Genomic DNA, 243,793 nt, shown 5'->3' with positions numbered 1-243,793 from the left:
CGAGTTCGGAAACAACCCTCCGTCATTTAATGTGCTGACTTGGCTGGTCTTTCTGAGTGTGCCTGCAGGAGACTCCGGGAAGATGTCAAGGGAGATGACAGGCCTGTTTCAGTAACAAATTACGATACTGCTGCTACTTCCAGACATGCGTGAGCAACTCTGAGTTTTTAAACATTTGCCAAGGATGAACCCAAAGCAGACTGGTCTAAAGAAGTTTGCTTCTTCCTCTTGTTTTTTTGCCCACATGTGCTGATTAATAAAAAATGTGGGTTCTTGAAATTACAGTTTTTTTATGTCTTATGTGACACTGTTTGATGTTTCCTTAATATGTTTCCAGATAAAAAGTGTTCCTCATTTTCACTTACTAAACCAATCATATCATTATGTACCAACTACTTTAAACTAGAGAAATGACCTGTCTGCACATGTAAAAAATATATAAAGACTATTAGTTTTTAGAAACATGAATCAAGCAGTACCAATTTTATTTTACAGTGTTTATTATTATAAAAGTTCCTCTTGTAAAACATCAGTGGTTTGCGTTCATATCTTATTTTCTATCTGGCTTTTAAACAATTTACATTATTTACAAAATAAATTGTAATTTTGATGATTATACATAATTTTTTTCTCTTACCTTTGGAGCATTACAGTTTCAAGTAACTAAAAATTAAAAACGGCACAGACTAAATATACTGAGAAGTACATATTGAACACATTTAATTGCAACAGTAATTTAAAAGTCCTAATCTCTTTACTTCTTGGGATTAAAATTCATTAACATGAAGTCATTCAAGATTTTCTGGGATTTCTCTATTATCCACAATGAGCGAATGAATGATCCCTTCTCTCCGCTTCCCACTACTCACAGCCTTTATGTAACAGTCGTGGTTCCCAATGCTGAAGTGAGTTTCAGTTCCGTCGTCCGCAAACTCACCCTAGGCCAAAAGAAGGAGGCATCAATGTTATGGAAACACTTCTCTTTGCTGGAACATTAGCACCATCCAAAAGTACTGACGGTAGAGTGAAATACATACTGGTTAAAAGTTAAGTTTTGTAAAATGAAAGTCTGAAGCTGCTCTTAGGTATTTTTACATTTCTACTATGAATAGAAAGTTTTTCCTCTGTACCCCTACAGTCTCTAAAAATTTCAAATTGCAAGAAAAAAAGTACAACTCATAGCTATGTGTCTAGAACATGTATGTTGTAAATAGCCTATTTTTAAAAATATTAACAATACACATTAGTGAACATTTATTAGTAACATTATATATTAAGTTTACATGCATTATTTCACTGCATCCTTACAATAACCTGATGTAAGTACTATTATTATCCTCATTTGACAGATGAGGAAATTGAGGCACAGAATAGTTCAATAACTTGAAGTCAAGTAAAGGATAGAGTGCTTTTAACCACTCTGAAAATCTGACTCCTCTTGGTTTAAGATGGCTTAAAATAAAAAACTACGGATAACAAAATCAAACACCACAGTATCTGTACCTGCACTGTCCAGTACAGTAGCCACTGACCACAGTGGCTACTGAGTACTTAAAATGTGGGCAGTCTGAAATAAGCTACGCTGCAAGTCTAAAATATGCATGATATTTTGAAGACTTAGTGTGAAGCAAAGAATGTAAAGTAACTCACTAGTTAACTTTCTCATGTTGATTACATTTTAATGATAATTTTGATACTGATTTAAATAATCAGGTCATTAAAATTAATTTCACAAGATTTTTAAAATGTGGATGCCAGAAAAGTTAAAATCACATATATGAGGCTCACATTTGTGGTTCACATTATAATCCTTTTTAACAGCACTAATCTAGACAGAGTAAAAAGATAAGATTCAAGTGTAGAGAGATGGGAGGAAAAAAGAAGAAGCTTTTTTAGAGGATAAAAATGAATTATGCCAGAAAACATGGAAAGCACAATCAGACTTAAAACTTGGCTCTGAGCTTCCTGGCCACCAAAGCAAAGAAAGCACAAGCTCCCAATTAGCTAATGTTATCTAAGCAAAGAAAGGACAGGGTTCATTAAAGAGTTTTTCCCTAGAGCTGAGAAAAGTTTGGCCAATGGCTCTTAAGGGGAGGTATCATCACAAGCAGTGTCCGTGATTGCAATATTTTCTTTTCATTCTTTTTAACACTGAGCCTTGAAAAAAGCCTTTAGGTGTCATTTCTGTAAAAAATTTGGAGGGAAAAGCAAGGTTTGCTTGGTACAATCCTTGTATGTAATTTTTTGGTGATTTGAAAAATACATAATCTTGGCCATAATGCTTTGAGATGAAAAGAAAAAAGAAAACAAGCTGTAACTCACAGGCAGCAAGACTAGTTTGCTGCAGTGTGCACAGTACTGGGGGAGCCAGCCAGATCCTGAGCTGCAGAACTGCCCAGTGAGAACTAGGCTGTACTGCCAGTCAAGAGGCAACAGGGTTATAAAGAGCCTTTTTCCAAAGACTCGTGGTTTCCTGTGAATTACTAAGGAACAAAGACATTGTTGAGGAACACTATTTTCAATGTATTTACAACTACATTCCTAATGACTACAAAACAATATTCTCTTTACTGGTGCTATGGAGTCTTTGGGGGGGGGGGGCAGGAACGTGATTAAGTAGCGCCGAGTCTCTACCTAGAGAAATCCGGGGTGGGGAAGAAAGGAAAGAAAGGCTGTCAGGCATGGTGGTGGGCACAACGGAGGTACCTGACCCACGTCCATGGCAACTGAAGCCGTTCCAAAGACTGATCAGCCCTCCCCCAAGCCTCTCTGCATACGAGAAGTCTCTACCAGTGGATTTAACCCAGAGAATAGCTCAAGCACTGAGGATTAATTTTGACTAAGCCCAGGTTACATTTTCCTGTAAGAACTAGTACCAGGATTAAACACAGAAAGGCATTCATCGTTGTAACTTTTGATTTCAGGCTTTGGCCCCTCCTCAGAAGCAGCTAGCCCCATTTGCTCTTGTAGCTAAGTTGCTTCCTGGATAAATTCTAGCCCTCCCTGGCCCCCTGCTCACTTCCTGTCCCCATGACAGATAAATGAGAGCAGCAACGTGCAGCGGGCTCAAATGTAATCAGAGAAAGCTGTTCACTCCCTCCCGCGCTGGCTCTCAGGTCTTCGGCCTTCAGGAAAGCCCCAAGAGGAGCCTTTGGGGAGACCAGGGGCAGCAGCCTGCTGGGTCGCAGACCACAGGACACAGTGGGGGAGGGGTTCAGCCCAGTGATTTCAGCGCCAGCCCCCACGTGCCCTGCTTCCCACGACAGTCTCCTCCACTCCCGCTCTCTCCCATGTCTACCCTCCCCCATGGGCTATGCAGCACACCCTCTCCACTTCTTTCTACCACTACTATTTCCTTCCCTCTTGAAACTCATTCCTATCTATGTCCATTCCATCCTCAGCCACGACAACGCCAACAACACCTGACAGCCAAAGCCAAACATGTGCTTGGCCACCAGGTGTGGGGCTGTCTTGCTTTCCTTGCCTTGGCACTTTTGGCCCCCGAGTTCCACTTGTCTTCTGGGATCTGTGACAATCCCCTTTTTGCTCTGCCTTTGTGTAAAGTTCTTGCTGGTACTATGTGTATCGCTTTTTCAGAAGCTTTGCTTTATCTGCCTTGCGTGCTCACCTTGCCGTGAGCCCCCAGCCATGGACTACTGGGCTGATCCCAGGAGGCTGCTGTGCTGCCATCTGAGCAGCGGTGGGATTACGCTCCATTTAACATGGGTCAGCACAGGACAACACAGGCTCAGGGGCAGGAGCTTCTCAGACTGAACTCTTTTTAGGCTAGAGCCTGGTCCAGGAAAGGAAAAGCAAGGGGTGAGGTTGGTGCCAGCTCAGAACTCAATTTGTTTCCAAACCCTCCAAAACCTTACAAAAAACTTAATATCTTTTTGTTGTTTTTAACCAAGAACCTTGGTAATTATAAAATCTCCATAGTTAGGAAACACACCAGCAAACAGTTCAATGGTAACCTATATACGTGGTGCTAAAAGTAATCAAAAGGTCAACAACTTACTGCTGTCTCCAATTTTTTACCATTGCACCAGACATCCATGGTGTCCTTTTCTGTAAAAGTAACAGAAATTCAAAAAAATTATAATTCTGTGTGTTAAAAGTTAATTCCTCATAGTTACTATTTTAGGAAAAGTTTGTTCCACTGGATTTCTAAAACTCCATTAATATCCAAAAAACATCATTTTTTCATGCCTTTGAAATTTTTATAATATTTGAAAAAACTGTTTATTCTTTATCCAAAGACAAAAACAAAACGAAATGAAATTTTTTATGTTCCTATTATGAATTGATGAAAACATGTTAAAATAAATGCTGAAGCCCAATCTCTAAGGGAAGATGCGTGCAAATGAGTGTGAGGACACACCCAGAACGTCTTTTAGGTCAGTGACTCCCTGCGTCCCCCCCGACCCAGCTGGACGAGGCATGAAGAGACCACCAGAGCTGCCGCAGGGTCCACACAGGACAGACAATGTGTCAGGTTTGGAAATTTAGCCTTAAGTTTCTTGACTGAATGCCACAATGATCTCTATTCATTTTTATAATGGCTTCACTTTGGGGGAAAATAACTGATCATAAGAAAAACGCAGGTATATCTGCTGCACCCCACCAAGTGCAGTGCCCACACGACCGAGCAAGAGGCTGCCATAACCCACGTGCATTAGTTCACCTGTCAGAGCTCACCTCAGGGGTGTGTGTGTGCGTGCATGCGTGTGTTTGGAGGTAGAGAATCTCCAGACGCACTTGTGAATACCAGTGTCTCATGACGGTACTCATCAAGAAGTCAGAAGTTGAGCTTGGGGTATACAACGAAGAAGAAAGAGAGGTGTGACCTATATGTGCACAAGTAGCAGGGGTTAGAAATCTGCCCGGGGTCAAGTCTGAAGTCCCAGTCAGTTCGGAAGGCCATGTGCCCCAGGAGCACGGTCTATAGGGGATTCTTCTCTCTCCACACCTCTAGATGGAAACCTCACCCTGAGGGTGGAGAAAGGCCCTTGGGCTAGGTTAGAGGGAGAGAAAGGCAGGAGGTCCAGGAGACACGGACAGGGCTCACCGTCAGCCTCAGCCTGGGTGAGCAGCGTCGACAGCCAGAGCTGCAAGGAGACCCAACACACGATCAGAGCCCACAGTGCTAAAATAAGCCACAACCGTAGTGAAAACTGGCATTTTACTTAGGTGTCTACTGAACATATGCCTGTACTCAGGTTTTCTATAACAGCTGATTGACATGCCTCTGAGAAACACAGCTAATCCAGAAGCCATAAAATGTTTAACTACATAAAAAAAAAACTCTGCATGATTAATGAAAACAAACACTCATGAGCAAAGGCGCATGATAAATGACAAATGGGAATAAAATATATGAAACAACAGAAACAAAGAGCTAATCTTACTAATATAAAGTCTCCTAGAAATAATGGCAAAAAAAAAAAAAAACACAACAACAACCCAAAAGAAAACAAGTCAAGGATGAGTCAAAGATCCAATAGACTGACAACATGCTCTGTTAGAGAGCTTGTGGGGAAAGTTAGTAGAAATACAAATTGTAGAAACTCTATGGGGGGTAACTGAGCAAAAATCCATTAAAATTACAAATGCAATTATTCTGTGAGCCAAAAACCCATCTTCCCCACTTCTGGGAATTTATCCTAAAGAGACAGTTGTACCACACTACACGATGGATGTGAACAATCTACTCATTCAGCTTTGCTTTTAACAGCCACAGATTAAAAACACTCCCAAGTACCCATCAGTTGTGGATAAGTATAACTACTTTACTTACTATTGAGATTTACTCCACAATTATAAAACAGCATGAGAGATTCTGGTTCTCAACAACCATGGGCGGCCACAGCTGGTCCGCTTCTACCAGTGTTCCGAGAGTGTGGTCCACCTGCCCAGGCCCTGCTAAGTCTCCCGTCCCCTCCGGCCTCTTGGCCTGATGGCTCCTGCAGGCACCACCTTCCCCTTTGGGCTCCTGCACCCTGTGTGACCTCAGGCTCCTTAACCTCCTCCCCTAGAGGGGAGCTGGTGCCAGGCCTTCTGTCTCACTCCACAGCCCTTTCTCTCCCTCTGGCTCTTTCCTGTGCTCTGGCATTTCTGTGTCATTTTGTGATACATCTGGTTGGGTGTCTGGGATCCAGCCAGAAGAAATTCAACAGCAGATTGATCAAGAGTTCTTGATCAAGAGTTCCTGATCAATCTAGTCCTCAAGCAGGATGACATCTGTAACTTCTTGGAGGGTGGAAGTTTGATTTGATTACAAACTGATAAACTGACATTCTGCTACCCTGTACTTTACATTCTGAGTGGAGTCAACAGACAGTGAATTTGGGATTAGGACCTCATTCAGAGTAATCCTTTCACATTTTATTTTCTACAAGAACTTCAGACTTCATCAAATTTCATTAAAAAAACCTCTGGGGACCATGCACCTCCGAAAAAAGAAAAAACAAAACTCTGGGGAACTTCAGATTGATAAAGCTTAAATACATACTTTAAAGTTGATTGTCTTTAGAACTACAAAAATGAATTAAACACAACACACAAGGACAAGAGGAGATTAGAACAACAAAATTTTGAAAGCAGAAATGAATATGGGGGGGTGGGGAGCAAAGAACCTCTTCTGTTGCTCAGATGTGGCCTCTCTAAGCCAACTCAGCAGATGAACTCACTGCCCTCCCCGCTATGTGGGACATGACTTCCAGGGGTGTAAATCTCTCTGGCAACGTGGGACAGAACTCCCAGGTTGAGCCGGGACCCAGCATCATGGGATTGAGAAAGCCTTCTTGACCAAAAGGGGGAAGAGAGAAGCAAGACAAAATAAAATTTCAGTGGCTGAGAGATTTCAGAGTCAAGAGGTTGTCCTGGAGGTTATTCTTATGCATTATATAAATATCCCTCTTCAGTTTTTGGTGGATTAGAATAGTTAGGGGAAACTGCCTGAAATTGTTGAACTGTGTTCCAGTAGCCTTGATTCTTGAAGATGACTGAAGAACTATAGAGTTTTAAGGAGTGAATGTGTGAGTGTGAAACCCTGTGACTGACACTCCCTTTATCCAGTGTATGGACAGATGAGTAAGAAAGATAAATATGTAAATAAACAGTAAGGGGGTATGGAGATTATGGAATGTTTTGGGTGTTCTTTTTTTTACTTTTATTCTTATTTGTATTGATTTTGGAGTAATGAAAATGTTCAAAAATCAACTGTACTGATGAATGTACAGCTTTATGATGATACCATGACTCACTGATTGCACACTTTAGATGATCACATCTCAATAAAAAAATCATTGATGAAAAAAAAACATGATCTTTTCTGGGGTGCATAACAGATTCAAACCACATGGGGTATATGGAAACTGCATGATATTTCTTTAAACCTACAACAGTTCTAATAAAATTAATTTTTTTAATGTTAAAAAAAAAGAATATGGGATGGGTTTGTGGGAAGATGGGAAGTTCCCAGAATCAGTCTCTCTACCAGAACAACTATTAAACAGGCAGGGATTGTCTGAATCAACTATTTTGAAACTCTGGAGTCCAGCAGAACACTGTACAGCATCCAGAGGAGAGCCAGAGGAAGAGGCTGATAAACTGAGATAGATACTGGTGAATTCTACTCCCCATGCAGTGGCTACTATACCCCACTCCCCAGCCTTGCAGCAGGCGGCAGTGACACACTCAACCCCAGGTCCGGGTGCAGCTTGCTGGTGCCAGGATTGGATATAAAGACCTATTTCCACAAGATCTGGGGTGTCCAGAACGACTGCTAATCACTACTTTTGATCAGGTACTTCAGATTGCTGGAGGCTCGGCTCTGAAGGCAGCCACTGTTCCAGCCCACCCTGGACGAAAGAGGTGGAGGAGACTTAAAAGAAAGTACCCTTCCTCAAAACTATGGAAAAGAGTTAAAGGGCTCCATTTACAGGGCAAGTGCTGAATCAAAACACAGCTTCACCAATGATTGTGTACTTCAGATGGTTTGTATGCTGTGTGGATATATCTCAATAAAATTGCATTTAAAAAAAAAAGGAAAAGAAAACACAGCTTCAGAGAGGCACAGGAGCAGCTCTTGCACCTCTGCTGGGCCTGCCCTCACTTCCTTCCCAGGGCAGGGTAGTGCTGGCCCACTTTCCTTTGTGGCAAAAGCAGCCTGAGAACGCAAATACAAAAACGGTGTAGTGGTTCAATGGCAGAATTCCTGCCTGCTGTGCCGGAGACCCGGGTTCGATTCCTGGAGCCTGACCATGTTAGAGAGAAAGAAAAAAAATAAAAAGCAGTGCAAGAAAGAATTGAGTTGGGCTGCCAGAGGCAAAGGCTTATCTGCTTTAAGTTCTACAGTCGAGCACTTGGGAGAGGGAAAAGGTCTTTTTCCTAGGGAGTAGAGGAGGCATTCAAATTCCTGTAAACAGGGGAACTCCTAAGGTCACACATGGGCAAACACAAGCCCATGACAAGACACAGACTCAGCCAGGAGAGGGAGGACCTGACCTTGCTCTTTGCTTTCCCTCGGGCTGACCTTTCTGATAGGAGGGCTGAACTCTGAAGAGCATCATCCAATAAGCCAATTTGGAGATAGGGTGAATAATGCTTCTAGCTTTGGTTTGCATGGTTTTGTTAGCAACAGAAACTCAAGGAAATCTCTGTCACATCACTAGATGTACATAAACTCAAGAAACAGACATCTCAGGGACTAAATTCCAGAGTTTACACATTTAAATATTAAAATATAGATTATGCAACAAAATATTACAAGACAAAGAAACAGGAAATGATGTCTCATCCAAAGGAAGAAGATAAAAATTCAGAAAACATCAATGAAGAAGACTAGATTGTAACATACTGGACAAAGACCCTAAAATAATGATCTTCAATAGGCTCAAAGAAATGAAGGAAAATATACAGAAAGAACTAAAGGCTACCAAGAAAACAATGAATGAACAGTATGAGAATCTTAATAAAGATAGAAATGTTAAAAAAAAAAAAAAAAAAAAAGAACTACTGGAGCTGAAGAAAAATAAGTGAAATGAAAAATTCCCAAGTGTTCACCAGCAGATTGTAGGGCTGGCAGAAGAATGAATCAATGAATTCAGAGACAAGACCACTGAATTGAGTCAGGTTGATGACCAGTAAGAAAAAATAATTAAAAAAAACAAAAATAGCCAAGAGACCTGCTGGACACCACCAAGTGTACTAATATACACTACAGGCGTCTCAGAGGAAGAAGAAAGAGAAAGAAGCAGAACAAATGTTCAAGGAAATAATGATAGAAAACTTCCCAAACTTGTCAAAAGATGTGAATTTGCACCTGTAAAAAGCCCACTGAAAACCAAACAGGATAAACTTGAAGAGAAACACAAACAGACACATGTTGGTCAAACTGTTGAATGCAAAGAACAAAGAGAGGATTGAAAGCTGCAAGAGAAAAGCAATGTGTTATGTGCAAGGCAGTACTTACTATATTAAGTGCTGATTTCTCATCAGAAACTATGGAGACAAGGCAGCAGTGGGTTGAAATACTTAAGTGCTGAGGGGAAATAACCGCCAACCAAGAATTTTACATCCGGGAGACTTTCTCTCGAAAATGAGGGAAAGAAGACATTCCCAGAGAGACAAAAGCTAAGGGAGTTCATTATCTCTAGGCCTACCCTATAAACAATGAAAAAAAGGACTAGACAGTGGATTAAAACAGCATAAAGAAATAAAGACCCCCAGTAAAGGTAAACTTTGGGAAATTAAAATGCCAATACTATTGTATCATTTTTGTTTTGTTTTGTTTTGGTATGTAACTCCACGTCTTACTTCTTATAGGTGCTAAAATACAAAGGCATCAAAAGTAATGATAAATCTATAGTTTCAAACATACAATGTACAAAGATATACATTTGTTAAAAATACCCAAAAAAGGAAGAGGGACAGAGGGGTATAGGATCAGTGTACGTGTATGCTATTGAAGTAAGTTGGTATCAATTAAGAAATCATGGTTATATATTTGGGGTTAAGTTTTAACCCCATGGTACTGACAAAAAAATAAATGAAAGATATACCCAGATAAAAAGAGAAAGTGCTCAATATGGTATAATTCAAAAAGTCAAATAAAAATGAAAGTAGGTACTAACAGAAGAACTGAGGTTCAAAAGAGGTATAAGTCTTTAAATAGCAAAATAGCTATTGGAGTAATGTAAATGGAGTAAACTCTTAAGTCAAAAGGCAGAGATTGGCAGGATGGATAGAAAAGTATGACCCAATTATATGCTGTTTACAAGAGACCAACCTTAATTTCAAAGACTTAAGCAGGTAGAAAGTGAAAGGATGGAAAAAATATATAGCTAGGGTAGCTATACTAGTATCAGCTCAAATAGATTTTAAGTCAAGAACTGTTACAAGGGACAAAGGTCATTATATACTGATAAAGGGGTCATTTTAATTTATAACAATAATAAATAAATATACACCTAACAGCAGAACCACAAAATAAAAGAAGCAAAAAAAAAAAAAAAAAAAAGAAGCAAAGACAGTTTTGAAGGGAGAAACAGACAGTTCTACATTAATAATGGGAGACTTTCCTATACCATTTTCATAACAGGACATTTAGACAGAGATCAGTAAGAAATAGAAGACTTGAATGACATTCTAAAACAACTATACTTAGACATTTATAGAACACTTCACCCGACATCAGCACGATACACACTCTTCTCGAGTGCACACGGAACATTCTCCAGGATAGACCATATGTTAGGTCACAAAACAAGTCTGGGTAAATAAAAAAATAATGAAATCATATAATGTCTCTTCTCCAACAGCAATGGAATGAAATGGAAAATAAATAATAGAGGGAGAAACAGAAAATTTTAAAAATTTAAAAACATGTGGAAATTAAACAATCAATGAACCAAAGAAGAAATCACAAGGGAAGTTAGGAAATATCTTGAGGCAAATTAAAATGAAAAGACAGCATCCAAAACTTATGGGATGCAGCAAAGGCAGTGCTGAAAGGGAAATTTATAGCTCTAAATGCTTACACTAAAATAGAAGAAAGATCTCACATCAGAGACCTAACCTCAAAACTGGAGGCTCTAGAAAAAGAACAGCAAATCAAACCCAAAGTCAACACAAGGAAGGAAACCACAAAGATTAGAGTGGCAATAAATAAAATAGAGGATTAAAAAACAAGAGAATCAATAAAACCTCAAGTTAGTTCTTTAAAAAGATCAATAAAATTGATAAACCTTTAGCTAGACTTACAATGAAAATAAGAGTGGACACAAATAACTAAAACCAGAAATGAAATGGGGGAAATTACTAATAGCCCCACTGAAATAAAAAGTACTAAAAGAAGATGCTATGAACTGCATGCCAACAAAAAAAGATAAGCTAGATGAAATGGACAAATTCCTAGAAACACACAAACTACCTACACTGACTCAAGAAGAAATAAAATATCTCAACAAACCAATTACTAGTAAAGAGATTGAATCAGTCATAAAAACCTCCCAACAAAGAAAAGCCTAGGACCAGGTGGCTTCACAGGGAATTTTAACAAAGAATCCAAGTTGACTTAACTCCAACTGTGCTCAAACTCTTATTGAAGAGGAGGGAACACTCCCTAATTCTCCTATAAGACAAACATCACCCTCATACCAAAGCCAGGTAAAGATACCATGAGAAAAGAAAATTACAGACCAATATTTCTTAAGAATATAGATATAAAAATCCTCAAAAAATGCTAGCATTCTGAATCCAAGAGCATGGTAAAACAATTACACAACATGATTAAGTGAGATTTATCCAGACATGCAAGGGTGGTTCAACATAAAATCAACTAATAAGACCACATGAACAGACAAAGGGAAAAAACAGGTGATCGTCTCAATTGACACAGAAAAAGCATTTGACAAAACCTGTCTTGATAAAAACCACACAACACTGGGAATAGAAGGACGGTTTCTCAACATGCTAAAGGGCATATGTGAAATCACACTTAATGGTCAAGGGCTGAAAGCTCTCCCTCAAAGATCAGGAACAAGACAAGGATGCACTCTGTCAGCACAGTTATTCAAATTGGACTGGAAGTTTCAGCCAGAGCAATTATGAGCAGATTACATCATCCTATATTTAGAATATCCTGAGAAACTCGGGACAAATCTACCATAGCTAAATAATTAATTCAGCACAGTGGTGGGCTACAAAATCAGCACCCCCAAAATCCGTAGTTCTTCTCTATATTAGCAATGAAAAACTGAAAGAAGTCAAGAAAAAAATTCACTTACAATAGCAACTAAAAGAATCAAATATCTACATAAAAATCTAACCAAGGATGTAAAGGACTTGTACACAGAAAACTACAAAATTATTAGAACTCATTGAAGTATTAGGGATAAAGGTAAAAATCATTTCAGAACTGAAAAACTAAAAGAAAATAAAAACAACAAATAATGCTTTGCAAGAAACAGAAAGTGAAATGGAAGCAATTTTTTTAAATCAAGAAGAAACTTAAGGGCGGGCCACAGTGGCTCAGCAGGCAAGAATGCTTGCCTGCCATGCCAGAGGACCCGGGTTCGATTCCCGGTGCCTGCCCATGTTTAAAAAAAAAAAAAAGAAGAAACTTAAAAGTAGATAAAAATGATGTGAGAGAAACTGACAAATTTAGAAGACAGGCAAGAAGATCCAACATATAAATGGCAGGAGTTCCTGAGGAAGAAAACCAAATCAAAGGAACAGACTAAATACTAAATCTATAATTAAAGGAAACTTTCCTTAAAAAAAAAAAAGTATATATATATATTTTATTCTACATATTTAAAAGGCTGACCATGTACCTGAGAAAATCAATCAGAATGACCATATCAAGACATGTTCTAGTAAAGTTACTATACTTCAAAGAAAAAGCAAAAATGTACTTAGCCAAAATCCAGGCAAAAATACAAAGAACACTCTCAAGGGAAAGAAAATTAGGTATCATTAGACTTTTTAACAGTAACACTTTCTTCTAGAAAAAAGTACAGTAATATATCTAAGATACTCAAGGAAAGAAAGTATGAGCCAAGAATTTTACATCTAAGCCAAACTGTCTGTATAAAAGACACAAATATTAAGAAATCATTGTCTGTCTTCCCATGAATCCTTCCTGAGGAATGTAATAGAAAAAAGTTTCAGAGACCAAAATGATCAGAGAAAAGTTGCAACGTAATAATTTGCAAGCAATAAACAAATATTTACTTGTAGAACTAAATATAGGTTGGAAAGGAGATAGAAAGGGTTACATGCCCTGACAGTGTAGATACAGTACAACTGGAAGATATGCAAAAAATGCTTTAAATTGTTTTGATAATCATGTTTATTGGGGTAGTATTGGTGGTGATAAATGAGACTATTACATATAAAAACTGGCATAAAGCAAATGAGTAATTACGTGATATTCTGACTGCATCATCCTTTGTGTCCTTGAGAACAAGCATTGTTAGGATGGAAGAAAGGAAATACAGATGTTAGATGAGGTTAAGTAAAAACATTGTATTGTTGAATTTGAATGAGTATGAACTTATATTTTATTGAATAAATAAAACTCTCTCTCTCCCCTTTACCTATTATTTATATCCATCTATCTGTCGATCTACCTGCCTGTCTCTGTCTACCTGCCGATTTACTATCTGTGTTTGTATATAATTTCCTCTCTCTGTCCACTGAAAATCTATTAACAAAAAATGGGCATCCATTTGCTATGCTGGAGAACGGGTTCAATTTCCGGCACCTGCCCACGCCAAAAAAAAAAAAAAAAAAAAAGGGCATCATTAGTACATGCCCAGATTATACTCTTGAAATATTTTTCCTCTAACCGAAATCAAGACTTCTTGGAGAAATGGCTGATTCTAGGTCAGGGCAGGAAATATTCAAAATGAGCATGGAACATCTTGTAATACCAGAAGGCAATACCAGATATCAAGATACAAATACCAGCCTATCAAAGGTTTGTCAGACGGACTCAAGAGCCAACCTAAAGAGTGCCACACCCCCGTCCTTACAGGCCAAAGAGGGGACAATTTGGACACCAATAACGATAATAACTGTTTACTGTTATTGAGTTAATAATGATTAAAAAAATCTGAATGATCACCTTTACAAAAGATATTTTGAAAACTGGTAAATAAAGGGGAAAATCAAGCAACTTAACCTGCATTTCATTTCAAAATATACCACTGTATAAGTAATAAATGACAGGAAGTTTCTCATTACAGAAGTATTCCACCTAATAAACAAGGAATGATAGAATCAGAATATGATCTTTTGGTAACACTAAGGGATCTAGACACTAGGCATCGATGGTTGCCAATATAAAAAAATAAATGAAACAATAAATACCATGTGCCTCCTGATATAACAATGTATAAAGGGGTTTTGCTAAAAAAAAATCAAACTGAATTTGACCAATTCTTCAGAGTCAACACCAATTTACAGGAAATAAAACTGAAGAACATCACAGGGATATAATCAGCAAAATCAGACCACAGGAAATATTTTATGTCCCAGTTTCTTCAATAAATAAACTATAACAGGAGTTGGTTGGTGCTGTTGTTGAATTATGTGCATTTATTACTTGATAAACATTTTTCATTCTTAAAAAAATAAAAGATATTTGCTAGCATCCAGGTGGACTGTGGCCTCTCTGAAGGCATGGCTCAGGTCTCTTAATCTATGTGTCTCCAATGGTGCACTAACAGGCATATGGTTAAGGAAGTAGTAAATATTATCTAAATAAATCAATCAGTTAATGAGATACCTAAACAGACTTAAATTAGGAATACAAAAAACAGGAAATATCAGGAGTAACCAGAAAAGAGAAAAGGAAGTAACTAGTAAATATTTGTCTTGCAAGTTCTGTAGGCCCAATAGAAGTTGAGAACACAGCAAAACAGAACTTCAGTTTAAAGCTTACTGACTTTTTTGTTTCAATATACTTTACCTAGAGTTTGAATATGATGACTTTGATATGATGTAGTCTTAAACCTACTGCCACCTAGAGAAAAATTCTCCTTACTGATGAATATTTGATTTCTAACTGTCCTTAAGATACTCTTAAAAAGAGAAAGACCAAATAATAACAAATGTCCACATCAATTTGTTTTTGTAAATCTAAATTTATAATCCACAAATATATCACTATAAAAACTGACTGAGATATAAAACACTCAGATGTAAAACAGCAGGTTGAATGAATACTTCATTCACACAGGACAAATTACACATACAGTTTCATTACACTCCCTCTCCTACTCAAAGCTCCTATAAAAGGTTGTGGTAGTTACAGGAACCAGTTAAACAGCTATCACAAAAAGGCACTAACTTACCCAACACAACTCTCAAGTCCTCACCATCCAAATGCAATACCCATGTATTGGTGATTTTTGATCTGCTCTCCATATACTTTTTGAGACTTTTCCCATTAATTTCAAGGGTATATTCATAAGCAAAACCACTGACAGCATCTATGTTTATGGTTGCTTTTGTCTTTGCAGCTCCAACACAGAAGGTTTCTTTGCCCACTAATTTGAACATCCATTCTTTTCTTATCTCTTCCTAAACAATAAAAGTTGAAAACACATACATAGGAAAAATTTTTAATGTTTAATTTTAGAAATACAATTAAAGTGACCAAATGACAATGCTATTTATGTGTAATTTTATTTATGATGCCAAGGTTTTTGGAAATAAAGCCATTTTAAGTGTAAATATTAGATGTTATATTGTATGAATTCTATAAGTATTATTAGTTTACTTTGTACAGAAAAATTCTATAGGCAAAAAACATAAAGATAATGATTTTAAGAAAAAAGCCCTGAATCCACATATGAAGCGCTACATTAATAAAAAGGCTTCTTTGTGTACCCTATTTTACAAAAAAAAACAACATGTTTTCCTACCTTCCCATCTACATACACCACGCGTTTGCCTGATGTGGTCCCATGTTCAAATTCAATCTTGTGGATTCCATCACTTAAAGCAACATCCCAAACAGCTACGAGATCTGCCATTTTTTCCAGGCGAGAAGAAGGGCTAAGAGAATAAAACAGAGCAGTTATAATATGTGAAAAACACTAACAGAAATCATCAATCAATCCTTCCAAGATGAAAATATCAGATTTTAAATACCCCTAAAATAACAAAATGTTAAAAGTGATATTATCTAAGAAATTCTACTGAAAATACTCAAACATAAAACTATTTTGTCTCTTTTTACTCTTTCTTTAAGACACAAACTGCTCTATATGGGTATACAGGCCAATAATTCCAAACAAAGTCACCTTAATATTAATAGGATTAAGAATTTATCAGTCTATCCTTGATAGTATTACAGGCGTGGCTACAGAACAGTGCTTCAAAAGGTCAGTAAAATACTCTAGTCTCCCTCTCCCACCCCATTTATAAAGCACAGTATTTGATTTCACTTTTTTTCAGACACAATCACTCCTAAACAAGACCTCTCCAATCTTTCCATATAAACTAATAACCAGAGGTTTGCTTTAATAGAAAGATTTCTAACTTAAATATACTAAGACTGAGAAAATGAGCTGTCATAGAAATGTCTTATAATAGAGATGACAATGATGCAAAAAATATTATGAAAAATAGTAATTGGCATTATGACAGGAAACCTTGTCTAAAAAAATTAAAGGAGTCTGGCTTGTTAAAAATTTCTGGCACAATTTAAACACATTTTTTACATTACTTTAAGGTATCGATTTTTAGTTTGGAGACATTGATTACAATCAATTGTAACACTGATTACAGTAATAATTATCAGAGCCAAGTGCTAACTGTGTGCCAGTCACTTTTCTTTTTTTTAATTTTGTTTTGGGGTACATGGTCCGGGAATCGAACCCGGGTCTCCCACATGGAAGGCGATGCCAATCACTTCTGTAAGAGCTTCATATGTACTAACTCATGGAATCCTCACCATGAAGTGGGTACTACCATTATCCCTGTTTCACAGAGGGGAGCTGAAGCTGAGAGACCCTAAGGGCTCACCTAAAGTCACAGTGATGGTAAGTGACAGAGTTGGGATTTAAATTTAAGATTCTTCTCAGAGCCTGTTCTCTTAACCACATCCTACTCTTCATATACTATAATCCCCTCTATATGTATGCTCTAAATCAGAGATGGTAAGTGGATTTTTATCATTTTGAAGTGCCTGCCAGGAACTCTGTGATGATCAGGGGACATCACGGCCAGGTCCTGTGGGAAAGGACATGTGCTAGTGGTGGCTGCCTGCAGCCAGGGATTTACTGCCCCTGCTCCAAACTGCAGGGAAAGCAGAACCATGCACTCTGCATCGAAAAAATATATGTCCTTATCAGAGCAGCCTGGATAAATAACTCTTCTGAATGACTATTACAATCCTGAGTCTTTCAAAGGCTAGTTTTATTGCAATACAAGACATTTACCTTTCATCATCTTCAAAGATAGGACTGTCATCTCCAGATGCCATGGTTGGCAAAACAGCCTTTAATCCAATTAGCAGCCAGGAAAGAAAACAGAATTGCAGCAAAGAAAGATTGAGAGCAACAAAGACGATATCTGTAAAGAGTTTTGTAATCCATCTCTTAAACTGCATGCAGGTTCTGGGGAAACAGTTTTTAAATATAGTAGAATTGCAATCTCTCATATGCTGACAAAAAGTCAAATCTTGCAAATTGGCCAATCATGTTTTTCCACTATGGATTTATTTCTTAAATCTGTCTAGAGTTCATTTCAAGTATTATAGCAAACGGGAGCTGGAAGAGACCTAAGAGATCCTCTTGGTCCCAAGTTTCTCAAATGGAGGTTCAAGAGGCCCCAAGGGTATGAGGCAGCAGGTCAGGGAATACATAAAACTCCAAGATAAAGATAAACATGATGCATCTTCTGGAAGCATCAATGTTACACAATGGTAACCAATTTAAAATTCAATCATTATTTTAATTTTAGAAGGCTATATTATGGTGGAATATATTTTAAATTTTTTCCTTTTTTAAAGATAACTTGGAAGAAACGTTGAGTTTGCAGGTAACAGCCAGGGATATGCTAGTTCACTTTCTGAGTGTGAAAGGCATAGGCCCATGCAATCCACTTAATTACCGGTGCCAATAATGAATCTACAAGTTATGTGGCTAGCAAGGCCCAGGACAGAACTGGAGCCCAATATTCATGTGCAATTAACTAAACAGTAATTGAATTGCAGTGCTAATTGTGTTTTGCTAAAATCAGATGCACACACATATGTGGACAAGAAACCTTCCATGTTTGAAGATTTGGGATTAACAGTTCCACCCCTACAATAGGTTCAACTCTTCTTTGCTTCCCAGGTCTGCCCCTAGCCCAGCTCTCTCCTTAAGCGCCTTGCAAAAGTTGCCCAAGGAATCTCTTGGTTAAAAATGAGATTATGCAAATTGTCTTTGGTTGGAAACTGCTAGAAGCAACCAGTTGTTAAAAACATATTAAAGAAGCAGCAATTTAAAAGGCATAGAAAGGCTAAGAATTTTTAAAAGAACATGAGGTAGATTAAAAACACTGTACCTAAAATAAATCCCTCTTTTTCTTATTACCATGGTACAAATTTGTGGATTTATCTAGTTTTAAGAAACCCTACATATCTCTACGAAAAGTGGAGGGTGTCCTATAATGATAAAAGCAAGGAGAATATATAGCAATAGAGTAAGCCAAGCAAATTAATGTAAATTTTGATAAGGCATCCTTTGTAAATCAAAGTAGGCTTGGAGATATCATTCAAGTTTTCCTCTACAACTTTCAAAGACACTAGAAAGTTCAGTGATGCGGCATACAAACCTAAAAGAATTGCCCAGCTTTCCACTATAAGACACTTCAAATATTACTAAATCACACTAAGATATGGCATGGTACCATCCTAATTATAATAACTTTTCATATAGATGTATAAAAGATAACATGCAATCAAATTGGAAGTAAGATTAGAAATCAAGAACACATTTTTAAAAAAAGTTTTCCCTAAACTATCAACATATTGAAGTTATTTATCTAAAAGATAGTAATTTTTCATTTTCCAATAATTGCTAGTGGACACTATAGGTGAGAACTACATGCAATGGTCAGAGGAAAGGTTGGTGGAATCCAACGCTGCTTAGAATACTGTATATATCAAAAGCAATGTTCTTCTTACACACACATTCACAGGAAAATTACACAATTATGTTACTCTCCTTGCTTGTTTTTCTATAGACCCATTTAAATAAGAAAAGGTTGCTTTAATGTAGCCAGTAATATTTCAATTTTTCTTGTTCATGTTATCTGCTATTTTAAGAAAAAGACTAAAATATTTTCATAATTATTCCTGAGAACCTTAATAGCATATTTGGCTTATAAAAGGCAGCAGTCATGGGCAAGCAGTGGTGGCTCAGTGGCAGGGTTCTCGCCTGCCATGCCGGAGACCTGGGTTTGATTCCCGGTACCAGCCCATGCAAAAAAAAAAAATCACTAAAAGGCAGCAATGCTCCAAATTTTGTACCATTTCAAGGGCAGAGATTGGCTGAAAAAAAGTGATTTCTATACAAGGATTAAAGTGAGCACTATTTTACAACAGCCACAATCAAAATATTAGTTACACAATTTTCAGCTTTACAAGAAAAAAAAAAAAAAACTCTATGAGATCATCTACTCCCAGCCCGCTCCCTCATTATGGGAAAATCAAAGTAATAAGACATCCCTCCAAATGTCACCCCCAACCACAGAGACCTAGCTTTTACTATTTATCCAGCTCCCTAACAAGGCTGTTGAGGTCCCAATAATGTGTATGGAGCAAAAAAAATGTCCACATAATCTCACCATAAAGAATATCCGAATATCCCCTACCAATAAATTTCATTAATTGTATGGGGAAAATGTACAAAATGAACTCTGCCTTTTGCTTTTGGTCTTCTCTCTTATTGCAGAAGTTTTGCTGGTTTTGTGACCTCTGTCACTTCACATATTTCATTTCAAACTGTATATATATCCTCTAAAATACTGAGCACTTTTAAATTTACTTGGAATTGCTCCACTGGATCATAAGTAGGGGAGCCCATGTACAACACATTCTTAATAGCCATAAAGGTAAATGATTAAAAGACTGATGTGTTTTTTGGCTACTCAAATGAGGGGGAAAATTAAAAATCATTGGTCAGCATCAAATGCATATAAAAGAATGCGGTGAGTCTTTTAGTGAAACTTGAGATAAAATTGAGATTTAGGCTAAAGGTCTGAAACAAAGTAAATGTGAATAATATGAATATGAATAATTATTCCAAAACCTCAACAGGCACTAAAGCACAGAGATCAATATTTACTTAGATTTTAAAATACTTTGAGCCATCTACTGAGTTTTCATTTTTGAGAGTGTCTTCAGAAAAAAAGGTACCTTAAATCCTCTATAACTGGCAACTTCTCTGGATGGCCTGCATGAATCAATACATGAATAACTATCTACCTGAGCAAAATATAATCCACTCATTCAAAAATAGTTACTAAATGCCTACTTAGTGTCCTGAAAGCACTGCAAAGCCAACCAACCACACCCTTTAAAAAACGGTTTTGTATGATTTGAAGGAGCAGCTATGCTCTGCCTATTTACTCAAGGGAGGTGTACTTTCACAACCAGTTTCCTTACAGTAAATATCCAGTATTCAGTTTTTCCCAGTCAACAAACATTTATTTGAGCCCACTATTAAAAAACACTATACTAGGTGCTGTCAGTGATTTGAAAATAAGCCTCTGTCCCTAACGAATGTATTCGCTTCAATTAGTTTTCAGTCACCACAAGGACCAGATGCCCTGCCCTGAAGTTTGCTGAATGTGATTATTATACCTATAGGGAAGGGATGATCACAACTCTCCTTGTCCTTGATTTCTACTATAGTCATATGAATATTGAGAAATACCTATTAAAAGTTGCACAAAGAGTTGTGAGTTACAAATCCGATTTAAAAGCACAGGTCATATTTTAAATTCATCCAGCATAGTGATAGTTATTGGACATTTATGTCCTAGGCACGGAGCTCAGAGGAAACAGACGCAGGCTCTGGGAAACCAACGGAGGATCACAAGAAGGAGCCTACAGAAGGTTCTATTCCAGCCAAACCTGCAGGACAGCCAGGGTAGGCTTTGGTTTAAAACTAGGGGAAATGGATTAATCCACTATCATTTTTTAGCTCGTATTCATATGCTTAATTTTCAGGTATGTGACCAAATAGGAAAATTATAAACCACAATTTCCCCCTCTATTTTAGGAAACAGATTTAAAAACATATATGAAGAGGATGGAAAAACAAATTGCTTTCACTGATGGGGAAGATGTTACTTGAAACTTTTCATATGTCTTCAAAGAAAGCTTTTTCAATGTCTACTTACCCATCTGCATAATTTTAAAAAATCCCTTTCCTGCATAACCCAATACCCCTGTTTTGGAGCAGCATTTCAACCACTGAGCCGTTTCCACTGCTTATCCACCCTACCCTGAATTTTACCTTGACTTAGGTTTAACTGTACTGGGGCTGCAGTGGTTTGTCCAAGATAAACCTAAGGCAGTTAAAAAAAAAAGTCACTGATAAAAATGTTCAGTTCCCTTTTCAGGAACAGCTCCGGGTAAGGCCAGTTAGTCACGAGGGGATGCTCAGTGATTTTTCATTCTGAGAAAACTAAGGCCCTCCAACCAAGCCGGCCGCAAGCTCCTTGGACCAGGTATTCCCAAATGCTACCAGATGTGCAGATCCGGGAATATTTTTTTCTTAGGGCCATTTTGCAATGTACGCCTTAAGATTTATGACGGAGTCATTCTAAATAAATAATCATGCTATAAATTAAACAAAAAGCAGGGAACAGTGCTCAACGAACTGCTTTTCTTTTCCTTTTTTTTAATAGCTGAAAATGGAAAAACACCTGTTCGTTCACCCTCAGCGACTCCATTAGGGAGGCCGCGGGCCAGTCCCTCCACAAACCCGACGGCCCCGGGCGGGCCGCGGCGTCCAGCTGGCCCCCACGAGCGCCCAGCAGCACCCCCGTGAAAGGGTGCGGAGAGCAGTCACACCAGGGTGGCCGTGCGCCATGCAGCGGTGAGAGAAGCCACCCAGGTTCTGCAAGAACAAACTGCTCAGCTGACGGGGAAAACGCGCTGCAAGGAAAAGCCCCTTAAGGTCTACCGCGTCGCCGCGGGGAAGCAGGAGTTCCGCCGCGGAGCTTGTCCCCTGAGCTGTCCGCTCCACTCTTTCACGGCGACAAGCATCAAAGTCTGAGCTAAGAGGCCAGAGGCTGGGCCGGCCCCGGGCAGGGCCACTCGGGCAGGGCCGGCCTCGCCGCGCCTCCGCCCCCAGGGAGCGGGCAGCCGGGGGCGCCCGGGGCCTCGGCGGGGCTGACCCAGGGCGCCCGGACACTCCACGCGGCCCGCGCCTCTCCGGCAGGGGCTCGCCGGCCCCCGCGTGGACGACGCCTGCTGCTCCGGGATACCCGCCCGCCGCCGGGCCCTGGCCGCCGCCGCAGCGGACCCGCCCGGGTCTGGGGCCCGCTCCCCGCCCGGCTCACCTGACGCCGTGGGCTGCGCCGAGCACCGCGGTGGGTCCGACAGCGCCGCTTGGGCCGCGCGGCCTCCTCCCTCGCCGAGCACTAGACGCAGCGCGCGCCCAGGCCGAAAGCTCGGCGGACGGTGAGTCCCAAAGGCGCCGACCGTTTGTCGCGCTCCAGGTCCCCCGGGACGCGCAGCGCAGACCGCCCCCTCCGCCCCGCGCGACCGCCCGCGCCCCCACCCCCGGCTTCGCCCTCCCGGCACAGGCCCTTCTCCAGTCCCCAACCCAAACAGGGCCCGGGTCCGCAGCGAATCCAGTCGGCCTGCCAACAGGTAGTGCAGGAGCCAGCCGTGTGCCAGGCCTGAGCGGGACCCTGGGCTGCCTCTGGGGCAAAACAGACCCGCCAGGGCTGTCAGGTTTCCCTTTAAGGCAGGGAAACCCGATCCTGGATGGAATTCGCTCCTTAAAACCTTTTTATGGACCCCTGTTGTTTCTTCAGTTTAAAAGCCGAAACTACTTAAGGTGGACTTGTGCGAGCTAGCTCATGCCCACGTGGCTTCTAAAGATCCTCAAAAGCTGCTCCATCCTTGTCACCCCAGGGTCTCCGCAGCTGCTCTTCACTCTGCCGGGACGCTCCTCCCCGTCTCTTTCCCCGCTTAACTTCCATTTTGTTGCGATTCCTCTAAAGATGTAATTTCTTAAGAAAATCTATCCCAGCCCCTAAAACTTGCAGTACTTGGAATTCTTCCTAGTCCCTTTCAGGGTATACCTGTTTGTGTAATTTCTGCTTAATGTGTGACTTAATGATAGACAGTGGCGTCGATGAGGATAGAGAGCATGGCTGCTTGGCTCTCACACGTGGTTGCCCCCACCTGCACAGGGGAGGGTCATGGTAGGCTCTGCTAAATACTTGCTGCATGAATGAACAGCAGGCCTGGGTGAGGTTTTAGGTGGCCCTGATTTTCATTTTAATAAGGAGACAGTGTCACTTGTAGAGGGTGAGGAGAGTTGTTGAGTGGGCCACCAGAAAGGAGCAGTGGAGATTTGGAGTGGGCCCTGTGGAGAGTGGGTCCAGCATGCGACTGGACATGCATGAAGGGATTCTGAAGGTCCAGCCATCTGGGGGGCTTGTGGTCGCAGGGCCCCATTGTAAGTTCTCACAGCCTGAGGTTAATGGAGAGGATTGTTTCACCTTTGGGACTGTCATGGTGGATGTGGTTTATATAGGTGCCAAGCAAATAGGTGAGAGAAGGGGGAGTTGAGTGACAGGAGGGATCCACCAATTGGTTCGATTAGCCAGTTTGCAAAGTAATGACTAAATTCTTAAGCAAATTTTTATAGGGATTCTACTTGGCCAGCGCTGATTTCTCCTTTGCTACCCTGTATTAATGACTGAGGACTAAAACTTTTCATATTTGTATTTTCTCTTTGAATAGAGAATTTTCAAGAAATGATTGTTTAAAGAATGAATTGGGGGGAAAGATAAAAAGATCACAGAGTGGAAATTTCCAGAGATGGATCAAGGCTGCCGAAGACATATTTCTAATTTCTCTTTTCCTAATCATTAACTCTTCTGAGAAACAACCCTGAGTCGTTGGGCTAAGACTAGGAAACCCTGGTCACTGACCAGCTCAGATATTGTTTAATGAAGGGTCATATTTTCTTATAAAACCTGAGGAATCTGGGTATCTTTTTTTGGGATGGGGGTGGGACCGTATGGTCCGGGATTTGAACCAGGGTCTCCCACCTGGAAGGCAAGCATTTTACAGCTGAACCACCCATGCACCCCATGAATCTGGGTGTCTTTTATAAGACCTATAGGTGCATTAAGCGCTTGATATATGTGCCTTGTATATCATTGTTTCTAATTTTCACAACAGCCCTCTAATATGTTTACCCCCATTTTACAGAGCACCCCCAAAGCCCTTCACAAGTTTCAGGACCAGGCCTATGGGATTTGAAAAGTTCAGGTTTACAGGGCCTGTTATTAGTTAAGTATTTATTGCACTGGAAGAAAAATACTAGTCTGTGGAGTGCAGGAGAGTTCAGCTTACCTGTGTAGGTGCACCTGAGTCTGCACCAACAGTCAGAAAGGCAGGCTGTGAGTCCTCAGCGGGTTTGTTTTGTGCCACTGTTTCCTCTTTGGGTTTGGTTTCTGGGATACCTGGAATTGGAGGAACATACCACTTTTGGCTGAGTTTTCCCCTACTCATTCTCTGGGCTGAGGACATCTGAATTAGGAACAGTCACTGGCTACCTGTCACAACTGTAATGGAAAGAAAGCCTGAACAAAACCACTGTGAAAGTTTTGAACTTGAATAAGAAATTTATTCATTTAGGCTAATCCTGCATTTGACTTTATTCTTACTCTCTGATTGTGCTTTTTTGTTCCCCAGGAAGATGCTACTCGAACCTCATACATGGTGCCCCCCCAGCTTGCCCTTAGGACACCGCTAATTTAAGAGGGCAGCTGAAAAAACACTTTCACTCACAGTTGCCCTTGTTTTCACTGGGCCTCCTTTTGTAAAAGAAATGGTTAATGCAGTGACAGATTTTCTGAACTAACTTCTCAGCATTAATGGATACCCCCCCAAAAAGAAAAGTTGCATACATCTTTACCTATAAATTTTTCCATGGGCCCTTCCAGTCCTGGTCCAGCATAACTACTGGGCATGTGTTAAAGGAGGAGGATCAGTGCTTTAGAAACCAACCCAGGACCCAGATATTCTGGCTGCTGGGCCAGCCTCAGAGGGTCGCGTGTCAGAACCAGCGCCAGAAACTGTGGTCTCCTGCTGCTGGCCGGGCTGCTGCTGCTCAGACATCGTCCTGAGTACAGGGAGTCCCTGCTCAGTCTACACAAACAGAAAGTAAAGCAGCAGCACAGCCAGGCCTCAATGTGGAGCTTCAGACACGAAAACCTGGACAACACCAGGAGAGACCAGATTTTGATCTGTTATCTTGAAAGTGGGATTTGTAAGGAGGACAATTCAGACTCATGTTCCAATTGAACAAAACTATTTTTTTAAATCGTCTTTATTTTATTCTGAGAAACATTAAAGATACCAAAAAAATACGGAGACTAATACCTGTCTTGCCACCCAGTATTGATCGTCATTAAATATTGTTTCAAAAAATTTTAATAAAGAAAACATTGCAGATTAAAGTTCTATTTGACCTTAACCCTAGTTCCATTACTCTCTTCTCCCCAAAGGCCATTGCTTCCCTGATGGTGTGTTTTCCTTCCAAGACCAATTTCTATAATTTCATATACACAAGTAGATGTTCATGGGAATGATATAGTCCTGTTTTTAAATTTTATTTAAGTGTACTGTGAATGGTAGCTTGGAATTTAACTGAGACTGAGACAGGATGAATGGCAATTCATCCTTTGGCATTTGTATTACCATTATATTCAAGATTTATTGACCATCTATTTGTTATACGGCAGGCACTGTGCCAGGGGATGCAACAATAAACAGCACTAAAGATTTCTCCCCACTGAGCAAGGCTGCATTCTAGCGGAAGAAGCAGTCACAAACAATGAGCAGACTCGGGTAGCCAGCCTCCAAGATGGTCCCCAATGATCCCCACTTCCTGGTATTCACATCCTGTATAATTCTCTCCCACTTTTACCCAGGGTTATTGGTCTATATGATCCATAGCATATGGCAGAACTGATTTTATCTCATGTCCAAGATTAGGTCATAAAGACCACAGCTTCTGTCTTAGGTACTTGCACACCTCTCTTGGATTATTGCTCTGTGGGAAGTTGTAGTGTCATGAGGACCCTCAGGCAGCCTCTGGAGAGGCCCACTTGACAAGGAACTGAGGCCTGCTAATGAGTGGGTTTGGAAGTGAATTCTTGGCCCCAGTTGAGCCTTGAGATGACTGTAGCCCTTGCCAACAGGCTGACTGCAGCAGCATCAAAGATCCTGTCCAGACCCATCCAGCTAAGCCACTCCTGGATTCAGCAAACTTTGAGGTCATAAACTTTTGTTTTTGAGCTGCTGTGTTTTGGGTTAATTTGTTATGCAGCAATAGATAACTAATACACAGATTAAAAAATTACAAATTGTAATAAGAACATACACCAATGTGGTGGTAGAAGAGATGCCCATTGTGGGAGGTAGGATGGCTAAGAGGTTGACAATGTGGACTTTGGAGCCTCAATGCCAGGTTCAGACCCTGGCTCGGTCACATACTAACTGTATGAACTTGGCAAGTCATTATTCTTGGCTTCCATTTCCAACTTGTTCATTTATAAACCAAAGATAACAGCAGCACTTATAGTAAGGTGGTTGTATAAAGTCAACCAGTTAGAAAATGAAAATGCTTAGCACTGTGCCTGTTGTGTTGTAAGTGTTCAATTAATATTAACTATTGTTATTCTGTACAGATTTGTGCATTTTTCATTAATATATTTGCCTGACCAGTTTGCTTATTGTCCTTCACATTGAAAAATGACTCCTGAAGATGAATTCTGCCCTCCTTGCTCTGCCCCCTTATAAATCTGTGGCTCAGATTTAACCATGCAATTCAACACTGTTTTCATGTACCTACTGTGTGCCAGGGACTATGCTAGGTGCTGGATGAAGTTTACTAAGATGTGGTTTATGCCCCTCAAGGAATTCAAATTCTAGCATAACAAAGGATTGTAAATCTAAAAGCTTTGTGAGTGGAAGAAGTTTCAAGAATTCATCACCAACTACTATTTGTTTTTGTTCTACCCCTTATAGAGAGAAAAACCCAAGAGAAGATTTGAGTCAGTTTAGAAGTTAAAAGATCTGTTTTAATTGCTAATGAAGACTGTAATTCACACTAAAAATTCAAAGCATAGATAAAAGAAAGCTGAAATGATGTCATGCTTCAGGGCTTAGCTTAAACATCACTTCCTCAAAGAGGCCTTACTCACAACCTCCTGTTCCCGTCCCTCATGACACTTAAATTATATACTTATTTGTGTTTGTTTTATACTTCTCTCCCCCCACTAGACAAACTTTAAGTTCCATGAGGGCAGGAACCATGTCTTATTTTCCTACCACTATAAACTCAGCATCTAGTTTAAGCCCTGGTAATAACAAGTGTTCAATAAATCGCAGGAAATGACTGAATGTTAAATGAGTGTTTAAAATCATTGGAACTTATGGTGGGTGGCCAAGGCACATAGAGAACTTGTGAGATCAGCACAGAAGGATGCCAAGCTAAAGACTGAACTTTTATGCAGGGTCTTTTCCTTCTTTAGTAAAGAGAGATGCTGGAAAGGCTCTGGTTGTCTATTAGAAGGGAATTCCTTTGAAGGGTGGTGCTAATAGAACTTCCTCCCCTCCATTTGCCACAACAAAATTCAGGAGCTGATGGGAGGGAGGCTTTATTTTAGGAAATAGGGAGTAATTGGCCTTCTCATGCCCTACTGTTGGTCATCCATTCTCTTCCCTCCCTTACAGGACTCTGGTTTCATTCAAGTAGCTGTGTTTCTGCCTTGAAACCTGTGACTCAGGGACCACCAACTCCCTGCCCAATTCCAATTATGGTAACCTCTTTCCCTTCTGAATCCCAAGCTTAAGCCATCTGTACATTTCCCAGACAGTTATTGATCTGGAGGCAGGAAGCGTGTCTGTGTGTGACCTAACTGGCTCAATAAATCTGAAGGAAAGATTTTAGATGGAACAGAAAGCACATTGTCCTATCGCTCCTCGTAGCTAGCTAGAAATCACATTAGTATGAATTCAAAGCTTATCATTCTATAGCAGAGCAGAGAGACTAATAGCAACTGGATAACTTGCTGAACCACTGAATTCACAAACCAACAAGTCTACTCTGCCACTGGATTTCCCGTTATTTGACATAATCAAAGACAGTTTGAATAGGTTTTCTATTATTTGCAGCCCAATGTGTTGTAACCTAGGGTATTTAGCCTCTTGGCCACAATGAAAGTAGCTACACTCAGAAGAGGGGGAAGTCACCCAATTTCCTGGAAGCAGAGAAAACTTTGTGTTTTTGGAGTTGGAAATGAAAATCTGCCAACTATTGCTAACGTAAATACACAGGGATAGAAAGAACAGGGCTTTGTTTGCATGGGGTAGACTCAGAGACAAACTCACAGTGGTCCAGGTTGCCTGGAGTAAGGCTGAGTATTGAACCCTAAGAGCTGTGATCCTGGGACCCCACTGTGAGGGAGGCCCGTGGCTGATGTCATCTCTGTTGGGCAAGGTGGGACCTGCATCTGCCACACACCTCCATCAATTGACCAACGGGGAAAAAAGTGGGTTCTCAACAGTGACACCGTGTGGCCATGAGATGCAATGACAGAGGTGGACAGATGAGATTCTAGGCAGCCTTCCCTCCAGGTTTGTAGAGACTGATTGTTAATTAGGAATTTTTTAAATTGTTTAACACCTTTTGAGTTTTTGAAAATGCTGGACCAGGACCTTAGCTATAGACTCTGAGTTTAATTAATCTGAGAATTAAACAGGATTGAACTGATTTCCTTTTGTGGAAAAAGCAGCAATCATATTTGTACAGTGTTAGCTGTTTTTATCTGTATATTAGAGTGCAAGATAATTAGGCTTTCAGATGCCAAAACAAAAATATCTTATATTATACCCCTTTTTGAAACCTGTCAATAAATGTGGACATGACTCCCAGGGATGAACCTTGCCCTGGCTCTGTAGGATCGATAATGCCTTCCAGACCAAAAGGGGAAAAAGAAATGTAACAAAACAAGATATCAGTGGCTAAGAGAGTTCTAATAGAGTTGAGACCTATTCTGAAGGCTACTCTTACACAGCTTCAGCTAGATATTGTTAATTGCCACAATTTGCCAAACCCTAACCAACATCATGCCCATTAACTCTAAAGAATACTTAGGGCTCTGAGGCTCTACAAAATTAATGCACTAAATTTACTATTCTGAAACCCATCCAGAGTGTTCCTAAGCTAGACAAGCCCTTTAACCCAGCCTCTCCAAGAATATCAACCTACTACATCCCCCTATCCTATATTTATTGACACCGCTTTTCAACATGAAAAAGTTGAAAAGGACATAGCCCAAAGATCCTTACAGAATGGGAGAAAGATCAAAGGAGAAGGAGTTATAACAGAGAAGATAGTATGTAATAAATGAGTATGACTGCTGAATCACTATACTGATATTTCTTTTAGCCTCCAGTATTTTGGAGCAGCTAGAAGGAAAACCTGAAACTGTGGAATGTAACCCATACCAAACTATGAAATCTGTTCTGAAGCTGCTTGTTGGAGTGTACTTTGAAAATTGTTGCTTTTTTTAAAATATATAATTTCACAAAAAATATTAAAAAAAAAATCTGTCAATGGTGGTTTCCCATCACCTCCTGGACAGTCACGGCTTCTTAGCAAATTTCACAAGGCCTTCCTCCCTTTGGCCTCTGTCTGCTCTGATGATGCAACATACCCCTCAGCTTCTTTGGGAAGCCCTCAGAATGTTTCATATTTGTCACTGCTTTGGAATCTAGGTTTGTGGTTTCTGGGGAGAGGATATTGACCTATGCCAAAAGGGCTCAAGTTTAATTATAACAAAAATAATTGAAAAAAAATAGTAAAGTTTACTGAGCTATTAGTAAGCTAGGCATTATACTAAAGTGATTTGGAGTCACCTTATATAATTTGCACAAGAATTTTGTCTAAATTACATTTCCTCCCCTTATAGCTAGGAAACTATTATTCACCTGTTCAGAATCATTCTTAAGCATCCTCCTAGGTTTGCTGTTCTTAATCTTGGCTGTACACTGGAAATCACCTGGGAAGTTTTACAACCATTGATGCCCGAGTCCTATCTCGGAGATTCTGAGTTAATTGGTCGGGGACCTGGGCCTCGAGATTTTTCGAGGCTTCCCGGGTGATTCTAATGTGCAGCCAGGGTTGAGCCTACTGCTCTAGGAAGGCCTCTGGCCACCACCTTAGGCAGTCACTCTTTCCTTCTCATGCCCTCTTTCGCCTTGCACAACCTTCTCTGATAACGCCTATCATACTTAATTTCAGCGCATGCTTTTCTCTAGAACTGAGCATCTCCAGCCAGCCACTTGAGCATTTCTGAGCCCTATGTAGGGCCTTCCCCGATGTAGGGAATTGGAAAATGTTGAACCGGAAGGTGAAATGTTAATAAACATACTAAGGGCCTCCACATGTCAGGCACAGCAGAGTTCAGACAGGTCCTGGCAGCAAGGGCTCGCAGTCATGGGGGGAGGTGAAGGGTTGGGAGGGGTGCCTAGGGGAGGCAGGGGGGAAAGAGAGCAGGTCTCAAACGAACATTTCTGAGGTCGTACCGGTATGCGAGGATCCACGTAGGTGCCAGCACCTGCGAACCGGAGGGTCGAAGGCGCGTGCGCAGGACGAGGCCCGCGCGCTCTCTACGTCCGCGTACGCCGAGCCCCGCCCTATCTGCGGAGCCAGCCTCCCTATGCCGCCCGAGAGAATCGCTCGCTGCGCGCGGAGGCTGGGCCGAGGCTTCCAGGCCCTCGGGCTCGATTGGCCGGCCTTCCAGGGCGGTGGTAACGGTCGCGGAGGCGGGGCCGGGGGCGGGGAACCGGCCCGGGCTGGCCGGGCTGCTGGAGAGAGGCGGCGTGTGAGAAAGGTGAGCGGCGCTCCGGGGTCGCAGTGGCGCGGGTGGGGAGCCGCTCCCTGAAGCGCCCTCGGAATCGGCCTCACCCGGGCCTGACTGGAGCCGCCTGGGGCCGTTTCGCACTAGTGGAAAATCGGCATATAAGGGTTTGGGGAGCCGACAAACTTGGTCCGCAGCCCGTTGGTCTTCAGCCTTCTTACCGCCTCAGTTTTTTCATTTGTTTAACGGCGCTAGTAATTCTGGCCTTAGGTGGTGGTTGTGAGGGTTAAATAAGCCGTGAGTGTTAAACTTGAAATGATACCTGGCATAGGCCAGAATTTGGATAAGTTTGTATGTAATTACTCCATCCCCAAGCGTCGACACTGGTTTCCAGTATGAGGGTGTCGGAGACAGCTGCTCGGCTAGTGAAGAATCGAGGCGGAGGGGAGGGAAATAGGCGGAGGGGCTGAGTACCCCATTCTCAGGGTGGTCAAGCCCATTCCAGATTCAGGGGTCCCGGGCTTTATGAGGGAAGGAGGTGGGACTGTCGGAGGCTCAGACCCGGAACGCAGAGAGCGACAGTTTCTATTGTCATTTTTTTTTTCTTTCTAACCAAAATAATATTAAACATTGTGCTGTCCTTAACCATACTGGCTTCAATTCAGTGCATTGATTTTTTACTTTTCATGGTGTCGAGCGGACCCGCACCCTCCCGCCCCCCCCACACACACACCTTTAGGGGGAAGGTGGCTGGCTGGGATTTACCCGGACAGCTGCTGCTTCGTGGGGGTAGAGGCTGTTCCATCCTTTGTATGACCTCTCCTGGGGCAGACCAATTTGCCCGAGATGACATTCAATCCTAACTCCATTTTCTTATTTGCTGTAGATTCATTTCTCACTTAGCAACATTAAGCAGCAAATTGGCATATTTCTGGAATAGAGATTTTACATTTAATTTGAAAGCATATGCTCCATTTATTGCAGTCATGTGAAATATGTACTTCCAGGGATTTCGCTGTGACTTATTTGAGAAAGAACATTTAATGGCCATGGCTTGTTATTTCCAAATCCCTCCACTCCCCCCTCAAAACTAGTGGGAAATAATTAAAATTTAATATTTGGTGCATGTTGCAGAGGTTTCAAACCTATAAATAAAGGATTCCTGGGATACCACTTCCAGAAGATACAGCTGTTTTGCTTCTCTAAGCTTGGCTATCTATGCTATATACAAACCAACTCCAGTCCTCTACAGCCACATTTGCAAAGCCTAACTCTGAATATGTGATGAGACTAATAGTTTCTGCCTTAGCCTTGGGAAGCATTTATTCTCTTCCTGTGACTTTGAGAGTTCCAGACTTGTGTCCTGTTACATCCCAATGTAAGGAAAAGGACTCTTAACATTCATTTTGCGCATGGATCTCTAAAAAGGAGGGGTTGGTGATAGGTGGAAATGAGAGTTTTCTAAGTGCCTTGATTAGTTTTCTTACTGCCTTTGCTATATGTGTTCAGGGGTAGTTAGTCTGTCTCAGAAGTGCTTCCTTTTAGAACCCTTGCAAAGTGTACTACTTTTGAATCCAAAGGTCAGAAAGCCAATCTTTTAACCATGTATGGTAGGCTAGATACCCAGCTGAGTAGTTCAACAAAGAGGACAAGATAGAAGGGGAAATAAGGATGGGAGAAAGCACATGTTGGTGAGCTATGAAAGCTAATATTGTTTCGCTTGTCCCAGGTTTAGTTCAGTGGTTAACTAGTACTACAGTTACCTGCTGTTGGTGTAACACAAGACCATTCTTACTAGGAGGTTGAATATTTCAAGATTTTGTTTTGTTTATCTTTTTGGAACCTAGATGAAGATCAAGTTTCAAACATCATTTCATCGAGATCAACTTCAATGAGCAGGTGAAAAGTTTTTGCAGGAGGAAGCTGCTGTGTCTGAGGTATGTCCGATTGTGAAGATGACTTTCTACGTGTTGGGAGCCTTAGTCATGGAAAGGATCTAATAATCACTGAATGCTGTACTAGGTACATTACATATATTTCCTTTTAACCTCATCATAATCCCATCACAGAAGGGATATTTCACACTCAGTTAAGGAAGCGAACCCCTAGGGAGGTGAGTACCTACTTAAGGTAGCACCAATTCTAATTACGACCTCAGTCTTTCTTTGTTCATAGAACAAAGGCTGTGATCTATGTTCTTCTCCTATCTTCCCGATAACCTTATGAGTTACATACTTTTATCATCCTCATTTTATGGTGATAAAACTGAGACACAGAGATACTAACTTTTTTTGGCTGGGATGGAGAGTCTGTGATTTGAACCCAGGCATTCTGGCTAACAGAATTACACCAGCTTTCCTTTGGTTTGCATTTCTTGTACTTCTTTTTTTGTTGTTGTTATTTGCAAAAATATTTTTATTGTAAAATGAATTTTTCCCACTTAAAAAAAATTGGGGTAACATGTATACAACATAAAAATTCCTATCTTAACCATGACTAAGCATACAATTCAATGGAGTTAATCACATTCACAAAGTTATGCTACCCTCACAACCATCTGTGAACAAATCTTTTGCATCACCACAGACAGAAACCCTGCACAAATTAGACATTAACTCCTCATTCCCCCCTGCCCCTGACTGCCAGTAATAAGCTGTAATGTACTTTCTTTCTATGAATTTGCATGTTCTATTTATATAATCATACAATGTAGAAAAATACAGTATGTGTTCTTTTCTGTCTGGCTTATGTTGAAACATCCATGTTGTAGCTTCTGTCTGAACTTCATTCCTTATTATGACTGTGTAATATTCCTCTTACAGATATATTACATATTGTTTATCCATTCATCTGTTGATGGACACTTGTGTTGCTTCCACCTTTTGACTATTGTGTATAATACTGCTATGAGCATTGCTGTACAAATTCTGTTTGAGTCATTTGCTTTCAAGAGGGAAATTGGTGATTTTTCTTGCATAGTTAGTAAAATTCACTGATGAAGCCATCTGGACCTAAACTTTTCCTTTTGGGAGGTTTTTGATTACTAATTCAGTCTCTCTTCTTATTTGTCTCTTGAGATCTTCAATTAATTATTGAGTTAGTTTAAGTTATTTGTGTCCATTTCATCTAGGTTATCTAATTTATTGTGTATAGTTGTTCATATTATCCTCTTATATTGTGTTTTTTATTTCTGTAAGATTGGTAGTAATGTCTCCCCCCCCTTTTTTATTTTTTCTTCTTTTTTTTTTTATTTTTCCCCCCTTTTGTTTTTAATTTTAATTTGCATTCTCTCTCTTCAGTCTAGTGAAAGATTTGTCAATTTTATTAACTTTTTTCAAAAAACCAACTTTTGGTTTTATTGTTCCTGTTTTTTAATTCTCTATTTCATTTTTCTCTGTTCTAATCTTTATTATTTCTTTCTGATTGCTTTGAGTGTTAGTGTGCTTATTTCCTTTTTCTTCCAAGAATGAGGTTATGTTACTGATTTGAGATTTCCTTTTTTAATGTAAGCATTTACAGAATAAATTTCCCTATGAGTACTGCCTTTGTTGCATCTTATAAGTTTTCGTTTGATTTCTCTCAAGATATTTCCTAAATTCCCTTGTGATTTCTTCTTTCACTCATTGGTTAAGAGTATACTGCTTAATTTCCACATACTTGTGAATTTTCCACTTCTTCCTCTGTTATTGATTTCTAGCATCATTCCACTGTGGTTGGGGAAGATATTTTGTATGTTTTCAGTATTTTTAAATTTGTGACTTGATGTGGGACCTAACATATTGTCTGTCCTAGAGAAGGGTCCATTTGTACTTGAGAAGAATGTGTATTCTGCTGTTTTAGGGTGAAGAATTCTATATGTGACTATTAGGTCTGTTTTGTTTATAGTATTGTTCAAGTCATCTATTTCATTATTTACCTTACTATCTAAATGTTCTATCCTTTATTGAAGTCTCCTACTATTAATATAAAATGATCTCTTTCTCCCTTCAAATCTGCCAATGTTTGTTTTATTTATTTTGAGACTCTGTTGCTAGGTACATATATATTTATACTTGTTGTCTTGATGATGAATTGAACCTTTTATCAATAAACAGTGTCCTTTTTCCCGTTTAACAGTTTTTTTAAAAACTTAAGTTTAAAATACTTTCAAACTTACAGGGCAGTTACAAAAATAAAACAAACTCCATACAGAGAACTCAAACATACTCTTAACCCCACCCCCACCCCTAGATATTTAGTCTTAATTTTAAGGTTTTGCCATTTCTTTTTATCTATTTTCTGAACACTTCAGTGTAGGTTGAACACTCAATACTGCCACATACATTTCCTAATAACAAGGATGTTCATTATGTGATCACCTAAGTGCAATTATCAAGTTAAGAAATTTAATATTAATATAAAGTTTACAATCTATATTCTGATATTTTCATATGTCTCAATATAATGCCCCTTTGAGCCTTTTCTCCTCCCTTGTTAAATCCCAAATACAATCATGTATCGTTTTTGTCATTGTCTCTTTAGTTGCTCACTTTTAAAAATGTTTTTAATTGTGGGGTCATATATACCACACAAACTTTCCATCTCAACCAATCCCAATGGAATCAATCACATTCATGATATTATGGTACTCTCACCACTTTCCATTACTAAAACTTTCTTACCTCTCCAGATAGAAACCCTATAATATTATGCATTAAATCCCCATTCCCCTGCCTTCCCACCCCTGGTAAACTGTACTGTAATTTCTGTCTCTATGAGCTTACATATACCTGATACTTTCTTTTTTTTTTTTTTTTAACTTTTTTTATTAATTAAAAAAAATTAACAAACAAAACATTAAGATATCATTCCATTCTACATATACAATCAGTAATTCTTAATATCATCACATAGTTGCATATTCATCATTTCTTAGAACATTTGCATTGATTTAGAAAAAGAAATAAAAAGACAACAGAAAAAGAAATAAAACAATAACAGAGAAAAAAAAAGATTATACATACCATACCCCTTACCCCTCGCTTTCATTTACCACTAGCATTTCAAACTAAATTTAGTTTGACATTTGTTCCCCCTATTATTTATTTTTGTTCCATATGTTCTACTCTTCTGTTGATATAGTAGCTAAAAGGAGCATCAGACACAAGGTTTTCACATTCACAGAGTCTCATTGTGAAAGCTATATCATTGTTCAATCATCATGGCTGGGCGGGCCACAGTGGCTCAGCAGGTAAGAGTGCTTGCCTGCCATGCCTGAGGACCTGGGTTCGATTCCCGGTGCCTGCCCATGTAAAAAAAAAAAACACATGGCAACTGGAACACAGCACTACATTTTCAGGCAGTTCCCTCCAGCCTTTCCACTACATCTTGAACAACAAGGTGATACCTACTTAATGCATAAGAATAACCTCCAGGATAACCTCTCAACTCTGTTTGGAATCTCTCAGCCATCGACACTAGTCTCATTTCACTCTTCCCCCTTTGGTCGAGAAGGTTCTTTCAATCCCTTGATGTTAATTCTCAGCTCATTCTAGGGTTTTTCTCAGTCCCTTGATGCTGAGTCTCAGCTCAATCCAGGATCTCTGTCCCACGTTGCCAGGAAGGTCCACACACCTGGGAGTCATGTCCCAAGCAGAGAGGGGGAGGGTGGTGAGATTGCTTGTTGTGTTGGCTGGAGAGAGAGGCCACGTCTGAGCAACAAAAGAGGCTCTCTGGGGATGACTCTTAGGCCTAAATTTTAAGTAGACTTGACCTATCCTTTGTTGGGTTAAGTTTCATATGAACAAACCCCAAGACTGGGGGCTCAGCTTATAGGTTTGGTTGTCCACACTGCTTGTGAGAATATCAAGAATTCAACTTGGGGAAGTTGAATTTCTCCCCACTCTCACCATTCCCCGAAGGGGGCTTGCAAATACTTTTCCAGTCACTGATCAAATCACTCTGGGATTCATCGGGGCATCACTCTGAACAAACCAACAAAATCTCATGTCCTACCTGAGATTCCAAGTACTTATGACATTCAATCAAACTATCTACATGAGTTATATTAGGAAATGCTCTAGTCAAAATATAAATTATGTAACAAACATTTTTTGCTTTAGTCTCACACATAAGGTGACATTTTAAAGTATTAATTATCATCTATTTTCAGCACCGTGCAATAATGACATTCCTTTGTTCTTCCTCATGCAAAAACATTTTTAAAATTTGTACATTGTACATTTCACTATTATTATACACTCTAGGAATTCCTAGATTATACCATCTCGATCTTTACCATCATTCTTTCTGATTTCATTTATGTCCCCAGCCCTCCTCCCTCTATCATTCTCACGTGCAGCTTCATTCAGTGTTTTAACATAATTGTATTACAGTTAGGTAGTATTGTGCTGTCCATTTCTGAGGCTTTATATTCAATCCTGTTGCACAATCTGTATCCCTTCAGCTCCAATTACCCAATATCTTACCCTATTTCTATCTCCTGATGGTCTCTGTTACCAACAAAATATTCCAAGTTTATTCACTAATGTCGGTTCATATCAGTGAGACCATACAGTATCTGTTCTTTAGTTTTTGGCTAGTCTCACTCAGCATAATGTTCTCAAGGTCCATCCATGTTGTTACATACTTCATAAGTTTATTCTGTCTTAAAGCTGCATAATATTCCATCGTATGTATATACCACAGAAATCTTTGTTATTTCTTTCCTTCTGCTTGCTTTGGGTTTGGTTTGTTATTCTTTTTCCAGTTCCTCTCGATCTTTGGTTAGGTCTTTGATTTGAACTCTTTCTTCTGTTTTAATGTAAACATTTAGGGATATAAACTTTCCTCTGAGCACTGCCTTCTCTGTGTCCCATAAGTTGTGATGTGTTCTTGTTTTTCATTTATCTCAAGCTATTTACTGATTTCTCTTATGGTCTCTTTGACCCATTGATTAAGAGTATGTTATTTAATCTCTCTGTATTTTGTGGATTTTCCTGTTTTCTGCTTGTTATTGATTTCCAGCTTCATCCCATTGTGGTCAGAAAGATGCTTTAGATAATTTCAGGAACCAAGATGACAGCTTAGCAAGGTATGGGATTTAGTTCGTCCTCCAGAGCAGCTAATAAATAGCCAGAAACAGTACAGAACAACTGCTGGGGCCACGTCAGTGACCAGACAGCGTACCCAGTCTGGACCAACTAGACCAGCTGCGATCACCCCCAGAACCGTGAATTCCTCAAGCTGCAGTTGCTAGCGCCCCTCCCCACAGGCTGCTTCACAAGGGGAAAGGAAAGAGACTTTACCAGTAGCAGGGGCTGCGCACAACCAAATGCCAGTTGTGGAATTAATTAACAAATTCAGCCTACTAAAAATAGGCCCCCAGCTCAGCTGAACTGTGAGTAAAAGTGGAGGTCGCTGGTTTTTGCCCTGGTACAGACTCACAGAAAAAGAAAAAAGAAAAAAAAAAACAGATTTTTTTGGGATATGAAAAAGTCTGGGCCCTGCAGGAAAGGAGGGGGCATATAGGACCTGGAGATACACAGAGCCGTGTACCAATTTAAGCTCTTGATTGGCAAACCTGAGGAATGGGGTCCTGCTCTGAAAAGGATTTTTCTTTTTCTCTTTTGTGGTTGTGTTTCTATGGATTGATTACTGTTTGGATACAGCTGCAGGGCTTCTTGGGCTCCACTGCCCCAGGCATAGGTAGAAACAGACTTGTTTGAGAGCTTGTCTGGAGCCTGTGCCTTCCCCAGGAGAGAGATGGGGCCCAGCTCAGGTGGAATCCCTCCCTCAAGGAATTCAGTCCCTAGGTTCTGGAAAAGGGAAGTGATTAAAGCCAACCTACAACCTCTCCTCTGTCTTCACTACACCCCCAGCAGGGAGAGTCTGCTGAAGTTAAAGGCACCGCATAACCTTATGCTGGTGGGACCTGCAGGTAGAAAAGCTCCACATACTGGGCAGGGTAGGAAAAATGCAGAATCCAGAGACTTCATAGGACTTTAACCTTTTAATCTGCTTTGTCTCACCCTCAGGGAAAACTGACACAGTTGACTCTTTCCTCCTGAGAGGAGAACAGTTTGGTCTGGGAAAATCTGACTGAGGTCTGTAATACCTAAGTAGACCCTCCTAAAGGGTAGGAGAAAGCCACCATACAGGCAGGGCAAGAAACAAAAAAAACAAGAACTGAGAAATTCTGATCTATTAAACAAAACCTAAGCTAGAGGACTAGAATAAGCTGAACTGAATGTCAAAGAACAGATAGACAACATTGTCATCCAGCAAGAAAATCCTAGGGAAAAAAAAGTGAAAACAATCTCCAGAATAAACTAATTAGGGTAATTAAATGCCTAGACACCAGCAAAAAATAATGAATCACACTAGGAAAATTGAAGATATGGCCCAGTCAAAGGAACACATCAACAATTCAAATGAGATAGAGGAGTTGAAACAATTAATTCAGAATGTTCAAACAGACATGGAAAACCTCATCAAAAATCAAATAAATGAATTGAGAGAGGATATAAAGAAGGCAAGGAATGAACAAAAAGAAGAAATGAAATGTCTGAAAAAACAAATCACAAAACTTATGGGAATGAAAGGCACAGTATCAAGATAAAAAAACAATGGAAACCTACAATATCAGATTTCAAGAGGCAGAAGATAGGATTAGTGAACTGGAGGACGGGACATCTGAAATCCGACAAGCAAAAGAAAATATAGGGAAAAGAATGGAAAAATATGAGCAGGGACTCAAGGAATTGAATGACAACATGAAGCGCATGAATATACGTGTTGTGGGTGTCCCAGAAGGAGAAGAAAAAGGAAAAGAAGGAGAAAAACTAATGGAGGAAATTATCACTGAAAATTTCCCAACTCTTATGAAAGACTTAAAATTATAGATCCAAGAAGTGCAGCGTACCCCAAAGAGAATAGATCCAAATAGACGTACTCCAAGACACTTACTAATCATAATGTCATATGTCAGAGAGAAAGAATCTTGAAAGCAGCAAGAGAAAAACAATCCATCATATACAAAGAAAGCCCAATAAGACTATGCATAGATTTCGCAGCAGAAACCATGGAGGCAAGAAGACAGTGGGATGATATATTTAATATACTAAATGATAAAAATTGCACACCAAGAATTCTATATCTAGCAAAACTGTCCTTCAAAAATGAGGGGGAGGACTTCCTGGAAGATGGCGGCTTAGTAAGACGCGCGGATCTTAGTTTCTTCCCCAGGACAGCTACTAGGGGAGTAGAAACGATACAGAAAGCGCCCAAAGCCACAACAGAGATAAAAAAGACAGCGTACCCCATCCTGGAACGGCTGGCTGGCTGAGAGAAGCGGCTCGGGTGAGATCGCCGAGGCGCACGGGCCTCACCGGGCGGGGCGGGAAGCGGCCGGAGTTACTCCCTTCCCCCTTCCCGGGCCAGCTGGGAGAATTGGAGAGGCGGTCCCCTGAAACCAAGGCGGCTGGCGCCCACACCACGCGCAGCCCCCTGGACCAACTGAGAGAATTGGATCGGAAAGCCCCAGGCCGCGGAGAACGGTGACGGGTGGGGGAAGGCCCCTTCCAAACCCGTGACTCCCGGGGAACGTGCACTCTCCCGGGTGGGCCGCTGCCGCTGGCGCCCTCCCGCCACGCTTGTCGCCCAGGGCCGACTAGGAAATTCGGACGGGCTCTTTCCCGGGCTGCGGCGACCAGCAACCCTCCCTGCGTTCGGACCCCGGGCCGGCTCAAGCCGCTTGGACTAGCGAACCCCCCGGACGGCGAGAGTTTTCCAAAGTTTAAGGTCCCACAGCACCTTTTACTGGTGGGACCCGCAGACAAACGTGTGCCACGAGCGCCACCTACTGGGCAGGATAAGAAAAACAGAACCCAGAGATTTCACAGAAAAATCTTCCAAACTTTTGGATCCAATACCCAGGGAAATCTGTCTAAATGCGCAGACGCCAACAGAAGATAACGGATCACGCTCAAATAATTGAAAATATGGCCCAGTCAAAGGAACAAACCAATAGTTCAAATGAGATACAGGAGCTGAGACAACTAATGCTAAATATACGAACAGAAATGGAAAACCTCTTCAAAAACGAAATCGATAAATTGAGGGAGGACATGAAGAAGACATGGGCTGAACATAAAGAAGAAATAGAAAAACTGAAAAAAACAAATCACAGAACTTATGGAAGTGAAGGACAAAGTAGAAAAGATAGAAAAAACAATGGATACCTACAATGATAGATTCAAAGAGACAGAAGATAGAATAAGTGATTTGGAGGATGGAACATCTGAATTCCAAAAACAAACAGAAACTATCGGGAAAAGAATGGAAAAATTTGAACAGGGTATCAGGGAACTCAAGGACAATATGAACCGCACAAATATACGTGTTGTGGGTGTCCCAGAAGGAGAAGAGAAGGGAAAACGAGGAGAAAAACTAATGGAAGAAATTTTCACTGAAAATTTCCCAACCCTTATGAAAGACCTAAAATTACAGATCCAAGAAGTGCAGTGCACCCCAAAGAGATTAGACCCAAATAGGCATTCTCCAAGACACTTACTAGTTAGAATGTCAGAGGTCAAAGAGAAAGAGAGGATCTTGAAAGCAGCAAGAGAAAAACAATCCATCACATACAAGGGAAACCCAATAAGACTATGTGTAGATTTCTCAGCAGAAACCATGGAGGCTAGAAGACAGTGGGATGATATATTTAAATTACTAAAAGAGAAAAACTGCCAACCAAGACTCCTATATCCAGCAAAATTGTCCTTCAAAAATGAGGGAGAAATTAAAACATTCTCAGACAAAAAGTCACTGAGAGAATTTGTGACCAAGAGACCCGCTCTGCAAGAAATACTAAAGGGAGCACTAGAGTCAGAACCGAAAAGACAGAAGAGAGAGGTATGGAGAAGAGTGTAGAAAGAAGGAAAGTCAGATATGATATATATAATACAAAAGGCAAAATGGCAGAGGAAAATATTATCCAAACAGTAATAACACTAAATGTTAATGGACTGAATTCCCCAATCAAAAGACATAGATTGGCAGAATGGATTAAAAAACAGGATCCTTCTATATGCTGTCTACAGGAAACACATCTTAGACCCAAAGATAAGCATAGGTTGAAAGTGAAAGGTTGGGAAAAGATATTTCATGCAAATAACAACCAGAAAATAGCAGGAGTGGCTATACTAATATCCAACAAGTTAGACTTCAAATGTAAAACAGTTAAAAGAGACAAAGAAGGACACTATATACTAATAAAAGGAACAATTAAACAAGAAGACATAACAATCATAAATATTTATGCACCGAACCAGAATGCCCCAAAATACGTGAGGAATACACTGCAAACACTGAAAAGGGAAATAGACACAAATACCATAATAGTTAGAGACTTCAATTCCCCACTCTCATCAATGGACAGAACATCTAGACAGAGGATCAATAAAGAAATAGAGAATCTGAATATTACTATAAAGGAGCTAGACTTAACAGACATTTATAGGACATTACATCCCACAACAGCAGGATACACCTTTTTTTCAAGTGCTCATGGATCATTCTCAAAGATAGACCATATGCTGGGTCACAAAGCAAGTCTTAACAAATTTAAAAAGATTGAAATCATACACAACACTTTCTCGGATCATAAAGGAATGAAGTTGGAAATCAATAATAGGCGGAATGCCAGAAAATTCACAAATACGTGGAGGCTCAACAACACACTCTTAAACAACGAGTGGGTCAAAGAAGAAATTGCAAGAGAAATTAGTAAATACCTTGAGGCAAATGAAAATGAAAACACAACATATCAAAACTTATGGGATGCAGCAAAGGCAGTGCTAAGAGGGAAATTTATTGCCCTAAATGCCTATATCAGAAAAGAAGAAAAGGCAAAAATGCAGGAATTAATGGTTCACTTGGAAGAACTGGAGAAAGAACAGCAAACTAATCCCAAAGCAAGCAAAAGGAAAGAAATAACAAAGATCAGAGCAGAAATAAATGAAATTGAAAATATGAAAACAGTAGAGAAAATCAATAAGACCAGAAGTTGGTTCTATGAGAAAATCAATAAGATTGATGGGCCCTTATCAAGATTGACAAAAAGAAGAAGAGAGAGGATGCAAATAAATAAGATCAGAAATGGAAGAGGAGACATAACTACTGACCTCACAGAAATAAAGGAGGTAATAACAGGATACTATGAACAACTTTACGCTAATAAATACAAAAATTTAGATGAAATGGACGGGTTCCTGGAAAGACATGAACAACCAACTTTGACTCAAGAAGAAATAGATGACCTCAACAAACCAATCACAAGTAAAGAAATTGAATTAGTCATTCAAAAGCTTCCTAAAAAGAAAAGTCCAGGACCAGATGGCTTCACATGTGAATTCTACCAAACGTTCCAGAAAGAATTAGTACCAATTCTCCTCAAACTCTTCAAAAAAATCGAAGTGGAGGGAAAACTGCCTAATTCATTCTATGAAGCCAACATCACCCTCATACCAAAACCAGGCAGAGATATTGCAAAGAAAGAAAACTACAGACCAATCTCTCTAATGAATACAGATGCAAAAATCCTCAATAAAATTCTGGCAAATCGTATCCAACAACACATTAAAAGAATTATACATCATGACCAAGTGGGATTCATCCCAGGTATGCAAGGATGGTTCAACATAAGAAAATCAATAAATGTCATACACCACATCAACAAATCAAAGCAGAAAAATCACATGATCATCTCAATTGATGCAGAGAAGGCATTTGACAAGATTCAACATCCTTTCCTGTTGAAAACACTTCAAAAGATAGGAATACAAGGGAACTTCCTTAAAATGATAGAGGGAATATATGAAAAACCCACAGCTAATATCATCCTCAATGGGGAAAAATTGAAAACTTTCCCCCTAAGATCAGGAACAAGACAAGGATGTCCACTATCACCACTATTATTCAACATTGTGTTGGAGGTTCTAGCCAGAGCAATTAGACAAGAAAAAGAAATATAAGGCATCAGAATTGGAAAGGAAGAAGTAAAACTATCACTGTTTGCAGACGATATGATACTATACGTCGAAAACCCGAAAAAATCCACAACAAAACTACTAGAGCTAATAAATGAGTACAGCAAAGTAGCAGGTTACAAGATCAACATTCCAAAATCTGTAGCATTTCTATACACTAGTAATGAACAAACTGAGGGGGAAATCAAGAAACGAATCCCATTTACAATTGCAACTAAAAGAATAAAATACCTAGGAATAAATTTAACAAAAGAGACAAAAAACCTATATAAAGAAAACTACAAAAAACTGCTAAAAGAAATCACAGAAGACCTAAATAGATGGAAGGGCATACCGTGTTCATGGATTGGAAGACTAAATATAGTTAAGATGTCAATCCTACCTAAATTGATTTACAGATTCAATGCAATACCAATCAAAATCCCAACAACTTATTTTTCAGAAATAGAAAAACCAATAAGCAAATTTATCTGGAAGGGCAGGGTGCCCCGAATTGCTAAAGGCATCTTGAGGAAAAAAAACGAAGCTGGAGGTCTCGCGCTGCCTGACTTTAAGGCATATTATGAAGCCACAGTGGTCAAAACAGCATGGTATTGGCATAAAGATAGATATATCGACCAATGGAATCGAATAGAGTGCTCAGATATAGACCCTCTCATCTATGGACATTTGATCTTTGATAAGGCAGTCAAGCCAACTCACCTGGGACAGAACAGTCTCTTCAATAAATGGTGCCTAGAGAACTGGATATCCATATGCAAAAGAATGAAAGAAGACCCATCTCTCACACCCTATACAAAAGTTAACTCAAAATGGATCAAAGATCTAAACATTAGGTCTAAGACCATAAAACAGATAGAGGAAAATGTTGGGAGATATCTTATGGATCTTACAACTGGAGGCGGTTTTATGGACCTTAAACCTAAAGCAAGAGCACTGAAGAAGGAAATAAATAAATGGGAACTCCTCAAAATTAAACACTTTTGTGCATCAAAGAACTTCATCAAGAAAGTAGAAAGACAGCCTTCACAATGGGAGACAATATTTGGAAATGACATATCAGATAAAGGTCTAGTATCCAGAATTTATAAAGAGATTGTTCATCTCAACAACAAAAAGACAGCCAACCCAATTACAAAATGGGAAAAAGACTTAAACAGACACCTATCAGAAGAGGAAATACAAATGGCCAAAAGGCACATGAAGAGATGCTCAATGTCCCTGGCTGTTAGAGAAATGCAAATCAAAACCACAATGAGATATCATCTCACACCCACCAGAATGGCCATTATCAACAAAACAGAAAATGACAAGTGCTGGAGAGGATACGGAGAAAGAGGCACACTTATCCACTGTTGGTGGGAATGTCAAATGGTGCAACCACTGTGGAAGGCAGTTTGGCGGTTCCTCAAAAAGCTGAATATAGAATTGCCATACGACCCAGCAATACCATTGCTGGGAATATACTCAAAGGACTTAAGGGCAAAGACACAAACGGACATTTGCACACCAATGTTTATAGCAGCGTTATTTACAATTGCAAAGAGATGGAAACAGCCGAAATCTCCATCAACAGAAGAGTGGCTAAACAAACTGTGGTATATACATACGATGGAAACTATGCAGCTTTAAGACAGGATAAACTTATGAAGCATGTAATAACATGGATGGACCTAGAGAACATTATGCTGAGTGAGTCTAGCCAAAAACTAAAGGACAAATACTGTATGGTCCCACTGATGTGAACAGACATTCGAGAATAAATTTGGAATATGTCCTTGATAACAGAGTCCAGCAGGAGGTAGAAACAGGGTAAGATAATGGCCAATTGGAGTTGAAGGGATACAGACGGTGTAACAGGACTAGATACAAAAACTCAAAAATGGACAGCACAATAATACCTAATTGTAAAGTAATCATGTTAAAACACTGAATGAAGCTGCATCTGAGCTATAGGTTTTTGTTTTGTTTTGTTTTGTTTTGTTTTGATTTTACTATTATTACTTTTATTTTTTTCTCTATATTAACATTCTATATCTTTTTCGGTTATGTTGCTAGTTCTTCTAAACCAATGCATATGTACTAAGAAATGATGATCATGCATCTATGTGATGATGTTAAGAATTAATGATTGCATATGTAGAATGGTATGATCTCTAAATGTAGGGTTAATTTCTTTTTTTCCGTTAATTAAAAAAAAAAAAAGATAAGGGATAATTGGAGCTGAAGGGATACAGACTGTACAGTGGGACTGGATATAAAAACTCAGAAATGGACAGCACAATACTACCCAATTGTAATGCAATTATGTTAAAATACTGAATGAAGCTGCATGTGAGGTATAGGTTTTTTTTTGTTTTTGTTTTTGTTTTTTTTTTCCTTCCTATTATTGTTTTAATTCTTATTCTGTTGTCTTTTTATTTCTTTTTCTAAATCGATGCAAATGTACTAAGAAATGATGAATATGCAACTATGTGATGTTATTAAGAATTACTGATTGTACATGTAGATTGGAATGATTTCTAATTGTTTTGTTAATTCTTTTTTTAATTAATAAAAAAAATGAGGGGGAAATTAAAACATTTTCAGACAAAAATTCACTGAGTGAGTTTGTGACCAATTTCTCTGCACAAAATGCCAAAGGGAGCACTAGAGACAGATAAGAAAAGACAGGAGAGAGAGGTGTGGAGAAGAATATAGGAATGAAGATTATCAGTAAAGGTAAAAAGAAGAAAAAAGAGGTACGACATATAAAATCCAAAAGGCAAAATGGTAGAAGAAAGTACTGCCCGTACAGTAATAACACTAAATGTTAATGGATCAAACTCCCCAATCAAAAGGCATTGACTGGCAGAACGGATTAAAAAACAGGACCCATCTATATGCTGTCTACAGGAAACACATCTCAGACCCAAGGATAAACATGGGAAAAGATACTTCATACAAGTAACAATCAGAAAAGAACAGGAGTAGCTATACTAATATCCAACAAATTAAACTTCAAATGTAAAACAGTTAAAAGAGACAAAGAAGGACATTATGTATTAATAAAAGGAACAATTCAACAAGAAGGCATAACAATCACAAATATTTATGCACTGAGCCAGAATGCTCCAAAATACATGAGGTAAACACTGGAAAGAGAAATAGACACATCTACCATAATAGTTGGAGACTTCAATTCCCCACTCTCATCAATGGACAGAACATCTAGACAGAGATCAATAAAGAATTTGAATAATACAATAAACGAGTTAGACTTAACAGACATATGTAGAACGTTACACCCCACAACAGCAGGATACACCTTTTTCTCAAGTGCTCATGGATCATTCTCAAGGATGGACCATATGCTGGGTCACAAAGCAAGTCTCAATAAATTTAAAAAGATTGAAATCATACAAAATACTTTCTCAGATCATAAAGGAATGAAGTTGGAAATCAATAATAGTCAGAGGGCCAAAAAATTCACAAATATATGGAGGCTCAGCAACACACTCTTAAACAACCAGTGGTCAAGGAAGAAATTAGAAGAGAAATCAGTAAATATCTCAAGACAAGTGAAAATGAAAACACAACATATCAAAACTTATGGGATGCAGCAAAAGCAAATTTGCTAAGAGGGAAATTTATTGCCCTAAATGCCTATATCAAAAAAGAAGAAAGAGCAAAAATCAAGGAATTAACTGTCCACTTAGAAGAATTGGAGAAAGAACAGCAAATTAACCCCAAAGCGAGCAATAGGAAAGAAATAATGAAGATTAAAGCAGAAATAAATGAAACTGAGAACATGAAAACAATCAAGAAAATCAACAAAACCAGAAGTTGGTTCTATGAGAAAATCACTAAGATTGATGGACCCTTAGCGAAGTTGACAAAAAGAAGAGACGATGCAAATAAATAAAATCAGAAATGGAAGAGGAGACATAACCACTGACCCCATGGAAATAAAGTCTATTGAGGTTTGTTTTGTCACCCAACATGTGTTCTAAAGAACAATCCATGTGCACTGAGGAAAAACATGTGTCCTGCTATTTTCAGGTGCAATGTTATATATATCTATTTATATATTATATATTTCCCTAATAATCTTCTCTCTAGATTTTCTATCCATTGATGAAAGTGGTGTATTGAAACATCCAATTATTATTGACAAAGTGTCTATTTCTCTCTTTAGTTTTGTCAGAGTATGCATCATGAATTTTGTGACACCATGGTTAGGTACATAAATATTTATGATTTTTATTGCTTACTGGTGAATTTACCCTTTTGTTTATATATAATATCCTTCTTTATGTTTGTAACAGCTTTGACTTAGCCTTTTTTTGGTCAGATATTGCTATATTCATCCCAGGTCTATTTTGGTCACTTAATAGCATGGATTATCTTTTTCCATTCTTTTGCTTTCAATGTACTTGTGTCTTTAGATCTGAGATGAGTCTCTTATAAGCAATGTATAGTTGGATAGTGCTTTTTTTTTTTTTACCACTCTGCTTATCTGTGTCTTTTCATTGAAGAGTTAAATCCTTTAATATAATATTCAGCTTTATTACTGTAAAGACAGTACTTACTTTAGCCATTTTGTCCTTTGATTTTTATATGTCGTATCTTTTTGGTCACTCTTTTCCTTTATTGCAGTCTCCTTTTCTGTATAGTTGATCTTTTGTGATGTATCAGATTGATCTTTTCATTTTTGTTTCTGTATATTTTAAAAATACTTTTGGTAACCCTGGGGGTAACCTATTAATTTGAAAAGCTGCCAGCTTAATTCAATAGTTTGTATGTTCTCCACTCCTATATCCCTCTGTTTCCCCTCTTTATGTTTTTGTTGTCCCACATCACCTTTATATTTTGTCCATTATGTGGAAATACAATAAAATTTCCCTTTCAGCACTGTTTTTGCTGCATTCCATAAGTTTTGATATGCTGTGTTTTTATTTTCATTCGCCTCAAGATATTTCCTAACTTTGCTTGTGATTTATTTTGTTCATTGGTTGTTTAAAAGTGTGTTGTTGGGGTGCACGGATAGTTTAGTGATTAGAATGCCCACCTTCCATGTGGGAGATCTGGTTTGATTGCCGGACCATGCACCAGGGGAAAAAAGTACATTGTTGCATTTCCACATATTTATGAATTTTCTGTATCTCTCTCTCTCTGTTAATTTCTAGGTTATGCCATTGCAGTTGAGAAAGATACATTGTATTGTTTCAATATTTTTGAGTTTACTGAGACTTGTTTCTTGTCTTAGATAGGTTGTATCTTGTAGGATTGCTGTTAGGTGACCTGTTCTGTATATGTCTGTTAGATCTAGTTGGTTTAAAGTATTGTTCAACTCTTCTATTTCCTTGTTGATCTAGATGATCGTCTAGATGTTCTGTTCATTATTGAAAGTGTGGTTCAATTCTCCTACTATTAATGTAGAATTATTGTCTGCATATCTGTCAGTATTTGCTTCTTATAATTTGGGGCTCTTTTGTTTGATGCCTATATATATTTATACTTGTTACATCTTTTTAGCCTTTGTTGATAGCCCCTTTATATCGGTATATAATGACCATCTTTGTCCCTGGTAAGATTTTATGACTTACTAATTTATCTGATATTAGTATAGCTACCTCAGCTTTCTTATGGTTACTACCTTCATATTTTTTCCAGTTTTTCACTTTTTACCCACTTACGTCTTTGAATTTAAGGTGAATCGCTTGTAAACAGCATATAGTTGGGTCATGTTTTTTTAAATCCATTCTGCCAATCTTTGCAATGTATATTTTAAATAACTATTGATAATGTAGTACTCTGCTTTGCCATTTTGCTGTTTTTCTTTGCTAGTCTTATACTTATTTTTTTGACACAGTTCTAGTTTGCTAGAACAAGGTGGTAAACAAGAAGTTTACCACCAACTTCTCTTCAGTACATACACATACACTGTTCCTCTACTCCTCCATCACCCATCTTTTTTGTACTTCTTACAAATTATGTCTTTGTACATTATATGTCCCAAATCGTAGATTTAGCATTACTTTTTATGGATTTACATCTTAGTGCCTGGAAGAAGTAAGAAGTGGAGTTACATAACAAAAAATACAATGTGATAGTACTGGCATTTATAATTACCCAAATGATTACTTTACCAGAGATTTTTGTTTCTTTATGCTGCTTTTGTCTACTGTCTAGTAGTCTATCCTTTCAGTCTGAAGAACTTTCTTTAGCATTGCTTGTGGGGCAGGTCTACTGGTAATAAACTCCCTCAGCTTTGGTTTATCTGGAAGACTTAAAATCTCCCCTTCATTCTTTTTTTCATTTCTTTAGGTTTATTTCCAGGAATAAACCTATTTATTTAGGTTTATTCCAAGAAATATTCCTATTTTCAGGAATATCGTGACCTTCAAAAATTAATTCTTATTTAAACTTTAAATTTGGTACATATTACACCTTCAATATATACTGGTTAAATTTGATATTATTATATAATACATATGCTACATATACTCTTAAACAATAAAGCAAACATAGAAACATACATATTTCTAAAGTGTAGATCAGAATACAAATAAACCAAAATGCAGATTTTGCAAGGTGTAAATGTACAAATCAGAAAATTAGAAGGCTGAAAGTGGACTTTCATTTCTTAACTTTCTTATTGTGAAAAATAACATATATAAAAAAGCAATAAATTTCAAAGCACATCACAACAATAAGTTGTAGAACAGATTTCAGAGTTCATAATGGGTTAAAAGTTCACAATTTTAGGTTTTTACTTCTAACTGCTCTAAGACACCGGAGACTAAAAGAAATATCAATATAATGATTCAGCAGTAATACAGATTTGTTAAACCCTACCTTCTCTATATAATACCATCTTCTCCTTTGATATTTCTCCCAATATTTTGGGCTCTTTGGGCTGTGCCCCTTCTAACTTTTTCATGTGGGAAAGGGCTGTTGATAATAAGGGACAGGGGCATGGAATTATTTGATGTTCTGGAGAGGCTAGCCCCTCTGGGTTTCAAAACTTATCTGGCCTTGGATGTTGTTCATCTGGAGGTTGGATGTTTCTGGAAAACAATCATAGCGCATGAAGCCTTTGTAGAATTTTGGATAAAGCCTTAGATGTTGTTCTAGTTTGCAGGCTGCTGGAATGTGATATACCAGAAATGGAACAGCTTTTAAAAAGGGAAATTTATTAAGTTGCAAGTTTACAGTTCTAATGCCATGAAAATCCCAGTGATGTTCAGGGTTTTTCTCTCAGCTGGAAGGGCACATGGCAAAGCCTGCTAGCTTTCTTGCCAAGCTTTTTGTTTGATGAAGCTCCCCTGGGAGTGTTTTCCTTCTTCATATCCAAAGGTCTCTGGCTATGTGGGCTCTAAAGTTTTTCCAAAATGATTCCCTCTTAAAGGGCTGTAAGTGAGCAACTCCACCTTGAATGGGTGGAGACACATCACCATGGAAACCATGTAATCAAAAGTTACCACCTGTATTTGGGTGGGTCACATCTCCATGAGAACAACCAAAAAGCTCCCACCCAGCAGTACTGAATGAGGATTAAAGAACATGACTTTTCTGGGGAACACGAGAGATTCAAATCAGTACAGGTATTCTTTAGGGTTGGCAGGAATAGTTTTGTGTCTCTCATTTTTTAAAGAAAATCTTGCTGGATATAAAACTCTTGGTTGCCAATTTTCTTTCAGCACTTCAAATATTTTGTACCACTGCCTTCTTAACTCCATGGTTTCTGATGAGAATTAGGAATCCCTCGTACATAGCTCATTTCTTTTCTCTTGCACTTTTCAGAATTCTCTTCTTGTCCTTGGCATTGAACAATTTGATTACTATTGTCTGGCTGTGGTTCTCTTTGAGTTTATACTGCTTGGGGTTTGTTGTGTGTTTTGACTGTTCCTATTCATGTCTCTAGCTAAATTTGGGAAGTTTTCTGCTGTTATTTTTTAATATTCCTTCTATGAGATTGATGGAATCCCATATGAGATTGATGGAATCCCATAGTTGTCTTAGGCTCCATTCATTTTTGTTTTTAATTGTTTTTTTCTTCTCTGCAGCCTGAATTATTTCACTTTTTTCATCTTTCAGGTCACTTATTCTCTTTTCAACCCCGTTGAATTTGCTCTTGAAACCCTCTAGGAAATTTTACATTTGAATGTTTGCATTTTTCAACTTCTATATCTCTCTGGAGAGATTCCCATTGTGTTCATTCATTGTTTTTCTCATATTAATTATTTCTCTGTGTTTTCCTTTATCTCCTTGAAAATGCTGTGGATTAGTTATTTTAAAATGTCTAACCAGTAAGTCCAAAATCTTGTCTTCTGCATTGATGGTTTCTGAAATTTTGTTTTGTTCTTTTGGATGGGCCATCATCCTTATTTCTTTGTTTGTCTTGTACTCTTTTATGATATCCAATGCATTTTACTATTTTATAATGTTAATTCTTGGATTTAGTCCCTGAAATGTCTGTTTCTCAAGTTTGTATTCCGCTAGTGATATGACAGATTTTCGTAAATACTAGGAGCTAATTCATACAAAGAAACCAAGGCAAAAGATACCTTTCACTGTCTTTGCAATTTGGCTTTCCTTTGCTGGTGCTCTCCTTCAGAATTCACCCTGAGACAAACGGGAAGTATAGGATCTTCTTTGTTATCTGAGCCTATGTGGAGCTGGAGCCAGGGAACTTGTTTCTCTCCTGAGCTTGTGCTAGCTAGAGGCCTTAGGAATTCTCTGTTTACAGTTTCTAGGAGTTCAAGTGAATGTCTTGTTGAATTAGACCTCCTTCCTGACCTGGTCCTTTCTTGAGTGACTTAATGCAGATAGTCATTTGCCCCAGGCTGCTTCAATCTAATTGTTTCTGAGACTGCCCCAGCTGTCTGCTAGCAGCTATTCTGCCCTCAGGACAAGCTCTGAGATAGCCAGCCTAAGACATTCCTTGTCTCAGTCTCTCAGACTTCGATCCAATAGATTGGTGCTGACATAACATACCCAGTATGCACCCAGGGACCGCTCTTCTCCCTCTGGAACAGGGCCAAGTGCTCACAATTAGAGTGCAAACTGGCTTCACCCTCTATGGAGGAGGGAATGGACAAAGGGCCAGCAGGGCCACCAGGAGCTTCTTCTATGGCTTTTGAAGCTGCCTAGTCTAGATTCAACATTTGTCTGGTTAATGAGCCCTTTAACTGTTTTTTGATAATCTTGAGGAAGATACTGTCTTTCAGTTTTATCTGCTGCCTTTGCCTGAAGGGGGTTGGAACAATGGCCACCCTCAAAGCCTGCCCTCAGAGTTGGCCCCCAGCAACTTGAAAAAGCTGAGCAGAGGTAGCATTCTGTGATCAGACCACACACTCTCAGAGATTAGAGGACTAGGTTTTTACATCCTACCCTTATACTAGCAAGCTGTACCAGGAGTCCAAGCTCCAGTCCACACTGCTGCTGGGCACAAGACTTGGGGAAGAGGATGGTAGCCACTGTAGGAAGGATGAGACTCACCAGTATTTATTACAGTTTACCACGTCTTCCTCTTGCTCCTCCCTGAATGCTACACAGTGTTCCACTAGACTCTGGAGTTTCAAAGTGGTTGATTCAGACAGTTCCTACAGATTCAATAGTTGTTTGGTGTAGAGACTGATTCCTGATGTTCTACTCTGCCATCTTCCCACAGTTCTCCTCTCCTTGTATCTGATGTTGTGTGTGCCTTCATCATTTCTGACTGTTTGCTGGATATTTTATATTTGAAATGTTTTTGTGGGAATAATTTGAGGCTTTTTCTAAAGAGGATTTTCATTTTCTTCTTCCAGGCTCTTGGAAACACACACACACACACACACACACATATATATTTTTAGTTTCTTAAAAAATATTTTTATTGAGAAATCTTCACACATACAGTCCATCCACAGTATACAATCAGTGGCTCACAAGTATCATCACATAGTTATATATTCATCACCAAGATCATATTTATAACATTTCCATCACTCCAGAAAAAGAAAGACGAAAAAACTCATATACCCCTTACCCATTCTTCTCATGGAGCACTAGTATTTCAATCTATCCAATTTTTTTAATCCCTTCTCCCCCCCTTATTATTTATTTATTTATGATCCTTTTTTTTTTTTTACTTATCTGTCCATACCCTGGGTAAAAGGAGGATCAGACACAAGGTTTTCACAATCACACAGTCACATTATAAAAGTTATATAGTTATACAATCATCTTCAAGAATCTAGGCTACTAGAATACAGTTCAACAATTACGATACATCCCTATAGCCACCCCAATACACCATAAACTAAAAAGAGATATCTATATAACGCATAAGAATAACCTACAGGATAATATCTTGATTCTGTTTGAAATCTCTCAGCCACTAAAACTCTATTTTGTCTCATTTCTCTCTTCCCCCTTTTTGGTCAAGAAAGCATTATCAGTCCTGTGATGCCTGGTCCCGGCTTATCCCAGGAGTCATGTCCCATGTTGCCAGGGAGAATTATACCCCTGGGAGTCATGTCTGACGTGGGTGGGGAAAGGGGAGGGCAGTGAGTTGCCCTAGTTGCCAAGTTGGCTTAGAGAGAGAGGCCACATTGAGCATCAAAAGAGATTTCTCTGGGGGTGTGTATTAGTTAGGGTTTTCTAGAGAAACAGAATCAACAGGGAACACTCACAGATATAAAATTTATAAAAGTGTCTCACGTGACCGCAGGAATGCAGATCCAAAATCCGCAGGGCAGGCTATGATACCGACAACTCCAGTGGAGGGTTTGGATGAACTCCACAGGAGAGGCTCACCAGCTGAAGCAGAAATAGAGCCCGTCTCTTCTGAATCTTCCTTAAAAGGCTTCCTGTGATTAGATTAAGCATCACTCATTGCAGAAGACACTCCCCTTTGGTTGATTACGAATGGAATCAGCTGTGAATGCAGCCGACGTGATCATGATCTAATTCTATGAAATGTCATCATTGCAGCAGACAGGCCAGTACTTGCCCAATCAGACAAACAGGTATCACAACTTGGCCAAGTTGACACATGAACTTGACCATGACAGTCCACCCCTTGTCAACTTGACAGCTATATATTTATCACCTTAAACCGTACCCAATTTCCAAATAAAAACAATGAAACACATTTTTTTCTTTTACCTAACAATACTCAACTGCCCTGCATATAACTGGAAACACATTAAATTGCTCCAGAATGGAGCACAAATCCTTGGGCAACATTCATTCTTAAACTTGATTATCTTACAACTTAAATAGTATAACATGAACAAAATAGCATTACATCTCGTTTCTGTAACTGATCATGTGGTCGAAGTTCATATTTATCACTACCTTCTTCCAGTACCCATTCCGTGTTCCGTTTACCCTCAGCAAGCACTTCAGCTGGCCATGGTTCTTTGCCTGGTGGGGTGACCCAAACCTTCATTCCTGAAGTTTCAGAGCCATTCAGAGCCTGCCTGGATTGGGTTGTTGCAGTTTTCCATTGATTTTAATCACAGGGCATGGTAGTACTAAAAGATGCCCTAGGGGATCTCTTATATTCCAAGAAAACTCTTCTTTACCCCCATTATGTAGTTGCAGTCCTACTTCCTCCTGATAGTCAGGGTCAATCACGCCAGACAATAATGTAATCCCCTTCTTGGCTTGTTGATCCAGTAGCATAAGTAGCCCAAAATGACCAGGTGGCAGTCTTAACTTCCAATTCAGTGAAATCATTGTTGTTTCTCCTGGAGGAAGCACTCCTCATTTTGGAACTAAAACCTGTAGACCAGCAGAGCTCAGGGTCGCAGGGACAGGGAGCAAAAATTTTCCTAGTGGATCACTAGGGGTAATAGTGAGTGGCACCACACCCATTTCCACCCCTTGGTTCCTGGACCCATGGATCCTGGCTATGGGAGAAACAGCACCATACAGCGGACGCTGATTCAGAGCATACACAGCTTCCTGGAGAACATTACCCCAGCCTTTCAAGGCATTACCACCTAGTTGGCACCGTAATTGAGTTTTCAGAAGGCCATTCTACCATTCTATCAGTCCAGCTGCCTCTGGATGATGGGAAACATGGTAAGACCAGAGAATTTCATGAACCTGTGCCCAATCCCGCACTTCATTTGCTGTGAAGTGTGTTCCTTGATCAGAAGCAATGCTATGTGGAATAACATGACGATGGATAAGGCATTCTATAAACCCACGGATGGTTGTTTTGACAGAAGCATTGCGTGCAGGAAATGCAAACCCATATCCAGAGTATCTGTCTATTCCAATTAGAATAAATTGCTGCCCCTTCCGTGAAGGAAGTGGTCCAATGTAATCAACCTGTCACCATGTAGCTGGCTGGTCACCTTGGGGAATGGTGCTATATTGGGGGTTTGAGTGTGGGTCTCTGCTGCTGGCAGATTAGGCCCTTAGCCATGGCTGTAGCCAAGTCAGCCTTGGTGAGTGGAAGTCCATGTTGCTGAGCCCACCTCCATCCCTACCACCATGACCACTTTGTTCATGAGCCCATTGGGCAATGACAGGAGTTACTGGAGAAAGAGGCTGACTGGTATTCACAGAACGGGTCATCTTATCCAGTAGATTATTAGAACCTTCCTCTGCTGAAGTCACCCTCTGGTGTGCATTCAGATGGGACACAAATATCTTCATGTTTTTAGCCCACTCAGAAAGGTCTATCCACATACTTCTTCCCCAGACCTCTTTGTCACCAATTTTCCAATTACGATCTTTCCAAGTCCCTGACCATCCAGCCAAACCATTAGCAACAGCCCATGAGTCAGTATACAGACACACCTCTGGCCAGTTTTCCTTCCAAGCGAAATGAACAACCAGGTGCACTGCTTGAAGTTCTGCCCACTGGGAGGATTTCCCCTCACCACTGTCCTTCAAGGACACCCCAGAAAGGGGTGGTAATGCTGCAGCTGTCCACTTTCAGGTGGTACCTGCATATCGTGCTGAACCATCTGTAAACCAGGCCCAAGTTTTCTCTTCCTCAGTCAATTCACTTTAAGGAACTCCCCAAGAGGCCATAGCTCTGGTCTGGGAAAGAGAAGGTAATGTAGCAGGAGTGGAGACCATGGGCATTTGGGCCACTTTTTCATGTAACTTACTAGTGCCTTCAGGACCTGCTCTCACTCTATCTCGTATATACCATTTCCATTTTGCAATAGAGTGCTGCTGCGCACGCCCAACTTTATGGCTTGGTGGGTCAGACAACACCCAGCTCATGATAGGCAACTCAGGTCTCATAGTAACTTGGTGGCCCATGGTTAAGCGTTCAGTCTCTACTAAGGCCCAGTAGCAGGCCAAAAGCTGTTTCTCAAAAGGAGAGTAGTTATCTGCAACAGATGGTAAGGCTTTGCTCCAAAAATCCTAAGGGTCTGCATTGTGATTCTCCTATAGGGGCCTGCCAAAGGCTCCAGACAGCATCTCTGCCACTGACATTTCCAGCACCATTGGATCTGATGGATCATACGGCCCAAGTGGCAGAGCAACTTGTACAGCAGCCTGGACCTGTCACAGAGCCTCCTCTTGTTCAGGTCCCCACTCAAAAGTAGCAGCTTTTCTGGTCACTCAATAACTGGGCCAGAGTAGCACACCCAAATGAGGAATATGTTGTCGCCAAAATCCAAAAAGACCAACTAGGCGTTGTGCCTCTTTTTTTGGTCATAGGAGGGGCCAGATGCAGCAACTTATCCTTTACCTTAGAAGGGGTATCTCGACATGCCCCACACCACTGGACACCTAGAAATTTTACTGAGGTGGAAGGCCCCTGTATTTTTGTTGGATTTATCTCCCATCCTCTGATACATGAATGCCTTACCAGTTAATCTAGAATAGTTGCTACTTCTTGCTCACTAGGTCCAATCAACATGATATCATCAATATAATGGACCAGTGTGATGTCTTGTGGGAGGGAGAAACGATCAAGGTCTCTGCGAACAAGATTATGACATAGGGCTGGAGAGTTGATATACCCCTGAGGTAGGACAGTGAAATATATTGCTGACCTTGCCAGCTGAAAGCAAACTGTTTCTGGTGGTCCTTACTAATAGCTATTGAGAAAAAACCATTTGCCAGATCAATAGCTGCATACCAGGTACCAGGGGATGTATTGATTTGCTCAAGCAATGATACCACATCTGGAACCGCAGCTGCAATTGGAGTTACCACCTGGTTGAGCTTACGATAATCCACTGTCATCCTTCAAGACACGTCTGTTTTCTGCACAGGCCAAATAGGAGAGTTAATGGGGATGTGCTGGGAATCACCACCCCTGCATCCTTCAAATCTTTAAAAGTGGCAGTAATCTCTGCAATCCCTCCAAGAATCTGGTATTGCTTCTGATTTACTAGTTTGCTTGGTAGGGGCAGTTCTAGTGGCTTTCACTTGGCCCTTCCCACCATAATAGCCCTCACTGCATGAGTTAGAGAGCCAATGTGGGGATTCTGCCAGTTGCTCAGTATGTCTATGCCAATTATACATTCTGGAACTGGGGAAATAACTACAGGATGGGTCCGGGGGCCACTGGACCTGCTGTGAGATGGAACTGAGTTAAAACTGCATTGATCGCCTGGCCTCCATAAGCCCCCACTCTGACTGGTGGTCCAGAGTGACATGTTGGGTTCAGAATTAATGTCATTTCTGAACCAGTGTCTAATAATCCCCAAAATATCTGATCATTTCCTTTTCCCCAATAAACAGTTTCCCTGGTGAAAGGCCATCGGTCTCCTTGGGGAAGCTTGGAGGAAGATTAACAGTATAAATTTGTGGCAGTGTAACAGTGTTCTCCCCCAAAGGGACCTCACCTCCCCTTCATTGAAGGGGCTCTGGGTCTGTAAACTATTTCAAGTCTGGAAATTGATTAAGGGGACATGATTGTGTTTTTGTAATTCAGGTTAGACTTCTGTTCACTTGACCTAGAACTCTTTTGTTCATACAGCTCGAGCAAGAATTTAGTGGACTACCCCTCTATTGTATTTCTAGGTACCCCATGATTAACTAGCCAATGCCACAAATCTCTGTGTGTTGTATAATTTTGACGCCTGCTTTGAGTTTGCTGTCTATTATAATAGCCACGTCTACCCTGTCTTTGGTGATTAAGTGCTGCCACCTGGCTTCTGCCAACTCGGGATTCCATCATCCCCATTGAATTTAAGGATTCCAGCTCTGTGACAGCAGTTCCTACAGTAATATCTGACCTACAGAGAAGTGCAACCTCAGAGTTGTTTAGGGATGATGGTGCTGGTCTCACAAATTTATTTCTCACTGTTCTGGTAAAAGGTGCATCCTCCAGACATTCCTGGGGTGTAAGAGCAGGCTTTGCATGATAAATACACTCTAACATTCCAATCTCTCTAAGCCTCTGGACCCCCTCATCTACATTATACCAGGGCAGTTCTGGCGTTTCAACCTCAGGTAATGTTGGCCGCCTTTTCTGGTGGGGGGGGGGGGGGGTGGCTAGGTAATACACTTTACCATGTGTCTCAGTCTTGGATGGTTGCTGTAACAACTCGCCACAAACTGAGTGGCTTAAAATAATAGTAATTTATTCTTTCACAGTTCTGGAGGCTAGAAGTCTGAAATCAAGGTGTCAGCAGAGCCATGCTCCCTCTGGAAGTTCTAGAAGAGAAACTATTCCTGTCTCTTCCAGCTACTGGTCACTGCCAGCATTCATTGGATTGTGGCTGCATCACTGCAATTTCTGCCTCTTTCTTCACATCACCTTCTCCTCTGTGTGTCTTCTCTTCCATCTGTGTCAAAACACCCTGTGCATCTCATAAGGGTAACAGGATTGCATTTAGGGACCACCCAGGCGATACAGGATAAGCTCCTACTCTTGAGACCCTTAACTTAATTGCATCTTTTGCCATATTATATGGTCAGGGTTCCAGGAACTAAGGTGTGGACATATCTTTGGGGCCACTGCCCAGCTTACTCCATAATTTGAGAACCCGAGACTCATAGAATCACCCCCCCCCCCCCCATTTCTCATTCATTATGTAGGATAGAGGTTACAAAGCACAGGTTCTGACGTCTGACTTTGGGTTCCCTTCCTAGCACTGTCTTTTGCTGTGAAACCTTGGGAAGGTCACTTAATCTCTTAGTCCCTCTAGTTTGAAAAAGAGAGGATAGTATCTCCAATAGAGGGTTGTTGTAAGAATGAAGCAAAATGCTGTGTAGAAACGCATAGTACAGCACCTGGCACGTGGTAGGCTGTCAATAAACGTTGACTTATGTTAGCTATGGTGGTTTTTTGCTTTTGTTTTTTTTCCGTTCTACATATATATTCAGTAATTCACAATATCATCACATAGTTGCATATTCATCATTTCTTAGAACATTTGCATCAATTCAGAAAAAAAAATAAAATGACAACCAAAAAAGAAATAAAATTATAAAAGAAAAAAAAAGATTATACATACCATATTATAATGGTATATTATACCCCTGACTTTCATTTATCACTAGCATTTCAAACTAAATTTATTTTAACATTTGTTCCCCCATTACATATTTTTATTCCATATGCTCTACTCATCTGTTGACATGGTAGATAAAAGGAGCATCAGACACAAGGTTTTCACAATCACACAGTCACATTGTGAAAGCTATATCATTATTCAGTCATCACCAAGAAACATGGCTACTGGAACACAGCTCTACATTTTCAGGCAGTTCCCTCCAGCCTCTCCGCTATGTCTTGAATAACAAGCTGATATCTACTTAATGCGTAAGAGTGACCTGCAGGATAAACTCTGGACTCTGTTTGGAATTTCTCAGCCATTGACACTTTGTCTAATTTCAGTCTTCCTCCTTTTGGTCGAGAAGGTTTTCTCAATCCCTTGATGCTGAGTCTCAGCTCATTCTAGGGTTTTTCTCAATCCCTTGATGCTGAGTCGCAGCTCATTCTGAGATTTCTATCCCACGTTGTGTTGGCCACCTTTTGATCCATGTTTCAACCAGCCATCCAAACAAACTGTTAATACTTTTTCTAACCCCTCGAGCTATAACATTGAATGCAGAATCTCTGTTTAGTGGGCCTGTATCAATAAATTCAGCCTGATCCAGCCTTATATTCCTCCCACCATTATCCCACACACTTGAAATCCATTGCCACACATATTCCCCTGATTTCTGTCTATTCAAATTGGAAAACTCACACAGTTCTTTTGGGGTATAATGTACCACCTCATGTGTGATACTTTGTACCTCACCTTTAGGGGCCTGTTGGGACTTTAGTTATAGGTCTGGAAGAAATGAGGGGTGGTGGGGGTGGGTCATGAAAAGAATTAGAAATATCTTCCAAGGCATTTGCTTCAGGGCCTTCATTTGCAGTTTCATCTGGTGAAACAGGATTAATCACTCTAGGACTAATCCCTTCATGAGGAGGTTGGGTGGCCAACTCCTCAAGGTAGGCTGGAGATGGGGTGGTTATGTCCTCAGGGCAGAGTATTACAGGGTTATCTAGAGAAGACTCAGCATGATCTAGGGTTTCAACCTCACCCCCGACATCATTACCAATCCATGTCACCATCCCATTTTTCAGGGTCCCACTCCTTTCCAATCAATGTCTTCACTTTAACGGCAGACACCATGCAAGATTGAAATTTCAGTTTACGTTGTAAAGTTGCTCCTCTAACAGTAAGATTCTGAGTCTGATTTTCAGAGATCTCAAGTCTACTGCTACAGGAAATAAGATTTTCCTTTAGGATACTCATAGAAACGTCTACATCTGTCAGATGGCGCTTAAGCTTCTTGTTTGAAGGCTTAAGCCCATCCCTTTCACTCCTTAGTGTAGCCAGTGTATCTAACAACAACCAACCAACATCTCTATACCTCTTACTTCTACAAAACTCTGTAAAGGTGTCAAAAACATTATCCCCCAGAGCCTGGCTTCGTACAAGCAAAGCATTAGGAGAATCGAATGGTGATATTTTGACTATCTCTTTTGCCAATTCACTCCATGGATTGGGAGTGTCATTCTGATTACAGGAATCAGAGTCCTTGGTGTCTTTGAGTCCAGACAGAGTAGAAAACCATTCATAAAAACCCATTTTTAAGATTCTGTTTCTTAAGAACCACTCCTGGTACCAAGACATATTAGTTGGGTTCTCTAGAGAAACAGAATCAACAGGGAACACTCGCAAATATAAAATTTATAAAAGTGTCTCTCGTTACTGCGCCAATGCAGATCCAAAATCCGCAGGGCAGGTTGTGAAGCCGACAACTCCGATGGAGGGTCTGGACGAACTTCACAGGAGAGACTCACCAGCCGTAGCAGAAATACAGCCCGTCTCTTCTGAATCTTCCTTAAAAGGCTTCCTGTGATTAGATTAAGCATCACTCATTGCAGAAGACACTTCCCTTTGGTTGATTACAAATGGAATCAGCTGTGGATGCAGCCAGTGGGATCATGATCTAAACCTATGAAATGTCATCATTGCAACAGACAGGGCAGCACTTGCCCAACAAGACAAACAGGTACCACAGCTTGACCAAGTTGACACGAACCTGACCATGACAGGGTGACTCTTAGGTGTAATTATAAGTAGGCCTAGCTTTTCCTTTGTAGAAATAAGTTTCATAGGGTGAAACACCAAGATAGATAGCTCAACCTATTGAATTTGTTGTCTCTGCTGCTTGCGATAATATCAGGAATTCCTCAGATGGGGAAGTTTACTATTTCCTCTTTTCTCCCCAGCCCCCAAGGAGACTTTGCAAATATTTTTTTTATTCACTGCCTAAATTACTATGGGATATATCTGCCATCACACTAACCTGGACAACCAACAAGATCTCATGCCCTATTCAAGATTCCATGTAATGACAGTGTTTGAATAAACTGACCATACAAATTAAATTAGATAATGTGCTACCGAAAATACAAATTTTGCACCAAATAAACATCTCTCCCTTTGGTGTCACACAGTAGTTGAAATTTTAAAATATGGACCATATCATCCTTTACCCTGTATTCTCATTTACCTTGGTCCTATCCAGATCAGCTTCATTCATATCTCTAGTCAAAGTCTGATCACTTTTTCAACTTTTTTAACAGTTGCCTTATGGGATTATGCTTACTTTCTTCACTTCAGAGCTCTAACTCTGAGTCTCAGGTGTCATATAAATACCTGAAATTTCAGGGAATGACCAGGTTATTTCCCTGAAATTTGTGTAAGGGTACACAGATAGCTCAGTACCTGAGAATTTAGATATAACAGTTGCAACTCCTCAATTTATGTGACTGTTGCAATCTAGGACCCTTTAGACAGGCCCCAACCTGATAACCCATGGTCTCGACGTCAATTCTCCAAGTTTGTATATTATTGTTAGTCCATATGAGTGAGGTATGATAATATTTGCCTTTGTTTCTGACATTTCATTCAACATACTGTCCTTAACGTTCGCTGACCTGGTTGCATGCCTCAGAACTTCATTCCTTCTTGCAGCTGCTCAATAGTCCATTTTATGTATACACCACAGTCCCCCCTTCCATTCCTCAGTTATTGTACCCTTAGGCCACCTCCATCCATTGCGAATTGGGAACACTGCTGCCATGAATACCAGTGTGCAAATGTTCATTTGTGTCCCCCTCTCTCTTCCTCCAGATACATACATAGCTATGGGATTGCAAGATCATATGACAACCCCACCCCTAGCTTCCTGTGGAACCACCATATTGCCATCCAGAGGGGCTGCACCTCTCATTTTCCCTACCAACAGTGAATGGTACATCACTTTCTCCACATTTTCTCTAGCATTTATTTCTTTGTTCATTTTTTAACAGTTTTATTTTCACATCCTATGCTCCAACTTAAGTAAATAGCCATGCCTTCATCACCATAGTCTATATGAAGACATTTCCTTTTCTTCTGCCAAGAATCCACACCCATCCCTCATATCCCCTGCTTGTGGACATTTAGTTCTGGCATAATGCCTTTGCTACATTCAGTAGAAGCATATTACAATGTTACTGTTGACTGTAGACCTTAGCTTGCATTGATTTTATTTTTTCTTGTATACCATCCCATTTTCAACGTCTTGCAATGTTGACATCCATTTGTTCTCCCTCGTGCAAAAACGTTTTATATTTCTACATTTAAAATCCATCATTGTCCATTCTAGGCATTCCTAAGTTATTGTCTAAGTCTTTATTCTCTATCTTTGGAAATGCTTTTAATTTGGAACCTTCTTTGAGGCACTGGAATCCTCCAGAAGAGGGAAGTGAAATTGCATGATCATGGGAGGGGTGATTCACTTCTGGCTCATCTCATCCTAACAGTGTAGTCCTTTCAGGTGACAAAGTGTGGAGTGTCTGGTCTTTGGCCTACATGTTCACAGTTCCTTCTTTAGAATTGGCAAGTGACTGAATTTGCAAATGCTTGAAAAGGTAAATGCATTCAGGGAAAATAGAGATTCTTCTTGTGGTTTTTGCCTAATTTTTCTTTATCTTGTCAACTCTTCTTGCCAGAGCTTCTAAGAATTTTTTTTTTAATTTTTTTATTCGGCTTTCTTATTTGTCATTAATGGGAGAATTGCCTAGTCTTCCATTACCAACAGTAGCCTTCTTATCTCACAGAATCTGAAACATATTTATCTAAGTCACATAATTAGGTAAATAATTTGGTAAATAATTTGGAGAAAATTTTAAACTATTATAAGATACAGGACTGGGTAAGAGCATTTTTGTTCAGTCTTCTTTTTTTTTTTTTTTTTTTCTTTAATACTTGTTTCTCTCTGTTCATTTGTATTTTATTTTATTTTTTTAAAAACATTTTTATTAATTAAAAAATTAACAAACAAAACATTTAGATATCATTCCATTCTACATATCTTAATAATATGTATTAAGAATATGTAATTCTTTTTTTTTTTGTAACTTTATTTTTATTTATTTATTTTTAATTAATTAAAAAAAGAATTAACAAAACAATTAGAAATCATTCCAATCTACATGTACAATCAGTAATTCTTAATAACATCACATAGTTGCATATTCATCATTTCTTAGTACATTTGCATCGATTTAGAAAAAGAAATAGAAAGACAACAGAGTAAGAATTAAAACAATAATAGAAAGAAAAAAACAAAAACAAAAACAAAAACAAAAAAAACCTATACCACACATGCAGCTTCATTCAGTATTTTAACATAATTGCATTACAATTGGGTAGTATTGTGCTGTTCATTTCTGAGTTTTTATATCCAGTCCCGTTGTACAGTCTGTATCCCTTCAGCTCCAATTATCCCTTATCTTTTTTTTTTTTTAATTAATGGAAAAAAAGAAATTAACCCAACATTTAGAGATCATATCATTCTACATATGCAATCATTAATTCTTAACATCATCACATAGATGCATGATCATCATTTCTTAGTACATATGCATTGGTTTAGAAGAACTAGCAACATAACCGAAAAAGATAGAGAATGTTAATATAGAGAAAAAAATAAAAGTAATAATAGTAAAATCAAAACAAAACAAAACAAAAACCTATAGCTCAGATGCAGCTTCTTCATTCAGTGTTTTAACATGATTACTTTACGATTAGGTATTATTGTGCTGTCCATTTTTGAGTTTTTGTATCTAGTCCTGTTACACCGTCTGTATCCCTTCAACTCCAATTGCCCATTATCTTACCCTGTTTCTACCTCCTGCTGGACTCTGTTACCAATGACATATTCCAAATTTATTCTCGAATGTCTGTTCACATCAGTGGGACCATACAGTATTTGTCCTTTAGTTTTTGGCTAGACTCACTCAGCATAATGTTCTCTAGGTCCATCCATGTTATTACATGCTTCATAAGTTTATCCTGTCTTAAAGCCGCATAGTATTCCATCGTATGTATATACCACAGTTTGTTTAGCCACTCTTCTGTTGATGGAGATTTCGGCTGTTTCCATCTCTTTGCAATTGTAAATAACGCTGCTATAAACATTGGTGTGCAAATGTCCGTTTGTGTCTTTGCCCTTAAGTCCTTTGAGTATATTCCCAGCAATGGTATTGCTGGGTCGTATGGCAATTCTATATTCAGCTTTTTGAGGAACCGCCAAACTGCCTTCCACAGTGGTTGCACCCTTTGACATTCCCACCAACAGTGGATAAGTGTGCCTCTTTCTCTGCATCCTCTCCAGCACTTGTCATTTTCTGTTTTGTTGATAATGGCCATTCTGGTGGGTGTGAGATGATATCTCATTGTGGTTTTGATTTGCATTTCTCTAATGGCCAGGGACATTGTTCAGTCTTCTTATATATAATTACTATTACTACCACTACCACCCACCATTTATCTGTAAGTTCCGATGTGCCAGCCACTGAGATGCTAAGTGTTTTATATATATAGTCTGATTTAATTCAACCTATTAGGCAGGTATTACAATATTCTCTTATTTACAAATGGAGAAATCAAAGCCAAAAGTATTAATTATTTAATCCATGTCACACTGTTAATAAGTGGTTATGTTGGTAGTCACTCAGGCTATTTGACTCTGAACTCTAAACCTCTATACTTTATTTCTTCATAGTGCTACAAGAACATATATAATAAAAGAACTTTGTTTAGGTATGGGGTCATGGAAGATTTTCCTGAGGATGGAAATTTGAGCTTAGATTTGGAAGCTCAAAGTGGATTAGTAACCTGAATATAAGCATGAACACCATAAAACTCTTTGAAGAAAACATAGGGGTAATATGACACTAAAGTATGCACAACAAAAGAAAAATGTATATAAATTGGATGTCATCAAATTAAAATAGTTTATGTATCAAAGGACACTATCAGGAGAGTGAAAAGAAAACCTCCAAGCTGGGAGAAAATGTTTGCAAGTTATATATCTGATATAGATTGAATATCCGAAATATATAACCTTACAATTCAACAGCAAAGAGACAACCCATTGGGTGGGCCATGGTGGCTTAGCAGGCAGGAATGCTTGCCTGCAATGCCAGAGGACCTGGGTTCGATTCCCACTGCCTGCCCATGTTAAAAAAAAAGAGACAACCCATTAAAAAATGGGCAAAAGAATCAAATAGCCGTTTCTCCAGAGAAGATATACAAAAGGCCAATAAGTATGTAAAGAGATGCTCAACATCATTAGCCATTAGGGAAATACAAATCAAAACCACACTCTGATACCACTTCATATTCCCTTGGATGGCTTTAATTTAAAAACACCAACAAAAATGGAAAATAAATATTGGAGAGAATGTGAAGAAATTGGAATCCTCATATCCTCATACATTGCTGATAGGACTGGAAAATGCTACAGGTGCTGTGGAAAACAGTTTAGCAATTCCTTGGAGTTAAACATAAAGTTGCTATGTGATCTGGCAATTCCACTCTTAGATAACCCAAAGAACTGAAAACAGGGGCTCAAACAAATATATGTAATGCATGTTCTTAGCAGCAGTTATTCACAGTAGCCAAAAGGTGGAAACAACCCAAATGTCCATTAATGGATGAATAAACAAATTGTGGTGTATCCATACAATGGAATATTAGCCATGCACAAAAAAAGAAAGTACTGATACATGGATGAACCTCTAAAACATTATGCTTACTGAAAATCAGACGGACACAAAAGGTCACATATTGTATGAGTCAATTTATATGAAATATCCAAAGTAGGAAAATTCATTCAGACAGCAGATTGGTGGTTTCCAAGAGCTGGGAAAAAGAGATGATGGGGACTACTAAACGTGTGTGGGGTTTCCTGTTGGGGTAGTGAAATTGTTTTGGAACTAGATAGAGGTGGTGGGTGCACAACATTGTGAATGTGCTCAGTGCCGCTGAATTGTTCACTTTAAAATGGTGAACTTTATCCTGTGGGAATTTCACACACACACTGTCCCCCCCCCAAAAAAGGAAAAAATATAGGGAGTGGAGGAATATGTTAAATGATAAGAATATGGGAAGGCAAATCCAAAATGTGGGGAATTCATCAAGATGAATGGTGTATTTTTTTTCAACAAAGAAATGGCATGGAATTGAAAAATGGAGGGGAGGTGGGACTATTGTAGATTGAAAACAAACTTAAGAAAAAAATGCTTGCTATATGTGGGTCTTTTCTGAAATCTAATCTGAACAAAACAATCATACATAAAAAGACATTTTAAAGACTTTTGGGGAAAATTAAACATGGACCAATTGAAAAGTGATATTAAGAATTTGTTCATTTTATTGGATGTGATATTGATTTTGGGATTATGTTGAAGAATTTGTGTTTATTATAGATGCATACTAAAGCATTTGTGAGTGGGGACGAAATGAAACAAGAATGGCAGAATGCTGATAATTATTTATGCTGGGTTGATGAGTAATGGGTTTGTTATATTCTTTATTTTTATGTTTTTGAAAATTTCTCTAATATAAAGTTAAATAACAAAGCTGCAATGTGGTAGCCACTGAAGTTGGCTGACATTTTCAAAAGTAATCAATTAAAAATAAAGGCTGGGGTAATGAACATGGAGTGATGGCTTCGTTGAAAGAAACCAGTTTGAAGGGGATATTTTAAGCAATAGAAATGGCAGAGTTTGAGCATTTGTAACATGTTATTAGATTTAACTGAAAAATTATTGGTGACTAGTGACTTGTTTGGGTGGGTTTCCCTGTTTGAAGCAGATATAGGCAGATGGAAGGGTACTTTGGAAAGAACACCGAACTACCAGCCTGGAGGCCTACTTCTAATAAATGCTGAGCAGGTCATTTCACCTCCCTGGTCTCAGATGATGGTACGACTCTCCTTACAGTCTTTCCTGCCAGCTGTGAAATGGCTGGGCATTTTGGATTAAACATGTTCAAGATCCCTCCAGCTCTGAAATTCCATAATCCTAATGAATCAGTGTGATTTTGCTCCTGGAGAGGATGAATTATACCTCTCTCTCAAGAAACCAAGGAATTTTTCCTGTGGAATGGCAGGGTCTTCAGTAATAAGAACAGGTGATACTAGAGTATGATTGAATATAAACTGTTTTTGCTCCAAACAGAGTCTTTCTTTTGCTAGCTTCTGAGCTACTTGGAAATAAAAATTGCCTAGGAAAGTGACGCTCCTTTTACCTTTGGCATCCAGACAGTTGTTAGGCTGGATTATAATTGTGGGTCAGGCATAGTTCTAGTTTTTTGGAAAGCAGTTTCCAGAGATAAGTTTATTAGCCTCAAGTGCTTTTTCAGATTATCTGGTTAAAACAAACAGTTTTCTCTGTGTGTATGTGTGTATAAAACTCCAGAATGTCTTTTTTTTCCTAGAGAAAAACATAAGATAGGTTTAGTCTAGTGATTCTTACAGTCAGCTTTCAGAAAGTCGTAAAAGTTTTGACGTGAGTACCCTAATTTGCCCCACTAGAGCAGTGAATTCTTTTAAATACAGTTTTCTTCAACCCTTATTGTACTTCTTAATTTTTTTTTTTTAATTTAGGCAACTCAAACTTTTTTCTTGCCAACTTCTACTTCTTTTGATTCTACAAAAGAAACCATGTCTCCAGTAGCCCCTAAAGCCCAGGAGTCCAGTGAATCATCAGACAGACTCATGAACAGTAAACAGGTAAACTTGAAATATTTTAAGCCAATGTTTCTCAAAATCTGTGCCAAAGAATGGAAATGATTCTTTGGTAAAAAAAAAAAAAAAGCTTGAGAAATGCTGGCTTAGATATCATTAAACAGTTTCATAACTCTAAGACTTCACAATACTATCAGTTTCCAAAGGGCGATTTAGTATAGCATTACCTGCTTTTTTTTTAACACTAGTCTGATGAGCATTTCATGAGACTTTGCACAGTTCATAGTGGACATCCGCTGAGAGTTTTTCGCTCTAAAATAGGCATCAGCAATAATTTTAGTTCTGTGTACATGCATGTCATTCATTAAGCTTTATGATTAGAAGATTTAGAGCATAAATAAGGGAAAAAGTTGAGGGGGGGAGGTGAAGAAGTGTGGTAAGAATAAAAGAAGAGGGGAAAAGGGTCATCAGCCAAAAAGAAAGATTTATCTGTGCTGTGGGTCATATTGCTATCAAAGAATCATTAGGTTATTTGTTCCATTTTGTGTTGATAAATCCTTTCATCTCTAAGGGGCATTTCCCTGTGGAGATGAATGCTTTTACTTGTATGTTGTCTATTGTCTAAATTACTCATCTCTAAACTAATAAAATACTTACATAGTATTTATGCCACTTATAAAACTTAATTGTAAGTTTTGGTTTAAAAACGAAGCAAATCAGGTTGAGGTAAAAGTAATTGAAAACACAGGGGTAAGGAAGATATTGTCTATATTTTAGAACCATGCATACTCTTTGAGACCAAAGGAAGAAAGGTTTATTTGGTCTGGAACTGAAATTTTCCGTAGCACATAATCTAACTCAACCTATCAGTGTAGTTCATTGAACAATTAAAACTCAGGGAGCCCAGAATAAGAAAGAGGTCCTTTAATCCTATATAGATTAATGTAATGCTGGGATACATTCTAGCATTTGATTATATTAAGCAGATAATCAAAAAGTATTGGCTAAGTCCCTTGAGGGATGGGAGAAAAAATATAGAACCATCAGGGAACAACCTGCTACTGTGCCAAACTTTAGAGACACCCAAATCAATGGGCCATGCCCTTGATCCTGAGGCTTACTCTTATAAAGCTTACGTAGGTAGTGGAGAAGCTTAGACTACCTACAGGCATGCCTAAGAGTTACTTCTGGAGGATCTCTTCAGTTGCTCACATGTGGCCTCACTCTCTCTAAGCCCAACTCTGCAAGTGAAATCATTGCCCTCCCTGCTACGTGGGACATGACATCCAGGGGTGAAAGTCTCCCTGGCAGCGTGGGAGATAACTCTCAGGGATGAATCTGGCCCTGGCACCATGGGGTCAACAATGCCATCCTGACCAAAAGAGGGAAAAGAAGTGTAACTAATAAAGTGTCAGTGGCAGAGAGAGTTCAAATAGAGTCTAGAGGCTACTCGGGAGGTTGCTCTTATGCAAGCTTCAGTTAGACCTTGCTACCTCTCATAACCTGCCAAACCCCAAAAAGAACCATTCCAGCCAATCCTAAAGGACACCTAGGGCAAAATACATGATTCTACAAGGGTTCCATGTACTAGTGTAACTATCCAGAAACCTATAACCTCCAGATGGGTCCCTGGACCAGGTAAGTCCTGAAAGCTAGAAGGCCTAGCCTCTGCAGCTAGTTCCATCTCCCTACCCCAAATTATTGACAGAACCATTCTAACATGAAAAAAAAGCAAAAAACTTAATTATATAAAATGATACTTTTTTAAGCAATTAAACTTGCAAAATCACTCAAATTTTTTCACGAACATTCTTTAAATACCTTAAAACAAGCAGAGCACTTCACACAGTAATTTCAAAACTGATTATAGTACTTACTCTAAAAAACCAGTTATAATATTATTAATATCGTAAATTTAAATTTACTTTTAAAATCATCTCTATTTCTGTTTTGATTTTATATTCTTATTTCTTTTTTCCTGTTTCTTATTTCTTCACACTGTTATGCTTTTATTCACATAAGTTTAGGAGCTAGGATTTCCTTCATAGATGTAGTTTGTAAAATACATGCTTAGGATCAGGGATACAAGATTTGAGAATGTCTTTTAGGGTGATTCTAGTAGAATCAGTTACTCAGAGGAACAATTTTCTTTTCAGAGTCAGATGTCTATTATACAAGGAAAGATTTAATTATTGGCTATGATTCGTCAATTATGTTTTGATTCTTTGCATGTGACCCTAATTATTAAAGTGACACTTGTTCCTTAGTGACTCAATTTTTCTTTATTATTCAAATAGCGTAACTTATTTTGCAACTATTTTTTCTGAGCAAGACCTTGTTTGATTCAGTAAATCCAAAAGTTTAAGTTTGTTTGGTTCACTGAAATTACAAGGTTTTTGTTGTTATTATTTTAATTCATGCACTAAGGCCTAAATAATAAATAAGCTGGAATCATCTAATACAGTGATTTGTTCTCATTTGCATCTTTCAAGTCTACCAATAATTGTATTAGAAACAATAAACCTGTTTTTGAATTTTAAGCATATGTGCATAAAATTTTCTTATTTTTAAAAAACACCTTTTGGACAAAAGGTTCTGTCATTCTGAAAGTGAAAGAAATTATATACAGGAAGATATTTCTTCACTTTACATATTAAAGTTGATCCTTTTCTCCTCTTTGTAATTGTAGCAGGAAGAAGCAGAATGGGAAAGCATAAATGTGCTGTTGATGACACATGGCTTAAAACCTTTGTCCTTGGTCGAAAGAACAGATCTAAAAGGTAATCTGATCTTATTTTTGCTCCTTGATGTAAAAAGCTTCTTTTTCCATTTTGCATTTTTATGTTGTTTTTTTACTTCACTTTTATTTTTATTAACTGTATTACATAAAAAATTCTTATTATAGATCTGATCATTTTTGACAAACAGTCATCACAAAGAATGAGACAAAATTTGAAAACATTGGTGGAAGACACGGCACGTCAACAGATCATGATACGGGAACTCATAGAAACTAATCAGCAGCTTAAGTAAGAAAATAGAAAAAAATTTCTTTTGAATTATTTGTATGCAGATGGTATGCATTCTAAAAATATCTTCCTTGAAAAGAATCTTGACATTTTCCATTTTGATTAAATACTAATTTTTAATAGATAAATCTTTTGGTAATCACTCAGCTTAGGTATGTAAGGGCACCCTATTCTTTTCTATTGGTGTGTGTTATAGAAATTTTAAGAATGCAAAGAAATTTTAGAAAGTCATTATGTTGTTAGATGGGTATGTTTGTTTATCTGACTTACTTTTATCACTAAGGGAGGGTATTATGTGTCTTTTAAATTAGAAATGAACTTCAGCTAGTACAAAACCGAGCAGCAGAGCAGGAACAACGAGCTAATGACTTGGAACAAATTATGGAAAGTGTGAGATCCAAAATTGGTGAATTGGAGGATGAATCCCTAAATAGGGTTTGCCAGCAACAGAATAAAATAAAAGATCTTCAGAAAGAACAGAAAGTTTTACAGGTACTGGGTTACTTATTTTCCTAGATGATAATTAGAGCCAAAACAGGTCAATAAGGTCACTGGCGACTTCTAGGATGCTTAATTATGATCCTTATCTTATTTGAAGTAAAGTTGTTGCCTTCTTGAAACTATTTGCTTGGCTTCCAGAATATCTGTTCTTCTGGTTTTTCCCTACGCGCTGGTTATTTTTCAACTCTTTTGATGGTTGTTAGCTCCCTGATGTCTTGGTATTATAATTCCTTAGGACTCAGTTCTTACTTAGACTTGCTCTCTTTTCTATCTACTCCAACTCCCTTTTTGATCTCAGTCTAATTCATGTCTGTATATTACTGACAGTTTCCAAATTTATAACCCAAATCTCTCCCCTTGATTTCACACTCATATCCAGCTGCCTACTTGATATCTCTGTTGGATGTTTAATACACAGCCAGAACTTTACATGTCTAAAATTGAGTTCCCGATATGAAACTTAAGTCTTCATTTAATCTCCACTATTTCCTTTCTGGTCCAGGTCACCTTCATCTTTCTCCTGCTTCTCTCTTGATCTTCCAGCTTCTACTTGCCTTTTTCATCATGTTCTCAACATAGTAGCTCAGACCCTTCCATTGGCTTTTTTTTTTTAACTTCAGAGAAAAATCTAAAAATCTTACTATGACCTACAGTGCTTACAGGTTTAGCCCCCTATTCTCTTCTGACTTCATTTCCTACTACTGCCCTCCTTGCTTATTCTACTTGATCCACATTGGTGTTGTTACTATTCTTGAACCTTGGGCACATTCCTGTTTCAGGGCTTTTGTGTATTTTGTCCTTTCTTTTTCCTCTGCCATGCATGCTCTTTTCACAGATAGCTGCATGGCTTATTCCTTCCGTCCTTACTCAGATGCCATTTTCTCAAGGATTCTTTTCCTGATTACTCTACTTAAAATAGGTAATCCTACCCATACACCTCCTATAAACAGCCCTGCTTTATTTTTCTTTGTTTTTTTTTTTCTAGCCCTGCTTAATTTGTTTGTTTATTTATTTATTTTTGAGTGCATCGTCTGGGAATCGAACCCAGGTCTCCCACATGGAAGGCAAGCATTCTACCACGGAATTACCCATGTACTCTAGCTCTGCTTTATTTTTCATCCAAAGTTCTTACCACTCTTTAACATGCTAATATACTATGTGTACTTTCATTGTTTTCTTTATATTTCTCTCTGTGTTAGAATGTAAACTTCACAAGTATAAATATTTTTGTCTGTTTTGTTTAGAGCTAAACTAAACTAGATTAGTGCCTGTTTAATAATAATAATAGATATTCAATAAATATTTTAATTATTGAATTAAATTTACTTAGGATATATGTGGAATATGCTGTCTGATTACAAGTTTTGTTACTTTTGAGAAATTGAAATAATAGTATTGTAACATTGAGTATTTAATTCCCTAATTTAATAAAATTCTCATTTTAAAACAGGTGTTCATTATGATAAAAAAATGAATCTTTTGTGGTGATAATGTTTAGTTTTAAGGGACATAACAGATCCTTACAAACATTATAACTTTATAAACACTGTAAACACTAATTACTTATTTGAGTGTTTTTGCTGGCACAGCACTAATGACCTAATGCAGATGGGCAGCACTGGGTTCAGGCTGACTTAAAGGGACTAGTACTGGGCAGGGTATATAAGTCCCCTGAGTTCATTCTGACAGAGTTGGAAGGATCGGGGAAGTCGATATAAATTCCAGGGGATCAGAGAGGATCAGTAAGTGGTAATAGGGAGCTCTGGAAAGAGAACAGAAGCCCTCAATGCTGCTAGCTTGGTACAGGCAGTCCTGGGCTTGCTGTTAATGATTATAGCTCCAGGTAAGACACTTATTATTCTTATTGCTCAAATATGTTTCTAGTACTCATTTGTTAACAAAACCCTCTACTGTTAGAATGTTACATTTTTAAGTTGGCTTTCTTAGATTGCTTTCCTCATAATAGCATGTTATAAAACTTCTCCAAAGGTAGGAATCTTTGAAAATATTTCTATATGCTTTTGGTTTTGACCTTGCTCTCAGATTTACGGCACTATAGAGATCTGAAGCCCTGTAACTCATTGACTTAACTGATGGAGAAGAAGCAGCCATCAGAAGCTGTAACGGTGCTGGATTCTTGGTTGGCAGAGGGAGTTAAGAGTGAGACCCAAGTGTGTTCTTTTTTCGGGGAGGATGTCTATTTACCTTTTCAAAGTGCTTGATACATAATTAATCATAAAGCTCAATTACTAGAATATAAAATTCTCAAAATTTACCAGGGTTTTAGTTAGGCCCATTAAAGAAAAGATGTTTGAGGGTTTATTGGTAAGGGGTGACTTGAATAAAGTGACAGTTTCCATCAAAATAGTTCCATCTTTCATGAATTATTTATGGAGCTATTAGCTCTTTGTTCCAGGTCCCAAAGATTGTTCTGTAGCTTATAAATTGTCACAAAGAGTGTCTCATGTTCCAGACAGCTATGGAGGAGGACAGGCAGAATTAAATTTGAGGAAGGTTGTCTGTGCTTATTTAACCAACTGAAATTAGTTGTTTGCTTGTTTTTGTTTTTTAAGTCTCTGAAGAATACTTTTTATAGAACATCAATAAAAATTGGTGAACCCAAGGATAGCTGCTCCTTGATGTTGCTAGATTGACTTATTCTATTACAAGCTGCTCATACATTCCGTTCTATACTAGTCAATCTGCTGTTTTGGGGAACATGAAAGTGTCCCTGGAGCAGAATTATTTTTAGAGGTACGTCCTTTTTTTTATTTAGACATACATTTGTTTCCAATTTAAGAATGATGTAGTGTTACATGTTTTACAACTGAAAGAAGAGAAACTGTGGAATTTCATTTTGTATGTATGTGGCAAAGAGATAGAGAATATCAACAAAGCCTTGGTTTAATACTGAAAGATTACTCGGGAAATGCAGAAACCAAAAGGCAGTATTTACAGTTTCTGTGTTCTGCAGTGCAGTTTCCCTTTTTCTGTACTTGGACCAGTTTTTTGCTTCCTTAGATATAGTTTTATAAACTTTGGGGTGCTTGTAAATTCTAAGCAGTAATATTTTTAGTTTTAAATTAATATGACCTGTATTAGTGTATAGTTCTCCCTCTTTCTTCTTTGCAAAAATGATGGTATCTCCATCATTTTATAGAAATACATACATGTAGAAATACTTACATATTTTATAGAAAATATGTGTGGATTAAGAAAACTCTCTTTACATTTTTCCTGAGATATACAAATGAAACAACACTGTAACAGTCATTTATTTTTTTAACCTTTCTATTTTATCTGTTATATATGTCTACAGTTTTAAAACTCAAATAGACTTAAAAGACATGTTTTACCTCAGTCTCATAGTTTTTGCCAGGTTTTGGTATCAAGATTATTGTGGCCTAGTAAAATGAGGTAGGTAGTATCCTCTGTTTTTTATTCTGTGGAAGAATTTGTGTGGTATTGGCATTATTGCTTTTTTAAGTGTTTGGTGTGGCCTAGGGTTTTCTTTGTGAATTCAATTTATTTAATGGTTATAGGATCTTCAAATTTTTCTTATTCTGATGTCAATTTTGGCAAGTTGTATTTTTCTAGGAATTTGTCCATTTCATCTAAATTTTCAAATTTTTTGGCATAAAGTTCATAATTTACTTTTTTTGATCTTTTAATGTCTGCAGGATCTAAAGTGATGACCTTTTTTATTCCTAACACTGTTATTTGGGCCTTCTCTCTTTTTTTATGAATAGTCCTGATGAAGCATTTACGTTTTTTGTTAGTCTTTTCAAAGAATCAACTTTCAGTTCTTTGTTTTATGTTTGTTTTCCATTTCTTTGATGTCTGCCCTAGTGATCTGGAAACACCTTAATCCCAACTTAAAAAATTATGATTTGAAGCTAAACTTCAGTCCCAGTGAGAGTTGGTTTATTTTTATTTCATCTTCACTCTAAAGGTATAATGTGGGAGGTTTCCCTGGAACTCCCCTTACTTGGTTGACATTGGAATCTAATTTTTGTTTCCATAGTACATGGCCAGGCTTAAAAAAAAAGCCAAAAGTAAACAAAAACTTTGCTATCTTCTTAGTCTCTTGACACCATTTCAGGAATTTGCAATCACCCTTGGGGTAGCTCCAAAACCTGTACTCACTTTTTTGGGTTTCCTTTTCCTCCCAGGCTGTGGCCCTATAATTACTCACTGCCTTGGTAGAACTTCAAACAGATATTTAAAAAAAATATTTTCCTTTTTAAAGTCTATTTTAAAATATTATTTATTATTTAAATTAATTATTTTAAATTAACTGGTCTGTTACTTCTTTAATTATAGTAAGCATAGTTGTTATATTGTCTGTCTGATAATTTTAATACTGAAAGTTCTTTGTGGATTTGACTTGTTTTCTCTTATTTCTTCAGGTTCTAGTTCATGGTATCTGGTTTTCTGCACATGCAGGGCATAGTATTTCCAAAAGTATTTATGGGAGTCATTTGAAGCCTAAGGTGAAGGCATTTTATTCCAAAAAGGGTTTCAATTTCCTTATGCCACCTGCCCACAGGAATGATTATTTCACCGCTTCCGTAATCTAAGATCATGAATTGAAATTCCCTGACTCCATCCACATTAGAAATCAGATTGTGACTCAGCTGAATGTGAGGAATGTCTCCTGTTAGACCTCTTACTTCCTACTTTTTCAATCCTAGGCTTTTATTTCAGTGTCAGTCACTCTGCAAGGCATGCATAAGTAAAGTTCAGATATTCCAAGAATGATAAAATGCCCTCACGACAAAAGCAGCTTTCCAAGCTTGCATACCTCTCTGGGTTTTAAAATTTTACTCTTCAGTTTTGGCCTAGTAATTCCATACTATATTATCATGTCTTCATTGCTTTTAAACATTTTTAACAGCTTTACTGAAGTATAATTTACATGCAATAGACTTCACGTATTTAAAGTTTACAATTTGATATGTTTTGATATTGGTAAACCGTAAAGGTAATGATATAGCCTTCATCCCCTGGAATTTCCTTGTGTCCCTTGCAATCCCACCCTTTGTTCTCATGCAACTTCTGATCTACTTTCTGTCACTATATATCCTTTGTCTTTTCTAGAATTTTATACAAATAGAATCATATAGTATGGACTCTTCATTTTGGGTGGGGTCTTTTTTTCAATCAGCATAATTATTTTTCTGATTCATGCATGTTGTTGCATATATTTTTTAAAATTTATTTATTAATTAAAAAATTAAGAAACCAAATAAAACATCAATATGTATAATCAGTAATTCACAATATCATCACATAGTTGCATATTCATCATTTCTTAGAACATTTGCATTAAGTCAGAAAAAGAAATAAAAAGACAATAGAAAAAGAAATAAAACGAACACAGGAAAGAAGGAAAAAAAAAATTATACATACCATACCTCTTACCCCTCACTTTCATTGATCACTAGCATTTCAAACTAAATTTCTTTTAGCATTTGTTCCCCCTATTATTTATTTTTATTCCATATGTTCTACTCCTTTGTTGACAAGGTAGATAAAAGAAGCATCAGACACAAGGTTTTCACAATCATACAGTAACATTGTGACAGCTATATCATTAATCAAATATCCTCAAGAAACATGGCTACTGGAACACAGCTCTACATTTTCAGGCAGTTCCCTCCAGCCTCTCCATTACCTCTTGAATAACAAGATGATATCTACTTGATGCATAAGAAAAACCTCCAGGATAACCTCTCAACTCTGTTTGGAATCTCTCAGCCATTGACACTTCGTCTCATTTCACTCTTCCTCCTTTTGGTCGAGATGTTTTTCTTAATCCCTTGATGCTGAGTCTCAGCTCATTCCAGGATCTCTGTCCCACGTTGCCAGGAAGGTCCACACCCCTGGGAGTCATGTCCCACGTAGAGAGGGGGAGCATGGTGAGACTGCTCGTCATGTTGGCTGGAGAGAGAGGCCACATCTGAGCAACAAAAGAGGCTCTCTTGGGGGTGACTCTTAGGCCTAAATTTTAGTTAGACTTGACCTATGCTTTGTGGGGTTAAGTTTCATATGAACAAACCCCAAGACTGGGTGCTCAGCCTATAGCTTTGGTTGTCCACACTGCTTGTGAGAATATCAAGAATTCAACTTGGGGAAGTTGAATTTCTCCCCACTCTCACCATTCCCCGAAGGGAGCTTTTCAAATACTTTTCCACTCACTGATCGAATCACACTGGGATTCATCGGGGCATCACTCTGAACAAAGCAACAAAATCTCATGTCCTACCTGAGATTCCAAGTACTTATGGCATTCAATCAAACTATCTACATAAGTTATATTAGGAAATGTACTAGTCAAAATATAAATTTTGTAACAAACATTTTTTGCTTTAGTCTCACACATAAGGTGACATTTTAAAGTATTAATTATCATCTATTTTCAACACCCTGCAATAATGACATTCCTTTGTTCTTCTTCAGGCAAAAACATTTCTTAAATTTGTACATTGTACATTTCACTATTATTATACACTCTAGGCATTCCTAGATTATACCATCTCAATGTTTAACATCTATCTTTCTTTCTGATTTCATTTATGTCCCCAGCCCTCCTCCCTCAATCATTCTCACATGCAGCTTCATTCAGTGTTTTAACATAATTGTATTACAGTTAGGTAGTATTGTGCTGTCCATTTCTGAGTTTTTGTATCCAGTACTGTTGCACAGTCTGTATCCTTCAGCTCCAGTTACCCAATATCTTACCCTATTTCTATCTCCTGAAGATCTCTGTTACCAACGAAATATTCCAAGTTTATTCACTAATGTCAGTTCATATCAGTGAGACCATACAGTATTTGTCCTTTAGTTTTTGACTAGTCTCACTCAGCATAATGTTCTCAAGGTCCATCCATGTTGTTACATACTTCATAAGTTTATTCTGTCTTAAAGCTGCATAATATTCCATCGTATGTGTATACCACAGTTTGTTTAGCCACTCGTCTATTGATGGACATTTTGGCTATTTCCATCTCTTTGCAATTGTAAATAATGCTGCTACAAACATTGGTGTGCAAATGTCCGTTTGTGTCTTTGCCCTTATGTCCTCTGAGTAGATACCTAGCAGTGGTATTGCTGGGTCATATGGCAATTCTATATTCAGCTTTTTGAGGAACTGCCAAACTGCCTTCCACAGCAGTTGCACCATTTGACATTCCCACCAACAGTGAATAAGTGTGCCTCTTTCTCCACATCCTCTCCAGCACTTGTCATTTTCTGTTTTGTTGATAATGGCCATTCTGGTGGGTGTGAGATGATAGCTCATTGTGGTTTTTTTTTTTTTATTAATTAAAGAAAAAAAAAGAAATTAACACAACATTTAGAAATCATTCCATTCTACATATGCAATCAGTAATTCTTAACATCATCACATAGATGCATGATCATCATTTCTTAGTACATTTGCATCGATTTAGGAAAAGAACTAGCAAAACAACACAAAAAGATATAGAATGTTAATATAGAGAAAAAAATAAAAAAAGAAAAGGAAAAAGAAAAAAAAGACACAAACAAACAAACAAACAAAAAAAACTATAGCTCAGATGCAGCTTCATTCAGTGTTTTAACATAATTACATTACAATTAGGCATTATTGTGCTGTCCATTTTTGAGTTTTTGTATCTAGTCCCGTTGCACAGTCTGTATCCCTTCAGCTCCAATTACCCATTATCTTACCCTGTTTCTAACTCCTGCTGGTCTCTGTTACCAATGACATATTCCAAGTTTATTCTTGAATGTCGGTTCACATCAGTGGGACCATACAGTATTTGTCCTTTAGTTTTTGGCTAGTCTCACTCAGCATAATGTTCTCTAGGCCCATCCATGTTATTACATGCTTCATAAGTTTATTCTGTCTTAAAGCTACATAATATTCCATCGTATGTATATACCACAGTTTGTTTAGCCACTCGTCTGTTGTTGGATATTTTGGCTGTTTCCATCTCTTTGCAATTGTAAATAATGCTGCTATAAACATTGGTGTGCAAATGTCCGTTTGTGTCTTTGCCCTTAAGTCCTTTGAGTAGATAGCTAGCAATGGTATTGCTGGGTCGTATGGCAATTCTATATTCAGCTTTTGGAGGAACCGCCAAACTGCCTTCCACAGTGGTTGCACCATTTGACATTCCCACCAACAGTGGATAAGTAGTGCCTCTTTCTCCGCATCCTTTCCAGCATTTGTCATTTTCTGTTTTGTTGATAATGGCCATTCTGGTGGGTGTGAGATGATATCTCATTGTGGTTTTGATTTGCATTTCTCTAAGGGCCAGGGACGTTGAGCATCTCTTCATGTGACTTTTGGCCATTTGTATTTCCTCTTCTGAGAAGTGTCTGTTCAAGTCTTTTTCCCATTTTGTAATTGGATTGGCTGTCTTTTTGTTGTTGAGTTGAACAATCTCTTTATAGATTCTGGATTCTAGACCTTTATCTGATATGTCATTTCCAAATATTGTCTCCCATTGTGTAGGCTGTCTTTTTACTTTCTCGATGAAGTTCTTTGATGCACAAAAGTGTTTAATTTTAAGGAGTTCCCATTTATTTCTTTCTTTCTTCAGTGCTCTTGCTTTGGGTGTAAGGTCTATAAAACCGCCTCCAATTATAAGATTTATAAGATATTTTCCTGCATTTTCCTCTAACTGTTTTATGGTCTTAGACCTAACCATAGTTTAGATCTATGATCCATTTTGAGTTAACTTTTGTATAGTGTGTGAGATATGGGTCCTATTTCATTCTTTTGCATATGGATATCCAGCTCTCTAGGCACCATTTATTGAAGAAATTGTTCTGTCCCAGGTGAGTTGGCTTGACAACTGCCTTATCAAAGATCAATTGTCCATAGATGAGAGGGTTGGTATCTGAACACTCTATTCGATGCCATTGGTCAATATATCTATCTTTATGCCAGTACCATGCTGTTTTGACCACTGTGGCTTCATAATATGCCTTAAAGTCAGGCAGTATGAGACCTCCAGCTTCGTTTTTTCCCCTCAAGATACTTTTAGCAATTTGGGGCACCCTTCCCTTCCAGATAAATGTGCTTATTGGTTTTTCTATTTTGAAAAGTAAGTTGTTGGGATTTTGATTGGTATTGCGTTGAATCTGTAAATCAACTTAGGTAGAATTGACATCTTGACTATATTTAGTCTTCCAATCCATGAACACGGTATGCCCTTCCATCTATTTAGGTCTTCTGTGATTTCTTTAACAATTTCTTGTAGTTTTCTTTGTATAGGTCTTTTGTCTCTTTAGTTAAATTTATTCCCAGGTATTTTATTCTTTTAGTTGCAACTGTGAAAGGAATTTGTTTCTTGATTTCGCCCTCAGATTGTTCATTACTAGTGTATAGAAACACTACAGATTTTTTAATGTTGATCTTGTAACCTGCCACTTTGCTGTACTCGTTTATTAGCTCTAGTAGTTTTGCTGTGGATTTTTCAGGGTTTTTAACATATAGTATCATATCATCTGCAAACAGTGAGAGTTTTACTTCTTCCTTTCCAATTTTGATGCTTTGTATTTCTTTTTCTTATCTAATTTTTCTAGCTAGAACTTCCAACACAATGTTGAATAACAGTGGTGATAGTGACATCCTTGTCTTGTTCCTGATCTTAGGGGGAAAGTTTTCAGTTTTTCCCCATTGAGGATGATATTAGCTGTGGGTTTTTCTTATATTCCCTTTATCATTTTAAGGAAGTTCCCTTGTATTACTATCCTTTGAAGTGTTTTCAACAGGAAAGGATGTTGAATTTTGTCAAATGCCTTCTCTACATCAATCGAGATGATCATGTGATTTTTCTGCTTTGATTTGTTGATATGGTGTATTACAGCATTTGATTTTCTTATGTTGAACCATCCTTGCATACCTGGGATGAATCCTACTTGGTCATGGTGTATAATTCTTTTAATGTGTTGCTGGATTCGATTTGCTAGAATTTTGTTGAGGTTTTTTGCATCTATATTCATGAGAGAGATTGGTCTGTAGTTTTCTTTTTTTGTAATATCTTTTTCTGGTTGTGGTATGAAGTTGATGTTGGCTTCATAGAATGAATTAGGTAGCTTTCCCTCCTCTTCCATTTTTTTCAAGAGTTTGAGCAGGATTGGTACTAATTCTTTCTGGAATGTTTGGTAGCATTCACATGTGAAGCTGACTGGTCCTGGGCTTTTCTTTTTGGGAAACTTTTTAATGACTGATTCAATTTCTTTACTTGTGACTGGTTTGTTGAGGTCTTCTACTTCTTCTCAAGGAAAATTTGGTTGTTCATGCCTTTCTAGAAAGTTGTCCATTTCATCTACATTGTTGTATTTATTAGCATAAAGTTGTTCATAGTATCCTGTTATTACCTCCTTTATTTCTGTGGGGTCAGTGGTTATGTCTCCTCTTCCATTTCTGATCTTATTTATTTGCATCCTCTCTCTTCTTCTTTTTGTCAATCTTGCTAAGGGCCCATCAATCTTTCTAATTTTCTCATAGAACCAGTTTCTGGTTTTATTGATTTTCTTGATTGTTTTCATGTTCTCAGTTTCATTTATTTCTGCTCTAATCTTTGTTATTTCTTTCCTTTTACTTGCTTTGGGGTTAGTTTGCTGTTCTTTCTCCAGTTCTTCCAAATGGGCAGTTAATTCTCAAATTTTTGCCCTTTCTTCTTTTTTGATATAGGCATTTAGGGCAATAAATTTCCCTCTTAGCACTACCTTTGCTGTGTCCCATAAGTTTTGATATGTTGTGTTTTCATTTTCATTTGCCTCGAAATATTTACTGATTTCTCTTGTAATTTCTTCCTTGACCCACTGGTTGTTTAAGAGTGTGTTATTGAGCCTCCACATATTTGTGAATTTTCTGGCCCTCTGCCTATTATTGATTTCCAACTTCATTCCTTTATGATCTGAGAAAGTGTTGTGTATGATTTCAATCTTTTTAAATTTGTTGACACTTGCTTTGTGACCCAGCATATGGTCTATCTTTGAGAATGATCCATGAGCACTTGAGAAAAAGGTGTATCCTGCTGTTGTGGGGTGTAATGTTCTATATATGTCTGTTAATTCTAGCTCATTTATTGTATTATTCAAATTCTGTTTCGTTATTGATCGCTGTCTAGATGTTCTGTCCATTGATGAGAGTGGGGAATTGAAGTCTCCAACTATTATGGTAGATTTTCCTGTTTCTCTTTCCAGTGTTTTCAGTGTTTGCCTCATGTATTTTGGAGCATTCTGGCTCGGCGCATAAATATTTATTACTGTTGTGTCTTCATGCTGAATTGTTCCTTTTATTAGTACATAGTATCCTTCTTTGTCTCTTTTAACTGTTCTACATTTGAAGTCTAATTTGTTGGATATTAGTATAGCTACTCCTGCTCTTTTCTGGTTGTTTTTTGCCTGAAATATTTTTTCTCAACCTTTCACTTTCAACCTATGTTTATCTTTGGGTCTAAGATGTGTTTCCTCTAGACAGCATATAGAAGGATCCTGGTTTTTTTTATCCATTCTGCCAGTCTATGTCTTTTGATTGGGGGATTTAATCCATTAACATTTAGTGATATTACTGTATGGGTAATACTTTCTTCTACCATTTTGCCATTTGGATTTTATATGTCATATCTAATTTTCCTTCTTTCTACACTCTTCTCCACACCTCTTTCTTTTCTATTTTCGTATCTGTCTCTAGTGCTCCCTTTAGTATTTCTTGCAGAGCTGGTCTCTTGGTCACAAATTCTCTCAGTGATTTTTTTTTGTCTGAAAATGTTTTAATTTCTCCCTCATTTTTGAAGGACAGTTTTGCTGGGTATAGAATTCTTGGTTGGCAGTTTCTTGGTTTCTGCTGAGAAACAAAGTTTCTAAACACATAGTCTTATTGGACTTCCCTTGTATGTGATGGGTTGCTTTTCTCTTGCTCCTTTCAGGATACTCTCTTTCTCTTTTCCCTCTGACATTCTGATTAGTAAGTGTCTTTGAGAATGTCTATTTGAATCTATTCTCTTTGGGGTATGCTGCACTTCTTGGATCTGTAATTTTAGGTCTTTCATAAGAGTTGGGAAATTTTCAGTAATAATTTCCTCCATTAGTTTTTCTCCTCCTTTTCCCTTCTCTTCTCCTTCCAGGACACCCACAACATGTATATTTGTGCACTTCTTATTATCATTCAATTCCCTGAGTCCCTGCTCTTATTTTTCCATTTTCTTCCCTATTGTTTCTGTTTCTTGTCGGGTTTCAGTTGTTCCATCCTCCAGTTCACTAATCCTATCTTCTGTCTCTCGAAATCTACCATTGTAGGTTTCCATTTTATTTTTTTCATCTCTTCTACTGTGCCTTTCATTCCCATAAGTTCTGTGATTTGTTTTTTCAGATTTTCCATTTCTTCTTTTTGTTTCCTTGCCTTCTTCATATCCTCCCTCAGTTCACTGATTTGGTTTTTGATGAGTTTTTCCATGTCTTTTCGTGTATTCTGAATTAATTGTTTCAGCTCTTGTATCTCATTTGAACTATTGTTTTGTTCCTTTGACTGGGCCATATCTTCAATTTTCCTGGGGTGATATGTTATTTTTTGCTGGCATCTAGACAGTTAATTACCTTAATTAGTTTATTTCAGAGCTTGCTTTAACTTCTATTACCTAGGGTTTTCTTGCTGGATGAATTTGTTGTCTATCTGTTCTTTGACATTCAGTTCAGCTTTTTCTGGACCTCAAGCTTAGGTTTTGTTTGACAGAGGATAATTTTTCAGTACTTGTTTTCTTGTTTCTTGCCCTACTTGTATGGTGCCTGTGCTGGTTTGAAAGGAAGTATGCCCCCTAAGAAAAGCCATGTTTTAATATAAATCCCATTTCATAAAGGTACAATAATCCCTATTCAATACTGTATTTTTGAAACTGTAATGAGATCATCTCCCTGGTTGATGTGATTTAGTCAAGAGTGGTTGTTAAGCTGGATTAGGTGACGACATGTCTCCACCCATTTGAGTGGGTCTTGATTAGTTTCTGAAGTCCTATAAAAGAGCAAACATTTTGGAGAATGAGAGACTCAGAGAGAGCAGAGAATGCTGCAGCACCATGAAGCAGAGAGTCCACCAGCCAGCGACCTTTGAAGATGAAGAAGGAAGACGCCTCCTGGGGAGCTTCATGAAACCGGAAGCCAGAAGAGAAAGCTAGCAGATGAGGCCGTATTCACCATGTGCCCTTCCAGCTGGGAGAGAAGCCCTGACTGTGTTCGCCATGTGCCTTCTCACTTGAGAGAGAAACCCTGAACTTCATTGGCCTTCTTGAGCCAAGGTATCTTTCCTTGGATGCCTTTGATTGGACATTTCTATAGACTTGTTTTAATTGGGATATTTTCTCAGCCTTAGAACTGTAAACTAGCAACTCATTAAATTCCCCTTTTTAAAAGCCATTCCGTTTCTGGTATATTGCATTCCAGCAGCTAGCAAACTAGAATATTGTTTCCCCCACCCCCTTTAGGAGGGTCTATGTAGGTATCATAGGCTCCAGCTGGGTTTTCCCGGATTAAACTGGTCTCCTATCGAGGCAGGGAGTCACCTGCATCGGTTTTCCCTGAGGGTGAGACCCAGAAGGTTGAAAGACTTTCCTGTGAAGTCTCTGAGCTCTGTTTTTTTTATCCTGCCCAGTATGTGGCACTTGTGTGCCTGCGGGTCCCACCAGCATCAGATGATGCGGCACCTTTAACTTTGGAAGACCCTCCCTGCTGGGGGCTGGTGGAGACAGAGGAGAGGTTGTAGGCTGGTTTTAATGGCTTCAAATTACCAAGGCTTAGTGTCTGAATTCCTTGAGGGAAGGATTCCACCTGAGTTGGGCTTCACCCCTCCCCTGGGGAAGGCACAGGTGGGAGACAAGCCCTGAAACAGCTCGTTTATGCCTATGCCTGGGGCAGTTGCAGCCTGAGAAGTCCTGTTGCTTAATTAAGAGGCAGTCAAGGCTTTTTAGAAACACAGCTACAAAACCTCTGTTTCTTTTCTTTTTTTCTTTTTCTGTTAGCCCAATGAGCAACCTCCTCTTTGACCAGGTTCACCTGAGCTGGGGGCCTATTTTTAGTAATCATAATTTGTTAATTAATGCCACAATTGGTGTTTGGTTGGACTCAGCCCCTGCTGCTGTTTAAGTCTCTTTCCTTTCCCCTCTGGAAGCAGCCTTGGGGGGGTGGGGGTGCCGGTCGCCGCAGCTTGGGGAACTGACGATTCTGGGGAGGCTCGCAGCTGGTCCAGCTGGCCCAGACTGGGGTACGCTGTGTGTCTGGTCACTGACATGGCTCCAGGAGCTATTCTGTAGTATTTCTGGTTATTTGGTAGTTGTTCTGGAGGACAAACTAAAATGCACACATTGCTAAGCCACCATCTTGGCCACATCCCCCTCTGACTCTCTTGTAGTATTTTTGTCTGGCTTTGGTATAAGGGTGATATTGGATTCATAGAATGAGTTAAGTAGCCTTCCCTCTTCTTCAGTTTTTTTGAAGAATTTGAGCAGGATCGGTACTAATTTTTCTTGAATGTTCAGTAGAATTCACATGTGAAGCCATCTGGTCTTGGACTTGGACTTTTCTTCTTTGGTAGCTTCTTAATGCCTAATTCAGTTTCTTTACTGTGATTGGCTTGTTGAGGTCGTCTATTTCTTCACAAGTCAGTGTTGGTTATTCATGCCTTTCTAGGACATTGTCCATTTCATCTACATTGTCTAGTTTATTAGCATAAAGTATTTCATAGTATCTTCTCATTACCTCCTTTATTTCTGTGGGGTCAGTGGTTATGTTTCCTCTTCCATTTCTGATTTTGTTTATTTGCATCCTCTCTCTTCTTTTTTTTTTTTTTTCGGTCAACCTTGCTATGGTTGACATCAGCCTTATTGATTTTCTCATAGAACCAACTTCTGGTTTTGTTGATTTTCCCATTTGTTTTCATGTTCTCAGTTTCATTTATTTCTGCTCTAATCTTTATTATTTCTTTCCTTTTCCTTGCTTTGGGTTAGTTTCCTGTTCTTTCTGTAGTTCTTCCAAGTGAACAGTTAATTCCTAGATTTTTTGCTCTTCTGTTTTGATATAGGCATTTTGGGCAATAAATTTCCCTCTTAGTACTGCCTTTGCTGTATCCCATAAATTTTGATATGTTATGTTTTCATTTTCATTTGCCTTGAGATATTTACTGATTTCTTTTGTAATTTCTTCCTTCACCCACTGGTTATTTTTTTTTTTTTATTAATTAAAAAAAGAATTAACAAAACAATTAGAAATCATTCCAATCTACATGTACAATCAGTAATTCTTAATAACATCACATAGTTGCATATTCATCATTTCTTAGTACATTTGCATCGATTTAGAATAAGAAATAAAAAGACAACAGAATAAGAATTAAAACAATAATAGAAAGAAAAAAAACAAAAAAAACAAAAACAAAAAACCTATACCTCACATGCAGCTTCATTCAGTGTTTTAACATAATTGCATTACAATACCCACTGGTTATTTAAGAGTGTGTTATTGAGCCTCCATATATTTGTGAATTTTCTGGTGCTTTGCCTATTATTGTTTTCAACTTCATTCCTTTTTATCTGAGAAAATGTTTTGTACAATTTCAATCTTTTTAAATTTTTGAGATTTGCTTTGTGACCCAGCATATGTCTATCCTTGAGAATGACCCATGAGCACTTTAGAAACAGGAGTGTCTTGCTTTTGTGGGGTGTAATATTCTATAAATGTCTGTTAATTCTAGTTCGTTTATTGTATTATTCAAATTCTCTGTTTCTTTATTGATCCTCTGTCTAGATGTTCTGTCCATTGATGAGAGTGTGGAATTGAAGACTCCAACTATTATGGTAGATGTGTCTGTTTCTCTTTCCAGTGTTTGCAGTGTTTGCCTCATGTATTTTGGAGCATTCTGGCTCGGTGCATAAATATTTATTACTGTTATGTCTTCATGCTGAATTGTTCCTTTTATTAGTACATAGTATCCTTCTTTGTCTCTTTTAATTCTTTTACATTTGAAGTCTAATTTGTTGGATATTAGTATAGCTACTCCTGCTCTTTTCTGATTGTTGTTTGCAAGAAATATCTTTTCCCAACTTTTCACTTTCAACTTGTGTTTTTCCCTGGGTCTAAAATGCATCTCCTGTAGACAGTATATGGATGGGTCACTATATTCACTGTATAGAATATTCATTCTACCAGTCTATGTCTTTTGATTGGAGAATTTAATCTGTTAACATTTAGTGTTACTACTGTAAGGGCAGTACTTTCTTCTCCCATTTTGCTTTTGGATTTTATATGTCATATCTAATTTTTCTTCTTTTTACCTTTTCTGATAGTCTTCATTACTGCACTCTTCTCCACACCTCTCTCTCCTGTCTTTTCCTGTCTGTCTCTACTGCTCCCTTTAGTATTTCTTGCAGAGCCAGTCTCTTGGTCACAAATTCTCTCATTGATGTTTTGTCTGAAAATGTTTTAATTTCCCTCTCATTTTTGAAGGATGATTTTGCTGGTTATAGAATTCTTGGTTGGCATTTTTTCCCTTTTAGTATCCTAAATATATCATACCACTTTTTCTTCCCACCTCCATGGTTTCTGCTGAGAAATCTATATATAGTCTTATTGGGCTTTCCTTGTATATGATGAATTACTTTTCTCTTGCTGCTTTCAAAATTCTCTCTTTCACTTTGACATCTGACATTCTAATTACTAAGTGTCTTGGGGTACATCTATTTAGATCTATTCTATTTGGTGTGTGTTGCACTTCTTGGGTCTGTAATTTTAAGTCTTTCATAAGAGTTGGGAAATTTTCAGTGATGATCTCCTCCATTAGTTTTTCTCCTCCTTTTCCCTTCTCTTCTCCTTCTGAGACACCCACAACTTGTGTATTTGTGTGCTTCATGTTTTCATTCAATTCTCTGAGTCCCTGCTCATATTTTTCCATTCTTTTCCCTATGTTTTCTTTTGCTTGTCGGATTTCAGATGTTCCATCCTCCAGTTCACTAATCCTATCTTCTGCCTCTTGAAATCTAACACTGTAGTTTCCATTGTTTATGTCATGTCTTCTATTGTGCCTTTCATTCCCATAAGTTCTGTGATTTGTTTTTTCAGACTTTTGATTTCTTCTTTTTGTTCGTCCCTTGCCTTCTTTATATCCTCAGTCAATTCATTGATTTGGTGTTTGAGGAGGTTTTCCATGTCTGTTCGAACATCCTGAATTAATTGTTTCAACTCTTGTATCTCATTTGAATTGCTGGTTTGTTCCTTTGAGTAGGCAATTCTTCAGTTTTCCTAGTATGATTTGTTATGTTTTGCTGACATCTAGACATTTAATATCCTTAATTAGTTTATTGTGGAGATTGTTTTTATTTTTTTTACCTAGGCTTTTCTTGTTGGATAACTTTGTTGTCTATCTGTTCTTTGACATTCAGTTCAGCTATTCTAGACCTCTAGCTTAGGTTTTGTTTAACAGATCAGAATTTTTCAGTTCTTGATTTCTTATTTCTTGCCCTTCCTGTATGGTACCTTTTTTATTTTCCCCTTAGGAGAGTCTACTTAGGTATTATAGACCTCAGTCAGATTTTCCCAGACCAAATTGGCCTCCTCTCAGGAGGAAAAAGCCACCTTCTTCAGTTTTCCCTGAGGGTGAGACCCAGCAGGTTGAAGGACTTTTCCTATGAAGCCTCTGGACTCTGTGTTTTTCCTATCCTGCCCAGTATGTGGCACTTGTCTGACTGTGGGTCCCACCAGCATAAAGTGATGTGGTGCCTTTAACTTCAGCAGACTCTCCCTACTGGGGGCATAGTTGAGACAGAGGAGAGGTTGTATGCTGGCTTTAATTGCTTCAGTTTTCCAGACCCTGGGGTTGAATTCTTGAGGGAGGGATTCCACCTGAGCTGGGCCCCACCCTTCTCCTGGGGAAAGCACAGCCTCCAGACAGGCTCTCAGACAAGCTTAATTTCACCCTTGTCTTGGGCAGTTGGAACCTGAGAAGTGGTTCTGGGTGGGATCGCAACTGGTCCATCTTATCCAGACTGGTGTATGCTGTGTCCAGTCACTGGTGTGGCCCCAGCAGTTGTTCTATACTGTTACTGTTATTTACTAGCTGCTCTCTAGGATGAACTAAACCCTATTCCGCACTAAGCTGCTATCTTGGACCCCTCTCTGCTGTCAATATTTTTTTCATATATTTTAGGTCACTGTGGTTAGATGAATAAATATTTATAATTATTACTCCTTGGTGGATTGACTATTTTATTAATAAATACTTCATTCTTTGTGTCTCATTAAAGTTTTCAAATTTATGTGATATTAAGATCGCTACCCTAGCTCTCTTTTGTTTCTATTTGCATGGATTATCTTTTTGCATCCTTTCAACCTTTTAGTATTTTTGGGTCTAAGATGAGTCTCGTATAATCAACATGTAGTTAGATTGTACTTTTCTTATCCATTCTGCTAGTCTTTCATTGGTGTATTTAATCCATCAACATTCCATATGATTGCTATAAAGGCAGGACTTACTTCAGCTATTTTGTCCTTTTTTTAATATATTACATTTTTTTACCTCTCATTTCTATTATTATAGCTTCCTTTTGTGTATAGTGACCTTTTGTGATGAATTTGATTGGTCCCTTTCTTGTTTTCATTTCCATTTATTTTTTTAATAATATGAACATATCAGATAAAATTTTAATTGAAATTCCAAACCATTGAAAATAATTTTTAAAATGTGGTTATTTTGGACATTCTTAGATTCCTTTGACCACCCAGAAATGGCAAACAAAACAGAATGACCTTTAGTATACTTATATTCTAGTTCTGACTTTAAAAATATAGTCACCATAATTCTAACATTCAGAGTTAAAAATTACTAATGGCATATATTTTTATTACATTAGATTTTTCTGTCTCTGTACATCTGTATTAGTTGAGTAAAAGATAGATAGTCCAATACCAAACTGTCTGATATTTAACTGTAAAATGCCAAAATTCAGCTTAAATTCAAGATTGCAAAATAAGCAAATAAAGGTATCAAATAATTCGTGCAGTTTAATTAAACTAAAAATTACCTTAATTTTTAATAAGGCAGAAAAATGACATGGCTTTATTTCATCTCAGTTTTCTAGATTTACATTTACAGTATGTTTTTACTGCATTTACTGGCAAAAATTTGGAGTTACGGCCAGGAGTGTAGTCAATCAAAATGCATAATGATTAAATTAGAATTGAGATAAAGCAATGGTAAAATATTATTATTGATAACATCTAAACTTGTAAGTGTTCTTAAAAATCCTTTCAGTATTGGGTAATTAAGTACCTAGAAAAATTAGTTTCTTTGAAGATTTGTCTTTTAAAATCTGAAAGGGGGTCCTTTACCAAAAATAGTTTTAGTCTACTTGAGAGAATACAAAATTGGTAGCTGACTTCTATAGGGTCATTGAGTTATATACAAAAATCATTTCTTCATCATCAATAGAAAAATCTTGGTTCTGTACTTGAAATACTGGACATTTATCTGAACAGTTGACAATTGTAAAGACTTTGCTATAGTCCATTGGGTGTGTAAATTGGCTTCTTCTACTTTAATTTGGGAGTTTCGGTTTGAACTTGGAACAACTTCCCCAAATTCATAATTAATCAGGATCATCATCCCAGCAATTATTTTCCATATTGTATTGCAATTATTAATTTATTTATTCCCCATGTGCTTGAGTTCTTTGAGGGTAGAGACTCTTCTTTATTCTTTTTTTTTTTTCCTTTTTCCAGCACCCAGGAGATGCCTAAAAAATACTAGATGAATGACTTTACTTACGATGAGTAATGTTTATTCTCAAAGAAATCATCCACAGAGAGACTTGCTTTCCATTGATCCAAAACTGAGTTATCTGTCATTCTACAAACAGAAACAGCTGAGACTCTTGTCTGTGGCTTCCGAAATTTATCATCAGTAATTCCTGGATGAAAATTTTCATCATGATATAAACATGAAGGGAATCGAAGAAATAGAGTCTTTGCAAAACTTCTTTCTAACTGTATTCCAATCCCAGTGATCTTTCTGTGCCCTTCACACCATCTATTCTCTCCTAATTAGCTGGGTCTGGGATTTAACCTCCACAGGACCTCATTGACCATATCTCTGTAGTCTATTTTCCAGAGCTTTTGCAGCTTCCAGATTCTAGCTCCACCTCTATTTTTTCTTTCTGTCAGTGGAAGAAACAGCTGCCCTCCATTTACTTTTTTTTTTTTTAATTTTTTTTTATTAATTAACGGAAAAAAGGAAAAAAAAGAAATTAACCCAACATTTAGAAATCATACCATTCTACATATGCAATCAGTAATTCTTAACATCATCACATAGATGCATGATCATCGTTTCTTAGTACATTTGCATCGGTTTAGAAGAACTAGCAACACAACAGAAAAAGATATAGAATGTTAATATAGAGAAAAAAAATAAAAGTAATAATAATAGTAAAAAAAAAACAAAAACAAAAAAAACAACCAGACAGACAAAAACAAACAAAAAACAAAAAAACAACAACAGCAACAAAAAAAAACCTATAGCTCAGATGCAGCTTCATTCAGTGTTTTAACATGATTACTTTACAATTAGGTATTATTGTGTTGTCCATTTTTGAGTTTTTGTATCTAGTCCTGTTGCACAGTCTGTATCCCTTCAGCTCCAATTACCCATTGTCTTACCCTGTTTCTAACTCCTGCTGGACTCTGTTACCAATGACATATTCCAAGTTTATTCTCGCCTCCATTTACTTTTAAAATACTTTCTTTATGGTTACCCAGGGGTAACCACATAGCTTAGCTTCCTGAGGAACTGCCAAATCAACCTCCATAGTGGCTATACCATTGTGCATTCCAACCAGCACTGAATAAAGTGCTCCTGTTTCACCACATCCTCTCCAGCCTGGTCGTTTCCTGTGTGTTTAATAACAGCCATTCTAGTAGGTGTGAGGGGATATCACATTGTGGGTTTGATTTGCATTTCCCTATAAAACTAGTGAGGTTAAGCAACTCCTCATGTGATTTTTAGCCATACATATTTCCTCTTTGGAAAAATGTCTATTCATGTCTTTGATCCTTTTTTTTTTTTTAATATTTTTACTGTAAACAACAAACGTCAAACATTCTTGACATGGTTACAATCAGTGGCACACCATATCCTCACATTGTTGTGTATTCATCACCATGACCATTTTTTTGAACATTTCCATCTCCCCAGCAAAAGAAAGAAAAAAGGAAAACTCATATATGCCATGCCCCTTACCCCTCCCTCTCATTGACCACTAGTATTTCAATCTACTCAATTTATTTTAACCTTTGTTCCCCTTCTTATTTGTTTATTTCTTATCCATGTTTTGTACTCACCTGTCCATACCATAGATAAAAGGAACATCAGATACAAGGTGTTCACAATCACACAGTCACATTGCAAAAGCTGTATCATTATACAGTCATCTTCAAGAAACATGACTACTGGAATACAGCTCTACAGTTTCAGATATTTCCTTCTAGCCATTCTAATACACCATAAACTAAATAGGGGATATTGATATAATGCATAAGAATAACCTCCAGGGTAACCTCTCGACTCTGTTTGAAATCTCTCAGCCACTGACACTTTATTTTGTCTCATTTCTCTCTTCCCCCTTTTGGTTGAAAAATTTTTCTCAATCCCTTGATTTTGACCCATTTTTTAATTGGGTTGTTTGTCTTTTTATTGAGTTATAGGATTTCTTTATATATTCTAGATATGAAACCCTTATCAGATATGTAGTTTCCAAATATTTTTTTCCCATTTAGTTTACTGCCTTTTCACCCTTTTGACGAAGTCCTTTGAAGCACAGATTGATTCACTTTTGATGAGGTCCCATTTATCTATTTTTCTTTCATTGCTTATGCTTTGGTTGTAAAGTCTAGGAAACTGCATTCTATCACTAGATCTTGAGGATGTTTCCCTTCATTTTCTTATAGTAGTTTCATGGTACTGGCTCTTATATTTAGGTTTTTTTTATCCATTTTTAGTTCATTTTTGTATAGGGAGTGAGATAGGGATCCTCTTCCATTCTTTTAGATAAAGATATCCTGTTACCCAAGCACCAGTTATTGAAGAGACTGTTCTATCCTAGTCATCTGGACTTGGAAGCCTTGGTCAAAAATCAATTGACTATATACCTGAGGGTCTGTTTCTGAACTCTCAATTCAGTTCCATTGATCAGTAAGTCTATCTTTACGCCAGTACTAATTGACTACTGTGGCTTTATAATATGCTTTAAAGTCAGGAACTCACTTCATTCTTCTTTTTTCAAGATGTTTTTTGGCTATTTGAAGCCCCTTTCCCTTGCAAATTTGATAATTAGCTTTTTCCATTTCAGTGAAGTAGGCTGTTGGAATTTTAACTGGTATTGCTTTGACTCTATAGATCAATTTTGGCAAAATTGACATCTTAACAATATTTAGCCTACCATCCATTAACATAGAATATCTTTCCATTTGTTTGGGTCTTCTTTGATTTCTTTTAGCAGTGTTTTGTAGTTTTCTGTGTACAGGTCCTTTATATCCTTGGTTAAGTTTATTCCTAAATATTTAATTCTTTTAGTTGCTATTGTGAATGGATTACTTGTTCGAATATAGCTCATTACTAGTATGTAGAAACACTAGTATAATTTTTTCTTGATTACCTCCTCGAATATAGCTCATTACTAGTATATAAAAGCACTACTGATCTGCATCATTTAACCTCATATTCTGCCAATTTGTTGAATTCATTTATTATCACCAGTAGTCATCATATTTTTTTCAGGGCTTTCTAAATGTAGGATCGTTGAATTGTCAAATAGTGAAAGTTTTACTCCTTCCTTTCTGATTTGGATGCCTTTTATTTATTTTTCTTGCCTAATTGTTCTAGAACTGCTAGCACAATGTTGAATAATAATGGTAACAGTGGGCATCCTTGTCTTGTTCCCATCTTAGAGGAAAGAAAAGCTTTCAGTCTCTTGCCATTGAATACGATGCTAGTTCTGATTTTTCATATGTACCCTTTATCAGTGTCAGGAGTTTTCCTTCAGTTCCTATCTTTAGAATTGTTTTTATCAAGAAAGAATACTGGATTTTGTCAAATGCTTTCTCTCTCTCTCTCTTTCTCTCTTTTTGCATCAATCAAGATAATCATGCATTTTTTATCTTTCAATTTTTTGATGTGGTATATTACATTAATTAATTTTCTTGTGTTGAACCGCCCTTGCATACCTGGGATAAAACTTACTTTGTCATGGTGTATAATTCTTTTAATGTGCTGTTGAATTCTATTTGCAAGTATTTTGAGGATTCTTGGATTTGTATTCATTAGCGATATTGGTCTGTAGATAACAATATCGCTTCTGTTCTTGTAGTGTTTTTGTCAGGATCTAGTATTAGGGTGATGTTGGCTCCATAAAATGAGTTAGTGTTCCCTCTTCTTCAAGTTTTTGAAATAGTTTGAACAGAACTGGTAGTAATTCTTAGGATATTTAGTAAAATTCACCTATGAATCCATTTGGCCCTGGTCTTTTCTTTTGGGAGGTTTTTCATGACTGATTGAATCACTTTACTTGTGACTGGTTTGTTGACGTCTTCTGATTCTTCTTGAGTCACTGTAGGTTGTTTGTGTATTTCCAGACTCTTGTCCATTTCATTTAAGTTGTCTGTTTATTGGCATACAGTCATTCAGAGTATCCATTTTTAACCTTCTTTACTTCTTAAGGGTCTGTGGTAACGTCTCCTCTCTCATTTCTGATTTAATTTTTTTGTTTTGTTTTGTTTTGTTTTTTGGTTCTTTGTTTCATTTATTTCCACCCTAATATTTGTTATTTGTTTCCTTCTGCTTGCTTTGGGATTAGTGTTTTTTCTCCAGTTTCTCCAAGTGTTCAGTTATGTCTTTGATTTTAGCTCTTTCCTCTTTTTTAATGTTCACATTCAGGATGATAAATTTCCCTCTCAGCACTTCTTCCAATACATCACATAAGTTTTTATATCTTGTGTTCTTGTTTTCATTCAACTTGAGATAAGCACTGATTTATCTTGCAGTTCTTCTTTGACTCACTAATTGTTTGAGCATGTTGTTTAACCTACGTTTAGTTGTGAATTTTCCAGTTTTCTGGCTGCTATTGAGTCTCTGTTTCATTCCATTATAATCAGATAAAGTTCTTAATATAATGTCAGTCTCAAAATTTATTAAGATGCGTTTTGTGCCCCACCATGTGTTCTATCCTGGAAAATGTTTCATGAGCACTTGAAAAGAATGTATATCCTGTTGTTTTGGAATGCAATATTTTATATATGTCTATTAGGTCTAGTCCATTTAGTTCTAAATCATAGAACATATGATTTAGGTTCTTTGTTTCTTATTGTTCCTCTGTTTAGACATTCTGTCTATTGAAAAGAGTGGTGTGTTCAAGTCTCCCACTGTTACTGTAGAGATGTCTATTACTCCCTTCATTTTTACCAGTGTTTTCCTCATGTACTTTGGGGCACCTTGAATAGGTACCTATATATTTATGATTATTTCTTCTTCACGAATTGCCTCTTTTATTAATATATAATGTCCATCTTTGTCTTCTTATAACATTTTTACATTTAAGCTCTATTTTGACTGATACTAGTATGGCTATCCCAGGTTTTTTTTTTTTGGCTGCAGCTTGCATGGAATATCTTCTTCCATCCTTTCACTTTCAAAGTATTTGTATCTTTGGATCTAAATTGAGTCTCTTAAAAACAGCATATAGATGGATCTTTTTTTTTTTTTGTAAATACTACCTTTATTTTTATAAGTTAGACATGCTGGGGGAAAAAAGCATGAATGATACATATAAACAGTTGCTTACCAAATACTTATTTTTTCCCTTGTAAAGTGCAAATGGTCTTTAAATGGAAACACAAGAATTACCAAACCTTTTTTTTTGTCCTTAAGGGACAGGAGAAGGAAAAAATTATTTCTTTTAGTTGGTTAAAGTCTTATTTAAAGATTCTTCTAAAAATAAAAAGGGCCTATGAGCACAATGAGAAAAAAACTTTAAACACTGAAACTTTAATCATTGTTTTCCTTACAAAGTTTTGCTCTCCATCAGAAAGTGAGATTTGAGAGAAGTAGTAATAACAGAATGAAGAAAATTATATATAGTTTGTATAAAAGAACCAAGATATTATAAATAAAATGCCTCATTTGGTTTTACACTCATGAACACATGAACTTAAGAATTCATTCTCTTGGAGGCTGTTATGAGCAGTAAGCCTCAGCTTCACCAAGCCTGAGCAGCAAGTATAAAGAATTGCATAACAGTATTCACTGATGGGGAAAAGATATTTCTCCCTCTTGGCCCTTGGAAGCAATATGGAAATAGGGGCTATGGTGTGCCATCTGTCTTCCTGAGGATTGTAGTGCTCCACTGTGTTGAGAGCAGATGTCCCATCAGAGCCACCTACAGAATATAAAACCCTCCTAGTACAGCCACTTCCATGCCTAGTCTTCTGATACTCATAGAAGCCACTCGAGTCCACTTCTTATCCTTTGGATCATACTTCTCAACAACATTTGAGGCAAAACACAGCATCCTGGCCACCCACAACATAGAGAAAGCCTCCAAGCACTGCCACACCAACCCTTGTCCTGCAGGTGCTTGTAGGGGCCACATCACTGCCCCATTGATTTGTTTTGGGGTCATAGCTTTCAACACCATTGAGATAAGAGAATCCCACATTGGCCTCCTACTGTATATAACAGGTCATCAAGAACACTTACCCCAACTGCACATTGCATTTTGCTCATTGAAATACCATTCGCCGGTTTGAAGATCATATCATTTGATGCTGGAAATAGCATCCCCCACTGACCAACCACCAACTGCAAAGAGCCCTTCTCCATATTGGCTAGGTTTCCATGGTCTTGTCCTTCGTTCCTGCATTAGGAGTTATTCTTGAGGTAATAAATGTAATTTTTAGCCTCATCTAACAAGTCTCTAAATTCTTCTTCATTTTTGATGAGGGGATCAGAGCCTACTGTACCCACCAGGAACTTGGGACCAAGCAGAGGCGGACAAACATGTTGCAGCACTTCGGGTAATTGAGGATGTCTTTCTTGAATACTGTATTTGGTCCAGGTCATCACTGCGTAGGACACTTGTTCTTCACTGCAAATATTTAGCTCATATCTAGGTATTATATCATGAGTTGATTGGCTGGAAACAACACGAACTTTGATTACTATCGCCTCTTGAAAGTTATGTTGAGTGAACTTATCTGCTATCTTTAGTAACTCATGACATGAGTGTGTGTTAGCAAAAGTCTGAATACCCAGGCAGTTAGAGAGATCTAATGGTCTCTTTAAGAATTCACAACAAGCTTCCTGTATTTCTGCCAGCTGGAGGTGGCAAGCAGCTGGCAGAAAGGTCTGAACATTGCCCTCTTCTACAGTTATCTGGGACGTATATGCAAAGTCAATCAGGAGTTCCATAGCCCTTTCATCTATGTCTCAGATCACTACTTCTGTCTGAGAGCTCTTTGCCAATTCTCGTGTAAACATAGCTCTAAAGTAGGGACTACAGGCTGACAAAATGACTCAAAGGGCGTATATCTTTTTAGTGCCCACAACTAACACTATGTTCCATCCCTCTCTTTTCCTGGGTGGGAGTGTCTGCTAGTCTCTCCCAGATTGCAGCAGCCATTTGGGCTAGAACCAAATGCTCCTTTAACTGCCAGCCTTGGGGGTAGGGTATGGGTACCAAGAGCCACAATAGAGTTCACTCACTGCAGTTTCCCTGGAAATATGGAGTGGTGAGCGCCTGTCTTCCTGCCTGGGAAGGTTTAAGATATGGGAGCCATAGGATCACCCTTACCAGTCAACAGTGGAATCAGGACTGTTTTGCATGCCACTTTTTTTCCCAAGGGAAGGGCCTCCCAGGCCCTCTCAGTCTGCAGCAGCCAGCTAGGCTGAGCCTCAGCTGCTCGCCCTGGGCATGGAGGATGGGTACCAAGAGGTGTGTCAAGTTCAGTCACCACAATTTCTCAGTCAGAATTTCTCTGTTTCTTCATCCAGCTTTTTGTTACGTGTTGTAATGGTCCTTTCCTCCTTTCCAGAGCCCCATCACCACTGCTTTATTAGTTTTCTAAAGCTGCCAGAATACAGTATACCAGAAATAGATCAGCTTTTATAAAGGGGATTTATTCAGTTTCAAGTTTACATTCTAAGACCATGAAAATGTCTGGATTAGGGCACCAACAAGAGGTTACTTTCACTCAAGAAAGGCTGATGTTGTCTGGAATACTTCTGTCATCTGGGAAGGCATGTGACTGGCATCTTCTGGTCCTTTACTCTGTTGCTTTCAGCCTCTATTTCCTGTGGGGTTCCTTACTTGGCTTCTTCAGGGCTGGGTTTCTCTTGGCTTCGCTTGGCTCTCTCTAGGTTCTGGCTTGCTTAGTATCTCATAGGAAAGCAACGTCTTCTGGGCCCTACATCTCCAAACATCTGGGTCTTATGTTGGCTCTGAAGGCTCTGTCATTTCTGTCCTCCAGGCATCTGCATCTGAGGTTTCTCCAAAATGTTTCCCCTTTTAAAGGACTCCGGTAGACTAATCACAACCACCCTGAATGGATGGAGTCATATGTCCATCTAATCAAAAAGCCACATCCAATTGGGTGTGTCACATCTCCATGGAAGTAATCCACCCACAGCCGAGTTTGTCATATCTCCATGGACCAATCCCATCAAAGTTTAAACCCTAAACGATAGGTCTGGCTCCACAAGATTGAATCAAGATGAGAACATGGCTTTTCTGGGGTACATAATAGTTTCAAACTGGCACAACTGCTTTGGACAGTTTCTGCCACTTCTCTAGGTATTTTTGGTGGAAGAGTGATTTCAGCCTCTCCTTATGCCACCATCTTCCTGGAAGTCCCCAGGATAAAAAACTTTGTGCTATCAGTTTTTCTTTCTGTACTTTAAATATAGCATATCACTGCCTCCTCACCTCCATGGTTTCTGATGAGAAATAAAAATTTAGTCTCTTTGAGCATTTTTTTTGTATGTAACCAATCACTTTTCTCTTGCAATTTTCATGATTGCTCTTTATCTTTGGCATTTGACATCCTGATTGGTATATGTCTCAGAGTTGGTCTGTTAGTATTTATTCTGTTTGGAGTATGTTGTGCTTCTTAGGCATATTTATGTCTTTCATAAGAAGTGGAAAAGTTTTTGCTGTTATTTCCTCATATATTTTTTTTCTGCCTCTTTCTTCCTTCCCTTCTCCTTCTGGGAACTCCATTTTGATGGTTAGGTTCTGGTGTCATCTTGGTCAAGTGATTATGCCCAGTTGTCAGGCCAGGCAAATAAATGCTGGTCTGACCATTGCTGCAAGCATATTTCATTGCTGGTTGATAAACACGAAGGCTGGTGTATTAAGTCATCAGTCAGCTGATAACAGTCAGCATATGTGGCCGATTATGTCTGTGATCAACTAAGGCATGTCTCCCCCAGTGAGATAATCCTACCAACTGAAGGCTTTTAAGTAAGAGAAGAGACTCTTTCACTGCTTCTTCAGCCAGCAAGCCTCTCCTGTAGAGTTTGTCCAGATCCTTCATTGGAGCCGCCGGTGACGCAGCCTGCCCTATGGATTTTGGACTCTTCCATTCTTACAGTCACATGAGACACCTTTATAAATCTCATATTTACAGATCTCTCCTGCTGGTTCTGTTTCTCTAGAGGACCCTGACTAACACAGCCATGATGCATATGTTTGTGTGCTTCGTACTGTCATTCAGTTTGATACCTGCTTATATTTTTTCATTCTTTCCTCTATATGTTCTTCTGTTGTAAGATTTCAAATATCCTATCTTCTAATTTGTTGATTCTTTCTGTCCGAATCCGTCGTTGTTTGCCTCTGGTATTTTTTTTTGCCTCTGGTGTGTTTTTAATCTCTTTTATTATGCCTTTCATTCCCATAACTTCTGTTATATTTCTTTTCATACTTTCAAATTCTTCTTTATAGCCTTTAGTTTTTTAGTCATATTTTCCTTCACCTCTTTGAATTGATTTAGGAGATTTGCTTGAACATCTTTGATTAGTTGTTCCAAATTTGGTATCTCCTCCAACTTTTTAATTTGTTCCTTTGGGACATGTGTCCCTGTTTCTTAGTATGGTTTATAATTTTTTGCTGATATTTTGGCTTCTGATTATCTTCATGACATGGTTTACTGTGAAGGTCACTTTCTTTCTCTTGTCTAGGGTTTTATGGTTTATTGGCTTTGTATTAAGACTCTTCTTTGATACTTGGTTCAAATTATTGCAGACCTTTAGAATTGCCCATGTGTAACTGATCAAATTTATTCAAGTCTTCTATATCTGATTTTTAACCTAGGTGTGTAGTGCAGTTTTTCAGATTGTTCTGTTTGTGTATTTGTTTCACCCCATGAGAAAGCTTCCTTCCTCTGTTCTTTCTCTGGGAATTTTTTTTTAAATATTTTTATTGATAAAACTTAACATATAAACATTTCATACATGGTGTACAGTCAGTGGCTCACAATATCATCACATAGTTTTGTATTCATCACAATGATCATTTTTTTGAACATCTGCATCGTTCCAGAAAAAGAAGTAAAAACGAAAAACTCATACATACCATACCACTTAACCCTCCCTCTCATTGACCACTAGTATTTTCATGTACCCAATTTATTTTAACCTTTGTCCCCCCATTATTTTTTTATTTTTATCCATATTTATTACTCATTTGTCCATACCCTAGATAAAAGGAGGAGCAGACACAAGATTTTCACAATCACACAATCACATTGTAAAAGCTATATCATTACGTAGTCATCTTTAAGAAACAAGGTTACTGAACCCAGCTCTACAGTTTCATGTACTTCCCTCTAGCCACTCCAATACATCATAAACTAAAAAGAAATAGCTATATAATGAGTAAGAATAACCTGCAGGATATCCTCTCAACTGTTTGAAATCTCTTAACCACTGACACTTTATTTTTTCTCATTTCTCTCTTTCCTCTTTTTGGTCATGAAGGTTTTCTCAGTCCCTTGATGCCAGGTCGTGGCTCATCCTGGGATTTCTGTCCCACGTTACTAGGGAGATTTACATCCCTGGGAGTCATATCTCATATGGAGGTGGGGGAGGGCAGTGAGTTCACTTGCTGTGTCAGCTTAGAGAAGCCACATCTGAGCAACAAAAGAGGTTCTCTGGGGATGGCTCTTAGACCTAATTTTAATTAGTTTAGCCTATCCTTTGCAGGAATAAGTTTCATAGGGGCAGACCTCAAGATTGAGGGTTTGACTTATGGATTTGCTTGTCCCCACTGCTTGTAAGAATATCAGAAATTCTCCAAATGGGGAAGCTGGATATTTTCCCCATTCCCCCCAAGGGGACTTTGCAAATAGTCCTTTATTCACTGTCCAGATCACTCTGGGATTTATTGGGGCCTCACGCTAACCTGAACAAACTAACAAAATTTCATGTCCTATTCAGGATTCCATGTGCTTATGGCGTTCACCTAAACTGACCAGACAAGTTAAAGTAGTATATGCACTACCCAAAATGTAATTAAATAAATTAAATAAATAAAAAATCCCTCTTCTAGAAGTCAAAGTTTTAAAATATGGATGACATTACCCTTTACCCAGTCTTCTGATATACCTTCATCCTATCCAGATCAGTTTCATTCATATCTCTATTCAATGTCTGATCACATTTTCCAACTTTTTAAACAATACCTGTATGTGGTACTGCTGATTTTCATAACTTCAGAACTCTTAACTCTGAATCTCAGGTGTCACATAAATATCCGAAGTTTCTGTGAAAGCCCATTATGTACAAACAGCTCAGTATCTCAGAATTTAGAGTTAACAGTTACACTTAACTGAATATATGTGACTGCTGTTTCTCTGAGAATCTTGACCCATTCTGTTTCTTTTGCCTTTATAGTTTGTTGTTTTCTTTTTTAAACTCTCCTTTCTTTGCCTCTAGCTAATTTTGCTAGATGCCAAATTCTGGGAGGAGGTTCACCTCAGAGTGGTCTTTCCTAAGTCAGTATTTCCCATTAAAACAGGACCAGGGACCACAAAGGGGACACATACCAGTTCCAAAAGGCCCAGGGCCGAGGGTTAGGAAAGATGACAAAAACCTTTTAGTCAGCTCCCTAAGGTTGTGCTTTCCTGGCCTGCCCAGCAGATGGTGCTCTTCAGTAGTCTTTTCCCTGCAGCCCTAATTAGGCAGTGTGTCTTTTAACCTCCTTTGGCACTGCTCCTGTATGCTCAGTGTTGATATGGTGGTCAGCGCTGTCCCTATCCAGGATAGGCTAAAACAGAGGCTCAGAGCTAGGATCCAGTGGTCTAACTTCACCAATCAAAAGCCATAATCAGGTGGGCAATGGTGGCTCAGTGGCAGAGTTCTTATCTACCATGCCAGAAACCCAGGTTCAATTCCTGGTGCCTGCCCATGTTAAAAAAAAAAAAAAAGCCACGATCATAATTTGATCATGCCCCTATCTCTAGTCCTTGGGGAGGAGGGCTGCCATGACCCTCTCCATCTGCAGCAGCTAGCCAGGGAATGGACCCAAGATAGTGTACCTCAAGAGTTGGGGATGGGTGTCTGCCCCTGCCACAGAGCAAGTTACTCATAATTTTTTTTTTCATCCTAAATGTCGTAGTGTGCCACTGCCTTCCAGAGCCCAAATTGTTTCAGTCAGCGTGTGCCCGTCCAATAGCTGTTTTTAGAGGGGTGAGTCCTGTAACGCCCTCCTCTGCCATCTTCCCCAGAAGTGCCCTCTAGTATAATTCTAGTATAATTTTAATCTTTATTATTGTACCATTCATCCCCATAATTTCTGTTATGTTTCTTTTTGCTCACACATTGTCTTCTTAATATCCTTTAATTCCTTATCCACATTTAGTTTATTTCTATCCATATTTTACTTCAACTATTTGAATTAATTTAGGAGATTTGACTGAACGCCTTTGATTAGTTATTACAAAGTCTTTGTCTCCTCTGAAGTTTTAATTTATTCCCCTGGCTGAGTTATAACTTCCTATTTCTTTGTATGGTTTGCAAATTTTTTCTGATCTTTGGTCATCTGATTATTTTGATGTGCTAACTCTGAAAGTCAGTTTCTCTTTGTTTCCTAGGGTTTTATTGTAGATTGTTTATGTGCTAAGGTTCTTCCTCTATACTTGGTCTAACATATACTAAACCTGTATTTAACTATTTAGGTTTTCTCAGGTCTTCTGCACCTGTTTCTTGCCCTGGACCTGCCATACAACTTCTAAGACTTCCCTTTTATGTGCAGTTATTTCACCTCCTGGAGAAGGCTTCCTTTCCTCTGTTCCTTCTCCAGGAGTCCTGAGCTGTTCTGTTTTGTGTATTCAGATTTTTGTCCCAAGCTCCCGTAATTTTGATCATCTCTTCTCCCTCCCTCACTGCCCCCTTTTCATTATACTTTTCAATCCTGTGGCTTGTCCTGCCTTACAGCAGTTCAGTTTTCCCTTTTTTCATGAGGGTTTTCTGTCTCTGCTAACCCTGCCTTAGGATATTCCACCTCAGGGAGCCATATGGGGTCAGTATTCAAAAGCACCTGGGTTTGTTGTTTTTTTTTTTTCGTTTAGGTATTCCACCAATTAGAGATCATATTGGATATGTGCACCTCTTGCCAACTGTTCTATTGCAGTTCTCTTTTATTCCCTGGGGGCCCTTTTGTATGCTCACCAGCTACTTGGGTTCCACCCAGTGTCTGTGTGGCCTTGATTACCTGTGCCTGGATATGCATGGAGTTCTAACTGCTGTGAGTGGCTCTGCAGTCTGCATCCATGAAAGGAGACACTCAAGCCCAAGAGCTGCTGATTTGTGATTCCTAAACCACAAGAGACCCTATGAGGGGTAGGAGTGCAGACTGGCAGGTCCAAGTTGCAGATCCCCTACCTTCCCTTTTGATGTTTTTTTCCTTCAATTCAGAGTTTGTAGAGTCCTTCTTCAGTCTTTGTCTTCCTCTATAGTTCCAAGGAAGTGAGATTTTCCTTTCATTAGTTGTTTCTGATGGGAGACTTTTCTAGGGAATGTCTTCCTCTCCATCTTAATGTCATCCTCCTCCTGATTAATTAAATTTAGACTTTCAGCCACTCTCTTTTACTGTTTAAACCTTTCAGAATCTTAAAAGACAGGTTTTTCTGATTACAGAAGTAATTCATGTTTATTGGAGAAATTTTAGACCATTTCTATCCATTAAAGTTGAAGGCATGTCTTTTATATTCTGTATACGATTTAAACCATTTTAGTAAAATAAAATAACAATCATTCCACCAATACATTGGTACATTTGTTTTAGTTTATGTTTGTACAAACTTGGAGAAAGATGTGCAAGCATAAACACCGGGCTGCTAAGGATCTGTCTCATGGAGTAGAGGGACATAGAGGAGTGGATCCTGAGTTTGGTATTGCATGTGTAGGGGTGAAACGTCCTTGGGTTATTAAAGAGGAAATATAAAAGAAACATTTGGACTGAAGGGAAGAGGCGTTTTGGTTGACGATGAATGTGAGACTCATCTGTTATTGTGGTAATTGAAGCTATAGGTATGGATAAGAATACAAGTTGCACCTAGAAAAAATCAATAAAACCCAGAAAATATGAAAAACCAGAAAGTGTACTATCTTGCTGAAGAAAAAGGAAGAGAGTGTCCAAGATTTATATTCATTCCTTTGTGTAAATCTTGGGATATGCACTAATTATTTCTCAGTGATAACTTCCTGGTTGTGGACTTACTCTGGGTTTATAGCTCCCACATCACATGAATGAATGCCCAAGTCGACTACCCTATAAACAATCCTGAATTATTATTAATCACTTTAAATCATAATTTTAATTCATTTTTTATAATGTCCTTAATATTCATCCCTTCCTGATTATTGCTTTTATCTAAACTTATAATATTAGTTTTATGGAGATTTGTTTCTTTACTTATTATGAAACGTTGAATGCCTGCAATTACGTGCTGTATTTTCCTCATTTTACACTTATTTTATGGTAACATTTTTTGAGTTTGTAATGTTTTAGTGTTCTAGAGCTTGCAACCATTTAAAGATATCCCAATACCGAAGTTCTTGAATGCAACAGCTAGATGGAAACTGTGAAGATGTCTTTGTGTACAGTTTTGTTAGGGCAGCATGTCCTAATTATGCATATTCATAATTATGTTTTTAAAAACTTCTTGCAGGCAAAATGCCAGCATTATAAGCAAAAACGAATGGAGCAGCAAGATACTATTGCTTCTTTGCAAAAGGATATCTACAGATTAACAAAAGAAGAAGAAGAACGCATTATTACTCAAAACAGAGTGTTTGCCTATCTCTGCAAAAGAGTTCCTCATACCATCTTGGATAGACAGTAATATTTTCTAGATAATTTGTTATGGTTATGTAGTTATGTACATAATATACTTGAAAAAAGCTGATTTCATCTTGGGAATAGTTCAATGGCTCATAAACTTGAAAAGTCTTTCTCCAATGTAATTTTTCCTTTTTTTTTCATGTCAGTGACTTGTTGAAGAAACTGGTCAGTTGCCCTGGAGAAGCTATCCCACATTCTAGATTTATATGTTGCTTCCTTTGATTATATCATTTATTATTCTATCTCCTATGAACTCATGGGGTTTTAATAATAAAACCATTAAAAATATCTTTGGCCAGTGGAAATTTCTTCATGCTGGCCTCATATATCCTTTTGACCCTGTTTCATTAACCTTGTTATTTATTTATTTATTTATTTATTTATTTATGTATTTTTACTCTTCTCTGTCACTTCTGCACTTCATTAACCTTTATTAGACAGCTTGTTTTCAGCCAGAGGCTCATCCTGTACATTTCTTGCCATAAAGATCTTTTGAGGTTTGGAATCAGACATTTACTAAAAATAACACTAAACACTTAAATTAATTAAAGAGCTCTGGTTCCTTTTAGTGAAAAATGGTATTTATAGACCACAATTTGCTGTTACAATGCTATGATTGCTTCTAGGATTTTTCAGTGGAAACAACCAGAAACTGTTATTTATAGAAACACAATCAAGAGTCATTAATTGATTTTTCCACTTGAAGTTAGGATTTTTATTGAAACTCTTTGATTTTTTACATTTGTCATCTCTGTATACTTTATTCTGAAGAATCATATCATAATTACTTAATTGTTTTATCCTATAATGTATACAAATAGCTTCAAAAATAATAATAGTATTACTATAACAATAAGACTACTGAATAAAATTTAAATTTCTTTGCAATTTTATTTGACCCTAATGTATTCCACTGTGGATACTGTCAAAATACAGTATTCCAAACTCTGTTGAAACTTCTTTTCTCTGCATGTTTGTTTCACCAAATTAAAATGTGGTTAGATTTATTTGGCTCTATTTGTTTTCAAATGTTAAGGATTGCTTTTTAATTTATTGATTTACTTTCAAATAAATAAACCATTTGCATGATTTCAAAGCCAAAACTGGAACTATATTCAGAGAAGTTGTATATTCATTCCTGACCCCTTTACTCTTTTTAACCTCTCCTATCAGTAATTAATTTTTAATTTTTAGCTTTATTTTAAACAAATATAAACAGTGTGGCTAATACATTCATATTCTTCCTCCTTTTATAAAAGGTTGCACCTTGAGTTATTCCCTCAACAGTATAAATTGATTACATTTTAATTAGTCTTGTGTGCTTAAATAGTGGGACAGGTGTTTCTCTTTTACTATGAAAATAAATGTAGAGTCACATAAATTAAAACAACTTTTTTATCTAGAATGTTTTGATTATTTGTGTGATACACACATAATTTTATCCTTTTGAAGAGGAGAAAAGACAAAAACTTTACCATTTATTTCATAATGAAAACAAAATTAATAGAAATACGTGTAAATGAATTTTAAAAAGGGAAGCAATGAAAGAAAACTAGGAATAAAGAACAAAAAGAATTTGAGACAGAGAATAGCAATTGGAGCAGAAGTAAAAATAGTAGTGACTAGGATGGGAGGAAAATGGAAAATAACAACAATAAAACCCAGTTAATATGAGTAGGAGAAAAGGTGAAAAAAGGAAACATTCAGAGAACTTGCCATGTCCCAGATGGATTTAAGCTAATTCAGGTATAAGTTTAGCTAAAGGACCAGAGATTCTCCACTCTGATTTTTAATAAAGTAAGTTTTGATTTTGAGAAATAGTTGAACTTGAAAAGTTTGAATTAGCCGTATGTGAAATACATGAGTTGTAGCTACTACTCTAAGATATTATCAAAATTTACAGAAAAACTGGGCTAAGAATATAGGGGACACATGGATAAGTAATACTTATTGTGTATTTGGGTAGACAGGCACACTCTGGTAAGTAAAATATAAGGTAGTTCATGGTATGTGCTTTGATGGTGGGGCACATAGAATACTAAGTGGGCATGGCAGAAGGAGAAATTAATTTCCAGTGAGCAAGGTGGAGGTGACCAGAAGGGCTTCATGAAGGAGGTTATTTTTAAGCTAGACTATTAGGAACTATGGAATTTTAATAGGCAGAGTTGAGGAAAAGGATATTTCAGTTAGAAAAGTGTGGTGTCAGGAAAACAAAGTATTTGGAAATCAGAAGTGGTTCAAGAGGTCTAGAACATACCATACATGTGATGGGTAAAGACAAGAGAAGTTTGCTGGAGCTTTTAGGGGCTTAAATTCCATACTAAAGATTTTGGATTCTGTTTTGTGGGAAGAAGGAAAAAAAAATCAAGATTTCTGAGCAAAGAAATTAAACCCAAAGACAGAAAGACAAGTTGGTAGTAGGTTATAATAGTCCAAGTGAGAGATAATGAATATCTGAATCCAGACCAAAAGAAAAAAATATCACAGAGATGGATTTAATGACTGGTTATAGATGTTGAAAAGAGAGGAGTTGAAGACAGCCACCTTTCAAGCTAGGATTGAGGAATGGGGAGGGAAGTTTAATTCAGTTATGGACATGTACTTAGGAACTTTGGGCTCAGCCATGTGGAGATATCAAGCCTGCAGTTATGAAGACTGAGCTCTAGAAAACTTTTAGATTTCAGGCAGAGAAAGACAAGGGTGAAAAGGAGTTATGCTTGAGTGTCAGGAGAACCAACAAATAAGTGTTTGAAGGAGGAGAGACTGGTAAGAAGTGTCACATGCTACTTTTTCAATTTATGTGTTTGCCTTTCCAGTGTCTTATTTGCTCAGAATCCCCAGTATTTGTCATAAAATAAATCCTTCCTGAAAGTTTATTGAAGGAAGGAAGTAACACATATTCAGAATGAAAGGAAAGGTAGAAATGGAATGATTAACATAAGGGAGAAGCAGGTGGTGAGAAGGTCTATAGGATATAAGAGATTAAAGCATAATGAGAAAGCTGGTATATGTTGAGGCAGAGAAAGGTTGAAGAGAGAAAATAATGCAGAAAGTTATGATATTAAAAGCACAATTGGCTAAATTAATTCTGAAACAGGGAGTCGATGGGTCATATTTTCCCAAAATAGGAGGGAAACAGTTTAAGTTTTTTGTTTAGGAGTAATACATGAACGTATAGTGTTATTTTTCTCTCATGAATTTTTTATATTACAAAAGTAATATATGTTCAGGTGTGCCACGGTGGCTCAGTGGCAGAGTTTTCGCCTGCCATGCCGGAGACCCGGGTTCATTTTCCGGTGCCTGCCTGTGCAAAAAAAAAAAAGTAATACATGTTCATAAAAATTCAAACCTATGGAGTTGTACAAACTAAAATGTTATAGACCTGTTTACCCCTGCTAATTCCTACATTCCAGAGATCACCACTCTTGATAGTTTGGTGTGTATCCTTCCTCCTGTTTCTCAAGAAGAGTGCTAATGGCATTTAGGGGGTGGGTGGGACACTTCTTCATTGCATAGGGCTGTTATGTTTAAGATCACACCACCATCACCTAACAAGACAACCAGCATTGCCCCTTCAAATGCCCTCTATGTTATATTATCCCCAAGTTAAGAACCTATAGAGTTCTTTTTCAATGCTTATAGAAATTCACATACTTTTCTTTTTTACTTTCTTTTTTCTCTAACAAAAATAGAGTAATAGTATATATTTGGTTAAATGCCATATTATTTTTTTCCCTCAGCAGTCCTTATTTGGATGTACAGATTTATATCATTTCTTTTAATGCTGCATTGTTTTCTATAATATGAATGAGCCATTATTTATTTAACTTTTTCCCTGCTCAAGGGCATTTAGATTGTTTCTGGTTTTTCACTCTTAAATAATGGTTCATTGAGCAACTAATACATATTGAACTGCTCCCTCAGGTAAATATTTCTATGGGAGCAATTGCTAGAGGTAGAACTGTTGGACAAGGAGAATATGTGTTTAATATGTTAAGGTATAATGTTATTTAAGATATAATGGTTATTTTAAATCTATACTTTGTAATTAATAGAAATATGTGATTTGGTATAATGCTTGTTTCCACCAATAATCATTTACTTAAAAAAAAATTTATTGTATAATATAACATGTATACAAAGAAAAGAAAGAAAAAAGCAGTTTTCAAAGTATTCTTTAACAAGTAGTTACAGGACAGATCCCAGAGTTGGTCATGGGCTACTATACCATCATCTCAGAATCATTTACTTTTTAAAAAACTTTCTGGATAAATCTGTTATTACTTTAATCAGTATAATTTGAAACTTGTAGATAGAATAGTATGTACTCTAATACAGTATTTTGAAAATAATTCAGTTTTATCCTCTATTCTCTAGGTTGCTTTGCCTGATTGATTATTATGAAACTAAAATTAGAAAACTTTATAAACAAAGGTATGTCTAATTTTATACTACAGTGTTTAAAGTTATTATCCAGTCATGAATTAAACCAAAAGTTTTGCTGCCTTCTGAAACTGTATGCTATGGAAAGATATCTCATATGTCACTATCATGTTCTTTTTAATAAAGAGTTTAAAGACTGTATCTTATTACTTATGTTTAAATGCATTATGTTTATATTAAAATATATATTCTTAAATAATCCCCAAAGTCTTGGTCATACCAGAAATGGTTTTTAATTTTTACTTGTCGAATTGCTATAATTTGTTCTACTGATGTCGTCTAGTCTCTGAATAGCAGTTTCTAAGTATCCACAAAGCAGATTATATTAGCTGCCTACCAAAATGCTATCTAATTAGTATGCAAGTTTACTTGAGATAAAATGTTATAGTGAAAAAAACATTTAGGTTAAAACACAGTTGTCATCTCTGATTAAAGAAATAGCTAATGATCATTTTAATTTGTTTTTATTGATATATATTATATATTCACATGCCATGTAATCATCCAAAGTATACAATCAGTGGTTCACAATATCATCATATAGCTGAGCATTTATCATCACAATTGATTTTTTCTCTTTTTTTGTGAAAAATAGTATATATACAAAAAGCAATAAATTTCAAAGCACATCACAATAATTAGTTGTAGAACAGATTTCAGAGTTTGGTATGTTATAGTTCCACCATTTTAGGTTTTTACTACTAGCTGCTCCAAGACACTGGAGATGAGAAGAAATATCAATATAATGATTCAATAATCATATTCATTTGTTAAACCCTACTTTTTCTGTATAACTCCACCTTCACCTTTGATCTTTCTCCCACTCTTTAGTGGTATTTGGGCTATGCCCATTATAAGTTTTTCATGTTGGAAGGAGCTATTGATAATATAGGATAGGGGGATGGAACTAGTTAATGTTCTAGAGAGGCTGACCCCTCTGCCTTTCAGGACTTATTTGATCTAGGGACCCATCTGGAGGTTGTAGGTTTCTGGAAAGTTACCCTAGTGCATGGAACCTTTGTAGAATCTTATGTAACACCTTTGGGATTGGCAGGAATGGTTTTGGTTGGGGTTTGGTGACCTATGCTAGGTAACAATGTCTAACTGAAACATGTGAAGTGCTAAAATGCAGATAATGTCTTGATAATCATTTTGAAATGCTTTAAAGAGAGGTCATTAAAACAGTAGCTTTGTTTCAAATATCTTCAGGGCCTTTTGTTATCCAAACAAAACTGTCTTTTAAATGGTAGGAATGTCCTCACATTCTATAGAGATAGGGCAAAGTTTTTTATATAATCCTTATATTTTAGGAGTTTACAGGCTAGGAAGAGATAAAATGTGAATACAATAATTAGGACAAGTAATATGAGACTTTAAAAACATTGTACAGAATGGCCATTATCAGTACAAAAAACGGCAAGTGCTGGAGAGGATGTGGAGAAAGAGGCACACTTATCCACTGTTGGTGGGTATGTAAAATGGTACAACTGCTGTAGAAGGCAATTTGGAGGTTCCTTAGGAAATTAAGTATAAAATTGCCATATGATCTGGCAATACCATTGCTAGGTATCTACTCAGAGGACATGAGGGCAAGGACACAACAGACATTTGTACACCAATGTTTATAGCACCATTATTTACAATTGCCAAGAGATGGAAATAGCCCAAATGTCCATCAACAAACTAGTGGCTAAACAAGCTGTGGTATATACATACGATGGAATATTATGCAGCTGTAAGACAAAATAAAGTTATGAAGTATGTAACAACGTGGATGAACCTTGAGGACATTACACTGAGTGAGATTAGCCAGAAACAAAAGGGCAAATACTGTATGGTCTCACTGATATGAACTAACATTAATGAATGAACTTGGAGAATTCCAGTTAAAAACAGAGGCCATCAGGAGATAGAAATAAGGTAGATATTGGGTAATTGGAACTGAAGGGATACAGATTGTACAACAGGACTGGTTATAAAAACTCAGAAATGGATAGCAATATACTACCTAACTGTAGTACAATAATCTAAGTACACTGAATGAAGCTGAATGTGAGAATGATAGAGAGAGGAGGCCTGGGGTCACATATGAAACCAGAAGGAAAGATAGCCAATAAAAACTGAGATGGTATAATCTAGGAATGCCTAGAGTGTACAATGGTAGTGACTAACTGTACAAATTAAAAACTGTTTTTGCATAAGGAATAACAAAGGAATGTAAATATTGCAGGGTATTGAAAATAGATGATGGCTCATATTTTAAAACTTCAACTTCTGTGTGAGACTAAAGCAAAAAATGTTTATTTGGTACAAAATTTATATTTTGACAAGTGTATTTCCTAATATAACTTATGTGGATAGGTTAATTCAACACCATAAGTACATGGAACCTTGAATAGGGCCAGTGTGGTGCCCCGATAAATCCCAGGGTGATTTGAACAGTGAATAAAGAAATATTTGAAAAGTCCCCTGGGGGAAATAGCAAGAAAAGGGGAAAATTCATTTTCCCCATTTGGGCAATTCCTGATATTCTTGCAAGCAGTCAAGACAACCAAATCAATCAGCCGAGCTCTCTCCCCACAAAGAATAGGCTAAGCCTACTTAAAATTAGGCCTAAGAGTCACCCCCAGAGAACCTCTTTTGTTGCTCAGATGTGGCTTATCTCTCTCAGCCAATAGGTGAAGCAAACTCACTGCCCTCCCCTTCTCTATGTGGAACATGATTCCCAGAGGTGTAAACTTCCCTGGCAATGTGAAACAGAAATCCTAGAATGAGTTGGGACTCGGCATCAAGGGATTGAGAAAACCTTCTCGACTGAAAGGGAAGAGTGAAATGAGACTAAATAAAATGTCAGTGGCTAAGAGATTTCAAACAGAGTCAAGAGGATTTCCTGGAGGTTATTCTTATGTATTACATAGATAACCCCTTTTTAGTTTAAGATGTACTAGAGAGACTAGAGGGAGTGCCTGCAACTGTAGAGCTGTGCTCCAGTAGCCATGTTTCTTTAAGATGATTCTCTAATGATATAGCTTTTACAATGTGACAGTGTGATTGTGAAAACCTTGTTCTGATGCTCCTTTTATCTATGGTATGGACAGATGAGTAAAAAGTAACAGTCACCATTAATCTATTTTCGGTCTCTGTAGATTTCCCTATTCTGGGCATTTCCTGTAAGTGGACTCATACAATACGTGTTCTTTCATGACTGCTGCTGCTGCTGCTTCTTCTTTTTTTTTTTTTTTTTAATATTTTTATGGATAAAACTTAACATACAAACATTTCATACATAGTGTACTATCAGTGGCTCACAATATCCTCACATAGTTATGTATTTATCACCATGATCATTTTTTAGAACATTTTCACCACTCCAGAAAAAGAAAGAAAAAAAGAAAAAACTTGTATGTCCCATACCCCTTACCCCTCCCTCTCATTAACCACTAGTATTTCTACCTATCCAATTTCTTTTAGCCTTTGTCCCCCCATCATTTATTTAATTTTTATCCATATTTTTACTCATCTGTCCATATACTAGATAAAAGGAGCACCAGACACAAAGTTTTCACATCACACAGTCACATTGCAAAAGCTATACCTTTGTATACAATCATCTTCAAGAAACAAGGCTACTAGAACACAGCTCTACAGTTTCAGGTACTTCCCTCTAGCCACTCCAGTACACCATAAAGGGATACCTATATAATGTATAAGAATAACCTCCAGGATAACCTCTCGACTCTGTTTGAAATCTCTCAGCCACTGACACTTGATTTTTTCTCATTTCTTTATTCCCCCTTTTTGTTCATGAAGGTTTTCTCAATCCCTTGATGCCCTGTCCTGGCTCATCCCAGAATTTCCCAGAAGATTTACACCCGTGAGGGTTATGCCCATGTAGTGGGGGAGAGCAGTGAGTTCACTTGCCATGTCAGCTTAGAGAGGTCACATCTGAGCAACAAAAGAGGTTCTCTGGGGTTGATTCTTAGGCCTAATTTTAAGTAGGCTTAGCCTGTCCTACAAATAAGTTTCATAGGGGCGAACCCCAAGATCAAGGGCTCAGCCTATGGATTTGGTTGTCCCCACTGCCTGCAAGAATATCAGAAATTCTCCAAATAGAAAAGTTGAATATTTCCCCCTATCTCCCCATTCCCCCAAGGGGACTTTGCAAATACTTCTTTACTCACTGTCCAAATCACTCTGGGATTTATTGGAGCATCACATTAAACTGGACAAACCAACAAAATTTCACACCCTATTCAAGATTCCATGTACTTACCGTGTTCAACTAAACTGACCATCCAAGCTAAATTAGGAAATACACTACACAAAATATAAATTTTGCACCTAATAAACATCTCTCCCTTTATTCCCATGACTGCTTCTTTCATATAGTATAATGTTTTCAAGATTCATCTATTCTGTAGCATATATTCAATACTTCATTCCCTATTGTGGCCAAATAATATTTCATTTTATAAATATACCACATTTATTCATCCATTTGTCAGTTGCTGCATGTTTGGGTTGTTCCCTTTTTTTTTTTTTTTTTAAGCAATTATGAACAGTGCTGTGGTGAACATTTGTGTAAAAGTTTTTGTGTGGACTATATTTTTATTTCTCTTGGGTATATACCTATGATTAGAATTGCTCGGTCATATTATAACTCTACCAGCAATGTAAGAAGGCTTCAATTTATCTACATCCTCACCAACACATTATTGTGATCTTTTTAATTTTAGCCCACCTAGTGAGTGCAATGTGGTATCTCAGCTTGGTTTTGATTTGCATTTCCCTAAAGATTTAACTATGTTGAGCCTCCTTTCATGTGCTTATTAGCCATTGGGATATCATCTTTGGAGATATGTCTATTCAAATACTTGTCTCATTTTTAAATTGGGTTATTTGTTCTTTAAGTATTGAGTTGTAAAAGTTCTTTATATATTCTGGATACAAATTCCATATCAGATATGTGATTTACAAATATCTCCCATTCTGTGAGTTGTCTTTTCACTTTCTGGGTGGTGTCCTTCGAAGCACAAACATTTTTAATTTTGATGAAGTTTATCAAGTGTTTTTTGTTTGTTTGTTTTTTTGGTCATTTGTTTGGGTTTGGTAAAGCTGATAAATCTAATACATTAGAAATGGACTGGCTTTTAACAAATTTACAGTTCTAAGGCCATGAAAATGTTCGAATTAAGGTGTCAACAGAATGATACCTTCTCTGAAGATTAGTTGGGCTCTTCTGTCAGATAGCAAGGCACATGGATACCTGCTGGTCCTTCTTTCATGGGTCTCATTGCTTCCAGCTCTGGCTTCACTGGCTTCTTCCTCTCAGCTTATCTGGGACTTTTTGTGTGAGATGCTCTTAATTTCGTCTCTTAGCTTCTGTATATATTTCATCCTCTTTTAAAGGACTCCACCAAGAGGATCAAGACCTACACGGAATGAGCTGGGTCTCATCTCAATTGAAATAACCTAATCAAAGCTCCCACCCACAATAGATCCACACCTACAGGAATGGATTTAAAAATCATGGCCTCTCCTGGGGTACATAAAAGCTTCAAACTACCGCATTTGTGAATAATAGTTTTTTCATTTTGTTCTGCTACTAGCAGATTACAGTCATATTTGTCAAGAAATTTTGGCATACCTTTTTAAAGTCTTTCTTTTTAAAATTATTATTATTGTGGTTGTAGTACTATCTTCTGCATCTCTACATTATTCTGTACCAGTAGTTTGCCTTCATTTAAAAAATCTGTTCATCATTGTTTTGTTTTGGGCATTGGCAGGCGACAGGAATTGAACCCAGGTCTCTGGCATGGCAGGCAAGAATTCTGCCACTGAGCCACCGCTCTACTGCCCTATCATTGTTTTTTAAACTAGAAAAAATAATTTAATTCTTATTATTAAAATAATATTTTAACTTAATTATCAATTACAAATTATATAATATCACTGTAACTCCTGATGTGTGCATAAAATTTAAAATAAAAACCTAGCAGTGTTATATGATATATAGAAAAAAAGCATTTGAAACTGAATCCATTGACGCTAACTAGATTTGTGGTGTTTATACCAATACTGGAAACCATGTACAGACTCAGGGCACAGTAGGCTACAACAGTAATAGCTTATGTGGTGCAGCAGTTTAATTGAAATATAATCCTACCAAATGATATGTGTTTAACAGAAAAATATTTTATACTGCTTCAGTTTTTTAATTTAAATTTTAGTTATTTAAAATAAAATTCGTTTTTCAATCATACTCACCACATTTAAGAACTCAATAGCCACATGTAGCTAATGGTTACCATATTAGATGCACAGTGTTATTGCATCAGGAGTGCACTATTAAAAATAATATTGATTTGCTAGCACTTCACAAGTCACAGAGTGATTTACTATTTTTTGTGTGTTTCTCCTATAAATCCTGTGAGCTAGATATGATAGATAATATTATTCCTATTTTATAGATAAGAAAAAAATTCCAAGGGATTGACCTCAAATAACACAGGTGGTTAATAGTGGCGTCAGGACTTGAACGAAGGCTAAGTCTGTTACCCTGTCCACTGTACTCTGCATTTTTTTCATAGGGAATTCTCGTAACCTGAAAGTACCTAAAAGGAAGAAACAATATGTAGGGAATGTATTTTAGAAAGAAATATGGATGTTCTACATATATATATATACAAATATATATATATATTTGTTTATTCATTCGACAAGGTTTCTTTACTCCCTCTTACGCCCCCTACTCTTCTAGGCAGTAGGAAACAGTGGGGAACAAGACAGATGAAGTGCTATCCTCTTGGAACTTGTATTCTAATTAAGGAGATAGACAGTAAACAAATATTTATCATAGTATCAGGTAGTGATACATTTTAATACCATTCTCTGAAAACAAGTAGAAAATTTGAAATTACATTTTAATTCATGTTTAGCTTATCAAATTCTTATTGAATTGGTTTAATTTTTGTTACTAATTTTTCTTCTTTGAAGATACATCTTTTCATAAGAAGTATACTGCATGTTTATTTTCATAGGCAATATAAAGAAGAAAGTCAGTCAGAAGAAGAAAACGATTGTAGAAGTCTGGATGCCTCACCGAGTTATAAAGGCCTTCTCATAGTATGGGACTGCATAACTAATAAACACTTTTTATAAAGTTAAAAACTCCTAGGAAAATTAATTATTTTTCTATGAAATGTGTTGCAGTCATTACAGAATCAACTCGAGGAATCGAAATCCAAGATTGATAAACTTTTAAGTGAAAAGCTGAACCTCCAAAAAGATTTGGAAACCAGGTAACAAAAACTTAAGTAATTTTTTATTATCCTTTTAAAAGTAAACACACACTAGAATTTTGAGTGTTAAAGGGTTATTCTACCCCTTTACTCTTCAAATAATCTCGGAGATCTCATACTGGTACTTACTTTAGTAGTCAGCTGTTCTCTCACAATATATGGTGGAAGAACAAAAATGCATAGGTAGACAAGAAAAGTGAAGAAAAAGGAGTCCATATCGAGGAAGATAGAAATGAATAGGAATTCCAAGTAGATTTAGCTTATGCCAGTAGGTTTCCCATTCTCAAATTACTTTAAGATGTCTTATTTAATCTTATCCTTGTGTTATGAGAAATGGAGTACAACAAGAGTAAGTAAAGTATGTCTACATATAGTATAGCCACCAAAGGGTGACTCAATATGTTGGTTGTGAATAATAAGGAATGAACATTGTCAAACTTTTTTATTTATGCAACAAATATTTATTGAATACCTATTTGCTGTCCTAAGCTCTGAGGTAAAACAATAATCGAAACAAATTCCCTGTTCCCATAGATCTTACACTTCAGTGGAGAGGGTACTGATACTCATACCAACAGTATAAGCCATTTATATGTTTAAAAACCTGCTATACAAGAAAATATAAATTATGGTTATATAAATATGTAGTAGAAATTTTAAAACAAGCATAGGAATAATGAAAACTGAATTCAGAATGGTTGTTACCTGTGGTATGGGAGAGAGAAGAATGACACTGAAGGACACATGGAGTTTTTAATTTATATGTATAATGTTTTAGTTAAAAAAAAAATTTGGATCCTGTTAATGTTCAAATTGATAAAGCTGGGTGGTAGATGTACCAGTATTTGTTATAGTTTTTTCTTTTGTCTGTATATTTGAAGTATGTCCTTATAAAAACAAGTAATTATCAACACCAGAAAAAGGAGTAAAGGTTTTGAGCAGAGAACACAGAAGAAATCCAAGTGGCCTGTAATCATCTTTACTAGTAGTTATAAAATATTTTAGAGTTTTAATTAGATTATTTTTGACAAGTAAAAAAGTATGCTCTATTGTTTATTATTAAATATCTTTGTAGTTTTATTCAGTAATTTGAGTGCATTCAACATGGTTTATTTTCTACAGGCCTACACAGCATGAATTAAGACTTTATAAACAACAGGTGAAGAAACTGGAGAAAGCTCTTAAGAAAAACATCAAGTAATTATATTTTAACAAAGTTACAGCTTTTATAAGGGCTCTATAATTTATTTTTATTGGCTTGTTTTATTTATTTTGTTTATTGTTTTTTTTTTTATTGGAGATCAGTTTATCTATTGCTAACTCATAAAAGCTTTGGTTTGGAATTACCAGACTGATGAGGGAAACAGCATAAAAAGAGGTATTTCTGGCCCCACAGTTTAAAAGCAGTTTTCACTGTGCTGGTAAAATGTTCATCTTAAATGAGAATAAGAAACAGACAGTTGTCTTTTGCGATAAAGGGCAAAGAATTTAGTTAGAAGCTTGTATTTGGATGGCATGGAATAATTGCAAAAGAATCATTGAAACTGGAGGTGATAAGCCTCTAATTTTTGTTGGTGGTGATGTCCTGAATAATATATAGCCTAGTTACTTTTTTGGGGGTGGGGGGGAGTGCATGTTCTGCAAATCAAACCCAGATTTCCCACATGGAAGGCGGGCATTCTAACCACTGAACTACCTGAGCACACCTCATTACATTTTAAAACTAAAAGTACCAGGATGAGTGGAGTGAACCATTTACTTCTACCACTTATATCCTTCGCAGCTTTGAGCAGCCAGGGATAAGAGGAGTTTAAAAAAGTTGGTCTTTGAATAGTGACGGTGTTTTCTGAAGTTTATGTGTATTTTGATTGAAGGGAATGGGACTTGAGGAAGTAGTTTTGGGAACAGTGGAATGAAATATTTTGAATACTGTGTGAGTTAATGTAGTTAAATGCATTGCCATTGTATTAGCATATGTTGATTCGATTTTCTGTGTAGCTGAGTTTCCTTCTTCCTCTGGCAACACATGCCACAATGAAAGGCAAATATGGGCATCCAGGAATTATGTATTAAGTTAAATTGAGAACCAGAAGGTAGTGGGGAAGGAAAATGGAGGAAAACGAAAAGAGATGTAGGAGTGTTTAGTAAGGGTATATTTATTTATTCAATTAATACTTATTCCATTCCTACTATCTGCTAGGTATTCTCAACCCTGCGGTTGCAGTGGTAGCTAAATAGAGAAGTAGAAAAGGGGAATATTGGAGATAAAACTGATAGGACTTAGTGATGGAAAAGATTGGGAGAGAAGCACACTGTGAGAGAAGCAGCTAAGGAAAGGAAGATGTAGGGAGATAAATTCAGAGGAGAATGAACCTTACTAAGAAAGTTTAAGAAACTTTTTAAGCAAGTTGTTCTAGTTTGCTAGCTGCTGGAATGCAACACACCAGAAACAGATTGGCTTTTAATAAAAGGGGATTTATTTTATTAGTTCTTCAGAGGAAAGGCAGCTAACTTTCCACTGAGGTTCTTTCTTACATGGGAAGGCACAGGATGGTCTCTGCCGGCCTTCTCTCCAGGCCCCTGGGTTTCAACAACTTTCCCAGGGGTGACTTCTTTCTGCATCTCCAAAGGCCTGGGCTGAGCTGCGAGTGCTGAGATGAGGACTGCTGAGCTGCTTAGGCTGTGCTACGTTGCGGTCTCTCATTTAAGCACCAGCCAATTAAGTCAAACATCCTTCATTGCAGCAGGCACGCCTCCTAACCGACTGCAGATGTAAATCAGCAACAGATGAGGTTCACATACCATTGGCAGCAACAAAACTAGGTATGCTCTCCTGGCCAAGTTGACAACTGAATCTAACTACCACACAAGTGTATTAGTGAAGATACACACACATACGTATACATTTGCACATTCATACATAGAAACCTGTGTACATTTTTTTGTTCATTTGGGCTCTGGTCTTTAAAGTGCCTTATCCTATTGTCCTTTAAAATTATGATTCAGTGAGCTGAGACTCAGCATCAAGGGATTGAGAAAACCCCTAGAATGAGCTGAGACTTGGCATCAAGGGATTGAGAAAGGCTTCTCGACCAAAAGGGGGAAGAGTGAAATGAGACAACATAAAGTGTCAATGGCTGAGAGATTCCACACAGAGTCGAGAGGTTACGGAGGTTATTGAATAACGTATTAAATAGGTATCACCTTGTTAGTCAAGATGTAATGGAGAGGTGGAGGGGAACTGCCTGAAAATATAGAGCTGTATTCCAGTAGCCATGTTTCATGAAGAAGATTATATAATGATATAGCTTTCACAGTGTGACTGTGTGATTGTGCAAACCTTGTGTCTGATACTCCTTTTATCTACCTTTTCAACAGACAAGTGAAACATATGGAATAAAAATAAATAATAGGGGGAACAAATGTTAAAATAAATTTAGTTTGAAATGCTAGTGATCAATGAAAGGGAGGGATAAGGGGTATGGTATGTATGAATTTTTTTGTTTTCTTTTTATTTCCTTTTCTGAATAGAAGCAAATCTACTTCCAAGAAATGATCATGATGATGAATATGCAACTGCGTAATGATATTGTGAATTACTGATTATATATGTAGAACGGAATGATCAAAAGTTAAGAATGTTTGTGTTTGTTTGGTGTTTTTTGGTATTTAAAAAAAATTTTTTTTTTAAATCGAAAACAAAAATTATGATTCAAAACCAGTCAGTCCTTGCTATATTTTTATGCTGTTTTGAAGAAAAGATTTATTTTAGAATTTTAAATTTGGAATTTTAAACAAATATCTATTGGTTAGATTTGTTGTTGTTGTTTGTTTTTTAGTTTGGAATTTTTGCAGTCTCTAGACTAGAAACAGAAATTTGGGAGTGTTGGGTAATTTGCCTACCTCACACAGGTAGGCATTTGGAAGAACGAGAATAGGAATCAGTTCATAACCATCTCACTAATAATGAAAACCAAGCAAAAAGCATTCACTGAAAAACTTTTTCAAATTAAAGCTTTTCTGTTTTGTTTTGTTTTTTTTTTTTTTTGGTGGTAGAGGCAGACTATTTTTTCAAAGTACTACAATTGGGAAAATAATTAAAAATAAAATCTCCCGCCAACCCAGTGAATCCTGTCCACAAATGTGGAAAAGAATGAAACCATTTTATTATTAAATGAGTATTAAACCAGACGTATAGTATAAGCAGTCCACTAAAGAAAAACTGAAATATCATATAACCAGGCAGTTACAATCCAGTACAAACATGTTAATTGTCTTTATCCAAAGGAAAAATAAAGCTTATAATATCTTTACAGTAAGCAGAAAGTTTCAACTTAGAGCCAGCACCCAGGCTAAACCACAAGACTGGGAGACTGGATACCATTTTCCTTGATGTTCACATTTGAAAGAGATGACTCCAAGACTCCTAAGAAAAAACACTCTTGGGATGCAAAACTGTCAAGAGGCTCATTGAGCCTTAAAAAAGATTTACATATATCTCAGAAACAGCCCTGGGAGACTAGATTTAGTAGAATAGTAGAAATCTCTTGATTGTTTTATAGCAGGCAAGTGACATGGTAGAATATTACTTTTCTATTTTATTAACAGTAGGTTTGACTTCATTAATGAGCCATGAAATTTTCTTCTTCAGTTTGATCCCTTTTATTTTCCAGGATTCCTTCTAATTTGTGGTATATTGATTATATGGCTTAAATGTAATTTTTAAATTTTATACCTACACATATGTGTACATTCAGTTGATTATTGTTATTTGCTGTGGTCAACAGTTTTGTAAAGTGGCAGGGGAACACTGAAGTAGCAAATACTGAACTATACCCATAGGGAAAATCCAGAGTTAAGTTTCTTGGAGCCTCTGATCACAGCATTTCCTCAACTGATAAATATATGATGTTGTTTTATGTGTGTTTCTGCTTCAAGATACCTTATGTCTTTACTTCCTCCTTGAATCTGCTTTCAGTGATTCCCTAGGAGGTTCTTTGTTACAGCAGCCGTTTAGATGACTGCCCTCATTTAACCCCATTTTGAAGCAATTTCTTTGCCATCAGAACATTTTAAAGCAACATTTATACAGAGCCTCTGGACATAAATTTAAACAAGTTTAATCATAAATTACATTGGGAGGTGGGTAATTGGAATTCATTAGATAAGATACTAGTGTTGTCTCATCAACATGGAACACATGGCCAACAACACTGTAACTCATGCCTGAACACAACTTATCTAACATATATTTTCTCTGTATGGCACATCACAGCCTTCTTATGCTTTGGAACACTAGACAGTGAAAGGCAAATTCAGCAAACCCACCGGGAACGAGGTGGGAACAAAAGAATTCAGGCGAAGGCTTTATTTCAGGAAGAAACAGAGGCACCCAGGCAGTGTTTCAAGAGAGGGAGAGAGAGAAACGGCTGCCCCAAGGTGGCAGGGGATACAGTTTTTTGGCTTGAGATTAGGGAGTTGGGGCAAGAGTTAAGCAGGTCTCTATTGGCTAGTTTTCAGAAATAGGAGGCTGTTAGGAGTTGGTGGCTTTCCATTGGTAAAGTTTAAAATGTAAACCCTGCCTTAGGCATGCAGATGGTGAGTAAGAGGAGTTTACTGCAAGAATGCATCTGCCAGAGGGTGGAGGTTGAGTAATGGGAGGTTTTGCAAGAGGGCAGCTGGGTGGAGGGTGAATGAGACACTGGGCTGGGGTGGGTTAGGGTGAGAGACACTTTCTGAAATATTTGCCACAGGTAGGCTAAATCCTGGAGGGAAGAGGTGCTGTCCTCCAGGCCTGACAGCACTTCAGCACTGGGAGGGCCATTTTAAACAGTGAAATCACTAACACAGAAATGTGAAAAGTGTGATACTAATTAAACCAGTGAAAGGACACTTCTACAGTATTAGAGCTGAAACAAGGAGTAAGTGTTGCCTTATTCCACCTCTGCTAGGAATGTGCACATCAGGTAACTCCATTTTTTTCCACTCTGCCCTTGCAAATGATGATAAAAATGTCACAAACATTGATTCAGGAGTTAATAAATTTTAGCAACTAGATAAATTCAGGTACAGAATCCACGAATAATGAGGATTGGCTGGTATATATAAAATGATATTATACAAGAGTGTATATATATATATATACAACTATATATATATATACAGTTGTTCATTGGTTTGAAGAAGGCAAGAAATGGCAAAAAGTGTTTTGCTAGTGTGTACTATAAAATTTCTGATCATCCATTGCCTTGTATGTTACGTGAATTCATTTAACTTTGCTTAGTATTGTGCGTATTGTATCTATACTGGACAAATGAGTCCTAACTTTATAATATCTAGTCTCTAGATATTAAAGAGGTTGCCAATGTATGACAAAAGTAGAATTAGTAAACTAACATGTTTTTGTATACTTTGTGTTAAAATTCATAGAAGGCTGTCTTCTGAAACTGACTTTTGGAAATGAATTTGTAAAACCACATCTTAAGTGGCATGTGTGCCTATAATTGGGAGAGATGTGAAGGGCCCTAGACCAGAATGTTTCCATTTAGATGACAGTTTCAGACATAACCATTGTTACATGTGTATAGTTTATTTAACACTACTGTGTATATAATGGGCAAATTTAGGTCCTTATTTGAAGCATCTAGTCTTTCTAGATGTATGTTTAAAGTAGAAGTAGTGAAATACACTTTGTAGATATTATTTTGTTAAAATTCATGTGAAATATCTTTTGGAAATGGTTAAACCACCTCCAGAGCAGCACATATTCTGTTTATGTTATTTCAAGGAGGGAGAAGGAAGTGTCCAGGGCTCTATGCCAGTAAGTCAATAGTTGGGCAAGATAAACCATCATCCTATATGTTCTGTGCATTTTGTTTTACTTTATTATATATATAGTGTGTATAGTGGACAAATGAGTCCTAATTTAATATCTTTCTAGATATTAAAGAAGTTGCCAGTACATGACAGAAGTAGAGTTAGCAAACTAATACATTTTGTATATTTTGTGTTAAGATTTATAGGGAAGACTTTACCATTTTCTGTGTGATCTCAACCGCATAAAAATGTATGTTCAGTTGTGTGTATTACACATAAAGGACCTAGAAAGATATGTCAATCTGTAAACTGCTTTCTGGATGACTTTTGTGTTCTTTGCTTCTTGTGCTTTTCCATTTTCTATATTGCACAATTAATTTAAAAGTTTTTAAAAATAAATGATATTTTTAAAAACCTTTTAAAATGATATTAAAAGATGTTTAAGAAAGGGGTACTTGGTGCATTGGCTTAGTTTGTCTTTTTAATCCGGTGACTAGGATAGCATCTGTGTTATATGTTGTTGTTGTTTTGCTTTAGATTACAGGAGCTTATCAGCCCAAAAAAGGCTGAAGACACAGAGAAAAAAGATGAGCCCAGCAAAGATACTCAGCCACAAGCCCTAATCGACCAGAGATACTTTCAGGTATGAAACAGCTGGCAAAGAGACTGATATTTGTACTGAACCATGGTTTTTATCATGGTGTAATATATTATTAATTGATAAAGAATACTTGTAGCCTGTTTTTGTTTGTGCTTATCCTGTCCTGTCTTATCTTGTCATGACTTACCCACTTGGCTAAAAACATTGTAGGTAGCTTGACTTAGGCTTTTTCTTACTCCTTAAAGAGTCTTTGGCCTACTTAACAGTAGTAAAAAGCTGTTAAGAGTTTTAAAAGACTTTATAATCCTTTTCCCTATTTCCCTCTTTACCATTTCCCTTTTTATTATTGTTGTTATTAGTATAATAAGTAATATATTTTCTTAATATTTGTATGTATTTTTAAGAAATTTATTGCAGCTGTAATTTAATTTTTCATATGGTATAATATAAATATCTAATCTTACTAGTTTTATATAGAGTTTACTGAGTAGAAAAGAAGTTAAACCTGCTAGTTTGCTGTTGTACTAGGCTTTCACTCATATTCTGTCAGGCCCATACAGGGTTTTTTAAACTTTGAATTAATAACTGATATTTTAAAAATTAAGATATATATATATATTTTTAAGTCCTTACTTCTGGCTTCTCTTAAAAAAAGAAGAGGCTCTAACAGCAAATTCTTCATGGTAATTACCAAATAGACCAGAATTGTGCCTTTTTCCTGTCAGATACGGGTATGTACTTTTCAGTTCATCAGCTAGCTTTGTTTTATTCAGTTATATATCTTACCTGGCCTCTGCAGGCATTAAAGGACCATTGTTTCTCTACTTTACTGAAACTTTATCATATATCATGTTCTATTTTATACTTAGGTTTTTTTCTGGACTCTCCTGTCTGTTGCATTTCTATACTATTTCTATAGTAGTTTAATTTCTATAAAAAGTATCCTGTCATTATTGTTTTTTGAAATTCTTTTGGCTATATTTTTCATACATTTACTCTTCTGGATATATAGTTGGTCAAATTGAAAAATGAATCCCATTGAGAAAAACTGAAATTCAGTTGACTTTATGAATTAATTTTGGAGAAATGACACCTTTGAAGTTTTGAATCATGCATTCAGAAATGTCTCTAATTTAATTTTGTTCTTTTTTTATTGCTTTCAGTAAAGTTTTATGGCTTTTCAAATTTAGCTTTTGCATGTTTCTGAAAGGTTTATTCCTGGATATTCTATAACTTTTATTACTATTGGAAATGAGATATATTTTCCCATTTCTAATTGATTATTGATGGTGATTTATAATTTGTGTGTTGAGTTTATGTCCAGGCACCTTTCTGAAAGCTGTTTTGTTTTAGACATCTCTCTTGTAGTCAGTATGTATGGGTTTATTTCATTTTGTTCCTTAGATTCAATATGAGAGATTTTGTCTTTTAACAAGGGAATTAAACCATTCATGAACATTGAGATCACTCATATATCTGGTTTTATTCTTGATGTCTTACTTCCTGTTTTCTATTTACTTACTGTCTTGCTCCTTTCCTTTCCATTTACCTTTCCTCAAGATTCTTTGTTCCTTTTTTTCTCCTTTTGTAGGTAGGAAATTCATCTTCTAATTCAGTCAATTCTGCTAATGGTCAGTGTCAGCAACCTCTCTCTGAATATAATAAGACCTTCATTGAGTGTTTTCTTTCCTCAATTCCCATCTCTCTGGAAATTGTTTAAGTCACTTTCCTGTTATTTAGTTAATATATCTTTTGCTGCCATTTGTCAGAGGGTAGTTAAGTTATAAGAAAGAACATGTTGAGGGGAGAATCAAGATGGTGGCTTAGCAAAGTGTGTGTTTTAGTTAGTCCTCCAGAAAAACTACTAAATAACCAGGAACAGTACAGAACAGCTCCTGGGGCCATGTCAGTGACCAGACACACAGCGTACCCCAGTCTGGACCAGCTGGACCGGCTGCGAGCTCACCCAGAACCGTGAGTTCCCCAAGCTGCAGCAGCTGGTGCCCCTCCCCCACAGGCTGCTTCCCAAGGGAAAAGGAAAGAGACTTTACCAGCAGAAGGGGCTGAGCCAAACCAAACGCCAATCGTGGAATTAATTAACAAATTCTGACTACAAAAAAATAGTTCCCCAGCTCAGGTGAACCTGGTCAAAGCGGAAGTCGCTCATTTTTGCCCCAGCGCCAAGGGGGCAGGGATGATGGAAAAAGAAAAAAAAGAAGGAAACAGAGGTTTTTGTGGCTGTGTTTCTACAAAGGCTTGACTGCCTTTGGATTCAGTGGCAGGACATCTCAGGCTGCAATTGCCCCAGGCACAGGCAGAAACAAGCTCGTTTGAGGGCTTTCTGGAGCCTGTGCCTTCCCCAGGGGAGGGGTGAAACCCAACTCAGGTGGAATCCCTCCATCAAGGAATTCAGACACCAGGGCTTGGTAATTTGAAGCCATTAAAACCAGCCTACAACCTCTCCTCTGTCTCCACCATGCCCCCAGCAGGAAGAGTCTGCTAAAGTTAAAGGTACCACGTCATCTTATGCTGGTGGGAACTGCAGACAGACAAGCGCCCCATACTGGGCGGAATAAGAAAAACAGAGCCCACAGACTTCGCAGGAAAGTCTTTCAACCTGCTGGGTCTCACCCTCAGGGAAAACCAATGCAGGTGACTCTTTCCTCCTGATAGGAGGCCAGTTTGGCCTGGGAAAATTCGGCTGGGGTCTATAATGCCTAAGTAGACCCTCCTAAGGGTGGTGGGGAAAAGGCACCATACAAGCAAGGCAAGAAACAAGAAAACAAGAACTAAAAAATTCTCCTCTGTTAAACAAAACCTAAGCTAGAGGTCCAGAAAAAGCTGAACTGAATGTTAAAGAACAGATAGACAACAAATTCATCCAACAAGAAAACCCTAGGTTAAAGAAGTGAAAGCAATCCCCAGAATAAACTAATTAAGGTAATTAAATGCCTAGACACCAGCAAAAAATAACAAATCACACTAGGAAGATTGAAGAAATGGCCCAGGAACAAACCAACAATTCAAATGAGATACAGGAGCTGAAGCAATTAATTCAGAATATACGAACAGACATGGAAAACCTCATCAAAAACCAAATCAATGAATTGAGGGAGGATATAAAGAAGGCAAGGAATGAACAAAAAGAAGAAATGGAAAGTCTGAAAAAACAACTCACAGAACTCATGGGAATGAAAGGCACAGTAGAAGAGATGAAAAAAACGATGGAAACCTACAGTGGTAGATTTCGAGAGACAGAGGATTAGTGAACTGGAGGATGGAATATCTGAAATCCAACAAGAAACAGAAACTATAGGGAAAAAAATGGAAAAATATGAGCAGGGACTCAGGAAACTGAATGACAATATGAAGCACACAAATATACGTGTTGTGAGTGTCCCAGAAGGAGAAGAGAAGGGAAAAGGAGGGGAAAAACTAATGGAGGAAATTATCACTGAAAATTTCCCAACTCTTATGAAAGACTTAAAATTACAGATCCAAGAAGTACAGCATACCCCAAAGAGAATAGATCCAAATAGACCTACTCCAAGACATTTACTAATCAGAATGTTGGAGGTCAAAGAGAAAGAGAGAATCTTGAAAGCAGCAAGAGAAAAGCAATCCATCACATACAGGGGAAGCCCAATAAGACTATACGTAGATTTCTCAGCAGAAACCATGGAGACGAGAAGACAGTGGGATGATATATTTAAATTATTAAAAGAGAAAACTGCCAACCAAGAATTCTATATCCAGCAAAATTGTCCTTCAAAAATGAGGAAGAAATTAAAACATTTTCAGACAAAAAATCACTGAGAAAATTTGTAACCAAGAGACCGGCTCTGCAAGAAATACTAAAGGGAGCACTAGATACAGATATGAAAAGACAGAAGAGAGAGGTGTGGAGAAGAGTATAGAGAGGAAGACTATGAGTGAAGGTAAAAAGAAGGAAAATTAGATATGACCTATAAAATCCAAAAGGCAAAATGGTAGAACAAAGTACTACCCGTACAGTAATAACACTAAATGTTAATGGGTTTAACTCCCCAATCAAAAGACATAGAATAAAGTTATGAAGTATGTAACAGCATGGATGGACGTTAAGGAAATTATGCTGAGTGAGATAAGCCAAAAACAAAAGGACGAATACTGAATGGTCTCACTGATATGAACTAACATTAGTGAATAAACTTGGAGAATGTCATTGGTAACAGAGACCAACAGGAGATAGAAATAGGATAAGATATTGGGTAATTTGGAGCTGAAGGGATACAGATTGTGCAACAGGACTGATTGTAAAAACTCAGAAATGGGCAGCACAATACTACCTAACTGTAATACAATTATGTTAAAACACCGAATGAAGCTGAATGTGAGAATGATAGAGGGAGGAGGGCTGGGGGCATAAATGAAATCAGAAAGAAAGATAGACAGTAGAGATTGAGATGGTATAATCTAGGAATGCCTAGAGTGTATAACGATAGTAACTAAATGTACAAATTAAAAAAATGTTTTTGCATGAGTAAGAACAAAGGAATGTCACTACTGCAGGGTGCTGAAAATAGATGATTTTTTTTTACATTTTTTTTTATTAATTAAAAAAAAATTAACTAACTCAACATTTAGAAATCATTCCATTCAGATGATAATATTTTAAAATTTCAACTTATGTGTTGAGACTAAAACAAAAAATATTTATTTGGTGCAAAATTTATATTTTGACTAGTGTGTTTCCAGATATATCTTACGTAGATAGCTTGGTTGAACAACATAAGTACATGGAACCTAGGCAGGACATGAGATTTTGTTGGTTTGTCCAGAGTGATGCCCTGGTGAATCCCAGAGTGATTCAATAAGTGAGTGGAAAAGTATTTGCAAAGTCCTCTTTGGGGAATGGGGAGAACGGGGGAAAATTCAACTTTCCCAAGTTGAGTTCTTGATATTCTCACAAGCAGTGTGGACAACCAAAGCTATGGGCTGAGCCCCCAGTCTTGAGGTTTGTTCATATGAAACTTAACCTCACAAAGGATAGGTCAAGCCTACTTAAAATTAGACCCTAAGAGTCACCCCCAAGAGAACCTCTTTTGTTGCTCAGATGTGGCCTCTCTCTCCAGCCAACACAACAAGCAAACTCACCACCCTCCCCCTTCTTCTGCATGGGACATGACTACCAGGGGTGTGGCCCTTCCTTGCAATGTGGGACAGAGATCCTAGAATGAGCTGAGACTCAGCATCAAGGGATTGAGAAAAACCCTAGAATGAGCTGAGACCCAGCATCAAGGGACTGAGAAAACCTTCTCAACCAAAAGGGGGAAGAGCGAAACGAGACAAAGTGTCAATGGCTGAGAGATTCCAAACAGTTAGCGTTATCCTGGAGGTTATTCTTAACACATTAGATATATATCACCTTGTTATCCAAGATGTAATGGAAAGGCTGAAGGAAACTGCCTGAAAATGTAGAGCTGTGTTCCAGTAGCCATGTTTCTTGATGATGATTGTATAATGATATAGCTTTCACAATGTGACTGTGTGATTGTGAAAACCTTGTGTCTGATGCTCCTTTTATCTACCTTGTCAACAGACATGTAGAACATATGGAATAAAAATAAATAATAGGGGGAACCAAATGTTAAAATAAATTTAGTTTGAAATGCTAGTGATCAATGAAAGGGAGGGATAAGGGGTATGGTATGTATAATTTTTTTTTCTGTTTTCATTTTATTTCTTTTTCTGTTGTCTTTTTATTTCTTTTTCTGAATTCATGCAAATGTTCTAAGAAATGATTATGATGATGAATATGCAACTATGTGATGATATTGTGAATTACTGACTATATATATAGAACGGAATGGTCATATATTAAGAATGTTGTGTTTCATTGCAAAGAGATGGAAACAGCCAAATTGTCCATCAACAGACGAGTGGCTAAACAAACTGTGGTATATACATACGATGGAATATTATGCAGCATTAAGACAGGATAAACTTATGAAGCATGTAATAACATGGATGGACCTAGAAAACATTATGCTGAGTGAGTCTAGCCAAAAGCTAAAAGACAAATACTGTATGGTCCCAATGATGTGAATCGACACTCGAGGATAAACTTGGAATATGTCATTGGTAACAGAGTTCAGCAGGAGTTAGAAACAGGGTAAGATAATGGGTAATCGGAGCTGATGGAATACAGACGGTGCAATAGGACTAGATACAAAAACTCAAAAATGGACAGTACAATAATACCTAATTGTAAAGTAATCATGTTAAAATACTGAACGAAGCTGCATCCGAGCTATAGGTTTTTGTGTTGTTTTGTTTTGTTTGTTTTGTTCTTATTATTATTACTTTTATTTTTTTCTCTATATTAACATTCTATATCTTTTTCTGTTATACTGCTAGTTCTTCTAAACCGATGCAAATGTACTAAGAAACGATGATCATGCACCTATGTGATGATGTTAAGAATTACTGATTGCATATGTAGAATGGTATGATGTCTAAAAAAAAAAAAATGGTCAGCACAATACTGCCTAATTGTAATGTAATTATCTTGGAACGCTGAATGAAGCTGCATCTGATCTATAGTTTTTTTTGTTTGTTTGTTTTGTTTTTTTTTTTTCTTCTCTTATATATTTTTGTACTTTTTATTTTTACTTGTGTTTTCTCTCTGTGTTATCACTTTATTTCTTTTTCTGTTGTAGTGCTATTTCTTTCTCTAAATCGATGCATATGTACTGAGAAATGATGACCATACACCTATGTGATGATATTAAGAATTACTGATTGCATATGTAGAATGGATTGATTTCTATTGTTGTGTTAGTTAATTTTTTTAATTAATAAAAAAATTAAAAAAAAAAGAATGTTGTGTTTCTTGTAATTTTTTTAATTAATAAATTTAAAAAATAAGAACATGTTCTGCTGTCAGTAATAATTGAGTAGAATAATTAATTTTCCATTAAAATAGAGATTATAATAAAAGTGAAATATTGAAATATACTCTCAAATTTAAAATAAACTAAATAAGCATCAGAATCAATTAGTTGTAGAGGACTAGGGACAGAAATTTAAGATCAAATTAAATTATATCTTGTCTTTATACTGTATAACTGTTAAGTTGAACTTAGTGGTAGAGAAGCAATGGCTTTATTCTTTACCCTTTAAAGAAACTGTTTTAGGTTTCCCTCTCCTCTTCTTGGATGGTATATAACGCAGAGCTCTTTTTTTTTTGTGGTATGTTCATATATTAGAATAAGATATTTAACATTCAGTCCAGGCATCTGTACTATTAGGGAATTATCATTTTTCCTCATGTATAATAATGGTATTACGATTTTGTAGGAGAATATATATCCCTTTTAAGTGACACATGCTTAAATATTTGGGAGTGGAGTAACATATCTGCATTTTCCTCAACTGGTTCAGTAGAAAATATGGGTAGATAGAGCAAATATGGCAAAATGTGAACAATTATTTAATCTAGAGTAGTGATTATATGGGTATTATATTTATTTTCATTTTTTGTGTATACTTGAAATTTTTCATGACAAAAGATGCGAGAAAAAATTTCATTTAAATCACAATAAAAATTCAGTCTCTCATCCAATTCAAACTTTTCATGCAGTTTAGGATCTCACAGCTTTATTGAGTGATTCATGAATTGGCAGCATCCTGTACAGAAATTAGAATTTTTCAGAGCTGTGTCGAGAGAGTAGAAAGGAGGATCAAACATGAAAGCAAGTGAGGAAATGTTCTGATTAGCTGACATTAAGTTCACATTTTACATAAGGGAATCTTACATAGTAAGAAGAAGATAAACATTAATTAATACGATATACTTGTCCATTCTGATAAGCTATCTCTACTGGACCAAAACGGGCTTATCACCAGCAGTTGTTTTTCTGCAACCATGTAGTACATTCCGTTTTCTCAGCAAGCCCTTGCAGGTCAATTGTTTTTGTCTTCTGGAGAGCCCCTTTTTGGAAAGGGGTCCCTCCTTGCAAAACCCAACGTAGGTAGTCATTTTATTTTACTTAATCCTAAACCTACTCTATCTCTTGTCTGACCCATAGTTCTGCAATGCAGTATGGCAAGTAGTTCTAATCTTTTCCTTTCTTCTTTTTGCTCCCCTTCTCTCCTGGGTCTTTGCTACTTCTGGCTTCTCCAGGAATGGCATTAAGGGGTGGGTATTGGGTGAGCATAGAGAGGGAGGGTAGAATCTTTCTTGACTTGTGCTGGTATAATCTAGCACAGGTGCCCTTTGTTTGGCTATTTTCCAAATATTTCTGTTTCTTTTATGGAGAAGGAGAGAGGGAGTAGGGGAAGGAAGGAGGGAAGGAGAGAGAAAGTTGTGTGTATGTGTGTCTTATTCTCTCCTCACCAACTAGGGACCTTGGCAATCTACCATTCTTTATGTAGCCATTGAATTTTCCAAACGACCTCTTATGAATCCTTACCCTCTGCCTGTCTTACACCTTTACTCCCTAGGGCCTTCCCCCTCCCCTGTAGCCATAGGCCCTTCTTTCTCAGAAAAAAAGCAAAGCTTGGCTTTCTTCCAGAGTGTCCACTTGGCCATGGGGTGTATCCTTATCTACCAAAATGCAATTTTCTCTTATTTCTGCCTCTTCTCTTTGCTCTGTTCCGTCTCTATCACTATGTATGTATCAATTTTTTGTGTGTAATAGACCATCCTAAAATGAGTGGTTTAAAATAAAAACATTTTCTTTTTATTGTACATGAACAGCTGGACAGTTCTGTGCATCTTGCCTGGGCTCCCTCATGGATCTTCTGTCAAATGCAAATTTGCTAAGTTGCTCTCTTTCTGGGCACTGAGTGGATATTGGCTCGTAGTGATGGTGATGGGGTGTGTATGTGTATGTGTGTATGTGTGTGTGTTTGTGTGTGTGTACTGGGCCATGTGCCTGTCTTCATCCACCAGTCTAATTTGGAGTTGTCCAAGTGGCAGCAGAAGAGTTCAAAGAGTATAGAAATGACAAAGGCCTTTTGAGGCCTGGGCTCTGAGCTGACTGGCATATCATTACTCCCACTGCATCCTGTGGGCCAAAGCAAGGCACAGAACCCACCCAGATTCAAAGAATAGGAAATAGACACCACTTCTTAATGGGAGGACCTTCGAGGTCACACTTAAAGGAGTTGGGGATATTGGGAGGAGAAATTATTGCAACCATTTTCACAAATGGTCTACTATGAAGTATAAGCCCGTAGGTACTACTAGAGATAAAAGCCTCCTTGTTTCACCACTCCCATCATGGATTAGAATTTTCGCATGAAGTTCAGCTAGTATCAACAACCTGGCATCTTTCTGAATTCTTCCTGCTGCCCTCCTTATTTGTAAAAGGATTATGTTCCTGATCTCATTAATAATTTAATGAAGGGAATTAATTATTTTTTCCATTAAAATAGTACTCAAAGATGAGTTTAAGTATAATAGAAGTGAGGTATTGAAATATAATCTCCTAAATTTAAAAAAGGCAAAAAACTAAACCTGCTTCTAAATAAACATCAAAAGTCAAATTCTCAATAGACCTGTTAGTTGTAGCTTTCTTTGGGGGAGAAAAGGAAAACAAACACAGCATTTTCTACTAATTCTCTACATTTCTTTAAAAAAAACTGTTCTTAGTTAAGCCTCTCTAATGAATTTCACCTTTTCTTATGTAGGCTTGTCACTGGACTTATTTGATCTTAACAAGACCTGCATCATGTGTCCAGAATTCTCTTAAGAATATGTGGGGCTTTAGTATTCATTATCCTTTGTTTGAACTTCAACTGATGCTGCAAGACTACAGGAAGACTTTCTTTTAACATCCTTTAGCTAAAATTTGAGGTGATAGAAATAGCGACATGGAGAGACCATTGACTGGGATGTCTGGGTAATTATCCTTCCCTATATGGATTATAATAGGTCATTCATAACTGATTTCAAATCTAATTCATTTTAGTTTTTTTATGAAGTCTGTGGTCTTCCTTATAAGAACTCACATGTTTACTAGTGTTGATGAGAATATTGTACTATCAAAAGATTACAACTGTCAGTCTCAGTAAACATCTTCTTAATACCTAAAATTAATTCTGAAAGCTGTGTTACATTAGCATATAAAGTACTCCCTTAACATATCACTTTATAGGACTGGAGCAAGCATTTTGACTAAAACCATTGTCTTTTTTTAAAGGTACTGTGCAGCATCAATTCAATTATTCACAATCCAAGAGCTCCAGTAATAATTTACAAACAGAGCAAAGGAGGAGCCCAACAATTTAATAAAGATCTTGTTCAGGATTGTGGATTTGAGCATCTTGTTCCTATAATAGAAATGTGGGCAGATCAGCTGACATCCCTGAAGGTAAGAAGCTGAACAGTCTTTATATGTTTTGAAAATCTGTTGGAGTCTACAGCATTATTAATAGGACTAGGCTTATTTTTGTTTTTCACTATAAGTCTGAAAAAGCATAGCTAAAACTTGAATCTTGTTATTTACATATCAGTTTCTTTCCTGTCTTTTAACCACATTCATATATATAAATCAGTGCTATTAATTACATTCAGATGTTCTTTTTTACAGCTGAATAATTTTCCTCTGTGTGTATATACAGCATTTTGTTTATCCATTCATTGGTTGTTCAGCACTTAGGTTGCATCATCTTTTGGCAATTGTGAACAATCCCACTATGAACATTGATATACAAATAGCTGTTCAACTTCCTGCTTTCAGTACTTCTAAGTATATACCTAGTAGTGGGATTACAAGATCATATGATAATTTGATACTTTACTTTCTGAGGAACTGCCAAACTTCTTCCACAGTGGCTGCACCATTTTACATTCCCACCAATAATTAATTCGTGTTGCTCTTTCTCTACATCTTCTCCAAAACTTGTAATTTTCTGTTTTTTTTTATAGTAATGATTCTAGTGAGTGTAAAAATCATATCTCACTGTGGTTTTCATTTGCATTTTCCTAATGTCTAATGATGCTGAGCAACTTTTCCTGTGCCTTTTGGCCATTTCTGTATCTTCTTTGGAGAAATGTTTACCCAAGACTTTTGCCCATGTAATTGGGCTGTTTGCTTATTGTTGTTGAGTTGAAGAACTTTTTTTTAATCTGTTCTAGATATTAAACCCTTATTGGATATGTGGTTTCCAATTATTTTCTCCAATTCTGTAGGTTGTCATTTTATTTTCATTATAAAGTTCTTTGAAGCACGAGAGTTTTTAATTTTGATGAGATTCCATGTTTCTGTCTTTTTATTTTACTGTTCAAGCTTTGCTTAACACAAAGTCCTTAAAATGCTTCCTGACATTTTCTTCTAGGAGTTCTGCCTCTTGTATTAATGTCTTTGACCCATTTTGATTGATTTTTGTATAAGATGTGAAGTAGGATTCCACCTTTATTCTTTTGCAAATGGAAATCCAATTTCCTGCACCTTTTGTTGAAGAGACTATTCTTTCCCAATTGAGTGGTCTTTGCCCCCTTGTCAAAAATCAGTTGGCCATAAATATGAGGGTTGATTTCTGAGCTCTCAGTTTGATTCCAGTGGTTTGTATGTCTGTCCTTATGCTAGTACCATGTTGCTTGGATTACTGTGGCTTTGTAACAAGTTTTAGGATCAGAAAGTGTGAGTGCTCCAACTTTGTTCTTCTTTTTCAAGATGGCTCTGACTATTTGGGGCCCCTCACCTTTACATATAAATTTTATGATTGGCTTTTCCATTTTGGCGAAGAAGGTTGTTGGAATTTTTATTGGAATTGTGTTGAATCTGTAAATTGCTTTGGGTAGCATTGATATCTTAGACATATTTAGTCTTCCAATCTATGAGCATGGAATATACTTCTGTTATGTCTTCTTTGATTTCTTTTAGCAATGTTTTGGACTTTGTGTACGAGTCCCTTAAATCCTTAGTTAGATTTATATCTAGGTATTCTTTTCTTTTAGTTGCTATTATGAATGGAATTCTTTCCTTGATTTCTTCTTCTGATTGTTTAGCGCTTTTGTATACAAATAGCACTGATCATTAGGTGTTGATCTTGTACCCTGCCACTTTGCTGAATTCATTTATTATCTTTGTTGTGGACTTTGGAGATTTTCTGTATAGAGGATCATATCATCAGAGGGAAAGCTTTACATCTTCCTTTCCAATTTGTATGCCTTTTATTTCTTTTTCTTGACTAATTGTTCTAGGTAAAATATCCAGTACAATGGTGAATAACGGTGGTGACAATGGTTATCTTTGTCTCGTTCCAGATCTTAGAGGGACAGCTTTCAGTCTTTCACTGTTGAGTATGATGTTAGCTGTGGATTTTTCACATGACCTTTATCATGTTGATATATTCCTAGTGTTCTGAGTGTTTTGTTTTTTGTTTGTTTGTTTTTTGGCATGTACAGGCACTGGGAACTGAACCTGTTCTCAGTGTTTTTATCAAGAAAGAGTTGGGTTTTGACAAATGCCTTTTCTGCATCAATTGAGATGATTATGAGGTGTTTTTTTTTTCATTCTGTTAATGTAGTGTATTACATGAATTGATTTTCTTATATTGAGCTACCCTTGCATACCTGGGATAAATCCCATATAAGTATGGCATATAAATCTTTTTGATGTCCTGTTGGAATCAGTTTGCTAGTATTTTGTTGAGGATTTTTTACATTTTAATTCGTAAGAGGTAATAGTCTCTAATTTTCTTTTCAGGTGATATATTTCTCTTTATTCATTCATCACATTGAATGAATTCGTTAGTATTCCCTTCTCTTTAATTTTTTGCAAAAGTTTGAACAGAATTCATACTAATTCTTCATGGAATGTTTGGTAAAATTCACTTGTGAAGCCATCTGGTCCTGGGCTTTTCCTTTTTGGGAGGTTTTTGATTATTGATTCAATCTCTTCACTAGTTATTGGTTTGTTGAGATCGTTTTCTTTTTGATACGGTGTAAGCAGTTTGTATATTTCTAGGAATTGTCCATTTCATTTAACTTATCTAATTTGTTGGCATACAGTTGTTCATAGTATCCTCTTATAGTCCTTTTTATTTCTGTGGGGTTGGCAGGAATGTCCCCCTTTTTTATTTTTTATTTTATTTGTATCCTTTCCCTTTTTGTCAGTTTAACCAAAGGTTGCCAGTTTTATTCCTCTGTTTAAAGAACCGATTTTTGACTTTGCTGATTCTTTGTATTTTTTTTAAAATCCTCTATTTTGCTGGAGGGAACTCCCTGAAAGCTGGAGGGAACTGCCTGAAAATGCAGAGCTGTGTTCCTATAGCCATGTTTCTTGAAGATGATTGTATAATGATATAGCATTCACAAGGTGACTGTGTGATTGTGAAAACCTTGTGTCTGATGCTCCTTTTATCTACCTTATCAACAGATAAGTAAAACATATGGAATAAAAATAAATAATAGGGGGAACAAATGTTAAAATAAATTTAGATTGAAATGCTAGAGATCTATGAAAGGGAGGGGTAAGGAATATGGTATGTATGAATTTTTTTCTGTTGTCTTTTTATTTCTTTTTCTGAATTGATGCAAATGTTCTAAGAAATGATCATGATGATGAATATGCAACTATGTGAAGATATTGTGAATTACTGATTATATATGTAAAATGGAATGATTGTAAGTTAAGAATGTTTGTGTTTGTTATATTTTTTAAAAATTTAAAAATTAATAAAAAAAGAAAAAAATTCTCTATTTCATTTACATATACTTTAATCTTTTTTATTTCCTTCCTCTGCTTGCTTTGGATTCAGTTTGCTCTTTTTGTAATTCTTCCCATTTTGATGTTAGATCTCTGATTTGAAATCTTTCTTATTTTTAAATATAAGAATTTAGAGCTATAAATTTCCCTCACAGCACTGCCTTTGCTGCATTCCATAAGTTTTGTTATGTTGTATTTTCATTTTCATTCACCTTAAGGTAGTTTCTGATTGACCTTTTGATTTCCTCTTTAACCCATTAATTGTTTAAGGATGCATTATTTAGTTTCCACATGTTTGTGAATTTTCCATTTCTCGTTCTGTAATTGATTTCTAGCCATTCCGTTGTAGTTAGAGATATACGGTTTTATGATTTCAATATTTTTAAATTTATCAAGACTTGTTATATGACCTAAGATATGGTGTATCCTGGAGAATGATCCTTGTGTACTCGAGAAGAATGTATATTCTGGTGTTTTTGCCTGAAGTGTTCAATATACATCTGATAAGTTTAGTGGGTCTAGAGTTTCATTCATGTCTGTGTTTCCTTATTGCTCTTCTGTCTAAATGTTCTGTTCCTTATTGAAACTAGTATAACAAAGTCTTCTACTATTAATATAGAATCATCTATTTCTCCCTTCAAATCTGTAAGTTTTTGCTTATATTTTGGGTCTCTGCTATTAGTTGCATATGTATTCATAACCGTTACATCTTCTTGTTGAAATGACATCTTTATTAGTATATAAAGACCATCATTGCCTCTTGTAACACTTCATGACTTAATGTCAAATGTATCTGCTATTAGCATAGGTACTCCAGCTCTTTTTTGGTTAATAACCTGTATGGTAAATTTTTTCTATCCTTTCACTTTCAGCCTACTTGTGTCTTTGAATTTAAAGTGTCTCCCTTATAAACAGCATATAGTTGGGTCATGCTTTTTTATTCAGTCTGCCAATCTCTGTCTTTTGACTGGAGAACTTAATCCATTTACATTTAAAGTCACTACTGATGATAGAGGACTTTCTTCTGCCATTTTGCTGTTCTGTCTTTATAAGCTTTATACTTTTTTTAACCCTCAATTCTTCCATTAATTTCATACTCATCTGAATTTTTTTGGTACCATTTTGATTCCCTTCTTCTCTCTGTAATATATTTTTCATATATTTTCCTTGTGAGTTACCATGGGGTTAAAATTTACATCCTAAATATATAACAGTCATATTTGATTTGATATCAACTTGACTTCAATAGCATATACATACACTTTTCCAGTACCCCTCTATGCCACCACCTATTCTGGTAGTTGTCACAAATTAAATCTTTTTCTGTCATATATCCAAAACTATAGATATATCATTACTTTTTATGCATCTACTTTTTAGTACCTGGAGGAAGTAGGAAGTGGAGTTACATACCAAAAAGTACAATACAATAGTACTGGCATTTATATTTACCCATATGGTTACCTTTACCAGAAGTTTTTATTTCTTTTTATTGCTGTAGTGTCCTCTCTTTTCAGTCTGAAGAATTCCCTTTTGCATTGCTTGTAGGACCAGTCTAATGGTGATGACCTCCCTCAGCTTTTGTTTATCTGGGAATGTCTTAATTTCTCCCTCGTTTTTGAAAGAAAGTTCTTGCTGGATATAAAATTCTTGGTTGACCACTGTTTTCTCTCAGGACTTAAAATATTTCAACCCACTGTCTTCTTGCCTCCATGGTTTCTGATGAGAAATTGGCACTCAATCTAATTCGGACTCCCTTATACATAGCATGTTGCTTTTCTCTTGCAGCTTTCAGAGCTCTCACCTTGTCTTTTGCATTCAACAGTTTGATTTTTATGTGACAAGGCATATTTCTCTTTAATTTTATCCTATTTGGTATCTCTGGGCTTCTTGAATGTGCATATTCCCATCTTTTGCTAAATTTGAGAAGTGCTATGTTGTTATTTCATTGAATATTCCTTCTGCCCCTTTCTTTCTTTCTTTTCTTGCTGGGATTCTCATATTGCATATATTGGCATGTTTGATGTCTCCAGGTCTTGTAGGCTCTTTTTGCTTTCTATAATTCTCTTTTCTTTCTGCTCCTCAGCCTGACTCATTTCTGTTGTTTTGCCTCTGAATTCACTGATTATTTCTTCTGCCAGCTCCAATCTGCTATTGAAACCTTCTTGGAATTTTTCCTCAACCCCAGTATTTCTGTCTGGTTCCTTTTTAAAAAATATCTAATTCTTTTTTTTTCACTTAAAAAAAAACTTTTTTATTGTGTAGTATAACATATATACAAAGCAGGGAAATAAAAAAGCAATAGTTTTCAGAGTATTCTTCAGCACATAGTCACAGGACATTCCAGAGTTTGTCATGGACTACCATATGATCCTCTCAGATTTTTTGCCTTCTAACTGCTCCAAAATATAGGAGGCTAGAAGGCTGAAATATTAAAAGTATCTAATTCTTTATTGAGATTCTCATATTATTCTTTTGTTATTTTTCTGATAACCTTTCATTCTTTCCTATATTTTCCTTCATCTCCTTGAGCACATTATAAAGATCATTTTTAAAAAGTCTTTGTTGGTTATGTCTGTAGTCTGGTCTTCTTTGATGTTTTCTGATTTGTTGTCCTCTTCCTTTGGATGGGCCATCATTTCTTGTTTCTTTATCTTGTGATCTTGTGTTGTATACTGTACGTTTTAATATTTTAAAATGTGAACTGTGGGATTTATTTTCTGAGATGTCTGTTTCTTGAGTTTATGTACAGCTAGTGATATGACAGAGATTTTCTTGAGTATCTGTTGCTAACAAAGCTGAGCAAACCTAGGTTAGAAACACTTTTCCCCATCTCTGCAAATTTGTTTTGCATTGGCTGGTGTTATCCATCAGAGTTCAACCTTCCTTTCAGGAAAGTAAATCCAAGGCATATGTAAACTACAGGGTTCTCCCTGTTGTGTGTGTGTGTGTGTGTGTGTGTGTGTGTGTGTGTGTGTGTGTGTGTGTGTGTGTGTGTGCCTTTGCCTTGTTCAAGCCTCATGCTTGCTAGTGGCCTTAGCGGTTCCCCTGTTTAGAGGAATTTGAATGCCCCTCTACTTCCCAGTAAACAAACCTTCTCTCTTCAGGGTGTTCCACTACAGAACTTAAAACAGGTATGCCTTTTCCAGGCCATATACCTCAATTGTGTCTTACACTGCTTTCTCTGTCTGAAACTGATTTTGTCTGGAGAACAAATTCTGGGAGGGCAACGGGCCAGAGAGGAATTTTCCAAGTCTTTCCTACTTGGACAAGGCCAGTGACCCACTAAAGGAGTGCAAGTCAGCTTCAAACTGCCATGGGGAAGGGATGAGTGAGGGGCCAGGAAGGGCACCAGGGACTTCTTCCAACTCTCCCCAAGGCTATACTTTCTTGACCTTGGCCTGCCCACCAAATGCATCCTGTCAGCTGTCCTCCTCACTTCTGAGGAGGCATGCTGTCTATAATTCTCCACTGCCTCCTTTGTCCTGGGCAGGTTGGAACAATCATTGTGATAGAGTCCGGCCTCCATCAATCCGAAGTGGCTAACCAAAAGCAGTGATCAGTGATCGGACCTCATGTCTATCACCTCCCTGCCACCTCAGATCTTGGAAAACGAGGTTTCTATATTCCTCTGGCACCAGAAACTATGCCAGGTACTGGACTCCATTGTTGCCTGCATGATGGACAACAGTAACCATCATAGGCAGAGAGCCTTTCATTTTATTTGCCACAATTTATCAGCCTCCTTTTTTCTGCACTTCCCTGGATGCTCTGGAGTGTTCCACTGGACTCCAAAGTTTTGAAGTACATGATTCAGACATTTCCTGCCTATTTAATAGTTCACATGGTGGGACTGATTCCTGGATCTTCCTACTCTAACATCTTCCCACAATTCCTTACATATCTACTTCAAGTACTACCTACTTGATGTCATCATTATTGTAGGCTTTACCTCCTCTGAAGTCCTATCAAAGAAAACATTTTGCAGGCCCATTGCCTGTTTGAAAATCTGTAGTGGATTCACTTTTGTATTTCCAGGCCCTCCCCTGTTCTACATTCATCTCCCTACCATTGGTATGCCCATGCTACAGATTTTCCTGGCTATTATACCCTTCAGGTGTTATGCCTTATCCTTGACTTCATTTTTTTTTAATTTTTATTTTGAAATAATTTCAAACTTACAGGACAGTTACAGAAATAATACCAATCCCATACAGAGACCTCTAGCATATCCCCTACCCAGATACCCAGATCCACCAACTTTTAACGTTTTGCCACATTTGCCATGTCATTCTGTCTACCCATCTGTCTGTCTATCTATTTTCTCAACATTTGAGAGTAGGTTGTATACATCATGCTCCTTGAACACATTATACTTCCATGTACATTTCCCAAGAACAAGGGTATGCACTTATGTAACCACCTTAAGTGCAATTAACACATTCAAGAAATTTAACATTGATATAAGATTTACAGTCTATGCTCCAGTTTTTTTGTTTTTTTTTTTTAGTATGTCCCAATAATGTATTTTGGGGCATCTGTTCCTCCACTATTAGATCCAGTCTTGGAATTTGTGTTGCCTTTAGTTCTTCTTGCCTTTTTAATCTCTATCTTTCTGTTTTTTGAGCATATAAACATATATACAACATGAACTTTCCCATCTCAGCAATCCCAAACATATAATTCAGTGGGATTAATCATACTCACAATATTGTGCTTCTTTCACTGCCATCCATTACCAGAACTTTCCCATCACCCCAAAGAGAAACCCTGCACCCATTATGCATGAACTCCCCTTTCTCCCTCCTTTAACATCCTAAATACCAAACTAACTTCAATAGCATAACTCACTACTTTCCTGTACCCCTACACTCCCCCATTTTTATGTACTTCTTGTCACAAATTAGATATTTATACATTATAAGTCCAAAATCATTGATTTATCATTATATTTTATTCATTTGCTTTTTAGATCCTGTAGGCTTTCATTTCATTTTAATTGGGATAGTTTCTCTCTCTCCATATTTTTAATTATTTTTGTTTTGTCAGAACTGAGCATGTCTCCACATTTGTCTAATCTCTAGATCAGATAATAATCAGATAGCAGCCAGTCATACTCACCTATCTTATGTATCAATGGAAAATATAACATCTCATTTATAGAGTTATTGTGTATTCTCTATTGTAAATCATTAGGTTTGCTCAGTTTCTGCTGACTCATTCACTGAAAGTGAGTAATATGTAACTTCCATGCCTTTGAATATCTAATATATATATATATATATATAGTGCTGCCTCTGTTAATGAAGATGAGATTCATTAAATAGCATTTGTGAAAAGAAGGCTTATTACATGAAATATAAATTATGTAGACGACATCTTTAAGAATGTGTTAGCTCTATGAAGACAGAGATTGTCTTTTTTGTTCTTTCATATATTGCATGGATCTTCCTGATGCATGAGTGCTCAGTTAATATTTGTTAAAAGAATGAAGCAGAATATGTATATCAAGAAAACAAAAAGTGGGATGATAAGAAATTTTTTTTAAAAATTTAATGAAAGCATACTTGTGACTGATGAAAGAATCTTCACATTCAGCCTAATTTCTCCTTCCCTTTTTATATAGGGCTCAAACAGAGCTATATAATAAATAGACATTTCAACTGAGTGACTGTGTCAATTAATATACATATTTTACAGGCCTGAGTTCCTTCAGTCTTGTGTCTCAGAACAGGATGAAATAATTAGTGTTAGTTGTGTAAATAATGGCATTTTCCCAATCATTTCTTGTCAGGGGATTCTCCTAACAAGAGAGCTCAACTGGTTTAGAAAACACCCCAGCGATCCCAAGAGAAAGGAAAAGAGGGAAATGAAAGAATTTAAATAAATGGAGTTATTGATTGTTCAAGGCATTGTATTTGCATCAGAAAATGCAAATACGATTCAGACTAGCTGGAGAGATAAAACATACTCAAAAATAGGAAATTAAATTTAAATAAAAGCTAATCTGGAAGAGAAAGGGATCAGTCTGATCATAGCCCTCAAGAAAAGTTTTACAGTGGTATTGAGTTACTTGCTATTGTGTAGTTTTCTGAGTTGAAAAAGACAAAGAATTGCTTTATGATTAGAATATATTAAGGACCCCCCAAGAGGAAATTAGTAGCACTGCCACTGTAATGACTTGTAGGTTTTAGGCAGTACTTTAGAGATTTACCTTATACCAGAATCAAGATCCAGTTGAAAACTTATGCATGAAGGTCTTTGAAGCTTCATATGAAGTTGTTGATTACTTGAAATGTGGCTAGCACCAATTGAGATATACTGTAATTGTAGAATACATACTGGATTTCAAAGAGTTGGTTTGAAAAAAAGAAAAAAATGTAAAATATTGAAATGATAATGTTGGATTAAATAAAATTTAATAAAGTTAATGTCATCTATTTCTTTTAACCTTTGAAATATGGCTACTAGATAATTTAAAGTTACTGTGGCTTGCATTACACTTTTTGGGACAGTGCTGTTCTCGAGGTCAAGCACCATGCCATACGCTTGATGGATGCTCAGTAATATTTGTTTGTTGATTGATCAGTCTTAGAATTCTAAACTTCCAGTAGTCCCGTCCTTGTGCACAGTTTAAAATAGATTAATACATTTCTAAGACAAAAAATTAAATAGGCTATTATAAAGATTAAGTAGAATTAATTTTACATCAGAAACCTGCCTAGAGATATATTGTCCAAGATTCAACATAGATGAACCTTGAAAACATGCCAAGTGAAAGATGCCAGTCACAAAAGACCACTTACTTTATAATTCCATTTGTAGGAAATGCCCAGAGTAGGCAAATCTGAAGAGACACAAAATAGATTAGAGGTTCCTAGGAATAAGAGGGGAAATGGGAAGTGATTGTGAATGTGTAAGGGGTTTCTTTTGGGGGTGATAAAATATTCTGAAATTAGATAGTAGTGATAGTTGCACATCTCTGAGAATATACTAAAAATTACTGATTCATATACTTGAAGAAGGTGAATTTTATGTTATGTGAATTATATCTCAAAGCTACTATTATAAATATTCAATACAATTTAATATTATTCAACCAGAAAAATAAATGTGCTGGTACATGCTGCAACATGGATGAACCTTTTAAACATTAAGTAAAATAAGACATGCAATAGACAAATATTGTATGATTATGATTCCACTTATAGAAAATATCTAGAATAAGAAAATGCATAGATACAAAAAGTAGAGTACAAGTTACCAGGGGCTGGGGGAAGGGAGAATGGGGAGTTATTGCTTAATGGATACAGAGTTGTTTTTTTTTTCCAAGTTTGGGTAATAGATGGTGATAGCACATTATAATTAATGCCACTGAACTGCAAACTTAAAATTGTACACTTCATGTTGTATATATGTTACCATAAAAAAAATTCAAAAAAATTCAAGACCAAAATATAAAGGACAAGCTCTTCTTCTAGCTTGTATTTTGTCTATTACTATTTCAGAAGGATTACTCTAAAAGTCCAGATTTGGGATGATTAATATATAATGTTTTTTTGTGAGGCATACATTTACCTGAGAACCTAATTTTAACAGATTCTTTCTAAACTGTTAATGGTATGCTTTTATGAATCTGCATTATTGAGATATATTCAAAAGTATACAATCATTTTCTCACAGTATCATCACTTAGTTGTGCAATCATCAACACAATCAATTTTAGACTATTTTCATTGTTCCAATAAAAAAATATCAGATAGACACAAAAAAGGAAAACCCAAAACAGCTCATATTCCTTATCGCCCCCATTATTGACCCCTCCTGGTACTTCTAATGAAAGAACAGTAAGGTGTTACTGTTAACTATAGTCTGTAGCTTACAATAGGTAATTTTTCTCCATATACCACTCTATTTGTTAATTCTTTATGTAAGTGTTGTACATTTGTAGTTCATTCAAGAACTTATTTATTTATATTTGTAGTGTTCATCATTGACATACATGACTCTAAACAACCCCTTTCAACTAAATTCACTTATAATATAGCACTATTACTTGCAACCCGAATAATGAGCTACCATCACCTCTATCCATTCCAGAAACATTTAAGTTGAACCTCATTAATAATTCTGTACATATTAGGTAATCGCTCTGCCTTCTCTAGCTTCTGTCAATCTGCAAGTACCCTATAATTCTACATTTTAAGATTCTAAGTTTATCCATTCTAATTACTTCATATTAGTGAATGTCTGTCCATTTGTGTCACACTTATTTCACTCAACATTACATCCTCAAGGTTCATCCATGTTGCATGCTTCAGGACCTCATTGCTTCTTACTGCTGTATTATATTCCATCATATGTATATACCACATTTTATTTATCCATTCATCTTTTGATGGACACTTAGATTTTTTCCTTCTTTTGGCAATTGTTTATAATGCCACTGTCAACATCAGTGTGCTAATATCTGTTCATGTTCCTGTTTTCACATCTTCTGGGTATATTCTGAGTAGTGGAATTGGCAGGTCATAGGGTAACTCAATATTTAGTGTTCTGAGGAACTGCCAAACTGTGTTTCATAGCATTTATACCATTTTACATTTCCACCAGCAGTGAATAAGTGTTCTGTTTTTTCTACATCTTCTCCAACATTTATAGTTACTCACTTGTTTAATAGCAGCAATTCTTATAGGTGTGAGATGATATCTCATTATGGTTTTGATTTGCAATTTGCATTTGCCTAATAGCTGATGAAGATGAAAATCTTTTCATGTGTTTTTTATCCATTTGTCTATTCATACCTTTTGCCCATTTTATAATGGGGTTGTTTATCCTTTTATCATTGAGTTATAGGTTTTCTTTATGTAATAATACTAGCTATCAAACCCTTATTAGATATATGGTTACCAAATATTCTATCCTATTGAGTTGGCTGCCTCTTTGCCCTTTTGACAAAGTCCTTTGAAGCACAGAAATGTTCAATTTTAAGGAGTTCCCATTTATCTACTTTTTTTTCTTTCATTGCTTATGCTTTGGGTGTAAGGTCTAAGAAGCTACCTCCTATCATTAGCTCTTGAAGATGGTTCTCTTTATTCTCTTCTAGATTTATGGTACAGGATCTTATAATTAGGTCTTTGATCCACCTGGAATTCATTTTTGAATAGGATGTGAGGTAGGGATCCTCTTTCATTCCTTTAGATTTGGATATCCAGCTCTCCCAGCCCCATTTATTGAAGAGACTATTTTGACCCAGTTTAGTGGATTTGGGGGCTTGTCAAAAATTAGTTGACCGGGACTTCTGGAGAAGATGGCGGCTTAGTAAGGTGCGCGCGTCTTAGTTCCTCCTCTAGAACAACTACTAAAAAACTAGAAACAGTACAGAACAGCTCCCAGAGCCATGACAGAGACCGGACACACAATGTACCCAATCTGGAACAGCTGGACTGGCTACGAGACTCTGCTGCGGTGAGGTCCCCGAGCGGCGCGCGCTTCCCCAGGCTGCGGCGGCTGGTGGCCGGCGCCCTTCCCTCCCTCCTTCCCGGTCCGGCTGAGAGACTCGGAGAGACGAGTTCCCCAAGCCACGGCGACTGGCGGCCAGTGCCCCTCACTCACGGGCGGCTTCCCGGGCGGGCTGGGAGCTTCGGATCAGCGGTTCCCCAAGCCACGGCGGCCTGCGCCCCTCCCCCACACGCGGCTTCCTGGGCCGGCTGGGAGCCTTGGATCAGTGGTTCCCCAAGCCTCGGCAGCCAACAACCGGAGCCCCTCCCACACACGCAGCTTCCCGGGCCAGCTGGGAGCCTCGGATCGGCGGTTCCCCAAGCCGCAGCGGCCGGCGACCGGCGCCCCTCCCACACATGTGGCTTCCCGGGCTGGCTGGGAGCCTCGGATCAGTGGTTTCCCAAGCCGCAGCGACCGGCGCCCCCCCCACACACACGCAGCTTCCCAGGCCGGCTGGGAGCCTCAGATCAGCAGTTCCCCAAGCCGCGGCGGCCGCTGGCGACCCTCCCACACGTGGCTTCCCGGGCCGGCTGGGAGCCTTGGATCAGCAGTTCCCCAAGCCACAGCGGCTGTCGACCGGCTCCCCTCCCCCACACACGGCTTCCCGGGCAGGCTGGGAGCCTCGGATCAGCAGTTCCCCAAGCCATGGTGGTTGGCGCCCCTCCCCCACAGGCGACTTCCCAGAGGGAAGGGAAAGTGTCTACAACAGTAGTAGAGACTGAGTCCAATCTAACACCAATAGTGGCATTAATGAACAACTTCTGACTACTAAAAATAGGCCCTCAGCTCAGGCGAAACTGATCAAGGTGGAAGGCGCCTATTGGGCTAACTGAAAAAGAGGAAAGGAGGCGAAACAGAGCCTTCTGCAGCTGTTTCTATGGAGGCTTGGTTGTCTCTGGGCTCAGCGCTGGGATTACACAGGTTGCAACTGCCCCAAACGCAGAAACAGGCTGCTTTCAGGGCTCTCTACCACCTGAACCTTCTCCGCAGGAGGGGTGAAATGCAACTCAGGTGGAATCCCTCTCACAAGGAATTCAGATCCCAGGACTTCACAATTTGAAGCCATTAAAACCAACCTACAACCTTTCCTCTGTCTCCACCACACACCCAGCAGCGAGAGTCTTCCAAAGTTAAAGGAGCCACAACATCTTTTGCTGGTGGGATCCGCAGACAGACAGGCACCACATACTGGGCAGGATAAGAAAAACAGAGCCCAGAGACTTCACAGGAAAGTCTTTCAACCTGCTGGGTCCCACACTCAGGGAAATCTGATTAAATGTCCAGACGCCAACAAAAAATAACAAATCACACCAGGAAAATTGAAGATATGGCCCAGTCAAAGGAACAAACCAATAGCTCAAATGAGATACAGGAGCTGAAACAACTAATTCTGAATATACGAACAGAAATGGAAAACCTCTTCAAAAACCAAATCAATAAATTGAGGGAGGACATGAAGAAGGCATGGGATGAACAAAAAGAAGAAATGGAAAGTCTGAAAAAACAAATCACAGAACTTATGGGAATGAAAGATACAGTAGAAGAGATGAAAAAAACAATGGAAACCTACAATGGTAGATTTCAAGAGACAGAGGTTAGAATTAGTGAACTGGAGGATGGAACATCTGAAATCCAAAAAGAAACAGAACCTATAGGGGAAAGAATGGAAAAATTTGAGCAGGGGCTCAGGGAATTGAATGATAATATGAGCGCACAAATATACATGTTGTGGGTGTCCCAGAAGGAGAAGAGAAGGGAAAAGGAGGAGAAAAACTAATGGAAGAAATTATCACTGAAAATTTCCCAACTCTGTGAAAAACCTAAAACTACAGAACCAAGAAGTGCAGCGCATCCCAAAGAGAATAGATCCAAGTAGGCGTTCTCCAAGACACTTACTAGTTAGAATGTCAGAGGTCAAAGAGAAAGAGAGGATCTTGAAAGCAGCAAGAGAAAAACAATCCATCACATACAAGGGAAGCCCAATAAGATTATGTGTAGATTTCTCAGCAGAAACCATGGAAGCAAGAAGACAGTGGGATGATATATTTAAATTACTGAAAGAGAAAAACTGCCAACCAAGACTTCTATATCCAGAAAAATTGTCCTTCAAAAATGAGGGAGAAATTAAAACATTCTCAGACAAAAAGTCACTGAGAGAATTGGTGACCAAGAGACCAGCTCTGCAAGAAATACTAAAGGGAGCGCTAGAGTCAGATATGAAAAGACAGAAGAGAGAGATATGAAGAGTGTAGAAAGAAGGAAAATCAGATATGATATATATAATACAAAAGGCAAAATGGTAGAGGAAAGTATTACCCAAACAGTAATAACACTAAATGTTAATGGACTGAATTCCCCAATCAAAAGACATAGACTGGCAGAATGAATTAAAAAACAGGATCCTTCTATATGCTGTCTACAGGAAACACATCTTAGACCCAAAGATAAACATAGGTTGAAAGTGAAAGGTTGGGAAAAGATATTTCATGCAAATAACAACCAGAAAAGAACAGGAGTAGCTATACTAATATCCAACAAATTAGACTTCAAATGTAAAACAGTTAAAAGAGACAAAGAAGGATACTATCTACTAATAAAAGGAACAATTAAACAAGAAGACATAACAATCATAAATATTTACGCACCGAATCAGAATGCCCCAAAATACGTGAGGAATACACTGCAAACACTGAAAAGGGAAATAGACACATCTACCATAATAGTTGGAGACTTCAATTCCCCACTGTCATCAATGGACAGAACGTCTAGACAGAGGATCAATAAAGAAACAGAGAATTTGAATAGTACAATAAATGAGCTAGACTTAACAGACATTTATAGGACATTACACCCCACAACAGCAGGATACACCTTTTTCTCAAGTGCTCATGGATCATTCTCAAAGATAGACCATATCTTGGGTCACAAAGCAAGTCTCAACAAATTTAAAAAGATTGAAATCATACACAACACTTTCTCGGATCATAAAGGAATGAAGTTTGAAATAATAGGCAGAGTGCGAGAAAATTCACAAATACGTGGAGGCTCAACAACACACTCTTAAACGAGTGGGTCAAGGAAGAAATTACAAGAGAAATTAGTAAATATCTCGAGGCGAATGAAAATGAAAACACAACATATCAAAAACTACGGGACACAGCAAAGGCAGTGCTAAGAGGGAAATTTATTGCCCTAAATGCCTATATCAGAAAAGAAGAAATGGCAAAAAATCGGGAATTAACTGTCCACTTGGAAGAACTGGAGAAAGAACAGCAAACTAACCCCAAAGCAAGCAAAAGGAAAGAAATAACAAAGATTAGAGCAGAAATAAATGAAATTGAAAACATGAAAACAATAGAGAAAATCAGTAAGACCAGAAGTTGGTTCTATGAGAAAATCAATAAGATTGATGGGCCCTTAGCAAGATTGACAAAAAGAAGAAGAGAGAGGACGCAAATGAATAAGATCAGAAATGGAAGAGGCGACATAACCACTGACCTCACAGAAATAAAGGAGGTAATAACAGGATACTATGAACAACTTTACGCTAATAAATACAACAATGTAGATGAAATGGACAGGTTCCTAGAAAGGCATGAACAACCGACTTTGACTCAAGAAGAAATAGATGACCTCAACAAACCAATCACAAGTAAAGAAATTGAATCAGTCATTCAAAAGCTTCCCAAAAAGAAAAGTCCAGGACCAGACGGCTTCACATGTGAATTCTACCAAACATTCCAGAAAGAATTAGTACCAACTCTGCTCAAACTCTTAAAAAATTGAAGTGGAGGGAAAGCTACCTAATTCATTCTATGAAGCCAACATCACCCTCATACCAAAACCAGGCAAAGATATTACAAAAAAAGAAAACTACAGACCAATCTCTCTAATGAATATAGATGCAAAAATCCTCAACAAAATACTAGCAAATCAAATCCAGCAACACATTAAAAGAATTATGCATCATGACCAAGTAGGATTCATCCCAGGTATGCAAGGATGACTAAACATAAGAAAATCAATTAATGTAATACACCATATCAACAAATCAAAGCAGAAAAATCACATGATCATCTCAGTTGATGCAGAGAAGGCATTTGACAAGATTCAACATCCTTTCCTGTTGGAAACACTTCAAAGGATAGTAATACAAGGGAACTTCCTTAAAATGATAGAGGGAATATATGAAAAACCCACAGCTAATATCATCCTCAATGGGGAAAAATTGAAAACTTTCCCCCTAAGATCAGAAACAAGACAAGGATGTCCATTCTCACCACTATTATTCAACATCATGTTGTAGGTTCTAGCCAGAGCAATTAGACAAGAAAAAGAAATACAAGGCATCAAAATTGGAAAGGAAGAAGTAAAACTATCACTGTTTGCAGACGATATGATACTGTACGTCAAAAACCCAGAAAAATCCACAACAAAACTACTAGAGCTAATAAATGAGTACAGCAAAGTAGCAGGTTACAAGATCAACATTCAAAAATCTGTAGTGTTTCTATACACTAGCAATGAACAAGCTGAGGGGGAAATCAAGAAACGAACTCCAGTTACAATTGCAACTAAAAGAATAAAATACTTAGGAATAAATTTAACTGAAGAGACAAAAGACCTATACAAAGAAAACTACAAAAAACTGTTAAAAGAAATCACAGAAGACCTAAATAGATGGAAGGGCATACCATGTTCATGGATTGGAAGACTAAATATAGTTAAGATGTCAATCCTACCTAAATTGATTTACAGATTCAACGCAATACCAATCAAAATCCCAACAACTTACTTTTCAGAAATAGAAAAACCAATAAGCAAATTTATCTGGAAGGGCAGGGTGCCCCAAATTGCTAAAAGTATCTTGAGGAAAAAAAACGAAGCTGGAGGTCTCACGCTGCCGGACTTTAAGGCATATTATGAAGCCACAGTGGTCAAAACAGCATGGTACTGGCATAAAGATAGATATATCGACCAATGGAATCGAATAGAGTGCTCAGATATAGACCCTCTCATCTATGGACATTTGATCTTTGATAAGGCAGTCAAGCCAACTCACCTGGGACAGAACAGTCTCTTCAATAAATGGTGCCTAGAGAACTGGATAGCCATATGCAAAAGAATGAAAGAGGACCCGTATCTCACACCCTATACAAAAGTTAACTCAAAATGGATCAAAGATCTAAAGATGAGGTGTAAGACCATAAAACAGTTAGAGGAAAATGTAGGGAGATATCTTATGAATCTTACAATTGGAGGCGGTTTTATGGACCTTACACCTAAAGCAAGAGCACTGAAGAAAGAAAGCAATAAATGGGAACTCCTCAAAATTAAACACTTTTGTGCATCAAAGAACTTCATCAAGAAAGTAGAAAGACAGCCTACACGATGGGAGACAATATTTGGAAACGACATATCAGATAAAGGTCTAGTATCCAGAATTTATAAAGAGATTGTTCAACTCAACAACAAAAAGACAGCCAACCCAATTACAAAATGGGAAAAGGACTTGAACAGACACCTCTCAGAAGAGGAAATACAAATGGCCAAAAGGCACATGAAGAGATGCTCAATGTCCCTGGCCATTAGAGAAATGCAAATCAAAACCACAATGAGATATCATCTCACACCCACCAGAATGGCCATTATCAACAAAACAAAAAATGACAAGTGCTGGAGAGGATGTGGAGAAAGAGGCACACTTATCCACTGTTGGTGGGAATGTCAAATGGTGCAACCACTGTGGAAGGCAGTTTGGCAGTTCCTCAAAAAGCTGAATATAGAATTGCCATACGACCCAGCAATACTATTACTAGGTATCTACTCAAAGGACTTAAGGGCAAAGACACAAACAGACATTTGCACACCAATGTTTATAGCAGCGTTATTTACAATTGCAAAGAGATGGAAACAGCCAAAATGTCCATCAACAGAAGAATGGCTAAATAAACTGTGGTATATACATACGATGGAATATTATGCAGCTTTAAGACAGGATAAACTAATGAAGCATGTAATAACATGGATGGACCTAGAGAACATTATGCTGAGTGAGACTAGCCAAAAACTAAAGGACAAATACTGTATGGTCCCACTGATGTGAACCGACATTAGAGAATAAACTTGGAATATGTCATTGGTAACAGAGACCATCAGGAGTTAGAAACAGGGTAAGACAATGGGTAATTGGAGCTGAAGGGATACAGACTGTGCAATAGGACTGGATACAAAAACTCAAAAATGGACAGCACAATACTACCTCATTGTAATGTAATTATGTTAAAACACTGAATGAAGCTGCATCTGAGCTATAGTTTTTTTGTTTTTGTTTTTGTTTTTGTTTTTATTTTTTATATATTTTTGTATTTTTTATTTTTATTTTTTTCTCTATATTATCATTTTATTTCTTTTTCTGTTGTCTTGCTATTTCTTTTTCTAAATCGATGCAAATGTACTAAGAAATGATGATCATACATCTATATGATGATATTAAGAATTACTGATTGCATATGTAGAATGGAATGATTTCTAAATGTTGTTAGTTAATTTTTTTTAATTAATAAAAAAAGAAAAGAAAAAATTAGATCTATGGTCACATAGATCTGAGGGTCTAAATTGATCAATATGTCTATCTTTGTGCTTATACCATGCTTTTTGATCACTGTGGCTTTATAATAACCTTTAAAGTCAGAAAGTGCAAGTTATATCTCACTTCATTCTTTCTTTCTTTCTTTCTTTTTTTTTTTTTTTTTTCGGCTATTTGAGTCCCCTTTCCCTTCCAAATAAATTTGATAACTAACTCTTCCAATTCTTCAAAATAGATTTTGGAATTTTAATTGGTATTGTATTGAATATGTAAATAAATTTGGGTAGAATTGACATCTTAATGACATATGGCCTTCCTATCCATGAACATGGAATGTCTTTCCACCTATTTAGGTTTTTTATTTTTTTTTTTAGCAATATTTTGTAGTTTTCTGTGTACAGGTCCTTCACTTGCTTGGTTAAGTTTATTCCTAGATACTTGATTCTTTTACTTGCTAAATGGATTTTTGTTTCTTAGTTGTCTCCTTGGTTAGCTCATTACTAGTGTATAGAAGCAGTACTGATTCTTTTTTTAATTTTTAAATTTTTTTAGACATAACATACAAACATGAACATTATTACCATGTGATCATTCTATTCTTGGTATATAATCAATAACTCACAATATCCTCACATAGTTGTATATTCACCACCATGATCATTTCTTAGAACATTTGCATCAATTCAGAAGAAGAAAGAAAAAGATAAAAGACAAAAACTCATATATACCATACCCCTTATCCCTCCCTCTCATTGACTGCTAGTATTTCCATCTACCCAATATATTTTAGCCTTTGTTTCTTCTGTTTTTTCTATACCCTTTACCACTCCCTTTCATTAATCACTAGCATTTCAATCTACTAAATTTATTTTAACATTTGTTCCCCCTATTATTTATTTATTTTTAATCCATATGTTTTATTCATCTGGCCATAAGGTAGATAAAAGGAGCGTCAGACACAAGGTTTTCACAATCACACAGTCACATTGCAAAAGCTAAATCATTATACAATCATCTTCAAGAAACATGGCTACTGGAACACAGCTCTACATTTTCAGGCACTTCCCTCCAGCCTCTCTAATATACCTTAACTAAAAGGATGATATCTATATGATGAGTAAGAATAACCTCCAGGATAACCTCTCTACTCTGTTTGAAATCTCTCAACCACTGACACTTTATCTCATTTCTCTCTTCCCCCTTTTGGTCGAGAAGCTTTTCTCAATCCCTTGATGCTAAGTCCCAGCTCATTCTAGGATTTCTGTCTCATGTTGCCTAGAGGATTTACACCCCTGGGAGTCATGTCCCATGTAAAGAGGGGGAGAGCAAGCGCTACTGATTTTTACATGTTAATCCTGCTACCAGTTATTAACTCAAGTAACTTTGTTGTAGATTTCTCAGGGCTTTCTAAATACTAGAATCATATTGCTGCATATAGTGAAAGTTTTACTTCTTCCTTTCTGATTTGAATGCCTTTTATTTCTTTTTCTTGCTTAATTGCTCTAACTAGAGCTTTTAGCACCATGCTGAATAACAGTGGTGACACTGGGCTTCCTTGTCTCATTCCCAGTCTTAGGGGGAAGGTTTTCAGTTTCTTACTGCTAAGTAAAGCCCCATTGCTGTGGGCTTTTCATATATGCCCTTTATCATATTGAGGAAGTTTTCTTTGATTCCTATATTTTGAATGGTTTTTATCCATAAAGGATGCTGAGTCTCAAAGATTAGGGACTCCCAAGTCAGTAGGCCAAACCTTTAATCTTGAGGCTTGCTCTTGTGAAGCTTATATATGTAGCAGAGAAGCTTAGCCTACCTATGGTTATGCCGATGTGTTATTTCCAGAGGACCTCTTTTGTTGCTCAGATGCAGCTTCTCTCTCTCTTACGCCCAACTCTGCAAGTAAAATCCTTACCCTTCCCCGTGCATGAGACAAGACATCCAGGGGTGAAAGTCTCTGGCAATATAAGATAAGACTCCCAGGGATGAGCCTGGCCCTGGCACCATGGGATCTGCAATGCCTTACTGACTAAAAGGGGGGAAAGAATTGTAACAAGTAAGGCATCAGTGCTGATAGTTCAAATAGAGTTGAGAGGTTACTCTGGAGGCTACTCTTACACAGACTTCAGCTAGATGTTGCTATTTCATGGTTTCCTAAATCTCAATCAAAACCATTCCTGCCAACCTTAAACAACACCAAGGGCTTTATCTGAGACTCTACAAAGGTTTGATGCACTATGATTACTTTCTAGAAACCAGCAACTTCCAGATGGGTTTTTAGGCCAGATAAGTCCTGAAACCCAGAGAGACCAGACTCTCCAGAACATCAACTAATTCCATCTCACTAGCCTATATTATTGACAGTCCTTTTCAACACGAGAAAGTTAGAATGCACATAGCCCAGATACCCCTAAAGAGTGATAAAAAGGTGGTGATGGTGGAGTTATACAAAGAAGGTAGGGTTTGACAAATGAGTATGATTGCTGAATCATTATATTGATATTTCTTTTACTCCCCAGTGTCTGGGAGCAGCTAGCAATAAAAACCCAAAAATGTGGAATTGTAACCCATACCAAACTCTGAAATCTGTTCTACAACTAATTGTTGTGATGTGCTTTGAAATTTATTGCTTTTTTCTATGTTATTTTTCACAGTAAAAAAAAAAATTTAATGCAATTTGCAGCAAAAAAAGAAAGAATGCTGAATTTTGTTGAATGTCTTTTCAGTGTTGAGATGATCGTGTGATTTTTCCCTTTTGATTTATTAATGTATTGTATTACATTAATTGATTTTCTTGTGTTAAACCACCCTTGCATGCCTGGAATAAACTTCACTTGGTCATGATGTATAATTCGATTAATATGCGCTTTGATTTGCAAGTATTTTTGTTGAGAATTTTTGCATCTATATTCATTAGAAAGACTGGCCTCTGGTTTTCTTCTCTTGTAGTATCTTGATCAGGTTTTGGTATTAGAGTGATGTTAGCGTCATAGAATGAGCTAGGCAGTGTTGCCTTTTCTTCAATTTTTCAGAAGAGTTTGAACAGAAATGGTGTTAGTTCTTGGACTGTTTGGTAAAATTACCCTGTGAAACCATCTGGCTCTTAGCTTTTCTTTTTTTTTTTTTTGAATTTCTTTTTTTATAGTTTTTTTTTATTAATTAAAAAAAGAATTAACAAAACAATTAGAAATCATTCCATTCTACATGTACAATTAGTAATTCTTAATAACATCACATAGTTGCATATTCATCATTTCTTAGTACATTTGCATCGATTTAGAAAAAGAAATAAAAAGACAACAGAATAAGAATTAAAACATTAATAGAAAGAAAAAAAAAAAAAAACAACAACCCTATACCTCACATGCAGCTTCATTCAGTGTTTTAACATAATTGCATTACAATTGGGTAGTATTGTGCTGTCCATTGCTGAGTTTTTATATCCAGTCCCGTTGTACAGTCTGTATCCCTTCAGCTCCAATTACCCCTTCTCTCTCTTTTTTTTTTTTTTTAATTAACGGAAAAAAAGAAATTAACCCAACATTTAGAAATCATACCATTCTACATATGCAATCAGTAATTCTTAACATCATCACATAGATGCATGATCATCAATTCTTAGTACATTTGCATCGGTTTAGAAGAACTAGCAACATAACCGAAAAAGATATAGAATGTTAATATAGCGACAAAAATAAAAGTAATAATAGTAAAGTCAAACCAAACCAAAACAAAACAAAACAAAAACCAATAGCTCAGATGCAGCTTCATTCAGTGTTTTAACAAGATTACTTTACAATTAGGTATTATTGTGCTGTCCATTTTTGAGTTTTTGTATCTTAGCTTTTCTTTGTAGGAGGTTTTTGATGACTGAATCTCTTTACTTGTGATTGATTTAAGGTCTTCTATTTCTTCTATAGTCATTATATGTTGTTTGTGTGTTTCTCGGAAATTGTTCATTTCCTCTAAGTTGTCTCATTTGTTGCATACAGTTGTTTATTGTATCATTTTATGATTTATTTTTCATTCCTTCTGGGTCCATGGTAATGACCCCCTCTTATTTCTAATTATATTTGCATCTGCTCTCTTTTTGACTTTGTCAGTCTAGCTAAGGGTTTGTCAATCTTGTTCATCTTCTCAAAGAATCAACTTTTAGTTTTATTGATTCTATTGTTTTTTGTTCTCGAATTCATTTATTTCTGCTTTAATCTTATTTATTTTTTTCTTGTGCTTGCTTTTGGGTTAGTTTGCTGCTCTTTCTCTAGTTTCTTCAGTTATTCAGTTACGACTTTGATTTTAGCTTCCTCCCTTTTTAATGTAGGCACTTAGAGCTATTAATTTCCTTCTTAGCACCACTTTCGCTGCAACCTGTATATTTTGTAATATTGCATTCTTGTTTTTATTTGTCTCCAGATATTTACTGATTTCTCTAGCAATTTCTTCTTTGACCCACTTGTTATTTAAAAGTATGTTGTTTAACCTTGATATGCTTGTAAAAGTTCTGATTCTTTGGTGGTTATTGATTTCCAGTGTCTTTATTATGATCAGAGAAAGTGCTTTGAATTTAAAAGTCTTTTAAAATTCAGGGCAAGCCATGGTGGCTCAACAGGCAGAGTTCTCGCCTACCATGCTGGAGACCTGGGTTCAATTCCCAGTGCCTGACCATGCAAAAAAAAAAAAGATTCAATTAACACCTATTTTGTGCCCCAGCAGGTGATCTATCCTGGAGAATGTTCCATGAGCATTTGAGAAAAATGTATATCCTGGTGTTTTGGAGTGCAATGATCTAAATATGTCTGTTAGGTCTAATTCATTTATCATATTGTTTAGGTTCTCTATTTTCTTATTTATCCACTGTGTGGTTGTTCTATTGAAGAGAGTGGTATATTGAAGTCTTCTGCTATTATTGTAGGAACATTTATTGCTCTCTAAAGTTTTGTCATTTTTCGCATGATTGGGTGTATAAACATTTATGATTGTTATTTCTTCTTGATGAAATACCCTTTTATATTGTGTCCTTCCTTTGTTTCTTATGATATCTTTGCATTTAAGGTCTATTTTCTCTGATATTAGTATAGCTACCTCAGCTTTCTTTTGGTTACTACTTGTATGGAATATCTTTTTTCCATCCTGTCACTTTCAGCCTATTTGCATCTTTGGGTTTAAGATGACTCTCTTGTAAATGGCATATAGATGGGTCATATTTTCAAATCTATTCTGTCAGTGTGTATTTTGATTAGAGAGTTCAATACATTAACATTCAAAGTTATTACTGTAAAGGCAGCTCTTGTGTCAACCATCTTATGCTTTGGTTTTTATTTGTCAGATCTATTTTTTCCTCACCATCTTTTTAACCTTTGAGTTACCCTTACTAATACTCTTCAATTCTGTATCCTCCTTTAGACTTTTCTCTCCTGTCTTTTTTTTTTTCCGCCAACAGAACTCTCTTTGTATTTCTTGCAGGGCAGGTCTCTTGTTAACAGATTCTCTCTGCATTTGTTTATCTGTGAAAATTTTAAACTCTCCCTCATTTTTGAAGGTCAGCTTTGCTGGGTAAAGAATTCTTAGCTGGTAACTTTTCTCTTTCAGATTCTTAAATATATCACACCACTGCCTTCTCACCTCCATGGTACCTGATGCCTACTCAGTGCTTGGTCTTATGTGGCTTTTCTTGTATGTGATGAATCACTTTTCTCTTGCTTCTTTCAGGATTATCTGCTTTTCTTCAGCATTTGACAATCTCATTAGTATGTGTCTTGGAGTGGATGTGTTTGGATTTATTCTAATTGGAGTTCGTTGGGCTTCTTTGATTTGCATATTTATATTTTTTATAAAGGTTGGGAAGTTTTCCCCAATTTTCTCCTCTAATAATCTTCTTAGCCCTTTGCTCTTTTCTTCTTCTGGGGCACCAGTGATTCTTACATTTTTGCGTTTCATGTTGTCAATCCTTTCCCTGAGATCCAATTCAAAATTTTCCATCTCGTGTTCTTTTCTACATTCAAATTCAGTTGCTCTGTCTGCTAGTTCACTTATTCTTTCTTCTGCCTTCTCAAATCTGCCACTGTATGTTTCTAGTATATTTTTAATTTGATCTACAATGTCTTTCATTTCCATAAGATCTGCTATTTCTCAATTCTTTCAAATTCTTCTTTTACTCCTCTATTGTCTTCTTTTTTTGTCTTGGTTTTTTTTAAGTCTTTTTCTTTTCTTTCTTTTGATTCTTTTTTTTTATTTTTTATTTCTTCTAGAGTCTTCTTGATATCCTTTATCTATTTAGCCATGTCATTGAAGTTAGATTTATTTGAACATCTTTGATTAGTGTTCCAAATTCTTTGTCTCCACTAGCTGTTTTTTTGTTTGATTTTCTTTTTGCTTTTGCATGGGCAGTCACCGGGAATCAAACCCGGGTCTCCAGCATGGCAGGCAAGAACTCTGCCTGCTGAGCTACCAGGGCCTGCCCTCCAGTAGCTTTTTAATTTGATTATTAGGCTTGGCTATATCTTCCACTTTTTCATGTACTTTGTGATTTTTTGCTGGTTTCTTGGCATTTCATTATCTTGGTAAGATATTTTTTATTTTATTTATTTTATTTTTAAAATATTTTTATTGACAAAACAAAACAACATACAAACATGAACATTCTTAACATATGAGCATTCCATACTTGGTGGTGTACAATCAGTGGCTCACAATATCGTCACATAGTTGTATATACCTCACCATGATCATTTCTTAGAATATTTGCATCACTCCAGAAAAAGAAATTAAAAAAAAAACTCATACATACCATATGCCTTACCCCTCCCTCTCATTCACCACTAGTATTTCCATCTACCCAATATATTTTAACCTTTGTTCCCCCTATTTTTTTTCTATACCCCTTACCACTCCCTTTCATTGACCACTAGTATTTCAAGCTACTCAAGTTATTTTAACATTTGTTTCTCCTAATATTTATTTTTCATTTTTTGCATGGGCGGGCACTGGGAATCGAACCTGGTCTCCGCCATGGCAGGCAAGACCTCTACCTACTGAGCCATCATGGCCCGCCCTATTTATTTAGTTTTAGTACATATTTTTTACTCATCTGTCCATACAATAGATGAAAGGAGTATCAGACACAAGGTTTTCACAATCACACAGTAACACTGAGAAAGCTATATCATTATACAGTCATCTTCAAGAAACATGGCTATTGGAGCACAGCTCTACAGTTTCAGACACTTCCTTCCAGCCTCTCCATTACACCATAAGTAAAAAGGTGATATCTATACAATGCATAAGAAAAACCTCCAGGATAACCCTCAGCTCTGTTTGAAATCTCTCAGCCACTGACACTTTATTTTGTTTCATTTCTCTTTTCCCCGTTTTGGTCGAGAAGGTTTTCTCAGTCCCTTGATGCTCAGTTTCAGCTCGTTCTAGGATTTCTGTCCCCCATTGCCAGGGAGGTCCACACCCCTGGGAGTCATGTCCCACGTAGAGACGGGGAGGGCAGTGAATTTGCTTGTCTGTTGGCTGAGAGAGAGAGGCCACATCTGAGCAACAAAACAGGTTCTCTGGGGTGACTCTTAGACTTAATTTTAAGTAGGCTTAGCCTATCCTTTGTGGGGATAAGTTTCGTATGAACAGGCCCCAAGATTGAGGGCTTGGCTGATTGATTTGGTTGTCCCCACTGCTTACAAGAATATTAGGAATTGTCCAAATGGGGCAGTTGAATTTTCCCCCTTTCTCACTATTCCCCCAAGGGGACTTTGCAAATACTTCTTTATTCACTGTTCAAATCACTCTAGGATTTATTGAGGCATCACACTGGACAAACTTACAAAATCTCATGCCTTATTCAAGGTTCTATGTACTTATGGTGTTCGATTAACCTGTCCATATAACCTATATTAAGAAATGCACTAGTCCAGCTATAAATTTTGTACCAAATAAACAGTTTTTGCTTTAGTCTCACATAGAAGTTGAAGTTTTAAAATATGAGCCATCATCTATTTTCAACACCCTGCAATATTTACATTCCTTTGTTCTTCCTTCTGCAAAAACATTTTTTTAATTTGTACGTTTAGTCACCATCATTGTCCACTCTAGGCATTCTTAGATTATGCCATCTCAGTCTTGATCCTCTATCTTTCCTTCTGGTTTCACTTGTGCCCTCAGCCCTGCTCCCTCTAATCCTTCTCATATTCAGCTTCATTCAGTGTACTTAGATTATTGTACTACAATTAGGTAGTATTGTGCTATCCATTTCTGAATTTTTAGTCAGTCCTGTTACACAATCTGTTGATAAAGTTATTTTGGAAGTCGATTTTCCTTGGTTGTCTGAGATTTTGTAGTTGCTTGGGTTTGCACTGAAGGTCTCCTTTGGCACTTGACTTGTAAATCATTCCAAGCTGGGGCCTCAAGCAGGGGGAACAACCCTTTCAGAAGTCTGTTAGGGGCCTGACAGAAGAGCAGTTTGCAGACTGTGTTTCCAGTCTTCCAGCAGATGGCGGTCCTGGGCCACCTCCTCCCCACAACCCTGCCTCTTCCTGACTGTGGCTGCCCACTAGGGAGGGACCGACCAGGCAACAGTCCAGTCAAATTTGCAGACTTCCATGCACACTGGCAGTTGCTGGCTCTAGGTGCTGACGGTGGGCAGTGTGCAGATTAGTCAAGACCCCACGTGTGGGTACCATGGGTCTGGTAATTCCCAGGTCCTGTATGGAAAGACTTAGGGCTGCAAGACTGAGAGGTTCAACTTCCCAGCCGACCAGGGGTATACTGCTTTTCACTGACCGGCAAGCCAGGGGCTGGTGTGTACCCACAGTCCTCAGGGTGGGGGCAGGGTGCCGGGCATTGCAGTGCAGCTCCCTCCTTCGCACCCTCCTCTCCACTCGTGCATGCCGTGAGCACTCTGGGCCTCTGTGAAGAGATGATGGAAGCAGCTAGACCTAGAGTGTCTCTCACTGCACTGCTCTGCACCCCCCTCTCCTCCCATTCTCCTCCCAAACCAGGTGCCCACAACAGCGTGCCTCAGGCGTGGGGGGTAGGCGCTGGGCACCACATCAAGGTCTCTGCGTATGGACTAAATGAGTCTGCTGGTTCCTGGATTCCCATGCAGAAACTCAAGGCTGCAGGACTAAGAGGGTTGACCTCCACTGCAGTGGAATTGGGAGTGCACTGCTCCTTAGCTGCCTGATGTGGCCTCTGCGTACCAGCAGGCCCCAAGAGTGGTTGTGACTGAGTATACCCACCCCAGCTTCCCAGTTGTAGTTTCTCCATATCTTCATCCAGGTCTTCCCTGTGTAATGCAGAGGTCCTTCTCGGATCACCTAAACCCCAGAACTGCTGTTCCAATCTTTTTCTACCTTTTCTCTAGTTGTTCCATATTGAAGGAGTGAGTTCTGCCTCTCCTATTCCACCATCTTCCCGCAAGTGGTAATGGTATTTTATTTAAATGATAATAATGACTATTATGTTATTTTTTTAAAAACTTGCCAGGAGGATTATAGTTTATTAGCATTGTTGTGGATACTTTTAAAAAATCAATAACAGCATGTAGTTTCTTTTGTTATAAAGGATTTGTATAAGTCCCTGAAAATACTATCTGCTGAAGTGGTGCCTTGGCATAATTTAAAGAAGCAGGATGAAAATGAAGGTATCAAAGTTGAAGACCTTTTGTTTATAGTAGATACCATGTTGGAAGAAGTTGAAAATAAGGAAAAGGTAATCTCAATATTTTTTTTTAATTTTAATTAATCTTATTTTTAAATCTTCTATTTAATATGGCTGCCCATATTTGTTGAGGGCTCTATTTCTCTTAAAAGTTTTTATCAAAGATTTGGATTCTTTTAAGAAGTAAGCTATTTTCTTTCTCACCTTCTCTTTTCATCAGGACAGAAATATGCCAGACTTTCAAACTTTGCAAGGTATTGTTTCCCATTTCCAAAAGTTGTTTGATGTGCCTTCTTTGAATGGAGTCTATCCTCGAATGAATGAAGTTTATACTAGGCTTGGAGAAATGAGCAATGCTGTGAGAAATCTTCAAGAACTCTTAGAACTAGGTAATGAACTTTTTTCTTTCTCCCCATTTAAAAGTTATTCATAGTACATAAATTAAAAGTAGGTAAAATGTTTAAACATAAAATAAAGTGAAGATAATTGAAGCATGAATGTTTGATGTAATGATTTTGAAATTTCTCTTTTAAAATATCTTGTCCTTTTATTTCTTTTATGCAGACAGTTCAACCTCATTGTATGTGCTGGTAAACACAGTTGGAAAATTGTGTAGGTTGGTTAACGAGGGTGTGAATGAACAGGTTAAGCAGGTATTGGGACCTGAAGACCTCCAAAGGTATTTATTTTAAAAGTTTACAGTGTCACTCAAAGTGCTTGGAAATTGAACACTTTCAAAACTTCATAAGTTATTTACCTTCTCTATCTGGAATAGCACTTTTTAAATAATTTGACAACTAAAATAATATCACATCCTTAAGGATGGAGAGAATGCCAGGTATTTTCAAGATAGCTTGTAGGGTCTATAGATGTACATAGGGCAGGTGAGGAAATCTTCAGTGGGTTTTTTGTTTTTGCTATAAGCCTATAACCAGGAAAAATTACATAGAAATTCAAACCTTGTTAGAAACTTCATGTGAGTTCAGATTACATGAACAAGTCCTGTTTTATGATGCTACCGTAGACCACTGAATAGTTGCTAGTAATATATTAATAATTTGATTAGAAGATAAATGTTCAGGCTTTTTAAACGGGCAGACATCTCTGACATAAAAACTGATTTAAAAAAAAAAAAAAATATATATATATATATAAGCATTGTAGTTTCCCCTAAAATTTCATACTGCAATTTATGAAAAGGGAAGCACACACATATGTTCACATATTCCATATGTTCTACAAGTTTTCTGAGAAGAACTCTTAACCTGATCTGATACTTGAGTTTTCTGATAAATGATTGATGCTTTATTTTAAAAGGACCGTATACCTTACTCTTGTTTTTACTTCCCACAATTTTACTGACAACTGACATTTTTCTTAGGGTTTCATGGAATACTGGGTATAAAAGCCAATTATTTCTAGAAAATGCTATAAAATTATGATCTCTTTGAAAAGCCTAGTACTAAATGGAAATTTCCCATGTTAGAAAGTTATACATATTTAACTTTGGATCAAATGTCTGAACTGATACTATGAGATGCTCTTCTTTGGAAATTGACATAAAATCAACAAAGAACTAAAAATGGAATGAAAATTGTTCATTAGGTTTATATTTAAATTATCAAAACCGTTTCTTGACATTTTGAAAATCTTTTATTTGCAATCTGATGCAAGAAAACTAAGTTGGAAATTCAGTGTAAGCTGTGCTCTTTTTTTTACAGCATTATCAACAAATTGGAAGAACATGAAGAATTTTTTCCAGCATTTCAGGCATTTACTAATGATCTGCTTGAAATCTTAGGTAAGATCTCTGTTGGTGTTGGTTACATTTAGAAAGTCTTAAGATGTCAGTTATTTGAGAAAAGAGTGTTTCTTTGTCATTGTATTGGTTTTTTACCTAGAGTATTTGGTAGAAAGTGTTTGGAAACCACTAACAGTTCTGAAAATACACTCCTAACTAGCAGTTAAAGTTGCTTGGGTTTAATCTACGGAGCATAGAGGCATAAACTTTTAAGGAATTAGGGATGATTTTTTGGGGGGATCGTATCATGAGAAATGGGCTTACTTTGGACAGGTCCTGTTTAACTCTGACTCTGTCATTGCCTAAAGAGGAATCTTGATCTTAAAAGATTGTGTGTGTGTGTGTGTGTGTGTTTAGAGATTTTGTGTACCTATTGTGTTACAATTAAAGTATACATTTAAAATTTCCTTCTCAAGTGATATGAACTAGTGTAACATAGTAAACATCTGTAGAAAGGGAAAGTATAAAGTATTACATTGATGCTTTTGGTCAAGCAGAGGGCTTCCATAGAGTAGTATTTCTTAAAGGGAAAAACTTATACTTTGCTTAGGGATCATTGGCAAAATAGAAACCCTAAGTCTGTTATTTTAAATATGATTATAGATGATTGTCAATTTGATTTATTTTACTATTTAAAAAAATTGAAATGATTTATTCACTAATGAATTATTTTTTTTCTATGTAGTTCATTTGAAAGATCTTTCTTCTTGAAGAATGACTCTTTGACATAGGAAATTAAATTAGAAGAGCAAATGAATGAGGATTGGTAGTCAAATAAGGGAATGAGGAAATTACAGCTTAGTAAGAAGAGGAATAAATGAAAGATTTGATTGGAGTATATTGCCTAGTGAACATAAAGGGAGTTTTGTAGCCAGTTTTATATAGGCTGTGGAAGCAAAGGAAAGTCGGTAGGTGAACATGCTTTGGGCACATTAATATGTTTCAAAAGATCATAGTGAGTGGAAAGGTAATTTGAAAGTTGAAGTTAACCAGAGGCATGAAATTGTGTTTAGAATGGCCTAGTTTCATACAATTAGGTGATTCTACTTTCCTTGGGATGGCCATTAACTTTAACAGTGAAGTTCTCATCTTTAATAAATATTTGGCACATTAATAAAGCATTTAAGTAGGAGTCTACTTCAGAATCCTTCTATAGAAGTTTCCTCTCAGATATTACAACACTCAGCATGGTTCAGAAGGAATCATGTGCTTCAAAAAAGTCAAGTAACCTGTATTTTGGTCACAGTTGAGATTCTGAAGTATTATGTATTTAGCACTGGGAAAGTTAAATCCATTTTGGCAAACAGGACTATATTAAGCATCTACTACTACAGAATAGTGCAATGAATACCAGATATGGAGAAGACTGCCTTTATTTTTAGATTTAAAAAAAAAATCTTGTTCTCATATAGGTAGTGTTGGTTAGCTGAGAAAATTCCCATATTAGCCAAAGTCCTTCTATGTGAGGTTGTGAGGTTCATTTGTAAGGGTGATTTCTCATTTGGTGAAGAAGCAGGTAGGGGAGAGAACTTGATTTTACACCACACTACAACATTAAGTGTGAACCAAGTTGTCTGTTGCAGGTGTGCTTACATTGTTTCCTTTCCTAAATCTTGATGCTTTGTAAGTGGATCCAGACAAGTATTCTGATTAAAGTCAAGAGCTTAAAGAACTAACTAAATGAGACCAGTTCATGTGTTTAGGTTAAAGGACAAAAAAACAAAATCCAGCTAAACAATGGAGGGAGAGAGATGTAATCCAAGGAAACACTATTCATGGTTTAGCAGAATAAGCGAGAAAAAAAGTGGTGGGTATTTAGAGAATCTGCCACTTACGTTTTGTAGGGTTGGGCTCTAAACACTGAGAGAACGGGTCTTGTTACCTCAGTGGCCAGGACTGCTTAGAGACTGAATTCACATTTAAGCTGGTTGGAACAGGATAGTTTTAGGAAGAGAAATCAAATTCAGCAAGAATCTGAAAGACAAGAACCTGAATTGGTTCATCTCTTAAACTGAGCCAGGCTAAGCTCTATAATACATTGCACTTGTGGTTTGTTTTCTGAAGTGCCTCACACCTGTTCTTAGATAAAGTTTCATCCTAAAAGGTAGACCTTAGAGTGACCCTGTTAATGAGAAATCTTTCCAAGATAATTAAAAAGAATAGGACTGTGTTCTCTGAGAAGAAATCTCCAAGTCCTCAGATGAGGCCCTGGGAAAGAGGCAGCCTCAACCTGGGATTTCACCATATAGACTCACTCACGTAACTTTACAGATGTAAAGAGGCACTAACATAATGTACATTAATATAGACAGGTAGATTTGTTAATGAGAGCACGCTACTACTGAGGTTAATACAAAGTCCGAGGATGCTTGTAGGTTTGTGATAGTTTTTCAAACAGTTGCCCTTGACATGTCTCTCTGAATCTGAGAAACTCTCACAAGACACTATTGGAGCAAAACTTAAGTGCACAAAAGCACCAATATTGTTGCCTTGGTTATAGAGTTTTCATTTCATATGAGCCTATCATTAGGTTGGTATTTCTGGCTACTTTTCCTAAGGCATTTTCTTTTGTTATTTTTGTTTTTGTATTACAGAAATTGATGACTTGGATGCCATTGTACCTGCAGTAAAGAAATTAAAAGTACTTTCATACTGAAAACAAATCAAATCATTTTTACTGGGTAAATCGCATTCCTAGACATTCTAAATATTTTATATGACTGATCTTGAGACAAGGATTATACAGTGTATTTATTTACTTGCAGTATTCATCCCCTTCTACAGCATTGGGTCCTTCTCTATCCATTTAATTTTTGTTAACTTTTGAGATTCAGTGATACAATGAACATTTGCAATTTCATTGAACTTTAAATCCCTTAATCATTTCTTAAGCATGTCTTTTGTGCTTAAAATTTAAGGTTTTTTAAATAAAGTAGGGCATGTGGGTAAAAGAGAAAGTCAGGGAACGATATTGTAACAGAAAGGTTGCATTTAAGTTTAGGTTTTAGTGACTGTGGTTCCGGGAGAATAGGAATGCCAGTGGCCCTCTTGAGTCTAGCCAGTAGGAAGCTTTTACTTTCCTTGCAAGTACTAAATGGCATGTTCTATTAAGATATTCTTCGTGGCAGTTTCTGTTTCAAAGCAGAAAGACGAAAAAGAAGGGAATTTTTTGTTTTACCATTTTGTTAGGGTAGGAAATGAATCATGCAGTAAAACAGATGAGTAGCTAGAAGTACCTCATTAAAAAAAGGTATCTTTTTTTTGTGGTCTTGATTGTAATACACTTTTTATAAGGACATAAGAATTCAAATAAAATTTTGTAAAGATTTCCAAATGTAAGTGTCCTCAATGACTTATTTGTATTACAAATAATGAGTCAGATTCTCTTCCTAGGATGAGCCTTCTTGGGAACTGCTGCATTTTTACATGAGAGTAATTTTCTTGCTACCTGATGCGTAGTCTCTATAATCAGTCTGATTTTTTTTAAGGGACCAGTGTTCTGCCTAACATCTGTGAGTACTAACCACTTTGGGCTGTCTCCCACCTTTTATAAGTAACAAGCCTAAGAAGGCTTCTCAGTATTCTTGTTGGCTAGAATATAGAATATTGTAAAACATTTCCAGAAAGCACCATAGGATGGAGAGAGTAGGTATCAGTGGACAATCATCCAGAACCTAGTTGCTGTAACATTAGGCTAAGGGATAAGGCCAGACAATAGTATAGATTTCTTCCAGATTTAAAATTCTTGGTGTTTTTTGTTTGTTGTTTGTTAGCCTACAATTACATTTCTAATCACTAGTCTACAATTTGTGGAGGAATATGTGTCTTTGAGGGCTGGCAGGAAAAAGTATTTGGGTATTCAAAAATGTAAATATTCTGAATTTATTAGGTTATTCCTAGATACTACTATGAAACAATTTGGATGTCTTACAACATTTGAAAGGAAGAAATGTAATTAAACACTTTAAAGCTAATTTTTGACACCAGCTTAAGAGCCTGTGGTTAGCTGCTACTTTAAAACATAGGTTTTCAGACTGTTCCTAAGAGGACTAAGGGTTTCTTAAGGGCCCACTAAGAGGGACACTGTGAGGGACACTGACACCTGTAGGAAGGGATTTAGGCCCGGCCCCCATCAAATTCACTTTTATCCTATTCTAATTAGTTAAAAGATAAATAAATAAGTACTGTAACTATTGCTTAGCTCTTGATATTTTTTTACAGTCTTATTGAGATATAATTGACCTATAATAAACTGTACGTATTTAAAGTGTACAATTTGATAAGTTCCTAAATATGTATATACCCATGAAACCATCACCACACTCAAAATAATAAACATACCCATCACTCCAAAAGTTTTCTCTTTGCCCTTGGTAATTCCTCCCCACACGTATCATTCCTAGGCAGCATCTAATCTGCTTCCCATCATGATAGATTAGTTTACATTTTATAGAATTTTATATAATTGGAATCAAACTTGTCCTCTCTTTTTCCTGGTACCTTTTACTCACTGTAATTCAAGCTTTTTCACATATTGTTGTATATATTAACAGTTCATTCTTTTTTATTGCTGCATGGTATTCCAAGTATGTTTTTAGCATGATTTGTTTATCCATTCACCTATTTGAGTTTTCACTTTTTAGTATTACAGATAAAATTGCTGTGAACATTCACATACAAGTCTTTGTGTGGACATATGCCTGCTATCCAGTGTCTTGAAGAATGTTGTTTCACATACATTGTCTGTCTTTGGTTTGGTTTTGGTTTCATGTGGAAGGGTAATAGGATTTCTGTTACTCCATCCTGGTCAGAAGTGGAAGGTTAGAAGTATGTAAGTTTTCTTAGGTTATCTTTTTGTCACTTATTTATAATTTTATTGCATTGTAGTCCAGAGAACAAGATCTTTTGGTTTTGAGTCTTTGGAACTTGTTGACACTTTCTTTGTGACTTCATGTAATGAGTTTTTATACGTTCCATACTATGCCTTTAAAAAGTCTGATCTCTTTATTGTATATGTATTGTGGTTGTGTTGCTTAAATATATTATTTCTCTCAATGTTTCATCTGCTTGAATTCGTCAAGGGACAAATTTTCTGGAAGATATTGAAATTTTTCATCATGATTATGTATTTATATAATTTTGTCACATTTTGTTTTATATACTTAAAGCCTTTTTATATGTAGTATCCTACCTAATGAGTATCCCTCTTTCTTCCTACTAATGCTTAACACCTTTATATTTTGCCCTTTCTTTTACTGCATTTTATTTTATTAATTTTTTATTTTTGGGGGGTGCATGGTCCAGGAATCGAACCCGGGTCTCACACATGAAAGATGGGTATTCTAACCACTGAGCGGCTCGTGCACCCAGTGCCCTTTGTTTTAATTAATAGTTGCTGGGCGTTTCTCTTCCTTTTTGTCTTTTGCATTTATTTCACTAACCTTTTTATTGTAAATTATAACACATATGGTTTAAATCATGAATGTATAACATAATGAGCATCCAGGTAGCAACCAAGAAATACAACATTGCCAGCACTCCAATAGCCTCCTCTACCCAACCGATGTCCCTTCTCATGGAGGTAATGATTATCATGTCTTATATTAACCACTCCCTTGTTTTATAAAAAATTATTTTGCATGTTTGTATGTATGTTTAACCAATATAGTTTAGTTTTGCCTAGTTTTGAACTTAATAGAAATTGAATCGTAGTGCATGTTTTTTAAATTTTTATTTTTGTTTTTTATAGTAGTTGTAGGTTTACAGAAAAATCATGCAGAAAGTAGTACATTACTTCTGCCCCTACACACACACACACACACACCACACACACACAGTTTTCCTATTAACATTTTGCATTGATGTGGTACCTTTATTACAATTAAACCAATATCATTTTAATTATATCAGTTACTATAGTCCAAAGTTAACATTAGAGTTCACTTTTTGTGTTGAACAGGTCTATATTTTTCCCTTTAACTTTTAGTCTAGTAACATATATACAACATAAAATTTCCCATTTTAACCATTTTCAAGTATAAAATTCACTGGTGTTAATTACATTCACAGTGTTGTGCTACTACCACCATCTAGTCACTAGAACTTTCCCATGCCCCAAACAGAAACTACACCCATTAAACATTAACTCCCCATTCCATTTGTTTTTTTTGTTTGTTTTTCTTCATTTGTTGTATAATGTTTGAAAGAAGATGCACTTAGTTTTATTTTTTACTGTGAAAAATAAAATACTTGTATATATTTATATATATAACATATATACAAAAAAACAATAAATTTATTGCTTTTTCTGGGGATAGCCACACAGACTATGAAATGTACAATTTGAGGCAATTTTATTGCTTTGAAATATGAGAAATGAATACCACTTCTATAGATGACAATGTGAACAGAGCCTCTCAGAGTTGTGCAGTGTGGTAACTTTGAAAGGGATGTGGCTTCAACTTTAGAAGAAAATGCTAAACTATTTTCCAAAATGATTGTTCCAACTTGTACTCCCACTACCAGTCTAGGAGAGGTCCCACTTTTCTGCATCCTCACCCACTCTTGGTAAGTCAGACTTATTATTATGCCAGTGTAGTGTATAGAGCTATTACTGTACTTTTTAATGTTTATTTACCTGATTACTAATGAAGTTAAACAAGAAAACCAGAAGTATAGGTAGTGGTAGGGCCAGGAAACTAGTGGCAGGGGTGGTACCTGAGTGGATAAGTGACCTCTCCATTTGTTTTTATAAGGTTTGAAAGGCAAAAGATTCACTTATTTAGTTTTATTTTTTTAACGTGAAAAATAACATATGCAAAACAGCAATAAATTTCAAGGCACAACACAATAATAAGTTGTAGAACAAACTGAGTTTGTTTGGTAGGGGTTACAGTTCCACAATTTTAGGTATTTCCTTCAAGCTGCTCCAAGATACTGGAGACTAAAAGAAGTATCAATATAATGATTCAGCACCCATACTCATTTGTTAAATCCTATCTTCTCTGTTAGAACACCACCTTCTCCTTTGATCTTTTTCCTAATCTTCACGGGTATTTGGGCTATGCCCATTCTAACTTTTTTCATGTTGGAAAGGACTGTATTATGGGATAGGGGGATGGAATTAGTTGATATTCTACAGAGGTTGGCCCCTCTGGGTTTCAGGGCTTATCTGGCCTAGGAACCCAACTGGAGGTTGTAGGATTCTAGAAAGTAATCATAGTGCACAGAACCTTTGTAGCATCTTATAAAGTCCTAGGTGCTCTTTAGGGTCAGCAGGGATGGTTTTGTTGAGGTTTGGAAAACCATGGTAAATAGCAATATCTAGCTGAAGCTTGCCTAAGAATATCCCCTAGAGTAGCCTCTCAACTCTATCTGAACTCTCTCAGCCAGTGATATATCATTTGCTACAATTCTTTCCCCCTTTTGATGAGGAAGGCATTGTCGATCCCATGGTGTCAGGGCGAGGTTCAACCCTGGAAGTCATATCCCACGTTGCCAGGGAGACTTTCACTCCTTGGATGTCATGTCCCATCTATGGGGGTGTGATGGTCAAGTTCATGTGTCAGCTCGGCCAGATGGTGGCCCCTAGTTGGGCAAACACTGGCCTGTCTGTTGCTGTGAGGACATTTCATGGACTTAAATCATGACCACATTGGCTGCATCCACAGCTGATTGCATTTGCAGTCAGCTAAGGGGAATATCTTCTGAAACAAGTGATGCTTAATCTAATCACTTGAAGGCATTTAAGGAGGATTCAGAAGAGACCATCACTCTACCTGCTTCAGCCAGCCAGCCTCTCCTGAGAGTTCATTGAGGACCTTCATTGGAGCTACCAGCTCATGGCCTGCCCTACAGATCTTGGATTCTTACATCCCCACGGTTGTGTGATACTTTTATAAATTTTATATTTACAAATATCTCCTGCTAATTCTGTTTCTCTAGAGAACCCTAGCTAATATAGGGGGTAATGATTTCACTTGAAGAGTTGGGCTTAGAGAGGGAGAAGCCACATCTGAGCAACAAAAGAGGTCCTTTCCAAGTAATTCTTAGGCATAATTCTAGGTAGGCTAAGCTTCTCCGCTATAGATATAAGCTTCACAAGCGTAAGCCTCAAGATCAAGGCCCTGGCCTATTGGCTCGAGAGTCCCTAATGTTTGAGACAGTATCAGGGGTTTCCCCTGTGGTAAAGTTTAATGGTTCCATATTTTTTCTCCTGTCCCCCAGGGAACTTTGCAAATACTTTTTGATTATCTACTCAACATACTCTGGGATATAGCCAGGCATTATATTAAGCTATATAGAGAATAATAAACCCTCATTCCCTCTCTGGGCTCCCTGTGTTGGGGCTGTTTAAATTATCTATCCAGACAGGTTAGGTTAGATTATGTGCTACAGAAAATTTAGGTTTTGTACAAAATAAACCTCTATTCCTTTGGTCTCATAGAGTAGGTTAAGAGGTGTACTTATTAAAGTATACAATTTACATTATTTGCTTTTAAAATGTGATTTAGGTGAACCAGCCATTTTGTAAAAAAGTGGACCAGAATTGCTAAGCATTCCTGAAGTACAGGAGGCCCTCTTTCCTTTCTGGTCATGACACCCTTCAGTGTGCCCAGTGCTCTGTTAGGAGAGCATATGTAGACCTGGGTATGGAACTTGACCAGCATTTCCCTGTGGAAATAATGCCACATGTTGGGGTAAGGAGGCTGGTCCCAGACAATGCCACAAACGAGTATCTAACTCAAGGTATTGAAGTGTATCACTATAGTATTTTACATCAGTAAAGTAGAGGTTAGTTCCAAATCAGGTACAACAACAGATCTCTTGGCTTAGAAGCATCAGGAGTGGTAGCAGGCAGGGCTTTGGCAGTTTGGGGTGGACCACTTTTTTATTCCCATTAAAGAAGCCTCCTCCACTGGTTAGTCACTGCCCAGGAATGCTTCCCCAACTCCCATTCAGGAGCTAGACACTTTTGCTACATTTAAGTCAGATCTGAATTAGATATACTGTAATTACCAACCAGAAGTGAAAAAATAACCACTGACGTTCAGATAATGACTTACTAGACACAAATACCCATTTCTTTCTGGATTTGAACAATAAAATCCAACCAAGAGAGTAGTTCTTGCCTTTACTTATGCCTACTTTTCCCCTAATACTATCCAGTCATTTAAAAGAGTTGAATTTCACACAAGAATGTATGTATGTATTTTCAAATGGCTGTTTTGATTTAAATTACAAAATATACAAATATATACATTTTACTGTAAAGAAGTGAAGGTGATAGTGGTGCTCAACTTCTGGGCTCTCCATCTGGAGTCAGCTCATACCTGTAAGAAAAGTGAGTTTGTTCCTATGTTAGTATCGAGAGAGTGTGTTGTGGCAGCAGCAGAACTAGTCAGGCTGCCTTGGTCCTACCTGCCTAGGCCTCTTTGGGTGGGACCAGCAGAACCCATCTCTCTGTCAGGTGGCCAGCCGGGGTTAAGGCTAGAGCTTACAGGGGTCCTTTAGGAAAGTGAGATGTGCAGGCTTAAAGCCTTAAGTAGATCTCCCTCTTGGATCACCAAAGGAGCTGATACAGTATTAAAAAGGGAAGAACTCTGGAGAGAGAATATAGGCAACTCTCTTGTCTTTAATCAACACTGATAAAGTGAAAGGGCACACTTACCATTGTGAAAAGCCCTTGATGAGATCTTCTTTTGATAAATCAATCAGTACCTAAACAATCACAAATAATCAGTTCCCCTCCAAAAATCTGCATTAAATGGAACCATTGAGATAAACTAAATCAATCACAAAGTGTCCCCTCGTGTTTCTGAGTTTTGAGCAGTGGCTCTGTTTCATTTTTTATATGGAACCCCTTCCAGAGGGATAGTACAAGACACTGAGCTCAGTATCCTGAGAAAAGGTGAGTTACACTTAAGGATTTTCAAGTAATTATTCCCCTTTCGAGCTTTATTATGACTGTTACAGAAAGAGGGAACAATTTGTACCACTACTCATTAACTGATCAGTAATCTTTTTTTATTAATTTTTAATTTTTTATTAATTAAAAAAAATTACAAGAAACACAAACATTCCCAACACATACACTCAGCAAACATATAGTTGCATATTCATCATCATGATCATTTCCCAGAACATTAGCATCAATTCAGAAAAAGAAATAAAAGACAACAAAAATAAACAGAAAAAAAAATTTTACATGCCATACCCCTTACCCCTCCCTTTCATTGCTGATCAGTAATCTTAAGCAAGACACTATAGTTGCCTCATTTGTAAAAATGGGGATAATGCCACATACATCATAGAGGTGGCTTTAAAAAGATGAATAAAGGAAAGTATTTATTAAACAACAACTAAAGTATTTTATAAATACTAGTCTTTCCCCACCCCACCCCCACCTCTTGACATCTCCCAGAGGATTATATTTCCTCTATTTCTACTTTAGGTAAAAATCCCATCACTACAAAAACCTTGACATAATAAGATCCAAGCTTCACACAATGCCATATTTATCAAAACAATATTAATATCATAGGAGATGTTCAAATACTTGTGGAATGAATGAATCTGGATAGATTCCTAGAGTTTTTAAAAATAGAGTTTATCATATTAATTTATGCATTTATATTCTTTAATTAGTTTTAAGAATATCAAAAAACTCCCAATGAGACCATACCCTCCTTGAAGTCAGACTGTTATCATCCTTGTGCTGGTAACAGAATGCTTCCTCAGACTGTCTGCCAGGGTTTGTTCCCCGAAGGAACTCTGGTCAGAGTACCGAGTAGTCCTTCATGTACTTACTTTTCCTAGCTCCTTTCTTCTGTGTGAGCCAAGTGGCCGACTGTTTTTCACTGCAACATCTAATGACCTTTTCTTTACCTCTTCCATGGGAACAAAAAATTCAAATCTTTAAAAAACAAAAAGTCAGGAAATGAGATTTATATATTTCAGGGATTCTTGTTGAAAACCTGAAGGGTTTCATCCACCTCCGTACTTTTTAAACAGAAGACAGGGATTCTTGAGAAGAGTATCTGGAACAGTATTGGTTCATAACAGGTTCTCAGTGCATCATTTCAGATCATCGCTGTCCAGTAGAAACTTCCTGAAGCCCTGGAAGCTTTACAAGGCTGTTTGCCTTGGAGTACTGTGCTTTGGGGTGACTTCTTACTTTTCTCTGACTCTACCCTATCTGCCACTTCTCACTATAATCGTGCCTATTCATAGCACCCCCTCAATCCCTTTTTAAGTTTTTTGTTTGTTTTTCTGAGCAGCTGTGGGCTAGGATGCTGAACAGTCAGGTTTAAAGAAGTTGTATGGAAAATACTGACCTTCTCTTTTGGAATAAGGCAGAACAAAATCTTTGTGTACAAGGTTTGTCATGTACTTGTGAGAGCCCTCTGGACTCCTCATGTCTAGTCCTTTGGTTGCCAAAACTCTGCCTCCTGATAATCTAGGCACTACTGCACTAATATCCTAAAGACATATCTTGCTGTTATCTGAGAAAGAGTTACTAGCAGATCAGGTTTGTCACAGAAGTCAAATGTCAAAGCCTTTCCCTCCTGTGTCCCTACGTAGCACTTTCAACATCATTTTGTAATTGTGTCAGAGCTCTCCTTGAGAGTAAGTTCTCTTGTGTGGCTTTAGAATATAGTGTCTGGCATAAAGAATACAAAAATATTGAATGAATAAATTCTCTCATCTACTTACACCTTTTCTTATACTTGATGATCCCAAAGTTGTAGCTCTTGACAGAACACATTAGTTCCTAGACATGGCCCAAAGGTGACTCATTATGACCATTTTAAAATTAATAGTTATTGACCAGGATAAGAAGGATCCTAAATTATTAGATATAATGTCCTCCTAAACTACCTAGAAATGTCTTCTCTTGGGAACCTGAAGCAGGAGGAAGCAATGATGAGATTCTGACTTCTGTGCCTTGAGGGAATTAGCTTGGGTTAAGTCAAAGTGAAATAAAGATTAAGGACATTTGGGATAAGACACTGACCCATCAAAGGCAGAAAAAGTGATTAGAGAAAATCTAATCTACCATTTTTATCCCCAGAGACATAAGTAGACAAGGCTTTGTGAAAGGGAGGGTATCTAATTCGCCTGACACCTGAGATTTTTTTATAGAAGGAAAGATGAGCCAAAGAGATTGGAGCTTCAGGGTTAATTTTAGTTCCTTAGGTTCAAAGAATGTTTATTTTTAACAGACTGAAAGGAAATGTATTTGACCAGATCCATATCCTTTTACTGCCAAAGAAACTTCATTTAAAGGGAAAGAATATAGAATATTCCATAATCAGGAACATTTTAGCCCCTCTGGGCAGAAAAAGTGGGCGGCTGTTTTGATAAACTGCCTTGACAATCCTTTTTTCCCACTAACGCTTCATGAAGGCAGAGACCATGTAGTCTTTTCAACTCTAACTGAGCATCTGGCAGGCTACCAGGCACACAAGAAATGCCCAGCAAATACTTGAATGGAAGAGGCCCTCTAAGTGGGCCAGTTGTCTTACGTCTCATCAAACAGGGGCTCCAGGGTCTTTCGCTTCACTGAGGTCTTTTTACGACTTGCCCACCTCCTTTCTGGTAACAAGTAGACACGGACGTAAGGATCAGCTCCACTGCTGGTACAGGGTGTCAGGTTTCTGATTTGGTTTCAAAAACATTAGAGAAAAAAGACTGCTGGTTTTGAGATTCTGAAAATACTCACGTGGGAGAAAGCTATACTAGTCACTCAGCATTAGATGGGCTTGAGCATAAAATGAACTGTAATCTAAATGAGTAGAAAGTAAGTCTGTAGAATTTAGAGGACAACACATCAGGTTCATGAGTTTGAAAACATGCATTCTTGCACACTTTGAATAGAACAAGTACTTTTGATCCAGGGGAAGTTGGAGATTCCTGCTTGGAAAAATGTGCTGACAACCAGCCACCCCAGACAGTTTTGCAACGGTGGAGTCTGGGCCAAGCCCTGGGTCATAAGCCCATCAGTACCAATGAAGAATGACCACCAAAATGCCTCTCGAAGGCCTCTCGTCACTCACAATGTACAGCCCCCTTCAAATCTCACTTCTTTCTAATATGCTCCTTATATACACATTGTGGCTGTGTCACCTGCTGCTCCCAAAGAACCTCCCTGGCCCCAGAATCCCTTTACCTGCAGCCATTGATTAGTACGCTGAGGCAGCGCCGCAGACACACATAGCGCACCGTTAGCTGAATCTCTCCCAGTGGTCCCTTCCTCAGATCCCGGCCTCTGTAAAAAAGAAAGGGCTTGTCACTTCTATTGCCATTATCAGTGTTGGTCCCCACCTCCCCCAGCCCCTGAGACAGAGACACATGTGTGCTCCTTTAGGAACACACAGCCACATGAGTTCATAAAATAATTCTCAGTAAGATTCCTTTTAATAGGAAATAAGTTCCATCCAGCATTCATTTATGTATGATTATATTCTTGGCTGAGGGCAGACTAAAAATTCCTAGTCTTTAAGAAAAAAAATCCTTATTTTTAGGACAGTAAAGGGTAAAGGGTTATGGTGTCTTACAACTTATTTTGAAATGGTTCAGCAAAAAAATGTGTATGTGTGTATTTCTAAACACATTTATAATGCAGATTTGAAATAAAATTATAGAATCTTTTGTAGAGGGAATGTGAGTATAAATTGTACTATTCTTCAACACTTGGTGTTTGAAAATTTTTTCAAATAAAAGGCAAAATAAGACCCTAGAAATTATAAGTTGATCAGTAGAAAATATTTAACTATTCAACTTTGAAAGAACATCAGTTGCATAAAGTTTAAAATGGCTTAAAATGTATACTTTGTTGGAGAGAGGGTGTTGGGTGGTCAATTTCAGGAATTTAGTGTTGGTCTTCTGTTAACTGGCCCTAATCACTAAAATTTCCGTTTCTATTATCTTTTCATAATATTGGGATAAGAGTTCTGGCTATCCAAATTGAATTCGTTTTTTAGTATTATGATAAAAGTGTGTGAAAAACAGAAGGCATTCCACAGATGCATACTGTCCAAGCAAAGCTGGCTGGGGTCAGGAAGAGTTTAGTAATTGTGTTCTGGTTAATGCATTGATTCCCTTTCCTAGGTGTGTATGAAGGTGATTCGCAGTAGGAAAAGTATGAACGCTGGGGATCTACCTTTATATCATGATTCCTTGTAGAACCTTGGACAAATTATTCAATCTTTGTGATAGTAAGTTCTATCTCAGGGTTTTTGTGAAGATGAATTAAATAATACACTGACCGATAAGTATACACTTAATAAATGTTAGCCATTAACTACAAATTCCATGTTCTAAGATTTTTGTATCATCCTACTGCAACTCTTTAAACTTCAGGAAATGTTTTTGCTGGAAGGAACCTTGAAGACAACAAGTAGCATCTGTTTTATAGACAGTATATAGCTAGACTTATAACTAGACTTTGTGGGAATTTAAAAAAAAAGCAGAACATATACAGAATTATGAGTTCATGTCTATTTTTACATTCAGGGAGATATATTTCCTTGCAGGTGATTTTAGAAAAGATTAAGCAGAGAGGTGCATACTCAAGATTGAGGCTGTTAGCTGTCAGGTCAAAGCAGGAGGAGGCCAGGGAGTTGAGCGAGGACATGCTGGGAGCCGGCCTATTGGGCGGCCATGCAAATGGGGAGGCAGGGCATTTCATGGGTCTGGGTGACTTGATGGGCCCTGGAGAATGGGGGCCTGGGATAGTCAGGAACATGGTAGCTGAACTTTTCTTCTCCCCCAGGTGCTCACAGAACACTTTGGCACTGTCCTTGCCTTTGACCCCTGGGTGTGTCTCTTGGGGTGTGGGCTTAGTGGCAGCAGTAGAGGCACTGGTGGTTGTGGTGCTTTTGGCAGCCTCTTTGTTGTCAGAAGTAGGGTCTAGGGGACATGCTATATCTGCAGGGTCCTCTCCTTGGGGTGGGGCTTTGGGGCCTTGGTTGGCATCCACCTTCTTGATGAACAGAGGGCCTTTCTTTAGGGATTCAGGTCCTGTGTATGGGCTCCCCAGTTCTCGTTCCTCCATACGCAGGAACTGCAAATAGAAGACAGGGTTGTTTATAGGTTGGGTCCACTACTTCCACTCCCTTCCTCCTTCTGTTATCATCTTAATCTCTGGGAGATGTTGCCTTCTCTTTTCTGGAACCATTTTCTCAAAAATAAGTGCCTTCCAGACTACTCAAAACAATGACCTTCCCCCTAGACCATATCTTTTTTTTTTTCCCCCGCATGGGCAGGGACCGGGAATCGAATATGGGTCTCCGGCATGGCAGGCGAGAACTCTGCCTGCTGAGCCACCATGGCCCGCCCCTAGACCATATCTTCCTTGACCTCTTCTCTGTCCCCTGATCCCCTTTGACCAATGCTTCTCTGTCTTTTCCCCTCCTTCTTTATCACTACTACATGTTCATCAAGACTGTCCTGGGCTTCCTTCTCTCTTTATACTTTCTCTGGCTTCTGGAGAACTGCCAGACCTACATAACCTTGGCATGTATCACCACCTGCTTCCTGGATATGGTTGTTAACAGCTGTCACCTCATTCACCATTGCTTCCTCTACAATGTGTTTCCTATCCAGACACACCTCTATTGCTTTTAGCATGCAAGTTTCAAACCTCAGCCACAGTATTTCAATCCCCTCTTCCCCTCCATTCTCCCTTCCTAGAGACTTCAATTTCCAGTAAAGTGGTAATCAAAATATTTTGGAAAAAACCTCTTATTAGAAATGCCAAGTAAAATGAAACAAACATACTTCTAAGTTCATAGCCAAATTCACAAGAAAGTAAAGAAAACCCCCATGATGAAGAGAGAGAGGGAGAAGGAGAGGAAGAAAGAGTTGGAAGTGAGACCCGTGAAGGTAGGATTCATGAAAGGACCTGTATTTTTAGTGAAAAAAGTAGTCCAGATTTAAAAATTCTACCTACCAGCAAAGACTGATGACAAGAAAATATGTCTGTCTCAGCCTGTACTCTTGTTGAGGGTGGGATAGGAGAGTGGAATAAAATCTTCCCTGAGAATAGTGTACCTTATAGGCCTGTCCTTATATGAATATAGAGTTCACATTTTTATACCTATAGGGTCATGAAACCCTAATGTTAAGAAATTAACATAGAAATGGACCCAGGTTTGTAATGCCCCTGGTGTAGCTGGTTGAAGCAAAAGTAGAACCTACTTGAAAAAGAATAATCTTAATCCAAGTCACAGAAGAACACTACCCAAATTATATAAAAAAAAAAATAAGCCACCATGAACAAGTGTCAACAACACAGCAAATATAAATACCTAACTCTCAAGATCTTCAGATAATAGAATTAATGGGCATCCATTATAAGTATTTTCAAATGATTAAAGATGAGGTAAACATGAGAAGATAAAATGCTAAAAAAAAAAAGTGGATTTGAAAAAGGAAAAATCAGAAATGAAAAGCAGTCAAAGAAATGAAAGATCACGAACAGGTTTAACAGCAGATTAGGCCAAAGAAAGAATTAGTGATCTGGAAGATAGACCTGCAGAAATTAGCCAGAAATAGCACCAAGAGTCAAAGATATGGGAAATATAAAGGTAAGGTCAACAGGCATGGAGTATAGGATAAGAAAGCCCAGTATTAAGGAGTTCTAGGATGAGAGATTAAAAGAATGGAACAGAGGCAATATTCAAAGAGGTAATGGCTGAGAGTTTTCCAAAACTGATGAAAGACATGAATCCATCTCCTGGCTTCTTGTAGCCAGGAGCTCTCTGGAGACAGAACAGGTGCTTAGTCCTGGGGCAGTCCATCTTGCTGTACACCCAGAGCTTTACTCCTGTCTCTCTTGAGGGCCTGAGGAGAGATTTACCCGCAGCACCAGCCTCATGGAGATGAGACTGTCGAGTCCCGAGTGGTCCAGCTGAAAGCGCTGCTCCAAGGTGAGGTCGGCATAGGGGAGGATCTGGCAGAGGGGGAGCTCCAGCATTCCCAGAGCATATTCCTGGTTGTCATCAAGCACCTGAGGAATGGGCCAATCACAGAACAACAGAACTAAGCCCTCTGCCCCCTTCCCTACTGTCTGGGCCCCAACTGAGTCTAGCTTCAGTCAATAAGTATGTACGATGCTGCTGTTGGCAGCTGGCTCTATTCTGGATCTAGGAATAGAGAATGAGTCAGACCAGACCTATTCCCTGCCTTAAATCTGGGAAAGGGAACACGAGGCAATTATGATCCCTCTGAGGCCAGTGTATTAAATGCCCAGAGCCATGGAGGCTTTAGGACATATAAGCCGTGCTGCTCCATTATGGGATGTTCAGATAAGGCTTCTGGGCCCAAAGTGGAAGGCATGAAGAGGGCCTCAGAAGATTCCAGCTCCACCACTTGTGAGCCATGAAATGGACAAATTATTGTTCATGCCTCTCTTTGCTCATATGTAAAACAGAAAATAGCTCTCTTCCACAGACCTTCTGTGAGCATCAAAGGGAATATTGTTTTTTAAATGAAGTACATCGTCATCACTGTCCTGGGTAGATTCCAGCATAGGCCACTCTGGATGTTATGTAACAACTGGAAAAGCCTTTTGCAGGGAAAGAGCCAAGGGACTTAAGAGTTTCACAGCCTCCTACTCAATGACCTTTGGTCCTAACCTTATGGAGGTGTAGCCTTGTAGGACCTTAGTATCCTCGTAGTATGCCTCTTACAGGGGATGACCTTGGATACTACTAGGAGAACCTGGTCAAAGTTCACTTCAAGTGCCCCACTCCCTCAGGCCCAGGTACCCCAGAACTCTGTTCAAAGAACCCAACTTCAAGCAAACCTTCAGATGCAGCTGTTCAGCTGCCACATTGTGTACAAAGAAGGAGAACACCTGGTTCCACACAGGGTCCTTGCTGTGGGGACAGATCTGGGGACAGAGGAGGGAGAGATCACTGAAGGGGCAGGTTGGGCAACTTTGGATACCAGCACCCTCTCGTCACCCTGGTCACTAGACCCCATTGGGAGCCTTCTCTATGTCAGCCCAGGGACCAGAACCATGTATACTGTGGCGCATGGGAGGCCCTAGGGCCAGGAAACCAGACTCAAGGAATACTTTGCCAGGAAGCTCTACAGGGACAAAATCATACTGGCATTAGAGTTAGCTTCCAGGAGTGTGGGGGCAGGAGGGAACAGGATTTCTGCTGCTGGACTGAGAAAGTTCATGGCATAGTGGGAAGGACACAGGTTAGAGAACCAGGCCTGGGTTTAAACTCTAGACTGCTTTCTAGCATATGACCTTAGGCAAGTCACTTATCTAATTTATCCACAGATTCTTGAACTATAAAATGTGAGGTTAGTACAAGGACTAAAAGTGCTTAAGGTGTTTCTTGGCACCTACTATGTTTTCAATGCCAACAAATTCCCTTTGTTTCTCTCCCCAAGAGAAACTTGTCTTACCTTGCTTGTATGTGTCTTCTTGCCTACAGATAGCTTGACGTAGGAAGAAGGGTCTCTGCTAACCTTATTCTATGAGAAGGGAAAAATCCACAACAATGAAAGTGGCACCATCAGTATCAGCTTGAGAACTCATTCACACATAGACACACCCAACCCAGGAGCACTGGGGATATCTGGGGCCAGTCAATAGTTTCCATTTGAGATAAGGCTACCCTGGTGCTCCACAGCCCCCCTGAGCTGCCATCACTGTGCAAATACCAGACAGGGTTGACCCCAAGGAGGGATTCCATTAAATACCAGAGGCTGGAGCTGGGCCTGGAGGGGCACAGTCTCTGGTTCCCTGGGGCTCGGAGCACGAGCTATTGAACCAGACAAGAAGGAGTCAAGTACTGGCTCCTCCTCTTGGCTGAAAGGTCCTGGCACTTAACCTTCTAGCTCCTATTTGTAAAATGGCAATAAAAATTACTGACAGTCATCATGAAACTCAGGGATAACAATGTGGGGAGTGAGTTGCCAAGTCCAGTGCCTAGCACACAATGAACAGCAGCTCCTGTTATCCCCAGGCTGTGTACACAGACCATGGCCCAGAAAAATGGGGCTGTGTTTTCTCTGGGGAGAAGGTGCCATGATTTGCCTTCACTTGAGTTTTCAGCCACACGTATACTTACTTACCTTGGCAAACCTGGAGAGTTTTTTGGCTCGATATTCACCATTCAGGTAGTCAAAGGGGCTTCTCTGTAGCACAAGAATAATGGGGTAAATGAGCATTTGAAAGTGAAGGGCATGAGGCAGCATCTGTGTGACATTCTGGCCACGTCACCACTCACCGGCAGGTTGCAGGCACTCTCCAGGAAGACCACGAGGATGGCAGTGGAGAGGCTGCTATGCTCCTGCAAGCAGACACAATGTCACTGGGTGTCTCCAGCAGCAGGAGAAACATACTGGTTTTGAAGAAGCCTACTGAAGATAGCTAAGATGCTCAGAGGGCTGTCTGCTAAGTTAGGGGCTGGGTGACATGTTCTCCAGAAGATAGTGCTGACCAAAGGACTCTATGAACAATATCTGTACACAGCCTATATCTGGGCCTGCCGCTAAGGGGCCCCTGACACTCCACACTCACCTCAGCCAGGGCTTCCTGGTCAGTGATAAGTGAAAGCCACTCCAGCCGCAGGTGCAGCCGCCCGCTGGTTGTATCACTCAGGACAAACCACTGCAGGAAAGGGTGAGGAAGGGGAAGAAAGCATGGGGAAAGAAACAGGAAGATGCTACTGACCCTCTTTGGGCAGCTCAGTCCTGGCACCCAGCAGAGCCCTAATAGGGGCACCAGGGAAAAGCTAAACCAGCCCAGAGAACCGAGCACAAAGGGATTGGAAGGTGTGGTTATAAAGGACAGAAGTGCTATACTTTGGGATGGAAAAACCCTCCTCCCCAGGCCCAGCCTTCCCTCCCCTTTAATGTGATTGTCCCCTGCTGTGGACATTTCCAGGGAAGCTCTTTCCAACTGGGGCTCTGGGGACTCAGTGGACCCATCTGGGCCTTGCCAATGCATGTGGTCCAGCAGAGAAGGGCCCCATTTCATAGGACTGGGCAGAAGTAACCTACTAGAGCTGACCACGGGAAAGGGCTACACGGAAATTCCCAGGGGTCCCAGGCCCCAACTCTACCTCATCCACCAGTCTGTTGGTCATGACATCCCCAAGGCAGATCTGCAAGCTGTAATACACAGGATGGGGGTACTCAGCTCAGAGGAAGCAAGAAGCAGGGGGTGTGGAAGCCCACCCTGGAATCTACTTCCAAATATCTGAGTGGGACCATCAAGATAAAGGATCTTATTCAGTGAAGTCCCAAGGAAATAACTTCAGTATAAGTGAAAGAAAGACCCTTTAATCATCAGGGCCACTCCCAAGTAACTCCAGTCCCCAGAGGGGATAAGCAGAGGGGATACAGCTGGCCACATTGCCTCTGAATTTCTCTGGCAGGGTGCTACTGGCATTTTGGGTGAGATGATTCTTCATTTTGCAGATTGCCCGTGAACTGCAGGAATTTAGCTTCCCTGTCCTGTGCCCTCTAAATGCCAGTGGCATCACCTCCCCTAATCATTATGATAACCCAAAATTCCCCTCCATTTACAAAACCTCCCCTGATACCCTCCAAGGGATAAGTATAGTCGGCACTTGTGAGCGAGAGGAGGTAACACCTACATCACAGTGTGCCCCCTCCCACCTACCCATCCTGAACCAAGCCCAAACACGGATAAATGTATAACTCTCTGTAACTGTTAGAAACATGCTTGAGTCAAAACACCTGAAACTACAGAAGAGTGGTCGTGATTCACTCTCAGTAGGAAGCTTTGAAATGGACTCAAAATCCGAGTTTACTGATCCTCCCAAACCTAAACTGCCAGCTTGGTTTAATGGAATTTTAACTTGGGAAGACTTTGAACTAGTAGACCCACACAGAGCCAGATTTTTAAAACAAACTAAAGATCTCCCCATCAAGACACGCTAGATTTTAAGGAACAAAGGTCTTCCCGAAGATGAACAGAAATTACAGGAACTAGTGCTGAAGAATCCATCAGGTTCTGCACCACGACTAAGCACACAGGACTTAGGTTTAAATTTCCAGTTCTGCCCTTCCTCAAGGGCAAGTGGAGAAGATGAGATACCAATGACTAATGGAGAATATATGGATTTGAAGTTTGACTTTTTGTATGCATATGGGTACTCAGAAACAGATGGAAACCTTAAGAGATGCTTTAATAAAGCTTTTCCAATGGAGAAATTAACTTCCTTCAGCCCTGAAGAAGCCCAACTGATTCTTTGTGGAAATCAATCACCCTCCTGGGCAGCTGAGGATATTATCAATTACACTGACTCTAAGCTGGGCCATACACGTGCAGCCCTGGTTTCCTGAGGTCTGTGAGGGTTTCTTTTGGCAAACCTTTCCTTCAGACAAAAGGAAAGCATTCTTACAGTTTACCACTGGTTGTTCAACTCTTCCCTGAGGTGGACTGGCTAACCTGCATCCCCAGCTCATGATTGTACGCAAAGCTGATGCTGTTGATGCACGCTATCCATCAGTGAATACATGTGTGCATTATCTTAAGTCGCCTGAGTATTCGTCCGAGGAAATCATGAGAGTGCACCTGCTAGCTGCTACAGCGGGGAAAGGCTTTCATCTCGGTTGAGCTTTGAAGTGCGATGGGAGACATCAGAGACTTTTTAAACACTAGTGAAACCTCTGTGTTAATGTGGGGAGAGGTATATGATCTTTCACGCTGATGACTCGCCTTTTACGGCTTTAAGAACACGTGGAATAAGTTTGTTAGCTGCTAATAACAAAACAAATCCTTTAGCTACCCAGCCGGCACGTACAGAGCACGGAACGCTGTGCCACGTGACTGGAAGAAGGCGGTCCTGCTCGACTGTTCAAAAGCAGCTTCTCAGATCTTCAGTGCTCGCTGGTAAAAATCTAACAGCATATCTCTGTAAAGTTTGTCCTTTCATACTCCTTACACTACAGTTGCCATCACTGATCCCTGTTTTGCTGACTTTTAAGCTACTTGGTCAAAAATCTTGCTTCCTTAAAACATAGTTAATGAGCATCTCAAGCTGCTTCTTTTCCTTTTTAATGATGCCTGCGCTATCAGAGTGCTCTAGCACTCTCTCTTTTGTCTGGCATAAAATCATGCACAACCTTTTTATTTCTTTGAGATGGGAGTCTATTTTTTCCTAAATGCTGTACAAAATTCTTAAGTGTGCTTCTGTGCTCAAAAGTAAAGGTATACTAAGAAAAAAACAACACTGATCTAGATGCAAGATATTTAAAGCCAATTTTACTTTTGGTTGTATTTTCTTTGTATATTATAAACATTCATTTAACTTGTTGCCATTTGAAGTAAAAATATTTCCAAAACATATACTCAATTATAATCATTAAAATGTTTGCAGTGTAAAACAAACAAAAAACACCTGAAACTAGCTACATAAAACATAAGCTACATTTGCAGCGTTATCAAAATTGCAGATTTTTCATTAAGATGAAAAAAAAATCTGGTGGTGAGCTTTTTCTTAGCCTGTCAAAATAGGCCCTCCTGTTCTATTTTGTTTTTAATTACATGTTATGGAAACAAGTTACACAACATGAAGAATAAAACTTGATAAAACTCTTCTGCCTCCTAATGCTAGCCCTCCAAGCAACGTTAACAGCCTGGAGTGTCCCTTCCACGCTGCCTTCTGCTCACAGGGATACACGCAGACACACACGAGGGGCCCTCCCTCTTAAGAACGAATCATCACACTACAATTTACTCCGCAACTGCTTTTCCTCACTTCTCCATCCACCTCGACTCCTCCAGGTCAATACACACAAACCCTACCCACTTTTCTAAGAGCCACAGAATGTAAACATTCAGCCAGTGTCCTTTGAGACTGGACATACATGTTTCTAGTTTTTGGGTTTGTTTGTTGCCACCACAGACACTTCTGCAATAAACATTTCAGGTGCTTTTATTTTATAGGAGATTCCTGTGAGTAGGACTGCTGAACCAAATGGTATGTAAATTTGAAATTTCAATAGCCATGCCATGCCTCAGCCATTTCAGTCATCACGCAGCCCCGAGGTTCTGATTCTCATCCCAGAGTGAGCCAGCCAGGATTGCTTGGGACCGGGCACATGGCCATCCGTGCCAGCCTTGCCCACTCCCACTCACTGCTCCAAATGGGCAGCTACATTACCAGGAGGGAAGACAGCAGACTCCCTTAGTGTAAATCTTGGGTTGTCTCATGGCTGGGCACTTAGGAGACATCTGGGAAGGAGGTGTGTGGCAGGGAAGTGGAAATGTGGGCTGGTTGCCTGGCACACTGACCATGTAGCCAGAGAGGGCTGCAGGCCCCTGAGCCCCAATGCCCAGCCCAGCAACCCCAGGGAGGGCGCTCTGCCCTCCTCCTCACCTGCCCAGGAAGTCGTCCTTGTCAGGATCCTCGTCATACAGGTCCACCTCCAGGTCCTGCCCAGGAACTTCATACACTAGTAACTGAAGAGAGAGAGTATTTGACCTGAGCCACAATGGCTAATGGAGTAGACCCCGCATATGACCCAAGGGAAGCCCCATCCTGCCTCTACTACCTGCCAGCTGGGAGCCCCTGGGCAGGTAACTACTCTTCTCAGAGACCTGCCCCTCTGCTGTGGGGGGCGCATGGGGGAGGATTAGACACTCCATATGCAAGCCCATGGGAGGGCCAGTGCTCAGGGGGCAGGGACTGCGATTTGTTCTGCAGGAGGCTTCCAGCTCCCAGAGCACTTTCCCATCAGCACCCCAGCCCTGAGTGTCGGAGACTTTTATCACCACTGCTTTTGCTGCCACCCCCCAAGTAGAGCAGACCACCCACATGCTGTTGTGGGGATTATAGGGGCTCTATTAGGAGGCAGCCCCATGGAGCTGTAATCTGGAGGGACTGCAAGGCTTTAGCAGCCTGTGAGACCCCCTGCCCCTCACAAACAGGAGGGACAGTGTTTGGGCTTAAAGAACCTCAGACTCTGGTGCTGGGCTCTGGCAGGGTGGGCTGAGAGGAAGTGGGCAGAACTGTACCTATGAGTCTTTTCTTTTTATTTGAAAATTTCCAACAAAGTTGACCTTTGTGGGGAAAAGAGGTAAGACCTTTTCCCGCCAGCAGGGCCAGAGCAGCCCCACCTGTGCTGCTGGTGGCTAAGGGAAGTAGGAATTACACAGACCTTCCCTCCTAGGTAGAGCTGCCTGGCCTCCCAGGCCCACTCCTCTAGCCCAGTGTTGCCCCCATGGACGTGGAAGAACTGCGAGGGCAAGGCCCACCCCATCTGTGCTCAGCGCAAGCCAGAGCCCGACTTGGAGAGCATCAGGGGAGCCAAGAGTGACCAGGGACACCCTCACCTCGAACACCTCGTTCCAGGTGGGGTTCAGGCTCCTGTAGATGGTCCTGCTCCGGAAATGCTGCAGGCCGATGCTCACTTTGGCATAGGGGTCTGACTTGCCTCCGAGGCCCAGGAAGTTGTCCTTCTGGGCCAGCTCCTCTGCCTCCAGTAAGTAAACTCTGATCACCCCCTGAAAAATGCCCAACCAGTAGGTCACAGCTGCAACCTGGGCTGTGCCAGCCCTCAAGACCTGGAACACGAGCACCAAGCCATCAGAGATCTCCCTACCCTACCCTCTCCATGGTCTGGATGGAGAGACAGAGGCAACAGTGACCTGGCCAAGGCCACATGGTGGGTGATGCAGGGGCAGGACAGCCAGTCCACTCCCAGCCCAGACAGGGCTTTCTCTTCTGTACCAAGATGCCCACCCATGTCCCTGCTCACCGTGCCCCTCACCCCCATTTCAGACTTGCCACATGAATGTTTTATTCAATGGCAGGTACTTTTTCCTGCTGTGCCAATGACCATGCCACCCAAAGAGGTTTCCTCCGTTACTCCAGCCTGCTCCCTGTAACCCACACATAGTCCAAGTCCCAACATCACTTCTACCTGATGCCCAGGTGTACCCATCCCTGTGGCACTGCCTGCTGCTGGCAGTGGGTCCATGTGCTCACAAAGACCCCAGCACTGGGTCTCACCAGCACAACCCTTTCCCCATGCTCATGTGGATGGTTGTTAAAAAGAAATGAAATGGGTACAAGGGTAGTTCAGTGGTAGAATTCTTGCCTGCCATGCAGGAGACCTGGGTTCAATTCCTGGTCCATGCACTTCCCAAACAAACAGAAGAAAAACCAACCAAACAACAATTCAACAAATGGTGCTGCAATAAGGGGATACATGGAAAAAGATTGAAATGTGACACCCACCATACAGCATATTAAAAAAAAGAAAAAGAAATGAAAGCATATAACTCTATGAAAGAACAGAGCATGGGAATTAAGAAAAATCAGATACACTGCCTGTGTAGAATTTCGCCTTTTTGTTCTAAATGCCAGGAAATATATATATCTACCTTTTGACCCAGCAATCCCATTTCTAGGAATCTATTCCAAAGCTATATTGGCATAAATATAAACGTGCAAAAATAGATAGGTACACAGGCTATTTCTAACAGGAAAAGACCAGACACAGCACAACTGCCCATCAATAGGGAACTGGCTAAATAAACTTCAGGACATTAATACAGTGGAGTATTATGCAGCCATATAAAAGAATGAGGAAGGCCTACAGCATCTACTCTGAAGGAGTGACCTCCATGACATGTTAAGTGACAAAAGCAAGATGGGTAAAACTGTATATATGTTGCCATCTAGCAAAGGAAAATGGAATAGAAATATAAGCATATATTTTATTTTTATAAACATAAAACATAACAATATTTAGGTACCTACTTATATTGCAAAACAAATAGTGGAAAAAAGATGAAAGGATACACCATTATTTATGGGGAGAGGGTGGTGTTTGGTAGAGGAGACAAGAGGTAGAAGCCAGACTCCTTAAAATATAATGTTTTGGGTAAATCCTGAAATCCAGAGAGTCGAGCCTCTCCAAGATTATCGATTGATCATATCTCTCTTTCCTTTAGTGTCCACACCCCTTCTCAACATGAAAAAGAACAGGCATTGCCTCCAGATCCCTATAGATTAGGAGAGGGATCAGAAGAGAAGGAGGAGGAATAACAAACAAAATGTGAATTAACAAATGAGCATGGCTGCTGATTCACTATATTAATATTCCTTCTAGCCTCCAGTGTTTTAGAGCAGCTAGAAGGAAAAAAATATCTGAGTTGGTGACATGGTAGCCCACAACAAACTCCGGGATCTGTTCTGTAACTACTTGTTGAAGTGTGCTTTGTAGATTATTGTTTTTTCTATCTTTGCTTTATATATATGCTATATTTTATAATAAAAATGTTTTAAAATATGTTTTGTATATTGGACTTCGGAAGTGTACAAATATTTTACATAATTGTAAAAATAACTAAAGTAAAAAAAAATAAGCCCCCAAATAGAAAATGGAACGAAACAAATCAATATAAATATGCATAGCCAGATGTCACAAACACATAGAGCAGAACTATTCCAAGTAACTTTAAAACATAGTAATTTGGCAATATATCCCAAAGGGGAGAAACCATTAGGACAGAATGGTTTCAATAATTCTGACACAGGTGATGGTATTTGCACTGCTATTCTGAGAGTATGAGACATGTAGTATGGGATAACGCAAATGTGTAATTATGATAGTTTGAAGATGTCATGTACCCCAGTAGACCATGTTTTCCAAGCTAATCCATTCCTGTGGGTGTGGGCCCACTGTAAATACCATCTTTTGTTGACAAGGATCTTGAGACATGACCCACCTCATGCGGGGTGGACTTGATCCTCTTAGTGGAGTCTTTTATAAGGAAATGGAACTCAGACAGAAAAAAGAGAGAGACAGAAGCTAAAAGAGAAAGCCCCAGAAGCCAGAAACTGAAAGCAAACAAAACCCAGAAGAGAAGGGAGAGGCCAGCAGATACCAGCATGTGCCGTGCCACATGACAGCAGGGTCTAGGATCGCCAGCAACCTATCCTCAGGAAGTATCATTTTGATGATGCCTTAATTTGGACATTCTCATGGCCTCAGAACTGTAAGTTTGTAAACTAATAAATTCCCATTGTTAAAATCCAGCCCATTTCTGGTATATTGCATTACAGCAGCTTTAGAAAACTAAAATAGTGATATTCTATCATTCCTGGCATCATGGCATGGGAGAAGGTGGGTACAGGTTTAAGAAGAAGTTAATTAAAAGCCCTGGGGTCACAGAGACTTCTGGGATGGTGGAATAAGGAGAGGCAGAATTCACTCCTCCACCAAAACACCTAGAGAACAGAGAGAAATGGCCAAAGCAGTGGATCTGGGGCTTGGGAGACCAGGGAAGAGTCATCTCAACAAACAAGGGAAACCTGGCTGAAGAAACAGAGGAACTGTGCTGAGTGAGTGGCTGACTCCAGCCATCGCCCCTGGTACCTACCCTCCACCCCCAAAGCCAGCAGCTCTGGGTCAGCCAGCTTCTTAGCCGGGTGGCTGCTGCAGACTGGGAGAGATGGGGGAAAGGAACAGGGAGGCAGCACAGATCTGATCCAACTATTGGCCCGTGAAGTTGACCTGCTGGGTCCCGCAGCCTTGATCATTTTCAGGCAGAAGCCTGGGGCATCCGTGTCACCACTGCTCCCACACACAGAGAACCTAGAGTGAGCGCCTCAACTCCCTGCAGCTCCCTGCGCACGGCCCCACCCTCAAGGCTAGCAGCTTCTGGTCAGCCCAGGTCCTGCCCAAATGGCTGCTGCAGAATGGGAGAGTGACGCAAGCCCACCCACCCTGGAGCAGAGGGCACAAAGCACAGTTCTGATCCAACTGTTGGTTGGTAAAATTGGGCCATGGGGCCCACAGTCTGAGTACTTTCTGGACAAATGCTCACAACATCACAGTGCTGTTATTTCCACTGGCTTCAGAGACAGAGGGGACGGGGGCTAAAAATAATAGCTTACCTTTGTAGGGCTGTAGGGGAATAGGTTGCCAGAGAGTGCCATCTACAAGGAAGGCTAGTAAAGTGTAGTCTTGGGAAGCTGCTTTCCTGAATCGCTCCCCAGGGCCCTTTGCAACTGGTCTGTGTGCCATATGTGGAACGCCCGTCCTATTTTGGCTAGGAAATACTGACAAACCAAGTGACAAAGAAGATCTTTACAATGAACCCAATCAAAAACAAAATCGCAGACAAAAGAGGGAAACCAACTTTCAAAATAATCTTATCAAGATACTCAGATGCCCATACACCAATTATGAGACATACTAAGAAATGAGAAGATATGGCCAAGCCATATGACAAAATGAGAAGTGGGAGGAGATACAGAATTGGAAACAACTAATCAGAGATGTTCAAACAAATCTCCTAAACAATTTTAATGAGACGACTAAAGAAATAAAGGAGAAGACACTAGACCATAAGGAAGAGTCTGAAGGAATACACAGAATATAACAAATGTTGTGGAAAAGAAAGACACTGTAGATGAAATTGAAGACATACTAGAGACACACAAAAGCAGACTGGAGGCGCAGAAGAAAGGATCAGTGAGCTAGAAGACAGAGCAAGTGAATTTCAATAGACAAAAGAATAAATGGAGAGAAAAAAGGAAAAATGTGAGTAGGCCCTCAGGGAAATTATTGACAACCCAAAGCACTCAAATATATGCACACAGGTGTCCCAAAAGAAAAGATAAAGGGGCCAAAAAGAATATTTGCGGAAATAATGGCTGAAAAATTCCCAACCCTCATAAAAGACATCAATATGCAAACTGAAGAAGCACAAAGTATTTCAAATAGAATAAATCCAAATAGACCCATTTCAGACACATATGTCAAATTCCAAAGAGAAAGAGAGAATTCTGAAAGCAGCAAGAGAAGAGTGAGTCACCACATAAAGGGAAGCCATAAGAGGCTAAGTGCTGACTTCTGTGAGACATATGGAGGCAAGGAGGCAGTGGCATGATATATTTAAGATACTGAAAGAGAAAATTTGCCAGCCAAGTATTCTTTAACCAGAAAAAAAAAAATGCTTCCAAAATGAGGGAGAGAGGCGGGGCAAGATGGCAGCATAGTGAGGTGTGGAATTTAGTTTGTCCTCCAGACTAGCTAGTAAATAGCCAGGAATGGTCTGGAACAACTCCTGGGGGACATCGGTGACTGAACACATATCGTGCACCAATCTGGAACGGGCAGAATGGCTGAGAACCCCACCGAGCTGTAAGTCTCCCAAGCTGCAGAGGCCGGCGCCCCTCCCCCACAGACACAGCAGGCTTGTTCCACAAGGAGAAAGGAAACAGACTTTGCCAGCAGCAAGGGCTTAGCTCAGCCAAGCTCCAGTTGCAGAATTAACAAATTCTGGCTACTGAAAACAGGCCCCAGGCACAGATAAACTTGGAATAAGCACTAAAGGAAACAGGAGTTTTCACCCTAGTAGAGAGAGGGCAGGGCTGACAGCAGGGAGTAAAAAACAGAGGCTTTTTGAGTTGGACAGCACAAAATACTGGAAAAGGGGTGGATCCCAAGAAAAGGGGACACATAGAGCCTGGGGACACACAGAGCCACGTACCAACTCCAGCTCTTGACTGGTAAACACAGGGAGTGGGGATCTGGCTCTGAAAAGTTTTGCTTGTTTGTTTTTTAAAAACTTCTAAACAGTTCATTAGATAGAACTGTGAGCATTTTCAGGCCCCAGCACTGCCCTAGGTAAGGGCAGAATTAAGGCATGTCAGAGAGATAAAGTAAATAGGGAATGGGGACAGTTCCCTAAAGAGTGTATCTTCCTCAAGAAAAGGAGGGCAGGGCCTAGCTCAAGTGAATGCCCTCTTTCAGGGAATTCAGGTCCCAGGGGCTGGAAACAGAAGCTGCTTCAGCCTGCCTTCTACGACAGCCTGTCTCAACCACAGCACCTGCAGAGAGCAGCTGCTGAAATTAACGGTACTGCATCACTTTACACTGGTGGGAAGCTGCAGGCACTCAAGGGCCACATGCTGGGCAGAGCAGGGGTGGGGAAAAGCACAGTGTAGAGGCTTCATAGAAAGATCTGACAACCTGCTGGGTCTCACCCTCAGGGAAGCTTTATACTGGGAGGCTACCCTCTCCCTGAGATGGGAGCTTGTCTGCTCTGGGATAATCTGACTGGGTTCGATCGTATCTGATGAGACCCTCCTCAAAAAAATAGGCAGGGGAAGAAACAGAAAACAAGAACGGAAAAATTCTGATCAGTTCAACAGAAGCTTTGCTAGAGGTCTACAATAAGTTGAACTGAGTGTCAAAGAACAGAGAACAAAGCCATAACACACAAAAAAAGACCCTGGGTGAAAGAGTGAAAACAGCCTCCAGAATAAGCTAATTAAGGAAATTAAATGTCTAGGCACCAGCAAAAAGTGACAAATCATACTAGAAAAATCAAAGTATGGCCCAGTCAATGGAACAAACCAGCAATTCAAATGAGATACAGGAGTTGAAACAATTAATTCAGAATGTTCAAACAGACATGAGAAATCTCATCAAAAATCAAATCAACATGAGCCAGGGCCTGGCATCATGGGATAGAGAAAGCCGTCTTGACCAAAACGGGGAAGAGAGAAATAAGACAAAATAAAGTCTCAGTGGCTGAGAGATTTTCTTACAGAGTCAAGAGGTTATCCTGGAGGTTATTCTTATGCATTATATAGATATTCCTTTTTAGTTTGTGGTGTATTGGAGTGGCTGGAGGGAAGTACCTGAAACTGTTGAGCTGTGTTCCAGCAGCCTTCTTTTTTTTTAGTACAGAAATCATTTAATTTTATTTCCACACATTAAAAACTGAAATACACTATACAGATGGTTTTCATAGCACATTACATGTGGGTCCATTCAGACTTGCTCTTAAAGCAGTGCTGCCTAAGGTGGCAGCTGATGATCGTGCAGCCAGCGTATTGATTTAAATGCAGGAGCCTGCAGCCCTCAGCATGGAAGGCTCAATTCCCCTCTGATCTTAAATTAGGTTGAATGGCATTGGTGTCCACGTTTACAGACTTGAAATGTATCAGTCCTGAGCAGTTCCGCTGTAAATGTGAAACTAGCTGATGGGAGTCTTGGTCTCAGTTTTTAAAAGGGAGGACCAAATGGCAGCAGGCTGGTTTCTGTAAACTTGAGTTGTTTTCATTCTTTCCATCATGAACTATTTGCTGCGGGTCACAGAGTCAGACCCCTCTAGAAGGAACTGCAGGTGTCCTTTATACCATCGACTCGCTCCAAATATTCCTTCTCAATCAGAATGTCAATGCACGTCCTCATTACTGGAACCCAAGGCTTGAATCTTGAGGAGAACTGAATCAGCACTTCTTCAAGTAACTGCTGGTGTTTTAGAACCTTTCTTCATTTTCGTAATTCTCAATATAGCCGCCCAAATCAATATTTTTGTGGGTGGTTTGTTATTCCTGCTTTTGTTCGGTTTTGTTGGTACATTGATGTTAACACAATTTCTTATTTTCATAACCAAGAAATAGTTTTATTAAGATATCTGGTTTCAGTTCCACCTCATTAACATTTGCATTTTTGTCTTCCAAGACCAGTAATTTTGACTTCAATAAAATCTGTAGGACTTGTGCCAAAATATCCATTTTAATTTGGATGCTATCAGCCACCTGCTGTACAGTGCAGGCATCTCCTGTGCTGTCCTGAAGCAGGATTGCCATCTGGAACGCAGATGCCTAGAAGGTAAATCTGCTTGTGAAGCAGTGAGTAACCAGTTCTCCTTTAGACAGCCGAGATAACCACGTCAATTTTCTGCCACTGTGATGGCTAGCATAAAACACCATAAATTGCTGATAACTACGTTCCAAGTCTGATGGCAAAGCAAATGTACGGGATGGCTCAAAGGGTCATGATCTGGAGCTCAGAACTGGAATACTGAAATCCAGGGGGGTCAGAATTTGTCAGGTGCTTTCTGAATTGCTCATGCAAGTCTTTGCTTACACTGATGGCCTGAAACACCTGATGAAGTTGAGAGGGCTACTCAAAACCACAAGCTTGCTTTAATTCAGAGATCATGCTTGCTGCAGCATCATCATGTGCACTGTTCTCGTGGACGCGTCTTTTGGCCAACATTTTTGCATACGACTTTTTTTATTTTTATTTTTTGCATGGGCAGGCACTAGGAATCGAACCCAGGTCTCCGCATGGCAGGTGAGAACTGTGCCACTGAGCCACCATGGCCTGCCCAGCACAGGACTTTTGAAATACAACTTTATCCTCTATGTACTTGAAGACAACCATAACTTGTCTACACTGTGAGTGTACCTTCTAGTTCAGCCTCTGCTGGGTTCTTAGAACTTTTCTTCAACAAGGAATCACAGTACCGAGCCAGCAACTCAGGGGATTTACTGGATGATTGAGCCATTTTGGTTAACTGCATTGTTGTTTATGAAGCAGCCACAAGCCAGTACCATTGTTGAAGGCTGACATTAACAGGGCATTGTATTTTTTATGAACATCCAACCCTGTCTGTGCGTACATTTTAGGGTCATTTAATGTGGCTTCTCCACACTTTTTAATTGCTGCAAGACCTGATTATGAATGTGTCTCCGGAAGTTTTTTCAATTCTAAGAAACAAGATTATACATTTGACCCAGATCTTCATTTTTGTCGACATCCAATAAATTCTGAAATTCTGTGTGGAAAATTTCCAAGTATTTTTCAATGAATGCCTGCTCACATTTCCTTGCTAATTCATCTTGTGTGCTTTCATGAAAACAAACTTTAACTCTTCATTGTTCCTCAAGTAGACAGGCTTCTGCCTTTTTCATATATTCGGTAACTGGCCTCTGCTGCAAGAATTTACTACTCTCTCTTGTATAAAATCTGTGTCAGCCAAAATTTGAGATTCAAAGGATTCTTTATGCACTGTTAATGTGGGGCCCTTTGCATGATCTTCATTCAGCCCCAATTGCATGTAAGACTGTACAGCTCCACTAATCAGTCTTGTATTGATGGTTTCACCATTTCTTTCCTTTTCAATTAGTTTTAAAACAGCATTTGTTACCTGTTTATTCAATGGCCAGAGCAGACAATCTCTGCAAGTCATCAATGCAGGGAATAGAGTTCATATATTCCTTTTCATCCTTAATCACAGTCACAGCAAATCCAAAGTTGATTGAGGCAGGCACAAATTCCATTCACCACTTTGTTTGAAAATCGATTATTTTCCTATTGTTGAGTGGAGAATTCCAGTACACTCTCATCCATCAATTCTCCTCCATCTTTTAGAAGATTTGTCCAGCAGTTCTTCTGAAATTCTTTGAGTCATTTGTGTAATTCCAGGCCAACAAACGGAGCTCCTCTGGGTGTCTTGGCCCTTCTCAGATTTGAAGGAGGGACCCCAGCTCCTCGTACTTGCTTTGACCGGTGTACACTTAGACAATAGTTATAAACATGACTGTAGAGTTCCATATATCTATATTTTGTCATACTTTGTCTATATAAACTTGCTGGATTCCAGCTCTGAGATCACCCCAGATCCAATCAAGGCCAATCTGCTTCCATCTGGTGGATTCTGACCCCTGTTTGATGATATTGTGAGCGATGTTTTGAAATTATCCAGGGCAGCAATCCTCCATGAGAGAAGAATATACAGTATCATTCCAAATTCATTCACAGCAGCTCCAAAAGGATGCCCTTCAAATGTACACAATGAGATTTCATTGCAGATAAATTTGCATTCCCCTGGTGCTTTACAGGCTCCAGCAATGTCTTCACCTCCTTGAGGGGCCCAGATAAGTCAAATAAGGGGTAACATAAATTGGGTAGATGGAAATACTAGTGGTCTATGAAAGGAAGGGGTAGGAGTATGCGATGTATGAGTTTTTCTTTTTCTTTTTATTTCTTTTTCTGGAGTGATACAGATGTTCTATAATGAATACACAACTATGTGATGATGAGAGAGAGAGAGGATGGAAATAAATAAAATCAGAAATGGAAGAGAAGACATAACCACTGACCCCGCAAAAATAAAGGAGGTAATGAGAAGATACTATGAGCAACCATATATATGCTAATAAACTAGACAGCATAGATGAAATGGATAACTTCCTAGAAAAGCATGAACAACCAACATTGACTTGAGAAGAAACAGACAACTCAACAAACCAATCACAAGTGAAGACATTGAATTAGTCAACAAGAAGCTCTCAAAAAAGAAAAGTCCAGGACCAGATGGCTTCACACGTGAATTCTATCAAACATTCAAGAAAGAATTAGTACCAGTACTGCTCAAACACTTCAAGAAAATGGAAGAGGATGGAAAGCTACCTAATTCATTCAATAAAGCCAACATCACCCTAATGCCAAAGTCAGACAAAGATACTACACGAAAACAAAATTACAGACCAATCTCTTTAATGACTATAGATGCAAAAATCCTCAATAGAATACTTGCAAATCAAATTCAGCAGCACATTAAAAGAATTATACACTATGACTAAATGGGGTTTATTCCAGGTATGCAAAGCTGGTCCAACACAAGAAAATCAATTAATGTAATATACCATATCAATAAGTCAAAGCAGAAAAACCACATGATCATCTCGATTGAAACAGAAAGGGCATTTGACAAAATTCAACATCCTTTCTTCATGAAAACAATTCAAATGATAGGAATAGAAGGGAATGTCCTCAACATGATAGAGGGAATATATGAAAAACCCACAGTTAACATCATCCTCAATGGGGAAAGACTGAAAGCTTTCCCTCCTAGATCAGAAACAAGACGAGGATGCCAAATGTCACCACCGTTATTCCACATTTGAATATGGAATACTCATATTCAAATTCATTCCATATGAACTCCATATTCTGCGTCTGGAATTTCTAGCCAAAGCAATTAGACAAGGAAAAAGAAATAAAAGGCATCCAAATTAGAAAGGAAGAAAAACTTTCACTGTTTGTAGATGACATGATACTCCATGTCGAAAAATCCCCAAAAAATCTACAGCAAAGCTATTAGAGTTAATAAATGAATTTAGCAAAGTGGCAGGGTTCAAGATTATAGATTCAAAGCAATACTTATTAAAATCCCAACAACTCACTTTGCAGAAACAGAAAAACCAATAAAGGGCAGGGTATCCCAAATAGCTAAAAATATCTTGAGAAAGAAAAACTGAAGTGGGAAGTCTTACACTATCTGTCTTCAAAACATATTACAAAGCTACAGTGGTCAAAACAACATGGTACTATAATAAAGATAGATACGCTGACCAATGGAATCAAATGGTGTGTTCAGATATAGACCCTCTTATCTGTGGACATTTGATCTTTGATAAGGTGGTCAAGCCAACCCAACTGGGACAGAGCGGCCTGTTCTATAAATGGTGTTTGGAGAACTGGAGATTCATATGCAAAAGAATGAAAGAGGATCCATGTCTCACACCATATATAAGAATTAACTCATAATGGATCAAAGACCTAAAAATTAGAGCTAAGACCATAAAAATTTTAGAAGAAAATGTAGGGAAATATCTTATAAATCTCGTGATAGGAGATGGTTTCCTAGACTTTACACACAAAGCAAGAGCAATGAAAAAAGAAATAGATAATGGGAACACCACAAAATTTAAAATGAGAGAGAGCTTAAAATATGCACAGATGAACAGAAGCTGAGAGAATTCATTAATAGGAAACCTTCCCCTACAAGAAATACTAAAAGGAGTTCTGCTAGCCAAAAAAAAAAAAAAAAAAATAGGAGAGAGAGGCTTGGAGAAGAAAATAGAAATGAAAGACTATCAGTAAGGGTAACAAAAAGGATAAAAAGAGAGAAAAAACAGATGTGACAAATAAAAGCCAAAGGATAAAATGGATGAAGTACTGCTTTTACAGTAATAACATTTTAGGCTAATGGATTAAACTTCCTAGTCAAAAGACACAGTTCAGCAGAAAACAGCTTAAAAAAATATGATCCTTCTATATGCTGTTTACTAGAGACTCATTTTAGACCCAAAGACACAAATAGGATGAAAGTGGAAGGATGGAAAAAATATTCCACGCAAAAAAAGAAAGAAAAAAACTGGGCTAGCTATACTAATAACAGACAAAAGGCTTTAAATGCAAAAATTTGTAAGAGACAAGGAAGAACACTATATATTAATAAAAGGGGCAATTCATCAAGAAAAAATAACAATCATAAATATCTATGAATCTAACCAAGGTGATACAAAGTACATGAGACAAACACTGGCAAATCTGAAGAGAGCAACAGACATCTCTACAATAATAGTGGGAGACTTCAACACACCACTCTCTTCAACAGATGGAACATTTGAACAGAGGATCAGTGATGAGGAAACAGAGAATCTAAATAATATGATAAATGAAGTAGACCCCACAGACATATATAGAACACGGCACCCCCAAACAGAAGATATTCATTTTCTCAAGTGCTCATGGAACATTCTCCAGAATAGACCACATGCTGCGACACAAAGCAGGACTTAAATTTAAATCATACAAAACACTTTCTCTGATCATAATGGAGTGAAGCTGGGAATCAGGAAATAGCCAGAGAACTGGAAAATGCACAAATATATAGAAGTTAAGCAAAACACACTTAAAAAAATCAGTGGTTCAAAGATGAGAATGCAGGAGAAATCAGTAAATATCATGAGACAAATGAAAACGAGAAAACCATATACCAAAACTTATGGGATATCACAAAAGTGCTGAGAGGAAATTTTCAAATTTATTTGGAAGGGAAAGGAGTCTCAGCCAAAAACATCTTGAAAAACAAGAATGAAATGGGAGGACTCACACTTCTTGACTCTGAAGCATATCATGAAGCCACAGTGGTCAAAACAGCATGATACGAGCACAAAGATAGATATATTGATCAATGGAATCAAATTGAGAGTTTAAAAATAAAAACCCAGATCTATGGTCAATTGATTTTTGATATGCCTCCCTAGTCCATCTGACTAGGACAGAACAGTCTCCTCAATAAATGGTGCTGGGGAAACTGGATATCCATATCCAGAAGGATGAGAGGACCCCCATCTCACACCCTATAGAAAAGTCAAAGAATGTATCAAAGACTTAAGTATAAGATCCAGTACCACAAAACTCCTAGAAGAAAATGGAGGGAAAAGTCTTTAGAACCTAGCAACAGGCAGTAGTTTTCTAGACCTTACACCCAAAGCATAAGCAATGAAAGAAAAACAGATAAGTGGGACCCCCTCAAAATATTTCTGTGCCTTAAATGACTTTGCCAAAAGGGTGAAAAGGCAGCCAACTCAACAGGAGAAAATATTTGAAAACCACCTACCTGACAAGGGTTTGATATCCAAATTATACAAAGCAATCCTATAATTCAACAATAAAAAGACAACCCAGTTTAAAAACTGGGCAAAAGACATAAATAGACATTTTTCCAGAAAGGAAATAGAGATGACCAAAAAGCATATGAAAACCTGCTCATCTCCACTAGCTATTAGGGAAATGCAAATCAAAACCACAATTGAGAATTTCCAGGAAGATGGCAGAATAGGATAGGCCAAGGTCACCCCTGCTCCAAGGAACAGCTAGAGAAGTGACAGAAGAACGACTGGGGCAGCGTTCCAGGGTGCAAATGACTTGGGAGGGTCTTGTACACCACACAGGGAGGCCCCGGTTGACAAAGCTGAGGAACTGAGGTTCTGGGCCCCGGGACCGTCAGCCAGCACGAAGAGCCTAACAGCCCCTTTCCAAACTGAGGCCTGAAGCCCTCAGGAGTGCAGGGAGAGGGAGTCAGGGACGAGGAAGTGAGCCCAGCTGTGTTTCTTGAACACGCCACAACCACGCATGCCACCCAGCCCCTGTGACCAGCGCCCACCACCCCCATACCTGAGACCCACTGCCTGTGACCTGTGACACCCTGACCCGTGTCTCCTCACCCCCACCCCTGGCCCTGCCCCCTGCACACCCTTGCCCGCAGGCACTCACATGTGCACCTGTGCCACACAACCCCCACCCCAGGCATGTGCGCATCCCTTCCCCAGCAACTCCCCCATGCCCCGCGCACGTGCATACCCTTGCCCCAGCTGTCCACACTCCACTTATGTGCTAATTTGTGACACATCCCCAGCACCCCAACTGCAACCCCAGCACCCGGCCCCCAGCTCCCTGCACCCCGACCTCCGTGCCCTGAAACCATGCTCCAACCCCCACGACACCCACACTCCACACACACACCCAGGCCCCCATACCAAACACCCCTATTCCCTGCACACCCATGCACCACCACCCGCACGCCCAGTGCACCCACACAGCTCTTCAGATCATCCTCCCGCTGTGCCCTACCTCCATGGCCCCCATGCCATGACTGCACAGGCCTGTGCTTCAAAGGCCTGACTGAGCTGCACTCCATCCCCACAGCCCTTGTGCTACCACCTCACAACCCCACACACCACACCCCATGCTCCCGGGCACCAGCATAGCACCCCCCACCCCACACCTAGCCCAGCTCCACGCCCTGCCACTGCACCCTGCCAATGCACATTTTGTCCCACACCCGTCCCACAAATACAACATCTTAGACCACGGAAGGAATCAACTTCCACAGTAACCCTATCAAGAGATTACATGTTTCAAATGCAACAGAAAATCACAAAGCATATGAAAATGCAGACAGATATAGCCCAGCCTAATGACCAAATTAAAACACCAGATGAGACATAGACTTTGGAACAACTAAGCAAAGAGGTTCATACAACTCTATTAAATAAAATCAATGGGTTGGCTAATGACATAAAGGAGATCAAGAAGACACTAAAAGAGCCTAAAGAAGAATTCGAAAGAATAAACAGAAAAACAGCAGATATCACAGAGATGAAAGATACTGTAGAACAAATAAAAAATATACCAGAGATGCACAACAGCAGGTTTGAAGAGGCAGTACAAAGAATCAGTGAACCGGAGGACAGTTCTTTTGTCGACAAAATCGATTTCAAGTGCCCAAAAGAACAAACAACAAAAAGATGGAAACACTTAAATTGGATCTCATGGAAATGGACAACATGAAGCATGCAAATATAAGAATCACTGATGTCCCAGAAGGAGAAGAGAAGAGTAAAAGGCTAGAAGATTAGTTTAGGAGATAATGGGGGACAACTTCCCAACCCTTATAAAAGACATAAATATGCAAATCAACAAGCCCCAAATAGAGTAAATCCAATAGGCCTTCCCCAAGACACACACTAATCAGTCTATCAAATTTTCAAGAGAAGCAGAGTCCTGAAAGCAACAAGAGAAAACCAATTTACTACACACAAGGGAAACCACATAAGACTGAGTTGGAGACGAGAAGGCAGTGGTATGATATATTTAAGATCCTGAAAGAGAAAGACTTCCAGTCAAGAATTCCTTACCCAGCAAAACCATCCTTCAAAACTGAGGGAGAGATCAAAGTTTTCACAGACAAACAAATGTTCAGAGAATTTGTCAACAAGACACCTGCCCTACAAGAAATACTAAAGGGAGTTTTGTTGGCTGGGGAAAAAAAAATAGGAGAGGGAGGTTTGGAGGAGGGCACAGAACCAAAGAGAACCAGTAAGGGGAACTTAAAAAATAAAAAGAGAAAGAGGGAAAAGAATATACAGATCTGACAAATATAATCCAAAGGATAAGATGGTGAACTCAAGAATTGCCTTTACAGTAATAGCTTTGAATGTTAACGGACTAAACATGCCAATTAAAAGATACAGATTGGATGAAAGGATGAAGAAATATGATCCATCTAGATTTTGCTTCCAAGAGACTCAGACCCAAGGATACAAATAGATTGAAAGTCAAAGGATGGAAAAAGACGTTCCATGCAAACTGTAACCAAAAGAAAGCAGGAGTAGCTATATTAATATCAGACAAAACAGACTTTAAATGTAAAGAAGTCATAAGAGAAAAAGAAGGACATTACATATTAGTAAAAGGGACAATTCACCAAGAAGAAATAATAACCAAAAATGTTTATGTTCCCAATCAAGGAGCTCCAAAGTACATGAGACAGACTGACAAAACTGAAGGGAGTGACAGATGTTTCAACAATAACACTATAAGACTTCAATACACCACACTCTACAGATAGAACAACCAGACAGAGGATCAACAAGGAAATAGAGAACTTAAACAATTTGATAAATGAATTAGATCTAATAGAAATTTTACAGATCTATACCCCCCAAACACCAGGATATACATTCTTCTCTGGTGCTCATCAAAAATTTTCCAGGATTGAGGACATGCTAGGGCAAAAATACAGGGCTTAATAAATTTTAAAATATTGAAATTATTCAAAGCACTTTCTCTGATCACAATGAAATAAAGGTAAATCAATAACCCCTGAAGTATCAGAACATTGCCAAATCTATGGATATTAAACAATGCAATCTTAAACAACCAGTGGGTCAAAGAAGAGATTGCTAGAGAAATTAGTAACTATCTGGAGATGAATGAAAATACAAATACAATATATCAGAACTTATGAGATGCAAAGGCAGTGCTGAGAGAGACAATTATTGCCATAAGTGTCTATATTAAAAAAGAAGAAAGAGCAAAAATCGAGGACTAAACAGCTCACCTGGAGGAACTAGAGAAAGAACAGCAAACTAACCCCAAAGCAAACAGAAGAGAAATAAGAGAGATTAGAGCAGAAATAAATGAATTGAAGAACAAAAGAATAATAGAATCAATAAAACCCAAAGTTGTTTTTTTTTTCTTTCAGAAAATCAATCAAATCAATGGACCCCTAGCTAGGCTGACAAAGAAAAAAGAGAGGGACACAAATAAATAAAATCAGAAGCGGATCTTTACCACAGACCCTGAGGAAATTTTAAAAAAATCATAAAAGGATACTATGAACAATCATAGTTTGCTGGCAACAAACTAGACGACTTTGATGAAATGGACAAATTCCTAGAAACACTTGGACAAGCTTCACTAACCTGAGAAGAAACAGATTATCTCAACCAGCCAATCACAAGTAAAAAGATTCAGTCAGTTATCAAAAATCTTCCTACAAAGAAAAGTTCAGGGCCAGATGACTTAACAGGAGAATTTTAGAAAAGATTTCAAAAAGAACTAACACCAATCCGGCTCAAATGCTTCCAAAAAATTGAAAGAAAAAAAAAAATGATTACTACCTAACTTGTTTTATGAAACTAACATCACTCTAATACCGACACTGGGTAAAGATGCTATAAGAAATGAAAACTACAGGCCAATCTCCCTAATGAATATGGATGTGCAAATATTCTCAACAAAATACTAGCAAATTAAGTCCAATAGCACATTGAAAGAATTTTCCATCACTACCATGTGGAGTTTATACCAGGAATGCAAAGATGGTCCAACACAAGAAAATCAATCAATGTAATACAGCACATTAACAAAATCACATGATCAACTCAACTGATGCTGAAAAACATTCAACATAATTCAACATATTTTTCTCCTAAAAAAATACTTCAGAAGGTAGGACTCAAAGGTAACTTCCTCAATATAAAAAAAGGGCATATATGAAAAACTCATAGCCAGCACCGTATTCAATGCAGAGAGACTGAAAGCCTTCCCCCAGATCAGGAACGAGATAACGATCCTGTATTTCACCGCTGCTATTCAATATTGTACTAGAAGTTTTAGCTAAAGCAATCAGGTAGGAAAAAGAAATAAAAGACATCTGTTCTAGCTTGCTAGCTGCCAGAATACAATATACCAAGAATGGAATGGCTTTTTAAAATGGGGAAATTAATGAGTTGCTAGTTTATAGTTCTAAGGCCAAGAAAATGTCCCAATTAAAACAAGTCTATAGGAATGTCCAATCAAAGGCATCCAGGGAAAGATACCTTGGTTCAAGAAGGCCGATGAAGTTCAGGGCTTCTCTCTCATCTGGAAGGGCACATGGCGAACACGGCGTCATCTGCTAGCTTTCTCTCCTGGCTTCTGGTTTCATGAAGCTCCTGGGGAGGCGTTTTCCTTCTTCATCTCCAAAGGTCACTGACTGGTGGACTCTCTGCTTCATGGTGCTGCAGCATTCTCTGCTCTCTCTGAATCTCTCATTCTCCAAAATATTTCCTCTTTTATAGGACTCCAATAAACCAATCAAGACCCACCCAAATGGGTGGAGACATGTCATCCCCTAATCCAGTTTAACAACCATTCTTGACTAAATCACATCATCCAGGGAGATGATCTCATTACAGTTTCAAACATACAGTATTGAATAGAGATTATTCTGCCTTTATGAAATGGGATTTATATTAAAACATGGCTTTTCTTAGGGGGCATGCTTCTTTTCAAACCAGCACAACATTCAAATTGGAAAGGAAGATGTAAAACTTTCATTATTTGCAGATGACATGACACTATACTTGAAAAATCCTGAGAAATCTACGACAAAGCTTCTTGAGATAGTAAATTTTGCAAAGTGGTAGGATTCAAGATCAATATGCAAAAATCAGTATTGTTTCTATCCACAAGCAATGACCTAGCTGAGGAGAAGACTGGAGGGAAAAAATTCCATTCAAAATCACAACTAAAAGAATCAAGTATTTAGGAATAAACTTAAGTAAAGGATGTAAAGGGCCTGTATCCAGAAAACTACATAACTTCACTGAAGGAAACCAAAGAAGATCTATACAGGTGGAAAGACATCACCCGCTCATGGACAGGAAGGCTAAATGTAGTTAAGATGTCAGTTCTGCCCAAACTGATCAATAGATTCAATGCAATACCTATCAAAATTCCAAAACCTACTCTGAAGACTTGGAAAAGCTAGAAATCAAATTCATTTGGAAGGAAAGGAGACTTCAAACAGCTAAAAACATCCTTAGAGAGAAGAGTGAAGTGGGAAGATTAACACTTCCTGATTTTAAAACTTATTATAAAGCCACAGTGGTCAGACAGCATGGTACTGGCACACAGATAGATCTACTGACCAATGGAATTGAATTGTGAGTGCAGAAATAGACCACCAAATCTATGGTCAACTGATCTTCAACAAGGCCCCAAATCCACTGAGCTGGACAAAATAGTCTTTTCAATAAATGGGCACAGGAGAACTGAATATCAATAACCAAAAGAATGAAAGAGGACCCTTACCTTACACCCTATACAAAAATTAACTCAAAGTGGATCAAACACCTAAATGTAAGAACTAGCACATAAAGCTTCTAGAAGAAAATATAGGGAAACATCTTCAAGACCTAGTAATAGGAGTAGCTTCCTAAACTTTACACCCAAAGCACAAGCAACAAAAGAAAAAATAGATAAATGGGAACACCTCAAAATCAAATGCTTTTGTGCCTCAAAGACTTTGTCAAAAAGGTGAAAAGGCAGCCAACTCAATGAGAGAAAATATTTGGAAATCACGTATCAGATAAGGTTTGATATCCTGTATACATAAAGAAATCATATAACCCAACAACAAAAGAGCAAACAGCCCAATTATAAAATGGGCTAAAGATATAAACAAACATTTTTCTGAAGAGCAAATACAGATGGCTAAAAAGCACATGAAGAGATGCTTATTTTCATTAACTATAAGGGAAATGCAAATCAAGACTACAGTCAGATACCATCTCACACCTATAAGAATGGCTGCTATTAAACAATAGGAAATTACAAATGTTGGAGAGGATGTGGAGAAACTGGAACACTCATTCACTGCTAGTGGGAATGCATCATGGTACAGCTGCTGTGGAAGACGGTTTGGCGGCTCCTTGGAAAACTAAATATCAAGCTGCCCTATGACCCAGCAATAGCACTACCTGGTATATACCCAGAAGAGCCGAAAGCAGCGACACAAACAGAAATTTGCACACCAATGTTCACAGCAGCATTGTTCATAATTCCCAAAAGATGGAAAGAATCCAAGTGCCCATCAACAGACAAGTGGATAAACAAAATGTAGTACATACATACAATGGAATATTGTGCAGCAGTAAGATGAAATGAGGTCCTGAAGCACATGACAACATGGATGAACCTTGAGGACATAATGCTGAGTGAAATATACCAGACACAAAAAAAGATAGATACTGTGTGATTTCACTTTTATGACCTTGGTAAAGGTAAACTCAGAGGCTTATAATATGGAATATAGGGGACCTAGAGATACATGGAAACTAGAGATGGGGGAATGGTTAGCTAATGAAGTTGAACTTAAATGTAAGAAATGGATAGAAGAGAAGGCAGTTTATTAGTGGGGCTATAAGTAATATTGCCATATTGAAGGTGAACATAATTGAAAGGGGCTGTATAGAGCCATGTGTCCCACCGATTAGCACTATAAATACAAATAAGTTCTTACAAGAACTACTTCAAAGGTATGAATCTTGTACAAAGAGTTTATAATATGGGGGTATAGGGGGAAAACTGCTATTGCATGCTATGGTCTATATTTAACAGGAAGACATCAACAGTACCACAGCAATACCAGGGGTAAATAATGGGGATGGGGGAGTAAGAGTTAAGGGAGGTTTGGATTTTCTATTTGGTGAGGGTATGTTTATTGGGTATTTATCTCTTGGGAGCAATGAAAATTGTCTAAAATTGATCATATCACTAAGTGAGGATAATGTGAGACATGGACTCTTGATTTTGGACATTATACATGATGCCCAAAGGATGGAGGTGGCAGTTGAGAAGTAGAATGACAAACTGTGATGTATACCTTGATAGAAAGGAACAAAGTCGGAGGCATGTGATGTTGTGAATGAACCCGTGGAACATTATGTGATGCAAAATAAGCCAGAAATAAAACAGCAATTATTGTATGGTCTCATTTAGAAAATACTTATAAGAAAACTAGGGCCCAGAGCATAAGCTCTTACAGCAGTCACATTCAGTCTGGAGTTGAAAGTGTCATTTCTAGATTTTGAGAGGCCGTGCTATATATATATAACCTGGTGTTTTCCTGGAATTTTGGGTACCTGTGTGTCACCTAAATCCCAGAGTAGGAGTTCCACAGTTCTGAAGGTCAGCATTGCCACATACAACAACTGTTAAAGAAACTAAAAAAGAGATCAGTCTTCAATTAGAGCTAAGAATGAAACTGATCTGGTGGGCACTAAGGTAAACCAGAATGCAGGGGTAAGGAAGACATTGTCTGTATTTTAGAACTTGACCTACTCTATGAGACCAAAGAAAGAGAGGTTTGTTTTGTCCAAAACCTAAATTTTCTGTAGCATGTAATCTCTCTCAGCTAGTCTAGATAGATCATTTAAACAATCCAAATGCAAGAAGCCCAGAATGGGAATGAGGGCTTGTCATTCTGTATAGCTTAATGTAATGCTTGGATACATCTCAGAGTATGTTGAATTAAACATACTCTGCTAATTAAAAGTATTGGGCGGTGTGATGGTGGCTCAGTGGCAGAGTTCTTGCCTGCCATGCCAGAGACCCAGGTTCGATTCCTGGTACCTGCCCATGCCAAAAAAGAAAGAAGTATCGGCAAAGTCCCTTGAGGGATGGGAGAGAAAATATGGAACTATTAAACTTTACCACTGGGGAAAACACTGGTACTGTCTCAAACATTAGGGACTCCCAAATCAATAGGCCAAGCCCTTAATCTTAAGGCTTGCTCTTGTAAACCTTATTTACATAGCAGAAAAGCTAAGCCTAACTATAGTCAGCCTAAGAGTTATTTGGAAAGGACCTCTTTTGTTGCTCAGATGTGGCCTCTCTTTCTCTAAGCCCAACTCTGCAAGTGAAATCATTACCCTCCCCTCTACATGGGACATGACATCCAGGGATGAGTCTCGCCCTGGCACAGTGGGATCAACAATGTCTTCTGATCAAAAGGGGGAAAAGAATTGTAACAAGTAAGGTATCAGTGGCTGAGAGCTCAAATAGAGTCCAGAGACTATTCTGGAAGCTACTATTATGCAAGCTGCAGCTAGGTAATTGCTATTTATCATGCTTTGTGAAACCCTAATCAAAACCATCCCTGTCAACCCTAAAGAATACCTAGGGCTTTATCTGGGATTCTACAGAGGTCCCATGCACTAGGATTACTTTCCAGAAACCTACAACTCCAGATGGGTTCCTAGGTCAAGTAAGTCCTGAAACCCAAAGGGGCCAGCGTCTCCAGAACATCAACTAGTTCCATCCCCTATCCCATATTATCAGTACCCCTTTCCAACATGAAAAAGTTAGAATGGGCATAGCTCAAATACCCCTAAAGATTGGGAGAAAGCTCAAAGGAGTAGGTGGAATTATAACAGAGAAGATAGGATTTAACAAATGAGTATGACAGCTGAATCATTATATTGATATTTCTTTCTGTCTCCAGTGTCTTAGAGTGGCTAGAAGGAAAACCCTCACGCTGTGGAACTCTAACCCATACCAAACTCTGAAATCTGTTCTATAACTAATTGTTGCGGTGGGCTTTGAAATACCTTGCTTTTTAACATATGTCTTATTTTTCACAAGAAAAATTTTTTAAAAAAACACAATGAGATATCATTTCACACTATTAGAATGTCCACTTTTATACAAACAGGAAACTACAAATAGTGGAGATGAGGAGAAATAGCAACACTTACTCACTGCTGGTGGAATGTAAAATCGTACAGCCACTTTGGAAGATGATTTGGTGGTTTTTAAGAAAGCAAAGTAAAGACTTGCCCTACAATCTGGCAGTCCTGCTATTTGGTATATACCCAGGAGAACTGAAAGCAGGGGCATGAACAGACATTTCCACACCCACCACTGTTCATAGTGGCATTATTTACTATTGCCAAAAGATGGAAGGAACCCAAGTATGCATCAACTGATGAATGGATAAATCAAATGTGGTATACACACACACATTGGAATATTATTCAGCTGTAAAAAGGAATGAAGTCCTAATACATATAACAATACAGATGAACTTTGAAGACATCATGGTTGAACGAAATAAGCTAGAGACAAAAGGACAAATATTATATGACCTTACTGATGTAAAATAATTAGAAAAAGCAAAGTCATAGATTCAGAATCTAGAATATAGGTTACTAGAAGCTGGGACAGGAATGGGGAATGGAAAGTGGAGGCTCAAAATATACAGGGGTCCTATTTGGAATGATGGAAATGCTTTCATAACGGAAGTGGTGATGGTAACACAACATTGTGGATGTCATTCACAGCTCTGAAATATTTATCTGAATGTTAGGTTGTATATATGGTAATAAAATAAAAAAATGTTTAAAAAAATCCATGGAACTACAACCTAAGTTAAACCACAGACCATAGTTAATACTGCTATTATAAAAATGCACTTTCATCAGCTGTAACAAATGTTCCACACCAGTGCAACATATTAATAGTAGGATGGTATATGGGAATCCTGTATCTTATGCAGAACTTCCCTAATAAAGAAAAAGAAAGTAAAATAGAGACTGAAGTGACACCCACCGAACACCACAATGTGTGAGTCTTATTTGGATCCCAATTCAAACACACAAAAAATGACATTAAGGAAATAATTGGAAATTAAATAACAGTGCCTGCATATTTGATATTAAGAAATTAAAATTGTGTCGTGATAATATCATGCTAATGTTTTTACAGTTGGAAGAAATGGTTTTTATATTTTAGAGATATGTACTGGAAAAAAAAAAAGAAGAAAAGGAAAGAATATGTGAAAAGTGTGAGGAGGTCAACCCTGTCCAAACAATTTGGGCGCGACAGAAAAGCCAAGTCTGGGGTGCGCGGCTGGGAGTGGGGGGAGACGCAGGGGGAGGGAGTGAGGGCGGGGCCGAGGCGGGGGCGCCGTGTGTGTGTGTGTGTGTGTGTGTGTGTGTGTGTGTGTGTGCGCGCGCGCGCGCGCGCGCGCCCGCGTCCCGCCTCTGCGCGTCCTCGGGAGCCGCGGGCAGCCAGACCTGGGGGCGGAGGGGGCCCTGCGGGGGGGTCCCGCGGGCCGCCCGCCCGACCGCTGCGGGGAGGTGCCGCCTGGACGCCGCCCCACAGGGCGCACACGACCGTCGCGGGGACGGGCGGCACCCAGGCGGGCCTCGCCAGCACCCGGGAGCCGAGGAGGAGCAGGCAGCAGGCCCAGCGTCCACGCAGACCCGTGCGCGTGCCTGGGGCTGACGGCCCCCTGGGAGGGGCGCCCCCTCTCTCCAGGCCACTTAGGCCCGCAGCCTCGGTCCCCACGGGGCCTCCTGAGCTGGGCCCAGGACTGGGGTCACTGGGGCTCACCACCCAAGAAAGCCACACGTCCCGCCTCAGCCCACAGTTCCCCTTCCCAGGACACCTGGCAGAGCCCTCCCAGGGTCAGCAGAGCCCCATGCCCCTAAGAGGACCCTGGGAGGCTCCTGGGCTTCACAGGGGACAACGCCACTGTCCCCAGCACAGGTGGGGGGGGCAGGAGCGGGGAAGGAGCGGCACCCTGGGCTCAGCCCTCCCAGCGTCCAGCCTCCCAGCCTCAGTGTCCGCCCTATGAAACGGGGACACCACATCCTCAGGACAGAACCAGGCTGAGCACCGGGGACACGTCCCAGGTGTCAGGAGCCCTCCCCGCCGCCCGCCCGCCCCCCCCGCGGGGCTCGGGGCCCCTGGCAGCGCCGGGCACTCACGCGGGGCAGCGGGAAGCGCAGCTCAGTCACGTCCAGGCCCCTCTTCACGGGCACCGTCACGCGGTTGGGCAGCACCAGGTGGGTGGCAATGAGGTCCTCCAGCAGGCTGTCCGACACATCGCTGCGGACGGCAGGCGTCACCCGCCGCAAGGGGTGGCACCCCTGCCCCACGCTGCCTGCCCTCTACCCAGGGCTGCAGCCAGGAGCAGAACCGGGGCCCTGACTGGGAGAAGGCAGCCCTGAACCCCGCCACGCTGGATTGGCAGGGGGGGGGGGGTGGCGGACACACCTGACTACTCACTACCTAGCAGCAGCCCCTGCCCCAATCCTGCTTTGTCCCTCAAGGCACAGTAGCCACCCCAGAACCTGTGTGGGGATCCCAGCTCCACCATTCACCACCCGGGCAAGTCACTAGCCTCTCTGGACCTCAGTTTCCTAATCTCTAAAGTGGGGATGATAATGCCTGCCTCCTGGGGCTGTCATGAGGAGAGTTAACTTGCGTAAGGTGCCGGGGACGCTGCCTGTGTAAGGTCAGCTGTCGTGGTCCTTCCTTCCCTGACTCTACCTCCCCAGGACAAGGAGTCCGGGAAGTGTCTAGAACGGGACAGGCATACAGAAGGTGCTCAATAAATGCTCTTTGAATGAAACGATGCACAACTGGTTTCCCTGCCCAAGAAGGGCCAGGATCAGTGGAAGATCCCCAGTGAGCGAGCGGCCTCCCAGCAGGCAGGGACAGCTACCCAAGGCCTCGGCCTCACCTGGACAGGTGTGCTTACACGGGCCAGAGCCCTTCTCTGCCACTCCCACCCCAGCCCCAGGAGGATGGGCTCCCCCAGACCAGCCCCGCCTCAGTGGCCGGTGCTTTGAGCCGTGGAGTGGGAGACCATGTGGGGCGGGGAGGGGTGGAGTGAGGAGGAAAGAAGGAACCTGTGTCTACACTTGCTGTGCCACTGAGACACATGAGGACGTTCCCACAGGGACCCCAAGGTAGAAGACCGGGCTCCCCTTCTCCTGAGGCAGAGCCCCGAGAGCTCAGTTAACTTGGCCAAGCAACAGAGCCCAGAGCCGTCTGGCTGCGCCAGTCCCAGAGCCTGTGTCTGCCTGTAATGAGTCTTGTGGCCCAGCCTGGGATCCCAGCTCATCTGCTCAGAGCCACCGCCCCCACCCCCAACGTCCTCCCTCACCCCCAACCTGCCCTCCACACCAGCCCAGGAACCCCAGTGCCCCTCAGGCCAAGATCTAGCAAAGCGATTCTCACCCCCATATGCATGTGTGTTCCGGGCACAGGGCCTGCCCTTCCCACCCACCCAGGGTGATTTCCCTCTGGAAGAGGAGGGCTGGGTGTCTGTCCCTACCCTGCCCCCCTGACCCTCCGCAGAGGGAGGAGCGGCTGCTTGGCATCTCCCAGCCTCCCAGGCACTCACTTGATCCCTGGCGCATCCAGCAGGTTGGTCAGGCCCGTCCAGTTAATCTGCAGGTGCTGCGGGGACAGAGGGCAGCTGTCAGCCCGAGTGAGCCGGGAAGCCAGGGCTGAGACACTGCGGAGCGCCTCACGCCCCGAGGGGGGTCCGGTGGGCGGAGGGCACCTCCTAGCCCTGCTTAGGCCTCCATGGGGCCCAACCTCAGCTTAGGGTGGGACAGGGGCTGCTGCGGGGGGCCAGTGCACACGGCCCAGGCGGCCGGGACTCGGAGCTGTCACAGTTTGAGTCTCTGCTGCATTTCAGGCCACCTGTGTGACTCCACAAAGCGACTTCTCTGTGAGCTGCTTCCTCCTGGGGGGAGAGCAGTCTGGCTCCTTGGGCTGCCGGATAAGGAGTGTGAAGTGCTCAGGGCTAGGTGGGACTTGGAAGGCCCTTTCTTGTGCTCGAACCCAGTGTCTGGGCAATGTGCTCACTCATGGGGAGCAGCCCAGCCTGCCCCCAGGTCCCGGGACTCACCCGTGTTTTTTGTTGTTTTATTTTTGCAGGGAGGGGGCGAGGGGGGTGCATGGTTCAGGAATCAAACCCAGGTCTCCCGTATGGCAGGTGGGCACTCTACCATGGCACCACCCGTGCACCCACTCACCGGCTTCTGAAGGAAGAACACAGTCACGGCTCCCACGAAAGGCTTGTCCACCAGGAGGGGCTCGAGGATGAGCCTCAGTGTGCCCTGCAACTGCACGGGCAGAGGCCCCGTCAGGGACGCTGGCCTCCCTCCTTCCTACGCCTGCTACACTCGGCGGAGGCCATCTGCTGCTTCATCTTGTGCCCTTGCCATCCCCAAGAGTCAGGACCACCTGTCCCAGGCCACCCGCTGTCACAGCAGAGACCACACCCAGTGTGGTAGTTAGAGTCAGGTGTTAACTTGGCCAGGTGAAGGTTCCCAGATCTATTACTGTGGACATAAGCCAATGGCATGTGAACTTCATCTGTTGCTGATTACATCTGCAGTCGGCTAGGAGGTGCCTGCTGCAGTGAATGATGTTTGATTAAATTGACTGGAAGCTTAAATGAGAGAGTGCTATGCAGCACAGCCCAAGCAGCTCAGCATTCCTCATCTCAGCACTCGCAACTCAGCCCAGGCCTTTGGAGATGCAGGAAGCAATCACCCTGGGGAAAGCTGTTGGAACCCAGAGGCCTGGAGAGAAGGCCAGCAGAGATCACCCTGTGCCTTCCCGTGCAAGAAAGAACCTCTGTTGAAAGTTAGCTGTCTTTCCTCTGAAGAACTAGTGAAATAAATCTCCTTTTATTAAAAGCCAATGCGTCTCTGGTGTGTTGCATTCCAGCAGCTAGCAAACTAGAACACCCGGAGTGGAGAGGCCTAGACAAAGCTGCCATCCACGACCAGCTCAAGGGGCCTTGAACTGGCCCCCACTGCCTCCTACCAGTGCACCGGCCTGCAGCCCTGCCTGTCTCAGGATGGTACAGCCAGCAGGGACCCAGGAGTAATCCCAGCTCTAATCCCTTTACTCCTGGCATGAGACATTCCCACCTTGTCAGTCCACCACAGTTCCTAAGTAGTGGCTCTACATCATTCCATAAACAGAACATCTCCCTTCTCTGGCAGCCAAAACCCCTCCTGAGGGACTTTACCCACATGGGCAGAGCAGTGCCTGGGTGACGCTCAGTGCCAGCACTTGCAGCTGTGCTGCCTTGGCCCGGAGCTCATCGGCCCTCACCAGCCCCTGGTTTCGGGTCATCACCCCTACTGTGCAGCCTGCTCCAGCAGAAGCCCCCCTCCCCCTTCCTTGACCACACCAGGGGTCACGCCACACTCCACCCACCTGGATCCCGTTCACACCAGCCTGAATCTTCTGCAGCTCCACGCTGATCTCACAGTCCCCGATGTAGCTGAGAAGCGGGAAGGGAGAAAGAAAGTTGGGAGGTGGGGCAGGCACACCTGCTCAGAGAGGTTGGGAAACCTGAGCAGTGTTGAACAGTTCAAGCCCAGGCGGCCGAACGCCAAGCCTGAGCTCTGCGCCGCTCGCAGGATCTTCTCCACAGCCTCGGCTCTTCTCAGTTCTGTACAGACCCTGACCCAGGCCACAGAGGCAGGCCCCCAGGTCCCTGCCTCCCAAAGGTGTCCCCCCCACATCCCCACCTCTGAGCATGAAGACAAGGCTCTGGGCACCACCTCACAGCCTGCCGTCCCAGAGGTGAGGAGGGGCTCTTAGTGAGCCCACCTTCCACTCGCCCCCCCATGACTGCACCCTGCCCAGGTGTCTCCACAAGGACACAGCAGCATTCCAGTTGCTTAAATCTGGCCATTCAGGTGAGAAAACCCCAGGTGGCTCCTGGGGAGGGAGAGGTGGGTGAAGGCACCAGGGTCTCAGGCTGTGGAGACAGGAGCCTGAGTCCAGCTGGTGGGTACAGGGAGCCCAGAATGGATGCCCTTGAGGGTACATACTGGGAGACCCTGTACAAGACCTGAAAGAGAGAACTAAGGGGAGTGAGATGGCAGTCACCAAATATCTACAGGACACAGGCAGAGGAGCCGATGTCAGCAACCACAGAACTGCCAAGGGTATGGGGGACATCCAGGGGCTGTCTGAGCTGACCAAGAGGCTAGGAGGGCAAGATGAACTCCATGTGCCCCAACTATTCATCACGAGTCTCATGGCAGGGCTGCCATGGCTGGGAGTGCTCTGAAAGCCTGCTCACTATTCCAGCCATCTTGAGACCAGTCCCTAAATAGGGATGCTGTTCCCAGAGCTGGTGCCATCTTCCCAACCTGCTCTCAGTGCCAGCCTCTAAGCTAGGGACAGGAAATATGAGGCACTGGAAAGGAACGGCAACCTTCTGGAACCTCAGGAGTTGAGTATGAGGGCACAATGCAAATCTCACCTCCTCCCAGAAGACTTCCTGGATTGAATCTCCCTTCTTCCCAACTGAAGCCTATTACTATAGCATCATTTGAAAGAGGTGTTTACCCAACCAGCTGAACTCGTCACTCATGCGTCTGCATCCTCCAGTTTCCCTGAGTGCCAGATCCCAGTTCTCCTCTTACCACCTGTGCACAGAAGTGCCTGGGCCCAGCCACAAGTTCCCATGTCCTGTCGCATTGCTCCCTCTAGCCACACCCTCCCCAAGGCAGGTGGCCTGATCCTCTAGGGCCTGGTCTGATGGGAGAAGCCAGACCTAGGCCTGGGGTCAGTCAGTAGTGGCCCTTCCGGGACTGTCACTGCTTTCCCCCTTCTCCTGCCACTCCTCTCCTCTCAAGCAGGGACCTTGTGCCCCAGTCCAGGGTTGGGGTGGGCAGGAGGGAGTAGCTGTGAGGGGCTGTTATACCCCAAATGGGTGTATATATGCTACTCTATCTGTTTTTTTCCAAAGAGTGGCCCCTGCATCCCCGGAAGCGCACCCTGGCAAGGGCACTCACCATATCTGCAGGTCCAGGACCACCTGTCTTCGGTTGCACTTGTTAGTGTGCGCCTGGACTCCGTTGACCTTGGGGCACTGGAAGAGACCCCAGAGGGGACAGGTCAGCAGAGTTCCTGCAGTAGGGACGGCTGGCAGCCACCCCCCAACCCCAGAGCTTCTGGCGTCCAGCACCGCAAACAGGAGCACTACGCTTCTGGGATGAGGCAGAGCCACAGCTCATCCTGCAGCCCTGTCTACCTGTGCACCCGACACCTCCTTGCCTGGACCCAGGCTTCTCCGCCCCTCCTGACACAGGCGTTCACGGAGCTCCTACTCTGTGCCAGGTATCAGACTGGGGAGACGGAGAGGGCAAGAGGCAAGGCAGGCCTGAGCCCACCCTCAGGGCTCACAGCCTGCAGAGGAGAGGACCCTCAGGGAGGGTGGCTGGGATGAGGTGCAGCCCATGCTGTCATGTGGGGATCTGGGGCTCCGGGAACACTCCCAACTCAGCCTCAGGGAGGCTTCCTGGAGGAAGTGGCATTCAAGCTGAGTCCTGCAGGTGAGTAGGGATTGGTGGTGTGGGGGGAGCACAGGGAAGGGAGGGATCTGACCCTAGGAGTTAGAGAATTAAAGGGCCCCTACCCCAGCACTGTGTTCCCAGGCTCTGGGGCTGAGGGCTGAGCTCATAGGTACTTTTCCTTCTTATATCAGTTTCTCCCCTCTGCCCAGACTCTTCTCTTCCCCTTTCAGCAGGGGGCACTGGAGTGGAGTCTAGTTATTATTTGTCAATAATAAAAAACCAAATTTCATTTGAGCTCGAGGCAATGACATGCATGCTAAAACGGTGGGAGGGCCGAGGGGAAGTAGGAGGGGCCAGGGTATAGGCCATGGAGGACTTAATGCCAGGACCAGGAGTCAGGTATTTTTCCTGCAGGGCTGCAGTATCTGGCCAGCCTGTAGGTTCCCCCTTCAGCTTCTCCTGACCTGGTAAAAAACTTCGCGGCCAATCAGCTGCCTCTGACCCACACCCCATAGGCATCGCCATCAGACTAGCAGCTGGGCTGAGCAGGCTTTTCTATAAACACAGCAGTTTGCAGCTTCCTGGTATGCCCTCCTTCCTGGCTAAACAATTCTGGTATCACCTCCTCCGGGAAGTCTTCCCTGACTATCACAGCCCCCACACCCCACCACTTCTGAACTCATACATTCCTCTACCGTTGTGCATACACTGCCATGCTCTCTTTGTGCCTAATATACAGCCCATGCTCAGGAAGCCATAAATGAATGAAGCAAGGAATGAACAAATGAACCAACAGATGCTGCCACAAGCCAGCCTAGAAGAGTCCTGAGGGCTCAGGCACACAAACTTCTTTGACCTGGGACACTTAATCGATTTTGCAGAACTAGCATGGGATTATAATACTGATTGTGTCAAACAGTCACTTAATAGAGAATTATAAAGTGCTCTGTGACCCTGGCTCTCCTCAGTAGCTGCCAGAGGTTGGAGACTGGGACTTGCACAAGGATTGTACATCTTTGTATCTATCTGGCTTCCACCACATGGCCACATTTTCAAGTTTTTGCTTGAGGAAAATGAAATTGTTTCCCACCTCTCCTTCCTGTTCCCTCTGACCCAGGCTTCCATGGAACATGGAGAGATGGTGGCCCTGGGACTGGTGGGACTGAAGGGTTTGGACTGAGGCTGAGATGCTGGGAAATGGGGGGGGGGGGGTCTGACCCCCACGAGATTCAGTGGGATCTTTTCAGTCAGGTGATTGGCCTGGATGGAGGGTGAAGGGCGGGAGGTGGGAGAAGGGTGAGAGAAGAGACTGAGCAGCCAGTCCAGGCTGACCTTCAGGAGACAGCACTGACCTTCTGTCCAAAGTAGAGCTTGGTGAAGGTAAAGGACCTCAGGTGGACACTCTTCTCCCGGATCTTGGGCTCCAGTTTCTCCCGGAACTTGTTTTCCATGATCATGCTTAGGTAGGGCCAGATCTGGGAGATAATCTGCAATGCCAGCAAGAGCTCTTCAGCGCTTGGACCTGTGCTCCCCTTTCCCCCAGGTTCCTGGCTTCCCAGGACAAGGTCCTGATTCTCTGCAGCCTGGCCACTGCCCCCAAGCTGGCAGCACCCATGGGCCTGCCCACGCACACACCTACCCACCTACCCATCCGTCCATCCAAAGTCTAATAACCAAGGCAGGGCGTCCCGCCCCTGTGCAGGCTGCAGGACCCCAGGCTTTGGTGCCACTCTGCAGACCACCATGAATTACTCATTCACTAAACTTAATATTATGAAGCCTTTACTTCTGTGATCTCATTCAACATTCTGCTACCAACAAGAAGTTGCAGGTGCTAGAAGTTTAAGGAATAAAAATAATCACAGAAAAACTTAAATTGTCTCCTGTGGGTTTAATTTTTTTTTCCTACCAATCAGAAAAGGCTGCTTTTGGCCAATTTCTGTAGTGGAGCAGCTGACGGTGCTGGTCTGAGAGCCAAGTTCAGAAGAGGAAGGTGGCAGAGACCTGGAGCCCAGTGGCAGGTGAGGGGCAATCAGGAAGGCCTGGGGTGGGGAGCCACCAGCTGGCCAACATGCTTTGTTTGGGGGCACAGGCGTCTCTTCTCTCCTGCGGACTTGGGCCTAAATTTAAAGACGGACCTTCCTTCCCCTCTCCCCCATCCTGAAGTCTAAAGGCTGTGAGAGTGAGGCTTCCTGGTCTCCACCTTGAAAATGGATCATCTCTTTCAGGGCCCTCTCTGAACACCAGCCCTTAGGGTTCTGCTACCTTCCCGTCACGCTGGTTTGTCATGCCCAGTGCCTGCTGAGCGCAAACCTCGTGCTTTAGGGTCTCAGCGCTCTAGTATGTGGTTTGTCTACACAACTGTGCCCCTGTTGTGGCCAGGAGATGCATCCCATCGGTCATCTCCAACACCGTGTGTTGACAGTGAAAGAAAGGCCTAATGCACCCGCAAACCCATGAACTAAACACCTGTGCAGGAGACACTCTACTTTGAGGGGAACAACACAAGTTTTGCCCTGGGGGGCCTTGGGCCTTGCATTAATCCACAGAAATCTGGGCATTCCCTGTACAACACCAAACTGCTTCCTCCAAACTTCACTAACAGGCTAGGAAGAGTTTTTATCTTTTCTGCAAAATTTCTGGTAACTTAAGAATACCAACCTTTGCTCAACAACTGTCAGGAAGTCCCCTCTTACACCTAAGTCAGTCCTACTATGGACTAAGCCTCATCCTCAAACAGAGGCACAGTTTGTGTTAGAAAAAGCCCTGAGTTAGGAAAGTACAGTGGGGGCTGCAGAGGAGCCTTCCCATTTATTGAGATGTTTGGGCATGTCAGGTGGAGCCCCAATTCTGGTTCCTCATCTGTAAGGTCAGAATTCCTGATGGGGGATGACCAGACAGGGAGTCACAGAGCCCTGGTGCAACCCAGCATCCGGCAGCAGAGCCCATGGGGAGTTCCTCCCTAGATGGTCTAGCAACAATCAAAATAATAACAGCAAACCTCCCCATGCTCACGATGTGTCAGGCATTGTAGTGCATCAATTACCTCATTAATTCTCACAACACCCCCATGAGGCAGGGACCATAATTGTTCTCATTTTACAGATGAGGAAAACAGCTCAGAGAGGTTAGGCAACCTACCCAAGGTCACACAGCCATGCTGACAGATCCGGTATCTAATTAGTACCTGACTCTCCAAGGAGTGGACTGCATTTTTTTTCTCTATACTTTATACCTTTTCTGCTGTGGCCATGCATTAATTTTTAAAGTTTATTTTAAAAAAAGAAAAGAAAGCCATTAGTGAATGACAAGAAGGGGTTGGGGGTGTGTGAAGGCCAGTATCCCACCCCAGCTGCCGAGGGCTACATCTGCCTGGACCCGGGCACTGGTCTACGGGCTTTCCCCGCCCAGACTGAGGATGCTGCGGGTGACTCGGTGGTGGGGCTCGCGGGCTGGAAGCGCAGAGGCGTTGCGAGGCCGGGAGTGCCCGCACCCCCGCCAGGGCCCGACCACAGCCTTACCTTGTTCGCCCACTCGACCCGCTCCACGTCCGGGAAGTGGATCTAGGAAACAGAAGCCCGGATGGTAAGTCTGGCTCCGCCCTCCACGCATCTGGGCACAGGGAGCCTGGCAGTGCCGCGCGTGTCCCACCCACCCCACGTGCCTCGGCACGCGCGTCCACTTCCACGCTGTCACCGTCAGGCTCTGAGCACCCGTCAGCAGCCGGGCCTGCCCTCCAGGACACGGTGGGGGAGGCGCACTCGGGGGCTGGGACGTGCAGGGGCACCCCCCGCCGAGCCACCCTTCCCCCCGCCCCCGGGTGGGATGCTGCAGGTGGGAGGCACCGGGGCTGGAACCCGGGGATCTGCATTTGCAAACTAGCCCGCCTGCCCTCTGGGAGCAGAGAACTCCCCTCCCTGTGCCTCCTGCCACCATGGCACCCGACTTTGCACCTGGCAAACTCCATCCTCTTTATTCACTTTAACGACACGAGTAATACACAGTCCCTGTTATTTAAAAAAAAAGAATTTTTTTTAATGCAGCTAAGCAAAATAAAATATATATTTTTATCTGATAGCCACTGTTAACAGGTTGACGCATTTCCTTCCAGATTTTTCCAGAAATCTGCATAGTTTTCACAGAAATTGAAGTGGCCACAGAATTTGCAGCCGGCCTTTTTTCACTTCACAATATGCTGTGATTGTGCTAACTCCAAATGCAATCGCCGCGGATCTGAAAGGCCGACAGGGGCATGGGTGCCGAGTCCAGCGGCAGCTCGGGGCGGGGGGTGGGGGCAGGGTGCCCCACCCCCGCGTGGGTCCCAGCAGCGCCGCCCAAGCCGCCCCCACCCCCGACGCCGCGCCTGCTGGGTGCGTCCCGCCCCGGTCCCGCCCCCGCGGCGGAGGGACGGTCCCGCCGGCTAACCCGCATGGTTCTGCCAGAGCTAACCGGGTCCTGGCAGGAGTCCGGTCTCCACGTGTCCGCGGGGCCTTCTCACCCCCCACACACACCCCCACACACCCCGGGAGGGCTTCTGGGACCCAAGAGTATGTGCGGCGCCTGACCCAAAGAAATGGGGCAGAAAAATGGCAGTGACGGTCAACACACTTGCCACACGACATCAGATTCATCATGGGGGGGGCCGGGACCACCCAAAGTGGGAAGCGTCTGCCCCTCCCACCTGGGGGCTGGGAAGGTGCACTGTCCAGGGCTGAGCCCATGCGTCCAAGCAGCCGGCACACCTGCGCACCCAGCACCTGCCGGGCCCCACAGGGCTCCAACGCACACCCCAGCCTAGGCCACCCGCCATGGTCCCGCGTCCACAGGGGAGAAAGCCGGGCTATCGACTGACGGCTCCGGTCCTCTGCTGCCCAAGCCTGCTGTCCGTCCACTCTCTCCTCCCACCCCTACCCCACCTCTAGGCCCACCTTATGTGCAACCCCCACCCCAACCCGCCAGGGGGTTCCGTGCCCCGGGGGAGCTGAGAAGTGGTGATCCACCCCACCCTGAAAAGGTGATCCAGCTGGTGGGAGCTGCCCTGGCCACACTTGGGAGCTGGTCAGCAGGCTCTCCCTGAGCTGCCCCAAACCTCCTGATTCAGTCTGTGGGGTAGGGCCCTCCAACTTAATTTTAACAAGCTCCTGAGCTCCTGGCATGATGCTGGGGTGCAGTCAGGGCTGCTTATGAGGGATCAGTGACCAGCCCACCCTTAGCATTAGTGTGACCCACCCCCAACCCCACCCCAAAACCGCGGGCAGCCACGGAAGGCTCAACGCCTGCTCCGATTAAGTCATCACAAGGCTCTCTGGGCCACCTGCACCTGTGTTTTAGGCTCCTTGCGAAGAGGTATCTCCATGTAGCTGGTCTGAACCCCCTGAAGAGAGCAGCAGTTCAGACCAAGAAAATAAGAGCCCATCAAGTCACCCTATTCTGTCTTAGGAACCTCGAAGGCCCCCCGCCCCCCACCAGCCTGAATCTCAGCCCCCGCTGTAACCCGCAGCCACAGCACTGCCCTAAGTTTGGGGCAGGGAATGAAATCAGAGAGGCAGATACTTAATAGAACAACTGTTCATCCTTTCTCATTTCCACCTACACAGCCTATTTTTCCATGGCAACTGGTCCTTTCTGGTTCTTGTGGAAGAAATTTTTCCCTGGCCAAACTTAAAAGTTATTCTACCTTTTATCTATTGGCTTTATACTTGAGGTTTCACAATTAGGTCTTTATAATCTATTTGGAACTTTTTATGTAGGATGAGATAGGGATATAATTTTATTTCTCTCCAGAATTCCGCAATATCACTAAGGCACAGCACATACTAAAAAAAAAAGAGAGAGGGAGAAAAATCCATCTTGCCCCTTCTGATCTGTAAACCTACTTCCCTCAAAAACCTGCTTCTCTAAAACCCTAGAATGCTCTGAGACCCAGCATCAAGGGATTGAGAAAATCCTCTCAACCAAAAGGGGGAAGAGTGAAATGAGACAAAGTGTCAATGGCTGAGAGATTCCAAACAGAGTGGAGAGGTTATCCTGGAGGTTATTCTTATGCATTAAGTAGATATCACCTTGTTATCTAAGAGGAAATGGAGAGGCTGGAGGGAACTGCCTGAAAATGTAGAGCTGTGTTCCAGTAGCCATGTTTCTTGATGATGATTGTATAATGATATAGCTTTCACAGTGTGACTGTGTGATTGTGAAAACCTTGTGTCTGATGCTCTTTTTATCTGCCTTGTCAACAGATGAGAACATATGGAACAAATGTTAAAATAAATTTAGTTTGAAATGCTAGTGATCAGTGAAAGCAAGGGGTAAGGGGTATGGTGTGTATGGTTTTTTTTTCTGTTGTCTTTTTATTTCTTTTTCTGAATTGATGCAAATGTTCTAAGAAATTATCAGGACGATGAATCTGCAGCTATGTGATGATATTGTGAATTACTGACTATATATGTAGAATGGAATGATCACATATTGGGAATGTTTGTGTTTCTTTCTGGAATTTTTTAAAAATTAATAAAAAAATTAAAAAAAAAAACTTCTCTTATATACCTCGGTGTGTTTGGCGGTCAATTCTATTGATCTGTTTTCCTATCCCTTACGGCCCTCTTCTAGCATTATACTTTTGCGCTATGTCCTAGGGTTTTTGTTTTTCTTTTTAAAACTGATTTAGGTAATAGTAGGTATTATAGGATCATTTTGTCAATCTTCAAAAAAAAAAAATCCTCCTGGGGTTTTGATTACTATATTTTTGAACGTGTGGATTAATTTGTAGGAGAGCTAACATCTGTACAACATTTTGTTTTGCATTCATGAGCAGAATATTTCCCTTTAATATAATCACCATTTTATCGTATTCATTTTTAGGACCATAAATTTTTAAACTTTTTTTCTATAAAAGTCCTTTATTCTGTTTTGTTAGATTACTCGGTCAGTTTTGCAGTTTTTAAAAATGGTATTTCAAGATGAAAAAGAAAAAAAAATTTTAATGCCATTTCAAAACAATAAAATAGAAACAAGCTTAAAAATAAAAGTGGCATTTCGTTTTCTGGGCAATGTTGCTGAAATTTCTTACTAGTTCTAATTAATTGTAAGTGGACTATTATAGGTTATTTATGCACATTTTAAATCGGCAAATAACTCCTGTATATTTGTGCCCCATTCTTCTCCTTATTTCTCTTGTTTTACTTCTTCGGCCAGAACCTCTGACACTAGCATAAGCAGGAGTCTTGGAAGCAGGGTCCCCTATCTTGTTCCTGACCTTAAGAGGAAGTGCCTGGATTTTCTCAATTCAACATGATTTTTGCAATATATTTTTGAAGAGTAGCTTCTATCAGACTGAGGAAGTTCCTTTTAATTCCTAATTTTCCAAAAGCTTTCTTTATACCTGGGAATTGAACTATATTTGATACTTTCTCAAATCTACTGGGATAAGCACAATATTTATTTTCCCTTTAGTCCATTAATGTGGTCAACTTAAATGATGGTTCTTTTTAAAGCAGAATCATCCCTAGTTGCTGGGATAAATTCCACTTGAATTTAATGTAATATATTTAGTTAGCCTAACAATTCATTTTTTTTATACTCATGATTCAAAATGATACCAATCTATCATTTTTGTTCTTGTGCAGTTTATATCTGGGTGATTTACGAAGAAAATGAGTTGGACAACTTTTCCTGTCCTCCTGTTTTGGAAACAAATTACAAATATAGGAATTATCTGATTCATGAAATTCAGATCTTACTTATAAAAGCACCTTGGCCTGAGGCTTTTGGGGGTGATAAATTGCCATTCTCTTTCTTTATTCAAAGTCTAGTTACCTTTTTTTGTGATAATTTTGGCATTTGTATTTTTCTAGAAATGTATCTTTCATCTAGGGTTTCACATTTACTGATATCTGGTTGCTTTTGTTTTACATGGGCAGGCATCAGGAATCGAACCCGGGTCTCCAGCATGGCAGGCGAGACCTCTGCCTGCTGAGCCACTGTGGCCCGCCCTGCAGTTGTTTTAAATGTTTACTTTTTTAATTCTATAGTTATTTTTCCCTTCTCCATTCTATTTTGGTTATTTTCATCTATTCCATTTTTTTCATTATCAATCTTGCCACAGCTTTTGCCCATTTTGGGAGGGAGGTGCTTTTTCAGAAGATCAGCTTTTATTGTTGTAATTTCTTTCCTCTCTTTTCCTTTATTTTAAAATTTATTTTAAAATTTCTATTAATTTTCATCTTTATATTTATTAGTTCCGTCCTTATTTCTTTGGTCTAAATTTGTTGCAATACTTTTGTTCTTAGAATTGAATGCTCATCTATTTGTATTTTTCTCATTTTATGATAAATATATTAAAAGTTGTAGATTCTCCTCTAAATAGAGCTTTATTTGCTTACTACAATTTTTGACATAGTGTTTTCATTGTTATTTTGCTCTTTTTTCTAATTTCCATTATATTCCCTTAATGAGATTTTAAATAGTAATATTTTAAAGTATCCATACTAGCTTGCTAGAGCTAACCATTTAATGTTTTCTAATTTCATATCTTTGTGGTCTGTAGGATATCAATGTTTTGGAATATATTGAGAATTCCTTTGTGGTCTACTACATGATTAATTTTTGGGATTGTTCCATGTATGATTAAGTTATTAATCATGTCCTTCAAATATTCTTCTGCCTTTACTTTTTGTTTCCTTGATTTATCATTTTCAAACAGGGATGTACTACAATTTCCAAGCCAAACCGCTGATTTGTATATTTCTTCACTCAATTCTGTCTGTTGCTAGTTTATATTTCAAGGTTATATTATACAGTACATGTATAATTGATTATATCCTCTTAATTATTGCATCTTTTATGAACTTATAAAATCCCTTTATCTTTATTATGTATTTGCTACCTACTTTGTCTAATATGAAAATTGCCACTCCAGCTTTCAACGTTGCCCAATTATATCTTTTTCCATCCTATTTTCAACCTTTCTAAATTCCTGTTACCTCATGTCATCTAATACTTGCCTTGATTTCTTCTTAGCCCCATTTTACAGACAAGGCAGCTAAAGCTCTGACAGTTAAGCGACTCACCTGTGCTTCCCACCCGCTGTGGAGTGCTAGTACTGAGACCAGACCCAGCTCTGCCCCACCTCAAAGCCTGTGCTTTTCCACTCCACTCCACCCCTCCTCTTAAGAAAACCGCCTGTTTTCCTCTTCCATAGATAGCCTAATGTAACAGAGGATTGCTTTATGGGACCTAAGCCATGCTTTATAGCTTATAAAGACCATTCCATAAGCACTTTCAATGGATCCTCCTCTGAGATGAACAGCAAGAGACAGACGAGGAGAGGCTCAGAGACTAGTTAGTACCTGCAGAGATTCCCCAGGTGAGCAGAACCCAGATATTCTCACCTGCCTGTGATGTGAGCTCAGCTCCCAAATCTTCTCATCCACTTTCCCCTCCCCTCCCTCACCTGAAAGGTCAGCATTTGAAATCCATTTCTTAATGGTTTTTCTAACCTATTTCCTGTGTATTCAAAATTCCACCTCTTCATGCCTCAGGATTCTCAACTGCCAAGTGGGTACAATATTACCAACTTCACAGGCTGCTGAAAAGACAAGACAAGGCATACCATGTGCTCAGCACCCTTCCTAACTCGGTCAGCACTGCAGATGTTGTTGGAAGTTGCAGCCACGGACCCCTGGGCCCCCAGGGACATGCCGAGAACAAGGTCGCTGGGCTGTGTGTCCCCTTTTGTCTGGCCCAAGGCCCAGCAAACTCTCTACTGAGTCTGCTGCTTCCCCGTGCTCTGCCTGTGGGAGACGCCACTGAGCGAGCGCACAAAGAGGACGCACCGTGCCGCGGTTGAGGCGGAAGGCCGCAGCAGGTGCTTGATTGTGGTTTCCGGGCCTCCAGCCGAACGGACGGGCCGGGGGTGGGCGATAGAGACGCAGAGAGCTGGGCGGGTGCCTGCGCGCGCCGGTGGGGAGTCCCAGCCAGCAGCGCGCTTGCAGAGGGAGGCAACGGGCCCCATCGGAGCCTCTGACTCGGGTTTGCTCCCGCTAGGTGAACCAGGAGAAGGCGGGGAGCTACCCTCAGGCCGAATCCTCCCCGCCAGCTTTCTGTTCCAGTCCCCCGGGAGGCGGGGGAGGGGCCGCTAGGGGGGATGCCCCCCCCGCCCCGCCCCGCAGGGAAAAGGGCTAGACCGGGACAGCAGTTCTCAAACCTGTGTGTACAAAAATACCACCCGAGTTGTCCGTTTAAATGCAGATGCTTGGTCAGGGCCCTGAGATTTTAATAGAGGGGACTGGGGCGGGGCTGGGACCCTGCATTTTTAACACGGCCCCAGGCGGTGGGGGGTGCAGAGGGGTGGAAAAGGCTCCCCAGGCTGGAGCGTCTGCACCCAGAAGGGAGACGCTCCACCCCCAGGCCCCCCTCCCCCCACTAGGGCTTCACCCCGGCTGTCACTCCTGCGAGAATACTGCTTTGCCACCCAATTCTCACCAGCACCCAACAACCTGCGGAGGGCCACCGTTTTTGTTTGTTTGTTTGTTTTCTTTTACCAAGAGAATAACGTTTACTCTGCAAAAAGCTACGGAAGGCACGAACTAAAAGGCAAAAACACGTTCTAGCACCATAATCTTGTCTGGCTCTGCACTGCACTTCCCTCTAAAAGGTGAGCCACCCCACCCCAAGCCTTCTTTCTCCTGCTAGGCAGCTGCAGTAGAAAGTGCAGACAGGGGATCAGATTTCTTGCTGACTGATAAAAAAGCGACGCTGTTAATTTCTTCTCTGCCCAAATCCATGATCAAGTGAAATCACGACTGTGAATCTACTTCTGAATGGGTTAGTGCTGCAGACACAGTCAATAGTCTAGCAAGGACATCCTTGAAGAAACACGCCGTCCTGACGATGTACTATGGGTGTGAACAATTAATTCCCCAAAGCAGGCCCGGAAAGGTCCACAGGTGCCAGGGTCTCCAGGATCCTGGATCCCTGCTGGTCCCCTGCAGCAGCCCTCGGGTAGTGTAGACAGCTCACTCCCCTGCCCACGTGGGGCCTCGGGAAACTAAGACACCCCTGGCTGCTGTGAGCGAACTTGGACCAAAGCCTTCCTGGCAAAGGGAATATTTTAATGAGCGCATTTTTCAGACATCATCAAGGGAGTGGCAGTAATGAGAGCTTCCAGAGAAGATCCACTGTGCAAAGCAAACTCAAATCGAAGTCAGCATTCCCAGCCGGCAGAGGCCACCAGCACTCCGTCTCTAGGTGGGATGTCTGTGCTTCATTTTTAAACCCTGGAGGACAGTGACTCCACGAGAGTGAGGAATTGGAGCCAGAGCCAAGGTTACATCCCGCTGGGGGGTGGGGGTGGGAGCTAGGCGGGGCCGGCACAGCCGGGACTGGGTGGGCGAAGGGGCCTCGAGACCGGAAGGTTTCACTCTACGACTATGCCCTGTCCCTTCTCTCGGGACGGTGGCTCCTCCGGTGAGGTCAGCCGTGGATAGACACACGCAAAGACAGACATGCTAAGTTGCATTCCCAGATATGTGCACGGGCGAGTCACACCAAGTGATAGGCAGACACGTGCACACATACAGCCAAGAGCACAGAGCCTCCCACGTAGACACACACACACACACACACACACAGCCAGACCTGCGCACAGACACCAAAGCAGCACACAGACCCACAGACACCCTCTTTCTCAGAGGGCCTCGGGGCTCATCCCTGCTCATGGGGCTCTTCTTACATCTCTCCCTGGCCTCGCCACTGCCCGCCCCACATGCTGCCAGCCCCCAAATCCCACCCCACGCTCAGAGAAGAGATGAGCCCCCTCGTGCTGGGCACCCTGCAGGCGACTCCTACAAAAGGGGGCCATGCTGGACTTCAGTGGGTCTCGCCCTTCTGAGATAAGCTTCTGCTCTGTGGATGCCTGTTGAGAGCTTCCTGCTTTACCCGAAAACGTGCTCCCCATTTCACCACTTTTTCTCTTGGTGAAGCATTAAGCCTTTTGTCCCTTTTTGTGCTCTGTCCTTTGGAGGGAGACATTTAACCTGAAAACCGCTTTTAAATTTTCTCGCTTTTCTGCCAAAAAGCACACTGCTAAAAGTGCTTTAAGGGAAAGAACTACCTTGCCAACCTGACATCCTGCCTAGGTCTGTTCTACAGTCCACAGGCTCCCCAATATCCAGCCAGCCGGCCAGGGCCAGACCAGCCCCAACCGGCAGATAAAACTCAAAGGCGGGCAGCAGCTGTGGAAACACTGGTGTCCAGGAGCCTGTACCCCTTTTAAGGGACAAAGCCCCAGGGCAGATAAGGACTGCTCTGAGCTGTCCACAGAAGTCTTTTAAGGGGACCCGAGTGATGTGGTTGCTGAGATTCCAGTGATCCCCTTCAGTTTGGTAATGCCTAACCTCTTGCCTGTCAAACTAGTAAAGCTCCAAAAAGGATAATACCCAATGCTGGTGAGGCCACAGAGAAATGGACAAGAGTCTTTAGAATGCTCATAAGCTCTGGCATGTTAGTTTCACTTCTAGAAATCTGTACAAAGGAAATTGAGAAGCTTGGACCAGGATTTACATAGCATGCATTCACTGTAGTATTTATTCAGCTGACTATTACTGAGAGCCTCCTATGTACTGGGCACTGGGCTTGGAGCCGAGAGTCTGGAAAAGAACAAGACACACACCTTGCCCTAAAAAAAACATTCAGCCTAGCAGAAAAGCCAGACCCAAAATAGGTAGGTGCAAATTAGGATGGGAAGAGGAAAAGGAGACGAGCTAGGGGTTCTCAGTGAGTCTTAAGAAGACAGCTCCTGGAGGAGGTCTGAGCGCAAACTAAAGGACAGCTAGGCTGAGCGGCCCAGAGGGAGAATTCCAGACACATGGGGCATCGCCACCCACCCTCAACCACCCAAGGGGAAACTTGGAAATAACCTAACTGATCAATGTTAGAGAAATGGTTAAGCAACTTACGGTATATCCATATTAAGGAATGTCATAGTTCTTAAAATGTTTTTGGAGAATGCTTATCACATGGTGTTAAAAACAAACAAACAAACAAAAAAAGACAAGGAAGAAAAAGAACAGTTGTTCCCATAGACCTTCCTATCTAAAGAGCATACATCCAACTGTAATGACATATGTCTGGGTGGAGGGACTGTAAACGCTTATTCTAGTTTTTACTTTTAGGTCATTTCCAAATCTTCAACAAAGGAAATACTTTACTAAATGCAGCATGGACAAAGAAAAGCAATGGGCGATTGCGGGGTCTTGCCTTGTGCTCCCCTCCCTAGCTTGGCTGTGGCTTTCTTAGGGGTTCAGGGGGCAGCCTGTACGTCCTAGCAGCACCCCTGAAGTTACTGGGACACTCCCACAGAACAGCCATTTCTGTGTGCTGCCAAGGCTCTGGGCCAGACCACTGGAAGCTGGTGACCAGCTCTCCACACCTCCCTATCCGCGGGAGAGAGGCCACCACTGAGGAGGACAGGGGCTGTCCCCACCCTTAGCCCTGATCCTCCCCCACCATGTGACCTCCCAATTACTGAGGCCCTCAGGAACCTCATTTGGAGAAAAGGTTGCTCTGGATACTCCCATCCCAGAGAGACATGGCCTTGTACATTGAGCAATGCACAGCTAGTCTGTCAAACTCATGTGAGTTTGGTTATTATAAATTGCCACCCAGAATATACTCACCCTATGGTGAGCAAACCAGTGGAAAATTTTGGATCCAGAGCCCTCCACACCCTACCACAGCCAACACCATAGTGCTTCTTCCTCCAAGAAGGCTTCCTGGGCTACTTCCAGCCTAGTTTAGATCTCCTCCCTTGTGCTTTCTCAGCACCTTGGACTGCCCACCTCTTAGGGCTACTTCCACTACATCAGAAAAGGCTCTTCTCATGGGTCTGAATCCCCATCTGGCCTTGAAAGTAGGAACCATGTATCATTCATTCCAGCAGCAATGGGCCTGACACATTGCAAGCACTCAATAAATGCTTGCTGCATGAGTCCAGGAAGGAACACATGGATGCCTGAGATCCCTGGGTTGGGCTGGGAGGGAGGAGGTCCACTTTGTCACTCGTATTGCCCAATCCCGGCCTAGGCCATGATTAGTTCATAAAGCATCACTGAGAACCAGGGCAGAGACGCAAGGCACTTAACTAAACCCTTCCGCCATTTCCGTCCTGAGCACAGGCCTGATTCCAAGTCAACTTAAATGGCCTTACAGGGTGACAGGGACCTCAGGGTAAGAAGTCCCCCAACTCCAAGCAGCCCCCAATCCGTCCTAATGTTTAAAACCAGGTCTCACCGCACCGGCTGCAAGGATCGAGATTTGTGAGCAAATCTGAGAGCAGTTCATGTGCCTTCCCAGCCTACAGAGAAACCCCAAATGTCATCAGCCCTTTCTTGAGTCAGGCTATCTTTCTCTGGATGCCTTAATTTAGACATTTTTATGGCCTTAGAACTGTAAACTTGTAACTTAATAAATCCCCCCCCACCTAAAAAAAAATTGAGGGTGACCAAGATAGCTCAGCACTGTCATTGCATTTAGTTCCTCTAACTGACAGAAGGATCAGCACAAGACAGACAGACCACAGGGGCCAAGGCCCTAGAATGACCACCTGCTCCGCCCATAGAAAGCATCTCAGACTCTGCATTAGGAAAGCAAAGCACTCAGACCCTTGTGGTGTGCCTCGGACACCGATGGAAGACTGTAGAGCCCACTGCTTGGTGTGAATGCTTCACCTTTCCCTAGTGTTTGCCTCCACTGGATCCCCAGAACATATGCAGTTACATGGCAGGAAGGCAAGAAAGGCTGGGGAATGGGGTCCTCCCAGAGAAAAGCCACCTTAGGACTGATTAATTCTGGCAGATTGCCAGGGCTACAAATAATGCTCTGTAGAGCATTTAATCTCATCATTTCCAGAGGGGACTCAGGGGTCCGGAGAGGAGAGAGAACCTTGTCAAGGTTCCCCAGTAAGGGAGCACCAGACTCCACGTCCAGAGCCTTCCATCACGTCATCGCCACCCCCAGCAGGTGAACAAGAGTTAAGTGTCCCAGCAGAGCTGCCAGCTGATTACTATCAGAGGCCAGCTGAGCATGCCCCATCTAGACCTGAGACCACAGCCAGGTATGATCCAAGCTTTCTGACAGTTCTTTCCATTCTCTACCCTGCCTCAGGCTATTTTCCTATCAGTTACCCCTCATCCTCCATGCAGGAACTGGGCGAGGCTTCACCAGCTCCCCATCCACTCACCAGCCCAGTCACGGCAGGGGCAAAATCAATATCAAACCAGTCAGCCACTTGGTGCTCTTGTACTCATTAAATAACCAGTAATGAAGAGCTCATTCAAGGGCCAGTACAGGGCACTAATCCAAGAAGGAAGCAGACAGAGCTTCAAACAAGAGCATCAGAGGCCTTTGGGGCAATGAAGCAGCAAAGCTTACTCCAAGAAGGGTACTGAGGACCCTGGAACACGAAAGACCAGCTTTGAGGATTGAAGAACAAGCTGTTTCAGGGGTGTCCCAGCTGGAACTCTGTGTTCCCTTGGGAGGAGATCCCAGCAAAAGCCAGGAGAATGGGACGATCTCATTGATGGGCTGGCTCTGCCTTCCTCTCACTTGCTCTCTGCAGTCACCCAGCTCCCCAAAAGACGTGTTTTGCTGCTGGCACACTTGGTAGTTAGTTTCATATTCGGAAAAGGTGGTTAGGAGGCCCAAGGAAATTGAGAACATAAGTCACAACTCCACTGAGCACTCACTTTCCAAACCCTGAACCTCACCACAGCTGTGCCCAGCAGATAACACCGCACCCACTGGCCATGTGGGAAACCGGAGGGCTTAGGGATTCACCTGAGGTCCAGAGGGAAGCGCGTGGTGGAGCTGGGGGTTCACCCAGCCCTAAATACCAACGCCCCCGCCCTTACCAGGCTGTGCACAGCCCCTCCTCCTGATCGGAGGGCTGACTGAGGCAGCTCTTAATTCCTTCAAAAGCATATCTAAAAACTGCCATAGAAACATTTCTTATGTAAACGTGGCAGCCGATCCTGTGTTCAGAGAAGGCGCAGTAGGGCCTGCCTCTGCCTTCTCTGCCCACGTGGTCAGGCGTACTCACAAGACAAGGGGGATCCTCCGGTCCTTCCTTCCTCGATGCCCTTTTTAAAGAAGAACCCTTTCTTTGAGTTTTATCTTCTACAGAAGGAAACCCAGATGACCAGTGGGGCTGGCTGGAGTTTGACTAGCGACCAGATATCTGGGCTGAAATGGCTTTGAAGATCCAGCCAACGCAATCTCCGTTTACAGGTGGGGAAAGTAAAGTCCAGCAAGACAAACCCATCCTCTGACCACCTGGCGGCAGCAACCGGGGACAACGTGCTGAGGACTGAGCACTACCCGTAACGCTGACAGCATTAGTCCTGGCAGGGTAGCATCTTCGCTCCCAGTGCGGCCTAGCCTTGGCCTCCACCAGCATCCCAGAGGCATGGTGCAATTAGAAGAGGGTGCCTTTTCCAAGTGGGTGCAGTGCCCAGAAGTGGGCTGGGTGGCCATCCCCACTTCCTGGGTTCTCTTGGATAGGAAACAACATGCACAGCTGCACAAGGCAGGCCTGAGCCTGGCAGCCACATCCAAGACCCTCCTCAGCTCTTCCTCAATCCTCCGCTATGGATTTGCCACCTGTTAATCTGTAACAATATCTCTGGAGCCAGGGAGGTCAGAGGCCCTCACATTTTCTCCAAACAGGGAGGAAGGCACTGAAGGGCTACCTGCAGCCATAAATACTTCCATCGTTCAGGCTGCAAAATCTTGGGGCAAGGGCTGGCACTGCCCCCACCACACCCAGAAATATGTCTGATCCATGAACCCTATGTTTTTCTAGGGTGGCAGAGAGCATAGGGAGAGGAATATTCCCCAAACAGGCTCCAGCTTCTCCTCATCCTTTCCAGGATTGGGAAACGCCACGCGGCCGGGCAGAAACGCATATCTGCATCTAGTTGTGTGCTCTTTGCAGGTGTCGGCACAGTTAACCAACTTCCCAGAGCTGCTGCTGCTGCTGCTTCTGGGTTCTCCGCCACGCTAACAGACACCCAGCCCCACCAACTACAAAGAGCCCTGGATCCCTCCCTCACAGCGCACTCAAAGCCAAGAAGCCTCCCAGGTCTCCTGCTGCACAACCTTCATGCCCCTTTTTCGGCCCCATCTAACCACCTTGGCTCAGACTTTCTAGTCTCCCAACTCGTCTCTCTCCTCCAGCCTCACTCCTCCTGACTCTGCCTCCATGCTGCTTTCTGGAGGGCCTTTCCAAAACCCTCCATGCTGCAGCCATCCGCATCAGGCTCAGCCTCCAGCACGCCTGCCTCGGTGTGACCCCTGTCCATGACCCCCTACCACTCAGCCAGGCCAAACCACACAGACTCCCTTACGCACTGACCAAGCCTCTGCTTTGCTCTCATGGATCCCTCTGCCTGGAAAGCCCTCTAAGCACCACTGCCTTCACTCTGAGTTTAGCAGGTCTTGGCGAGCCATGCAGCCAGGAGAGTGTGGGGAATGCAGGCTGAGGACAGGCCCTTCCTGGGAGGCAGGAGACAGACGGGAAACCAGACAGGGTCTCCTTTACCCGAAACCTTGGCCCCCTGGCTGGATCCTGTTCAGACGCCTTTGTACATGTCATGCATCTACCTCCTGCCCCAGAATGCCCTCCTGGTAGCAGAGACATTATCACCTGCCTCTGTGTCACTACACACAGCTGGGTCAGGCCTGAGCTAAGATGTGTGGTGTGAAAAAACCTAGGTTTCAGAACCACTGCCTCTGCATGAAGTTAAGTGTCTAGAGGCCTCACTAGCAGGCAGAGGGGAGGGGAGGGCTGTGACTCGGCCCAGGCTGAGGACCTCATGGGCTGAGACCATCATGGGGTCACAGCAGAGGTGTCACAGGTGCCCGGGCTCCCGCAGCAGTAAGCACGGGGTGTGGGCCTTTCTCCAGGTCCACACTTCTCAGACTCACAACTCCCTTCTAACTCCACACGGAACACCCAGGATGACCAGGGTCTGGCAGAGACAGGCCCCAAATACTGATGCCCCAGAGAGGTGGTCACCATGCTTTCTTATTGTGCATTCTTATCAGGAAAAGTCCTTGGCCACCTCATCCCCAATATATGTAGCCCTGTTTGCAAAACTTTACTGCCAACCCACATATTAGATCTAAGTAAGGGCTCTGGGGGGCTCTGGACATATCCCTGTGGGCCTGAGTTTATCTGGAAGAAATCTGAGAAGCCAAGGCCTCCAGGAAGGCAGGTTTGCCAGAGACCACCCGCTGGGAGGGGCCGGATCAGACCCCCTCTTTCTGCTCCCAGCAAGGGTTTCCCAAATTCACCTGGCCATAAGAATCACCCAGGGCAGCCAGACCGCAGGGTGGGGCCCTGGAACTTGTTTAAGTGGGCCAGAACGCTGGAAAACCCTAGTGGGTGACGGGTCTCCCCAGCTCCCTCCCGCTGCACCCTGAGGCCGGATCTCTCGCCCCCACACTCCTGTTCCGGCCTCAGCCTAAGGGAACCCCAGCCTGCGGTTCCTGCCAGTGCTCTATTTGTGGATGAAAGTTTTGCACCTGTCTTCTTTCTTGGAATCCGTTGGCAGCTGGAGGGATTGCCTCCTGTTTCCCACCCCCCACCCCCACCCACCCACTTCCGACGCGCGCGCGGCCGGGTCCGGCTCACCCAGGCCGGCAGGTGCTGGCCTTGCAGCTCGCGGCTGATGAACTGGCGTTCGTTGTCTAGGAATTCGAAGGCGGCCGCCAGGCGCCCCAGCTTCCCGCGGCGGTTTTTGCGCCACCACATCCACAGCAGGGCGCCGAGCAGCAGCCAGGTGATGCTGAGCCCCAGGTAGCCGGTCAGGTAGACGGGCGCCAGGTAGAAGAGCACGCGAGCCCCGAAGGCGTAGAGCTCGGGCAGCAGCTGGCTGGCCAGGCGCGGCGCGGGGCCCGGTGCGCGCTGGACTCCCTGGGCGCCGGGGGCGCGGGGGCCGCAGGGGTCCTCCGCGTGCATCTCGTCGCCGCTGCCGCGCCCTCTCCGAGAACTTCACCCGCGCTCAGGCCCGCGCGCCCCGACGCCCCGGCACATCTGTTCCCGGCGCGCGAGGACCGCGCCTCGGCACTGCGCCTCCTGCGGGGACGCTGTGCGGTGCGCCGGGCCCGCGACCCGCCAGAGGCAGACTCGGCCGCCCCGGCGCTCGGCTCCGGGTGGGGACCGCGGCGCCGCCTGTCCCCTCCTGTCCCCGCCCCCAGGGCCCGGCGCGGGTGGGAGGGGGCGGCGCCTGCCGCAGTCAGGAGAGGAGCCCGGCCCGGAGGGGCGCGGTCGCCCAGGCCCGGGCAGAATCCTGCGGGCCGAGGTGTTCGCCCAGGCGCTTTATGACTCACCGAGAGCTGTGAACCTCTGGCTTGTCAGGGAGAAACAGCTCCTAAAACCTGTTTCCTACACCCCACCTGCAATAAATACACAAGCTAGTCTAGGGGGGCGGTTAGGACCCTCCACGGGGGGTCTGACCGGCGCCTGCCCCCTCCCGCTGGCCCCTCGAGTCCTGCCAGCAGCCTTCCCTCGGAGTGGGTGTCCTGTTGGTGCCTCAGTGCGGACATTCACCCGGCCTAAGGACTGTAACTTGTAACGTAATAAATCGCCTCTGTAGAAGCCAGTCCATTTCCGGCATATTGCATCCCCGCAGCCTTAGCAAATGGAAACATAGGGTGTCAGCTGCGTCTTCTCTGCCTGTTTCATCGAACCCGGGGCTTTGGAGGCCAGGCCCATCTCTGGGGCGCCCAGCACAGCAGGTGACTGGGGAATGACAAGTGAAAGAAAGAGCAGACCCTGGGGCGCTTGGGGTCAGCGATGACGCCCACTAGTCCTGTTTAGCCCTTTCTGCGTGCTCTGACCTGGCGGTGCCCTGCGTCAAGTTCAGATCGTAAATCAGCTTGTGGCTGGCGAGACGTTTTCCACAGCTCAAGGGAGGGGGCAGACCTTTACCAGAATGTGATTTTTAAGAGTTCACAGGTGTCTTAGCTTCCCAGCTACTGAAACAAATCCCATACAGTGGGTTGGCTCAGACCCAGGGATTTATTGGCTCATGGTTTCGAGTCTAGGAGAAGTCCATAGCTAAGGCATCAGCAAGGTGACACTTTCTTCCAAAGACTGTGGCGTTCCAGGGTTGGCGGATGCAAAACCTGGTTCCTGGCTTTTCTGTTGCATGTGATGCACACAGCAGGGTCTTCTCCTTTCTCTTCTGGGTTCTACTGGCCTCCGGCTTCTGACTGCTCCCTGGGGCTTCTCTTGATGTGTCCAATTTCCTTTGCTTCTAAGGACGTCAGCCATATGGGACGAAGGCCCATCCTCACCCGGTCTGGTCACAGCCTAGTAGCATCTTCAAAGGTCCTGCCCACAGATGGGCGCACACCCACAGGCGCAGGTGTGAGGCTTAGCATGCCTTTGGGGGGAGGGCATGAGTTAAATCCCCAACAGTAAGTGCAGGGGAATGATTCCAAATGATTCCATATTCCTGCAACAGTTTTACTGAAAATTGAACGGATGGGTGACACACAGAATACCGGTATTTCCCTCCAGCTCTTTCCGTCTCTCCCTCTGGCTTTCTCCTCCTCCCCTGGACGAAATTCCTCACTACAACAAGTTTTATCCGCTACAGGTGTGTTCCTGGTGGTCCGACTCCTTGGCCTGTGCTTTATTTCTTGACCTTCCCCCACTCAGCCAAAACCGAAGCTGAATTCCCAATTTAACATCCTAGTGTGCCGGCATGTCCCGCCAGACCCTTAGTTTGGGTCAAACAAATATAGGAAATGCGGCTTGCTTGAGCTCCTTTTTGAGGAGTCATGTGTAAGCAATCCTGTAAAGGCTCTGAGAAGTCCTGCAGATTTTTTTTAATTTAAAATTTTGTCTAACCCAGTGTTTCCCAAATTCTTTGGCCACAGACCCCTTTTCTCAAAATACCTCTCTGCTGGTTGACCCAGGTCAACTTAAGTCAAAGAAGTGAGAATGAACGCTAGGGCTACTGGCTGGTCTCATGGGGCTTGAGGCAGGAGTGCAGCTGCCTCTCGGGATGGACAGGCCAGGACTCACCTCCGCATCCCTGCTTCTCTCCCTGCTGACTTGCCTCTTCTGCATCTCGGGGTGAAGGGAGAATAAGCACATTTCTCACAGCTTCCAGGGCCGCAGGGCTGAAATCTCAGCAACCGGGAACCTTACCCCTGTCCTGATTCCAAAGTCCTAAGAGAGAGAAACTAACCATATCTCCCATCCGCTCTGCCCTCACAAACTCATCTCCCACCTGGGTGATGTCTACGTGTGTGTGTGTGTCTCTGTGTGTTTGTGTGTGTGTGTGTCTGGGGGAGGATTGCCAGAGAAAAGAATGTTGTTGGCCTGTGAGCTGGACGGACATCCACTAAAGGGGTCCAGCAGGAGATCTGCCCACATCCTACAGATCACTGCTACACCCAGCTGCACTGCCCTGTCTGTTCCTTGAATCTGCCAAGCTCATTAGTGCCTCAAGACTTTTGTACCTGTCCCCTCCGCCTGGAATGAGCCTCTGCTAAATCTGCTCCAATTACATTAGGCTGGAGGGATTGTAGTTGGTTTCTTTTCTTTTCCCCTTTTCTAAACTTTATGATCATTAAATTACTGTCATAAAATAAGAACTATATATGTATCTGTGTGTCTGCTGCGGGTCTGCGTGTGTAAATGTGTGTGTCTAATATGGAAGTCAGAACTTCCTTCAGTACCCCAGCTGAGGTGGACTCTGCCCCCAGAGCATCAGAGCCGTTATTTGCTTTGACCTGGACACTCTGCTTTAGTTTCAGCAGTGGCAAGAGATGGTCTGATCACGGCAGAGCCCAGGAGGAATGTTGCCCTCCAAAGCCTTTGCCGGAACTGACCTGAGGG

General features: G+C 39.9%; 3 protein-coding genes and 2 pseudogenes across 6 annotated transcripts; 1 reads left to right on the top strand and 4 right to left on the bottom strand.

Moving 5' to 3' along the window:
* Window positions 1–459: 459 nt before the first annotated feature.
* On the bottom strand, window positions 460–30,967 carry FAIM (Fas apoptotic inhibitory molecule). Of its 2 annotated transcripts, XM_077130248.1 has the most exons (6): window positions 30,863–30,967; window positions 24,617–24,726; window positions 15,939–16,071; window positions 15,366–15,594; window positions 4,019–4,068; window positions 461–938 (listed from the first exon to the last, which is right to left on the bottom strand). In XM_077130248.1, the coding sequence occupies exons 3-6, from the start codon at window positions 16,047–16,049 to the stop codon at window positions 789–791; spliced, it is 540 nt and encodes a 179-aa protein (XP_076986363.1). In that variant the 5' UTR covers window positions 16,050–16,071; window positions 24,617–24,726; window positions 30,863–30,967; the 3' UTR covers window positions 461–788. The 2 variants fall into 2 exon arrangements, with proteins under 2 accessions (XP_076986364.1, XP_076986363.1); XM_077130249.1 differs by lacking the exons at window positions 24,617–24,726; window positions 30,863–30,967 and adding an exon at window positions 22,582–22,662 and having other exon boundaries at window positions 460–938.
* Window positions 22,622–184,708, top strand: CEP70 (centrosomal protein 70). 3 transcript variants are annotated; one of them, XM_077130245.1, is made up of 18 exons: window positions 22,622–22,702; window positions 32,985–33,074; window positions 69,579–69,704; window positions 72,349–72,439; window positions 72,565–72,688; window positions 73,000–73,180; window positions 107,444–107,613; window positions 111,994–112,050; window positions 119,100–119,184; window positions 119,272–119,360; window positions 120,483–120,557; window positions 126,714–126,819; window positions 136,968–137,138; window positions 166,126–166,272; window positions 166,442–166,610; window positions 166,786–166,900; window positions 167,943–168,022; window positions 170,617–171,356. In XM_077130245.1, the coding sequence occupies exons 3-18, from the start codon at window positions 69,636–69,638 to the stop codon at window positions 170,676–170,678; spliced, it is 1,791 nt and encodes a 596-aa protein (XP_076986360.1). In that variant the 5' UTR covers window positions 22,622–22,702; window positions 32,985–33,074; window positions 69,579–69,635; the 3' UTR covers window positions 170,679–171,356. The 3 variants fall into 3 exon arrangements, with proteins under 3 accessions (XP_076986360.1, XP_076986362.1, XP_076986361.1); XM_077130247.1 differs by lacking the exon at window positions 170,617–171,356 and adding an exon at window positions 182,135–184,708 and having other exon boundaries at window positions 22,657–22,702; XM_077130246.1 differs by lacking the exon at window positions 170,617–171,356 and adding an exon at window positions 168,708–170,129 and having other exon boundaries at window positions 22,657–22,702.
* Window positions 98,396–100,100, bottom strand: LOC143657784 (kelch-like protein 20 pseudogene; annotated as a pseudogene).
* ESYT3 (extended synaptotagmin 3) lies at window positions 174,795–240,898 on the bottom strand. Its single transcript, XM_077130250.1, has 23 exons — window positions 240,572–240,898; window positions 225,405–225,446; window positions 223,236–223,370; window positions 221,383–221,459; window positions 219,788–219,854; window positions 218,590–218,679; window positions 217,950–218,005; window positions 216,526–216,646; window positions 192,360–192,530; window positions 191,404–191,486; window positions 188,116–188,164; window positions 187,572–187,661; window positions 187,279–187,341; window positions 187,124–187,186; window positions 186,452–186,520; window positions 185,835–185,921; window positions 184,887–185,036; window positions 182,596–183,089; window positions 181,194–181,292; window positions 180,550–180,681; window positions 178,832–178,937; window positions 177,693–177,742; window positions 174,795–177,354 (listed from the first exon to the last, which is right to left on the bottom strand). The coding sequence occupies exons 1-23, from the start codon at window positions 240,896–240,898 to the stop codon at window positions 177,318–177,320; spliced, it is 2,658 nt and encodes an 885-aa protein (XP_076986365.1). The 3' UTR covers window positions 174,795–177,317.
* LOC143657650 (cullin-1-like) lies at window positions 198,520–201,696 on the bottom strand (annotated as a pseudogene).
* Window positions 240,899–243,793: the final 2,895 nt, after the last annotated feature.

This window comes from Tamandua tetradactyla, chromosome 15 (genome assembly GCF_023851605.1).
Source record: "Tamandua tetradactyla isolate mTamTet1 chromosome 15, mTamTet1.pri, whole genome shotgun sequence".
NCBI lineage: Eukaryota > Metazoa > Chordata > Mammalia > Pilosa > Myrmecophagidae > Tamandua > Tamandua tetradactyla.
This window is presented reverse-complemented; position numbering and strand designations above follow the sequence as displayed.

Bases quoted from the DNA above. Each gene is read 5' to 3' on its own strand.
- ESYT3 (XM_077130250.1), bottom strand. From the start codon at position 240,898: ATGCACGCGGAGGACCCCTGCGGCCCCCGCGCCCCCGGCGCCCAGGGA. The intron at 192,531-216,525 runs GTGAGTGCCCGG...GGCATTTTTCAG, and splicing joins TGCGCTTCCCGCTGCCCCGC to GGGGTGATCAGAGTTTACTT. The intron at 180,682-181,193 runs GTAAAGGGATTC...AAACCAAATCAG, and splicing joins GTACTAATCAATGGCTGCAG to AAACCTGACACCCTGTACCA.
- CEP70 (XM_077130245.1), top strand. From the start codon at position 69,636: ATGTCTCCAGTAGCCCCTAAAGCCCAGGAGTCCAGTGAATCATCAGAC. The intron at 72,689-72,999 runs GTAAGAAAATAG...CTTTTAAATTAG, and splicing joins GAAACTAATCAGCAGCTTAA to AAATGAACTTCAGCTAGTAC. The intron at 107,614-111,993 runs GTAATATTTTCT...TCTATTCTCTAG, and splicing joins CATACCATCTTGGATAGACA to GTTGCTTTGCCTGATTGATT.
- FAIM (XM_077130248.1), bottom strand. From the start codon at position 16,049: ATGGCAGATCTCGTAGCTGTTTGGGATGTTGCTTTAAGTGATGGAATC. The intron at 15,595-15,938 runs GTAGGAAAACAT...TTTATTGTTTAG, and splicing joins TGGTGTATGTAGATGGGAAG to GAAGAGATAAGAAAAGAATG. The intron at 939-4,018 runs GTAAGTTGTTGA...CTTTTGGCCTAG, and splicing joins GTAAAAAATTGGAGACAGCA to GGTGAGTTTGCGGACGACGG.